The 227,693-nt window shown below is 40.0% G+C and overlaps 11 protein-coding genes, 1 long non-coding RNA gene and 1 other non-coding gene across 24 annotated transcripts; 8 read left to right on the forward strand and 5 right to left on the reverse strand.

Annotated features, from left to right (window-relative positions):
- Positions 1-3,646: 3,646 nt before the first annotated feature.
- On the forward strand, positions 3,647-37,413 carry acsl3a (acyl-CoA synthetase long chain family member 3a). Of its 4 annotated transcripts, XM_044355057.1 has the most exons (16): positions 3,647-3,820; positions 5,816-5,927; positions 9,437-10,027; positions 13,447-13,624; positions 18,517-18,626; positions 19,068-19,206; positions 22,600-22,750; positions 24,934-25,057; positions 25,798-25,869; positions 30,570-30,709; positions 30,870-31,042; positions 32,980-33,054; positions 33,567-33,758; positions 34,194-34,308; positions 35,452-35,609; positions 35,706-37,413. In XM_044355057.1, exons 3-16 carry the CDS (start codon positions 9,653-9,655, stop codon positions 35,861-35,863), a joined length of 2,160 nt encoding a protein of 719 aa, XP_044210992.1. In that variant the 5' UTR covers positions 3,647-3,820; positions 5,816-5,927; positions 9,437-9,652; the 3' UTR covers positions 35,864-37,413. The 4 variants fall into 4 exon arrangements, with proteins under 4 accessions (XP_044210992.1, XP_044210991.1, XP_044210995.1 ...); XM_044355056.1 differs by lacking the exon at positions 5,816-5,927; XM_044355059.1 differs by lacking the exons at positions 3,647-3,820; positions 5,816-5,927; positions 9,437-10,027 and adding an exon at positions 11,941-12,108.
- A 1,322-nt stretch (positions 37,414-38,735) lies between these two features.
- kcne4 (potassium voltage-gated channel, Isk-related family, member 4) lies at positions 38,736-41,925 on the forward strand. The gene is made up of 2 exons (XM_044354166.1): positions 38,736-38,832; positions 39,545-41,925. Exon 2 carries the CDS (start codon positions 39,584-39,586, stop codon positions 40,130-40,132), a length of 549 nt encoding a protein of 182 aa, XP_044210101.1. The 5' UTR covers positions 38,736-38,832; positions 39,545-39,583; the 3' UTR covers positions 40,133-41,925.
- A 30,111-nt stretch (positions 41,926-72,036) lies between these two features.
- Positions 72,037-76,555, forward strand: scg2a (secretogranin II a). 2 transcript variants are annotated; one of them, XM_044355144.1, is made up of 2 exons: positions 72,037-72,132; positions 74,250-76,555. In XM_044355144.1, the coding sequence occupies exon 2, from the start codon at positions 74,258-74,260 to the stop codon at positions 76,220-76,222; it is 1,965 nt and encodes a 654-aa protein (XP_044211079.1). In that variant the 5' UTR covers positions 72,037-72,132; positions 74,250-74,257; the 3' UTR covers positions 76,223-76,555. The 2 variants fall into 2 exon arrangements, with proteins under 2 accessions (XP_044211079.1, XP_044211080.1); XM_044355145.1 differs by lacking the exon at positions 72,037-72,132 and adding an exon at positions 72,854-73,049.
- ap1s3a (adaptor related protein complex 1 subunit sigma 3a) lies at positions 76,264-80,892 on the reverse strand. 2 transcript variants are annotated; one of them, XM_044355147.1, is made up of 6 exons: positions 80,737-80,892; positions 80,079-80,176; positions 79,544-79,722; positions 78,831-78,939; positions 77,196-77,333; positions 76,668-77,095 (listed from the first exon to the last, which is right to left on the reverse strand). In XM_044355147.1, the coding sequence occupies exons 2-6, from the start codon at positions 80,127-80,129 to the stop codon at positions 77,060-77,062; spliced, it is 513 nt and encodes a 170-aa protein (XP_044211082.1). In that variant the 5' UTR covers positions 80,130-80,176; positions 80,737-80,892; the 3' UTR covers positions 76,668-77,059. The 2 variants fall into 2 exon arrangements, with proteins under 2 accessions (XP_044211083.1, XP_044211082.1); XM_044355148.1 differs by lacking the exon at positions 80,079-80,176 and having other exon boundaries at positions 76,264-77,095; positions 80,737-80,889.
- A 142-nt stretch (positions 80,893-81,034) lies between these two features.
- dhrs12la (dehydrogenase/reductase 12-like a) lies at positions 81,035-90,475 on the forward strand. The gene is made up of 11 exons (XM_044355146.1): positions 81,035-81,155; positions 81,658-81,792; positions 84,002-84,135; positions 85,496-85,578; positions 85,682-85,777; positions 86,038-86,119; positions 86,222-86,283; positions 86,759-86,863; positions 87,756-87,846; positions 88,010-88,147; positions 89,510-90,475. The coding sequence occupies exons 2-11, from the start codon at positions 81,737-81,739 to the stop codon at positions 89,623-89,625; spliced, it is 963 nt and encodes a 320-aa protein (XP_044211081.1). The 5' UTR covers positions 81,035-81,155; positions 81,658-81,736; the 3' UTR covers positions 89,626-90,475.
- Positions 90,476-90,574: 99 nt separating this feature from the next.
- Positions 90,575-112,173, reverse strand: wdfy1 (WD repeat and FYVE domain containing 1). The gene is made up of 12 exons (XM_044354196.1): positions 111,929-112,173; positions 110,116-110,183; positions 109,872-109,945; positions 109,627-109,681; positions 102,492-102,642; positions 102,275-102,387; positions 97,986-98,112; positions 96,810-96,915; positions 96,212-96,313; positions 95,967-96,097; positions 95,721-95,829; positions 90,575-94,151 (listed from the first exon to the last, which is right to left on the reverse strand). Exons 1-12 carry the CDS (start codon positions 112,063-112,065, stop codon positions 94,092-94,094), a joined length of 1,233 nt encoding a protein of 410 aa, XP_044210131.1. The 5' UTR covers positions 112,066-112,173; the 3' UTR covers positions 90,575-94,091.
- A 7,069-nt stretch (positions 112,174-119,242) lies between these two features.
- On the reverse strand, positions 119,243-129,146 carry serpine2 (serpin peptidase inhibitor, clade E (nexin, plasminogen activator inhibitor type 1), member 2). Its single transcript, XM_044355009.1, has 9 exons — positions 128,929-129,146; positions 127,237-127,516; positions 126,827-127,054; positions 126,329-126,526; positions 123,571-123,769; positions 123,377-123,474; positions 121,639-121,725; positions 121,458-121,541; positions 119,243-119,832 (listed from the first exon to the last, which is right to left on the reverse strand). Exons 2-9 carry the CDS (start codon positions 127,496-127,498, stop codon positions 119,795-119,797), a joined length of 1,194 nt encoding a protein of 397 aa, XP_044210944.1. The 5' UTR covers positions 127,499-127,516; positions 128,929-129,146; the 3' UTR covers positions 119,243-119,794.
- Positions 129,147-131,501: 2,355 nt separating this feature from the next.
- On the reverse strand, positions 131,502-148,583 carry prss16 (serine protease 16). The gene is made up of 9 exons (XM_044353668.1): positions 148,326-148,583; positions 147,937-148,118; positions 146,114-146,346; positions 144,838-144,973; positions 140,269-140,383; positions 134,245-134,446; positions 133,052-133,142; positions 132,703-132,905; positions 131,502-131,824 (listed from the first exon to the last, which is right to left on the reverse strand). The coding sequence occupies exons 1-9, from the start codon at positions 148,533-148,535 to the stop codon at positions 131,715-131,717; spliced, it is 1,482 nt and encodes a 493-aa protein (XP_044209603.1). The 5' UTR covers positions 148,536-148,583; the 3' UTR covers positions 131,502-131,714.
- Positions 148,584-149,035: 452 nt separating this feature from the next.
- On the forward strand, positions 149,036-159,357 carry psmd2 (proteasome 26S subunit ubiquitin receptor, non-ATPase 2). The gene is made up of 21 exons (XM_044353667.1): positions 149,036-149,239; positions 150,491-150,547; positions 150,659-150,823; positions 151,441-151,562; positions 152,139-152,363; positions 152,507-152,665; positions 152,936-153,080; positions 153,948-154,008; positions 154,172-154,318; positions 154,409-154,515; positions 154,831-154,958; positions 155,177-155,264; positions 155,353-155,515; positions 155,654-155,755; positions 155,906-156,054; positions 156,193-156,276; positions 156,737-156,905; positions 157,788-157,882; positions 157,990-158,116; positions 158,263-158,381; positions 158,607-159,357. Exons 1-21 carry the CDS (start codon positions 149,117-149,119, stop codon positions 158,787-158,789), a joined length of 2,718 nt encoding a protein of 905 aa, XP_044209602.1. The 5' UTR covers positions 149,036-149,116; the 3' UTR covers positions 158,790-159,357.
- Positions 159,358-160,988: 1,631 nt separating this feature from the next.
- Positions 160,989-202,009, forward strand: LOC122983374 (eukaryotic translation initiation factor 4 gamma 1-like). Of its 7 annotated transcripts, XM_044353082.1 has the most exons (34): positions 160,989-161,036; positions 167,004-167,056; positions 167,351-167,472; positions 167,948-168,034; positions 169,050-169,082; positions 170,060-170,080; positions 170,695-170,889; positions 171,912-172,014; positions 180,647-180,786; positions 185,449-185,541; positions 186,134-186,224; positions 187,441-188,442; positions 188,630-188,718; positions 188,928-189,120; positions 189,498-189,578; positions 190,212-190,345; positions 190,634-190,759; positions 190,879-191,286; positions 192,306-192,452; positions 192,674-192,910; positions 193,037-193,141; positions 194,601-194,894; positions 195,174-195,285; positions 195,387-195,492; positions 195,681-195,919; positions 196,060-196,187; positions 196,561-196,733; positions 197,191-197,316; positions 197,428-197,509; positions 197,813-197,911; positions 198,125-198,259; positions 198,753-198,834; positions 199,062-199,202; positions 199,506-202,009. In XM_044353082.1, exons 3-34 carry the CDS (start codon positions 167,398-167,400, stop codon positions 199,685-199,687), a joined length of 5,259 nt encoding a protein of 1,752 aa, XP_044209017.1. In that variant the 5' UTR covers positions 160,989-161,036; positions 167,004-167,056; positions 167,351-167,397; the 3' UTR covers positions 199,688-202,009. The 7 variants fall into 7 exon arrangements, with proteins under 7 accessions (XP_044209017.1, XP_044209019.1, XP_044209018.1 ...); XM_044353084.1 differs by lacking the exon at positions 189,498-189,578 and having other exon boundaries at positions 160,990-161,036; XM_044353083.1 differs by lacking the exons at positions 169,050-169,082; positions 170,060-170,080 and having other exon boundaries at positions 160,990-161,036.
- LOC122983377 lies at positions 177,350-179,581 on the reverse strand. Its single transcript, XR_006403663.1, has 3 exons — positions 179,498-179,581; positions 179,434-179,436; positions 177,350-177,366 (listed from the first exon to the last, which is right to left on the reverse strand). It is a non-coding gene; the product is annotated as an uncharacterized LOC122983377 (long non-coding RNA).
- Positions 192,156-192,230, forward strand: LOC122984785. Its single transcript, XR_006403998.1, has one exon. It is a non-coding gene; the product is annotated as a small nucleolar RNA SNORD66 (small nucleolar RNA).
- Positions 202,010-211,267: 9,258 nt separating the features above from the next.
- alp3 (alkaline phosphatase 3) lies at positions 211,268-227,464 on the forward strand. The gene is made up of 11 exons (XM_044353090.1): positions 211,268-211,424; positions 213,723-213,839; positions 214,164-214,279; positions 215,384-215,558; positions 217,825-217,997; positions 218,104-218,244; positions 219,482-219,551; positions 221,212-221,346; positions 222,863-223,054; positions 225,425-225,541; positions 226,489-227,464. Exons 1-11 carry the CDS (start codon positions 211,349-211,351, stop codon positions 226,803-226,805), a joined length of 1,629 nt encoding a protein of 542 aa, XP_044209025.1. The 5' UTR covers positions 211,268-211,348; the 3' UTR covers positions 226,806-227,464.
- The last annotated feature ends 229 nt before the right edge of the window (positions 227,465-227,693 follow it).

The raw sequence follows: 227,693 nt of genomic DNA on the forward strand, positions 1-227,693 counted from the left end.
AATATACTGTAATAATTAATTTAGCATTTTAATGTGACATTATTTATAATATAACTAATTATCATCTTTAAAAACAATCAATTACAAATTGCTTTCCAGTGATGTGACACATTTAGAAAATGAATATACGCAACCATTGTATTCATTGTATGTTTAACATCAACCCTTATCTAACTAGCCATGCTGCCCTACAGCTCCAAATGATAACAAAAAGGACAACTGCAGTGCATGGAAAAAGCTTATGAGCCTGTTCTCAAGGACATTATACTTACAAATGAAGAATATTATGTACCTTGATATCATTCAAATTAAATGTACGCCACAACCTTAATCAAAACAACTTTTCCAAACTTCAATCACAAAACCATACTGCTTTCATGTTACACATGTCGGTTTGTTATTTTTCATGATGTTACCTGTTAAATACAACATCCTATTGTACAGCTCATACAAACTGTTGGGACACTCTACACTCACAGTCATGATTGTGTACTGTGAGGATAAAAGCATTGACCAGGGGCACCCTGCATTTCAAAAGGAAATATCTCCTTTTTTAAAAAAAAAAAACCCTAAAATTTCATTTTCCTCTTTGAAAAATAAACAGCACTCTCATCAGAGTCATCAGGCATTGTTTGTGAGCCTGAGGAGAACAATCTCAGTACAGTGTTTCTGGTGAAGGCCAGATTGGAGTTTATCAAATGTATTGCTATTATCTAGCACATCTAAAGGTTGCCTAGAGACCACATTTCATGAGACAGAGTTGGAGATGGATGTAGAGTTGTGTGAAAGTAAAGGATCAGAAGCTGAATATGTTTGAAATAATGATGCAGACAGTATCAAAGGACTTATTCACAATGACAAACCTTTCTGAGCAGCACCAAAGGTCTCTTTGTGTTGTACAGTATAGATGACATCTGCATCTATAGAATTGCTAAAAGAACAGTGTTACATTTAACATTTGTATTGTATAATAAATACTTTCAGTCATACTCATAGTCAAATGGGAGTAAATAAAGTCATTCTGCAGAACTGCTGAAGAGAACAGATGGTGTTCAGATTATACAATTGATACAAATGTGCTTGAGTCGTCTGACTGGGTGCTTAGTGGTTAAAACTGATGATAGATACATTCCAGTCATGACATGATGGATTAACCATATTCTCCCATTAGTAATCAGACAAAGGAGAGGTGGGAATGAAGGATTACAGTATTATTATGACCAGCACAAGAAAGAGGAGACAGTGGGCAGCGAGCCTCATTTCACCGTTTCATTTTTCCAGTAACAAGTCTGTCATTGAATCTGCCATCTGCTTGTCTTTCTGTAATATATCACACCGCCACTGCATGACACTGCAAGACTGAGTCATCACACTGCCAGTGGCACACACACACACACACACACACACACACACACACACACATACACACACACACACACACAAGATATTGCAGAAATTTTCAACCAGATAAATTGTATATCAGAATCAGAATCAGAATCTGGTTAGCTGCTGCAACTGCCAAGAACAATAGCAGACTACAGTTAATCATCCGCCGTGCCGAAAAGGTCATCGGCTGCAATCGGCCATCCCTCCAGGACCTGCACGCCTCCAGGACCCTGAGGCCAGAAGGAAAGATCATGACCGACCCCTCCCACCCAGACACAAAGTTTTTGAAACACACCCTTCCAGCAAAAGGCTGAGGTCAGTCAAGACCAAAACCTCAATACCTCACGCCACCAAAACAGTTTCCTCCCATCTGCAGCTGCCTCATCAACATGTTTTTATGTTTTTTATTGTAAATTATTTTTCTTTTTTATATTATTTATTATTATTTTGTGTATATTTTTGACTGTTATGCCTCACAACACCACCAAGAAAAATTCCTTGTATGTGAAAAACTTATTTGGCAATAAACCTGATTCTCAGAAACTCTTCTGATTCAGATTCCAATCAACAATTTAGATGAACAGAACTGCATCATTACTTGACTGCAAACATGGCCAGAAGATTTGATTACAGTGGCCAAAAACGGCTGCAACTAACAATTATTTTAATTTTCCATTCATCTGTTGATTATTTTTCTAGATTAATTGATTAGCCGTTTGGTCTATAAAATGGTGAAAAATGCTGATCCTTGTTTCCCAAAGCCAAAGATGATGTCCTCAAATGTTGTTTTGTCTTGATCAACAGTCCATAACCTGACGATATTCAGTTTACTATCATAGATGACTAAAGAAATCAGAAAATATTCACATTTAAGAAGCTGGAACAAGAGAATTTTTGTATTTTTTTGATTTTCGATTAATCAACTAATCGTTGCAGCTCTAATGTGAGTGTTTAAGACAGACTTGAGAAAATGTCAACACATCAACACCTTCAAGATCCCACCAGACATGCTGGACATATAAAAATCATCTGCTTGGAATAATAAATCATGTCTGAGTTTTTCCACGACAAATGTTCAATTTCAGACAGAAGCTATATAAATATGCTAATTTTTCTCATTTCAAAAGCTTAACTGCTGCAAGATGTCTCCTACTTGACTGAAGTCGATTCTCAGTGTGTGTGTGTGTGTGTGTGTGTGTGTGTGTGTACTGGAAGCTTCAAGTTTCCACATTTCACTTGTGTGAGTTGCATACTTGGCTTCAAACTAGTTGTGATGTCACAAACTGTGCTCATACACACACCCCTTTACCTCATATTTCATGTGAGCACAGAGAAACTTCAGCAGATGGATGTGAAAACAGCCTTCTAGTGTCAAACTGCACATGTATCTTTCTGCACAGTGAAGCTCAAACATCCAACTAACAGAACAAGAAAAACACATTTCTGAATGGAGGGTTTCCACTTAAAACACCGTCTTGATTAAATTGATACACATGGTGCAGTGTGAGATTTGGGCATGAGATTGTGTATTGCTGTATTTCCCAACTTTTTTGGCCTCTCAGCCATTAACATAAAGCAAAGGCCACCTGGGAACCCTTGTCACATGTTGCATTGTGAGAAAATAGTAAAAAAAAAAAAAATCAATTAAAGTTCCCCACAGTCCAAAGTTACATCTTCACACAGATATTCAGTTTATCGTGTTACACAAAGAAAAGCAATAAACCAGCTGATTTTTTTTTTTAACATTTTTGCTTAAGAAAATAATAAAACAATTCTTCAATTATCAAAATAGTTACTGATTAACCTTCTGTCAATCTACTAATCAATTAATCAAATAACCTTGCAGCTCTAGAAAGAGGACTTATTTTGTTTTATTTGAATAACTTTTAGAAGCTTGAGGAGGTAAAATACAGAAATCCACACGAAATAAAGCAAAAATTAGAAGAAAGCTTGACAAAAAAAATCACAATTTTGTATGTTATATATATATATATATTTTTTTTTTATCCTATCCTGTCCTATCATCTCCTCATCACCTCTTCGATGAATCCAGCGACACCTTGTGAGGGTCCCGACCCCAGGTTGAGGACACTGGTGTATGGTATGGTATGGGAGCGCCGTGCGCGTGGGCTCTAGCTCTATGTGACCGTCAGTAACCCATACAGTCACGGCCCGGCCCCCAGCACGCGCCACCTCCACGAGTCCAATCATAACGCTGGAATAACGCTGGGATCGTCACCCCCTCCCCCCGCCCCCCCACTCTCCCAACACACAACACGACGCGCGTGACACTTCCGGGCTCATATTGTAAAGCACAATATGAAGAGATAGATGAGTTCACCTGCAGAGCTTGAACGCTGCGAGGCTGGAAGTCGGCTCTGTCTGTCTGTAACCTGAAAAACTGACGGCCGGGCGGAGGCGGACACATTCACAGGTACGTCTCATCGATGTTTAGCTGCAGTTTCGTGTTGCGCGTTTATACCCAGATGTGCGGGATGCTGCAGCTGCGTCAAGCTTTCCGAAACAGACACGAACCAATCTGGAAGTTTATTCGTTTAAAAAAATAAAACAGGAGTCTCGTTTCTGACTCACATTGTTTCGCTGGTTTCATGTTCTCGCGAATGTTGCTTGCTACGGTTCTACCTTGCTAGTTATCAATAAGCCATATTAGAAAGAATAGCTTATCAAAATGCGGTGGGTGGGCTAATTCACAACTTCTCACCTTACCTGAGAGCTGAGGCTATGAATGTGAATGTGTGCAGCTATGTTACAACATAGTTGCAATGACAATTATGTGTTGTTACAGTCGATATATATTACTTTCTGCGTCTTAAACGGTGTTTTACATGAATTTAAATACAACACATTTCGAGGTGTTTTATTTTGAAGTTGGAAACCGGAAGTTACTTAGAGGTAGGCCTAATGGTATAATTGACACCGGTAAGTCTGTTTGGATGTTGCAGCTTGACCATCTGTGGCTCACTGCTGAGAGCACTGTACTCATGATGATATCTAGACTCTACAATATGATACTTGTGTCTTTTGTGCTCAGTGAGACACTTTGATAAGGAATTATTATTAACTATTGTGGTTTTTCATGCAGAACATGTGAGCATTCTCACTAGCAGTAATATGCGCAGAAAAGTGAATATTTATAGATGGAGTGAACTATTATAAACACCAGCACATATTTTTAGATTCCTTGTAAGACACATTTTATGAAATGCAAACAAGTAGGACACATTTTATAACATCCTGTGTTTTAAACAAAACCCAGTACTGAAAGTCTTTGACTCTTTAACTTTTACAACCTCAAGCTGCTTTCTACTTTTAGTATCTGTTTGCGCAGCTGAAGTGAGCTGGCCTGTGGCAATGGTTATCAAATCATGCAGGTCCATTAGAGTGCTCCTGTACCTACAGACAGAGATGCTATTGTCTTGCAGGGATGGTCCGATGTGATTTGAAAAAACACAAACACACACACTCCTCCTCCTCCATGGAAACAAATTTTCTTAGAAGTGCAAGTGAGGAAGACACTAGACTTATTATTATGGTGTTATAAAACATAATTTAACTAAATATGATCTTGAACTCAGGAGTCTGTTGATTGAAAGTTAATGTTTTCTCCTTTTTAATTCTATGCATATACTTTATATTTTATCAGATACCATTGATTTGTTTGTCTGCTGTATAAATAACCACACTCCAAATTCAGGAGAATTAAGAGAGCTTACAGCAGAGAAAGGAATAGGTTGGTGACTGGCATGTTCGCCAGCAGTTTGTGTCACCGTGTGCACACAGAAGCAGAGAAAAGCTGCAGTCTGATCCACATAATCCAACCAATTGTGTTTTGTGCTTACACTCTCTCAGCGAAATCACACGTAAAACTCCTTACTTCTTTTGCAAGCTTTTGATTATGTCATTATTTTCAAATGGGCAAATGCATTTAATGTGTGCATATTTGCCCTGCACCCACACACACACACACAGTCTGACCCTTGGGACCTTGTCGTGTGCTGTTGCGTCGTTTCGCCACAATGGCCACGTTGAAGTTTCTGCAAGACTTCAGCCTGCCTGCTTAGCTGAGTGGGTGAAGGCACGATGACGTCGGCACACAAAAGACCCCATTCACACAATCTCTTGAGGAAGCAATGATTCGCTCACACACACACACACACACACACACACACACACACACAGACACACACATGCCTGCTCACCCCACCACTACGTAGACCATGTCACAATATTGCTCAATTAATCCAGTAAGTGGAGGCTGCCTGCAAAGCGCCTGCTTGTTGTATAAAGCTGCCCATTGAGCAACTACATATTGCGACTAACCATTTCTCGCTTTTAAAGGTAGGAGATTATAGTTAAGCTTTATTGTGTGTTGCTGTGTTGGAAATTAGGTTCTTGATCTTTTCCATAGACAAAGAGGAGTTGGACTTGTAAATCAGGTCGTGTATGGATTTTTCAGAAAGCCCCAGACCCAGCCTGTTTGTCTGAAACCACCAGGGGGCTGGACTTGTTTCTTTTGGCTGGTAAGTTGCTAAGCAGGTCTGGAGGTAATGCATGGAAGAAATTACAGGTGATACTGTGTGATTGATGCTCTACTCGCACAGATGCATGTTAAAAGTGACCCAGTGTCTGCAAAATGCCTTTTATGTTAATGTCAGTCAAAAATGTTCTCCTCTCTGATCAGTGACTGCTTCACCTTATCTCTCTGCTCTTTTGTAATCGTACTAGTCGTACCTGGCACTGGCACTACACAGTAGCACTCCCTGATGAATGTTGTGTCAAATAATCAGGAGTAGTGCTGAAATGATTAGACGATTATTCAACAGAGAATTAACCAACAGCAGTTTTGATAATCGATTATTTAAGACATTCATTAAGCAAAAAAGCCATTTAATGGTTCCAGCATCTAAAACATGGAGATTGTTTGCTTTTCTCAGTTTTAGATCATTGTAAACTGATTTTCTTTGGGTTTTGGGCCTCTTTGTACTCTGGCAAATTGTGATCAGCATGACTCACTATTTAAACGATGACTCAAAAAGCATCTCTCATCAAAAAGCAACTGAGAGATGTAGTTATGGACCACACCCATTCTATTTACTGGATGTAGTTACCGGACACAGTATCCTTTTTCTTCCAAGTCAAGATCTTGTAACTTAACAGTTTGGTTAGAACAGCAGACAATAGCACCAAAATGAATAAATCATCAGTGACCTCTGAAGGGGAATTAGGATATAGTGGTGGCAAATAGATTTTTAGCTCACTGCAGTTTTATGAGACAAAAATAAAACGCTTTAGTAGCTCACATAAGAAAATTCATAGTTGAGAAACCCCGTCATTGAGCTGTTCATCAAGAAAAAGATTTTTCACATTATTACCTATACTGGAAATTGAAAAGTTGAGTGCATTTAAAGCTTGTCTTATGACCTAAAACTGCTGTCCAAATGTCAGTGGAACAAGTTGAAGTCTGCCAGCATCCTGCTCTGTTTATTCTTTTCCTCCAGTCTGATAGTTTGTTTATGCCAGATGACCACTGCACTCCACTGTGGCCTTCATGCCGTCGACCTTGACTTCCCGCATAAAAATATGTATTGCAAGAGAATGTCAAAAAAGCAAACTAAGAGTGGAGAATAGCAGCCTTGGGGTAAAACATCCATTTTGGTAAGCTGTAGCATCCTGTTATGAAGCAAGGCGTCCTGGCCTGGCTGGGTAACAGGACACCAGCAGAACAACAGCGCTGTAGAGAAAGGAGCCCATGTCCCACAGGAACAGATGGTAGTCTGGGAGAACACTGTTGGTAGAATCTTTGATTTATTTATGAGTCTCTAAAGGACATTTGAGGGATGAGTGTATTCAGGAGGGAAGTGGGTACTCTGTGTGTGTGTGTGTGTGTGTGTGTGTGTCAGTGGTCAGTTTTTGGAGGAATAGGGTGAAGGGTGTGGTGCTTCAGCGGAGCAAGATGAGCCTCTCCCTCATATGAATAATGAATTGCTGCTGCTAAAATAGACTGTTGGGAGACTTTAGACAATGTATGTGTGTATACTTACACCATTTTGACAGGGGACTCTTTTTTTTTTTTTTTTGCTGCATGATAACAAAAACAGTTGATGAGGGACTGAACAGAAACGTCAATATACATCAGGTTCTTTCTCACACCGGTGGCCTCAAATGGCTGTGTATGGACTTTATAACCCAAAAATCATGTTGTGATGTGATATCATTGCTGAGTCCGGCCATTTTTCAGTTGTGCTTAGTAAACATCACCAGCAGTCAAATAATATTTGAAATAATGATATTTGTAATGATCTATAGTAATAATGTTAGAAATAAAGCTGACAATTTTGTGTCATAGAGGTAACGGGACAGTCTTGAAGGGCTGTAAATCAAACAAATTTATTTGAATTAAAGATATTGTGCACCACTTACTGATCCAAATTTACTCCTATCACAACTTTTAATAAATACATTGTGTGAAATCTATATAGAGCAGCAACTAATGATTAATTTCATTATCAATTAATCTGCTGATAGTTTTTTTCAATTAATCGACTAATTGTTTGGACTATGAAACACCTGGAAACAGTGACCAATGGCCGTCACAATTTCCTAAAGTCCAAGTGGATGTCTTCACATTTCCTGGTTGTTATCACAAGTCCATACTGTAGTAATTAGGGAAAACAAATCAGAAGTGAGCTACCAAGAGAAATGTGCACTAATGTGTAAGAAAAAAAATGTTTACTACCATTTGTCATTAGTGAACTAATAGGGACAATTTATATATCACACCAGCGCTACTGATGAAAACTATCACATACCAAAAACTGGCATTAAATTCACATCAGATTCATTTTCTTGTTCACTCATTCTTTGATCAGACAGTTTCTGAAATCAAATTTTTGCCTATCGAAATGCATGTTTATACTTCTACGTGTACATTAAGGTTTTAAACAAAAAAAGCACTGTTTTGGTATCTGACCAGAACTATTAAACGTTGTTGCTGAATTCATCTTGAATACTAAGAATAGAGTTGGCATACATTTGTTAGAATATAGAGAGCTAGTGATGACAGGAAGCATGTCAGGTGTGGTGATGAGATAACCTAAACACTGATCTCTGTTCAGAACTCTGGACAGCTCCCAAACTCTGCCAGCACCCACAGTACATACAGTATGTTACAGTCTCCACCACCACCCTAGAAGATCTGAAGGAGTTTCCATGCGTCCAAAGACATTGTTAGAATCAAAACTGGCAGGCAAGGGAGAAGAATTTGAAAAATGCACACATCGAGTACACACACCTTTCTCCCAGAGGAAATGTGCGATAGACAGAGTAAAACTCCATTACACTCTCTAAATCTTACGTCACAGAGTGTAATGGGCACAGCGTGGCAAGTGGATCTGCTACTTGGCAGTACACACACTGGAGCTACTACTTATCTGCTCCTCTCTCAGCTATCTCCTTCTGTCTAGTGGCTTGTACCTTGTCACACACACTCACTTACGCTCAGTCAGAAACCTCTTACACACCGTGTCACACTTAGTTTCGCTCACGTCTGTGAGAGACGATCTTTTTCCATTTCATTTTTTTCACTTTCTCTTCTACTTTCCTCACTTTCCAAATCTTTTTTGTTTGTTCCTCCTTCTCTTTCCTTCTTTTGCTCTCTTTCTTTTTTTTTTCCTTCTGTGACACTAACAGTGGGTGACACTGACAGTCGGTTGTGCTGTGTTCTTTGTGGGGTGCACTGGATACAGAAGTTGCAGGGAGGCAAAGGAACATATAAAAACACAGAGCTGGTGTGTTTGTCACACCATGGTTTGCCAAAAACAAAATTTCTCCTCTGCTTTTTCCTGAATACTTGGAAAAAATGTGACCCATTGTTTTGTTTCAGTTTTTGAGTGTGTTGAGGTTCTTGTGCTCTAAGGCTACAGAAGCTCAGGATTGTTATAGTTATGAGCATGATCTCATTTTGAAGCTATTTTAACAATATAAAGGATTAATGTCAGTTCTTTCTTTTCATTTTCTTTTCATTTTTCAGGCCTAGTGTGGACCTGAGGCCATTTTATTCCCAGGGAGTACAAGCAAAAACAAGTGTGGAATCAAGACCTTTAAGAAAGACAGAAGGAAGAAGGAGTGGGGGACTGAAGAAAAGAGGGACCGACTGCAACTGCAGGAGCAGAAACTTTTTCTCACAACTCGTCTTCCTCCACACTCTCTCCTCACCACTCCTCAGCTACTTTACAGCTTCACCAACATGAAGCTGAAGGAGGACCTGAACCCCATGCTGCTGCTCCTCTTCCACCTCATGGTGTGGATATACACCTTCATCACCTTCCTGCCATCCTACATCCTCTGTTGGGTTTCCCGACCTGACGGGGTCTTCTACGGCTCTGAGGAGGAGCGCGCCAAGAGAGAGAAGGCCCGCTCGGTGCTGGGACGTCCCGAGGGACCCTACAGAGCTGTGAGCGCCACCAAAAGACTGGTGACATCGCTGCACCCGGGAGTGGACACCCTGGATAAGATGTTTGAGTACGCAGCCATGAGGTTCCCACATAGAGACTGTCTTGGCACGAGGGAGGTGATCAGCGAGGAGGATGAGCGACAGAGTAACGGGAAGGTGTTCAAGAAGGTAAAGAGTGATGCAGAAAGTGTTATTGTCAAAGTAGCAGAATACAGCAAGTGAAGAAATCACATAACAGTTAATGTAGAACAAATAAAGAGCATTGACACAACATAAGAGGTACTTTAAAAATGCAAAGTCTGTAATCTTTTAATAGTAGCAAGCAGAGTGCACAAAATAACAGCAGTGATGCTTTGACACAAGACTAGGGCTGTCACGAATACCTTTTTTTGGGCCTCGACGCTTTGGCAGCAAATATTGGAATTTATTTTAAGCTTTGCTACGATGAGGGTGGGGCGGGGGCAGGAATGAAATTAAATAAAGTACAGCCTTAGACTTAGACACTACTACATATCTTCATCATTGAGTCAAGTGTTTTTTGTGACATTCATTTTCAGTCGATGCACCTACAATAACTGATGACAATTAACTGTTAGCCATGGTTGATATTGTAACATCAGGTAAAACAGCAGGTAACTAAACACAGTTAGTAAGTTGTGCTAACATTAACCATAGCTTAACCACAAAAAAAATTGAATGCATGGTGTTATGTGTACAACCAAGAAACTACTTATGTTTTTCAGGTGATTTGACAAACTCGTTGTAGAGTTGTGATGTGCCAGTTTCTTTTGGCATATCTGGCACTTAGCTTTTTGGGTAATTCCAGATGCTTGACAACTTTTTGGACATCTTGCCAAAACTGTAGTCACATGTCCTATGATGTTGCATTGGGCAAGCAAGGTTTCATGGGTAGACGAGATGAGAGGAGGACGTAAAAATGAAAAAAAAAAAGCATTTGGGTCATCCCTACACAAGTCATTAATTAAATTTCTGTCCAATATAAAGACATACAAAAAATAACATAACATGGTCAGTATAGAAGTATAAATGAATTAATTGCCTTATTTGTATAAGCAGTTGTTCAGGCATGTTGAGAAATTGGAGATGAGATTGTATGACTGATCATACAGTATGAGGGGACGACGTTTACAGTGGTATAAATAGGAAGCAGGATGGGCATGGACAAGAAAAAAAAAAGGAAACACAGTTTAGTTTGGATGGATTATTTCTCCACATGGGGCCCTAGAGTGCATCCAAGAAATTCCCCAGTAAAGTAAGGAATAATGTAATTTCATCATTTTTTCATTCAATAGTAATTGTACTAATTACAATGTACAGAAGAAGAATGATTATTCTAATTAAAGGGGTTTAATTCTCACTAATACTATCTCCCATATACAGTGCATACAGTATAGATATTACTAAGTTACCACCAATAAAAATCCTTCAGTATGGCTCCATAGGACAAAACTTGGGGGAGTTGTTGGGGCCTTAAAAGATTAAGTTGGCAATATTCTATACATTTTTTTTATTGTCAGCAATCTCTCAATAATTTCTCACATCCCTAATCTGTCTGTGACACTCAGCTTCAAGCTCATTCTTTCCTAAGGAATACAAAAATCTTTAAAAACAAGTCACAAATATATACTTTAATTTTTTTTTAAAGGCTAAATAATTTACTAAAACAGCTGGGCAATGTAGTTTTTAGCAAAGGTTACTCAAACTGGACTAAAAAAGTGCATTTTTGGGGACTATTTTCAACTGCAGATTTGCTCTGCTAATGAGCATTTACAGCAGCAGGATGGTATATGTGGGATAAAATATGCTGAAGAGCTCATGTTCATGGTAACGAAGGAACATGTCACCCAGAGCAGGTGTGGCTCACTGATGTGTTTTTTAATTGTTTTGGACAATGATGGAGCTCTGTAGCACAGAGATATATTGGGCTTTAGCTACACATACTTGTTTGTTGGATCAGTTCATTTTTAGTTTTTTGGTCTTTTATGGGATTTGTTGATCATAAGAAACAAAGAATATTACCAGATTTATCCTTTATTTTGTGTCTGCAGGGTACAAGGTGAGATGAATGGAAAAGCGTCAGAATAAGAGATTGCATATCCAGGGTCGGACAGTGATGTCAATGAATTTAAAGAAGTTTCACAAAGAATAGAAAAAGCAGAAGGAGTAGAAGGAATAGAGTGTGGAGGAGTGAAGGAGAAAAGGTGTCAATGACTGACAGCTTTGGAAAGGTAATAAGGACTACAGAGAGTGTGAGGTGTAGAGAAGTAGAAGCTGCTACAACTGACAACTGATTTTGAATGTTTTTTCTGCATTTGTCACGTTGTGCTGGGAATGAAAATAGGATTGTTTTAATTGGTCAGCATTCCTCATTATAACTAGGGAGCAAAACCAGCTGTAAGCTAACTCTTCTTAGAATTATAATATGTCACCTTTCAAATGTTCTTCTGTGATGTTTTTTTCAACCAGCTGTCTAGACAAACCACTTGTAATATATTCAAAGTTACCATCATTGTTACCTCCTTTGGCAGACAGGTTGTTAGTCTTCTAGACACCCTAAATCCCTTTGACCTTACAAATGTCGAGAGGGTACAGAGAAGAGAGAGAAGTAGGAATATGGAATGAAAAGAGGACGCAGGATGGAGACAGCAGTCAGGAGTGGGTGTATGGAAAAGGAATAAAAATGCAGCTGAGAGAAGATGACAGTTTCAAGGCAGTTTTGTGCTCACATATAAGCCATTAGCATTTTGTTTTGGATGTGCTTTTGATAGAAAATATGCTGATTTATACAAACACCTGCATTCACAGATTCTCTCAAAAAAAACCCCAAAAAAACCATACCACATAATTTGCCCAAGCAGAACACTGTGAGGCAATATTATGTGTATGTTTGAGGTATGCATGGCGCCTGCACAGTCAGGAATGAGCCAACTTTGATGTGCAGTTACATTACCACACTAATCCCAAAAGCCTGATCCTTCTAATCCATTTAAACCCCACTGTTGAAACACGTATTACTGCAAGAGAACGTGTCTTAGCTGTTTAGCTCTTAGCCATTGTTTCCAACCAGTGGAAAGCAGTATTGTACAGTCATCATTACTTTGCGTCTTTATATGTGCACTACCACTTATTAACCATTAGAAGCCACTATAACCTCACAAATGCATGTACAGGAAGCTACTATGAGTGTGTGTATCTGTGTGTGTCATCAGTGGATGAGTGTTGCAGAGTATATCCAGAAGCCCATGTTTATCTTCTCATGCTGGCGATGAACATGAAATACTGCAGCATGAGAATGACAGCAGATGAGGAAGTAGTTGTGTTTGGCAATAGTGACCTATTGCTCCCTTCCCTGTGACATTTTAATTTAAAACAGGCCAAACATATGCCTGTGGGATGTAACTAGCAGTGCTGTGCTCCTGTGGTAAAAATGTTCCCTCCTACACAGAATAAACTAAGTTATCCTCAACTGTCCTTTGTGCTGTTAGGGTCATGCTGATAGATAATACAATACTTCTTTTATCTTTAATATACTTCTCTCTCACACCTTCCTCTTCCTCCCACTGCAGGTGGTTCTTGGTGAGTACCTCTGGCTCTCTTATGAGGAGACCCTCTCTGCAGCGTCCCAGCTGGGCAGTGGTCTGGCATCACTGGGGCAGCGACCAAAAAACAACATCGCCATCTTCTGTGAGACACGAGCTGAGTGGATCATAGCCGCCCAGGCCTGCTTCATGTACAACTTCCCATGTAAGTTGTCTGTAAATATTTCAACAGAAGGATAGAGATAGATAAAATAATGTCAACACTTAGTGAGAAGGACCTAAGGTGTGAAGTAATTTAATTTCTATTACAAGCTTAAGTTTTTCGCCAAGGGATGGCAGTTGGTCGGTCGTCAGATGGTCTGCCACTTTGGTCCAGGCTGAACTATCTCAACAACTATTCGATGGCTTGTCGTGAAATTCTGAACTTTACAATGTACTTTCAATTTAGATTGTCCTCTACTCCAACTTTTAAGGAGACACTGTGTTCTCATCAGTTGGGATGTTCCCACTGAGCATCTTCCAAAAGTGTCTGAATTAGACTGATATATAGCCATTTCTGTTTGCGTGTGTGCGCACATGTTAGTGGTTTCAGTGTACAACTTGTAACACGAAGAGCCCAGCTGAGAAGGTCAATTTGTCCCTTCTGTTTCGCTGTTACATAAGTGTCCCATTTCTTCTTGTTCACTCTGTCTCCTCTCCATCCGTTTCAAATTCTTGTGATGGAAACTACTCACAATACTCACAACAGTACATTTTTATTTTAGACATGTACACTGTCATGTACTCAAACATTAGTTATATTCTTACCAAAAAGGGCCCTTTCAGCTTGTATCACAGTAGCCATAATTTTTCTGATGAAAAAAATGATCAGAATTGTAAGGTGCTGTACTTGTCAGACCAAAAAATAGTTTGCTTCCTTAGTTGAATAAGTTTAAATGACTTATTTATCAATAGCATAAGGCTGCTTTAGCTGGTTACAGTGTTACAGAGAACATTATAAGTATTGTGGTCATTAGTTTATATGCCACCTCTATCAGAGGTAATATATGTTTGTATTAAATCATTTGTCAACAATAAAAAACCACAGAGAAGGTTTAAAATTCTCACATTGGTTGCACGTTCGACTTATAGAGAGCAGTACAGCAGCAGCTTTCTGCCTTGAAGGATTACACACTGATTTACTCTTTAATATGTTATGTACCAAAGATTACTTTCTCTATTATGAGCATTCACCGCAGCACTTTAGGTTCATTAAATCTTTTTGATTGTCCTTAAAGAACCCTTCATTCTCTCCGTGTACTTTAGTTTGTGCTCCATTAAACTGTCATGCTTTGAAAATACGCTGCAAGTAGAAGGCAATAAAGCATCTTTATAAAGCATCTTTCTCTCTTCCAAACACAAACAGTAGGACAGTGGAAAGCCTGGGGGCCATGGATAACACATAATGCGGGGGGTAGCGAGGAGTTAAAGAGGACGGAGGAAGAGACAGAGGAGAGGAAAGAGAGAGAGAGAGAAGTGAGGGGTGATGGCGTCAGTGGAGGGGTGAGAGAGTCTACGTGAGCATCTGATGTTGACAGAAGCATCAAGGAGTCAGCCAAAGGCCCCCAGTGAACTCAAACACTTTGTGTGTGTGTGTGTGTGTGTGTGTGTGTACATTGTATATTCACTGTATATTGGCTCTTTGTCAAAAGGCAAATGTGCTCATCATTTCTCTGCACTTGTCATAATACAGTATATGAATCAAATAGACGGGATACAACGAGCAGCAGTTACACTGCATTCATTCTCAAAATATTGCTGTTGACATATGGAAACCTCATAACTCCAGTTTTGGCTGCTTTTTATGCTTTAATGTCAGGTGAAGGGTTTTAAAGCACTCTGTGTTGTTGAGGAAACGTGACTCTTGGGGCCCTTTCGAGACGTCATTTGTTAGGAATGCTATCTGAAAAAGTGAAATTTTAGAAATGTGAATTTGTGTACATATCACTTGCTACTGGAGCGAGGATGTTTGCTATGTTCTCTGTATTAAAAATGAGTTGTAGAGAGTACAGCGGGTTCGTGCGTGTCACTCTGGGGCCTAATCCCGTGTTTAGATCTCACGGCTGGAGGTGTCATGGCCCTCATCCACACACATAGTGGCAGAGCAGGAAGTATTGGACCTCCATGACGCAAGAATGTGATGTCACTAAGCCCTGTCCCATAAACCCCCATGTCTGTGTCAGTGTAGGGATGCATGGTTATTCTGTGTTAGCCTACCTCTCCCCCCTCACTCCCTCTCTACTGTTATTCTCACCTTTCACTCCTTCTCTTCCCCTCTCATCCCTTTTCTCTTCCTCTGTCCGTATTTTCTGCAACTGGGGAATTGGGGTGTTGACCTGAAAGCTGTTTGCTACTGTTGCTCTGATCTCTTCACAACCACAATGTACGCACACACACACACATATGCACACTCAGTACAGATAAGCTGTACATGCAGTACCGTAAATGTAGGGCAGATTTCAAATGAATCTTTCTATGCACGTACACTACATGGCCAAAAGTATATGGACACCAGAGAATTACACCCATATTTTGTATTCCTAAATTATACTGCTGAGATTTTGGAACCTGGCTGCAAGGAGTTGCTCTTAATAGTTCACAAAGTAGTGAGGGGCTCTGCACAGGCCTGTCAAGTTCTTCCACACCAAGAAAATCACTGTCATTGTCATGGCCTGATCTTTCAAATGTCTTTTTGTTCTTTTAACCTATATAAAAACGGCCATTTTAAACTGCACCACCTTAAAAGGGCTCCGCTCATTGACTCACATGTTAAACAGTCCAAATAATAAGACTGAGACTGCGATTCTGTTGCCTTGACTTGGCAGATTTTTCTCACTTTTAACAAACAAAACAAAAAACATTTCTAGTCTAACGTGACATCCACATGTTAGCCGAAGAAGACTCAGACTCACTCCCTCCTTCTGTCACAGCTCATCATCATCACCCGATTAACCACGAGAAAACCAGAAATAACTGCTCAGAATATTAAGCTGACATCAATTCCTAAGTCAAAAGAAAAAAATTACAGCATCTCATAAATCAAAAAATTGGGAATATATAATTTGCAACCAACACAAAAAATAGCTCTAACAGTCATATTGAGATGGGAAAGGGTCTTCCCCAAACTGTTTCCACAAATATGGAGGCACACTATTGTCTAAAATATATCTGTATGCTGCAGCACTAAAGTTCCCCTATATTTGGAGTAGGTGATCTAGACCAAACCATGACCCATTACTAAAACTACACAGAAAAGTATGTGGCGACCCCAGTCCACCTACTTTTGACCAGTATTGTGAAGATCTTCACAACACAGTTTGGCATAATTTGTAATTATTTTATTCTGAAAATGATGTAATTAAACTCATCAAACTGTATCGTATTCATCACATCAGATGGGGAAGACATTGATTTTAATAAAAGGATTCAAACATTAACCCTTAATAGCTCTAACTACTGACTCTCCCATGTGGACGCATGTATGCAAGCACACATACCAGCACTCCGTCAGACACATGCACTTAGTCGTAACACACACACCCCCTCACATACCAATACTGTTTATATTCCCAAAAGAGTGATTATAATGCAGTGAGAGCTTGTGTCCCATTGGCTAGGAGGCTCTGCTGAGGCCTCTGGAGGTGCCTGATGATGTCACCAGAATGGGAGGAGCCAACGCACAACCGCTGAGTTGTGTAGACAGAGTGCACGTACATTGTCCATCTTCACACGTGTTTCATTGTCTAGATGATGACTCTACACACACACACACACACACACACACACACACACACACACACACACACACACACACACACACACCACCACCACCACAAAGTACACCCTCAAAACATATCATAAATACAGTCCACACACAAACAGTTACTGCAATAAAAAAACTGAGCATTTAAAAAATAAATATTTTAAGTCAGGTTATTTCCCATTTATTACGTACATACATGTGTACAGATGTTTCTTTTTTTTATCTATTTATTCTCAGCCAAACAATTTACTGACTGCGTCATCAAGCATTTCAGTCAAGGGCCTAAATTACACTAGAAAAAACTTTCTTTATACTGGAATCGCCACTTGTACTATAATGACTATATTACTGGAAGGGCTCTCTTCCACTCTCTTTGAACTTTGCCGAGAAATCTGGCTGATATTCTGGAGAATGGCTATATTCCAGGAAGTATAACTAAACTAACCAGTAACCAGTGTTTTTCCATGAAAACCTACGTACTGTATTCTTGCAGAAGGGTCAGTGTCATTTAGTCAGTATTTTACCTGGTTCCACTGATTTACAGTATAACTCTTTTTGACATGGTGATTGCTGCCTAGAAAATGTACAGCGATATGAAAAAACAGCAATATCACAGTAGCCTAATTTGGTAAAAGCTTCTTTGAATTTTGACAATGCTTCTGCTACAAGATCCTTCATAAACAAGTCTGAACTCACCAAGGGAAAGTAGCCTTTTAAACTGATAATCTCAATATTTATATTATATATTTATAAAGCTGATATCAATAGAAATATAATTAGAAATGGATTAAATGCAGCATGGTTTCCTGTGAATCCCTTGTGTCTGAAGGCAATTTGAATCCAGCATGGGAATGGTGGAGTCTGTCATTAACACTGAAAAATACTGTATAAAGAGATAATTACTGAATGCCGACCTTAAATAGTATAAAAGACGGGGGTTTGATTTCATGAAAATCTTAAGGATTATACCTTTAAATCAATATGATTTTAACATCCATCACCAAAGGGACCAAAGCTCTGTATCACTAAGTGAAATCAACTTGGCAGTTCTTTCTCGGGGTTACCTTAAAGATATGTGCCTCTTGTTACGTTGCAGTCACCAGGGCCTGTTACATTATGTTTAGAAATGTTTTACTGTGCTACAGGACTGTCGTGTAAATACAGTGAAGAAATAAGGCCAGTACAGTTATAGAAATTAGCAAAAAAATTGTCCAGTTAATCAGTTTTGCTTATTTTAGAATATTTTGGATTCATTTTTGATAATAATGGGGTTTTTTTATGTGTGTGTGTTTCAGTGGTCACCCTCTACTCCACACTGGGGGGTCCAGCCATTGCTCACGGGCTGAATGAGGCTCAGGTTACCCACATCTTCACCAGCAGAGAGCTCCTGGAGACCAGACTCAAGGTTAGAAAACATTCACTCTCTCCCACGCACATGCACACACACTGGAAATTGGATGATTGATAAATGTCTCCATATATTTCAATCATCACAGGGAATCTAAAGGCATTAGAGAGAAGTGGTATGTGACCATAGAGACTTAAAAATAAGAAGTGCACATGCTGGATGTTAAGGCCCAAAAAATAATCCCTAAAGACAAATGACGTTCTTGCGTTTCATTTCCCCTTTTTATCAAGGTGGCATAAACACAGCTCCTCTGCTAAATCTCACACATCATCCTCTTAATCCTCTCTTATCCCAAATATTAGAGGATGATGTGCATGGGATTTGTAGTTAGTTGTCAAAGAAGAAACCTGGTTTCCATCATGTGCTGATGTATACACTTCATGTGTATGCTTGTAATAATTGTGCACACTCTTTTGTACTTTTGTATGTGCGTGTCAGCCTATCCTCATTGAAGTTCCGAGGCTGCAGCATATCATAGTCGTGGACAGCACACCAACGTCGTGGCCCGGCTACCCGCGTGGCATCAGCGTCCACAACATGGCTGCTGTTCAGAAGCTGGGAGCCAGGCCGGAGAATGGTATGCCTTTGTGTATGTTTGTGTCCATTTGGTAAAAAGAAAAAAAAAATTTTAGTATTTTATTTGCTCACTTTAGTTTGTACAGTTCCTTATTATTAGTATGTATATGTATGTATATACTGTATATATGTGTGTGTGTGTGTGTGTGTGTGTGTGTGTGTGTGTGTGTGTGTGTGTGTGTGTGTGTACACAAATAAAATTGCAGTGACAAACAAAGGTAAGACCAAGGCACTTTACTCAAAATGAAGAAATGTATGCACTCTTGCATTTCAGATAATCAAATACTCCCCTCAAAAAGTTGCAGGTTTTATATTTCATGGTGAAAATAGGGCAACAACATGACGCAAAAGCAAGTTGTTGGCCATATTTTAACAAAACACTTCTTAAACCCATTTTTTTTGCTCAAATATGGATAACGGAGAACAATTTTGGTCAGTTTCTCTTCAAAGGAATTCATGGTGTTGTTTGTACAAAAGAAAAAGTGATGACAGTAGTTGTGTGAAGAATGAAAGAAGAGAGCTTTAGAGAGAATATGCGTATATCTCACCTCCACACACCTGGCCAATCACTGCATCGAGTAAGTTGGTGTGAATGTCAGATTGTTTTGGAAACTTACAAAAATTATGGGACACCCCCAGTTCTCCATCTCCATCTCATTAATACTGTACTGGAAACTCCACTATGGAGTACTTTAGCAAATCAAGTTGAATGAAGAATTACCATAAGGCAGATGAAGATTGATCTTAAAACTGATATAGCCCCACTCTAAATAGTAGGGTTTTTCCTTGCAGTAGGGTGTGGGGGAGGATTGGTATAAGTCCCATTAGGTCATGTGAATGAGGAAGTGCTCACATCTGTGTCAGATTAAGGTCGATATGATGCTTATTCAGTTAGTAGATTGGATGGATAAGGAAAGATCCTTTTTGCTTTTTTTGTGGCCTCTTGAACTGACTGACCTAAAACAAGAGAAGCTGGTACCATCCTGTGCAGATAAAGAGGGAAGGAAGTAAGTTCAGAAAGGGAGGATGGAACACAAGGATATAGGGGAGGGTCATGTTTACACACAGTTCTGTTAACTTCACATGACATCAACTCTCAGAGCACACACTCCTACATGTATGCGTCGTATCTGAGTAAGAGGAAGACGAGAGGCCTTCCCCTTGTTTCTGTAATCTACTTTACTCTCCTTTCTGCTCCTTCATGGCTCCCTCCATCCTCTGTTTGGTTTTCAGGGCCTGCTGTGCTCAGACCTCTTAATTCTGTTTGTGTTCCACATGATGCTGAACTGAGAGGAAAAACAAAACCAGACTCATTTTCCACATGAAGAGTGCAGATAGCCTAGCAAACCACCAACTGGTTTTGTTTCTTGTTGAAAGACAGTAGGAGTCCCAGAGAGGGATCAGAAGGCAGGAGTCTCATCACTCTGCGCCCTGTCGTCTATACATGTCAATGTCTTTTCAACTATCTTCTAGTTATGTATCCATTAATTTCAAAAAACATGCACCACATCCTTGCTTAGTCTTGATTGACCCTCGTCTACTGGCAGACAATGATGCAAACAGTCCACCCACTGCACAACACGATGCAACAACAGAAAAAGGAATCATGGGAGTTGTAGGTTAGGTCATCCCAAGGTGTCAGTATGCTTCAACCACAGTGCTTGTAGCATGGTATCTGAAATGCCCTCCTCCCGCACCTTCCGTCATCAGAATTGCAGGGGTAGCGTCTGACAACTTTTGTAACTTTCATCAGACTAGCACATCTACTTCACACACCAATCGGCCAGCTGTGCAGATGTCAGAAAGTAATCTTCTCTCTCAAACTCTTTTTTTCATTCTTTACACAACTATTTCCATCAACTTTTCTTGTGTACAAACCAGGGCAACACCATGAATGCCTTTGCAGAAAGACTGTCTGAAGTGTACGCCGCCATACCCATTTGAATGATTATTCCATCTAACCGCTGTTTATGACAGCAGGCTTGTTAGCCTTCAACTGGCCTTTCAGAACACAGATGAACACTTTTTCAGACTGGCACACATCATATGAACTAGTACATTTCAAGCATACCCTGGCCTTGAAATCTGTGTGCCTCCAAGGACAACACGGAATGAGTATATTATCCAACTGCTGCTGCATATTTATTATATTTGAGCTGGTAAACATTATTTTATTGATATGAAAAACTGATAACAAGCCATGGGTCACATTGCAAATGCAAATAATTCTAAGCTTTTAAACCTGCATGGCTTACCAATTATAAGGATTAATTGCTTGCTGCCAATTGAGTTAAAAGAATAGGTTCAGATTTTTGCAGGGCTACTTTATACAATGTTAACATGCCAATAGGTGAATTTATAGTTATGGGTTGCTGTAATCATTACACTTCTTTGTACTGACTTTGTGAAGCGTTCCCTCCTAGCTTGACCACAGTAGAAGAGATAGTGGGCACAATTCATAGTCATTATTCTGTGTAAAAATGCTTTCTAATGTTCACCTGAAGCTAATATAAGGCTTCAACTGTCTGAGTTAATCAAATTAAGTGGGTATTTTGCAAGTAACAGTCTTCTTTAGTTCAAAATCCCAACTTTGTGTTTCTCACTGAGCCATGGCAGAGGTTTGTTTGCCAGGACAAACATCAGCAGTAAACCTACAAGTGAATACCAGAGTAAAAATACACACTACTCAGCTAACTCAGACCACTGAAGCCCTCTGATAGTTTTGGCTCAACTAAAGAATGCATTTTTTTGCAGAGGATGAGGACTGTGGATGTTTAACCCATAACTTATACAATGTAGTTGCTATAGGAAGGGATTGCTTCTCAGCCAGTATGGTGAAAAGAATAGTTGAAAGAGCAAAGACAAGGAAAAAAGAGCAAAGAAACAAGTTCAAGGGAGCAAGAGGAAGACAAGCGAAAGAGGAGAGATGAGTAGATGAGGGGAAATGATGTTTTTGGCTAGCGCATTCAGACATAAACTTTCTATTGTGCCAAGAGGGCCCTGATTGTTTTTAATATGACAGCTGACAATTTTCCATCCCTGTGTTTAAACTTTTTCACAGTCTCCATTGAGTTACAGACTCTGTTAAATATTTGTTTGGCCTTTGACATCCAAGGCATCTTCTTTTGTCTCTCTTTATCCTGTGCACATGCATCACATACACCAATAATTATTAGTTTGACAGAAGCAATTACTCAATTACTTTTATTCAATGAATGTGTCTGTGTTTAACATGGATGCATTTTTGTGCATGGCTATTAAAATTTAGCCTGTGTGTGTCATGTGTGTGGTCACTTTATGTATAAAGACGATAAACACAAATCACAGCACCATGTTGTTACAATAATGTGGTTCTGTAGTAGTCATCATGTGTGTGTTTCTGTTCATAATACAGCAGCACGTGAGCGTAAGCAGCCACTGCCTTCAGACATTGCAGTCATCATGTACACCAGCGGATCAACAGGTGTCCCAAAAGGCGTCATGATCTCCCATAGCAACATTATTGCTGGCATCACTGGAATGGCCGAGCGGATACCCAACCTGTGGTAGGCACCACACAAATACATGCAGCACATTTCCATCAATGTCTGGTCAGATTTGTAATTTAGTTTAATTATACTTTGATTGGATAGTTCCTGATTTAAATCATAATTTTGTAAATTTTAGATTGTATGTTTTTAGGCAATGTTTCCGTATGGCTGATTGTCTTATTCAACAATTAACGTTTGAGTAGTCAGAACTTTTGTATTGGTAAATAGAAAACAATGTTTTTCAGAACATTTTATATTCCTCAAGGCAAGGCATCAAAAAAAGTATTATTTTCATATCAGTACCAAAACAGATAAGGTATTGGCACTGGTTCAAACATCTTTAAAGGAATAGATTGAGTTTTTGGGAAACAGTAAGCAAGAAAATTGATGCCACTCTCATGTCTGTAAGTATCAAGGTTCAAGGTTCATTTTAATTGTCATTATATAATGTAGGATTCCACAATGAATTTCAGTTGTAGCCCCATCCACGCTACTCATAGGCAGTGTATTTACAAATATTAAAATATTTTAAATTAGAGTAAAATAATCAATTTGGAAGCAACAGCCAGCAGCCAGTTAGCTTAGCTTAGCATAAAGACTGGAAACCTGTCCAAAGATAACAAAAGCTGCCTACCCCCCTCTAAAGCTCACTAAGCGCTAAAGTTGTGGGGCAGCTGTAGCTCAGGAAGCAGAGCAGGTCGTCCACTAACCAGAAGGTTGGCAAGATACTGAACTCCAAATTGCTCCCAATGGTTGCACCAGTGCCTTGTGTGGAAGCTTGCTGCCATTGGTGCGTGAATGAGCAGCAGAAAAACATTGCAAAGTGCTTTGGATAAAAGTAATATATAAATGCAGCCATTTTTTTTTACCACTTAGAGTTCCTTGAGTCTTTCTTTCACTGAGGTTGCCAGGCAACCAATGGAGAAAAGTCACTGCCTCCGGCCAAGAAATAGTCCAGTACATAAACCCCTGCACAATCACAACTTGTCATTTCTATACTTCTGTGTTTGTACGGATTAAACAAATGAGATATAATGTGTTAGTTAGTTACCTGCGTAGGCAGATTTTGTTACCTCTGGACAAAGCAAGGCTAGCTGTTTGACCCCATTTCCAGTCTTTTGCTAAGCTAAGCTAACGCCAGAGTGGTATCTCTCCTCATCTAAGTTCCGGGAAGAAAGCTAATAAGTGTGTTTTCCAAGATTTTAAACTATTCCTTTACCAATTCAAGCTATTTGATTGGTGGAACTCTTTGTGGGAAATGTGCTGCCTGTTTCCATGTTTCTCAGTTCAGGGCAAGAAAGTCGTATTTTTGTACTTTTTACATTACTAGTGTTGTGAACCGAATTATACATAATTTTCTTTTCATTTCTATTACTATTACTGTTTGCCCACAGTGAGCAGGGTGCTGCATGTGCCTAAATATATTTATGCATGAGAAAGTCTCCATAGTGTTTCTGATATCAGCACACTGAGGACATTAACTTCTTCTTATCAGCTGTTTCCAACTCTCCTCTTCGACTAATCTCTGCTGTCAGGGGCTATATGCTGTAGGCTGTAAGGTTGTCTGATAACACTGTGTTTAAGGACAAATGCCAAAAGATCTATTGGGCTAACTTCCTGGTCGGGGCCTCAGTGTCAACTGAGCACGTGCAGAGGTATGAGTCAGCCAGCTAGTACCATCATAGAACAGAAGTGTTTACATTAAAATAAAAATCAACCCCCTCTCTCTAGGGAATGAGAGGGGGATGAGAGGAAATGCAGGAGGGAGGGAGCGGCGGATGGAGGGAAAAAACAGGGAGGATGGGAGTCAGGGTGAGAAGGATGGAGGTTAGAGGTTTGATACGGCTGTTGGCTTTCCTTTGTGTAAACCTCCTCCCTACTGTATGTGCCCAGAATTTCATTAAAATGTGATTTCCCACAATTTGGATGATCCAGAGGTGTTTGTATTCAGATAAATATGTAGCCAGTAAATCATATTTAAGTCAGTTGCATACATTGCACGTGATTCAACAATCATAAACATTCATTACCATCACATGACTCATGATCCTTGTGATCATGATAGTTTGTACTAAAACTAATTATTCAGTAGATCAATTCATTACTCTAGCCTGAAGAAATTAATCAGACCTGATGCTTGACTGAGTAGGCACTGATGACTTTGAGAGCAATATATAAGAGTGTCTTTGTATTTACAGTGAGGAGGACACCTACATTGGCTACCTGCCTCTGGCCCATGTACTGGAGCTGAGCGCAGAGCTTGTATGTGTTTCTCATGGCTGCAGAATCGGATATTCTTCACCTCAGACTCTCGCTGACCAGGTACAGTAAGACTCGAACAGGAGTCTTTATGTATTTCATCATAAACTTAATCTACCGTATGCAATCAATTTTTTGCCAGATGAGCTCTTTTCACAAATTACATTGCCCTTGACATACAGTATGTTTATATTGTATAGTTAAGGCTGGTTATCGAACCTCAATACTTTAAGTAGCAACCACAATGTGTCCATAGATCTGATTATGGAAAACTGTGAAATATCGAAAGCTGCAACAAATCATAACTTTGCATCAAACCATAACTTGTAGGCTTTTATACTATTTTTAGGTAAACTTCTTGTGGCTGTTGGTTTTAAAATTTTGGCTCACTTAAATAATTAAAACAAAACAAAAGAATATCAATGCCCAGTCCTGTATGTTTAGCTCAAAGGGAATGTGAATGTCAGCATCAGGGGTTTGATTCCAACTGAAGTCACTCGTTATAAAAATGTGTGCATTGCTGACATTTAGTATGCACTGGCCATCACAGGTTTTTTGCATTCTATTTGCAGGTACAAATAATCTTAGCCTTATTTGCTAAATATCAGACTGAACAGCAGTAAATGTATCATTGTATCTGTAAAATTAAATTAATGCATTTCTTTGTTTACACATAATGCAACGATGAACAAAAAATCAGTCGGAAATAATATTTTTAATCTACTGTAAATGCAAATTAGATGCTGGAAACCTGAAGTGTCTAATAATTATTGTGATGTTGCCTCTTTTTTCCCCATCCATAGTCAACCAAGATCAAGAAAGGAAGCAAAGGAGACACCAGCCTCCTGCAGCCCACTCTGATGGCAGCTGTGCCAGTATGACAGTACACTCAGCACAACACTATACTGCATTATACTGTATATAATGTTTGTGAAGCCTGAAAATGTCTCTTACTGAGTCACCTTTCCTTAAATCTATGTTTCAAGAAATGCTCTTGGCTTGACTTTGGGCTTATCCGGCAGTATATCAGATTTAAATCTGTCTTTGTTCGTTCTCCAGCTGTGGAGGAGCGTTGACAGAGTCCAGCAGGCAGACTGTGACGTAAATACTCTCTGCCTAGCATCACTGGATGCTGCTGCTCTGTCACTTAAGAATTAAAAACTGGAAGGTTAGACACCCAGGGGCTAAAAAGGTATATTATAAGGTTGGCAAGTTCTGCTCATCTTTGAAGTGATTAATCCAGTTCAGCACCAATGACGCCAGGATGGGCTTTACTCAAATCCTACTGGCTGTATTTATTTTATCTCTGGCAACATTCCAACAATTGAGCAAAAGCGGGTGTTCCACCCTTAATAAATGCCTTTATTTGTTTTACAAGGAGTTTCCAGTTTAGGGAAAAAAGTAGGACACACAGTGTGAACTGATAAGTAGAAGTTTGCAATCGGGGTGTAACCAATAATGTGCTCTGATACAGTGTTCACACAGACATCAGTGTGGTTGATAGATTATTGCACTCAAATATTCAAGGATTAAAGGTGCTATAGTTAATATATTTATGTAAACAATTGATCAAATGACAATGTTTATGGGAAAAGGGTCGCTCATAGTGACAAATCTGCAGAAAATTATCACCCCACTCTGATGCTCTATGGAGTGTTTCAGCATCGTTCAGCTCATTGCTGCCCCTAAATGACCAAAAAACCTGTCAGTGCGGGTTAAATGTGTAAGTTCTACTGTAGCTACTCAGCTAGCACTAGTTATCTAGCTAGCTACAATTATTCAAATATTTCCTACACTTACTATCACAGCAGTTACCATACATCATACTTTTGCAATGGTCATCTTTTTAACCGTTGTAGAGTGGATCAATTACTGGTCAATTACTGATGACAACATTTGAGAAGTGGCCCACTTTTTGTGTTTGTAATTTCCAGTGACTTGTCGATTAAACTTTTTGAGTGAAGAATTATTACTTTCCTCCAGTGGCAGAGTCAGGCTATCAGAGGGGCAGGGGCAAAAAACATAAAGAGCTCTTGATACATTCAATAGGCCCCATCAGCAGAGAGCAACAATGCATTTTAGACCATCCCCAATTAAGATGAACATTTCATTACAGTTTCATGACAGGATACATTTTTTAAATCTTTTTAACATGCCTAGGCAAAGGTTTAAGTTCTACTGAGCATCCCTCTAATTGCTAATGGCTAATGCAAACGTACCTTTATCTCTCTCATCTCCTCCCTTGCTGCATTTTGCAGATCCCATTGTATTGTCTTCAATTCTCTGTCTCTTCTTGGCATTCTGTAGGATAACTAATTGCTAATCCCCCTCTCTACAAGTTCAAGTTAATCCAAGTTTAAGGGCTGTAAATGCATTTTGAATGAATAATACTCTAATGATTTCCTTAAAGATTTTACAACACCACAAAATTGATTTCCAGTTTGTACCAAATATTTAGTTTAGAGATGGCTACGTACATAACTAGCTAGCTAGCTACTATCCATCTAGCATATTGTTTAGCATGTTATACAGCTTTGGACAGGCCTAAACATAAAGCCAACTTGAAAATACAGTCTACTTGCATTAGTAATGCATCCTTACCCTTATTTAATCCATACACTTGTTTTAATTGCAAAAAACTTTGCTATGTCACCTACCTCACAAATTGTCATGGGATCAAGGATCAAGGTTACAGCTTAGACTGCTCTGACCCAAACAATCTAAACAGGGTTTGACTGCGTAAACTACTGAGTAGTGCTGTTGGGGTTTTTTTGTTTTTAATTTTTTTGCTCACTAGAAGGGCACCCATACAGAACCTCCAACTTACCCCATAGGGACACTGCATTACATCCTCTTCATTTAAGGGGCACATCATATTTTCTCACTTCCAGGGGAACAATCACATTTTATCATACTGTGGGGGCACCCTAGAGGGCACTTTCGTTGTATTTTTTTTAACCTCAGGGGGACCAGGGCACCCCCAAGTCTGCCAGTGCTTTCCTCCATGCATTATCTTGTTTACCAATATTTTCAAGCTGCATTAACTCAAAGTCAGGGCTCATAAATTGTGAAATCCTGACTCAGCTTTGATGACGCTGCTCCTACCTTTGATTCAAAGTGGAGCTATCTTTATTAAAATATGTTTTTGTTTTCTGTTTTGTTTTTTTCCATCACATGAGTGGCTTTCATTACCACCCATCCATTAATGCTAAGGCTACCTTTTTTAAAAACTAAAAGTAATGGAAACAAAACCTTTCGTCCAATGAAAGCATGTACTTATGGTGTATGACTACTGTCCAAACCCATGAAAATTTCAAAACCCCAAAGATGTGTAATGTGATGTCTTTAATTAATTATACATAGATATGAAACTTTAAGCACTGACATGGAGAAATTTGACATTGACAAATTGTAATTCAACAAATTACAATTCCATTGCTGTACACCAACTAGTTTGAGACAATACGCCCCTCTCGCTGTATTTTCTCTCTCTCTCACCATGAGCACAGCCCCATTACACCCCCACCCCCATCTCCCAGTGGTCGTAGCGTAAAGGGCAGAGGGCCCCAGTGTCTGGAACCATTCACAGCTGTAAACGGAACGTGAGAAAGCCCCATGTGGTTATCCCCACGAAACACACTGATGCACACACACATACACACACATACAAATTGTTTGCTGTGATATGACAACAGGCTGCTGCATGAATCCTGTATCGACTTCCTCTCTCACTGCCTTAGCTTCACGCACACAAACACACAGCGAACACACCCACAGGGACCAGCTGGTTTTTATTGTTTTTTGTTTGTGCCCTTTCCCCCATTTCACTGTGAGTCCAGCTTTTGAAGACAATCTAATGAATTGGATGATGAAGTGTTCTTGGTCAATGGGTTTCCCCAACCACTGCTGTCCCCTTGACTGGGTTATAATCAGGGTATAAAATAACATCAATTAATTTAATTGACATTCCTCTTCCCAGTCCCATTCTGTTCCTATCACCAGTTGTATCCAGTTTATCATCTGAGCTAAATAGTCAAATTCATTGCATTAATACATGTAAGGTGAAAAGTTCCCTCATAGTGCTGAAATCACATAGAATTGTCAGCCAACTCTGCAGCTTTCTAATCATTTTGTATTTCAGGTATGATTGAGCCACAGTCATCAACCTGCAGTGTGCAATTTCAAACAGAAAAGCTCAAATAAACCAATTATTCTATGCCCAGCAGTGACTACAACCACAGAGTGGCTGATGAAAATTTCCAAGCATCTAGCTACAAAAGAGATATATTTTTTCTTGGAATTTGATAGAAACTAAAACAGATCTAAAAGAAAAGTGAATACTAGCTCAGATGAATGCAAATGTTGTTTTGTGTCTGCTTGTTGTTAAAGCAGGCAATAGTTTGCTAACATTTTAGCCATAAGCTAGGGATATGTGGTAGTTGTGTGTCTTTCAGCTTTTTTCTGCCCCCTAGTGGCCAAAAGTTGATGATTGCCGCTTTAAGTTTTTCTGCATTACTAAATGCAATTTCATCTCTTTCCCATTTTGCTAAATTTTGCATTTTCTTCTAGAATTTTACAATTGTAAAACAAATTTTTACATTCACAAATCATATCCACCTTAACCTTAACCTTTCAGAGTAAAGATTTCAGATCAATTATCTGAAGTTTCATGCACAGACTTCACTCACTGTAACAGGTGGAAGAATTTAACTGCAGTCCTCATTTAACCCAGCCAGAGATCCATCCTTGTGGATTGCTTTGGATTTCCCCTGGTTTTGTAGGTCATTTGTTGTGTTGTCCATTGGGCAGTATTTGCTGTTATGCAACCAAACTGTACAAAGACACACATGTTCCATGTTGTTCTAATTTGTTCCTCTGGACTAGAGAAAGTTGTTTGGTTATTTACATGTTTTTACAACCTCTGGGCCACTTAAACATAAACACAAAATAATAGGCATATATGGTGTTTAAAACAACTTTATTTGTGCATTGAGATGGGGTCATATTAAATAGCTCCAGAGCCGAGGCCTAATTTCAGGTTCCTGTCATTTCCCTCTCAAATTTTACTATCCCCATTAAACAAAACTATGCTAACGACAAAGAAGCCCTAAATATCAAATATATTATATTGGTTCTGACCTTATCAAGTATGTGTGCTTACTTCAGATCACTCTGGCTGTGGTGGAGGTCTCTAGTGTATCTTTGCTTTAGAGTCCATAACAGACTCTCCACTTGAGGGTGTCACAGCTTTGGCTGAGTGCCATATTAGAAGCTGTTATGGCAAAGCAGCTGTGCTGTACTTCTTATTGCTCCAACATATATCTTTTCACTGGGTGGATAAGTACAAAAACATGATAAATGTTGGTCAGTAAGTCATCTTATCTTCCCATACTGTCTGGCTGTCTCTTTCTCTGTATTTCCATTTTATCTTATCTACAACATTTTGCTTCCTCTGCATCAGTCTTATTGTCTCTACTGTTTTGACTGCTTTCTGTCATTAATTTTTTATGTGTCAGTCTATATATCTCATCACATATCTTCTATCTCACCTCTGTCCCTGTCCCCCTTCCCGCAGGAGATCATGGATCGTATCTATAAGAACGTAATGACAAAGGTCGAGGAGATGAACTGTGTCCAACGAACACTCTTCATTCTGGCATACAACTACAAACTGGATCAGCTCGCCAAAGGTTATAGCACACCTCTATGTGACAAGTATGTACATGAGTTACTCCAGTGTCATTTTCATGAGAGATTATAATATATGAATTATTCATTTTAGAAGTTCTTCAACCAGTAGAGCTTGTAATTCTAAAATGTTTGTAAATGCTCATTGTCCACTCCCCTGATAATCTACCTCAAATTATCCATTTAGGTTGGTCTTCAGGAAAATTCGCTCTCTCCTCGGTGGTCAGACACGGGTCTTGTTATCAGGTGGAGCACCGCTCTCTGCTGCCACGCAACGCTTCATGAACGTGTGTTTCTGCTGCCCAGTGGGTCAGGGATACGGCCTGACGGAGACTTGCGGCGCTGGAACCATTAGCGAGCGTAAGCAACAGTGAGAGTCATACATTAGCATACAATTAACATACAAAAAGGATATTTAGAAATATACAATAAATCACAAATAGAGAAAAGGTGAAAAAATAGACCACATGGGCACATTGACATCAGACTGTATCATGCATTTCACTCACACATAACTGTAATCCAACTACTGTCAGTTACATACTCTTGATTTCTTTTCAAATTACAACTTTAAACTGCTCTTATTTATGTCACTACAGTTCTATGAAACCTGGATGACTGCTAGAAATGGTATGAAATTTCCACCATTTTGGCATATTTCCACCATATCTGGTGGTCATAAAGACAGAACTCTCCAAACCACTGAGAGTGGATTTCTGTTTTCATATGTCTCAATAGCAAGTGAATGTGATGTTGCGTTGTAGCTCACTGGACTACAAGGCAATACCACTTAACAGATGTTTTTTAGATGACAGAATTACTTGACTTTCTCTGGAAAAAAGACAAAAAATTATAGTTGCAAATAACATTAGAAACTTGGACCAGAAGTGTAAATTGAAAAATCAAGATATCTGAGTCAGCTCAACTTGATATCAGTACAAAACATCATGGAAACCAAATAGTCTTGATGTCCAATGTTCATGTCATCTTTTTGCTGGATAAAATCAAAGGGTTAGACTTTTTAGCCATGCTAGAGGTGTGGCTCTAGGGATGGCAATGTCGGCCGGGCCACAGCTTTGGCCCAGACTAAAATATCTAAGCAACCGCTGAATGGACTATCATGAAATTTTGATACAAAGTATAGTACAGCCTGACCTGTACTTTATGTTTGGTGCTAATTAGGAAATATCACTATGCTAACATGCTAAACTAAGATGACCATGATTAACATTATATACCTGCTAAACATCAGCATGTCAGCATTGTCATTGTGAGCATGTTAGCATGCCGAACTCCAGACCTGCTAGCATGACTGTAGACTCTTATTTAATGTCTTGTTTTTCTGCAGCTCTATGTGACAAGACAGCCATTATGAGGAAAAATCTCTTGTTTTTGCTTGTTGGTTTGTTTTGAATTATTCAGCCTCAGTCATTTAATCAAAATTAAATTAGTAGCTGGTTTCATCTATTGAGCCATTTTTTGGAGACGTAGCACATTATTAAAAAACTGTGGGAAGTTCAGAGAAAAAGATGGAGTTTCCACAACCTGCAGGCTGAGATAAAAGCAGTGGGAGGACATGAGGGAACGAGTATTTTACAGCAGGGATGGGAAAATGGATGAGAGGAGAATGATTAGTAGATATATTGTGAGTGGGTTGTAGTAAACAGAGAAGGGAGTAGGTTTTTGTTTTGAAAAGAAAGATATAGTGTGGAAAAATCAACAGGAGCCACAAGCCCTGGCACAGTAAGGACCCCAGTTAGCTGCAAGGCATTGGCCTGTTATTCAACTCTTAAACAAGGGGATGTGAACATTTATGCACGTTTTTTTTAAACCAAATAAATACAAATGAATGTCTCCCCCCAAAAAACTGCAGACACTCACAGACACAATTTCTGGTAAGAAGGGAAATCTTTTTTTTTTTTAAATTTCTACATAATGTGCGTAAAAGAATACCACTCATATCTGCGGTGGTGCGGTGGTACTGTGGTATTGGTTGTCCCAATAATCGGTTTTGAACTTTGCAGCTTATCTTTTGGCTTTCATTGCCAACACATTTGTTAGAAAATGGAAATGTTCCCAGCCTTTCCCAAGCAGACTAAACCAACAGAGTGGCTCGCTGTCCATCACTCTGCACTGCGGTCATCCAAGCCAGGAAAACACTGGTTTGTGGACATTCCTTTGGGATGGGGTTTCCATGGCGAGGGAGCAAGTGGGGTCGTGTTGCTATGGTAATAAATTTCATGCCTTGATGCTAGTGTGCTTTCTGATCGTGTATGTGTGTGTGTTGTCTGTTCCAGTGTGGGATTACAGCACTGGGAGAGTGGGAGGGCCGCTGGTTTGCTGTGAGATCAAGCTCAAAGACTGGGTGGAGGGTGAGTGAGACTGGGAGAGGAGCCATACACACATAGACTGCATGATAAAATGATACACAGAGTCACGTGGACATACATCAGTTCTTGTTGCTCTTCTTTCTTTCTTACATCTCATGCACAGAGCACACACACACATAAACACTTTTTTGAGTTTACCAGTCCATCCGCCAATATTTTCAACATTTTCCAGGCTAGTGAGAATGTCGTCATTAAAGGAGTGATATCTGTAGCCGGTCCGTAACCTTTTAAGGAAAGCAAACCACTTTTCTCTCCATTCCTGTACTCCATCTTTTTACGTAAGGGACCATGATTCATTTTCATTACACTCTGTTAAATCTTGATACTTATCAAGTTGAGTTTATTGCTTGCTTGGCTTCCAGAGCAGAAATAGAATTTAAAGTAAACATGCTGTCAAGTTTTTATCGCCGCAAAATGATGTGGAAGGAGAAGGAAAGGTTTTTTTATTGCAGTTTTTTACTTGCAATGGACTGATGTTAAAACTCTGCTTTCAGGTGGTTATCGTAGCACAGACAAGCCGCATCCTCGAGGAGAGATTCTGATTGGTGGACCCAACGTAACCATGGGATACTACAAGAACGAGGCTAAAAACCAAGAAGATTTCTTTGTCGATGAGAACGGCCAGCGATGGTTCTGTACAGGGGACATCGGGGAGTTTCACGAGGACGGGTGCCTCAAGATAATTGGTGAGGAGACGTGGATGGAGGGATGAAGGAGAAGTGGGTGAGACGCAGATTTCCACTTTGGGTAATCTATCCTGGTTTGGATACTACTGCATCAAAAGCTCAAATATCAACATTTTGCCCCACATTCTTGGATTTCTCCCAGACAACCCACAGTCCCTCTGCTCCACTACCATCCATCAGTCTGGCAGGAGCCTTTTAACAAATCAGATTTTACTTCACTTCCCAGAATTACTACAATGTCTTGTTTACTTTAGTCAGCCAGAACAACCCAACTTTTGCCTTTTTGTGTACACTGGTCAGATATACACAGTTCAGTCTTTCCCCCAGCATCCTCCCTTCTTTTGAAGATATACTGTACACACACTATCTACACTTATAGAAGTGCACATGGACACCCACATGTTGTTACAACAGCTGTCTCCCCTGTGGTTCCAGATCGTAAGAAAGACTTGGTGAAGCTCCAGGCAGGAGAGTACGTCTCCCTGGGAAAGGTGGAGGCCATGCTGAAGAATTGCCCGCTGGTCGACAACATTTGTGCCTATGCCAGCAGGTCTGTTTCAGTGCATTAAGTGCAAACACTATATATGATTACATTGTATATATTACATTTGTGTCATATAATACAGCTGGAATTATCTGTCTTACATTTGTATTGGTGTTGCTAACACTTGTTTTCAGTTTAGATGGGTGTAAAAAGGTAGAAAATCCCCAAAATATTGTTTTCTTCCTCTGCTACTTAATAAATGTTAAAGCTCTAATCAATATTTATCATATTAACAATAAACCAAATTAATACATATAATCTGAAAGGATTTATCATCCAACTCTGCAGCTCTGCAAAGCTTTTTATCCTTTCACGCTTTTGCCTCCATAATCTGCACTTGTCACGTGATGGTTTTATTTATTTTATCAACTGTGAACATAAAGACCCTGACATGTTTTCTCAGGAGCTGGTGGAGACCAAACCAGAGCTAAAAGGAAAGTAAATATTGGACTTACATTCAGCAGATCATCAGAAACGCATCTCCAAATGAATGCTAACATTGTTCCGTGTCTGCTGGATGTGTAAATAGGCTACTGTTTGCTAATGTTCACTATATCAACTTTATAAGGTGATAATACAATGTCAGTCAACTTGTGTAATTCCTCTGCCCCCTAGTGGCTTTAACAATCAATTAATGCAACTTTATCTTATCAACTTCTAATTTAATATTGAACAGTTGCTTTATAAATCCAAATTGTGTCACACTTTGACAAACCTTGACAATACCTTTAATGCTTTTGCTGGCAGCACAAGAAAGAACTTTTTGAGAGATAATAGCTTAAATGTGCATACATGACATCATGACTAATTTTGAAAGTTGTGGAATGAATTTCTTACACCTCTGACCTTTGTGACACAGAATCTGAACATCTCGCTGCAGCCTGAAATGTGTATTCATATTCAATGTGATATTGGAGGTTGCAATCTTTCCATGCTCCATTCAGTTCCAGTATTGTTTCAGTGTCCTTATAAGGGAAATTGTGTCAGATGGTGAAGAACTGATAAATGGTTGCTTAAATTTACTGCATGTTTGTGCTCGATTACCTTATTTGGCCCAACATTCCGCCTGCTAGAATGAACACACACAAGACTACACTGTCTTTGTCTTTCCCTTTGACACCCCTCTCGTCATCTCCTGTCACTCTGCAGTGATGAGACATACGTGATTGGCTTTGTGGTGCCCAATCAGAAGCATTTCATGGCCCTGGCTAACCAGTATGGTATCCAAGGCTCATGGGAGGAGCTGTGCAACAGCAAGGCCATGGAGGAGCTGGTCCTCAAGGTCATCACTGAGGCTGCTCTAGGAGGTAGGAAGAGCTCCAGACATGGGGAGGGTTCAGGTTTTACACTGTTGGAACTTTTTAGGGTTGACATAAACGTTCATGTTTCATCTTCTGTTGCAGCCCAGCTAGAGCGCTTTGAGATCCCTCGCAAGATCCGTCTGAGTCCAGACCCATGGACTCCTGAGACAGGATTAGTGACTGACGCATTCAAGCTCAAACGCAAAGAGCTGAAAACACATTACCAGAACGACATAGAGAGAATGTACGGTGGGAAATAATGACAAAGACCAGCACAGCATTGTTCATTGTCAAAGCACAGACCAGACCAACACTTGACTCTGAAACACTCCCAATACTCTCTCACTCCTCCCCCCTTTCTTCTGCCCCATCAACAGAAAAGCTGGGTTGCAATTTCTCCCTTTACTGTGCACATATTAAACAATTCCACCATGGAAACGGCTTTTACTTGAATTTGTAACCATAAACAGACATAAAAAGTGCTTAAATGGAGAAATATTAAGGAGAACAAGAAGATCCCTTTTTATTGCTGCCTTTTCCCTTTTTTTCGTCTAGGTGTGTGACCTCTTTGTGGAGATCTTTATTGTTCCAGATGTGAGTTATGAAACAGATCGTGTTTTAGCTGATGTCTGTTGAACTCTTGTCTGAGTGCCACAGCAGAAGCTCAGGTCAGCTAGACAGGGTTGTTGCCTTGTTGCTTTGTGCTCATCCACAAAACTCCAGATTGATTATGTACATCCCTAAATCTCTTCTTAAGTTGTCTTTCCTGCAGGTCAGGAGATGGTTTAGCTTTTTCCTCACATGTTTTGAGTTCTGTGAATGGTTTATTTTATTTCCCACCCGCGGTCAGACTCTGACTCCCAGGCTCGTGGGACGTCTCTCACACCAGCACATCTTGATTCCAAAAAGCACAAAGTCATTTGAGGGCAAATGCAAGCAGGTTGGTAAGACTGCTGAGGTCATATCTGGTCTAACAATTTTTATCTTTTCATTGTCAACAGTGAGACTGTTGCTCCTTTTTTTTTCAGGAAAATGCACCTAACAGACTTATTTAAAAGATAAAAAACAAAGATGCATTGTTGTTTAGTTTATTCAATTTTCATACAGTGATAGAATATACTCTTCTATGTGCTGTACAGACCACAGTGTGCACAAAAATGCACATTTACTTGCTTGTATTACAGATGAAATTACTGTGTCGTCATTGTCATATTTGATAAATCATAGTGCAATATGAAAATGTATCATTGCTGTCCGAATAAGGCAGTCGATTACAGATAGGATTCAAATAAAGCTTTTTCAATGTGCGTGGGTGCACTGGTTGAAGAATTGGCAGACTTTTGCACATGCGACTTCTGTGTGTGTGTATGGTTAAAATTCATTTTGCAGGACTGTCATCACCAGTTTAATGCTTTGTTACATATTTTTTGTCATCTGTATGAGTATGACTGAGTGTGTGACTCATCATGTCCATACACAGCACAAACATGGTCCCAGCATCCCTCATAATGTGACACTTGTTGCCTTTTCTTGTGATTCTGTGTCACGCCTTTCTAATTCCTGGCTGATTTGATCTTGACTTGTACATACATGTATGTGGAGCTGTGATCAGTTCATGAAGCAAATGTAAATCCTTTATTTTAATGATATTTAATTATATCTATTATCATAGACCAGTTTTGGAGCTCAACTATCTCTCTAAATGGAGACCCTGCCTTGTAACATAAGTACATCCAACTATTTATTTGTAATTTGCTTTTGGAAAATACTCGAATGAAGTAAATAAAGATTGTGTTTGGTCTAAGTATTTTATTGGAAAAACATATTTGTTATTTCTGCCGCACTCACCTCTAATCAATTTGTTATTAATAATTGTTTTGTAGTCAGGATATCAGTGCCTCATCGGGTGTGAAACTGACGTGACCAAAAGACAGAAAGATGATGATGTTTATTTATGTCTGAACTTCCCAGCTGAAGCAGAGGAAATGAGTGAAATCATCCCTCACTGATTCAATAATAATCATGACTTACTGCAATTTAATCCAATTCAATCGTCAATGCTCACCATTTATTACAGATTTGAGGTGTGAATTCCCAGTGCTGACCGACTGTTACTCAGCTGGTGAAAAGGGAGGAGTTCAGTCAGACTATCATCTTATTAAATCAGGCGTTTGCAGATCACATTTTTAAAAGAAAAACAGCCACCCTATTAGAGTGACAAAAATTGTGTGAGAAGTTAAATCAAATGCTAATGTAAATGTAAATTAAAGAGCATGCATGTGAATCAGATACTTATTTAAGCTAATGAGCTTTTGGCTCTGTTTGAGCTTTTACATCTAAATTAGCTTTGTTTTCTGTAATCCCAGGGAAAAAGGCATCCATCACAAAGTTAGTGTTCCATGTATGACGCAGCTGGAGGATTTTATCTCTTTTTGGATGTTTCTAAACCCCCTAGATTTAATACAGAATTTTGCTGGAGTGTTTTTTTTTAAAAAAAAAAATCCCCTCAGACTAAACAAAATGAGCACAATATCTGCCAGAAGGATGCATTTTCCTTCATGGAATCATTGTGTATGTGCACCCATCTCTCTGTGCATCATTTGTATACTGATTGCATATAATCATACAATAGTGGCATTGATCAATTTACTGAAATGAATAATTAGATTTTGTTTGTTTGGTGTGTTCTGCATGGAGGGCTGAAAAAAACTGATATTCTGGAAAAGTTCAAATGACAACTTGTAATCTGGATCTTGCAGGCTAACCGGATACTAGATTGTGGTTTGTCTTATCTCAGTCTCACGCAAAAATATGACAACATTAGCTGGTGGAAATTTACTGCCGGGGTTTTTCTAAAACCACTTTTTAAACAGTTGTAGTTTCTTCTCAAATGTGTTTTTCCATCACATCCCCTCAGGATTTCTCTCTGTTCAACATGACACAAAAAAACAATTTTTTAGAAGTTTAGTGAATCTAATATACTCATGCGAATTTTAGGACTTTGTAATAATCCCCAAGAGCTATGATAAATGTTAAAAGATGCTCAGAGTTTCTTTGCCTTCAGGGCTTGCTTAGACAGAGGACTCATCTTACAATCAGGCTCCATCACGTGACTCATGACATTCCTGAGTCTCTATATAAATATCTTCAGCCATTTAGAAGTTCTGCCAAACTCCAGAAGAGCCGCAAGAAGATACAAGCTTCACAAGAGACTTAGCTCTTCAGTTTGGTGAGTTGATAATTCCTGACATAGTTATTATTGTTTATAGATTGCTGTTTTATATTCACTAAATCACTTTATGCAGATATTAAGTAACTTTTTATAAACTACTGGAAAGTGTTTTAACACAAAAAGTACAAAGATGCCCTTAAATATACACATGGAACTGAAAGATGATATAACTATAAAGAAAAGTCAAGAATGTATTTTTATAAATGTCAGAGAATGAGAGGCTGTTAAATCAAGTATCCTGATGGAAATTTATATATAATATACTGGTAATAAATGCTAAACTGTGTGCACATTTGCAAAACCTTCTAGCAAAGTGAAGCACTGAGGAATACTTTGTCAGTGGGATGAGGTCGCCTTGATGCCACCAAACCACAAATTAAAGGAACAGTGGTCTAGATGTAACTTTTTTTATTCGTTTATTTGTTTATTGCTTTCCATTGCAGGTTTCACGTTTTGCCCTCCTTAATTGACGCTCTTGATGACATTTCATCATCAGTTACGCATGAAGAGCCTGCAAACAATTTTTGTCTGTTGTGACATGGTTGTAAATGAACAATGACTCTATATACATTTTTCAATTTTAGTAATCTGTAAAAACTTGTATAGCAATACTCCACTAACTAGTAATTTGAACCTTGTGCGTACATTGCGCGCAAAGCGTGAGAACCGTGAAACATATTTATGTTTATACTTCTTTATCTTTTTTCAGTGCATCATCTAGGTCATCTACGTAGGCTGCTCTGAAGAAATGGAGCGCCTGGAAAACTCCACAGAACCCTCCAAACGCCTCTTCCTGCACACACAGAGCGCCGCTGGCTCCCAGGCGGACAAGAGCGACGGGAACGCATACCTGTACATATTAATAGTCATGTCTTTCTACGGGGTCTTCCTCTGTGGTATAATGCTGGGCTACTTCCGCTCCAAGAGGAGGGAAAAGAGGAGGATCAACATTTTCACGCGCCTGGTGCACGAGGAGGAGCAGCGAGAGTGGGGCGCGCTTCCCAAGAAGCACAGCCTCACCTTTCCCGCCACTGCGTCGGGACTATGCTCGGTGCAGGTGTCCCTGCCTTTCTGCGGTAACCAAGACAACCACTTTGGACATCTCCACTACGAGGGTGCGCTGCACTCACCGCTGGCGTGCGCGCTGTGCACGGAGCAAAGCAGCATCAGCTCCCTGTGCTCCTCCGCGGACACGCGCACCGCCATTGAGGAGGAGGAGTCGGACAGCGGCACTGCGGAGGGACCGGAGGAGAACCTGAAGGGAGGGTCCGAGAACAGCGGAGATGATTCAGGCTGAACTCCACCCAGAAAAACTGTGTGACAAAGCGTTCAAAAGAGGAGGAACGTCACTTGGAGAAAAGACCAGCAGGTTCTCAGGCGTCTTCACGTCACAGAGGCCCAAACATCAGCAATGGCTCATCATATGTTTGCCATAAAAACTCCCCCAAACTACATATCCAACACACTTTATCCATAAAAGGGTCAAGCATTTAATTCATACTGAAAAGATATCATGTGATGGAGACTCTGATGGAGACCTTCAGGTCAAAAAGAGCTGCTTAGAAGAAATTTTTTGCCACAAATCATTTTTGTTTCAAACACTTTTGTGTGATCACTGCTCCATATTTTTATAAAAATGAAAACAAATTCAACTCAAGTGCCAAACTTTTCCCTGTAGCTGCTGATATGGATGCCTTATGGAAAAATATTGAATAATGTAGACTGAAGATCATAGTGAGCGTGAGACACATGAATACAGTGTTTGTTTTTTAAATGCATTCAGCATTTGGGATAACTCATCAGTAGTCAATCTTATATTAAAATGACACTGAGCTACACTCAATAGAAATAAAACAGACTTTTTGCTATGTTGTACTAGATTATTATATTCACTGGAGCCCCCTCCACACGCCACACTGAGAACCTCCGTCTGGTTTGGGCTGATGACTCACCCTGCAGGGGACTGAGTAGAAGCTTTTTGGACTGAACTTGACTTTTCTCTTGCCTCTCGGTCTGGAGAATTGAAATGCACCTGGAACCCACTTGAAAGATGTTAGGCTCGTTTGTCTGCAACTCAAATGTCTTTGTTGTAGCTTCATGATCGACACACTGTCCACACATAGTCGATGATGGTTTACTTGATGAAAGCGATGCACTGTACATATTGTTTGTATTTGTCACTCTGTAAGGCTTAATTTAAGATGGAATCTTTGTAGTGACTCAGAATAAAAACAAATAAATGCTCAGAGTTGATGCAAGCTTTACTCTCTCCCTTCTTTGTTGTAATATGACATTTCACCAGCGGAGGGCAGTCTTGTAGTTGTTACAGAGTGGTTGGTGAGGAAATGAGTGACTCTATTATTATCATGTTATTTTTAGATAGCCTACAGTAGATCATTAGAATAATGCAGAATAGGACAGATAATAACTGAATCAGTAGCACCAATGCACCGTAACTTTTTTTTTTTTTTTTTTAGCTCATATCATCAGTTAAATCTGCCTCTAACTCTATTTGTCACACAGTGACACAGCAGACTATGACTCAAATATCCCAGTTATCTTCCAACATTTAAAACTGACAACATTTCAACTTTTGGTGGCAAATTAAGAAGCCTGAAACAGAAAACAGTTTATTTTTTCATTTGCTGGTAATTTTCCATTGGTGTGGGAGGATCCTGAACTCCATTTAAAGACCAATCAGACTAGATAATCACATGTTAAATGACATAGAAGGTCACCGGGGCTTTTCTTTCCTCTGTCCATGAACAGCTTCCTTATGATAAAAACAGGGAGCAAAACAAGGAGGCAGCTACAGGTTTTCTATTCCTCTACGGCAAACGCTCTTTTGTGTTTTCTCTGTGCTGCGTCACTCAACCCTGACTCACACACACACACACACACACACACAGGCTATCAGCATCCCTGCGGGCTCTCAGTCCCATAACTCACAGCAATGACAGCTCGCCACACCAGCATAAACAAGAATAATGTCCAGAGGGAGTACACACAGATTTTATGACGTACATGTATTGACAGTGTAATAGCCCTGATAGGCCTGAAGGCATCTGTAAATAAATCTTTGTGAATTAATGGGCTCTGATCATCATTAGGCACAACAGCTGCCAGAAAAACAGCCAGATTGTTAAAAAATATTTGTTTATGGGTTATCCTTGCATGACTCTGCTCAGCTAGAGTATGCTTTCTATCAGGCACACTCTAAATTTCACATTTTGAAGATAAGCTTTAGAGGAGTTTTATCCCTGGATTTTAGACATTTAGCTCCTATCAAGAGAAGCTTCTTACTCTTTGAAACATATTCCCCCTCCGCTTTGAAGTTTTCAGGTTCTATTGTCTTATAACATTGAATCAAAGAAGTGTCTTATGTGTCTTCTCTGACTCTGAGCAACAGAAAACACCCTTTTATTTCAAAGTGAAAACAAATATCTAAAAAGTGATCTGAATTCATTACGAATATAAACCTTCCTCCAGCTTCAGACTTCAGAGTCTCCCACATGCTTTCTGCCAAACTATAGTTAAGATGTAACGTGATGTTTTCTTTAGTTTTTTTGCTTCTTTTTCTCTGCGACTCTCCAATAAAATTGCAACTAGTGAAGCAAATGCCCAACTGTTGTTGTCTCTCCAATCTGAGCCTCTGAAGCTTGTAATTCATTTCCTTGCTCCCTCCCTCAGTTTTTGAGGGCGGTCCACTCTAGGCAGATTTACAGCAGTACCATTCTCTTATAATATAATAATGAATGATTTAACTGGACTCTAATGGATAGTTCAGTGACTTGGAAATGTTCTTCCATCATCTCCTGACTTTGTGCTTCTCAATAACCTTTTGGATTGTTCTTTTGTCTTAATTGTTGAGGTTTTGCCACATTAATGACTCACCACAAAACCTGGACCTTCCAGATACAGGTGTATTTATACCACAATCAACTGAAACACCTGGACTACACACAGGTGATCTCCATTTAACTAATCATCTGACGTCTAAAAGTAACTACCTGCACCAGTGATGATTTCAGTGTTATATTAAATGGGGTAATACTTATGCAAACAAGTCTTTCTTATATTTGTAATTAATTTAGATCAATATATAAAGATCTTTTTTTCTGTTAATCGGTGTCAAAAACGCCAAAAGAAGGCAACAGAAGGATCTCTCTATCTCTCTGTCTCAGTCTTCCTATCTTCCTGACAGCTTGACACAGATACAGCCTTGTTGAAGCATTCGAAATCTTATTTCATACACAACACAAACACCACTGAATAAATCATGTACAGCAAACACACACAGCCACACTGACTGAACCATTCATTTATTATCAACAAGGAAGTTGAGGGTGATGCACTGCTGCATCTGTAGCAACGAGCAGGAAAAATATGTGCAAGCTGCCAAGTCCTCTCTGATGGTACAACAACAGCTGCGAGTGTGAGTGTGTGTGTGTGTGTGAGCAAGAGAGGGAGAGAGAGAATTAGAGTGAGACAGAAAGCAAGGGAGTTTTTCTCACAAAAAAGAGCGAGTAAGAGTAAGCAGGGTGAGAATAAAAAGCAGATGTGATGCATGGAGCGCCTCCTGCACCGTGAAGCAGGATGTTTGTCATTAGTGTCCCCCTGTGGGAGTCGATGGTGGGGCCTGTGTCCTGCCTCAGGCCAGCCTCACACATACACACCATTAATGAGTCTGGAAATGAGTCACTTTGAAACCCAACCATCCCTCTCCCTGTTTCCATTCTTACCCCTCCCTCTTCCTGTCCTCTCTTCTATCTCCTCATTTAACTTCTTTTCATTAAGTTGAGATTTCACCAGAAAAAAAGGGGTTTTGTAATGTGAGTATATATAATTGATCTATATACACTGCACGGGTTGTCAGATGGACTATTTTTTATGGACTATAATGTGAGTATATATAATTATATAATGTGAGTATAATAATGTGAGTGTGAGTATATATAATTGATCTATATACATTGCACTGGTTGTCAGATGGACTATTTTTTCAGATCAGAATCCATAACAGTACCATTAGTATTAATATTGGTAAAATTTGCACATTGCCATTGATAACCTTTGAGGAGCCTCTTGAATGCTTGTAATGTTTTATGATTTGGCATGAAAATTGATCAGATTTAAATTTAAGGCTGCACTAGTCAGTTTTCTACATGAAAAACCAGTCAAATGACTATGTGTAATGTGAAAGTGGTCAAACATGGTGACAAACCCACAGAGAATTATCTCCTGACACTGCAACCCCAGCCAGCTCTCTGAAACTTTATATCTTGTTTTGGTGTTATGGCCTGCAAATTTAGTGTTATATACTCTGTCAGTGTTCTCCTCAACCTTGTTTCCAACAGCAGAATGAAGCTGTTTTGAGCAAAAGGCTCTGATAAGCTGTGCGCTACCCACCCAGCACCAAACAACAGACAGAAAAAGTTAGGAACTAGCTAGTGACAGTAGTGAAACTAGTGGGATAAAGACATAATTATATGTGGGACTAAAAGAGGGGAAAATGTAAGAATTACATTCATGAGGACACAAGAAAACACAACTCCAAATAAATGTTGCTCCATGTCTTACACATTAGCAACATCAACTTCACAAAACCATAATACTGTATGTGACACGTGTGATTTCTTTTAGCTTCCCGCAGAGTAGCCTACTGCCCCCAAGTGGACAAAAAAGAAATAATGCAGCTTTAAAGCTGTACTAATGAATGTTGGAAGGTCTGCCTCTTTGTGACAAACCCACAGAGAATTATCACCTGACTCTACAGTTCTAGTCAGCTAATTGCAGACAAACAAAGTTAACAACTAGTAAGTGAAGGAGGTGGAGCGTCTAGTAGCTTAAGAGTCACAAATTTTACTCAGGAGTTGGTGGAGACCAAAACAGAGTGACTGTTGGACATATATCTGCCAGGTGGCCAGGAACATGACTTTAAATGAATGCTAATATCTACTGTTGTATATCTACTGAATTTGTAAGTAAGCACCAGTCTGCTAACATGTTAACCATATCAACTTTTTAAGGCCATGTACGCATTCAGCTTGTTGTGGATTTCCATCCCTAAGTGGCCAGAAATGTATCAATCATCTCCTGAAATGTTAAGCTTAAATGTTGAGCACAGTTCTTAAAATGTAAATATATGTGCACGATTAAATGGAAGGAATTTTTTTTTTCCAAACATTAATGTACAAAAAGTATATTCATTGCATGCAGTTGTCCCCTAATCCTTTCATGTACAGTAATTCACATCCATTTGTTTCAAACTTATTTCATGATGAATCATTTGAATTTGCAGCTTCTTGTTATTTGTCTCAATATCAGGGAGAAAATAAAGCATCACCTCATGAGCAGTCAATAGTTCTCCACCGGTTTATCCACAGTGAAGCAGTTTGAATCACTTCACCTGATAAAAGCCTCTCAGGTCTCATCTGATTTTCTGCTGATATGCAAGCCTGCCTCAGCTGTGATAAATTACAAGACCTTTTCTGGGTCATGGACACTGAGCCGATTGTAATATGGAATCAAAGCAATTACAGTGATGGAGCAGGTTTGCGTCACTCAGGCTCTCACAGTTATTATTAGGGAACAATGTGAAGATCTGTGCAAGAAGTAACTTCACTTTGTTAACTACAGTGAGCCTGCCTGACAAAGAGCCAGACGCACTCAAGATTACTGACAGTTTAACAGTGGATTCATTGTGTTTGAATAAAACTAAATGAAGGATATTATGCCTTAAATCCAGTTTAAACTGTCTCAAATAATGATAATTTTTGTGGTGTTCTGTTTTTGGTTATTTAATTTATAGCTGCTTTCTTTTCCATGTTTAAAGATAGTCTTTTGTTTTTGACTCACCCTTTCTCAGCTGATTGGGATGGCGAGCGTTGAAAACATTCCTCGTCTGAGCTCCATCAGTCTGCTGCTGTCGGACATTTCAGTGAGTCACCCTAATCCTATTCACTGTAAATACTGTAGCTGTAGCGTATGCCGCCTCTTTGCAAAGTAATAACATGACCTTTGGAAGCAGAAGTACCGCAGAGTACGAGGTTCTGCTGATGAGCTTATTATAAGAATCACAACTTTCTCTGGAGTTCTCATATCAGCTCTGACCTTCTGATCCTTATCTCAGAGCCCATAAGTGGCTATTCGTAGAAAGCTTTGTTTGTTTAACGTGCCACGCTCATCAACATATAATAATAACTTTCTCACACAATTGCCAGAATCACTGTCTGTTGTGACACTTAACCTTGACTGAATTAATGAGATTTTGGATCTAAGTGTGTGCTGACCTCCTCCTCTTTGAATAAACTGTCGTTCTTTAAGTCCCTGTCAACGAAGCCTAAGGAAAGAGCAAATACGTTTAGATGTTTGCTTGTCCGCAAACAAAATGTGTTTCTTTTAGACTGTGGATAGCCTTGTTTTCCTGTACACAAACAGCAGTCAACAGTCAACCTTTTACCTAATGAGTGTTACCATGGAAACGTAAGCCAAAGGCTAATTTGCATCTGTGTTGCTGGTCCGCAGGGATCACTGTTACAAGTCGAGAAAGAGGAGCGCTTCCAAAGTACTGAAGTCTTGGAAAAGACAATGAATCACCTCGATAATGTAAATGAATCAACGAAGAGACATACTGATCCTTTCATTCTTATGTTAGTGCTGGTTTAAACTGGAGGAGTTACAATGGGAAATCAGTCTAAAGATGAATTTATCTGTTGGCTTTGAGTTCTGGTTTATACTTGTCTTTTTATTAAAATAATAAATATCATGCAGTCAGTGATATACATAAGCTATCTGATGAGATATATAAAATCTAGTGCTTTTTTTCCTTTTCACAAGTTGAATACATATCTCTCCTCACGTTTCAACTAAAGCCAAAATTACCTGAAAGATATCTCTGGCTGCATATAGTGTAAGAAGACCTTTATCCAAACTGATTCTTGAAGCTGCTCTAATCAATATTTTTATGTTAACAATGGACCAAATGACTATGTGTAATGTGAAAGTGTAGTGGCAAACCCACAGAGAATTATCATTCGACTGCAGTTCTCCATAGAGCTATGGAGTGTGTTACGGTCTTTCAGCTCTCATCAGCATTGTTTCCAGCAGCAGCAGGCAGCTGTTTTCAGCAAAACAAATCTACTAGCTGTTGAACATAATGGAGCATTTAACAGCTAAAAAGCCAGATGTTTCTTTCAGGAGCCGGTGAAGAGTAAAAACGAGTGGCCAAAACATGACTCAGAACGAATGCTAATGTCAATCTGTGTCTCCTGAACAATCAACAACTGTGTGCTAACATGTTTACTATATGAAATGAAGGTTTTGGCGTAAATTCAAGCTTGAGGACAACTGTCAGCCTATTTTGTCATCACAGTCAGGCTCCACCTCCTATTTTCCGATGATTTTTACTGGGTTCTGTGCACAGGGTCCTTCCTATCATCCGATAATAATCTTAGCTGAAGAATATTTAACCCACCTCACCTGTTTTTTCTCTGTCTGCTGTCATTGTCTATGCTGCTTTGTCCCTCCACCACCAGTGTCAAGGCCCCATCCACTGCTCCCAAGGGGAACCTCTGATTGGCTGATATTTATAGTGATCTATCCTATACATTTATCTAATCGTCGGGGTCAATGCCAAAGACTATCAGATAAAGCTTCTGCATTTATGTTCATGCATTTATGTGTCTCAACTTGTTTTGCTGTCACCAATTGACCAGAAAATCAATTAGCTAATGCCAGTTTATGCAAAAGTATTTACAGTATGCCAGCCTAATGTTGCCTTAGACAGATCTCTGATCTGGGGATTAATTAATGGCTACATATATTGTTAGAATTGTTAATTGAAAAAGACATATCACAATTATTATATCAAAATTAAGGTGTTGGTTAAACTGTTGGTATATTGGAGTATTCTCCATTCAACCTCTGCCTTTTGTCATTTGTAATTGTTCCGAAACAACACATTCCTCTCAAAAGTACAAGAAAGATGTGATTTCTTCCTTTGAAATATCATGTCACCCACTGCATGAGCTGTCCCATTTATAAAAGAAAAGTCTGACTAATGTGAAATGTTGGGGGTGTAAGGACATGGTCAAACGTGTGACATCAAGCCAGACGTCTTACCCGGCTCTGAGAATACTTGGTCACGGCTCTGTTAGCGGCGTGTGTGAAGCTTCATTAAGTCAGTGGGAGGTGTTGCTCCTTCCTGCCAGTATTGCCTGGATCGCTACTAATGAGCACAGTCATAGTTCACTGTCAAGGTGAAGAATAGCAAAATCTCCCATTATTTCTCCCGGAGACTCACTGGACCAAAGCCGGCCCATGTAGCTGCACGCTACAGTCCTTCTCTTTGATGGCAAACAAAGCGAGTAGAAGACATGCATATCTACAAGCTGTTTAAACACACCTGTCTAATGAATGGCAAATTGAGCCACACTGGTTAATTATGCACTCAAAGAGCTGTCCCCTATAGGCTTGTTACCGTGACAACCCGTACGCTGATGCAAGAGTCTCCATCATTATCAACATGAAAGCTCACTTTGTTACTGTCACTAATAAACACAACTGCTTTAAGTAAGAAAAAACAGTCCTTCTTCTAGTCTGAACTCTGTGTGACTGAACTGAGGTTAGATACAATGACTGTTGTGGTGTGATGTGGTGTATGAGTTTATGGTGCATGCTTGTACAAAGTGTGCTGATAGGTGATACATGCAGGAAATGTTTCAGCTGTGGAGCCTCTGATACCTCTGTAGTAGCCCCATCAATCAGTTCTCTATTACACCTCTGTATTTATGTCTGGAATACAAGGAAGCTAATTGTGTATTAACTGTCACATAATAAAAGTAATTATAAACTAAAACTTCTTTCTGCATGTGTTGGAAATGTGATAAAGCTCATTAATGGGGCAACATCCTGAACGATGCTCATAATAACACCAAATTATTTTATCAGAGAGTGATTAGTATTTAATTAGCTGAAAATATGTTACACCACTGCCAACCAATTTAGTGAGACGATTTGATTACATTTTGAGGAGTTATTACATTATCCGGTGGTTATTGCATCTTGGGTTTTCATGAGGAACTTTCTGAGCGGTTGAATTGAAGGTGTTCTGTTAAATGTACAGTAGGAACAGATAAGTAGCATTCTGCACAAAAATGTGTCAAAAGTGAAATTTTGGATTTAAGTGAAAGATAAAAGAATCAATCGTTTACTTTTACTCTTAAGAAAATTGGAAAAAAATATTTTTTATGTTTGGGAAGAGCATTGGTAATCATCAATTTTGTTATATCTGAAGCAATATGTATAATTCAGAATTATATATTTATATGTTACAAATTGCAGCTGCCTTCTTTCTCTCCAAACATCTCTCCAAACAGGATGTTTTTTTGCATTCATAAACTGATATTAATAACAATCTCTTCCCTTGCATTGATCTACCTCCTGTTCCAGCAGCAGACTTTCCTCCCTGCTCCCATTGGATTGAATTTTTGTTCACACTCTATTATAATTACATCCCTATGGTTGGAGACTACTTATTGTTAATGTGTTAATTGCCACTGCAGACATTAAAGAATCTAGTATTGCTCTTCCATAAAGTTGGAGGATTTACAATAGACAAATTACAAGCTCCATAAACAATGTGTAACAGCCAATTCAATGGGTAGAGGACAAATTTCAATATTCAGTTGGATGCTGGACCAAATACCAAAGTTTGAATGCTGGAAGAGGATGGATGATTAATGAGACCAACTCAGTAGGTTTAGTTTGATGACATATATTGAAATTATTGCAAGTGCAGTACAACCTGTCACCTCATACCTGGTTACTACACACTTACACCGATAGTAAAAGAACCAAACAAGGTTACAACAAAAGACAATGGGCTCAAAATACTGAAAGCAAGAAACAAAATACAACCCTGGGGGATTTAACTCATGGTGTTCACCCCCCACCATTAAGGGCTTGTGTCTGTATAGCATTTTTTCTGAGTGCCAGCGTCATTTTTAACTGTTCTCAATGAGGAGAGAGTGTATGCTGCAGCATGCAGCCACCTAGAGAAAAAGTGCTGCACCCAACATCTTTTTTCAGAGCGCCCTGACTTTTTGCGCGGCCATAACAAAGACAGAAAAGCCTATTTGTTGGAGCAGATCACCCTACGTGTTGTAAACTTGTTGTCAGCTGTGCAGTCAACCCTCTGTTAACACAACGTTAGCATTAAGTTAGCTACCTAGCTAATGTCAATCTGCTTCCTTTTACATATTGTCACTGATTATAGGTGAACGTTGCCTATCAAAATGGAAATACTCAACGGGCCAATGACTGGCCAATCAGCTTGACTTGCACAAACTTTTATTAGCCCTTGGCCGTTGGGCCATAGGTTATGTTGACCCCACTGAATCAGCAAAGTTCACCGTCCATCCAAAGAAGTTCAAATTCTCTTGACATCAGTCATCATCACAGTGGATCCTGGTACGGTGGGACGGTAAACCTAGGTTTGCAAAACTATTGTGAGCCGCCTCAAAATATTCTTGTGTCATTGTTTTATGGTGGGACAACACTGTGGTTAAGGTCTGGTTAGGTTTAGGCACAAAAACAACTTGGTTAGGTTTAGGGAAAGATCATAGTATGGTTAAAATGATCATTTGAAACATAGTGTGGAATAAGTTACCCCTTCCTTACAAATCAAAGAGTTTCACAAATCTAGGATTACCCTCTAGACATGACCGCCACAGTGACTCGCCATCTTTGGACTGATCGTTGTTAAATCATACATCAAAAACCTGACATGTACAACACAGTCAGACTGACATTCAAAAATATACATCCAACTTCATTATCTTGATCTTCTTGATGCATCACACTAATAGCTCACAGAGCACACAAGGGCTCACTCTCCTTTCCATTCACGGCTTTCAGACACTTAAGAATAGACAGCTTTCTTCTCTACAGCGTTCTGAATAAATAGACATCCTCAGTAGCTCTCTATGCTAACAGGCTCACAAATGGATCTTACATTTTTGTCATGAACTCTGGTGCAGATATTCATAATCACTAGATGATGTTTACCAGTGACTTTGATCCCCTGACTGTTTACAACCTTTACATTTGTGGTTTCATCAACTATTTGTGTTAAGTGCTAATCAGCAAATGTTAGCATGCTGACATGCTAAACTAAGACGGTGAACATGGTAAACATTTGCTTACATGTTATATCAGTATGTTAGCCATGTCAATGTGAGCATGTTAGCGTACTGATATCAGCATTTAACCAAAGAAATGCTCTTATGGTTACTCGTAGACTAAGCTGTAGTGATTCACTTGACAAATTTCTCTTATTCTTCACTTTTAGTGAAAAACTTTTTTCTCCTAAGTTGGCTCTTCAGAGCATATTTGCTAAGAACTATTCCAAATATGCACTCAAGTTTTTACATTGACAGTTAGGCACACACTATGTGTTCGGAAAAATAAGGAAGCATGACACTCCTGAGCAATTCAAATTGATGTTAGAGAAAATGTTTTTTGCTCTAATATACAATATTTCATCACTCAACTGATATGAGTGTGAACCAGTGGGTTGAACCCAGTCTAACTGTTAATCAACAGTTCTCATTAACACCAAGATTGTGTAACATTATCATCTGCCTAATTACCACCAGGCAGGTAGCAGCCCTCAACAGTGTGCTACTGATGTTGTAACTGCCTGTTTGGGGACTAACTGCATAACAACAGTGTGTACAGTGGCTGAGTGGAGGCAGACTGTTTATGTGCCTGAATGGGTCTATAGAGCAGTTATTTATACTAATGACCGAGGGCTGTGCATAGGTGTATGTGTGGAGGGCGAGGTGACAGAACAAAGAAGAAAAAGATGGAGAGAGTCAGGCTGAGAGGGTGAAGGAAGAAGTAAAGACTGTAACCTAAAGACATGGAACATTAAAAAGAAAGAGTACAAACCAGCCCCTTCATTGAACTGCTGCCACACGTACACACAGAGAGATTAATTCAGCTGAACTGTGTAAATCGAACCAGAAATTCATCGATCTGCATCTCCCCTCTGAAGAAGACAACAAAGGAGCTGAGGTGTTTGCATACCAACTCCCAATTATGCATTAATGTTTTCTTCCTCTTTTTCTACCTGCCTATTGTCAGTTTTGCAGAGGTGTTTTTACCCTGACATGAGAAGAATTCTGGAGAACAACACTTATTTAGATTTTTTGTAAGATTGTTAACATTAAAGTTGCACTTCAACTTTATTTTTACTTTATTTTCTTTGATCAATATTTGTTATATTTACAGTGCATCAAATGGACTTGTGTAATATGAAAGGCGTCACTTATACTAATGAATCCACAGTTCCTATTTAGCCCTATGGAGCTTTTTTTTTTCCTATTTTAGGTCAAGTTTACTATAGCAACTTAATAAAGTGATAATATATCAGTGTTGTGTTCACCTTCTTCCACTGCCCCCAAATGACCAAAGAAAAATCAATTAATACAGCTTTAAAGATACCCAATATTAGCTAAAAACAAGGGTCCTTACTGTATATCACCCAAGCATTTGGCAAAAAGCACTCTAGAGGTCAATATCATGTTCAGTATCAGCCCAAACAAGCAAGGAAGCACATTTGAATAATATTATATTACAGCACAGTATATTATATCAACATGTATTAAAATATTAATTATTAATCATTAAACATAATGTATTAAATGTCTGAGTGTTAGTATTGGTGGTCAAAAATCCTTCCCAGTTGAACCCTACTTTACATGCAGCCATTTGTGTAGGCTGCTACCTCAGGGCCTCGTCAGTCTCAATATCTCAATATAGGTTTCAAGCAGATTCCCCAAATGGCTGCCTTCATCTGTCTGAACAGAAAATTGATCAGCAACCAGCGCTGTTATTCTCTGTGTCTCTGCGCTTTGGAAGTAAACACAAAATGAGATGAGTGACAACTTTCAGTATGAGAAGAGAGTGGAGGACAGAGAAATTGGAGAAGGAGAAACTGAATCCTTATTATATTGTTGCAGATAACACTAACATGTTTTTTTAGATTAAACTTTTTGTTTACGGCATTAGTTTGGTCAGAGAGTGTCTCTATTAATGTCTCTATGTTGCAGGACACAGACAGATACAGGAATGAATGAAAGTAGGCCTAGTGAATTATGACTCATCCACTCAGGGTATTTATAGATAAGGGGACAAAACGCAGTACTGATCACAAGGTAGTGACGTCATTGCAAAATGGTAACTGTGCTCATTCAAACATCAATATCCCTGCAGACTGGAGCTTAATTAAACTAAAGAGGAAGAGCAACAAGTCCTCTGCGCTAAACAACAAAACAAGTCGTTGTTCAACCATTACAAATATGATTCATATGAGTATTTTCTGAGGTGTAGCTACTTGTTTAGGGCTAAATATTGTGGTCATGGTTTAAATAAAGAAATGTTGGCTGGTTGTAGAAGACGATATTTGGTCTCCAGTGTCAATGTTGGATGCTTTGCATGCTTAAATATTTACTGCAACTTCCTGCAGCACTCATCACACATTTGTCTGCATACTTTTTGTGTACCAGGAAGATTAAAATGTATACCTGCTAAGAACAGATCAAGGCGGAATCATCCCTGGCCAACACTGGACAATAGCATCTCACGGATGCATTAATTTCTGTGGATGTGCACAATCAATGCTTCAAAACTCTTGAACTGCATGTCAGAGGTCATCGTCTAAGGAAGCAAAGGTGATGATGTCATCCACACAAGTGGGATCTCAGCTGTGCCATAAAATCTTGTCCAGGAGCATTCTTGATGGAATCCAGTTCTAGCATGGAGGGCAGTGGTTGTTAGTTGTTGTCAGCATGAATTCACAGCAGTTGCAGTGGATACCATTGGGGACCCAGCAGCATAATCCACTTCTCTGCTTGCCATAGATGCAAGCATTCACATTCTCTCCAAAATAAGACAGAATAAACTGCTTCCAGTTCAGCTCAAAGGCACAGCCCTCTTCAGTTTATGAGCAGATTGCACACATTAGATTAAATGTCTTTTCTATGGACATTTTGAATCTGTTTTCACTGTGAAACTGGGTCACATTTGGGATCCAATTCACCTGCCATGACTCCAAGCTGGTCTGGGAAATATCCAGGGTAAATGGACATTGCTCCTGGAAAGAAATGTTCCTGTTGAGTTCTTCAAATGTCATTTTCTATGCTGAATATGTATGAAATTCCTTTCATCCGTTGTGTTGGGGTGGTGTCCGAAGTCTCAGAAGTGGCACTATCAGCAAGGCTAGGTACCACCGGGAGTAAGTGAGGATATATCATTTGTTATGTGTGAACTGATCCTTTAAAGCCACCTTTGAAGTCCTCTATGGGTGAGTGTTTGAATCTCAAAAGATGGATTGCAGCATATAACCATGAAAATCCCATCCCACAATACGTGTTGACCGTGGTAACCTGATCATTTCCAGTATTGGAGAACCAATCTAATCCACCTCTTCTCTCTCCCTGAGGAGTTCACTGACTGCAGTAACCTCTGCCAACATGGATTGGGTCTGACCCCCCAGCTTCCAGCTCTTCCAGCTGCATCCCCTGAACACTTAAAGAGTAGACTATCTCAAAGTTCTCATTATACCTTGCAACAGTGTCCCCATCTGAAATCACCATTAATGAGAACAGGCAATGTCCTCCCTTCACTTCTTCAGTCACAGAAAAGTTTCAGAGTTTTACACTCACAAACAAAGCCAAAGTTTTTAGAGTGTGAAATAATTTGTTCCCACCTCACACACACACAGTCAATGAGAGTTGATCTCTACATCAATAGCGGCCTTTTATGAAACGTCTTTTATCGCAACTGCCCTTGACATTTCTCTGTTTGATCTTCACTGCACAGCAGAAGTTCTCTTCTCCACCTGTGCCTCTTTCACAGTTTTATCACTTTCTATCCTCAGTGACATTCACAGAAAAATGTTTTTTTTTTTATATAAAGCCAAGTGACAAGGCTAGCTTTACAATAACTGTTACATAACTGCAGTGCTTCAAGTGAAGTGTCAACATAATACAATACTGTAGAAGCAATATAGCAGCCCTGCGGCGTTTTCTGTTGTCTGTAAGGCACTACATTTGACACATATCTTACAAGTCACAAGGGATCCATGAACACAGAATAACTGTGATATCCTGGAAACAGTTTTACAAGTAAGTAAAACACTTAATATTGTAATGTTTTTCACACCTGTCCTTTGTGTGGCAAGAGCTAAATGATTGCCAGTTTGTTATACCTTAACCTTATAGTGTCATTCGACCCTGTGTATGTGATATTCAGTATCAATTTCATATGAACAATGGGTCAAATGACTATGTGTAGTCAAGGAATCACTGATAGGGATAAGCCCACAGAGAATTATCCTCAGACTCTGCTTTTCCCTCTTTGCTCTGTGGAGCATTTTAGCATCTTCCAGCTCCTTGTTTTGGTTTTATGGCCCTCAACTTTACTGTTTTGGTTCAGGTTCTCAGCACTGTCATCTCTGTGATTTCCAGCAGAGACAGACAATGGGGAAAGTTCTAAAAATGTATTGTACAGTATCTGTCCAGCGCCAAAGAGCAGACAGACAATTTTACAACTAGCTAGTTGTTGATAAAATTGTTGGTAAAAAAAAAAAAAAAATTGTCGTATGAAAACCAGTTATATTCATGCTTTTCCACAAATTGACTGACTTAAGCCTTGAAGTTATGTTATTTTCATTTTTATGTTATCTGTGTGAGTTTCTAGACAACAGCTTCTTAAGCAAAAATTGTAAAGCAGTCATACTTGTCCATTGATGATGGCCTCAGCAAAACATCTGTGTGTGTTACTGTTCTGCATTACACAAGAATGAAGATATAGTAAATGTGAATTTAAAAAGACTTGCAGATGATAAGTTTACCTTTAGTTGGACAAAGCAGTAATAATATCTGACAGATGGGTTTAAACCAATTGTATAGGGAAAATGAAGCAGAAAAACTGTTAATTAATCAAAAAACATTTTTGATCATATTCAAAATTGTTTCGCATTATGTAATGCATTATTTTGTAATAGATGTTGATTGTACCTTAGACTGCTAGAACATCAAAGTAATATTTTATGTAAAATCACGATTGACTGATATTTTATGTTGTGCTGAAATAAACACATTTGTTTGTTTTCCCCAACAAAACACATTTTAACACACTTTTAGGAGTGTGAAGACATCTAGTCCTTGACATGTGTGTGTGTGTGTGTGTGTGTGCGTGTCTCGTGCCTCCCATGAGTCTCACAGCCAATCCAGTGATATTACATGGTAGTTGCTCCTCAGGAGGGCATCCATCCAGAAAGGCACCATCTTTGGTCTCCATGGATACCAGCTATGCACCTGAGCAAAGTGGAATTTATTGTTAGAGGACTGCGAAAGAGAGCCTGGAGATGATACATGAGATCAGCAGGTGTGTGTGTGTGTGTGTTTCTGTCACATGAAGCTGGCAGCTTTATCACTAACTTTATCAGGACTGTGTAACAGTAAAACAGAACACTATATGTTCAAAGGAACATGCCCCTATAGAACATGCGGGCACACACACACACACACACATACTTCCCTTGTACTTTCCCCCTCCCAGTATCCCTCTGTCTCTCCAGTGACTCGATATAATTGCAGCCATTTTTCTCTCTCAGTAATCGAACTCTTTGCGTGGACATCAACATGACATGACACGAAAAATACAGGGTCTCAGTTCTCATTCTCTGGTGCCAAGGGAGCTAATTGAATTCACAATGAACCTCTGTCAACATACCTCAGATAATCCAGTTGTTTTGACACTTTCCACAATGAAATCCTTACACCAAAAATGAGTGTGTGTGTGTGTGTGTGTGTGTGAGTTCTGGCAGTATTGCTGTTCAGGGAAAAGGAGACATAAAATGAAAAGATGATGCAGCTAATGAAGAGATATAAACTGAGTATTTCAACTGTTCTGGCCCGGCAGCCATCTGATGTGTGACATGGGAGAGGAAACTGATCTGTGTTCACTCTGACAGCCAAGAAAGAACTAATTTGTTGGTCTGCCAGCGGTGGTTTGTTAGCTAAATGATTTCCCAACTGGTCCAGACATCCTGAGGAGAGAGATTAGAGAAACAAAAAGGGAACAGACAGTTCAGGAATCAGCATGCTGGTTTAGTAGGTGTCTATTTTAAATCAAAGTAGGTGTTTTTTTATTTTAAATTATTACTTTATCAGATTAATTTCATTGATCTGCTTTTATCAATCTCCTGTACTGAAAAACACTTTTAAGTGGTTAAATCCTTGCAGCTTTCTCAGATTAGCAGCCGGACTCAGCTGTGAAAGATGAGTGTGTGCTGTATGTGTGTGTGTTAGTGTGTGTGAGCCCTGTCTGCTCTGTCAAGGTGCAAACACACCCAGCTAGCTGACAAGGCGTTCAACCAGTCGTGACATAGGTCAGATTCAGAGATCAGACATCCTGTGTGACTCTCCCTGAGCTCTCTTGAACTCTTACACACTGAATTTGTTTAATCACTTTAGCAGAGTAGCTTTATGGATGGATAAGTTGATAGGCCCCTCCACTACTATTTCATGTTCCCTTAAGGATAAAGCATAACAACAACTGCGTATAACAGCATTGAAACAGATAACAAGAAACTGACCCCAAAAAACATGTCGTCTGAGAAATGGAGAGACACAGTTCAACAAATATATCAGATGGAATACATAATGCATAAAATCAGGGGGAACTTGAAACTATTGGAAAAAGATGGTCCAAGTGGTCAAGTTACTATAATATGGTGAATGAATAATGAATTGAAACATTTTAGAGCTGTCAGTCACCTAGGGGAGCACTACATGTACCTTACTTTGAGTAAGGACTTTTGTTTTTCTCCTTCCTCTTTTAAGGAAGAAGGTGGGAATTTTCGAGATTTAGGGAATACTGCAGGCAGATTTTCAAATATAAAATAGGATTAAGGATGATTTCCATAAATTCAGAATAACTATAACATTGTATAATTTAAATCTGTACTGTAAATATTGTCTTTATCTATTTATTTATTATCTTAATTTATTGTATAATTTATTGTATGATGTATCACTGGGTGACACACCTACACACAGGCTATATAACATGGGTAAGATGTATGAAATTCATTCATACTGTTGCACTTGATTGTACAAAAGTGCTACAAATTGTTTCAAGTTATGTAAAGAATGAAAAAATAGCTTGAGAGAGAAATTCAAACCCTACTATCTTCTAATCTCCACACACTAGTCACCACATGAAGTAGCTGTGAATATCAGATTGTCAGTTTTGGAAAATTACAGAAATTATTGGATGCAGCCACTCCAATTCTGACATCGATTTCAGACATTGTTTGACCATCTGACAAGCACTTTTATTGGTGCATAACTCTCCTCTTAGTCTCTTTAGTTCTACTTAAGACAACAAAATGTGTCTTGTGAATATTGGGAACACTGAGTCCGCCATTGCTTGAAGGAAACCTAGTCTCTTCTAGGTATCACTGAGTGTAGCACACACAGCATCAGAGCCAATGACCTATTTTGATCTTTGCTCCTGTCTTAACCTTTGCTATTACCAAGTCAGGGTCTTGTAAATTACAGTGTGCTAGCAGTAATTTAGTGTAATCGGGGCGCTCAGTAATAGTAGAGACTGTTTCATAAGCAGAAGCTCTCCTCTAAGCCGCATGTCCTGTTGAAATATCCCCGAGCATTACAGTGAAGCCTGCTCACTCTCTCTGTGTAAATTGCTTGCAGTAAGTGTGAATGAAGGGGACGCAGACAGATTCACACTGAAAGTACACGTGTTGTAAAAAGTAAATGTTCCATCAAAGCGAAATATCATTTTGATGTGTTTTTATGATCTGTGTTGCAGAATCGCAGTCAGTGAATGATTCACGGACTGCAGGCGGACAGACCTGCATGCTTTCTGCTCTCCCTTAGAAACAAATTAACACAGGGGCACAACTTGCAAATACAGCGATGTGATTTGTACATGCATACACATAAAAACACACACATACACTTTCTCATTCACTTACACAAATCTGACCTATGAGTCATTCTGGCTGTACTTCCAGGCACCCCCCTCTCTCTCTCTCTTTCTCTCTCTCTCTCCCTCCCTCCCTCTCTCTCTAACCCACTGGATGTCACAGATGGATGTAGCAGACAGCCGCAGTCTTAATGCTGCTTCCTGTCTCTCTCTGGGCACTTAGCAACCGCTAGGCTCAGGCCGAGTTTAACTGGCAATTAAAGGAGCGATCCGTCATCACTCCCCATTGCTGGAGAAAGGATGCAGGACTGGATAAACCAAAACAAAAGCTTTGAAAAATCACCCACAAATACTGATTGCTGGCAGTTTTCAGTCAATCAATCACACCTCCAGCCAGACAGGAAGGACTAATGTGTGAAATTAGCTGTGAGAGTGTTTAGTTGGAATTAAATCCAGTAGACATTTTGTTCAAAATGACTCATGGCTTTATGGGAATTTGAAACTGGTCAATCTGTTTCCTGAATTGATCATCTGTGGTCAGGATATTGCTGACTGCGAGTTAAAAAGAAAAGGGCACTTCTATGCATGCCTGTGGGCAAATCACTTACCAATGTATCAGCATGGTGTGAGTTCTGGTGGTCCCTTTACAAGTCAGTGTAATTTTTAAAATGCCTTTATTAATGCCAAAGAATATTTAGATGGTAGTTTTTGTATTTTTTTAGAGAGTTGGTTCCTTCCAGAAGGGACATGTGGTTACTGGTCCAACAATACATAGCATGAATGTTTTAATAGCCATATTTGGATGTCCTCAACTTGTACCTACTGCTGCTCTCTTTAAAGTAAAATACATGTGTATCAAAACGTGCAAAAGCTGATGAGAACCAGCCTAAGTCCTTTAAATCGACTGAGTCACTGCATCTAAATGAGCCTGAACATGTTAAGTCGATGCAGCTTTTATTCCCATATGACAACAGAGTACCACATTTCAGATGCTGAGTTCTAAACAGGAAGTGTCATAGCTGTGAACATAATATGATGTGGCAGATTGTTGGTCCTGGCCAAGTCCAGAGGGAGGACTATATCACTGGCGAACTTCAGGATGTGTCTGTGAGGATGGAAGCTACATTCAGAGAAATCTAGCAAGCATTTATACTTTTTCTGCCATTATTGTTTTTGACATGTTTGCCTTTACTTGATAGTTAATGGTAGAGACAGCAAGGGAACCTTTAGAGAGAGAAAGAAGGGATGACATGCAACAAAGGTCCCCAGCTAGAAACAAGCAGGGGGAGTTGTGATTACATGGTATGCATCTTCATCACTAGGCTACAAGGACACTCTGTAAACATTTAGTTTGAAAAAAAGTTATGACCGCTCAGAAAAAATGGAAATTGGAACAACTCTAATTGCATGACAACTGAGCAACTACATGTGCTGAGGAAGATCATGCAATATGATCAAAAGCCCTGGAGCAGCTACTGAATCAACCATGTGATGAGACTGTTCTGCCAACCACTGTTTCCAAGGTCAAGGGAGTATATCCTGGACAGGTGACCAGTCTCTCACAGGGATAGTACCATACCGTACAGCTGTTTTATGAACCCAAAATATACACGTTTTTTCTTGGTTGAGGGAGAGAGGTAATAGTAGAGAGGTGACAGGAAATGAGAGTAGAGAGAGATGGGTATGACTTGCAACAAAGGTCACTGGCTGGAGTTGAACTGGACACCTCAAAACATTTTTTAAAACTGTCCTGCAATATTATGGAGTAAAACATTCATCAACAGCTTTCTGGGGATCCGCAGGTGTGAAAGCTTACAGTGCTGCCAGAAGCTCAAGATCACAGACTGTATTGTGTTAAGGTTAAGGTTACTTTATTGTCTCCCAAAGGAGAAAAATGTCTTGGATCAAGGGAACTGTTGCATCAAACCAGACATTACATATTCATAGAACCTGCAGTTATCTTAGACCTTCCTTCTCTGTCTGTCCTCCAGGAGTTGCCCATTAATAAGTTTAACCGACAGAGGGATGAAGGAATGTTTATAACAGTTGTGCTTACACAAAGAGACCCTGTACCTCCTTCCAGAGTTCATTAGCACATACTCAAGAGTTCAACACATGGGAAAGGTCAGAAAAAATCCTGTTGGCCTGCCGAATAGTGGACTGCTCAAAAATATCTCTGGGAGTGAGTGGTGTGGGCGTTCCTATAGCTCTTCCCTGCCATTTTAACCAGACTAAATATTTGAGCTTTAAACTTGATTGTTAGGTTTCCAAACCTGCAGGTAATACCATTAACGTAAGATGGACTCTATAGTAGCTCTATAAAAAATTAACATAATATTCCTGCATACACCAAAAACTCTGCATCTCCGAAGGAAATGACGGCGCTGATGGTTTCTTGCAGAGACACTTGTCACATGTGTCTGCCAGTTAAGCTCACTATCGATGTGGACGCCTAAACATTTGCAAGAAGTGACCTGTCTAATATCATGGTCATGTATGGCAACAGAGCTCTGCTCTCCATTGATCTGAGAGCTAACATAATTTCTTCAGTTTTACATACATCAATGTGCAAGTGATGCTCATCACACCAGTCCATGAATCTGTCCACTCAAGCTTTATCACTGGCAATGTTGGAGTTATTTGTGAATAAACTGAGGATAACTGTGTCATCTGAGAATTTCACAACAAATTGATTGATTAGGTTGGGAGCTGACACAATAATTTGTGTACAGAGCAAACAAGAAGGGTGAATTAATGCATCCTTTGAATTTATTTCTATAATTTCAGTACTTTTGGCAGTAGCTAGAAATGTAACTAATTACTTTTTCAAATTAAATAATGAAATTACAATTGCTGAAATTTAAATGGGTGCATTACTTGTTACTTTTGCCTTACATGAAAATAGTGGACAACTGCAGAGGATAGTAGACAAAGACAAAGCCTATTCCCCAGATTTTCTGGTTTATGATCTGATGTCACTCAACCTTATGGTGGCGCAAGTGAATCAATCAGTTAGCCTTAGACTAACTTAGCCCACACAATGGCTGTCAAATAGAGACATTTGTGAGAACTTTATCCTCATCAAAGAATAGTAATTCTAATCCTCTGAAGCACCTGGTTAAACAACACGCTTCTACAAAGCTAATCGCAAAAGACCTCAGTGGTAGCTCTGCTGACCAAGGAGCCACTCCATCCAAACAGCCAAGGCTTGACTTTAAACCCAAGAATTTATCTGCACAGTCTGTAAGCCAGGCAGAATTAAACAGACTGATTGCAGTCCAGTCCCATCCCTTTGTTAGTGTGTATAGTTTTAAGAACCTTGGTAACAGTACATGGATCTATTAACATTCTTTCATCACAAACATTACAAGTTACTTTATCTAAAACCTCACAGCATTCCTTAAAAGTATCAGTTTCAAATTGAATATAAAAATTATTAAGTTCATTTGCCCTTGCAGTTTCATTGTAGGCAAACAAGGACATCCTTTTGGAATCCATACTGGTCATTTCACAAACTGAGTCCAACAGTTTCTTTGTGTCAGGTTTAAATAAGTCTTGTTCTACCCGAAACTCTCTGAGAACTCTGACTGAGGAAGCTTTGTTGATTCTGTTGCTGCTGCAGGATATTGCACAGCTATTTGTTGACCACCTTATTTACCTGTGGGGTGTTGAAGACTGAGGAGACGCTGGGGAAAAACACCAGCAGAGGTGAAAATGTTGACAAAAGATATTTGGGTCTTTTAGGTGCCAAAACACACCTGCCAGCCTGAGGGGCAAACAGCAATAGCTGTGCTTACGAAAGGTGACATTTTCACCTTCATGAGGTTAGTACTGTTGTTGTAAGGTCGCCGACTGCTGCTTTATTTTTTTTGACTGAAATGAGGATAATTAGAGTCCAGTGTTGGCAGGAAAACAGCGCTGGGTTGTTCACCCCAGAGTTTCAATCTACATCCTCACAATCAAAATCAGATTAATTAATAGAGTGCAATTGACCATTCACTAAACCCCACAACAATTATCCAATCATAGCTAAGCAACTGTATCTGGGCATAGAAGGCCTGTCAAGCTTTGGATTTCTCCACAATAAATACCACTTAGAGTATGGTACTGTAGATGCCTTAATTTACTTACCAGAAGTTTATTTGTTGTCAACGGTAAGGTTTCAAAAATAAATGTTGAAAACCAACAGTGGACAGGCCTGTTGGGCCTACCTTATCTGAAAATGAGATATCCAAAAATGAGTTAACCAAATCCAACCCTGGGGGCACAGACCTCTGTGGGTCTGACATCAAAACTAGAATGTCATCAGCAAAAATGTACATTTTGTTTTCCCAACCACCCAGTGTTATACCCCCAACAGATTCATTTAGAGAGTGGAGAGAGAGGGAGAGCAGATCATCCTGCTTTGTCCCCCGTCCTGCAGGGAAAGCAGATCACTAGTTGTTACCATAGATTTAGGCTGATTGTATATAGGCTTTAAATGATCCAAATTCTTTTAGAGTGAAAATGAGATAACTCCAGCTAACACGATCAAACGCTTTTTCCGCATCTAGAGACAAAACAGCTATTGGGGTGTCAAGGTCCTTAGTCTTCCAGATTAAATGCAAAAGGCGTCTGAGGCTGTCAGAGGAAGTCCTGCCCTTCACAAACCCCACCTGGTCTGGATGTATAATAGTTGTTATTACATTATTTACTCTCATTGCGAAAAGCTTTGTAAACAGTTTTCCATCATAGCACAGAAGGCTAATGAGTTGGTAACCTTCACATTCTCGGCCCCTCTTGTTCTCCTCTGAAAATTTAGGGAGATTTAGATGTTCAAAAAAGTCTCTTGCTTTGATTATGTCCATCTGACATCATCTATAAAGTCCCTCATAAAACTCTCTGAACAAGATGTTAATTTCTTTATGATTGGTGACCAGATTCCCATTTTTGTCTCTGATCCCCCCAATTTGATGGGCAGCTTCTCTGGCTTTAAATTGGTTGGCTTGCAGTTTACTAGCTTTGTCATTATTTGTCGTTATTTTGCTTTTTTTTTTTTTTTTGTGAAAATAGTATTAGTTCATATTTAGCCTTAACTAGACTGGCTAGGCATGAATCGTTAGGATTTTTCCAATATTCCTTTTCCAGCCTTTTAAGTTACAGATTTTTAATTGGTCCTGTTTTTTATTATTGCTTTTTATAGTATCAAGACTCCCCATATGTAAGCTTTAAAAGCATCCCATACATTAACCTGTTCAGCATTTTCTGTGCCTTCTGGTATTCCTTTAATATGAATGTTGCTTCTTCTACGGTAGATTTCCTGGTACTCAAGACAAGCCTTGAGCTGTGCAATCTTGCTATCCACAATCTGCAATAGGTTCACCAGGCAAATGTTTTTGTCTTCCAACTGTGAGATTCTGCCCTCGGTATGATGAATATTATTTAACAAATACAATTGAAGAATCTCTGCCTCTTCAGCAAGCAACTGCTCCTCGCCACATCATCCCCGGAGGTCTACATTGCACTTTTTGACCTTCAGATTCCAGAACATTCCCTTTTTATTCCATTTCATGAATTTCCTCGGATCTGGTGTCTGGTGTTTGGATCTGTGTCTTGGTTCTGGTTATTGATTGTCCTCCTGATCCCAGAGCTCCCACTGCACAGATCTCTTGAATCATTTATTATCAACCATTTCCTTTGTCAGGTCAGAATACAGAGAATCAAGTCCTCCACCAGGCCTCCACCTCCTATTGTGTTGTTTACACTGAAGATTTCTTTTTGTCAGTCTACAAAATGATTACATTTAAATAAATACATAGATACAAAATTTTGTGCAGTGTATATGAATATTTTTCTTATATTTTATATCGACTGATGTGTTACTTTTGCCTTTAGCTGCTCATCGAAGCACCAACCAGTGAATTCAGCTTAGATGAGGGTGCTTAAGTGATACACTGTCTAATCTATGTCATTTTAGCAAAGAACTGCAAACTCTGAAGAGAGCCAGCTTGTAGTGAGGGAAATTCTAGTTTGATGTACTGATTCAACAAATGAAGGCAAGAGCAATGTGCAACAATCTCCTTTTATTTGATAAGATACTCATGGAGTTAACAACAGAATTCAGCTAAATCTTAACTGGGATTAAAATCGTGATTGTCAATGGTCAGCTGGTACTATTGTTCCCTGGTATATTGATTATCATGATGACTTTTTAGATTCCTTTGTTTCTTTGGTTGGCTTACAGTTTTTGTCAGAATCAACAGCAAATGTAGGAGTTCCTGGCCCAGTATGAAGGCAACTTTGTTTGTGATGAGAGCAGGTATGGGGTTGGTTATGAATATTATGGGCCTCAATCAAAGAAATACTTGTCTTAATGTTTATCAGGAAATGGTTACCACTTTCACCATCTGTGCATGCTATCATTTGCTAATAAGCACTAAACAAACAGTAGTCTACCTGCTGATGGCGCAAGAGGACAAGCCAGGGGATGCTACAATTCATCCTTTTGGGAACATCAGTGACTGTACCAAATATTAGATCCTTATAACAGCTGTGCATTTCCCTCAGAACCAAAAAATGTTTATCTGCTGGTGGAACTAGATGAAAAGTAAATGGATCATCAAAGCTATTTGGATACATACTTTGGGAACCATGAATGTCTGTTGATATATTTCAGTCTGGACCAAAGTGGATGACTGACTAATAGACTGACAGATCAGCCAATCAATATCCTTAGAGCCTCACTGCTAGTGTGGCTAAAAATCCCTTTGATGAAATAGGAAATAGACATGATACAAGTGAAAATGTATTTCTCATAAATCCTCTTGCAAGCATATGGGAGGTGCCTGTCCTCAGATAGCACCTTGGATTATAGTGCAAAAATAACTGCAACATCAAATTCTGTGCATGCTGTGTGTGTCCACAAACACAGCATCTGTTCTGTCAGGATATCATCCATTTATGTCACAGTTTCACAGATGGTTTTCCAGTGGCATTACATTGTGGGTTCCCCTGGTATCCATGTGGTATCCATGTGACTCCAGGCCTGGAGCCTAGGATAAGTTCCCTGTATGTAGACTGTGAAGCCAGGGAGCTCAAACTGGGGCTTCGGCTTTATCCCTGCAGATACACAACACAGTCAAGTATCAAATCTTCTGTGGTAACAAAGGCTCAACCTCTCCTCTCCATCTCCACGTTCTCTGCTCTATAAATGTAAAATAGTATTGGAGTATGATTTATTTCAGAAACCTTGTTTAGCCCCATGCTTCTTTACAAGTGTCCCCACTGTTTGCTGATGTGTCGCAGCAGAAAAAAAGGCTGTTTCTCAGAAAAGCCGGTGGGGTAGCAGAGGAGGGAGGGGTAGGTTTATTTTTGTCTTTCACAAGGAGGTAAACAACAAATATTCCCCTATGTGCCAACAACACAACATCTGCTCTGTGACTTTAAGATGGTGGAATGAAGCAGAGGCCTGATTCAAAGACAGCAACATCAAAGCTCAGGACCATGAAAAGGCATCGAGATGCTTCTTAAGCAACCAAGTGTGGATGTTTTTATATCCTTCAAATAAAAGTCAGTGAACCTAACAGTGTAACTTGGCAGCAATACTATGAAAAAAGATCCTAATACTTTAAGATGCAGAAGTCTTAAAACCCAGGAAAGAAAGAGAATGTGCCCCCTTCTTTATAATCCCTTCAGACAACTTCTATTTTTCTTAATCTTCTCTCTCTTTCTGGGTCTCATCAGCTGCCTTAGGCAAGAAAATATGAGGGAACAGAGAGATATGGAATACATCGGAGAAGAGAGATCATGCACTATTGTACCGTTAGTGTGGTAAAGCCATGTTGCTGTATGCTGCATTGTCACAACACTGATAAAGAGTGGCCAAGAATAGACATAAGTGAGTAGGTGGTGAACAAAAGAGAACATAATTTTATGGAAAGCATGAGACATTTTGTTCTACAAAGGTTTGAAGAAGTTAACTTCAGAAACAAACTCACCTGTGGTTATGATCAACAATAACACTGATCCAATGAGATATGGAGCCTCAGTGTGTTCAATATTAAATCAGTAAAGTAATTATGAAATAATCACATGAATAAATTGGCTAAAATGTGTAAATTAACTGATAATTTGCGAGAAAAAAAAATTGACTCATTATTATGTGATGTTATTTCATCGTTCTTAATTTCAGAATATAAAAGTTTAATTTGAATTTATTTTAAGTCTGTTTTTACTTTATAATGACACATTTTTATTTCATGTCACTTTTTATTTCATAATGTCACTTCTCATAACAGTTGTCACATGTCAGCTCCCCCTCCCTTCAGCCAATCACATGCCCCAGCCTCCTCTCTTAACAACCGCTACCCAATTTAGCCAGTTAGCTACTGTTAGCTAGAGCACAAACAATGTCAAAGTTTTCAGAATTAACCAAGTACAGATGCTGCTTTAAATAAACATAATACTGTCTCAATAACTATCTTCTCCTTTAATTTATCAGGCTAACCAGCTAACTGGCTAGGCTGGGTTGTGAGCTCAGCCTCAAAGTGGAGAGCCAGACAACTATTTTATCATCTATCACAACAATCACAAGGTACACAGTTGCAAAGAAAGCTGCCAGGAATGTGTGTTTGCATGTATGTGATTGGCCAATGCTGCACCTTGCCTGATGACATCACATTGTGTTGCAGCAAAAGTTGAGCCAGGTTCAACTTTTTTTCTTTGCACAAGCCCTCTGAAAGACATACAGCTCTGTGAAGAGCAAGATGACAGATTTTCTCTGGGGTCGCTTTACCCAACCTAACACTGGCACTTTGTTACTTTGATGCTGAATAAAAATCCAACCTCGCAACCCAGTCTAGATAGTCAGACAGATATGTGGCATGTGCAGCCTAGGTAAACTAAATAAAAGCAGAGGTTAGTTACTGTGTCTGTACGATCTAGCTGGTTGATTCAGAATGAGTAGCTCCCCACAGTTGATGGGTTAACAGAAGAGGAAAGCAGAAAAACATATTTATGCTACACAAAGTTATGCTTATCCTGGCGACTTCCCTCTAATCCCTCTAATTTTTTGCAAATTACTGAATAATTTTACTTCTCTATGTCTACTTAAAGCGGAAAAAAACAGTTGAACTGGTCACAAGTGGTTGAGACATGAAATCAGGGGTCAAAATAAACATTGTTTTGTTTTAAGGAGTTACAACCCAAAAAGGTTAGGGAACCACTGCTCTAGTTAGCAAGGAGCTAACTGAAGTTGGAGGCATGTGATTGGATGAGAGGTGTCATTACAGTGACAACTGTAATGAAAGGTGACACCATAAAATAAAAGGTGACATTATGAAATCAAATGTGGTATGACATAAAAGTGTCACTGAAAAATGTCTACAATTCAATAACAATAACAATTACGAAATAATGTTTCATAATAAGTGAGTATTAAATGATTATCAAATGAGCTTTAATGATTTCTTAAACTTTTTCAAATATATGGTTCATTTATGTATTTTACACAACTTATTCATGTGACTATTTATATTATAATGTATTATTTATTTAAAATTGAATACTTTGGGGTTCCATAATCAAGCTTGTTAAAACATTTGGTGATTAATAATTGATCAATGTTGGAGCTTTAAACAGTGTTATTTATCTGTGTAATGACACAGATCTGACTTTCACCTCTAAAATCTGTTTTAACTCCCTCCTGCATCCTTTGCTTCCTGTTTTATTTTTCCATATGTGCTAACAGGTCCTGTGAATTTCATTTTCATAAACAGAGTAGTGTGATTGTATCTGATGTATTCTCCTCATAAAAGCATCAGTAAACCCAGTGACTCATGCTCCTGTGGATACACAAATCATTTTTACCTGCAGAGGGCCTCTTCTTTTCATTAGCAAAACAAACACATCATGAAAATGGATTTGAGTACAGTTACATAAATGGTGTTTTTGGATGAAGCACTTCAAAATTTGCACTCCAGGGTCTTTTAATGGTTGTTTCACAAAAGCAATATTTTCAAAATGTCAGGCTCTTTGTGTTCTCTTTAGTCTTGTTCTCTCTTTCAGTAGCACATATTGAGTGTCCTTGTAGTCATGTGTGAACCTCCCAGACAGATGTGAGGCCTGGAAGCATGCAGTTTTCTGAACTGAATGGCTTTATTGTTATCATCATTTCAGGTAAAAGTGACAAATATGGTGGGGAACATTTTGTATATCTGCCCTTTTAGGCTATGAATGACTCAGAGGGTCGATCTGTTTCCACATCTCACATTTCACAAAAGAGCAAAAATTGATGCATCACACCTATTCCCAGACACACACACACATACACACACACTCACACACACATACACACACACACACACACACACACATAATCGACCAGAGAAAAGAGGTTGACGTCAAACGCTGTAGACCCATTCACAACCTCTCCCTCGCTCTCTCTCTCTACATTGTGCCTGCCAAGCTTCTGACAACCTGAGTTAAGGAGCAGAATTATTGGCTGTCAGGCCTGGCGGTAATGAATGGGCAGCAGGCGGTCAGTCACCAGGGGACAAACACACAGAGAGCAAAGGTAAAGAGAGGAGAGGGATGATGCTCTCGACAAGGAGAGGTGAGTGTTTATGTGTAAAAGGTACTCATAGTTACACATTTTCATGTGCTTTGATGGGCCTGAAACCACACTTATTTTTAGAGATGTATTCATTTAAAATTATATATTTAGTGTCTTTAAAATCCCTCATTTGTCAAACTCCAGGCCCCCAGTTTATAATGTAAGTTGTTTGTCAAACATCTGAAGTCTCAATCCTAACACCAGATAACCCTGATGATGTCATCAGGGTTATTTCTCAGATGTGAGAAAGCTCCCTCTAGAGCCACAGAAGACATGACACATGCTGAGTAATTCTCTCCATGACATGTAAACTGACCTTTATTTGTAAAATTGGTGAAATGCCCTTTTTAATGGTATAAGAAAACTATGGTGATTAATTATAATCTGGAGACACATCATTAAATGTAAAAGAAAGAGGATAAATTGTAAAGTTTTTTTTATTTAGCATTAGCTTTTTCTGTTCCCAGTGAGGGATAAACCAGTATCAGCATTGTCTGAAAAGACTGGGACCCAAACAAAGTCACACCATCCGTTCCCTGTACTGTATAATGAGCTGGAACCTGAGGTGACAATAAATGTACCACTTACTGGGCTGGATAAAAGTTTCAGAGCTGTCATCTTGTGTGACCCCAAACAGTCACACTACACTGCTGTATGAATACATTTTGGACAGTAAAATTATAATTACCTTAAAGAAATTTCTCATTTGACCTGAGAAGAGCCATATGTGTGTTTTTTTAGTGGACATGCAGTGGAAATGGGGGTGGAACTGAGCTGCAATTGGTTTCTGTTTACCAGTAATCCTGCCACAGACACAACCACAAGCAATTAGCCAGACAGCTCAGACTTTATCAGAACAAAACTGGCACTAAATGTGTGTGTGTGTGTGTGTGTGTGTGTGTGTGTGTGTGTGTGTGTGTGTGTGTGTGTGTGCGTGTGTGTGTTAGTCATGAGGGAGAGTGTAATTAGGCTGAGGGAGACATGAGATTAAAATCAGCTCTTTTGTCCTGGTTTCTTTTGGTCTCCTGGTCCTGAAACTTCTAGTATGACCACATTAGAGAGGTAGACTTTAAGTGAAGGTTACTCTCACTGCAAAATGAACAAAAAATGCTATGTAACTTGAAATGAATCCATAGAACTGTGAATGTGACATGACTGAACCCTTCAAGTTTGAAAGGATCCTCTTGTATATGATTCATCAGTGTCTTTTTTTCCTCCACATTCCCAACTCAAGGGTCCTTTAAAGCACTTGAAAAAATGATTATTTTGGCTTGTAGTATGAAAGAATATTTTCTAGCATCAAAGAGAATATTTCATGAAAGACAAATATGGTTCTAAATGTTGCAAACAGGAAATATGGACAGCAATTTTGCTAAACTCTGTTTGTTTATTGAGATTCAAATGAGTGTGAGTCATTGTGGGTAGCAACACAAACCTAAATATGTGAAAAAACCCTGCTTTTTCTGTATACAGAGGACTATTTTTGTACTGCAACTGTGACAAAGCTGAAAACAAAGTAAGCTTCGCTGAATATGAGACAAGCAGGTCAGTGGAGGATAGCCTGAGCTCACACCAAACAGAGCAGCAAGGGGGATTTATGAATGAAACTGCAAGCAACACAAACACAAACACAAACACACACACACACACTCACTCACACACAAACACACACTGATCCATACTAGACAAGATTTGACAGGCAGCCAGAAATAGAGACCACAGTGCGTGCTGGCTTACAACTAAAGGGCTCTCTCTCTCCATTTTTCTTTCTTTCTTTCTCTCTCTCTCTCTCTCTCTCTCTCTCTCCCTCTTTCTCTTTTACACACACACACACACACACACACTCATATGCACACACTCCTCTGCAGTCCCTCTGTCACCCCGCCCGTCTCAGGCTTTGGCGGAGTCCGTATGTGAGTCATCGGTGGATTTTAACTGTCTCTGTCCCTCAGTGCTGCAGCAGAGACACAACAGCTGTCAATGACAACAGCCATTCAACAATTACTAGTAACGGTTTAAATAGCCAATTAGATAAAGTCAGTATTAAGAAAAGTAAATTAATCATAATAAAATCATTTTTAAGCCATTATTAACAATTTGACACAATTTACTTGACAAATTAGTGCAGAAACAGACCTCCAAACGGTGAGAAAATGAGTTTCAGCTCAGCAGTATGATGTGATGACTTGTAATCTTTATTAACCTATTAAAACGCCTACAACGTGTGTTAATATGAACACGTTCAATCAGCTGAGACAGGAGAGCCGTATCAGCCCCTCAGTAAGTTAGTGGTCCTAAATATAGACCCATTATGGATGTATTCATTTCACCATAAACTGCGACAAAAGCCGTTATGCAGCCATTGAGCTGTACTGGGTCAAAACTACTTTCAGTCCATGTTCAAAGAGAGAAGCAGTTTTGTTTGGCTGACTCAAATTAACTGAGTGTGTGTGTGTGTGTGTGTGTGTGTGTGTGTGTGTGTGTGTGTGTGTGTGTGTGTGTGTGTGTGTGTGTGCGCGCGCGCGCGCGCCTGTGTTGCGTATCTCCCAGCTCTCTGACGCACAAGTCAGGTGGTCCCTCTAATAGCATGAGGAGCTGTCCGCGGTGCTGAAATCAGACTCACACTGCGAGACAGAGATGCTCAGTTCACTCACGACCCTCGACAGAAACTAATAACAAAGGTAAGACTTCGTTGTTGTTAATAGCATGACCCACATTACACTAAAACTTACTCTAAATATGTTTCCTATCACCCGTCATAACATTAGACGATTTTTTTCTTACTTGAGCCAGCTTCAGCTGCAGGAGCTGTTTACCAACCTGATGCACCGCCACAGATGTTGAGGCGAAGATGTTGCGTTGTGTTGCCCGCAGTCTTTGTTCTCATTTCGCCTCAGATTATTCAGAATTGCTTGCGCTCTGTTACTCGTATCAAATGCTACTTTTCTTTTCCTCACAAGTAAATATATACTGTAAATGACAAAGCGACGTTTAGCCGTTTAAATTCTGGTTGGAAAAATGAGGGAAAAAGTAAACAAGGGGAAATGACAGCAAATAATTGCTTATGCGTCGTCGCTTATGGTCTGTCATGCCCTTTTCTTTTTTGGCTCCTTTGGGAAAAAGTTCCTATCTCAACAAATATTAACTTGTTAACCTTTATTATTTAAAGCATTTGCATCCAAAATAAAAATTTTAATGCATTTCGCATGCTTGTTTTATATTGGCTAAGCCCATATAGGCAGAATTTATCCCACTGACAATGTGTTTCAACGCAACAGTGTTTAACTGGAGTTAAAGCTTGAAAACAGTCATAATTGGACTTTAAAGGTTTTCTGCGGTTAAAGGAGAGGTTCCATGGGAACATCAGCCTTACCGGGTTACCTTGACAACGAGGCAGTGACTCACGGAGAGCAGCAATTTGACGACTAATGAGATTTGCACGGGAACTGAATGCCGCTGCTATTACTGCTGCTGGCAAACAGGCGGCAGAATTCCAGTATGATCCTCAAATACCAGCAACAGGCAAGAAAATGGAGGAGAGATACAAACACCCTGCGTGATATTTTACGGTGATAACTGAGCTGCGTTACACTTAAAGGTCCTATTATTATTATTATTGTTGTTGTTATTGTTATTATTATTATTATTGTTATTACTACTGCTACTACTACTACTAAATCGACAAGTAGCCTACTACAAATTAAACGACCTATATGGTCGTTTATACCTGCACTCCAGAATGACCCACTGGAGCGTAATATACTGCTTTCCAAAACTGTTAGAAATCACTGTTAAAAAATAACGATGTTTTAAGATGTGACAAAACTGTGATTAATGTCTGGTTAGGTTTAGGCACAACTTGGTTAGGGTTAGGGAAAGATACTGGTTTGCATTAAAATGTTCACTTGAAAAATTGTTACTACTTCCTTAAAGTTAGGCAACCTCCGTCGTTATGGCAACAGTTAATACCAGTTACATTTTTTTTTTTAAATGTCCCGAAGTGAACAGAGTCTCCTGCAGCTTAGTCCACTTTTTGCCATCTAACTAAACTATCTAGCCGTTCACCCAACCCACCTCCTCCTAATGAGGAAGTCACCTTTATTGAATATTGGAACTGTAACTTCTCCGGGACATAATTCCTACGGCCGCTAGATGGCGTCTGATACTCAAACGTAACTATAGATAGTCTTTGGCAACCGAGTTTTTCTTGGGAGGACAGGCTCATTTATTTATTTATTTATTTATTTTGCTGCTGCAGACTTTCATCTTTTTGATGCAAACATAACTGTTAGTGCTACATAAAACTTGACTAAAGAATAATGAAAAAAATCTCATCAAATGCAAACAATAGCATTACAAAAATGTAAAAGGAATAATTATAGTAAAAAGTAAGTAGTATAATAAAGTAAAATAAAGTCCAAATGAATACATTTTAACCAAAGGCTTTATTTAATGTGAGTCATGTTGCTCTCTCATTGTTTCCCGTCATCTCTCTATCAACTGTCAATACAGGCATAAAATGGCCACTTAAAAAACATATACTATAAGAATAAATTGAGGTGTTTGACCTAATTTATACCAGTGCAAAAGTCATGGATCAAGACTTTATATATTTCCAAGCACTGCCTCCAAATCAATACAGATGTGTTCATGGTCTGTGGTGTTATCATCAGACAATTAAAGTGATGATAAGAGCAAAAGACATTTAAGAAATGCCAGAGCGGTAACCGTTGCGAACCTGTTAGCTTAATGTGTAAAGGTCAGTCCTGACATGTGCCTCTTTGTCTTCCCTCTCCAGGCGTCACCATGCCGTCACTCCCCAATACCTCTACAACAGGCAAACCTTACCTTGTCTGTTTTGCCAGCCTCCTTCTAATCCTCCTCTTTCTCAGCTCCTCCGGCGTTCACGGGGCTTCTCTCAGAGACCACAGACTGCGAGGAAGTGAATCAGACCCCCAGAGAGGAAATGTCCACCAGGCTCCCAATGCTGACATGCTCAAAGCCTTAGAGTACATCGAGAACCTCCGTCAGAGAACTGGCACAAACTCCCAGCAGCATTCCCCTCTCACTGCAGGGCACGATGCCAGCCACATGGATGACGCTGAGAAGCTTCGTGCCATGCTGAGACTGGCTTCTAACCCTACGCAAAGCAAAAATGAGGATGAGGAAGAGGAGGAGGAGGAGGAGGAAGGAAGGGAGGATAAGAGTGAAGAGCTGCTCCAGGCTGTGCTCAGCACCCTCCAACAGACAGAAAAGGCCTCCAAGCAAGCTTTGCTTCGTCCCTCCTCCCTGGGCGGAGGCGAAGGAGCAGTCATGAAGGACAGCATGTACCCCAGGGTGCAGCAGAAGCAACATGGCATCATGCCTCACAAGAAGCTACCATTAATGTTTGAGGATGAGGAAGAGGGTGAAGGAGATGAGGATGAGGATGAGGATGAGGATGAGGAGGGGCCAGATCTGGAGCACGAGAGCCCCTTCAAGCGCACCAATGAGAACGTGGAGGAGAAGTACACGCCTCAGAACCTGGCCACGCTGCAGTCTGTATTTGATGAACTGGACAAGCTAACTAATGTGAAGTCCGTGCACAAACGGCAAGATGAAGAGGATGCCATGGAAGAGGAGGAGGAGGAAGACGGTGATGATATGTTTAACGTGAGGAATGTGGCGTACGATGATGTGGATGGGGATCTCGCAGACTGGGGTCCACTACAAGAACAGGAGGAAGACGAGGAGGAGGAGAGGGACAACAAACACGAGTTTGATCGAGGCCTTGATTATGTCGACGATGAGGACGAAGAAACTGATGACGACGGCGAAGAGGAAGATGATGAAAGCTATCCAGTCAAGAGGTCAAAGGATCCAGATGATGTGACCAACCTGGTGGACTATTACCTTCTGAAAGTGCTGGAGAAAACAGAAGAGGAAGAGCAGAAACGAGCAATAGAGGAAGAGGAGAAACAGAGGGCTGAGAGGAGAGTGGCTCAAATGCAGTACAGAGATAACATAGACCCACAAGCCATCTACCAGCTCATTCAAATCTCCCAGAAATACCAGATTCCACCTGAAGACCTGATGGACATGCTCAAGTCTGGAGAAACAACGAATCAAGACACGTCACGAAAGAGCAACGAATTAGCAAGAGCACAAAACAAGCTCTCTCAGATATCCTCAAAGAAGACACACAAGAGTACTGAAGCTAAATTCTACAACAGACGCCTTCCTGATAGACAAAAGACCCCGGAAGACCTGCGGACAGAGGAAATCCTCAACATCCTGGGGTTAGGGGGCACAGAGAACAAAGATCAAGCTCCTGTCAGGAAGCAGAAGCAGTACAAAAGCTCACTGTCACGACTTCACAGTCTGCCTGCGGGGCTTTTGGGGGAATCCGCTCCCACGCAACGGCGCCTTCCCAGCAAATTAAAGGACGACTATGATGACACCGTGGACGAGGATGAACTGGCAGCGTATCTAGCAGCTCAGATGCTGGCACAGTATCCCAACCCGGCATACAGGAACAACAAAGCGAGCCAAAAGAGAGATGAAGTGGGACACAGCATGACAGGGTCTTTTGAGCAGGCAATACAGAATTATTTTGATCAAATGGACTCAGATAAAAGCATGGATGAAAAGAGACAGTCTGAGCACGATGAAAAGGGCGGTAATACACAAATGCAAGGCTTTGATAATGAGGCAGTGATGAAATTGCTGAGCTATCTGAACCCAGAAACTGAAGAAAGTGATACCGATGCCAAAACTGCCCCAGGAATATAAATAAGGCTGTAGATACATATACATATATATATTGTTTCGGTGGAGGGAGAGGGTCAAAATAAAGTATTTTGAAAGATAAAACATGCAGTCAGCTGTAGTTATTGTGTAGGTTTACAAATGTTCTTATTTATTAGCAGAAATGTGAGTGTTCAGACATTCATTTGAGTTTCAACAACACTTACAACCAGTACATGTGACTCACCAGCCTTACATTTCAACGCACACAACCAAATCAGTGTTGGATCCCTTAGATTTGTGTTTTTTGGTAATTATTTCTTAAATGTGGTCATATGTGACATACTTGAGGTTAATAAAGCATTGACTTTATTTTTCCTTACTGTGTAGTGTTTCTTCAATTATTCAGCATCATACAAAGCATTGGTTTAAATGTAAATGACAGATTACATTACAAAAACATTCAAATATATTTTTAAAAGGACATTTGGATATATTGACAGATGAGACAATGCTGTCACACAGAGAATATGTTTTCAGTCATATTTCCTGTCATAAAACCCTGAGATTAATAAATATAAGGCTTAAAAGGCACTTATAAATGCAAATGTAATTGATATTATCCTGAAAACCTTTCAACAAAAATAATATTGACTTTAATCATTACTTTGAGATATATTTTAAGTATCAGATTTTCAGAGATAAACATTCTTGTTTTAGCTGCATTACATTAAATGGTTTTAAATGAGAGTGGTAGACATTTAGAAGAACGTAATTCTTGCAACTTAAGTGAAAACATGAAAAATTAGGCTGAATTATTTGTTAGTCGCTTAGTCAACATACTACGCAATGATAAACCTTTCATCCTTGTCTTCTCTCGACTCAGTAGGCAGGTTTACTCATGTATTCCTCCATTGTCTGTGATAAGAGATGAGATATGCAAACACATATCACACAAGTCATTTTTTCAATGAAACCTACAGTACGTTCACTGAGGGTCTGTGAAAGAATACTGCACCTCTTGGAGTGTGTCAGCCTCCTCTATGGATACACCCACATCTACTTTGGAAGTTTCTAGGACTTCTCCTCCCATCAGGAATTCATCCAGGATGAAGTAGGCCTTCTCAAAGTTGAAAATGATGTCCAACTCACACACCTGACAGAGGAGGGAAAAATATACAGTCCACTAGATTTGAGATTGAGTTTTAAGATCAGGTCTTAATTAAATATTAGAAAGACTAAAAAAAATGGCAAGCTGTCTGTATAATACATGTCTTGACCTATCTCATTTTCATTCATTCTCTCCCCTTTCTATCTGCTCTTTTCCTCTTGCTCTCCTCATTTTCATTGTTTGAGTTTTTGTAAATAAGAAGGCGTGGCTCTCCTCCTGTGGATAAAAACAAGCAGGGTCAATCTCAAAGTCGTTTTGGAGCAAGGGCACCTTGTGGACACCAGGGGGAGTCTGACTGGTAACAAGCACTGTAAAATATCCATGTGCAGATTCAGGAGGGAAGGAGAGGGCATTTTACTAAACTCCTGCATAATGTAAAGCAGGAGTCACTGTATTTCAGTGTTTGACCTGTATAATTATAAGCATTGATCAAACTGATGTGGAGGCTTTTTAAGAAACATGTCTGTTCTCCTGCACGGAGCCCTGACCTCAACCCCATCCAACATCTTTGGGATGATCTGGAATGCTGACTGCGAGCCAGACCTCATCACCCAACATTAGTGCCCGACCTCACTAATGCTCTTGTGACTGAATGAGAACAAATTTCTGCAGCCAGCAGAGCAAATCATTGTGTTATACACCACAAGACAAGTGATCACTGAGTCAGAGGTGACGTAAAGTTGGCTTCTTTCAAAATAACCCAACACCTTTAAAACATGAAGGAAATTTCGGCTTAATTAATACAGTGCACCCATGTGCAACATGTACTTAGAGCTGCTTTGTGGTGTTGTGTTCCAGGGGCACCTCTTTTTTTCTATCTCCTCTTTTCTTTAGCAGTTTTTATTTTCACTTCTATTTTTAGTTTGTAATTTCATAATATCTGTTCTTTGAAGTGACTACACATTAATTTCAATGGGCCTGGACTTACGATCTCCTGATGACTGAGCACTATATTGTCTGATAGACAATATCAAATCTTTGCTTTATCTTAGTCATTATGTGAATAGCCATAGCAGTAGAATTTAAAAAATATAAATATTTTGGATAAAATTACCCTCTGTAAAATACACACTATAAGTTTTAGACAATGTAAAAATATTCTTGGGAAATAAACAGTTTGAGAGCAGACGTTTAAACCCCTACACAGACTGTCCACCCACACAGTTGTTTTCATTCTGCCTGATTAGACCTTTTCTCAGGACTGTGTGCAGACTGAACTTCATTGACTTCTACCTCACTCTCCTGTGAGTTTTGTTGCAGCTGTTGAGGAAGGATAAATTAGACTTTGTACATGGAGTTTGGTGATTTCATGTAATCCAGATTACAGCAATGCGTACTGATGCCTAATGTCAGCCTGAGCAGATGTCTAATTAGCCAGAGTGATTGAAACCTCCTGTATGTCTGTGTGGGCCCAACTAACAAAACAGATTGTTAATGACCAAACAGAATCTGCTTGAGCAAAAACATTTCAGCTCTACTTACATTACCAAAGTATTTATCCAGCAACTCCACATATCTGTGGAGCACTTCAAGGCTCAGCAGCTCATTATCCTGGTCGTCCAGACCAGTACAGAAATACAGACTGGCATACCTGCATTTGAAGAGGAAAATGGTCAAATGTCACAGCAATGATTGACACAATGTTGTCAAGAATCTGAAGAAACATGCAAAGCAAATAAAAAAAAAAAAAAACATTGTAAGTGTCATAAAAGTACAATGTACTGCACTTTTTTTTATTTTACTTGGTTATTATACTAGATTATTACATTGTTAAGTGTTCCTGTTATTTTTCCACTTCCATTAACTCCATATTTATCACAAGGTTGTTACTATGAGACAATGAGATGAAAGGTCATGAGAGGATAAGTGCTGTGTTGCACCATCACTAACATGGTTCGGCCAGTAATCTCAATCATGCTCTGTGTGTTTAAGTAGACCTTTACTCTGAGTGGTCTTGTTAACCCATTGTTGGGAAAAGGCGTGTTTGCATTGTGTGTATTTTGAAGCGGTAGTCAAGAGAACACAACCATTAAGCATTGGCAGAGTTAAGGATGGTTTCTCTTTACTGCTCAACACCCATGTGGTACCAAGTCTGTACCTGCCAGGCACATACTGCTGATGACGAAACATGAAAAAACAAACCTAACTGGTAATGATAACAGAAATGAGAGAGCAGCTGTGTCTCTTGCAGCCACCTTTTGTAAACAATCTTGAGGTCCCTCCATTGGAGGAAGTTGCAGGAACGTGGTGGACGGGCCAACACCATCATCGTCATGTCCCGGATCACCTTCTTCTTCTCCCGGTCCGTTAACGGTGTGAACCATTTCTGCAGTCGCAGCTTCCCCTGCCGACTGAACAGCAACAGGAAGCGCATCTGAAATTAGGAAAATGAGTCATATGCAAAGTGGTGCCTAAAACTGACATGACATAAATTAAATTTTTGTCTGAACTGAGCAATATCAAGGCTGACTGCACAAAAGGGTTGAAAAATAATCAAACATTGTTTTGTGAGAGAAGCAACATCCTGTGTTATACAAGTTAATTAAGCATTCATTCAGACACATGCGTGTCCGAACAACATAATACTATCTCCTGCAACAGTCAGTTAGAGCTGCAGCTAAAATGAAGCCACCCAAAAGTGGTGACGGTGTTTGCACCAAACAGCAATTAGATTTCCCAACTAGAAATGTGAACGAAGATCATCGGGGAAACACCTCACCTTGCACTCACCTTTGAATGCAATAAAACAGTAAATACAATGCTTGCGTTGCACAAGGGCATGAGAACTCTTTGCCCCGAGGTGCAGTTGCAAGCAGCAGTGCATCTGCCTGCAACAAAACCATGACATGTGGACTAAAGAAGGCCAGGAGTGTAATTATAACACAACTGTCTGCTGGACGAAGATGAAAAAATTATTTGGGCTTAAATTCTTTATTTTAATGCTATGCTATTTATTTTTATGCTATGGGATGGTTGTCTGTGAATCTGAGTGATCACATTTAATGTATTGTTAAAATAAATCATGCATCACCAGGATCACGGATTTCCATTCATTTGCCTGTCACATACAACATTGTTGTTACCCTGCATCCTTTCCAAGCCCTCTGGTTGTTTCTGCAGTAATGTCAACGCTTTAAAGGAGTTTTTAGGAATGTCTACTCTGTCTGCCACTCCACTATCAATTACATGACCTTTGAACAAGGAAGTCCCTCTAATAAATTGAATTGCAACTAGAAAAAAGGAAAATAATCACCCCTCTACCGGCTGAGTTTTCACTTTAAAAAAGTTATTTGGACATACTACAGAATGAATGAATTACTGATAGGTTTACAGTGCAGGATTACCTACAGGTACATATCCGACTATAAAAGCGAGCTCGAATACTCACCATTTTGTCACAGCTGTCCGAGAGAAATCAGTCAAATTCAAATCCTCCAGCCTTATAATAAAGCCTACCCCTGAATCCTAGTCCTCCTATCCTACTGAATCTCATGCGTTTTCACCATGGTTTTAAGATGCGGCGACATTACTGATCTTCCCAGAAATCAGTGCGCTCACACCTTCTCCAGTCACAGCCGCGCCCTGCTGCGCTCCAGTGGCTGATTGGCTGCGAGGAGCCAAAGCGCAAAGCTGCACAACAAACAGGTAGGTTAGATCCTCTTTATATACAGTCCATGACTAGACCAGTGCAGCTGTTGGATGTGTGGTAACTCACAGTACAGGCTGCAGTTATATTCATCCTTAGTTATTACAGTGGTGGAAGAACATTTACTAAAGTACTGCACTTCAGTAACCTGCAAATTTGAGGTACTTGTACTTAAGTACTTTTTACTTCTACGCTATATTTTAACGTTTTAAATACTAATTAACGTTACTTTAACGCTACAAATGAAGGTTTTAGACAGTGTGGCTCCGTGCAAGTTAACAAATATGCCATGTAGGCACAAGACCCCACGTTAAATGTCGTTCTATAGGTTTTAAACAAACCAGATATACTGTTTCAATTATGTTGGCGGGTTTTAAAGGTTCCTGTAGTCAGATTTTATTAGCTTGACTACACAGCCACAACCATGCACGTAAATGTGTCAGGAAAATGATGAATGGAGTAATGTCATGTAGAAAATGTAACTAACAGTCTAATAAACTCCTGTGTACATTACAGGAGGAATAATGTGCTCTCATAACGCAGGCTGTAGATCACTGTAAATTCAGCTTTAAGAGCTGTCGCATCATAAACTGAATATTACATTTGAGGTTGAATATGCATCCTTCCTGCCTGCCGCTGGGTGGTCCTCTGATGTTAATTCAGTGGGGCCACACGTGGTTTGGATCCAGAGTAAAAGCGGAGGAGAGAGCTCAGCGCAGCGAGAGGCTTCCAGAGCAGCACCATGTCTCTGTACCGCAACTCCGCCTGGTTCCTGAAGGGAGTGACTGAGTTCACCAGGTAAGATGACTTTATACTGTATCTCTGCCCTCTATGCTGCTGAGACTTCACTTCAGTGTTGTAGGAGCTGCAGTGAGTGTGTGTGGCTGATGTGTCCTGTGCATCACTCCCAGTGTAGTGAGAAGGAACAAGCTGACCCTCAGTAACACTTTATAATGCAGCATAATCTCATCATTTATAGACAAACAAGAAACTCTAGATGAGAGAAAATGTAAAGATTCAATTTGCTAATAAAAAATGTCATTTTCTGTTATGATTATAATGTGCTTCTTTCTGATTCTAATGGATCTAAACATCAAAGTGCACTTCAGTTAATGTGTTACCATATGTAACTTTTACAGGCATCCTTCTAAAAGCTTGTGTGACATTTTTACTGCATGTTTAAACTGAGTTAGAGACTCAGATGTCCATTTGAAGTTGAAATAATAGAAATAGTTTACTGCTAGTGAAATTAATTATTTGATTTTTTTTTTTAATTATCTAGGTGGATGTTTTTGCCGCAATATACATTGAGTTTCTGTTCATTTGTCTGTTCAAAAATGTATATATCATGATGGTTGTCTACATAAATAGATCCTAAGAGATGGGTTTGAGCCACTCCATTTCCCAATCAGCCTAGATAATGTAAAATAGAATAGAAAAGAATAGAATAGAATAAAATAGAGTAGAGTAAGGCTGCAACTAACAATTATTTTCATGATCAATTCATCGGTCGATTATTTTCACAATTAATCAATTACTTGTTTGATCTTAAAAATATCAGAAAATGGTGAAAAATGTTGACCAATGTCTCCCAAAGCCTAAGATACAAACTAAAATGTGTTGTTTTGTCCCCAACCCAAAGATATTCACTTTACTATCATAAAGGACTAAAGAAACCAGAAAATATTCACATTGAAGAAGCTGGAACCAGATAATGGCTTTTAAAAAATGACTCCAAATGATTAATCAGTTATCAAAATAGTCTGCAATTAATTTTCTTATGATCGACTAATCATTGCAGCTCTAGAATAGAAAGGGGAAACCCACTTAGACTGCTTTCATGTCTCTTATTTAAGACTTTTGTCAAAATTTTAGGTTGATGTTAGTAGTCCTGATGAAAGTTAACACCCTAATAAGTAACAACAAACTGGGTTAGAGGAAATGTTATATGAGGACTTGATCTTTATAAGGGATGAAATGTATGTATAATGGGTCTGATTTTTATTTGTGCTGCTGCACCCTGCTGATCGCTGACTACAGATTTTACCATGTGAGTCCCACTACATCACTAAACAGAAAGGAAAGAAAGGTTTAGAGCCTTCGAATATCACTGATTTATGAATCAAACACAGTTTCTAGTGACTCAGCAGGAGTCATGTAAGGTTATAAGTCATTTGTCCAACCAACAGAGCTCTAAATGTCCTGATCTGATCTGATCTGTTGCAGCTCTGAAGCGCCTTTCCTCATCAGTATAAAGCAAGCCAAGTTATCTGAAGAGGTGCTTTTGTGATTGTTTCCCTTCTCCCCTTTGTTCTGTGTTATCTTTTCTCTTAGAGAGCTGCCTGGCAACCCGCTCTGACCCTTCACTAATAGCTCTCTGCATGACACCATCGAACAGAGCGGGCATTTAGCCTCACTACTACCCCCGTCCCTGTATCCCTTCATCTCCCCCCTTCAGCCGCCCGCAACAATGGCATCCAGGACAAAGGGTGGAATTGAGGTCCTTGGTGCCACACACACTCACATACACACATACAGCGATCCTGTTGTCACCATCGGTAGTCTCAGATGCCCCCTCCTCACCCCCCAAGTCTTCTCATCAGAGATGATGCCAGGCACGCTCCTCCTTTCATTGTATCTGTACAGTAATGCTGTGAAGAGACGTACTGTACAGTAAGCAGGCTGACCTCAAACACGGACCCTCTCTTACCCTACACACACACACACACACACACACAAACACACACACACACACACACACACACGCACACACACACTTTCTCTCTCAGGACCGGATGTGTGCAGCTGAGTTTTATTACAGCATTGTAAGTGCCAACTTGATTTTATTTCATTGCTGTCCTTCTGCAGTGAACCTTCTGACCCCTTTAAAGTCTCATCCCAGCATCCACTGGACTGAGCCCTGAGGCTGAGATTCAGACACAGTACAGATGTGCAGATAAACAGGCTGCTGATACAGAAATAATTCATAAATGTTTATGCTCTGCAGGAATGCCTTCCTGTCAGCCTCCAAGCGATTTGTGGAGAAGGACCTGGAGGTGTCCATGGCGGGACGCTCCTTCATGATAACAGGAGCCAACAGTGGCATTGGGAAAGCCACCGCCATGGCCATCGCTAAGAGAGGTACCAACCCTACTGCCCTCTTTGTCAGCAAATCAGCTCATACCTGAACAAGCAAATTAGACATCCACACTGAAACTGTACTGTGGAAGTTTCTAGTGTTATTACTAGGAGTTACAGCTGTAACTATGAGTTTCTATGAGTCACAGAAATGCTTCTTTTGTGAATTATATTTACACAATAACTTAGGTTACAAACAATAATATAGATACAGTATATATTAGAAAAAAGGGAAATAAAGAAAAAATATATATATACATATGTGCACATACTGTATAAACATACATATGCAGAGACCCCTACACTGTATTTTATGTACATACATAGATACATATTTAAAGCTGTTAAAGATAAAAAAGAAAAAAATTGAATAAAATTTTAAAAAATAAAAAAGGGAACAGGTGGTGTGGTGTAAAAAGTTAGTAATCTATGCACTACACTTCCAATTCCATGCAAGCCACAGTTATGTAGGGAAAGTCAATGAATCAAGGATACACATATATACATGTACACATATATTTACAAACACACCAAGACTTACTTGGTGTCTATATTTTCTCGCATACATACAGAACATGTTATCTCACATACACATACTGTATTATATATCAAGTAATATGAGTAGTATGAGAATAGTTATGCTTGTTTGCATGTAAGCCCATACATCTAACTACCAAACACTGATGGAATTATAATTGTACATATTGCACATACAATAGGAAGAAAATGTTAATAATTTTGTAACATCTAACACTTTCCCAATATGTATCATACAAATGTCCAATTCTGCAAATCTTTGAATGGGTCAGGTAACATTAGCCTTTAATAATACAATACTTAGGATAATCAAACACCATGTAGTGATGATAAATCTCTCATTAAGTACACAGATAAGGTGCATCCAGGTCAAAATCCTCACATATTTCTTTTATTTATCAGATTTATTATCAGATATTTGCAAGAAGGCAAATCAATTTTAGAAGATGGTGCCTGCACACTGAGTTGATGTTACTAAACAAAACTCAACCTTAAAACATTGCAGCTGTGCTTCATAACTATTTTGGAAGTTTTTAATCTATTCACAAAGGACAGAAGGATTTTGATGAATGGTGTGAAAGGTTAATGCAAAGTGAAAAACATGTGCTGTGTGCTGTATATATTGTATCTTCATAAACTGGTTGAAAACAAGCAGGAACAAAACAAGCATTTGGTAAATATAGTAAATAATATAACAGCCATCATATGAAGTTGGGCTCATCACAGGAAGGTGAAGATAAACCCTGTTGTCTTTTCCTCTTGAAAACGCATCCAGATACAAATTACCTGCTGGTAAATAATGATGCTTATTCGATCTTTGTCACAGGTGGAGCGATCCACATGGTGTGCAGAAACAAGGACAAGGCTGAGGAGGCTAGGGCTGATATCGTCAAGGAGACAGGGAATAAAGTAGAGTGTGATTCACTTCTAAACAGATATTTTGAAAAACAAGGGGACAGACTCTGTCACTCCAGATGTGATATTATTCATTAAATGGCTCGTGTCTTTGCAGGAGGTGTACGTCCACATCCTGGACCTGTCTGAGACCAAGAAGGTCTGGGAGTTTGCAGAAGCCTTCAAGAGGAAGTACAAGGCTCTCAATGTACTGGTGAGTGATATGAGTAACCTGTTTTTATATTGGAAAATATATGGCAATGTGTTATCAGGTTATTATCTCCATCTTTCTGTCATTCATTCGCTCAGTGTTGCTTTTATTGCTTTTTGCTGGCGCTCACTTCAGTTTTCTCATATATTTTAATGTTTTGGTTCAAGAAAAGAAAAGAGATACATCATAATGTCACATCTGTCAGGTCTCTGTTTTCTTTTGACTGCAGTGAATGATCGTCTAATATGTTGTAATCTGTGCAGATCAATAACGCAGGCTCTATCATGAGTCAGAGGGATGTGAATGCCGAGGGGCTTGAGAAGAGCTTCGCCACAAATGTCCTGGGTGAGTCACAGGTCAGGGGTGAGGTTTGAAGAAAGCGATGGGAGGAAAAAAACAAGGGTAGTTGAGAAAAGTGTTTTTTTTCCATCCTTGTCTGTCCTCTAGGGGTTTACATTCTCACAAAGAGTCTCATCCCTTTACTGGAGAAGAGTGCAGATCCCAGAGTGGTGAGTCTGACAGACACAAGTCAGAATCTCCTCCTTCAGTTAAAAAATGTAATAAAATGCTCAAAGAGGCTTTTCTCAGCATGATCCATCATTTTAATGTACATTTAATGGGTGTGGGCCACTGGGTTGTGGCTATGTAATGGTTAATTGCTGGTATGGGGAATTTTTGCGAGACAAATGCAAAATACCAGATCACATGTTAAAAGGTAGTATATATTAGGAAAATCATCAAAAATAAAAGTACTCATTATGCAAACAACAACAGCGTTATCTTATATTATAATATTGGATTATAATTATTAGTGCGAAACATGTAAGCAGCATTTTAATGGCTGAGGTGGATCAAATTTTAAACATTACAATACACTACAACACTGTATACAATTGATATGAAATTGGATCTTATATTGTGCCCTCTAAAACCCGAGCTCCCTCCCCCACCTCCTCACTCCTGTTTCCATTCCTCCGTGTTCAGATCACAGTGTCATCAGGGGGGATGTTGGTGCAGAAGCTCAGGACAGGAAACCTGCAGTCTGAGAGGGGCCGTTATGACGGCACCATGGTCTACGCCCAGCACAAGGTAAGAACTCAGCTTGTTCTGTGATGTTTTAATGCACTGATAAGCGACTACTTATCAGTGCGTTAAAACATCACAAAGGTCGTAACTGACAGACTGTGGGACATTGCCGACCTTCAGAGTTTGTCAGGAAACAGCCAAAACTGGCTTATTTCCATGCAAATTGTATAAAAGAAAGAAAAGAACTACAATGGTGTGATTAATCTTTTGGAAAATGTATGTCATAGTGACAGATATTTGTAAAGCACCTTTCAACAAGGCAATTCAAAGTGCTTAACATAAGACATAAAAAGGTATTAAGACAAGATATTAAAGCAGTAGAATGATAAAAAGTATATTTCCTAATTTTTGAGCTAATATGGGCCTTTTATTGATCATTAGGATATTTATGGAATAGTATATATGATGCTGTATTTTTGATTGTATATTAATTGAATAATTGTTCAGTACTACACTGAACCTGAGCTTAACTGAGCCTGAATTGTGTCTGATGCAATTAATTGATCCAGTTCAATATAAATCTGCATGAAAATGTTTTATTAAGTTTTGGTTTTAAGAGTATGTTTTATCCTTTAAATTAGGTTAGGTTAAATTCCTAACCTAGAATTTCTAGTGTTAGAATGGCTAATGTTAAGATATTTAATCGCATGTTTTTAATGTATTTCATTTTATAGTATGTAGAACAAAATTTGGGATGTCAAAAAATATGAGTATCAGCCTTGGTATGATGCAGTGATCATTTCAATGGGAAGCATCAAGATGTTTGGTTTGACTGACCGTGCCAAAGACAACGTGTGAATCACCTGCTTATTGCCACACAGCATGTACCTCATCTCTTTAAAACATGTTCATACATGCTTGTGTGTGTGTGTGTGTGTGTGTGTGTGTGTTCCAGAGGCAGCAGGTAGTGATGACAGAGCAGCTGGCTAAGACTCACACTAACATCCACTTCTCCGTCATGCATCCTGGCTGGGTGGACACTCCAGGTATCGTCCACACATGTCACATCCACTAGGAATTCATAGCTGCCACTTTTGGGACACATTTTTACATAAATTCAAAATTTGAAACACTATCAATTTACTCTGTATTATAAACACTGGGCGCTTATCTTTTGTTTCCTTCTCTCTCTGCGTCTATTTGTGCCAGCGGTGGCTAATGCCATGCCAGACTTCCACAGCTCTATGAAGGAAAGCCTGCGGACCCCAGAGCAGGGGGCTGACACCGTGGTGTGGCTGGCTATCTCTGAGGCTGCGATCACAAACCCCAGCGGACGCTTCTATCAGGGTAAAACTAAAGAAGCACCTTTTTATCTTTTAGGGATTTGTGTGTTGAAAAAAACGCGGAAGAGAAAAGAAGAGAAGTCCGCTGACTGAATTATGTGTTTGTCAGTTGTGGGTGGGATGGGGGGCATGGGGTGTGTGTGTAAGTTTGGCCTGTGTCCATTGCAGCTGGAGTGGGCTGCCTTTGGTGCCAGATACTGCCAGAGAGTACAGTGCCCCTCTGAACACACACACACACACACACACACACACACACACACAAACGACTGCACGCTGGTGTACACACACATACACACAATGACGTCTGTGGCCTTGAAGAGGGAGGCTGTAGCCTAATAGAAAAAGCACGTTTCATTACATCTTATATAATATGAGGCACTATTGTTGGGTTTTCTTTATGTTTAGATATGAGCACTACATATTTCTGATCTTTAATAATAATTGAGATATCACTGCGATGTGATGAAATAATGATATAGGCGCAATAAATTGCCACAGCTGTAATGGTGATGCATAACAACAGCTCTGGCTGTTGGAGAACTTCGCCGATGCCACACAGTCAGTGAAACTGCTCTATTTCTGTCCTGTTTGTTTCACTGACAGGTCTAAAGACTGCTGGAGCAGCATGTTGATATGATAACAGCTGATTAAGGGCGTCTTCATCCATTTATGGTTAATTGTGGGACTGGAGATAAGGCTTGTGCACATGCGCCCAGTTCCACAGTGATTAAAATTTATAAAACAGAACCATGCATATGGATGGCTTGCTTTGTGTGTACACACAGTTTAATCATGAATTTACACAGAGTTTTCTGATTGGGCATCACATCTATCACACAAGTGAGGGAAAATCTTATTTCAGATACTTCCAGCTGCAGTGTTTTTTTTCTATGTCTAACTAACTGTGTAGCTACAAACAAGCAATTTTGAATTAATACATTATATAATAATAAAATACTACAATTTAGAGGTGATTTAATGTTTTGCTTATTTTAGAACTAAATTGAATACCTGCAACTACTGACACCTTTGAGGCTATTTCAGTGCCGTTCCTTGTGGAATCAAACAGTCATGAACAGTGAAAAGTAAAAATATCCCACTAAAATATGTTCAGGCTGTTTGAATCTGTTGCCATTGGCTGAAAATGAATCCTGTTTTTTCTGCAACCAATCACCTTCAAAACTAGGAGGCAGATATTTATACATGTGTTTGGTCCTTTTGGCTTTCTATCCCTGAACTCTGATACTGTATTTCCCCTGACACCTTGTGGAAAACAATATTTTTTAAACATCAGAACCAGACGAGGGAACACATGTAAAGCAATGAATAGCTCTTACAAGTATGTTGTGTGTGTGTTCATGTGCAGACCGAAGGATGGTGTCCACCCACCTGCCGCTGGCCTGGACCCACAGCTCCTCCCTGGAGGAGCAGAAGTTAATGTCTCTGCTGGAGGACTTCGCCAAGACGTTCCAGCCACACTGAGACAGCAGGAGCTGGGTACCAGTACACCCCCACCACTAACACCACCAGCTCATACTGACTGAGGCTGGGCTCAGTATTTCATCCCCCTGTTGAACATACACTTCAGGAGAGGGGGAAGGAATAAATCTGGGTCTGTTTGGAGAGTTAACACTGGCTTCAAACACATATGAAGCTATTCTTTGAGTTTTAAGATGTGTTTGGGAAACGAGCCTCACAATGCCAGATAAACTCACCTGTAAGTGAGGGATTAGCTAGATTTGTAATGCTTTATAACTACTTTTATAACTATTTTTCTTATTTATAAGCTCAAATTTATAAGAACTAAAACTTTTATTGTATAAAAATGTTTGATGTTTAATGAGTTTTCAAAGGATGTTTTCTTGCTGATAGAGAGAGCAGCTTCATGAGCCACACACACACATACACACACACACAGCAACATCCCAGTCTTTTACTGTGACTTTATAAGAGGTGTCAATCAGATGGGAATCTGATGTGACCGAAGTCACGCACACGACGCCCAGTCTGCATTCACACAGCACCAGTTATGTGTTCAGTCTCATTGTTGTGTCTAGATAACATAAACGTGCCAAACTGCTGATGTGTATTTAACAGCTCTGTTAAGTGTATTTGTTATATTGTAGTGCAGTCGCTGTAATGAACAGGTTGAACTCAGGCTGGAGGTGAAGTGTTCTCTCTATGAGCCGCGTGCCTTAAATGCACCGCAGCAGCAGCATCACTTTACGTGCAATAAAATCCATGTTTTTATGACTTGGTAATATCTGCCCTGCACCTTTAAAAAGGCTTTTTACTGACTGTGGCTTTGGCTGGAGTCTATCTTGTAAATGCATGCTAGAATAAAAAAAAAAAAAAAGACTGTTTGTGTCTCATTGTGCCTCCGAATTACTTTTTATTCTTGAACCTCTCCAGAAGAAACAGAACAGTCAAATAAACATATCAGAATATCTTTATTAAGCATTGATTCTTTTCTCTCTGTGACCTGGTTTGAGGTCACAGGGAGACCAAAGTCAGTACTGTATTGTCAACAAAAGTATTTAAAAATACAATTATTTTGAGATATACATTAACAACATCATTTTGGGACAGCAAGTGTCTTTTACAAGCAGTTAGAAGAGAAAAAGTCAAACAGAAATCAATTTACAGAGTTTGAGATATGGGCCCTGGTGTTGTGGAAAATGAGTCATCAAGTGTTAATGTGGCCTGTCATAAACATGAAGGCTGACCATTCTAGTGTTAGATGAACTAAAGATGACAAAAACTGAACAAAATGACTCCTATAAATAAACCATGACATTTATGACTTGACAAAATCTATTCCTTCCTTCCTGTGACAGTCTGGTGATCTGAAGATCTATTTCATTAGCTTTTTCAGCAAACAACCAATCCAGCCATTCATCAAACCTTTAACATCTTGTCCATCTGCTATGCAGTTAAGACCCCGGAGTCAGTGTTTGAGCAGACAGCCTTTTTATCACCAAACACAATCTGTTACCAGGACATGATTAGAAGTAATGACTGGAAGAAGCTTCAATGTTGAGTTAAGTGAAATAGGAAAGGAGAGCTTTGACTCCTGATTGTACGGTAGCATTGTCAATAACCCTGTAGATCCCTGATGACGCTCTGTGACATGAGTTTTTATAATACTTGAGGTTAGACTATCTGATCAGTTTCCCAAAATTGGGAGCTGACTAAAAAGTCAACAGCGCTGAAACATGCAAAGACTTTTTAAAGCTGCACCTATTTTTAAATTACCAATAGATCAAATGATTATATGTCATGTGAAAAGGGTATGTTTTCCTGTCCCCTGGTGGAACATTAAGCAGCTAAAAGACAAATATTTTCCTTAGGAGTTGGTGGAGACCAAAACAGAGCTAAAAGTGAACAGCTAAGAGTGAATATTGGACTTATATTCCTCAAATGGACAGAGTAAGGAACCCCAAATGAATCCTAATGTTGCTCCATATGTCAACTTTTTGATTACATGTTCAACATATTTATAGTATTTTAAATGTTTTCAGCCAAAAAAAAATTAATGCAGCTTTAATGACACATTTTGCCAATTCTTGTGATAATTATGTATAACAATTTAAGGCATGTTTTATCCCAGAGCATCCACTGATGTCAACATGATAACATTAGTTTATAATATTGGCTACTGACATATTCAATCTGTTTCAGCGTTCAGTGTAACCCCAAGTATTATATTGTGTGACATCTAAATATCTATTGATCTGTCTATCTATTGATGTGGACATTGATGATGGGAAACAATAGCAGTCAACCACTGCTGTGACTTGATTAACCAACCAGTCTCTGTCCTTGTTAGGATGTAAAATTCTGCTTAATCTGACATTTCATTTCATCTCGTCATTAGAGTTTGAATGGGCTTCATTTGCTTAACATGTTTTAGTTTTCACGAGGAAATAAAGACTACTAGATGGGCACAAAGAAAAGTAAACAACCATTTACAGTGATAATAGATAAATACTTTACTACAAATATAAATATACACTACATAATCAAAAAACTGGAATGTAACTACATTTGAAATCAGGAACTCCAACAGTATAATGCTCATTTTTCCACTTACAATAAGGCAAGCGTTAGTCTAACATTAGAAGATATTAGCCACTATTTACAAGGACGCTACATCTAATCCAGCTATTATCTCTCCCAAATCAGAACTTGCAAAAATGTTTTAAGTCAACGACAAAGACCACGAGTTGTGCAATTCAGTGCAGTGGTGAGAGCGCTATGAGACATCCTTTATAACACAGATGTGTATGTGTGTATGTGTGTGGGGGGGTGGGGGTGGAGTGGGGGGGGTGGGGGAGCTGTAAGAGAGTTCAGAACAGAACATGAGGGGAAAAAAAAAGAACAGGATGAAAGGAACGCAAATGAGACATCCAGAGCTTTATAACAAGGTGAGTGCGTGAGAGTGAATGGGTGAACAGTCGTAAGCACCGACAAACTACTAAAAAGGCTTTGTGAGTGTGTCCTTCTCTCTTTAAGGCTTTTGAAGGAACACAGGCAGCCCTGATTCAGCTGGCAATGACTTCAACATACCAGCATTTGCTACATTAAGTTTAGAGTACCTGTCCAGTACCTAAGTGCCTTTCTGGTAAAAGTTAATCCAATTTTGCACCACAGTATAATTTGTAACTCTGTTGTTTTTCTTTTTTAATTACAGATGACAAGTAATTCTCACAAGGCATTAGAGTCTTGGGTTTACACCATCAGTGCCATGTGTCGCATCTACCTAAACACAGATTTCTAAAGAGAGTGATAAATGCTAATGATGTGCTATTTTTTTTAAGACTTGTTTATCAAAATTAAGTTGGTTGAGACCACGAGATTAAATCTTGAACTGATCAAGATAGAACGGTTCATCTCAGGATGGCTGCAACAATATGTTTGATGATGCTGCGGTCAGTGCATGACACTCAAACATGACTTGTTACTACGGCGACGTATTCCAATTTTCCCTGCCTCACTTGGGTTCATAAGGTGAGAGGATGTGTCAGCGTTGTCAAGCAAACGTCTGACAACTGCATCAAATTTCTCCGGCAGCATCTTCAAATGTACCGAGAGATTTCATTCATCTATCAACAAGTGGTTGCTCTATTGATTTTCTTACAATGCTCGAATGAATACACGTTAGGGATGGTTTACGACTGACATCAAGAGCCCCGCCCAGCGACAACCTACTGATGTAAAACCTCCTGAGAGTGATTTAAGGCCAACTAGTGAAAGAGAAAACAAGAAATCAATAAGAGAGAGGAAAAAAAAGAGTCATTTCAAGCAAGTATCTCTACTATAAACATGATGCAGGGGTATATACAGATGCTTTTTAGGTTTTTATACATGTTACAGTGACAGTGAGTAATATGCAGTTAGTGGGCCACAATAATAAGCAGGAGAAGCTAGTGTATGTTTTTTTTTTTTTATAGGACTGGCAGGTCAGCGATTTTGTGAAACCTAATGTTACAGTGCAAAGGTAATAAAAAAAATGACCTTTGTCAAAAGAAGCATCAGAAATATTAAATGTAAACACTAATATCAATACCATTCCTCCCATAGGAGGAATAATTACGATACATGCACACATGTACACACACTTACACGCCATCGTTGTGCTTAGGGTTCTGTTTCGGATTCAGAGCAAAAAGTCAAAAATCAGTCGCACACACTTTCATGTAGGACTGAGGAGTAGTGAAATTAAAGGATAGTTTGTTATGAGAAGCAAAAGGAATGTGGAGACCTGCACCATCAGCACTCACACACTTACACACACACACATTCACCAAGAGCAGGCCTGGTTGTAGCTGAAGAGCCCAGGCGTGTTGGGGAGATATATTGTACAGAGGGGTTTCCATGACATTGGAAGAGTGGGCGGAGCTTGGAGAGAGGGGGGGTGGAGGGGGGCACGTAGTCGGCTGGACCAATCAGCGCGGAGAGAAGCCTGTTGCTAAGCTACAGCCAACCACCTGCGTCATATCCCAGATCTGTGGAGACAAACAGCCAATGACGATGACAGGAGAGGTGGTGCAAAGCTGAGAACACTCATGAACAGGATGTAAACGATAAAGCAGATCATCTGCAGCTGCAGCTTTGTGACAGTTTTTCTGTCAACAAGCTAGATTTAAGACTTTCATTTTTCTTGATAGCTTACACCAGTTTTGCAGTTGAAATAAATATAAACATGAAACAGTGCAAGAATTCATGACTAATGTGAGCTTTTACTGGGAAAAAAACACCCTCTTTTTTCAATAATCACCCCCTCAAGGCTTGAAAGGGTGAAGGAACATCTAAACAAACTTCTCCCTAGTATGTAATCCACCTCTATGCTGTCTATTCATATGCATCAAAATATAGCTAAAGACACTGCTTCTGTTACTCACCTGCCTGCTTACAAACCTAGCAACATGGTCACAAACATAATGAGCACATGGATGGACAGACAGAGAAGTGGTAACACTTACTTTTATGTCCTCCTCCTTTATCATTTATAAGCAGTATATAAATAGTTAATACATGGTTTGACACATTATATAGTCATAAGCAGTAATATGTACATTATAATGTGTTTATTAATGTACAGTATTTGTCAGCTATTATAAATTCTCCTGTGAAGACTTGTTTTGTTTTTTTTACTATATTGTCATTCATTATCATTATATACCAGTGTCTACTTATGGCTGCCCACAGGAGTTATACACTAATAAACACTCATATCTGCTATACTGTAGTGTTAAACAATTTATGAACTGATTATATGCTGCTTATTAATGCTAAACAGGGTGACTTAAAATAGAGTGTGACTGGAGAGATATACTATGCTGCACCAGCATCATGGTGGTGGTTTAAGAAGTTACGGTGACAGTTTTGATGCTTTGTTTCCACAGTGAAAACTAAGTAAATTGTAACAGACATGAATTCAAGTTAACTAGAGTGACTGTTTTAAGAGTGTAGTTGTTTTATAACAATGCAAGCATTGGCCTCTGGCTTTGTCTGTACCTGGAGGATTAAAATATACATCCACAAGGGGGCAGATCAGAGCCAAATCACTTCTGGCCAACACTGGAATATTATCTTCCTTTAAAACGTGTTCTTGGACAATATAAAATTATATTATGGCGTAAAAAGTGGCAGCAGCAAGAGACGTCATATAAATGTGGGGAATTCTGGACAAGCTCTACTGGTTTCCTTCAAAACTGTCTTCCACTGTTGTTGTCTGTTGTCATCTTAATATACAGCACCCCACCACTCAGGTGCTTCATTGCCTTTTACAGGCATACAGTTATATGTGTAAGTGCCTCAACAACCTTTCAAGCCGTACAGGGATCAAGTGTTTGATACTTGAGTTTAGATTACAGATAATTTGCTTTACTTAATAACCAACTTCAGACAGTCTTATTTCATACCAGGAATCTGAATCTAAGATAACAGCTTTGAAAAATAATACTAATTTGAATATTTGATTTGTTTCTGTTCCAATTCAAAGGACCTGTGTTTGACACAGACCGATCACATGCAAGAATTACTGTATCTGCTATCAAAGAACTGTTGTTGACCTTAACAATGCGGTCGCTTCCACATGTGACCATCAGGCCTCTAGATGGGTCCATGTCCATGTGGGCGATGTTGTGTTTCCCCTCGTGGAATGTGGCCAACGGTGTTCGACTGCAAAACACACACACACACACACACAATGACAGCATTTCATCAGGGTTTGCTTCTGAAAACAGGGATATAATGAAAAGAAAAAGAGATAGAAGTGACCAATCAGTTACAATTATTTACACAACCCCTTTACTCACTCTTCTTCTTTGATGGTGTCAAAGCAGGCATCACACACCCGCACCGGGAACTCGAAGCCCATAATTGGGAACGTGGAGCGTTTAGAACTACATTTCCCACACACAGCTTTGCCGCACTTCCTGCAGTGGTGCTGCACACAGGAAATACACCCATAAACTTCTGACAACTGAATGGTGCGCAGGACTAACAACGGTACAGAAAAAACTGATACAGGTGCACTTTAGTAAGGACACCACTCTCCTACCTGTCGGAGCCCCAGGGTCTTAGTGTCCCACATCTGCTTGATGTTCCAGAAAAAAGGCTGCTCACACTTCTGACACGAGTCGCTGTCTAACCACTGGGGCGCCTGCAGAAACAGGTACAGGTGAAGACCGCCATTAAACATTCAGCAACATCACAATGCAAAGTAAGTGCTACTAAAATAATTTCTAGTACTTCTATGATCATTATTTTAAATCATCCAAACCAGAACTGAGACCAAAACGCCCCTCTAAAATACCATAAGTTCCATGGCAGCTACTGTATACTGCTTGTATTATAGTGAGTGAGTACTATTTTCCTTCTAGAACATAGTAGGATCATGACTTTGTTACTTCTTTATATGTATATAAGCATCTGATTGTAAAACATATTGATTTATATTTTCATGTAAGAGATTCTATTACTTTACAGTTTACAATAGCATCAATGAGAAAAACTATTTATGGCAAAACCTGAAAATAATGGTATAAAAAGGATATGAAGCTATCAACCGTGTATCTTGTGTAGTACAACACTGTGAGTAGACTATTTAGTTACACCCTATTTTTTTTTTTTACAGCAGCTGTAACAGTGATGCAAACCTCTTCTCTGGGTGTGTCCATGTTCCACACTGCGATGCCTCCGTCAGCTGAGCACGAAACCAACTGCCTGGTCAACTGGAGGTAACGCAGGGCCTGAACACGCTCGCTGAGGGAGTCGCAGAATAGAGGGAAAATGAATGAATAATCCTGAATTAAGCAATATTTAAAAAAATCACAGAGAATCAACACCAAACCCTGCTAATCTGCTGATGTTTAGTCTCTTTTAGCTCATTGTTTTAGTAATTTGGCATCACATTTACTGCAGAGCCACTGATAAAACCACTGCCCAGCTGCAGACAGCGGACAGACAAAGTTGGTGACTAGCAGTGAACACAGTAGAAACTTCAGCAGCTTCAAAGATAGATATTTTTTCTTGCTCATAGTCAACCCTGTGCTAACATATAGGCATAACATAACAGTATGATAAACTCAGTCAGCTTATTTTGATGTTTTTCTGTCCCCTACTGGCCAAAAATGAATGACTGCAGCTTTTATTATGACACGTATAAGGATTAGAGTAAAAGGTTAAACAACACAATAACACAAATACACAGACTGAATTTTAAAACTAAAACTTTCATTAATTCTCTCTTCTCATATCTTGTCAACTGCCATACCACCAATGTCATATAAATGTTAAATCCCATAAAAGGAAGTCTATTAAATACATTAGTAAAACGGAGGAGAGGAGGAAAAAAGGACACAAAGAGGGTTGAAAAGAAACGAGGACCAGGTCAAACAGGATTTAGGACCCTTCCGAACCACAAGAGCATTACAATTCTCATTTTTATGGGTGTCTGAGAAATAAACCTCTGTAAATCCTGCTGTTATCGGCCTAGTCTGCCACACAGTACACGGGCTTTGCGATGACTCCTGTTAACGGGGGAGAGGGGAGGGGATAAAGGGTGGTGAAATATGTATGAAGACTGAGAAGTGGAGATAAAAACAGAGTCAGCGCCTGGGGACAGCTGTTACTGACACCACTGAGACCTGCCAGTGACAAGAGAGTGTGGGGATGACTGTGACAGACAGATAGACGCTATTGTGAGAAGAAAAAGGTGTTTTTTTTTGTCCTCTGAGAAATATGCGACACATCTACATGTCGTTTCATCAGAGCCCGTTTTCCCTGGTTCACGTTTTAAGCCACATGTTCACATTCAAAGCTGCAGGACTTACTGGTGTCCCTGCAACAGTAGCGTTCGTCCTTTGCGGCCTCCGATGTCCCACATGATGACGCTGTGGTCGGAAGCCCCTGAGAACAGCAGCCTCTGGACGGGGTCCCACCACAGGACTCCTATACTACCTGGAAGCAATTCACAGAGAGGAAGGCGAACACACTTGTTACATGTATAGTGCAAGAGCCTGTGGAGGGACAGTGTTAAGGTCTGACTTGTTGGCTCCACCCAGTGCCATGCGGGAGAACTACAGCCAACTCCGACCAAACACATTCAGTCTGGAACTGGAGGGCCTTCTCATTTTAAAAAGGCATAAATCTGGCCATTTTTGGATGAGCCCTGTTTTTCTATTAATGCACACCACACTGAGTTGATCTTACCAAGATCTCATTAATTGTTTCGTTATACGGCTACTTATTGTAATGTCTTGCTTACCAGTGGCACTCCTCTAGGCTACAACGCTATAAACTTGAAGCCCCTGATAACTTACTGCCAAAAAGTCCGCCTCCACTCAAAAATGTGTTTCGTTTCTTGTCCCTTCAGCTGGATGTTTGAGCTCCACAGTGCAGAATGATGTACGTGCAGAGTTTGACACTAGAAGGCTGTTTTCACATTCATTTGCTGAAGAGGGAAAGTTTCAGTTCGCCTTAAATCTGAATTTAAGATGAGGATGTGCGAGCATGATTTGTGATATAAATAGTGTGATGTGGAAACTTGAAGCCTCCAGTGCACATATGCTGAAAATGAACTTTAATATTCAGAGATTCTGGATTTTCCAAAGAGGGAGAGAGTGTAGATGTAATTCTAAGAATTTCTTACTAGGTATTTGAACTTCTTTGTGGAAAAATCACATCAGACACAACTTATTGTTCAAAGCAGAGTATTTTCTGCTCATGTAAGACTACATCTGTTATAGTAAGCAGCTGATTAAGAAAACATAACTAACATCTAACAAGAGCTGTGGAAAATTGCTGGAAGAGCAAGAAAAGCTCAGCACTGTCCAATCATAGTTATGTTGCCAACATAACTATAACTAATTCTCATTTATTTAACCCCACAATAAAAATCCATTTCTAAAATCTGTCTATTGGTATTAGTTGCCAGGGATTAGCCTGTGTAGCTAGCAAGAGGGTAACTAACTAAGGAGAAAATACAGCTACTTGCCAAATTATTTTCCTTGAGACTGCTAAGGAAAAAAAAGACAGCAGACTAACAGCTGTTGCCAATGATCTGACAACGGATGGGCACAGATTTCATTGTAAATAGTTTGTGGAATTACAGTATTAGCATTTTTTATGGCTTTGTTCTGGCTCAGCCTTTTTGTCATGCCCTTGGCTCTAATTAAGCAGAGAACAGTTGCATTCAGCTGATCAGCTACACAACACAGACCATCTGCCTGTTCTTCTGAGAGGATAAAGCACATCACACATGCTTTCACTTTCCTTCTGTCTGAGTATGAAACAGAATGTTGTTAAAGTATGTACAATCTGTTTAAATCTGAGTTATGGTGACTTAAAATGCTTAAACTGCATTTCTGATTTTGTTGTATCACTGATTTTCCACACAAGCCAACTTGCAAAGACATAATTCTTTTCATGTTTTCCACTGGAACTCTTTTGAGCTTTCAACAGGAACTGAACTGTGGGACACACAATAAAGCTCTTGAAGTCAGACCCACTCCAGTCATATGATGAATAATTTATGGTCTGTGGCAGGTGGTGGAGGACTGATTATGCCGGCAGAAACTGTAGCTACATGACCCACACAGCATTTTACAACCATAGAATCCTGTCATCTAATCGCTTATCAAAGCTTTCTTAGGTACTTCAGCTTTTACACAGTATTCTCATTAAGCCACATGCAGCACGCAGTAGGGAGCCAAGCCATTTATAGCTCCTTATTGATAATGTTTAGTGGAAAAAACAGTAGCTGTAACTTCATGCTCCTCTACTGCAACTATAAGTCTATCAGTCACACAAACTCTAAGCAAACTTATATGCAATATAGTTACAATATGCGACTCAGTTTGGCAAAAAGTAAATGTGAAAGCCCTGATGTGAGCAAGGCAAAGTCTGACCTTTTCATTCTGTTTTCCAAATTTGATTAATCATAATTTCCATTAAATATTTGGATGGAACTCCAGCTTGTACACAGCTTGAGCCAAAGCCACACCCTTTAATATGTATTACCATCAGTCCAATTAAAATGTATTATATGAACACTGCAGTCAATTTGCAGATAAAAGAGAGGCAGGGAATATATTTCCATTTTGTGACTCTTATAAAATGTATACTAACATATGTCAATACTTGATAAAGAGGATGTTTTGTAGATGAGTTTTGTAAGCAATATGGTTGTGGTAAAAACAGAGGCATTTTAGAGAGATGAGATAGGCATTTAGATGAGTCATCGTTAGTTCTTTTCTCAACAAGCTCATGAGTTCACGTGTGATAAATCCCCAAAGAAGAGCATAAGGAATGGTTTGTTTCACTCAGTGAAGTGTCCTGGCAGTTTGTTTTTGTTGTGTGGTCCATTTCCTTGGCACAGCTACAAGAACATTGAATGACTTCAAAAGGTAAAGTAAACACTAGAGAATATAAACCATCATCTAAGTAATGTTCATCCACTGATGAAGCGTTTGTGTTTAGATGGGAGATTTCCAGAAGGACAGTACTCACATCTAAAGAGATCAAGTGGTCATTGAATGGCTGGAAGAACAGCAGAGTTACCAAATCTTAGCCTAAACAAGCAGTTATGGGAATTTCTCCAGCACTATGAGACAGCATTTCCCAATCACCATCATCCAAAGCCAAAAGATTGGATTTCTTTTCAATGGTGTCACATCCTGCCTGGAGACAATACTCGGAAAATAATGTTCAAGTGTGTAAAGCTGTTGCTGGGGCTCAAAACTCTATTCTGGTTTTCTGCAGGATAGATATAGACTTGAATAGAATAGTTGTTTCACAATCATACCGGCTTGTATGAAGTATGAAAATATCACAGAAAACCAGTAGGGATAATATGGCCTAGAATTATGTTCTATTATATTATATGGTTTCAATATTTCCCAGCAGTGTGTAACAAAATTCCTGATGACATATTTAATTAAATAAATGCAAGCTGGACCCAGATGAGCAGCATATAATGAACAGATGGATTTGTGACTGAAGACTTTTCAATACCTTCTAGCATCCATCTACTGATGGAAATTTCTCAAATTTCTTACACATGTTTCTTTAGCATTTTAGTTGATGGGAAGTTACATTATAACAAAACATACTCATTTTATTTGTACCAAAACTGTGAAATCACTGGGGATCTTCATCAAAACTGAGATCTCCATGAGCTTCATGTGCTGCAAAAACAGATCTGTAAGTTTGGCAACTTTCTCAAACTCTAATGAGACTTCTGTCCCCTTGTTCAGAAAACTTAACATTCTTTCAGTATATGACTTAAATATTCATCAGCTATGTGTGTGTTTATATATAAATATATGTTTTTCTCCAATTATCTTTTAGAAACTTTTTAAAAATTTGATTCTTAAACTCATTCTTATAAACACCAGACAGATCCATCAGCTCATCTTCATCTTCCTTTTTACAAAATGAAACATGGCCAGTGTTCGCTAAGATATCGTGGTGTACAGATATGGAATGCTAAAATACACATTAACAAGAAGAACTCGCTATCTTTTGAAAATTAAAGAAACAAATTGTCATCACATTTAATTCATGTCTAATTCTTGATGTCTTAATTTTTATTTCATTTTCTTTCATACGTGTATTTCTTTGTTTTTAAAGTACTGTTGTCTCCTGATTGATGGACTCTTCTGTTCATTTTGTGTGTTTCTTATTGTCATTTATTTTCTTTGTATTTTGATGAATCCTGCTGTATTTATTAGTTTGTATTTCTTTCCTTTGGGTTAAGGGAAGCTCCATTGTATAAGCTTGTGGCTTCTTGACCTTATTTCTATCATCTGGTTTTTATGCTGTTAAAAAATATTTTTTTAAAAAGTCTAAAAACCTTTAAGGCCTTTTTTTCAGGAAATAGATTTCGATGCTTTTTCAGACTTGTCAAATCCTTTAGATGGCCACATAGTCACATAGATAAATCTATAACTAAAATCATGCAAAATTTATTTTTGAACATTGAAAACAGTTTCATTTTCTTGCATAATGAATCATGTGGAAGAATCTGGGTCATCTCTCATTTCAAAAACAGAAGTTTTGTCAATGATAAACATGATTCTTCAGTTCTGGGCAGGTGTGTATGCAGCATGTGTGTCTTTACCTTCATGTCCTTTCAGTGTGGTGATGGTGGAGTACGTCTGCTTCTCCAGTTTCAGCAGCGTGATCTGTCCTGAGTAATCGCCGACGAAGGCATGCTGTGTCTCGTGATCGTATCTGAGCAGGGGGTCAGGGTTTAAACAGGCGCGACATGTTAACAACTCAACTGAGAAATACTCCTACAGTAAGTGCTGCACACATAGTGAGTGAATGAAGGATACTGTAGGCAGGAGGCCCAGGCAGTGAAGTAGTGTCTCCCCAGCATGCTGCCACTCTGAGTGCACATCCAGCTCACACTCTTGTCATGGCCAGTACTCACTACCCACTCACTCTCCAGGGAAAACACCATATCTGACACACGGTTCTGGTGGGCTGCAAAACACACACATACACGACATTTTAAAAAGGCACAAGACATGTTGGATAAACATCAGACAAGATCACATCTATTCCATTTCTCCAAACTGTCATGGATGAGCACCATATAAGACTAATTTGCCTTTTCCAAGTGCTGATCCCATCAGAGGCTCTGCTTACTGCCGCAGTAATCCAGACTAAGTCAGACAAATCCCTTCAGCCGACTGTACTCCTATCAGAGTTAATAGTCCATCTGGGAATCACCTCTAAGGTGCACACTTTTGTTGTCAAATTTCTGTATTCAACATCTATGGTTTTACATTCAGCAGGTTTTCAAGCCTTTTTGAAACACTGCATTGTTCAAAACTATGGCTAATATAAAAGAAAGGGTAAATACAGACACCATGCTGATACGCAACATACAGTATTTGCTGATGTAAAGTATCTGATCTCGATACGGGATCACAATAAAAGTTATAATGATAACGATGATAAACTTCAGGCATTTTTTACTCAATATGGATAGATCTAACAAACTATCAGACAGCAGAAATAAACGAAAGTGGATGTCCTCTGGAAAAGAGGGAAATAAAATGAGTGGAACCGAGGGGCACGAAATTGATGTGATGATACTGCAGCACCCTCAGATTAGTCTCTATGTTGGAGTCTGTCCCCAGGTAAACAGTGAACCCAGGCTGGCAAAGAGGGACAAACTCAGCCGCATCCGCTGACGAGGCTATGCTAATGCTAACATTAGCAGGGCTATAGCTGGAGTGCTCGTCATGTCTAAAGTAACATTTTTTATTTTTTGCCATGTCACCCAGCATTAATTTCACCAGTACAATCAAACAATTTTACATCCCAAAATATATCCTCAAATGGACCTCCAGTTGGCTCATCATCACAAATGTTTAGAGTTACTTTTATTTTTTTATAAGATCCCAAGTTTCCAAAGATACAAAATCTTATATCATGTTGAACTATTAAGAGTTAATAAGAGCCCTTATTTATTTCTATTTCACGCAACACTGCAGCTATAAAATGATGGCATGTATTGTTGCAATACTGCATGTAGATTCAGAGAGAGGACATGAAACTATCAAATCATGTGGAAAATATTTTTCCTCTATAATTTTTCCAGCTGTAAAGATATATAAGGGAGAATTTAAAGGAAAAGTCAGGGTTCAATAGGCTACAATCTACTGATGCAGGGTGTAACAAACCACATTACTGTGCATGAAATATGGACAGGCCTTCTATTACACTTAAATGAGAAATGCTATACTGGGTAAATCGGGTTTGTATGGCCGCGCATCTCTCACATGACAAGCTAAAACAAATAATTTCTCTCTTCTTTTAGTGCACAAGAAAGTAAGATTAACTATTAGAATTGAGGCAACGATAAACCTGAAATCATGTCCAATTTAAGCTAAATAAACCCATTTTATTGGTTCTAGAAGGCGTAGACCAATTCAGTCACCTCTAGCTCTGCTAATAATATTCAACAAAGATAACATATGACTACAAGTCACTCATCAGTATAGGGAAATGGTCAACTCACCACTTTGTTAACTCTCCTCCTGCCAACTCTGCTACCTGGCTGGTCGAGGTTTTCAAATGTAAATCAGAGTAAACATTGAGGGAAAGGTGGAGGGGAAAAACACCAGCTATGATCCTGACCACATAGACAAGCAAGACCATCTCTCCATGCATCTCTGCATCCATCTCAACATTGGAGGAAACACTGAGGTAAACGTGGAGGGATTAAACACCGGCTGTGATCCTGGCCGCATGGATCTTCTCTGCCAAGTATCCTGTTTAGCCAAGGTGTTGGTTAATAAACTGGACGACCTCCGTGCCCACATCAGTTTCCAACGGGATATCAGGAACTGTAATGTCCTTTCATTGCCCTGAAACTTGGCTAAATACTGGACGGTGGCATTCAACCACGTGACTCTTTTCTGTATACCAATCTGACAGAGTGGAGGACTCTGGCAAGACAAAAGGAGGAGGTGTGTGCTTTATGGTGAATAAGGATTGGTGTGACAGTGTGAATATTAAAATGCTATCCCATTCTGCTCACCTGATCTGGAATGATTGTCAATCAAATGCAAAAGGCACTTTCTACCGAGGGAATTAACATCAGTCATTATCACGGCAGTCTACATCCTACCACAGGCAAGCACAGAGGCTGCCCTGTCGGATCTTTGCAAAGACTTGAACTGCTCGCAGACCAGTAATCCTGATTGTTGCTGGGAACTTCAATTAGGCTAATCTTAAGGTTATGCCTGACTTCCATCAACTTATTGACTACGCCACAAGAGGAATAAACACTCTGGATCACTGCTACATGTCATTCAAAAACAGCTACAGAGCAGAATTGCTCACCACATTCGGGAAGAGCAATCATGCAGCCTTCTTGTTGAGTATGTCCAAGTATGTAAACAAACTACAACGCACGCCCCAGTGACGCAAGAGGTCAGGAAATGGTCAGGCCAATCAGAGGTTGCTCTACAGTCTACACTACATGAAGCAGTCTGGAGTACAATCCAGGACACCACCGTCGACGTCACCGATGACATCAATGAATTCACTGAGTCCGTGGTGGATTTAATTTGTGAAACAACAGAAGCAACTGTACCCAAAACTGCAGTTAAATCATTTCACAACCAGAAACCATGGATTACCAGAGACATCCGGGATGCCATAAACACACGCACTACAGCCTACAACTTAGGGCTGCAGTCTGAAAACATGGACAATTATAAAGCAGCAGTCTACAATGTAAGAAGCAATAAAGGAGGCAAAAAGGGACAACAAGAACAAAGTGGAACTACAGTACTATGAGGGCATCCCAGAAACATGTGTCAAGCCCTCCCCCTCCTCCTTGTCAAGTGCTGGTGCGTCTCTAGCAAGTGAGCTAAACAACTTTTATGCTCGCTTTGAGGCCAGCAGCAGCTGGCAGGCAAAAACAGCTGAAGCAGAGGTTGATGGATGGGTGGGTGCACCTTTCACACCTATCACCCTTTCTGAGCATGACATAAGGAGAGTTTTCAAGCATGTGAATGGCAAGAAAGCACCAGGACCAGACAGTATCAGTGGGCAGGTCGATCAATGTCAGGACAACAACCTACTCCTGAATGTCAGCAAGACTAGGAAGCTGATAGTGGACTTTGGGAAGAAGCAGGTAAGGAACTATGCCCCCCTTATTATCAACAGGTCTTGTTGGAGAGGGTGGACAGTTTCAAGTACCTTGGTGTCCACATCAGCGAGGGCCTGACCTGGCCACTGCATCCTGACTCAGTTATGAGAAAGGCAAAGCAGAGACTGTTTCACCTCAGACACTTAAGGAAATTCTGGGTATCTCTTAAAATACTGAGGAATTTCTACTCCTGCACCATCAAGAGCATCATGATGGGGAACATCACTGCCTGGTACAGAAACAGCACCGAATAGGACCACAAGGCCCTGAAAAGAGTGGTATGTTCAGCTGAACATACAATAAGCAGTGCTCTACCCTGCCTAAAGGGTATTTACATCAGGTGCTGCAAGAATAGGGCTAGGAGAATCATTAAGGATCCCAACCACCCAGATAATGGCCTTTTCTCCCTGCTGCAGTCGGAAAGAAGGTACCAGATAAACCAGGCCAGCACTGAGAGGCTCAGGAAGAGCTTCTTCCCTCAGGCCACCAGGATCCTAAATGGAGGTCACTGCCTAAGACTACCACCCCTCCATGCAACTGGGTCATAGGGAAGGTTGTTCAGACAGTCCAAGACAAGAACAGACTTGAATAAGGCAGTGGTAATGACTGTCCTCCTCCGGGGACCATGTGCTAGTAACCTCTGGCCCCTGAGGAAAATGGTACATCAAGTAAGAAATGAGAAGATGGCTTGAAGAAGAAGAGTCTTGTCTTCACTGTTTTCCCTCCAATCATAAACATATATTTATTACTATTTCTATTCTATTTAAACTCTTTTTAATGCACAAATTGAAGGAACTGATGGGACTACATTTCACTGTGATTATACTTTTTATGATTACATGTGACAAATAAACTTGATTGATTGATAGATATACTTGTACTTTTAATCAATGAAAACATTTTTTTGTATATTTGTCCTCTTGCATTTTACTGCCTCATGACCAAACTGTGGTCAAGTCTCTGAGGCTGAAACTTTGATCTTCCTTCTCCCCTTTTTCCTCTGCTACTCTACTTTTCTAAAAATACTTCTTTCTTTCTGGCATCTGTTGAAGTAACAGTCACTTCAGAAACATTTTTTATCACGTAAATCTATTTAACATACTATTGTGTTTTCTGTAGACTGTTGCTGTCTCTTGTCTGATGGAGCAACAATGTTTGTTCCTTGTGCAGTGTGTTCACAAGATTGTCTGCATGAAGCCACCATGACCATGATTACAGAATAACGCAAGTAATTAATATGAACTACACAGAGAAAAGCATTTTCCAAAATCCCTTGGAAAAAAAAAAGAAAGAAAAGAAATCAAGACTCCTTTGTCTGCAGCTCTGAGGAAAGTAACACTGACTGCCAAAAGCCAAATGGTGATTTTGATCCCTGCATATCTTTGAAGTGCACAGACAAATCCTAATGCCCATTTGATCTGGCCGTGAGTCATATTTTTGCTGTTCAGACTCTGCTGCTTGATTTTGCTACAAGTGGTAGAAACCAGATGGAGCATTCCAGTGGTGACATGTGGTGTTTCCTCTCTAAAGCAACAGGCTGGCTGTTTTCCCTTGTTTTCCACTGAGGAGGCTAAATCGCTGCTGATACAGTCATTGGAACAGTGTTCTGTTCATAACCAACAAATTAGACCACTATGAGATGGGGTCAAGATGTAAAGGCTGTAAATGACTGCTTGCTACATGAGGGCTGTGACTTCTTCATTGTCAATCAATAAGCAAAAACTAGATAATAATAACAATAATAATAATAATAATAATAATAATAATAATAATAATAATAATAATAATAATATAATACAGGACTACAACATTTCTTAAATGTCTTATACTTGAATCTATTGGTACAGTTTAAAGGTACCCTGTAGAGTTTTTGGCCACTAGTAGCACTATAGAGCGATGTTTTCATGAGTCCTTGTTTTGTTGGTGTCATGCACACTAGGGTTGGACCAATGTAAACATTTTCAAACAAGTATGATATTAAGCCAAATACTGGACCAGACTGTAATACCGAATTTTACCACTAGGTGGTCGGCCACTCCAGAGTGGAACATAATGAGAGCCCATCAATGTGAATATAACGGCACCACAGCATGCACCACAGTCAGAACAACTGAGTGACACATCGTATTTTTATTTCTCACAACCATTCAACTTAACTTTTCTTCTTGTGCCAGGGTGCTGTGTGTAGCTGCAGTGTTTCCAGTTTAACAGCTGGAAACACCACAGCGACACAAAGCACTACTATGCTATGCTAATGATGCTAGCTATGCTAACTAGCTGCTAGCCGCCATGTAGGCTGATACACAGTCCTTCCACCAGTTTAACACCATACTTCTGATCAGCCATTGGCAGCAGTAATGCAAAGAAACAAAGTAAAGCACCAACAAAGGCAAGGAAGAAGAAAATGACTGTAAGCTAGCGAACATGGATGTAAACAATGCATGATTTAAATATTCAAAACATTTGCTTTTCAAAAGTTTTATGAGGAAGAAATGCATTCCACATGTTTGTCAGGCCTCAAGGATGCACACAAGGAGTTTGGTGGGAAACAATGCATGCAAACATAATGTTTTTTTGTTTAGCAAGAAAACTCCACAGATCACTTTTAAGGGAGACTCTACCTGAGCATATATGATGTGATAGTCTATTGACAAAACACAACGCACCTCCAGTTAATTTCTAGTTTATTTATGTATATGTGTTAACTTGAACTTAAATTTAATGATCACTTGAGAAGTGGCAAAACATCAGCTATCTACTTTAACTAATAATTCTGATCAATTATATTCACACAGTATATATCATAGGGTTATCCACTTTGATGGAAAAGGAAACTTTTATTAGACATTTATGTTGTCTAATTGTCCACTCCTTCTGCTTGGTCTAACAGTACAAAACAATGCAAGTACTGAGAAGTAGTTTACTGATGCTTTCAGCTATGTCACTCATGCTCAACGTAGCTCTCCCTTGACAGTCTCCTGATGTCTCTTGGGGCAAGGAGGGGCAGCTGACAGTACACACACCACCACTGAAACACTTACTCACATGCACAGATCAAAGTCACTCTAGAGATCTACATACTGTATCAAGAACTACAGTATAAAGCCATATAATTCAAGTACAAATACCCATAGTGGACATGTCACCAGTGAAAACAGGCCTGCAGATTGAATCTCTGATGGCTTAGTAATGTCCTTTCACTCATTTACTCAGCTTCATACACCTCAGAATATGTTTCCAACTGTAAGTGACAGCAAAAGGACTGAGCAGCACACAATCAACACATTTTCAGTATTTTCATTGCACACTCACTGGATATAACACCTGTCTTTAATACACTATGGTAGAGAAAAAGACTGAAGAATGCAGTTTCATGGTATACCTATTCTCGCCAGAAAGTGTTTTCTATGATATTTTAATTCATAAACCAACTTACAGTCCATAACATTTGCAGCGGCAGAGTTTTGTTTCTGGGATTTGCTCAGAATAATCCATAAGAAAGGGTTCATGCAGATGTTTTTTGTTTTTTTTTTTTGTTTTTTTTTTTTAATCTATGGATGGACTGTGGATACTGTATACTGTCATTCTGTTAATCTTTGCAACCACTTGGCTACTTGTCAATGAAGGGAGGCTGTGATGTTGTAGCCTGCAATCATACTGCAATCATACGTCATACTGCGATCAAAAGGAGTTTGAGGCTGTCAGTCAAAGATCAACAACACATTACAGAATGACAGTGGGACTGTCACACTGGACCTGACGGCTGTGTGTAATGTGTTCTCATCTTAAGATCTCACCTGGATATGTTTTGACATGGTTCATCTTGTTGAAATCTTCAGAGATGAGAAACTCCTAGAAGGCAGGCAAAAAAAAAAAAAAAAACAAGTTTCAAATCAAATAACCATCCTGCCCCCACAGGCATTTAGAAGAGGCCTGTTTGAACCAGATATGCAGGTTTTTAATAACTAGATTGTTTGACCATTCAAAAGAGTAAGCCTGGAGCGAGAATATAAGTCCATTTGTTTGACTTAGTCTTACTTACCACAACAGCCCCATTGTCCTGGCCTATGAAGATGCGTCTGCTGTCATGGTGGTACGACATGCAAGAGCATGGAGCTATAGGAGAGACAGAGGGTGATAGTCAACATAAGCAGCAAAATAAAGTATGCCACGTTGCAGACTGTGTGTATTGAGTGGCTGTAGTGGTCTAAAATGATTCTTTTTTTTTTTCTCCAAATTTTCTCCACACATTTATTATTCCACTGAGATAATGCAGTCTTACTTACAGGAGACTGTGTGGTAGATGCTTGGCCAGTACTGACCGCTGTCTCTCTTCAGCCAAACCCGGATGGTTCTGAGGATAAATGGTAGAATGTATAATCAAGCATAATCAGAGCACTCTCCTGTTTCTTATGTTACTGGTGCAAGGCCACTTGTAGGACATTCTGTCTACTTTCTTTTATGAAGGTCAATTTTGGACAATGGGGATTTCAACTTTAAATGCATTTCTAATGCGCATGCACCTATCCTGCAGTAAAAAAAAATACAAAAGTGATGTGAGAATGAGGCATGTTTCAGTGAGAAATACTCCATGGATATCTCCACTGAAGACTGCTCACATCTACTGTACAGCTGGGCTTAATCCTCCTCTGGGAAAGCGGCCCTAATTCTCTCTGCAATGCTTGACTCTGTACACAAAAGAGCACTGAAACGGGCAGAGTAACATATGTACGAAAAATGTGTTTTACTAATTTCAGTTGGTGAAGTCACATTTTGGTGGACACCTAAGCCTGCACATAAATTTTGTAAACAATACTGTCGAGACCGAATTACAAAAGAGATGAGTCAATGCTGAACCACTTTTGAAACTGTCCTTGCGTTGGCATTTACCAGCTCCTCAGAGTTTGTTGTATATACACCGTAAATTAGGCATTTAGGCTAATGCTTATTTGAAACGTGTTCTTTCAGTAAGTATTATGCTTTACAGCATTTTAACACTTTAGCTCTAGTCTGTTTATATAGTTCATATTTTAAAGGCCCCTTTATAACAGCACACAAAACTGGACAACTTTGCACAGTACATATTGTATGTTCTGTCATGTTCTGTCATGTTCTGTTTAGCAGAATCATATGACATGTGCTGTCTAAGTGCATTTAAAACAAGCTTCTTTAAACCTTTTTAAAGGAAATGAGATGTAAGAGGGCCACACCAACGTCCCACAACTTCCCCACTGAATTATCAAATGGTTTATCTGTCTAATGGAAACTGCATCACATTTCTTCACAGCAACTAAGTTCCCTTCTCTTTAAATGAGGATGTTGCTTCTTCACACTTGAAACCGAGCATGACAGCCCTGATAACACTTACAGCTCATCACCCTCGCCCGGTGAATGTGATGTACAAGTAGGACTATGTTTACCACCTTCACAGCTGTGATTATCTGGCAACCGTTAAAGAGAGAGCCAGTGAGGAAGTTCATTCAGTTACAGCCGCACTGCCTTCACAATTCCTTGAAAATATGCTGTTGATTTGATGGTTTAATTACACATAAACGTCACAGCGATAATATTTTTAACAGCAAGTAAATTAATACGTTTATTAGGCTACATGTAATTTCCCTTGTGATAAAGATGACTAAGAGCACTTGAAGGCAGCATGTCAGTTATTTGGAGAAACTAATGAGTTGTCGCAAGGTAGCTTAACTAATAATCTAACACAACTGTTACGCACATCAAAGCAGAGTCGTAAAACCAGCTTTACGGGATAAAATACAAATGTTATCTCCCTGTTTACTGCCATGATAAGCTAGGGTGCGGATATTTTATGGAAACGACTCATTCTTGGTAAATGAATGTGTCAAATGCCAAACCCCACACTCGCCTGGGCTAACCTTAGCTCCTTAGCTCCATATGGGATATCCCAACCAAAAAATTATGTCTATAGCTAAATATAGATAACTTGGGGAATTAATAAATGTTTGTTGTGTCCTTTTTGAAACAGTGTACCAAGAAATACTGATATAACGACCAGCAAATAGCCCGAGCCCGCTAGCTGCTGCTGCTGGGCTTTCGACCGCTTAGCCTGCTTGGCGAGCTCACCTGTCCTCGCTGACCGTGATCACTCCATCTTCTTTTGGTATTAAAACAGCTGCATTGATGGCGTCTGAGTGTCCCTCGATCTTGTTCAGAAGTACCGGTCGGGCGGTCTGGGGCCTCGAGTGTATCTCCGCAGCCATGGTTTGAACTCTCCAGCAGTGTTTTCCTGCAGCTGATTTTCCTACTGAGGATCAGCTGACACCCAGAGCTGCTGTCAGCGTTACCGTAATGACGGCAACAATGCGCCTAACCAATTCAGACTGTATAGTGGGGCATGAGCGTCGAGTGAGACCTTCATCTTCTTCGTTTAGTTTTATTAGCGGTTGGCAAACAGGTTTTGAACGCAATACCGCCACCTACTGACCTGGAGTGTGGACTAAAGAGATACCCTCTCTCTCTCTAATATTTCTACCAAACAACGAATTACAATCAAAACAATAAACAAAATAGTCATAATTAAATAAATAAAATGGAACCAAATGAAAATATAAATAAATAAATAAATAATGCTAATATTTCTCAGATTCTGTTCATTAATTTTGTTGATCTTAAAATACTCTAGTAGGAGTTTCCAACACTTGTCATCTGAAGATTTTTTTTTTAGAATATTACTGATATTATGCTCTCCAATCTTTCTTAGTGCATCCTTTAAAACTTCTCTTTCTGAAACATACTTGGCAATATACAGTATGGCAATACAATAAAACATGGTCCACTGTTTCTTCCTCTCCACAGTATTCGCACTTTCCATTATTATGCCTTCCAATCACATAGAGAGGACTGTTTAGACTAGTATAACCATTCCTTCATCTTCAACTCTCTCCTCTTTCCTATTTCATCCTCCAGACCCAGCACTCCCAACTAATGGCATCTTTTTAAAGATATCTTCCTTTATTTTCTTTGTTCCATTCATTCTGACACTTCTTTTTGATTAGTCCCTTAATCACTACTTTAGCTTCTAACTGACATTAATTATTTACATTAATGTGACAACTCCCACTCTTCAAAGCCCTTTTTGCTGCTTTATCCACCTTCTCATTCCCATCAATTCCAATATGAGCAGGGACCCACACAAAACTAACAGACAATCGCATTTGGTAAATTCTGAATTATGAATGTAGTATTTCAAACAATAAATCCTCTCTACACCTGGAGTATCAGTGAGACTTCTGTTACATCAGATACTATATTAACCACATTACAAGAGAGTTGGATGTCTAAACCATTAAGGGCCCAAAGGGCACAGTGTTTGCACACCACCACAGCCTGGTATCAGCACAGAGACTAATGAATTAGATTCGACCAGAGTGGTGCCCAATGTGCATCATTTCATGAGCAATCGCACTCCTGGGCTTCATCCAACAACAGCGGGCAGCTACAACATCAGTCTGTCTTTTGGACTATCTGGCTGTTTGTGCACCCTTTTTAATCCAGACTTATGACATTAAGACATTTTGCACAGACATTCCCTGTTCCCAGAGGATGAATCCCTTTGACATTGGTGAGTAAAGCTCAATTCTGCTGACTTCTCCTCTTATGCCACCAGGTTGACCAGGTGACAGTGTAAGCAGCTGTTGAGAGTTAATGGGCAGTTACAAGGATATTTTACTGCTTTCTACCAACCAACAGCGTCATTTATATTCACTGAAGCACTCTGCAAATCTGGGAGGCAAAATAACACTGTAGCATCAGGGTCAAGACAAACACCACTGCACAAGCCCTGAAGCAGGGAGTTAAAAAGACATCCTGTCTAGCCTTCAGTATCTAGCCCCATCCAGCCAATTGGTAGCATCATCTACAGACCCTGAGAGAATGCTGATTAAACTTGGCTGCACTGATCCACCATCACATTTTGTCCATTGAAAAGAAATAGACCCTTGAGTGATCATTCAAAGCTTTGCAGTAAAGCTCAATACTGCTGACTCAATTAGTATTTATGCCCCTAAAACAGCTTATCAGCAGACATCAAACAGGCAACCTCAGTAGTATCCTTTAAAAACCAGCTAAAACTTATCTTTTCAAGTTAGCTTTTTATCAACACATCAGTTGTTTTTAATGTAATCAAGTTTTTAGCATTTTATTATTATTCATGAATTTCTGTGTGAGGCCCAGCAGCCACAGGCATAGGAGGAGACCAACCAATGATGCTGCCTCTTGACACACTTTCACCAGAGGGGAAACTCTTCTTTTCTGAATCTCCCTGTAGTCAGCCAGTCCTGACAACAAGCAGCAAAGATCACACGCTGCTGGTCATAAGAGAGACCTGTTTGTTGTTGTGGACCCACTTAGCACTCAGCAAGGCTGTTCACACCTTCCATCCCAGTCTTATTATGTTCATCCACAGACTAAAACAATAAAAAAGTACAAAGTGCTTTAGTGATACTTGAGGGCCAAGCAGTTTGTATTATTTTCCATACTACTGTGTACTGTTTTATCTAATTAATAATCTACTTACCAGCTGCTCCTCAGGCCCCTCGGGTGTTGCACCTGACATGGAAGCAGGAGGGATATGGACAGCAGAGGGCTGAATGGATGTGGTCAGAGGAGTGTGTGTGGAGGAGAGCTGGGCTGTTGGCAACCGCAACAGATTGCTTCCAGAGAGAGCTGGAGCAGTGGCTGAATGAGGAGGAAGAGCCACAGCAGGCTAGTGTCACACACAAAAATAGACAAATAGAAAAAGACCCCTGATAAAAACTGAGTGTATTTATATCCATTAGTTTCCTCTTTGAAAAATGAATTCAACACTTGCTCAGCTTGCAGTTGCAGAGGTTGGTTTTGTTCTCACAGAGGCTGTAGAAGAAGGGACAAAGAGAGCAAGGAGATATTCTGAATAAAAGTTTCTGGCAAGCCAGGCATGGTCAGGGGTACCAGAGATTGAGATAAACAGCTCCTAGTATGTAGCTCCTAGGCATGTAGATCAATATTCACCATTCCTAACTTCAGAGCTGGCTGTTTTGATTTTGTCCCTGATCTGTATAAGGGCCTCTCAGATATCTGGGCTTTGGTATCTCACAGGCTCCACACTGTTTATCCGACTCTCCCATCTGGTCTCACTCTATGACTTCAGGGTTATATTTACTCGCTGCTTCAGAACTTCCCATGTCTGTGGTGCTGCTGAGAAAAGACTGTACAGCTTCTGCACATAGTCAAAGTTGCTGATTGCATCTGTGGATGATTTTGCAGCATCAGCCACCACAAGATATATATGAGCCCCACAGGAGACAGGAGACAGTAGGAGAACACCTTTATTTTTCCCTTCATGTTTGCGCCATTGCTGTAAGACTGTCCCCTGCAGTCTTCAAATGAAATGTTCAATTCCTCCAACTTCATCAGTATCAAGGTAGACAAACCATGATTTGTTGTTTCAGAGACAGCAAGAAACCCCAAGAAGTACTCTTGAACCTCCAGTGATGGTCCCATTTTCACAGATCGAATGATGACTGACATCTGTTCTTGGTCGCTAATATCTATAGTGCAGTTCAAGATGAGCAAGAACTACTTTGATCTTTTTGTTTCTGCCACTACTCTGTCCTGTATTTTCAAACTGATTGAGCCAATGAGTTCATTTTGAATTATGTTGCCTGGGTAGCTGCTTTGGCTGAACTGCCCACTTTGAACACGATGAATGTGCTCTTTCATGACTGGATCAAATCTTGCAAGGACCTCCACCTCCTTCATAAAATTTCCATTGTGTTCTTCATTAAAGGTGGAAGCTAAGTTTGTCTCAGCTAGCGATTGTATGACAGCAATCGGTCTTGTAATTATATCTCGCCAACGTTGTCTTTCAGCCTCCAGCAGAGATCTTTCCTTAGTGTCAATGGTACTGCCAGTTCTATGCTGAAGCTCCAATTCTTTCTACTTTGCCATATTTGTGGTGTGTTCTTGGCTGTTCTCATGTCTTTTCTGTAAATTGCCAATGTTTGTCTAATCACAGAGTCCTTCTTTTGTTAATTTTATGTCTTTTGAGAACAATAATTTGCAACAAAAGTAGGTGACTGTGTTATTCTTTCTGGAGCAAATAAGCCAGCTTCATTTGATCTTCTCTCCATTTACTAGCTTCCTGTACATGAAATGGGTATGGAAGCTCCTGCTATCTTTTCATTTTGGGAATGTAAAATATGGGTTGATTCGAAATGGTCCTCTGGATATCATTTCCATCCTGTCAACATCTGTGAGGACAGGCGGCCAGTCTCCTGGATCTACTGGTGGTGCACTGGATGGAGGATGAGTGGGTTGTGGCTGAGTGGGATGAGTGGTTTGAGCAGGAATACCTGAGCTGGGTTGTGGCTGTTGAGTTGATGGACCTGGAATTTCTTCATCTTCTGTTAGGTCAACTGGTGCTGCACTGGATGGATAATGAGTATGTTGTGGTTCCGAAGTAACTGAGATGGTTTCGGGCTGTTGATGTGATGTACTTGGGGAATCTGAATCTGGATCAGTTGATATAAAAGAAATAAAAGAACAAGACTACTGTAGGTCAAAACCTAGTGTATAGCTGGACCGTGTATGGTCAGTGTGTGAAATTGTGGCCAGTTTGTTACAGGGATAGTCAGTGGTAGTGCCTATAATGTGAATTCCTGGATATTAAATGTTCGTCTGCAATTTTCTGTAGTGGTCTCAGTAATATTTTTTGTTAAAGTGTACTGAAGTAGCATATCACATGACATGGTTAAGCTACGTTTGAGTCAAAAAAGAATTATGAAAGCAGTTGCAACAAAAGTACTTTCCACTCATATCTTGGGATGTTTGATTTGAAAGAGAACTTATTTTAATTCTAATTATAACTATTCTAAATACTCTTTCCTGGTCGATGATCATGGAGGCTGAAGTGGAAATTGTAAACAAAATTTTGGATTTTTGGATGCATTTTGGATGCAAATTCAGGAGGCTTATCAGGAAACACCGTCGCTCTGCGTCATGCTGCTGTCCTCCTCAGGTTTCCATCATTTTGCACCATTTCATTTTGAAAGAGCAATGGCCAATGGAGAAACTCCAACACTTGGCTGGCCAACCAATGATGTAACTTAATCACTCACTCATTCATTCACGGACAACCATGGTTATAGGGCTGGTCCGTGGCGATCCAGCCAAAAAGATGTATCATTAAATTACTGGGTAACATCAATTACTGTATAATACTAATATGACATATATTGTAAGAGCCATTTTACCTGTTTTGATTAATTTGTTATTTTTCTGTATATAATCTGGCATCTTTGTGGAAGTGATAAACGGTGTCACTACAATATTATTGTTAATATTAGCAGCAATAACAAGATAACACAATAATAACAACACTAATCATCATCCTCAAACTGTGTGTGTTTTGAATGTGCTCTGGGTTACAAATTATTTGTGATAACTGCATTTGCCATTTGTGTTTCTTTGTGTAGTGATTGAGCTTTGTATTGTTTTTCCTTTGAGTTCAGGGCTCTTGTTTTCTTTAGTTTTATCTCTGCCTTGCTTTGGTTTTATTCTTGACAGTTTGTAACCTTGTTTCTCTATCGTATCGAGACTATCTCTCCACTCTGTTACATATTCCACATGCAACGGAGTGAAGAAATAGTCTCTTCACTCAGAGAACCAAGATTACAACATAACCAAACAGTTTCTCATGTCTCCTAGTCCTGCTCAGGCTGTTTCCCTCTGTTCTGTGATTCATTCCTTGTGTATTTAAACCTGTCTGTTCTTTGTCAGTTTGTGGTCAATGTATCCTGGTGTTTACAGCTGTTATTGTTTTTCTCTCATGTTTCGAGTCAGCCAGTTCTGTTTTTGTGTTCGTCTGCCAGTAACCAGAGTCCGGTAAATAATTATTTTCTTCGATTCCTGTTGCTTGCTTGTTGTTCCTGCATTTGGGTCCACTTGCCTGCATAACTTTGACAGCAACAGTGCTCACTCAATTCAAACATGACTTGAAAGAACCTATCCCATTGTAGTGAGCAAGCAAACTATGCATGCTGCTTAAACAGCAGCAGCAAGGTGGTTGTAACCTACCTGATGGTTGACTTTGTCCAGTTGTCTCCTCTGGTACTGCAGCTGCACTAAAATATGTCTGAATAGCACACACACACACATACACACACACACACACACACACACACACACACACACAGCAAGATTTAACAAAACAAAAGCCATGTCAGGGCCAGGGGTAGTTCTACCTTATGTGACTTTATTGTGCAATAGGCTAACACTGAACTTCTTTATCCAATAGCCAATAATGTGCTTTTATCTATTAATTCAATCCACACAGATTGATATATAAGTTATTATTTGAGATCGTATCATCCATTTTTAGATTTCGGGAGACAATTAGCTAGCATTAAACAAGGTAGACTAAGAAAAGTGAGCGTCAAAGGCTCCACATGAATTACAGTTAAGTGCTCCTACATATGAGCCCAAATTTAGCTAATGCTGTTATCTAAATCGCAAACTTATTTGTATTTGAATAAAAGTGGAAATAGGCGTAACAATTCTGTTTTTGTTTTTTGTTACACTTCTAATTTTAGGATATTAAAGTGTTAAAACAGTGTTCTTCAAAAATCTACTTTGCAAAGGAGTGTTCCCACATCGGGTCTCAAACCCCAGTCTCCCAAACTACAGTCAACGGCTCTGACCCCTCACATTATTTATAGAGTGAGACAGAGACAGCATGGAACCTCACGCATGACTCATGTTTTCATCATATCACGACTGTTTTAATCAAGCTTTAATCAAATCACTTGATAATTTATGGTGTGTGCATGACTGGGTGAATGAGCAGCAAACCCTTGTAAAGTGCTTTGGATAGAAGTGCTGTATAAAATTTTGCCATTTAAGAGGACCCCCTGTTTGTGAAATAAAAAACAAAACAAAAAACACCCCACAGGGGCCCCCTAGTGGTTAGGGGGCCCATTGCAGTCGCTTATGCAAATGCAATTCTGCCCGTCTAACAAATCAATTATAAATTAATAATAATGAATAATAATGAATCAGAGAGATGATATTATGTTTAGATGTTGGAAATTAAATCTTCAACTCATTCATTTGTGTTCATTCATTATGTTCTCTGTACAAAATAAAGACTGTATACAAAAGAAAGGGCTTCAAGAGGGCGATGTTCCATTCATATCTTTATGATTAGTAAAGTCTCAGCAGTGGCTTGTGTTCACTGCTGATTAGCAATGTCAACATGCTAAAACATTAAGGTGTTTTAGCATATAGTCTCAAAGCACTGCTGTTACATTATAATGCAAAAATATAAACAAACTACAGAATGTCACAAAGCGAAAAACATAGTCAGAAATAACATTACCAAAAATAATCAGGGCAAAATCATTGATGTTATAAATATGTGTATTTATTTTATCAAACATGCAGCAAATATGACAACAGAAGACCTCCTCAGTGAGGGAAACAATCATCTTAAAACAGCTGAATGCAAGGCATTCAAGATGGGATGTACATTGTCATAATTTGAAGAAACTGAAGAAAGACTGGAGTGGCACGACTCGAGATGGAGAACGTTTAAACTGAAAAAGTGACATGATAAATAAACTGATTATCCCACTCCAGAGTTCAGAAAATACACAATCGACATTCAAAGTCTTTTAAAAACATAATAAATTCAAAAAAGTACAAAAAATTAAAACAGCTGGAAAATTTAGTCTGCAAAACATTTTATAAAGCATGTTATGCATTACAGGAAATGGGTAACATAAAAAGCAATACTTAAAACAAATAATATCATATGTCCACATTGTACATAAGTCTACAGCAAAGTGTGTGTGTTGGTGTGGATGTGTGTTCATGTGTTCATGCATGGCAGTGTATAAGCATTTCCTGTGCTGGCCTACGACACTACCAGGGACTGGCCAGTGATGGCTGGACTCAAGGCTGGTTGATCTGGCCCATAAAGAGAACAGTACCTGGGGACAGAGACAGAGAGCACTCATCATCGTCAAGCACAGCCCCAAGGTAGAGTGTAGGCTACAGTTCACCAAGAATATTAGCAAAAAATCAAGATTAAAGGCCAGTTAAATTATTTGCATTTTGGTATCTCTGGGTTAACCTGGCTTCACCAAGTCTAATACTGGCAATCCTGGAGAACTATTATCACAAAGCTGGTTATCAACTGGCTAAGTTAACTCTGGGTTTTCCTATCCAGCTGTGAGCGTGCATGTGCATGTGAAAGAGGCAAGTTCTTAATTATAAGCAATATCACCAGAACCATTAATATTCAATAGATGATATAAAACCATGATTTTGATGAAATTCGATTGTTGTGGTATTTGTTTTCTAATAAAAGACAACAGCAGGTATACTTTTTTATTTTCAATTATCACAAAGTTGCCTCAAGTTACTCAAGAACCGCAGTGATGAAATAAGAGCATGAAAGCGTCTATACTGTCAGGAATCTTGTTGAAAATGAAAGACATTTAGCATAATTAAAATGCAACTATAATCACCATTCATTAGGTATTTAATAAGTAAACTAATCTGTTTGTTAGAAGCTTTGTTTCAAATCCAGAGTGGACATAGAAAGGCTGGGGCAGTAAGATGATTTTACTGATCTACAAAAATATCTTTATGAATTGTGACTTTATTATAAACTCTGTAGTTGTGTCCATGTCTGGATCCTATAGGAAATTGGAAAAAAGGGAATCATTGTTCCTGAGATCTGTCTGAACAGCAGTCAGGTTGCAGACCAGTGTTGATGTGATCTTCTGAAAATAACCTGCTCTGGTGCAGCACAGGTTACCACCATGGTGATGTAACCCACTTACAGCTTCTTGATATCAGAAAAAAACTGAGCCAAGCCCAAAGATAACTGGATAACCTACAAATCTCAATTTGTAACTGTGTGAGCAGTATCCCAAAGATGGTTATGAACTGGCTCGTAACACTGCGTTTACTGAACCAGCTTTAAGCATGCTTACATGGAAGGAGTGCAATCACATGCAACATCAACGGAGGAGATAAAAGTTTCGTTAACCCTGGGAAAATATGGTTTTTAGATTTAATGGAATGTTTTGCCCTGTTACTCCTGATCCATCCTTGTCTCAAGACAAATCAATTGCACACTGGAAAGGAACATTCATTATTGAACCTCAAGTGTGACTGACAATATTTCATCACATTCACTTGCATCACCAACCTTTTACATCAAATATTCTTTTGAAATTTCTACTATAAGTGGAATTTTACACAAAGCATATTTCTTATTTCTGCTTGGGTCACTGTATTACACATATTTGTTATGCCAAATACAATTGTTTGGCTATAAGGCACAATTGAGGTTCATTTGTTTACTTGATTATCGCTAGACCATCCAACCTTTCTACAAGTACCATCTGCTTTTGAAGGGAACCAGACAGTGTTTATACTGAATAGCACCATTATCTGGTTAAATTGGCATATTTCATATGGCAATATTTGCACATTTCACGTGCAGATGCAGCAGGAGTTCAATTATAAATAAATAAATAATTCCATTACCATATATGCCTTTAAAAGGTGAGTAAAGCCAGATGGAAATAGAAGGCATGTTTACCTGTTGGGTTATGTCGGACGAGGAAGAGGAAAGGTCTGTCCACTGAAACCCAAGGTGGAGAGGACCGAGCCAGCAAAATGGCAGCTAAATACAAAAAGCAAACACATCAGAAAATTCTAACAGTGTGGGTTATATTAAGTACATTATTAACTGTGACTTTTTCACTGAACAAAACACTCACTAGTGGCAGCTGCTGCTTTTGTTCCATCTTCATTCACCACTATTTTGGCTTTCTGGAGTGCTTTGGATACATAGAGTGGCTGGCCACCTGTGAAAACGGTAACTGTTAATTCTAGCAAATATAGACAAATACAGTTTACAGATTATTATTACCAATTTGATATTGCTCAACCAATGTTGGCCTTGTAGTGCAATAATACACAACAGTATTACTGAACCAAACTACATTATCTATTTATGAGAAATCCTTAAGGGCTCTACATGCCCAAGGTTCAACCATACACTTATGTAGCCTAATTAGACCTCTTCCCATGACTATGTGGACATGTACAGGATGCTTTCCATTCAGCTACGTATGCTTCCTCCTGCCCTCGCTTCTCCATCCTCCAGCCCATTAACCCTGAAATCAATCAAGGCCAGTCATCATCATTCAATCCCTGAAATGTGTCTTGGAGGAGATGAGGAGAGATGAACCACCAGGTGTAGCCTATGTAAAATGTTTTCAGCCAGACAGCAGCGCCAGAATCTGTTTTGGTCTGCTGATCTGATGGGAAAGTAAAAAGACGGCTCCTGTGGAAACAGCCTTACTGTAATATTAATCATATTGCATGATTGCATAACTGTCAGTTAGGCAAACTAACTGAGGAGACAGCAATAACAGCATCAATGGCAGCTCTGACATTATTCATGTTTAGTCCAAAATAAAATTAGATGTGTGTTAATCACTAAATCACAAATGTATCAAAAAAGCACTCCTCAAAAAGGATTTTCTTCTTTTTTATATTCTCAGTTCAGAGTGCTGCTCATCAGGAACATCAAGGTACTCTGTCCAAAAATAAACTGCTCGGGTTTTCATGGTTATTATTAGTCCTGTAACATCAGCCTGAGCCTGGAAAGGGCAGATTTACTGTATCTGCTGCCTCACACAAACAAATTACACAAATTTTACTTATAACATTTATAGCAGTTTTTCCATTGCGTCCTCCTGTTTGAAAATCATTTTAATCAGTCAGTTGGTGTTATGTTTATGTATGTCATATTCTGTGACACCCATCAGCAGCTACCATCCCCTAAAAAGACACACTGGAGTGAGTAAGAATGCCCTTTTTGGTAAATACAGCTCCTTCATCCTCACATCTCTTGTATCCCCACAGGGAGAAGCTAAGATGTGAGGAAGAGATGTGAATGAGGGAAGCGAGGAGGCACATCAGCCAAATGGAAAGCACCAAGAAAATGTGCATGATTGGAATCTCCCTTAATCTGCTGGTACATTGAATAATGGAAATAAATTAGTGTTTTAACTGGATTGCACACAGTTATGACATAGGTAAATGACATAGTATGCTGGATTTCAATAGGGAAATGGACAGAATGAATCTTGTGATTTGCTTTTTCAGAGATCAACATTAACATTTTGTGGGAATTTTCTCAGATGAAAAATGATTAAGAGCCTCTGATGCTCAATACAAAAATACAACGTCAGCCTGGTTTACACCACATGGTGGCACTGGAACACCTCATTCAAAAGTGCTCTTGGGACTCAGGGAGAAGCCAACGGAAAGAAAGAGAACAAGAGTGATTCAGTTTGTCACACTGGACAGCCAGACACATTTCATACGTCTTACTGGCTCTCACAGTAAACAGCCAACAATTCAAACCTCAGTCGTATCCAAATAAACGTGTTCTAAATACTCAGAGGCATTGCGTCACTTTCGGGTTTCAACTGTGCTTTCACTCACACAGGTGTCTGAAGTCAGCTTTCCCCTTATTGAACATGTCCGTTATTCCCAGTGCTTCAAAGGAAGTTTTCAAATCTATCTCTGCATCGGCGGTAAACCTACAGACAACACACACATGTAAACAATGTTAATGTTTTCCAGCCAAATAAGTTTGAAGAACAGCTGTTGCGTGGGTGTATCTTTGTGCATCTTACTTGGGGATGAGCAGGCGGATTTTCCTCATGTGCATCAGTTTGGTCCAACTCTGCACCGTGGCTGTGCTGATGTGTGGGATCACACTGGACAGAGGTGTGTCCTCATCAGTGGGCAGGACAATCATCATGCTGATGGTGTTGCCGTGATAGGGCAACTCGATGACCTTATATTTCAGTCCCTGAGGCGTGGTGGCCATGCCTGGCAGAAGAGGAGAGGTTATGGGTCAATAGTTTCAAAGGTCAAGGTGACAGTAAGGATGAAGCTTGATTCATGCTTATACTCACTGATATATTTGTTTCTTAGTATACCCTTCTTGTATCTATTTAACATTTTGGGAAGACATGCAGGACTGCAAGACATTGGATATCATTCCCTCAGTAGATATGACATTAACTTTGCTAAATCTGACTAAGGAATACAATTCTTTACAAAGCTCTTGCTTACTTGAAAAACGCGTCCATAAGTGTAAAAACTGTAAAAGATACACTGTTTTTCTAAGTTTTTGAGTCTGTTGCACCCATTTGTTATGCTTGTTTGGGCTGCAACAAGAATAAACGAGGAGGACTTTTTTTTTTTTTTTCCTTTTTTGGTTGCTCTCCAACAATCCATTTTGCCAGGATTTTATGTTGAAGAAGTTTCTGTGGGTGACAATATTTTCTTTGACCGTGATGGTTATCGCAGCAGAGTAATTTTATTTAGTCTAAACAAACTGGAAACGGAAAAAGCCTCATTTCCTGAGAGCAAGCAGACTCTTCCACAAAAAAGACCCACCAGAGCAGCAGATGTTAAGGATAGCAAATGCAAAAGACTCACTAGAACAATATTTAAATATTAATCTACAAGGGGGAATAGCAAAACTAATATCATAAGGATGATTACTTTTCATTTACATTAGGCTACTATGTATTTGGACCTGTATTGTCCCATAAGCCCACTGACTTTTTAAGCAATAATACTTTCGTTCTAGTACAGCATGTAGCTGCAAAATAAGAATGACAAATGTACTGTACACCTCAGATATGAAAGTGACAGATGGCTAAAAAAAAGCAGATGAAGTCAAAGCAGTCCCAGCCTTATACCACAGTCTGACATGCTTTATACGGCCATTAAACTAAATCACAGCACATTATGTTATTAAGTTATAAAACCAAGTATGTGTAAACTGAATTACATTCATAAAACATGACCGTATAAAGCCACAGTCAAGTGATTTAGTGCTGTTACAAACTTGCCATATTTTTTGTGCAGTTTTTTTCCTTTATGATTGAAGTGTGGTAAGACTAAAATCATCACACAGTAGGATACTGAAGAAACAAACAAACATCTGTCCCACGCAGCTTAACACCATCTTACTTTAATTGTGGCACCGTATGAGAATCCATTCACAGCACCCACTGTGCTAACACAACTCTGATAGCCTCAACTCATCTAAATATAGACCACTGACTGGTATATCATGTCATTTCACACCAGCCTAAATATTATCCAGCAGAGGTGGTATGACTAAGCCAACATTTCTTTACAACAAAACACAATCTGACCTATGAATCATCAAATCATAATCAAACATTTTTGATGACATCTAGCTCTAGAAGTTTGAATGCACTTATTGTAAGTTGTTTTGGACAAAAGCATCTGCCAAATGAAGGTAATGGAATGTAAACTGGCACTGAATGAGACTACACCATGAAAACAAACTATTTAATAATAAAATCTGTATTTATATTGCAATATTTTTTTTGGCTGAAGTATAATAGCTGCCTGTTTGCCATTTATCTGAGCCTCCATTGATGAAGTATTAACCCTACCATGACAGTTAAAATACTATCCAGTAATTACTCGAAGAAATGCATATCAACTTGACTGAGTTCATTTTGAGTTACTAGGCTCTTTTATAGGCTCTTTTATACAGAAATCCTGCATTATACCTGTAAAGAAGATCCGTCATCAAGCTGTCTTTGCTTTTTTTACACTGAACCAAACAAAGCCGGCATAATGCTGCCCTTGTGTGTGCTTTTACATAGCATGCCGGCGCTCTGGTTTCAGAGGTGTGATGTGTAACACAACAGTGTCAGCTCCCTGTCCCGCCGTGTCAGCTGTCCCTTTTACACAGACATTGATCCGGTTCTGTGACCACTTCTGTAGCCGGCTTTTTGGCGGAGCGATTCTGCCCCTCAACTCCGTGTCCGTACCTTTTATACAGAACACTGAGGTGGAATAAAGGCACAGCATTCCCACCTTGAACAGGCTGTGTAAAAGGGCTTCTGTCTGGCACTACTTATATACTATATTACTTACTACTATATATGGAAAACCCCACTCAGCTTTTACCTAACCATGTATGCATTACGACTAAACACACCCCAACAACCTCTACCAACTAAACCAGCATGTCTAAAAATAAATTTGTATGTAAATTCCTCTGGATTTACATTTACAGATTATCTAAGATCTTAAAGCACACGCATTGTTTAAATGTTATTTTGTGCAACATGTCTTGACTGGCTACCCTCACTGACAAACAACCTTCCCAGCAGGCTCATTTCTAAATGTTTACCTCATTTCACCCAGTCAGAATCCAATATTACAACTATCCACCGCAGAGCCTTCTACCTATCACAAATAACATCCTCAAATGTCATTTGGGGGTAAAATGTAATGAAGAAAATGTCCCTTATTCACTGTCATGATGCATCTAAAATACAAAAATATATACAAGTAAGTCAATGAATTTAAAGCAAAATCATGACCACTCACCGATGTTGAAGACAGATAGCTGGGACATCGTTGGGACCTTATAAACATTCCCATTGCCACCGTTGAAGGGCCTCATCTTGGTGTTCTCGGGCTGGAAGCGGGACTTCCATAAGCCTTTGAAGTAGATTGAGTTGACAGTGACCAGAAGGGTTGGACCCGAGTCCAGCATGTTTGCTTTGATCAGGCTGGGGATGTGACCTGGACAAATATGCAACACGGGATGATTATTCAGTCAGCAAGGTTTGATAAAAACCACTGTATGCAGTTCAACAGAGGACATGAGGAAGTAATAATGCAACGTCATATCATGCCAACGGCCACAACTGAAAATTAACTACATTACGAAAGAAGAAGAAAAAAAAAAAAAGGCTTCCTACTGGGGGATAGTGAAAAAGTTCGATGGTATATAACAAAATATACAAGTATTTGAAAAGCCTTTTTGTCACAAATTTTATAACTGTTTCAAATATAGCTTTGATGTACATTCACATGTCCTACCTTTGGTCTTATTGTTGACCCATGCATTGATTTCATCTGCTGCCCCTTGGGGGTTGTTGAAGTCCAGGCTCCTGCTCTCACATTGGAAGTTGGCTTTGTTGGTGGTTACAAAGGCTTCCTCCATGGGGAAACCCTTCTGGCTGAACATGGCATTGGCAATTAAAACAAGATCCTGGTTGGACTTTGCTGTCAAGGTCTTGTGCAGCTTCCTCAGCATCTTGTAAGGGCCTGTGCAGACAAAGTAATGTTTGAATTATGACTCAACAGATGCTCAGGGTTTAAATATTCAACACATACTTAAATCAGTTCATGCGGAGAGAATTTACCAAATTCCCATGCTTGCATCTTTGAAGATGTTTATCAGAGGAACTCAGAAAAGTTTCTACACTAAAGCCAGAAATGGTTCTTACCGTTTTTCTTGTAACGGAGTGCATTGAGGACCTGTTTCCGGGTTTCCCCGTGTGCTCCTGGTAGCAGCATGCCAAGGATGGAAGCCACTCCATGGGGTGAAAAGACCACATTTTCCAGGGGCTTGGAGCGGACTACTTGCTGAAACACCTGTATGCCAAAATCTGAGCCCCGCTCACCGTAGGAGGGAGTCTGGGACAACACACCCTTATGGCTATACAAGGTCACCAGCGCACACAGGCACAATAATGACAGGTGCTTCATTTTTGATTTCTACAGCACCTGGTGAGAAAGAACAAAAGAAAGAGTATCAGAGGTATGTTACCAGCCATCTGAGCAGCTGTAGATTTATAGATTTATGAAAACATAACTGGCAGTCAATGCAATATTATAAACAATTCCAAGAAAGTGAGATATCCTTTTCATATGACGCATCAAGGTTAAGTACAATTACCACATGCACTTTTGCTTCCTTAGGCAACAAAACCTTTTATCCGGTGCTGCAGGGTCTGACTGAATCTTGCTCACTCTGTCTGAATATTGCAGTTTCACCAGCCTCCTCAAACTGATCCCTTCTTTCATTTTAGACTAAATTAAATCTTTCAGACCATTTTAGGAAAATAAATCAGCCTGCGCCCCACTCACTGAGGCAGAATGAATGTAGCCACAAGAGCCAGCCAGAATGCCTGCAGGCTTGCTTGCTTGCTTGGAGGGACACATAACATCTTTGTGAAATGAGGTGATTAACTGTAGATGGGCTTAATCATGATATATTTTTCTATGGATGAGTTTTAGGGGTAAGCAGTTTGGTCTATACACTTGGTCAGATTTGCAGTGAAAGTTGTGACAAACTGGAAAAGGCATTGAAAAGCCAGTTTATTCAATGGTGAACCATACATCATCTGCAAAAATCTGGCAATTTGATGTTTTCTCAACAGAATGACCTGAAATATCTGATGGTGTCCTTGTGAATTTTGCATGAAATGACTGACCAATCAGCATTCATTTCAATAAAACGGCAACTTCTACATTTGAACCCCAATGTTAGGTTATAAATACTATAATTAATGTTGAAAAATATAGGAATAATACTCGACCACATTATAAAAACGAGTATGCCGTTAAAATATATGACAGAACTTGTGTATATAATGGCCTAATGCCAAATGAGGGATTCTTGATAAGAATTGTCTTCCTGTTTTGCACATTCTGTTTGCAAAAAACAAAACTACAATTCTTTTTTCATAGATTGTCGTTTGTGCTTCTCTCAAATGTCCAGAAATGGAGCGCTTAAACGACCAAAATGGCAAAAAAATACATCCTTTACCATCATGCTTCTTCCCTTGAATTAAAAGAACACTCAGTCAAAACTGTGGGGACATGAAGAAGAAAGCACGGCTGCAAGTGAAACACACTATTTTAAGTTGGTATGACCTGCGCATTCAGAAACAATTTAAGCCATTTTATTTGAGCTAATTTATGGTGTCAAAAGAAAACCACCTGACGGGAAAGCTACATAAATTAATGTTATATAGAAGTTCCTACAAAGGAGCTTCTTGCGCCAGATTTCAGGCTCACAGGTGGTGATAAACGACGTTAAACTGCTTCAATTGTGTCGTTTGGTCCTGTCCTGAATATATTTTGTTAATTGTGCTGCAGAAGAAACATCAGAAACACGGCGGTCCTTAACTTACCTATCACGTCAAGACGTTAGTTCGTCTTTTAGCGCAGGTGAAAAACAGTCCGCTTTCCACTGAAGTCCAAACGAAAAACTCTGGCTTGTACTCTGAAGAAAGTGTAAAAAATACCCTCTTTATTCCAGTGAAAGCGAGAGCTACTACTGACTCAAGTGAGGTTTCAATGAGGACTTTAATGGACTGAACTCCGCCTTCTAACCAAACGGCAACATGAAGTGTGTATCCGTTAGTCAAGGTCAATATTACAGCGCACCAACATCCGGTACAACCTCAAACTAAAACCACATAAATTACCGTACATTATGACTACCCATTACTGAATCACAGTTTCGCCCCTTATAATATAACTCTCCCTATAATATTTTGATATATTTATGTTGCCAAGTGGTCGCTCATATTCTGAGGCACAAAAGTTAAGTTTCAGGTTTATATTTATTTTTTTTACTTCCGGTAATATCTTGGCTAATTCTGGCTAACTTGATGCACCTACAAACTTCAGTTGTTTACAACAGGAAGTGACAGTTACGGGGAATGTTTTGAAACAACTTGTAAGCGCAATCACCTTGCTCATGTTTTTGTCATATGAAATGGAAAATTACTGAACGGCTCAAAATCACCTTAATGCATTCACGTGCCTACACAAGAAAAAATACAGACACCAAGCCAAAGTCTCTCATTATAAAGTAAAATTGTCTTGTTTCCCTTCGATATAACAGTCTAACATACAGCATTTTCTAAACAGAGCGAAGATGAGAAGATAAAAGATTAACTGGTCAGTTTGTTACATTCACAGGTATCACCATATGCTATCTTATAGAGTAGTTTGGTCTTATCCAATTCTGATGTGATATTCATAACCTCCAAGTGATGAAAAGGTGCACAGGAAAATTTTGGCTTAACTTGCCCACAACTGACGCCAATTCAACAGGGACCAACTCATTCTTTCTATCCAGTGAGTTGATACAGTTGGGTGGTGACACACACACACACACACACACACACACACACACACACACCTGAAAGGAGGCTGAGGCTCAATTACATCCCTCTGGCTGCCAAAGAGAGGATTATGAGTAGGTGCATTGGGGTTTGAATTACAGGGGATTAAATGAGTGTATAGGCAATTATGACTAAATCCATCATAAATGTTTATCTGAACAAAGACTGGATTGTGGCCTGTCATAATAACATACATTTCACATGTATATTTTGTGGGCTGAACATTGGCTTTCATAGATTCAGTTCACACAGCCTCTGATTGAAGATGGAGGCTTTAAGAATTCAGTGCCACAGCATGGGATACGCATAGTGAGGCTGGATTCAGCGCAGGATTTTGGTCTACAGTCTTTGTGGGTGTGTGGTTGTGGAAGGAGTGGGGGGGTCTTGCATGTCCAGCTGGGATACAGAGATGTGACTGTTGTGAAAATAAACACTCTAAGGGGAAGTGGGGCAGGTCATTGTGTGTGTGTGTTTTGAGAATTTTGAGGAGGTACTGAATGAACACACAGCTGTGTACTATAATCATGCCATGCAAGGGCACTTTTCTATCGGACAAAACCTGAGAACAGCATGTATCCAAATGACATCACTTCCAAAAGCTTGTTGGTATGACTGATACACCAATCTCAGGGTCCCACTGGAGATATCATCATGCCCCTGTTGAGCAGCCAAGACAAAATTTTAGTTACATCACCAAACAAGACAAAACTTGTACTGAACAAGACCAGATGCGTGCATGTTTGTGCAACACATATCCCATGCAAACGCATGCAAGTGAAGCCGTCGCTTTATGGGCAAATTCTTTGCTGAAAAGTTTCTGTTATGTTTTATTGCTGCCTGTGTAAACATGATTTTTTTTTAGTGTTTTGCAACCATCAAATGCTATAGTTAAGGTGTAATGTTCTTTTATAAACTGTGCATTCATAATATTGATGGACTTACTGATAACGTTGGTTTTAAAATTTCTAAAGGCTGCTGTGGAAGATAGACTTTCTCAATATGAAATGCATTTGTCAAGACTTGGCTGCACAAAGTCTCCTATGCAGACAGACTTTGTCAATACCGTGCAACAAAAGGCAGCGACATTGTGTATTGTACTGAAAAGCAAATGTTCTGCTCTGTTTCACATACTTGCACAAGCTTTTTTGGGGGTAAGAAACTGTTCTAGAAAAATGATGTCATCAAAATTATTGAGTGAGTTTCTCTCATCAGTAGGTATAAGTGGATGGTGTTGCTTTTTGTTTTTCACTGAAATAGTTACAATAATCAATGTAACTCCTCTAAAAAAACAGCATTAATCTGTAGTTAAACCTGCCTCCATAAAAGTTTAATTTAACCAGGTTAATCCGGTTTAGAGGGCAACATTAGTCTTGAATTCAGCTTAATCCCTGCCTGGGAAACTGTCTCAATACATCCTTCAGAAAGCCAAGGTTTTTTAGACTAGGACCTACTCCTTATGTAATTTATACCCTGTCCAGAAAACAAGTCCATAGAACAGTCCTGATTACATATAATGTTCTTGAAATGTAAACTCAGAATGAAACTGAAAAATGCAGAGAGAAAACAGTATCTACAGTCATAAAAAACATCTTTATTCAGCAGTTTAAAATTGCCTCACTCATTCAAAATACCTGAACTTTGGAACTCTGTTTGCGTAAAGTGCCTTTTCAAACAGTCATAAATGTGACAGTAAAATAGGAAATCTCGTACCAACTTAAATGACCTGGACAAAAGAGTAATAAATTGGCTTTGCAAAGCCACTGATTGGCCTGTTCAGCCGTCGGTTATTGCTTCAACCACTGCTGGAGGAGTAAGAAGATGTGGTCGCGGGCTAGAGCCAGTTGGAGGAGATCTTGGGACCTGGCAGGGTACATGTTGGCACAGTGGGCTGTTCCTACACCAGAGAAAAAAAGAGCAAAATTGTAAAACTGAGATTTTCTGAATTACAAGAACAATTATCCACCTTAATAAAATTGGAGTGGAACAAGTACGTCATTGTTCTACTCTAAAACAGTTGTTTGGTAATGTAAAGAAAACACAAATGAAATTCTTGCATGAAAACTTGTGAGACTCAACAAATTTTAGACCTGGAAATACATAATAATATGATATAATTGAAAAAGTTAATGATTAACTCCGGTCAAAGGAGAGGTCTACCTAAAAGGTATAACTCTCTATACATAAACAAGAACAGACCAAACTGGACTGGACTTACCGTACTTATGATTTTGGCTTGAGTTTTGCACTCCATGTTGTTTCTTATGTTTTCAATCATGCTTTACAGAGACTAATTTTGTCAAATTGAAAATTGGCCAATTGAGAGTAACATCTTTACCAAAATATTAAATAAATAAAGTAAATAAAGTAAAACTTGACTCTATTTCAATACATAGCTACAAATTTTGCTTTTGAAAAAAAAGGTTCAACTTATTCTTATCAAAATTCAGTCCTGTTTTAAATCTGGATTTTGATCAGAAAATCACCAAATACTATTGGGAATAAATTGACAAATGTATTTTTAAGTTAGTATTGTAACCAGCTGAAAAGCCATATCTACCAAGCTAGTCTGCTATCTAAGATAGCAAGTTGAATGGCAAAGGTACGGTACGGTAGCATTACTCAAGCATTTTTAAGTCACAGACTGAATCATAATATTAATTTTTAGAATCTTATTTCTAGACAGTATAACATCACATTTCTTTTGAGCTGTTAGCACAAAGTCAGAGCTTTTCTACCTTAGTAGGATTTCCCATTACATATATTCTTTCTCACCTTTGATGAAAACAGCAGGGAGGTTGGCCGTGATGTCCTGGGTGATCCCCAGTGCATGCCAGGGGTCAATGGACCCATTGGGGAACACTATTCTGGTGGAGCGGATATCATAGCCACCATAATACTCATTGGTCTGGACTACGGCCTCCGCCAGCTGCTCAGCACTTACATTATAGTAGTCTGCACACTGTTTCACATGATACCTGGATGAGAGAATAAAATTAGAATAAGGCTAGGAGAAATAAAATGGCCAAGGCATGATGTGGAGGTGATGATGTACTAGAGGGGGCCAGTGCAGGAATAGATAATTATGAGTTTATTCAAGAGACATAATGTTCAGTGTACTCACGGAAGAGGGAAGCCAGCGAATGGCTGGTTGGGCGAATCGGTGCTCTGGTAAAATCCAAATTCAGTGCAGGTCTGGTAGACCCACTGTCTCCCTGACAACACACACACACACAATTTACCCATGGCCAACATATTCATTAGGTTCGTAGAAATCAAGACACTGACAACACAGGGCAGGTCAAGCTAAATACAGCCAGTTTAAAATGGCCTTTTCCACAAAAAATAATTCACTTTCAGTTATTCAGTCCTTATTAAGAGGGGTAAATAGTGCAACTGAAACCCACAAGACAAGGGGGGTGTTTGAGGAATTTTATGCAGATGCACCAGTGGCTTAAGAGACCACTTCCTGTTCCAGTGATCCCCCTCCAGTCCTCCCACTCATGAAATTGAGGCTGAGAGCTAGATCCATGTCTAGGATAAGGCTACAATGTGGAATATAGAGAATCAGTTTTTAGTTAAACAGCCAAGTTTTACTCAACACTGAGTGCTTCAATGTGCTTAACAAATAGATTACCTCCAGTCTCAGAATAACCCACTATCCTTTGTAAAACTGTATTATTTTAGAGTAAGATGAAAACTTTGCAAGGTTCTTTAAGTAATATTACCCCAAGATTATGACCACATACAGTATTTAGGTGACTTAAAATCCACCTCTCAATCCTATAGACATTACTTTGGGTAGTTTACGTCATTTTAGGAGCTATTCAGTATTTAAATATATTTTAGTGCACCCACTTTACCAGTCCCTGCCTCTTTTATTTCCTATATAGTGAGTAATAACCCACTTTTCCCAAAAAAGCCTTTCAACAACACCCAAAAATGGGTTTGCTGGGTCATGATTGTAACCACATCCCATACTCAACACACGACTGTTCTTGTGGCTGTGTTATATTCTGGTTTCCTGAGACCACTGATGGTGGAGAAATTGGTGTTACAGTTGATTGCTCCAGTATTATTTTTGGGTGACAGTGGAAAAATTCAATGTGACATCACACTGTCTATGCCTGTTATCCTCTGTCACAAGGACAAAAACATGCCACCTGACAACCCAACAATAAAATGGACCCAGAAATACAAGCTATATAAAAATAGTTCTTAAAAGTTATTGAGGTTAAATTTTTAACCAACAGACCAAAATAACCGTATTTACACACACAAATATACCATTTCCCAGTACGACATGTTCATACCCACCTCCCCCTGCAGCCGGCCCATCCCAGGATGTATTAGTCATGACTTTGAGGTTGCTACTGAAGCTGGCATCCAGGCATGTTAATGAGAAGGTTTCCAACATGAGACGGGCCACAGCAGCATATCGGGCATAAGGCTCTCCCAGTGAGATGTCACTCATCACACCACACAGGACCTGGATGGTGATGTTGGTGCCTATCGCGCCCTATATTGACACAACACCGCCATGCCAAAAAAAAGAGGAAAAAATCGAATTAGTTAAGGTGACTTGCCTTTTCTTATCACCTCTTAAATATATCAGGTTAACTCAATTTTATCCAAATTCTGATTTGCTCCAAATTGGATGATATATGGTTATTTATGAATGCTTCCTATGGCTGAGCATATTCCCTCAAGTGTGACTGAAAGGACGACCAGAACAAGATACATGAACTTAGGTTTCCCAGATAATTCAGACAAGCGTACACATTACCAAATTAACTTAATTTTATAGCTAAGAGAGGATGACTTTGAACAAAAACAATATAGGATAACAAAGAAATAAAAGAGGCGTAAACATGGAGTTCCTCCGGGGAGATGATTCACAAGTAATGAGATAAAACTAATATGAGTTTATTACTAGACCGATCACTTCAAAAGTGTCTTTGAGCTACAAACTCTCTGCTGCTCAGATAATAGTGTAGAATATGCCCGCTGAGTGCTCTGAATAAAATTTTAGAAAAACAACTATTGTCCCCAATGTACTTTACATTAGAGTCACACAATAACATGACAACATTCCTCCACAAATTTTGTGAAAATATGACTGGCAGTGCAGCAATTTTCCCTTTGAAATGTTTCAAGGGGAAAAAATATTAAGAAAAAGAGAAAACCTGAATACACTGTGATGTGATACTGCAAAACAAGAAAACATGAAAGACTCCAAGGGATAAGTGTTTTTTTGTATGACGCTGTATCATATTTACATAGTGCTTTTATCCAAAGCGCTTTATATTGTTTCTGCTGCTTATTCACCCATTCAAACACACACTCACACACCAACGGGAGCAATTTAGGGTTCAGTATCTTGCCCAACAACACTTTGACATGCGGACAGGAGGAGTTGGGCATCGAACCCCCGACACTTTGCTTAGCGGACCGCTCTACCTGCTAATCCACAGCCGCTCCCACAGCTTGAGGGGCAGGTGTGTTTGTTTACCTGGCTATCTCACACTGGAAATCATTGGGTGTTTTTCCACATGCAGGCCTCCAATCAGATATTTTCTCGTTTTTGTTCGCTGCCACCAAACACATTGTTGCCTGCAACAGCTTAAAGGATCAGTTTGCTCAAATTTAGAGGGACCAATATGCTGAAACATGGGCACGTAAAGCTATCAACAATGGCAATACTGCAAGAGATGAGAGAGCAATTATGTGTATAATCAGCTAGCTGGATGTACCATGATGAGCTCAAGTTTCATCATGCAGTATTATGCCTGTGGTCATTTCAGTTTTCTCTACATGCTAAACTTAACTGCAAGTAATTTTCTTCCTAATCACATGTACTTAAACACATTTCATGTAAATAATGAAGAGCGATTATAATAGTATTGGGTTGATGTATCATGGCTAGATGTATACATGCCAGCCCCAGGTGTTTTCTCTTACTGTTAATTAAACAACAATAAATGTCCATGAGATTAACTCTTAAATCTCAGTAAGTAAATACTTGAACGTTATGGCTGCAGTGAGAGATTTCATTGATTTATTTTCTTAGTTTAACCTTTATTCAATTAAGAAAACCTCACAGATTTTTTCCCTTCAAGTGGCCAAGATGCTATATAAGCAACAGAGAAACAAAAAACAAACAAATGGTAACAAACTGCCAATTGAAACATATAAACATTAGTCAAAATCATAGAAAAAGTTCTTTGTGAAGACATGAATAATGCCACATAATGTTCATAGTGCCATAGGCTTTCCCACCATAATCAATAGACATGTGAATATGCAGTGCTCAGGCTCTATGTAGATCAAAACTATCTCTGCATGAATAAAAAGGTTAGCCCAGCGATCAAAGAAGACAGTTCATGGGAACTGTTGGATATCTGTAGTGATCCAATCTCTGTATCTACCCACAATGCCCCTCAAAAAGTACCATGGCTACTCAGTGTCATCAGTCTAACATTATTCCAGGTATAAACTTGCCCCGAAACAAAATATGTTGTTGGAATGAGGGTTGCAGGAGTAAACAGTTGGCAGTGACTGCAGAAAGCGTTGTTGCCTATAAATGAGCCTGTACTACTATCCCATCATGCATCTCTCTGCATCTTCTATTCGGAGTAAAAAGAGGAACTGTTAGTACTTGTTCTGCAAGCTGTAGTGTTACATAATATCCTTCCGAATTTTATGAAGCACCCCATTGATAACCCCTCGACTGTGGGTTACACTGCTCTGACTCCTCTGATTGAGTTACACCTCACTTCTGGTTCGTACACAAATTCCTCGGCGGTACCTAAAACCTGGTAGTTTGCTCTGTACCTAGCCCTTTGTGTCAGAGAGGCAGCTGTTGGCTGTGTTTGTCTGCAAGCGCTGTGGACTCTGTGGCCCACCGCTCCTCTCAGTTCTTTTATAAGCGTCTCTTTAGCTCGGGGCGACAGGAAACCAGAGAGACCAAAGAGTCTTTTGTTACTTTTTCACATCAGCTTATTGGTAACCGGACTCACGTCTCCTCAAGGCACCAGGGGGGACAGAGAGGGGATGGGATGAAGAAAGAGGAGGGGAAAAGAGGGGTAATTTGTAAAAATGGGCACCGAGAGGGAAAAAGAAAGGTGACAGATGTTACAGATAATCAGAAAAAGGAGAGAATAATTGCACTACATTTGGGAAGTATACGGTATATGAGTCAATGGGGAGTTTGTGAAACAGCTTTAAGATTTCCCACATGTTTGAGACTAGGGCTGGGCAATATATCAATATCTACCATTTATTGTCTATCAATATAATTGTTTTACAGGATTGTTTTAATATTATGGATTGTGACACTCAGTTTTGTCGTCCAAATTAACAATACAAACAAAATAAATCAGAGAAAGAGTCATACTTCTCCCAGTATGTTTGTCAAAACATTTAAAGAAATAGTTCATTTCGGAAAATATGTTTATTTGCTTTCTTACCAAGAGTTAAATGAAGAAGACCACTCCCATGTCTGTACACTAAATATAAAGCTACAGTCAGAAGCTGGTTAGCTTAGCTTAGCTTAGCTTAGCTTAAAGACTGGAGACAGAGGAAAACTGTTAGCCTGTGTCTGTCCGAAGGTAACAAAATCTGCCTAGAGCTCACTAATTAATACATTATATCTCGTTTGTTTAATCCATATAAAAATCGAAGTGTAAAGAGGGCAAGTTGTGGTTTTATGGGAAGTTATGTGCCAGACTATTTCGAAGCAGTGATTTCCTGGACCTTCCACTGTTTGCCTGGAAACCTCATGGTGACAATAAGACTACAGGTGCTAGTCGGGGGATGCTGTTACCTTTGGATAGAGACAGGCTAGCTGTTCCCCCCTGTTTCTCGTCTTCATGCTAAGTTAAGCTAACCCTTGGTTAGCTGTAGCTTCATATACCATACAGACATGAGAGTGGTATCAAGCTTCTCATTTTGCTCTCAGCAAAAAAGAAATAGCCATATTTCCCAAAATGTCAAACTATTCCTTTAACCACGACAGCTGAAGTTTCATTTTTCCATTACTATACAGTCAGTGTGATGGATATCACCTGAACACCTTGCCATATGCATTTCCATACGATGATATATAACAAAAAAATTCTCAAAAATGTCTTCTGGTAATGCATCTCATTCAAGACTCCTTTGCTCACTAGGTTTTGATATACTGTCTGCATAAGGCCAGTATTGTTAAAAATCTGATATCAGCAGTCAGTGTCCACACTCAATATACCATTAAATAACATAATGCCGGTTGATTTACTGCAGAAATAATCAATACTACACCGGCTGTTCATGTTGAAACCACTATCCTAAATTGATTATCATGGACCATTTTCAAATTTCATTCTCACTGATTATTCTCACCAATATTATTGTCATTACATCATTGGAGGATGTCACTATTGTTTATTGTGTTTCATAAGTTTTTCTACTCTAAGAATATCAATCAAACAAGTTTTCTGACTGTCTTCATAAACATATAAGTCTAACCAGACTTCCTACTGTCCAATGTTATCTTACTCATTTTACCCTCCTGAGTCACAAGCCACCTAAATATAGTTTGAAAAAAGGGGCATCACTTTTCCTATAGAGATAGAGACATAAGCAAGCAACGAGCCCCAGAACAACCCTGGAGACCCTCTTGCATGACAGTATCTCTGGGCCTCTCGTCGTTAAACAATGGAGGGTTTATTATGTTTCAGTATACTGCTTGGGCTGTCTGCAACCCTCCTTCACCTAATAGCTGCCTTCCACTCAACCAAGACTGGACAAAGGTTCACCACAAATTCTCCTTTAATGTCCCCTTTTTCTGAATCAGGTCAACTTCGAATAAATCATGTCACATCTGATGCATTGTTTTTATATCAAGTACCCAACTTTGCTATGGGTCCACCTCTGACAGAATATATTTTTTTCTGATCAATGCCTTGATCAGTCTGATCAAAGGCAAGCCGCCTAAAAGGTCTTCTATTTTTTTATTTTAACCTGGAATTTTTCCCATGGTACTGTTTATATCATCAATATATCAAATATGTCAAATTGTAAATGCTTGAGGGATTTTAGTGATTGATTTTTGAGTGAAATTTTATTTTAGTTGTCTTTGACATATTAGTACAGTACTAGTGAGTCATGCATCAAGCTGAAAATATACCTATAATGGTGCAACTGATGAAAATGTGGTAAATGTGGTTAGAATCAGTCAGCAAGATTGGGGTCTAGATTGAAAATGGCTGGATTATCTTTTAAACAGATAAAAATCTCTTGAGCCTTAACCTCTAACCTCTGGCAGCAATGCGTATTAGGTGCATTACCGCCACCTTCTGCTCCAGAGTGTGTACCAGAGATTGAATCCTACTCATTAATCCTGTCTGTCTAATGAACTCAATGAAAACTCTACTGCTCCACCCACTTGGTAGGTTCATTAAAGTTTTAAGGCTTCCTAAATTCTTCCTTCATATATTGTCTTTCTTGATCATATGCAGTACAATCTATGCTTGCATGCATAATAGTCTCCTCAGCCATCTGGAAAAAAATATGTGCATATATCGGTATCGGCATTGGCAATCGGCCACAGTGAGTTGGAAATATCGGCATATCGTATATCGGCAAAAAATCCAATATTGTACATCCCTATTGTGTGTTTAGTCTTTCACCCCCTTGGGCTGCAAAGAATACATAAAAATTATTGGAATAGTTCAACATTTTGGAAAATAAACCGATTCGCTTAGCTCTCAAACCATTTTGTTGTTGTGTGCAGTGACTCTCTATCACTATGCTGGTTACCTTCTAGAACTGTCATTTTACGCTTTGGTTTTGTTTTCCCCTGTTTCTGGTCTTTATGCTAAGCTAAACTAAGCAGCTGCTAGTTGTAGCTTCATGATAGGCAAACATGAGACTGGTATCAATCTTTTCACATAACTCTCTGCAAAAAGGCAAATATATGTATTTCCCCAAATGTCAAACTATTCCCTTAAAAGGGGCACTCCACCAAATTTACGTATCACAATATTCAGTTGCATATTAAGGATCCAGTGTTTTTGGAACTTGACCCATCCTAGGGGAGGAAAGTCAGGAAAACTCAGCCTCTTCTGAATCAATTTTGAACTTTTTTTTTTTTTTTTTAAATCTATCCCTTGGACATCCTCCAAGTTTATGGGAGCGCAATACTAAGTTAGTGGAGTGCCCCTTTAAAGACATCAACTGTTGGCACATAATATAAGTTTTTGGTTGCTTCACCCCAAAACCCAGCTGTGTCTGCCTCCAAAATCAATGTTTTACTGATGTTTTACTGGAGTTATTTGGCCTGTGTCTCTTCTCTCTCACCTCAAACCCCCTGTTGTCTTCATTGTACTGGACCACATCCATAAAGTTGCCAGCCAGCGTTTCCAGGAAGTAGGCAGAGTCCATCTCTGTCTGGATCTGCAGTTTGGAACACAAACTGGAAAGGGAGAGGAGGAGGAGAGAGGAAAGAGAGGAAAAAAGAAAGAGGAGGTTATGTAGAGTAGAGGACAGAACAGGAGGGCAGAAGGCAGAGGAAAGGAAGCAAGGGAGCGGGGAGGAAGAGAAAGGAGAAGAAGAGAATGGAGGGGGGAAAATGGGGGACGATAAAGGTGGAGGAAGACAGAGATGAAAATGGGAGGAATGTTATCATCCAGAACCTGTTAACATTTGCTCTTTTCCTGTGTCCTCAGGAAAAAAACTTACTAGAAGTACACAACTAGCCATCAACAAGTGTTTAGAGAGTTACTACCCATCATAACCTCCAAAATATTACACTTCTTTAGAGCAGCGACCACCATAGATAATTGGTAAAGCAATCTGCAATCTAGAACAAATCAGACTGTGTTGAGTGGAAAAACCCTTTTCCACAAGAAGTGAGAGTCTGAACAGTTAATTTTACTTCTGAGTGGGACAGTGATTCATTAAAAGTGAATACACAGATACTGATTAGGGTCATCTGTCAAGATGGCAGTAATGAGGTGCAGTGTCAAATTGGAAATGATAGTGTTTGTTATAATTTAACCGAGAGTCTGTGTGTATAGATGAAGACGTGCATGAGTCACTGCCTATAAAAAAGATTGAGGTGGTGAAATGATGGCTTCCTCAACAGATTTATCTCTCATACCCTCACTCTGGCAAATTATAGTAACATGCCGATTTTAGAAACAACTCATCTGTGTGTCTGCGTGGTGAAAGATACTTCCTTTATGATGAAATCATGACGCAAGTACTGTATTCTCTGAGGGACTGTGGTTTGGAAGCTGGACAAGCCTCAAAACCACCTTTTGTGACCTTTGTGTGTTTGTGCCTGCATGAGAACATGTCTGCATCTACGTTATGCATGATCTGCGAGAAAATAAAAAATGTCCAATGTGGTCAGGACAGTGCAGACACAAAGACAAGTGTTCTCCATGACAGCATTACTTCTTTCAGACAAGCCATGCCATTATAAAAGCCATTTAAGCCTTATAATTCATCATGCTGACCGACCATACAGTCACTATAACAACCTAAAATACGCAAATATAAAATAACATCAGAGACAGCCCATAATGACTGCAGACATAGCACCAGCATGCTAAGAATAACTTCATGCTTACAGTGTCAAAACAAAACAATGAAAGACACTGAAAAAGAAATAACGTAATGAGAGAATGAGAAATGTCAAAGATAAATGCTGGTGTACATTACATTTGGTTAAACAGGAGCCAGAGGCCTTTTTAAAGGGTCGGTTCACCCAAATAAGTAACAAAAACATATTTTCTCACTTTCCATGCAGCCATGCAGATAGTTTTGTTTTTGTGCCCGGGTTTTGAGACATCCATCTCTGAGATTTCTGACATTACCTCAGCACAATGGCAACGAATATAAATTTTGGTTGTGGTGTTTATTTGATTTTTAGAATTTAAAGGTGCATTCACATATTCTTTGGGCCTTTGGGAGAACAGAAGAAGCTGAAAACACAACACTGACATATTAAAACCTTAACCGTAAATGCACGTTACACCAGGGGGAAAAAAACTCCATAAAAAAGGTGAAACATGCCCTGACAAATTATTGCTGACAAAATTGTTATAAAGCAAACAGTTGCCTATTCACACCTCGAGGAGACATGAGGCAATATTAGCATTCATTTGCAGGTGTGTTTCTGGCAAACTGACAAATGTAAATCCAAAATTCACTGGCCTTATGGGCCCACCAGTTCCTGAAGGAAGTTGCTTTGGTGCAAATTGGTGCAGCTAAACGCACCAATGTGTTCACCAGCTAGTCACTAACTTTGTCGGACTGAGGTTTGGTGATGGGCAGGTAGCTTACAGAGCTAGTATCAGAGGTATTTTGTTTTTGTTTCGTTTGCTTTTCAACCAAAAAAGCTACCTGCTGAATCTGGAACTGAGGTTGGTGAGAATTAAGCTCACAGATGGCCTCTAATGAGCTAAATTAGCTAAAAGATAGAAAAAAGCTCTGTACAGCTGATGGATAACGCCACTACAAGGACCCTATTTCACAGTACACGTAGTCATTTAATACATTGTTTCTATAAAAACTGTTAAGCGCATCTTTAAAATTTTCAATATCAGTATCCATTCCATGCACCTCCATTGTATCAGGTTGGAGGCAGAAATCTCAGGTGCGATTATCTCAAAATGTTGGCAGTTAATATCAAAACTATCTGCATGGCAGGATGCCAATAGAGACAAATGATAGAAGTATAGAAGTATGTGTTTTTGTAACACCCTTTAAGCAGTAGCCACTGAAAACTTGAACAAATTAATAATCATCATTATGAATGAATGCTCTGCTGTGTGTGGAATATGATTAAAATGTTCAGTTTAGTTTGATAGCTTTCCATAGACAATCAATGTAGTGTTGATCAATCCTACAATAAACACAAGTTATCAAATCTGTATCATATCCATCCTATCGTGGGTGGATGACACTGGCTGACTGGCTATACTCTTAATTCGGATATCTGCCCGTTGTATTACAAACAGATGAGTCTAAGACTAAATTAGACCCTCTCTGGAGCTGGTCCGACATTCCAGAGTCCCAGGCTCAGTCCAAAAGGCCTCGAGGACGCTCATCACGCTGTAACAGGACCTGACTCAAACCAGGACCCAATACAACCCCCGCTGCTCTTTGAACTACATAGCTCCAGCTGTCACTACAGTCCACCTGATCTCAGACTAACCCTATACCTGCTCTCATATGACTGTGTTGTTTCACACGCACTGATAACTGTCTGAAAATGAGCAATGGTATATTTTAATATTTTGGGAAATATGCTTATTTGCTTTCTATACCAAGAGTTATATGAGAAAATTGATATCACTCTCATATCTGTTAAACATGACACAACAGCCAGAAGCCAGTTAGCTTAGCTTAGCATAAAGACTGGAAACAAAGGGAAAAAGCTAGCCTGGTTCCACCAACTTGTGGTTTTACAGGTAGTTATGTGTGCAACTACTTCTTGGCCAATGCAGTGATTTCCTGGAGTCTTGTAACTGAGTTTTCCAGGCAACTAGTGACTCCAGGAATTCACTGCACCCCGCCAAGATATAGTCCAGCCTTTATACAGATACAAATTGCTCTGTTTTGTACAGATTAAACAAAGCAGAAAAAAAGTGTTAATTAGTGAGCTTTAGAGGTCTTGGTAGGTGGATTTTATTACATCTGTATAGAGCCTGGCTTGCTGTTTCTCCCTGTTTCCAGGCTGTATGCTAAGTTAAGCTAAATGTCGCCTAGCTGTAGCTTCATATTTAATAGACAGACACGAGAATGGTATCAATTTTTTCCTCTAATTCTGGGAAAGAAAGCATATAACCAGATTTTCCAAAATGTCAAACAATTCATTTAAACCTGCAGTGCGGAACTTTTACATATAAATGCGGAACTTTTACATATAAATGAACGTCATTTACATTAAAGCCCCCAAAAAAGTTCACACAATGCTATAGCTTTCATCACAAACTCCATGGTCTTTTCTGTGATTTGACAGCAAAGACACTCTACAGACCTTTATCACAGCAGTTTAAAAGTTTGAGGAAAAGGTCCACAGGTGTTGTCACTATTCTGTCTGATCAGATGTCTGTTCAGGTTGACGGTTGGTCGAACAATGCTGGGAGTTTACCGAGGTCATCAAATTTCCTTTACTAATGACAATAGTAGTGGTCTAATTTGTCCTGCCCTAAAATTTGCTAAAAAGCTAACAGGAGAGTAAGTGAGATGTCCGCACAATCCTGACAAGAGCTCTAATCAAGCAAAGTAAAATCACTGTACTATGTTCAGGTGTACTGAACTGTGTAGTTTAAGAACCAGTTATCCCAGGCAGTACTGAATCCAGTACTGCCTGGGATAATTGGTTATTTTATGTAACAATTTATGGAATTGAAATCCTATCAAATAAAAACAAAAAATTTCCAACAAATGTAATCAAATACTGAATAAATACAACACTGGGGCTAGAAACTGTGATAGAAAATTAAATGTATAAAAATACTAATAGTAATATAAATGTATTATGCAATGAGAGTTCTTCCTTGTGGAGTAAATATATAGTATAATTAATATCTGTATCTATGTTTACATGAAGATATCATAATGTATTACAGATGATTACCTTATTATCTTATGATTGAACTGGCAACATATCATAATTTACATCCCCATCTCATACCAGCTTACTCAAGAGAGAGATTATGTTTGGTTGGTTATCTAGTTGAGATTACATTTATGAACTTAAATACAGTCTGATATTTGAAAGAAGTCTTGTAATGCTATTTCTACTTCCACATCTTTTAGGATGACGTACATCATCCCAAGCCTTGTCAGCTCACATTCTACTGTACGTTACATGATAGAGAAAGCAGGTGACAAAGAGTATAGGTACTATACTTGAAATCTTTGGTGATGTTGCTGTAGGTCTTGGGGTCTTTGAGGAGCTCCACTAGGGTATCTGAAGCCTTTTTCACCAGTAGGGGGCACTCTGCATTTTCTGAGGCCAGCGAACGCCACACAACCTCCAAGTATTCTGGTAAAATACGCAGACAGAGGGAGAGGTGGATACTTAAACCTGGGCTGCTATAAAAAGACCACAATAATACACAAAAACGCAGTTAAACATACAGGACTATTTTGAGTAACTGCAAAAGCACTAATTCGTCTTCAAAGAACGCGTGAATCAACGTCTATTCAAGTGCTTGAGAATTATTTATTTAAAAAGGTTTTGGGTAAGGCTGAAAATGAAATGATGAGTCTTCACGGTTTACAACACACTAATAACAGCGAGGAGAAACTTTGCATTACAAAATCTTGGAATATTTCCACTTGGAGTGAATGCCAACCTCTTACTGGTAATAATGCTGACTAACTGCTGTTGTTTTGGGAAATAATAACCATGTGGTGCGATGAGCCAGGGGATAAAAGATAGCTGACGTCAGTGCACCATGTAGACTCTTCTCTGTGTGTTTTGTATCTGATATTTTCTTACAGTCAAAGGGAATGTGGCTCAACTGTGTGCGATAGTGTCTTCAAGATAGCATGAGCGTGTGGGTGGAACAGCACAGGTCCATGTTCAAAGCCACTTTGACCTTGATTCCAGCCTGCCGTCTTCCGGAGGAAAACAATGAGCTCAGCCAAACACAACACAGACACAGATAGAGAATGAACCATTCCCCATCTTTGATCTGTCTGGGACTCTTACTTCCAAAACAGTGAGCAAAACTGGAAAAATGCTGTGAATTTCATATTAACTCTTGATGTGTTCTACAGAGTTGCTGATACTGTAGCACACTGTAGGAATTACAGGCAAAATCAATTCAGAAGAAGAGCTGTTACATTATGTAGAGCTGAATTTAATAGTGAAACATACAATTCAATAATCTCAAGTCATCTTTCATGTGGTATTTAGTTTGTTTCCTGGTGGCAAATCTATCTTAAATTCCTTGATTTTTTTGATAGAGTTTGGCATAAACCTCCAAAAGGGATGCATGTTTCAGGGCTATACTTTATAAGGTGAAAATGAAGACTGATATTCAAATCAATTCAATTCAATTTTATTTATATAGCGGCAATTGATAACAAAAGTTATCTCAGGGCACTTATAAGTGTGTGTGTGTGTGTGTGTGTGTGTGTGTGTGTGTGTCATATATGATGCAATGTCTCTTTGTACCTGGGAAGTTGACAGTAGCATGAACAGGTGCGCTGGTGGCCACAGAGGCATGGACCAGGTGAGGGTACTTCAGCCTGAACCAAGCAGCAAGGGAGCCCGGGTACGACCCACCGAACGCCACCCACTTCCTGTTGGTCAGCCCTTTGCTCTCACCCATCACAGTGCGGAAGTGAGCCAGGTCAGCCAATGCCTGACGACTACTGAGGAAACGCAGGCTGTCTGTGCTCAGGTCACTAAATGGAGAGAAGAGGGAATGCATCATTTAGTCTATACAATATACCATCTGAGCCATGAGAAGGACCGTCCTTATCTGAATGCAGAGCTGCCATCTAGTGGTACAACAGCTGAAACATCAGCTACTCGACACACCAGGAACATGAAGCTGGTGATGTGAATGTCCTTTTGTTGATCCCATATTATTGTGCAACCAGAAAACTGAAAGCTCTTTATCTGCTGTGAACACATAAGGGTGATCTACACAGCTGCTATTTAGCACAGGTCATACTGTAAAGTGGTATTTCCACTGGGAAACTACTGGATTGATTTCATTTATCTTCATTCTATAGCAGGTGTCAACATTACAGTGTAAGAAGCTGAATAGCCGGGGTGAATGAGCAGAAACCAAATCTTCTGTCTTTGAAGCAACCTCTCTGAAAGTAATGGATAAGCAGAATTCATAACCAAGAGTAATTGACATGGACTTTGACTGTACAGCCCTTCAGTGTAACAGATGTAATTAATTTGCATTTTGCAAGGACTCAAAAAAGAAAGACGGCACCTTTGCAATAAGTTACGTGTGTTGCATGAACATTTCATCATAATTCACACTGGTGGTCTGACGGCTGATTGAAAGACCACATCTCAGAAGTTTGCTAACGACTCCTCTCACCCCAGTTACAGACTGTTTACACTGCTGAAGTCTGGCAGATGCTTCAGTAGCCTTTAAGCTTGCACAGAGAGGCTGAGAAGACGTTTTTATCCTCAGGCTGTTAATAAACTATTCATAAGGTAATGTAGCAAATATGGTGTGTAGTTTTAATCCTGTGTATATAAATATACTGTTGTCTCTGCTGTTGCACATTCTGCTGTTTTTTGCACATTCACCTGCTCACCTGTTGTTAACTATACTATACATGAAGTGTACACGTGTTATTTATCTGTCTATTTATCTATATTTTAAGGCTTATTTATATATTTGTATACATTTAATGTGTCTTTAAATCTTTCCTTTTTATATTTCTTTACAATCCCCCAAGTCCATTCTTCTTTCCTCTTCTTATATGATCTAATATTGCAGTCTATGGAGCCAGAATGTCATTTCACTGGGCACCGTACATCACTGTACGATCCTGTATGTTAAATAAAACCTTTGAATGAAACCTCTGAACCTTAAGATATGACACCACCACACAGTTTTCACACCTACAGGTTGTTTTCTTTGTACAAAACAAAGTGGCAAAGTGTGTTTGCATTTAGCTTATTTTCCCTCACAGTGACGCTACATGAACCAAAAATAGTGAAAGTGAAACTGACAATATGAAATTATTTTGACACTGAGAGGAGTCAAACCAAACCTAATACCAGTCATTAAACTATTAAATAATTATGCTTTTTCTGTACTTTGCTGCCATAATTGACTTTTTTAATATCCATATTCGTAAAGAATACGTGAAGAAAACAGGATTTTTAGTTACTAACACCTGTACTGCCAAAACGAACTTCCTCTGGTGTTCACACTGTTCAGACTTTTATTAAACCGCTCTAAACAAGCTTGGAGTGAACACACCCTCAAACAAGAATTGAACCAATAAGGTCAAACATACTCTGTTGGGTGACTCTTCCCATAGAAGCGATGTTCCAACATCAAGCAAAGAGCTCCCAGTTTCTCAGCATAGGTCAGCCAGGTGCCGTACTGCATCCATGCTGGATTGGCTGGGCCCTCTCCACCTATCATCAGAAACACCGGGCCACCTGGCTTGTAGAAGGCTTCATTCACAAAGTACCTCTGAGAAAGGAAAACGGGAGGGAGGGTTACAAAGACAGGGAAACATCATGGGCCAGTTTTGCATCAGTGTATGTAGTCTTTACAATGAGCCCAAAAAGGTACATTTCTTAACACATGGCAAGGTACAGGATTGGCATGATCTGATCATATTTTTAAAATATATATTCAAGCCTTGAGAGGACACACATAACACATGAACAGACTTACTTGCTTCCACACTCTGCTGTCTGCACCATTGAAGTGATCCAGTTTCTGAGTAAACCAGAGTTCCTCAAACACATCTCTCTTTCTGGTATCCTGCACTCCACTAAACTTCCTGAAACCCTTATACTGTCCCTCTCCCAATACAAAGAGAGTAAATAGAAAACATATTGTCGCTTTACACACACGTAGCCCACACGTCTGCTTGAAAGCCATGTTGATATAAACAGGGGGGAAACAGTTAGGGGCATGTGATTGGATGTGGTCATATGACTTCTTCTTTTTCTGCTACTTTAAATCACCTGCAAAAAAATGGGAGATATGGGTTTCCTGCGTATTTCCGAATTACGCTGTAATACTTGCAGGTAATTATTGCCATGTATAATTTTTAGTGAACTTGGTTGATAATTTTGAGTATAAGTTTGTAGATTATAGTATTAGTTTGTCTGTAATAAAAAAAATATTTAAAATATATGGACAGACATTTTCTTAACTGTTTGAACTTGACTCTCTTTCTCAGTTGTAAAATATAGTCGCAAATGTATCACTCCTGTGATGCGTGAAAATACTGCAAAAAAGCAACTTAATACTGCAGTTTTAACTAGTTCTGAGCGGACAGTTTCCTATCGTTTAACCGTGATGTTATTCCTGTGTTTTGCAGGACTTGAAGTATCCACAAAAAACCGTAATAACTCACCACCAGCAGGGGCGGTAAAGAAAAAGCGCAGCAGCTTTTCCACGGTGAAGAAGACGTGCTCTGCTTCGTTTGCTAACCGACAGTTCATAGAGCCGCAACCATGGAGGAGGCAAAAAACAAAGAGAATAAGCAGTCCGAAAAGACTGATGAGAAGGAAAAAGACAAGGAAAAGGGCCAGCAGCCCTCGGGGAAAGACAAGGACAAGAAAGAGGAGCAAGAATTGGTAAATTTGCGTGTTTTATATGTGCTAGGTTCAGTAACGTTGTTATTTCACCTGAGTCACTGCCGCTGAGCAGGCCGAAGAACCTGCCATTCAAGATAAGACGACCAATCAACTTTCATTTACACTGTGGTTATTTCTCATATGAAATATACCCAGTCTGTCTTATTAATGTTTTGTGGTCGTTTTAAAGCTCCGCGTATACACTCATTCAATTAGCTAGCTTTAGCCTAGCCTAACTCAACCGGTAAGCTACCGTTAGCTTTGCTGCCAAACTGCTAGCATTCAGCTAGCCAAGGGTAAGTTAGCTATTGTGTGACACAGCAGCTAACTTAAAGTTAGTTAAACAAATGCTACACAACAGAAGTGACTCTACATGAGCTTAATTTACAGCAGGCTGCTTAGCTTGTAACGCTAGTCGGCCTTATGAATAGATTGAACTAACTGTCACTTTTGAGACTTGGATAATCAGTGAATATCCATGTAAACCTCAGTTCAACCATGAATATTTGTTGCCTTGTTCATACGCGATGTCATATTTCAACATTTAGATCTGATTAACATGTCATTGATACAATGTTGTTGCACTCAAATACATTCAGTGTGTTTATGGAGTGTATTAAACTGATACCAAACGCTGACATTAATAAAAATGAAATGCTTTGAGGAGAGATATTCACATTTCTGAGTCATAGATTAGTGTGGCTCTAAATGTCCCAGACAGTCACTGTTATTTTGGACAGTTTCATGAAAGATATAATAGGATTTTACATGGTTACCCTCCAAGTTAGCTGGTTGATAAGAAAACACATCACAGTTAAAATTTAGTAGCACGTCAGTGGTGGCTGGTGTTAATTTTCTATTCTAATTGTGTAGACAAGATAACACATGATACAAACAGTGCTGATGATGTATAACTACAGAGTGGCCAGTGGCTGCTAATATCATGTTTCATCATTTGTTCATGTGCGTTATTGGGGTTATAACACATATTCATAACAACAGCACAGTGTATTACACTGGTGAGCAGCACCAGCAGTATTCTGGTAGTTCTCTGTGTAAGGTGGTGGGTACATAGTTCAAGAAGGCTGGTTTAGAAAATATCATCATCATCACCACATTATCATATAAACAACTATTGTCATCCCACTTACTTACTATGGCGGTAGTGACGAATGAATCCTTATTTATTTTAAGTGTTATGATTTTTGTAAAGAACAGATAATTAAATTTGTTTCTCTCACTTATTTTCAGTCAGAGGAAGACAAGCAGTTACAAGAGGATTTGGAGATGATGGTGGAAAGACTGAGTGTGAGTATTCAAAGAACATTTTGACATGTTACTACAAGTGCATGTTTTCAGGTGTATAAGCCAACACAAGATAAACAACTCTCAATTCCACGTTTTCCTTCACATTGGCAGGAGAAGAACACAGAGCTGTATCGTGCTGCATTGGAAGAGCTGCGCAGACTAATCCGCTCCTCAACCACCTCCATGACCTCAGTACCCAAGCCCCTCAAATTCCTGCGCCCACATTACGGCAAGCTCAAAGAGATCTATGATGGCATGGCCCCCGGAGAGAACAAAGTAAGCCTTTACTGTCCTGTGAGAAAATTGTGAAATTCATGTACGTGCATGTTTTTCAGACTTCAGTAGAATCACAATGTGAAAAAATGGTGCAGGTGTGACATGACGACAGAAATTTCATGTTTTATAACATATTTCATATTTCACAAGGGAATGCACAGCAATATTTATGATGTATGGCAGTTCTGTCTCCACAGTAGTATCTAAAGAATATAGATCTTAAACGTCAATGCAGATATATGGAAATGAAGCAACAGATAGTTGGTATTTTTTTCCAGTATTACATATCTTTGCAGTTTCCTTAGACAAGAAATTACATGTTTTCTTCTCAGAATAAAAATGAGGTATATGGTATTTGTGTATGCTCACATAGTGTTTAATGAAACTCTAGTATTAGAATAAGATGAAAACAGTGGTTCAGTTGTAAATATGTAATTGTGGATATTGCATCATAATGTCATAAGTACTTGGTTATTTGCCTAATGCGTCACTATAAATGTTAAACCTGATGTACTTTTCAATCACTGACATTAACATAAACACAGGAAATGACTCGACTATCAGAATCAAGTTCAAACTGCAGACGGTGTTTGTATTTACGGTGTTTGTATTTGCAGCGTTTCTGTGCTGATGTGGTGTCAGTGCTGGCCATGACCATGAGCGGTGAGAGGGAGTGTCTCAAGTACCGTCTGCTGGGCTCCCAGGAAGAGCTGGCCTCCTGGGGACATGAATATGTCAGGTAAGACATGTCGACACGACTTGGCCTTAGCAACCAATACATGTAAAGCTCTTGTGGTTATTAGAGAAGCTTCAACATAAAAGGAGGAAATGCAGAAATTCTTTTGGTTTTTATTTTATATCTGATTTGGTTCAGTGTCAGAAATAAATGGTGTTCCAATTCTTCCAGCCATAATAATAAAAATAATAAGAACAGTTACAATGAGCAATGAAAACTGACAGGACAGAAGCTGAGGTGGTACTTGGGCTATTAATAGAGCCGCTGATCAAATATGTCACAGCAAATTTATTGTATTGACTGATACAATTTTCTCCAGTGACCATCAGAATGCAATGAAGCTGTAAGACATATTGTGTTCAGAGTATGGTATAAAGGTCAGACTCAGAAAAATGAAATTATTGAAGAACATGACTGATATTAAGGAAACGCATTTATACGAAAACTGGGCAGATGAGGATGATAATTTTTTTCTTTGATTGAAAATAGGAAACTTTAATGTCATTTGATACTTGCTGGTTTAACTGCTGTTTGCTGCATTTCTTAGTGATAAATACCTTTCTGTCCACCATCTTTCAGGCACCTGGCAGGTGAGGTGGCGAAGGAGTGGCAGGAGGTGGAGGAGAATGACAAGACACAGCAGGAGACTCTGCTGAAACTGGTGAAGGAGATCGTGCCCTACAACATGGCGCACAATGCCGAGCACGAGGCATGCGACCTGCTGATGGAGATTGAGAGGCTGGACATGCTGGAGGACTACATTGATGAAAACGCCTACGGCAAGGTCTGCCTCTACCTCACCAGGTATGTTCAGGTTTTACACTCTCTTTTTTTTTTTTTTTCTTTTTTTTTTGCATGTTTTATACAGTCCAAATAGGACTTGTTGACTTACTTGTCACTGAAATGTGCACATTTCATCTCTTTAATTTTCTGCATCACTCCTCCAGCTGTGTGAGTTATGTTCCTGAGCCAGAAAACTCGGCGCTGCTGCGATGTGCCTTGAACATCTTCAGGAAGTTCAACCGTTACCCAGAGGCACTCAGACTGGCCCTGATGCTCAACGATGTAGAGCTCGTAGAAAACATCTTCACATCCTGCAAAGACATGTAAGGACTATAAAAATACTCTTCATGGAAGATATAAGATGATTGTGATCATAATAAATGATGTATAACTTTTTTAAAAAGCCAGAAGAAATAATTAAAACTGAAATTAGACATGTCTTCCCTCCACTGTACTTTTTTTAATTGACCCTGTGCTCTGATATATTTTGGTCTATCATTTTTGTAATCACACGTTCTGAAACACAAATCCCACTGTGTCATAGTTGATGGTGAACATTAAATGCAAACTCCCTGCATCTTTGTGCCTTGCAGAGTTATCCAGAAGCAGATGGCCTTCATGCTGGGCCGCCATGGCATGTTCTTGGAGCTTAATGAGGACGTAGAGGACTACGAGGACCTGACAGAGATCATGTCCAACGTACAGCTCAACAGCAACTTCTTGGCCCTGGCCAGAGAGGTAGGAGAGAGGGCATCCCAGAATGAACTTGTAGTCGCAAAGCAAGTTAGAATTTCCACAGCCGTTGTAAGGCAAATGTAAATTTGCTGGATTTGAAAGTTGCAGCATATACACACACTGAAGATGTATATTTATAGCTGGTATATCACCATCACTATATTGACAAATTAACCACATCCCATCTTTTCCTCCATACTGTGCAGTGCTGCATTGAGCCCATAAAAACCTATTATTGGCAATTACAAATCTGAGGTAATTGCAACTGGCTGTAAATAGACAAATGGGCAAATCAAACTAAGTTTTACATAGAAACAGTCATGGATGTTATAAAAATGGAACTATATATGATGAAATGGCCGAGGAAATCTGCCAGAACCCTGAACCTTCAGACTCCTAAAAAGGAAAAAGAAAAGTAGCCAGAACATAAGAGGTGTTGGATGTGTGTAGAAAGCTTTCAGCCAATTGTTAGAGTAAATGGAAAACAGCATCGTGTTTTGATATGATTTATCATTGTCAAAACAGAAAATGGGTTTTGGGCGGATTTTAAGGGAAGGTGCTGAATGGTGTGCAGAGGATAAGAGGTAGAATAATGTACGGCTGTGGGGAAAAAAAAGTACCAATAGAGGAGACAGAAAGTGCATGACGGCTAGTGATGAATGAAAGTCCGATTTCATCACTGGAAACTGTGGGAAGGAAAAGATTTTATTTATTTTTTTAACAATGCGGAGGAGTGACACAGAAAGAATAATGTTGTTTGATGGAAGATTATAACGTCAGTTGAATACCAATATCAAATGGCTTCTTGTTTCTCACAGTGACTCAACACATTACCTTTTATTCATAACACACTCATCCTGTCCTCCCCAGCTGGACATCATGGAACCCAAAGTCCCAGATGACATCTACAAAACACATCTGGAAAACAACAGTGAGTCCATATTTGGAGGATGTGTGTGTGCAGCTGGGTCGGTTGTTAGTCTGGTGATGGATATATTTCAATCGGTCTAGATAAGGTCATCACCTATTGTAACATAAAGATTACCGCTGCTGTGGCAAGTGAATTTAAAAATGTTTTTTTTTTTGTGTGACAGGGTTCGGAGGTAGCGGCTCCCAGGTGGACTCTGCTCGTATGAACTTGGCCTCTTCTTTCGTGAACGGCTTTGTCAACGCAGCCTTCGGACAGGACAAGCTGCTCACAGACGACGGCAACAAATGGTTGTACAAGAACAAGGACCACGGTGAAGATTTCTTTCAGTTTGTGCTTTTTTTATTTCAATGTGTTTTTAATTCTATTGTTCAGTGACTAAAGATGACATAAATCTCCTCAGGCATGTTGAGCGCTGCAGCCTCTCTGGGTATGATCCTGCTGTGGGACGTGGATGGCGGCCTGACACAGATTGACAAATATCTTTATTCTTCTGAGGACTACATCAAGGTAAACGTTCCGCTTGAACGTATCAGAAGCTTTTCCATAGTTCCTTTCAGATTGTTGCCAATATAACGGTCTTTGTTGACAGGCGAGCTATGAAAAGCGTATCCTGCGATTAACTACCTAAATTTTACCTAAAGATGCATTAACTCCAGCTACAGAATTCATCGCATTGACTGGATTACAACTCTGTTAGGATTATTTCCTCAATGAACTGTGAATTTGACTGTCTGTACATGCATAAGCGTATTACTTAGGAGGAAAAGCTATGAAAAATGAAGCACTTCTTTTCTCACACCTGTGTCCTCCGTCTGCGTGCAGTCTGGTGCTCTCCTGGCCTGTGGCATCGTAAACTCAGGTGTGAGGAATGAATGTGACCCTGCCCTTGCCCTGCTCTCCGACTACGTCCTCCACAACAGCAATGTCATGAGGATAGGAGCCATCTTCGGGTGAGCAGAATGTTCATGTGTAGAAAGCTAAATCAAATAAATTGTTGTGTATATTTTGTTAAGTATTATAGCACTGTATCTTTAATATTTTTTATGTCCACTTGAGTCTGTGTCTTGTGCTTCTGTAACACTTGAATCTCTCCTCCTAAGATCAGTAAAGTGTTATTTTTACAATACATTATTGCTGTGTGTCTTGATGGTCATCATCTGGTTTTCAGATTGGGTCTGGCCTATGCTGGCTCCAACAGAGAAGATGTGCTTTCTCTGCTTCTCCCCGTCATGGGAGACTCCAAATCCAGCATGGAGGTATGTATGTGTGTTTTGTTTCTAAGTGCCTTTCTTAACTTTACAAATGTTAAGTTCAGCAACATTAGAGTGTGTGTTTAATCTCCAGGTGGTTGGAGTGACAGCTCTGGCATGCGGTATGATCGCCGTGGGGTCTTGTAACGGCGACGTGACGTCCACCATCGTACAGACCATCATGGAGAAGAACGAACAGGAGCTGAAGGACACATACGCCCGCTGGCTGCCTCTAGGCTTGGGACTCAACCACCTGGGTAAGTGTGGGCGGCTACAGGTGACAAAATTATAATGATGACTTTTATTCCATTTCTGCCAAAACATTACTTTTGCATTTTTTCTCTCTTCCCTTCGTGATAAAGCTGCTCTAACTTTGTGTTTTTCTCTGTCCTCAGGTAAAGGAGAGGCAATTGAGACAACCCTGGCAGCTCTACAGGTTGTACCCGAACCCTTCCGCAGCTTTGCCAACACACTAGTGGATATCTGTGCATATGCAGGTCAGCATCACAATACTGTCTTTCAGCCATTCCAGTGATTTTGTTGTTTGTACGTGTGCAGCTATCTGTCAGTCAATCTGCTGATTTAATCTTTCATTTTCCAGCACTGTTGTAACTCATTGTCATGATTTGCCTCACCCACCATCCCAGGTTCTGGCAATGTGCTGAAGGTGCAGCAGCTTCTCCATATCTGCAGTGAGCACTACGAGGCCAAGGAGAAGGAAAAAGAGGAGGACAAAGACAAGAAGGATAAGAAGGACAAAGACAAGAAGGAGACCGCAGATATGGGCTCACACCAGGTATGGGCAGAGTTTGTACCATGATTCTTCATGATTTTCTCTCTGTTTAGTTGTTCTGTTATCAGCTTTATTCTAGATGTTTGTTATCTTTTTATGTGGGGGGGAAAAAAACAATTTATTTTCATGTTTTCCTCTCAGGGTGTGGCTGTTCTTGGCATTGCCCTCATTGCCATGGGGGAGGAGATTGGTTCTGAAATGGCACTGCGAACATTCGGACATCTGGTCAGTAGCGCTATATGTCGTCAGATTTCTGTTCTTTTTTTTTTAATCTCTTATCTCATTTCCTTTACTGAATACTTTCTTGTTATCTCAACTCATATTTTTTTTTAAATTTTGATCTACATCACGCTCTTCCTTCCTCTGATATTGCTCAACGAGACCGTTTTGTCTGATTGTCTGTACTAAAAGGTTGCTCTCATATTTTCACATCTACCATTTTCACATTCTTTTGATCCACATCACATTATCAGTCCTTTTCATCCTGCTCTTCATCTGTATATACTCTGTTGTGATCTGTTATTTATGACTCTGTGCAACCCCTCTCTTCATTCTGAATGTCTTAATGAATCAGAACATGCTAGCATAAATAATTCCTTTCTGTCATGTGTTGATTAAGTATACTTCTAATCTTTTCATTTTTAGCGATCCGTCTTTTATATTTTCTCCATGTTCATTTCATCAGCTGCGTTATGGTGAGCCCACCCTGAGGCGAGCGGTGCCCCTAGCTCTGGCTCTCATTTCAGTGTCCAACCCTCGTCTGAACATCTTGGACACCCTCAGCAAGTTTTCCCATGACGCTGACCCCGAGGTCTCCCACAACTCCATCTTTGCCATGGGCATGGTGGGCAGTGGTAAGTCAGGCTCTGGGCATTATGTATATGGAATAATGATAACTATGTGGTAATTGTTGCCAGGCTACCCAACCTCTGTGTAAGTGTCTCAAAATGTTTCACTTCTATGATGCGCAGTAGCCTATTTTTAAATAGACTACATAAATAGTTAATTTGTAATGTAATCTTTGCTCATGGTTCCAGTAGTAGTATAATGACTTGCATATATTGGCTTAAAACATTTTTTGCTGTTAAATTGACAAAACTAAGTGATAGGTTTCGAAAAGGGGAAATATAAAATAAAGCATAATGAATAAATGAATATTTTGACATTTGGCCAGTAGTGGCAGTTTTTTTTTTTTTCATGTTTAATTTCTGTGTTTTACTTTCTTCATCACCTTTTATTTCTTCTTTGGATCTGCTCAAGGAGAGATTCCTATCTTGATTAAATACTACATACTGTCAAACTTGGAAAAAGGGAAATATGATATAAAGCATTATAAACAAAGCTTACACTATTCAATAATAAATTAACACCCATTCAAAAACCCTCAAAAACAAAGGGGATATAAAGATGAGGAAGAGTTGGACTATAGAGAAGATTCTGTCAGAGAGCTATGTTCAGATCATGAACATGCACTGATATTGTTTATTAACTGCTTCACATTTTGTAATGTCACAACTGTTGTGTGTTTCCATTTCCTTCTGATTATTTATTTGACATAAAAGCTGAGTCCGCTGAAGGTTTGAAACTCAACAAATTTGAAAGCTTTTGTGTGTCAAACCTAAAAATGTTACAATAATAAAAGGTGACCTCACTGATATTTTTCAATTATGCACAATGCTGCCTCCTATGTAAGTACGACAGATTTAACAGGCTCTCCTTTCTTTTCATTTCCTTAGGCACAAATAACGCCCGCCTGGCCGCCATGCTGCGGCAGCTGGCACAGTATCACGCCAAAGACCCTAACAACCTCTTCATGGTCCGACTGGCTCAGGTAGGTGGCAACACAAAAAAACCACTCTGCACCAGACACAGATGAACTAATGGGGAAAGTGTGTGTATGAGGTGACTATTGACTCTCTGCTGTTTGTGCCTCCACAGGGTCTGACTCACCTGGGCAAAGGCACACTGACACTCTGTCCCTACCATAGCGACAGGCAGCTGATGAGTCAGGTCGCCGTGGCTGGACTGCTCACAGTGCTCGTTTCCTTCCTCGATGTCAAGAACAGTGAGTTTATTCTCCTCCCGTTGCCCCCGCCTTTGCCATTTGTTTCCAACACACTTACCGTTATTGTCCATTTCTCTCTTTGTAATCATTCATCAGTGATTTCCTTGTGTTAATCTTCCCCCTGGTGTTCACTGTGTGCATTACAGTAATCCTGGGGAAATCTCACTACATTCTTTACGGCCTGGTAGCAGCCATGCAGCCACGCATGCTGGTCACCTTCGATGAGGAGCTACGACCACTACCCGTATCTGTCAGAGTTGGACAGGTAAAGTACAATGAAAAGACTGACATGTTTTTGGAAAGTCTGCAGTTCTTCAATGATTGTGTAGTACAATTATGTATTACAAAAATACTTTTGGCCTTAAAGAAAATGTGAAAGATCATGAAAATAAGCAGTTTTCCCAGACTTATAATAAAGAAAATTATGAAAGAATGGCTGAAAGAAAAAATGTCTCTATCTCACGAGTTTGTTTATATGATCTGTCTACAGGCAGTGGATGTCGTGGGCCAGGCAGGCAAGCCCAAGGCCATCACAGGTTTCCAGACCCACACCACGCCGGTGTTGCTGGCTCATGGAGAGAGGGCTGAGCTGGCCACAGAGGAGTACCTCCCCGTCACTCCCATCCTGGAGGGATTTGTTATCCTCCGCAAGAACCCCAACTATGAAACCTAGACTTCCCCCAAAACCCTCCATTCTCACCGGCCTCTCCCTGTGTTTGTAAGGGTAGCCCTCCATGGCTCATTGCAGTCGTTATATTTAGTTGTTTATTGCATGACTGGAAAGAGCAATGCAGGCTTATCCTTCTTCCTCACTGTTGTCTGTGGCCCAGCTCCAGCAGTCATTAAAAATGGATGGTTGGGGTCTGGTTAATTGGACTGCTATGACACAGGGAGGGTAAACTGGGACCTCATCTACTCTACATAGATGGTTTCCTCATTTCTCTAATTTTGATCCACACACGTACTGAACCAGCTGTTTGACTGAGCAGTTCAAAAGCGGGAACTGTTCACCCTCCTCTGTATGTTTCAGTCATCAGTTGATGAATAACTGCTCAGTTCACATCAGTGCTTCATGTTTTTTCTCCCCCTTACATCCTCAGTCATTTTTTGTAATTACAGCTTTTAAGAGTATGTGTTCTTCATCACGTTTTTCTTCTATTTTCTTTTTTGGTTTTTGTTACAGTACTGTAAAAGGTTGAATCAAAATAAAAAAAACTGAGATCCACATGGTGGAAATGTGATGGCTCTGTGTTGTTGTGTTGATCATGTGCAAAGCATGTCATGGAACTGGTTTATAATTTACTGAAACTCACAAGCACAGTCATTCAAATTAAGCAGGCTGCAGGTTCCCCACACAGTGGTATCAGTTGTACAGGTGCCTACCAGCCCCACCTTAGGGAAAAGAAAGTCATGAATATTTACACACGTGTTTGTACATACATATGTTACACACAAATATATACTTGTATATTTGTGAAGGAAATTAATAGCAACTTTGGGGGGTGGGGGTGTTTCTGGATTTTATGTGTGATAAACCTGTCATCTGAAATATTTTAATGACTTGTAAGGTGTCACACTAACATCCAGTGGATTATTAATACTACCATTCTGCTATAAAAGGTGTAGAAATGTATCATCTGTTCTCTGAACATCTATTAACTTGGTATAACACTGGTCAGGCACTTGACCATCACACAAGTGCGCCTGTTCATTTTCTGAAGTCTCCTGTCCAGAACTTAGAAATCTACCAATTAACATATAAAATGTATAGTTCAAATATTCAGTTTCAAAGACTTAGTGAACCTACATTGCTGAGTTCCTAATACTTATTTGTGTTCCTATTTGGGCCTCTGCCTTTGTTGTTATTGACAGAATAGTTTTGTGGCCATGCACTGCACCAGCTGTGCTGACCATCGTGTAAACCTTTTATAGATAGTGGCTAATTTAAACTTAAGTGAAATTAAACAAGTTTAAATTAATATTTAAACGTCTCCAATTGTTGTTAATGTGCAGACACAATAAAGATAGCCCTGGTTGACAATAAATACAGTACTTACAGCCTACAACATTTCTTTTTTCCCCCATCTCTTACAGCATGAGACATTAACACAATAACAGAAAACACTTTGGCATCAGAATGAAATAAAGATAACACAACAGGCATGACTTCACTTTCAATTGGTTGATACATTCAACATGGTGACAAGACATATGGCAAAAGTAATAATAATAAAAATAATATAAAATAATAACAGAAAAGGTTGGCAATAAAATTAGAATATTGTGGCATATTAACCGTATGTGCACATTTCTTATAGTTTAAAAGTTGGATCTCAAGAGTTGTCTCAAAATAGTTTCTTAATTCAATCATGAAAAGTTCAAACAATGGGCGAGACCTAGAGAACTTGGATTTATGGATGTGAAATTTTCCCATTAAAATTAATAAATTGACAGTCGTTGAACTTTCTGGTTTTTGTTTTCATGGTAAAGTATTACATCATTGGCTTCCAGCTTAAAATCCTCCACTCAAAAATGTGTTTTTCACCTTGTTCCTACAGTTCGATGAGTGAGCTTCAATGTGCAGAATGATGTATGTGTGTCTGACGGTAGAAGGCTGTGATGTTGGAAACAAGTTGTGTCGAGCAGTTAGACTCTCGAATTTTTAATGGGGGAGAATGAGTAGATGTAATTTCAAGGATTTTAAAAAGATAATTTAACTTTTTTGTGGAAAAGCCACAAGTTATTATTCAAACTAGAGTATTTTATATACATCTTAAAACATGTCTGGAGGGGATCTTTAATTGAATGACTGGTTACTGGGAAAAGTTTCACGTGATTGGGATTTTGCCGGAATTACCTCGCTACCGGCTTCCGGGAAGATTTTCCGTCCGTCCGGCTCTGCGGACTCAAGGAGAGAAAGGTAACGCTGCGGTCCCGAGGAAAATGCTTTATGAAAATGCTCAATTTTTCAGACAAGTGTCAAGTCACAGTTACATAGACACTTGGGAAGGACATTCAAAAGCGCGTTTCACCTTTTTGTCTCCACATATACGTTGCTGTGGTGACTTTCTTCAGTGGCTCCTGCTGTGTTTTCAGGGATTAGCTCGCTAGCTTTCCATGCTAACACGACGTGGGTGTTCTTTCTTCACTTTAGCTAGTCCAGCTAGCCAGCTAACACTGCGATAGACAGACAAGATTAGCTCTTACTCAGGTGACGGTTACAAACATATTATAATATGTGTGTAGTGTGTCATATAAGGCAAGCGATAAAGGAACTGTCGCATCTCAATGTTGTTGTTGTGGTCGGTTAACGTAATTTATGCTGTTAACTGCTAGTTAGCTACACATTAGGCTAGGCAGGTAGCAGTAGGTTAAATCTCTGGTTATGTCGAAGCCGTGATTTGCTCTGTAAGGTTATCTGCCTCCCAGCATAATGTTGTGGAGTTTGTGTGCTCTTATTTGCCAGCCTAGCTTCATATAAAGAGATTGCTGTTGACAGTTGTCATTGTAAATTGACTGATAACCTGATACCTGAAACCATGTGATGGAGATGTCACGTCTCTGAAACCATTTGCTTTAGGCGCTAAAAGTGTGTAAAAGGTGGCTGAAAGATCTGGTTGTGTACAGTCCGTCTACTCATGCAGCAGTGTGGGTCTCTATGTTCCTGATACAGTGCTGGTTGTAACAAACACAACAGTAGTATGAGACGCAGGAGGAGCAGGGGTGTTGGAGACTGAGCTGACAGAGCAGCTGTTTTGAACCTTTCAGCACTGACACCTTTATGAGTGAGCTGACAGGTCGCCTTCAAGATGTCAGCCGCTACAACCGAAGATGTGCTTCATAAAAATGTTGGTGAACATGGGATTTTTCGCGGCAACATCTCCCTACAGAAACCGCATCATCTTGAAATGAATCACTGTGATGTTGCTGAGCGAGCTGTTAATGTTTGGCTACGAAATGAAACGGAGGTGTCTGACTCATTGTGACTAGTTACAGTACTCATTATTGTCACGACATAAATGACAGCGCCACCAGCTAAAGCTGTCAAGCATATTGAGTCATTGAATATATGATTATGCGAGCTAGCTAAGCAGTAATTGTTTAGGCAGTGTTCCCATTCATTCCTCTCTGACGCCTCCGTTTGTTTGGTATGGTTCATGTTTTTACGTAGAGAAGATATGTTGTCATCATATAGCCAGCATGAGGTGTGGCTGGCACGAAGCCGGCAGCTGGGATGTGCATCGCGCCAATAGCAGGGGAAACCACGTGGTAAATCCAGGTTGGGCCTAGGAAAGCTAGCAGCATGGCTAACAGCATAACATACAGCAGCACGTCTTCGCACTCATATTTTTGAGGTCTTTTGGCAAGGCCAAGCGTTTGAAGGATGTGTGTTTTAATATAATCCTATGCAATATCTATCTTTGTCGTGTGTGTGTATATATGTTTGTGTGATGTGGGGTGTGTGTATGTGTATAGACAAGCAGACACGCCCCTGTCTCATTGCAAAAGTGTCCCGCAGTTTAAGCGGACGAGACACCGGTGTTTGACCACAGCTTGGTATGAGCGTGGCAGCTGTTTCTTGACACTGACATTGTGTCAGATTGTTTGTTTAGACGGCAGCATGGCTGGTATGTTCCAGCATAAGCCAGTTTGTTGATCACTTCACCCTACTTGCTGCTGCAGACATGAGGCTGATGTTGAGGACAGCAGGCATGTGACCTCAGCTTAGAATATGGGTTCAAAATGGATGCTGTTTCCTCTACATTTCACATAGGAAACCCTATAGCTAGTGAAGGCAGACCTGTCTCCCACGTCGTCGTCTTTCCAACCTTGTTTATAATTCATGCAGTACAGGAGAATATCATGCAGTGATCGGTGACATGCTCTAGCCAGAGAGAGCGAATGAAACCAAAAGCAGAAGTTCAGTTGCAGGACAAATGCATGATGTGTCAAAGCCAGGCTATCACAGTTTCCCTGACATAAGGACACTACTGAGCTTCCTGTTGTGAAACTTGAAAGCTCAGAGTCTGGGCATGTGTGGGTTTTAACCAGAGAGACATGGGGGGGGGGGGGGGGGGGGGGGGGGGGAGCAGGGGGGTTGGGTAGAACAGGCTGTGCTGGTGTGATGCTGTGTCATTGGAGCTTAACTTTCACTGTCTGTACATCCTTCCCAGCTTGAAATGTCTGACTGAAGCCACAGTTATTGTGAAGTGCTTATCACTGACATGTTATGGTTGGAAATATGATGATTCAAAACCAACTCTGTTTCAAATATTGACCAATGTCAATGTGGGTTTTATTATGGTTTGTACTGTTTTGTCTTTGTTGTTTAATTCTGTTATGTTTGTTTGATCTGTTCTTACTTTCTGTTGAGAAACAACATGGTCTTGCAGAAACCTGACATCAGCAAGCATAGATAACTTTTGACTTCTTTCTGGTTAGGTTAGCGAACCCTAATTTGTTAGAAATTTGTTGGTTCTGTCTATAAATGTTGGACCAAAAATACTGCTCTTTTATACAAAACTGCTATGATGCTCCCATTTTTGTGGCCTGTGGTCTAAATGTAAGCTATAGTTTTCCACAGTAAAAGTGATCTAGCTGAGCTGAAGCCTTCCACCACTGGAGCTGTTCGTGTCACTATGTTACTACCACCAAATACACAGGGACTCTGTGGCAGGTATGTACTGCCATTAGAGCCTGCAGGCCAGCGAACTGTATATACAGAGGAGTTACTCAGTTACACCTCAGTTTTTAGCACAGGCAGCACTGGTAAAAGCCCATTTCCAGTAAGCAGTAATTTAACAACAAAGCTGCACAGTGTACAGTGAATGTAGATCATTTGTGCACAGACAGTGGAAAACACACAGGGGCTACACCCTCCAGAGGTGACATGATAGCCAACTTCTTAAGCAAACTTGAGCAAATGTTCTCCCCCTCTCCTCCTTAGTGGGTCATGGGAGTGCATGCAGAGGCTTATGCAACAGTTGAAGGAGCATGTTTCACCAGCAGTGGTGCCGGTGGCTGGATCTCCACGGTGCTGCATGTCAGACCAGCTCGGATGACTGGACTGTGTGTGATTAGGGGATTGGGTGGGGCCTCTCGGGTACCCCTCGTCGCTAGTTTTGCAGCGCTGCACACCATTTGCAGCATTCATGTTCATTACTCATTTTCATAGATTCTGCAGACTGACCTGTGTGGTACAGAAGATGTGTGTGACTGGCAGTGTAGTTATGTAAGAAGCAGGCCATGTTTCACTACTTCTAGGTGAAGCATTCCCTCAAACACCTAAAAGGTTTTTATTAGTGTGTCCCCAACTGAGTGGAGTAGAGCCTTTGAGGCAGTGTGGGTTAGTCTGAGGCCGTCTTTTAGCCCTGAGGTTGTTTACTCAGCATTTCATCTCCCAGGCTGCCCCGCTCAGTGGGACAATCTTTCTGTCTGTGGATGAGCCTTTTCAACTGCTGCCTGTCACCCCTCTACAGTCTTTAGTTACGCTAACTTTTACTGCCGACGTTCTCTAAACTGTGAGGATCCAGTTTGGATGAGCCCACCATCGCTGGCAGTCAATGTTTTTCTGAGCCGGGGATTTAATATGCCTGTATGGGAACCTTGGCTCGGTTAAAATCCATTGTCTTTTTGTCTTTTTTTTTATATTTGTATGTTGACATAGTCATGGTAACAGTGGTGATTAGAACCATTTCTGCAGCGTGATTTCCTCTTCTTTGAAAAAAGGAAAAAACATCCTGATTCATCATGACTCAGGCTTTTTACGCTGCTCTGTGTGTGTGTGAGTGTGTGTGTGTGTGTGTGTGTGTCAGAGAAAGGGGCGTATGTGTGTGTCACTGGCAGAGATAATGTAGGCTTCAGCTATAAATACCAAATGTGTCACTATTGTGAGGGCTGTATAACCTGAGGAGCATGATTACACAGGAATCAGTAACTCTTGACTCAGTGGGGGGGGGGCAGTTTTTTTTTTCAGTTATTCTGACTAAAGCTGCATTATCAAAGGTGGGTTTCTTATGTCAAGGTGTGTTCATGCTGAATACAAAGCAAATTAAGTGGCCAAATTGCATGAATTGTTAATTGAAATACATCAGTGGACACAAATAAACAAAAGAGTTGCTTCAGAAAGTGTGAACTGAGGAAAAGACACCGAAGTTGAAAACAATTGAATTCCGGCTACACGCACTGATCTAAACCATCGAAACAATATCTTTTCCAGTACTGACCTAATTACATGGATCAAGTATCAGCCAGATAAAACAGATGCAGAGTCACTGTCATTATGATGTTGTAACAGTGCAAGTTTATAAATCTTCTAGAACATTCAAAGCCTAAGAAGAGTTTTAGTGTGTGAAGGTCTCCATTTGTTGTTAATTAAGATGTAGTTCATGTTACCCTACACATAGATGAATACATAGATCAATGATTCCAAGTTCTACAAAGGAGGATTTACAGTTTTTTTAATGAAAAATTAAAAAACAGCACCGGTATCAGATATTTACTTATACAATTTCAATTCCCCAAATTAAAGTGTTGGTTCTGGTATCACAGATTTGGTGTGTTTGCACTTGTTGGGAGGCACATTTCTTGAGTTAAATGGAAAAAAGATTCCTTTGTTTCAGTATGAAGTGAGTCAGTTATTTGTACTTCAGCAGCAAATGAATGACAGTTTTGCAGACACATTTTAGCATTGAATATGACGCCGCACATGTCATGATGTTAGGTCGCAGACACTGTGATGCTGTTGGTATTAGACATAGATTGTTTCGTAGATGTGATTGGATTGATTAAGAAAACCTCAATGGCTAGTCTCTCTCAATTATCCACTGGATTGGTGATGGACACATATTAGATCTATATCATGGTTTGGAGACATACTGAGATCAATGCATTTCTTTGTCAATTTCCCCTCATCTGCCTCACAAGCACTGCATTCCCCGTCCCTCCCCAGATATTAACTGCAGCCTCAAAATGTTAGGTCGGTCTACCAATAATTAGGATCCATTCCGAGAAGACACCTTGTGTTTTAAGTTGTATCTCTGGGATGTGTAAGAGCGAACTGAGAAGTATCTTGGCTAGACTGATGGATAGGAACTTATTTTTGATTGGACCCTATACCGTACGTACTAGCAAAAAGTCGTTAAGATAGGGCTGCTGTAAAGTAAGCTACCACTATCATTCTCATCCAGGCTAGTTTCAACTGGCTCATAAGCTGCGAATGTGGCTTTTATGTTTCACTTGATAAACTACTATCCAGTAGGATGAGCGTAGTTAACGAGGCACATCGCTTTGGTGGTGCTCGGTAATAACACTGACTTGAATAGATCTTTTTCAGAGCAGATATTGACTTGTCATAGAAAAAGCACAGGTGTATTATAATATACACCATTATGATAAAATTAACAATAACTTCCAGCCAGTGAGCTAACATGCACGATTCGAGGGCCCTTAAACCTGCACACATGAATGTAATGCAGCCATGATTTATGTTATTAATTAAACTCGAGCTTGTCCTAGTATGACATGTTAAAGTTTCTACTGTGAAAAATGCTAAACGCTAATTAACTAAACGCTGTTAGTTAATTAATCCCATACAAATTGACCTACCAAAACTTATTGTTGGTAATATTCTTGTATATATTCTCTGTATATTTCAGTTATTTCAAACTGTAATTCACCAGAAATGTATGGTGTGAAAATTTTGTTGCCTTTTAAGATGATCATTATTATAACATATAGGACCAGGAAATTGTAGACTCCTATCATCAGAAACCATCTGTTATATATTTTACTCAATCTTACATGAGCCGTTACACTAAGTTTCTGTTTTTTATTAGCCAATCAATGCTCTTTGTTAACAAGGTTTTTCTCTCTGTCTGTCTTTTAGGACAAACTGTTCCTCAGTGTAATCACACTTAGGACCTAAAAGGATTCATAAATGTGAGTATACAGAGCATTATCAACAGGAAATATTCATTTTGTGTTTAACCCTTGATCTACATCTGACTGATCTAACTTAAACTCTACACAGACATGGCGGAGGTGTTTGGCTAAAACACTTATTCATATCAACCGTAAACTATCCTTTAAAACCAAAAGACAAAGATCCTGCATTCCACTCTGTGTTTTCTCCTACTAAAGTAGAAGTGAATGTGATAATAACTTCTGTAATGGCTGCCAATTTTCTAAGCAAAAGACCCATTTAACCCCCCCACCCATTTTCTTTTTCTACAGATTTGTACACAGGTCCAGATCCGCCTCCCCATGCAGAACTCCATGAAATGAATAAAGCACCACAGCCTATAACAGGACCCCCCTCCACCCCCCACCCTGCCCCCTCCCCTGGCCTTTCACAGGTAAGGAACCCCCACTACTTCTCTCTCTTTATCGGCTTTTTTAGGGTGCGTTTGCACTATTGTGCTTAGTTTCTCACCAGAAAAAGGGCTGCGCCAACAGGAGGGTTTTTTTTGCAGATAATGAAAAGCAGATCAATACATTTTCTCTGGAGGAGACTTGCTGCAGCTGTTCTTTGGTACAACTCCCAACCTGACACACAATTGTTGTACTGGTGATAATTAGAAATAACTTCATCCATGTTTACTACTGCCAATGTGTCCATTTCCTGCCCTATTCTCACATTGTCAGCTCAACTCAGCCTGCTTCATCTTTTGTAATTATCCAGGCCACAAAAAAGCGTGGTTGATACCTCGTGGTCCTCGTTAAAATAAGATGCTGTTGACCACTTGTCTACTGTACGTTCTCGCTTTTTCACTCCCTCTTCCTCCTGCATCCCACTCTTCTCCCGTTGATATCACTTCCTGTCTCTTGCAGCCCTCATTCCCCCCTGGGCAGCCCCCTTCTGTTGTGTTTGCCACCCCACCGCCTCCACAAATGAACCCAACACCACAGCCCCGACAGGTAGGCCCGCCCACTGCTCACCCACCCCACAGCACAACTACACCCATACATAGGTGGACTCTGCTGTATTCCAGAAGAAGTCTCATGTTATTAAAAACAAATTGAGCTAAACTACATCTTTCAGGTCTTTCCTTCCCACTGCAAATGTCACTGTGTCTGCATGTTTGGCATAATTACCGCTACCTGTCGCTATCTGAGATCTTCCCAAAGGAAAGCATCGCGTGCAGCCTCCCGACTGCATCTGTGAATTTCTTAAAATGCCTGCATGTGTGTTTGCCTACTTCTCACCAGTTCTGCACCAATTTTTTTTTAAAAGTCAGTGTTATCTTGTCCTTCATACTCGACCCTGACAGAGTCTCACAGCCTAGCGTGCAATATGCTCACACATTGGCCTTAACTCCACTTTGTTTTGTAGGCTACGTGTTAATATGTACATTATTTAACCGTTATGCAGAGCTTAAAGTTCTCGGGCACCGTGCCTGATTTCAGGCATAGGGCAGTTTTATATTCATCTAATACTTAATTCAATACATTGTACATATTTCCTCTGGGATGACTTTTCAGGCTTACAAATCTTTTGTTGCTTTAATCTCTGGTTATGTTTCTGTATTCAAGTTTTAAATATCATCATTATGCAGTCTTATCCATATTTATTATTTATCATTTCCAGTGAAGTCTACTGAATTGAGCAGGTTTATCATGTATTTTTTATCTGTTAAAATAACAAGATTCCTGTTACATTGTTAATAAATCGGTAGGCACATACAAATTGGGTAAAACAAATGGGGGGGAAGTAACAGAAAGTGAGCATGACTGATGCTGTCAGTGGGCTAAAAATGTGAATGATTGTCAGAAAAGCGGCTTTCCACCGTTTTCAGACTTTCTGAACGATTTTATATTGGCCTTTTAATTGTGCTTTTTATGGTGCAGAAGTGGAAGGAGGCTGTCTGAGAGTGAAGCATGGATCTCGTGCTTTTGTCTTTAACCTCTGTCCTGTCTGCCTCTCCTCCTCTAGTTTGCCCCAGGGCCCCGGCCTATACATCAACAGGTACTAACAACACAACTGACTCACCTGACTGGGGGTGGGCGGGTTTTCTATGGTGCCACACTGCAATACAAGGAGCAGTAGATGAAATGTAGATGTTCCAATGGGTGTATTGATTTATGAACTAAAAACATGACTGTGGACATCGATCCCCCCTACTGAATCAAAGAGCTACACTAACTTTACACGATGTTGACCAGAATCGATAATGCTTTAGGGGTGATCTTTGCTTTTATGAAAACATTTATAAATGAATATTTAGGATACTTACATTGATTGATCTTCCACTGAGCTATTGTGAGGAAATTAAAAAGTATTTCTTTAATCAAATTCTAAACCAGAAACTGTGATTATCCCCCGGATTATAAAAAAATATCTAGACGGCAGAGAATATTAATTACAAGTGATGTTGTGGTATCAGGGCTGATCTGGGCATATTTTAACAGATCCATATCAGCTAAAACAAACCAGATCAAATACTTAAGTTACTCTCCTGTATTTTGTTCACTTCAGCTTGCTGTGTTGAAAAGCTGACAGTCAACACTAGTGTGGAAATTACGCTGCCTGTGCGAGTGAAAAATTAGACCTGTGAATGTGAAAACAGGTGTCTCACCAGCCTTCATTAAAATGTTATGAGAAAGTGATAGGTTTGATTGAAAAAATAAACACACCAACACCAGTCTCAGTCTTTGTTTCAACTAGTAAACACTGAGGTGATTAAAGCTTCATCTTCTGGTGATAGTTTCTGAGTTTTAGTCTGCATCTTATTATAAACTAGTCCTAGTTTATTGGGATTCACTGTTCTGCCTATTCTCTGCATGCTGCTTGTTAATTCAGTGCTTGGCTCAGAACGGATGGTTTCTGGGCGCTTTGCTCTAACTGATTGTGGTGCTCTCTTTCTCCCAACCCTTCCTCTCCCACCCTCTTCTTGCTTCCATTTGATGTGTCTCTGTGTGTGATCTGTGTTTGCGCTGCTGAAGGGAAGCTTCAGATCGCTACAGGTAACTCAATTTCCTCTTTCTTCAATTTTTTCCGTCCTTTTTTTTTCACATCCTCTTGAGGAGTGCATATGTGTGTGTCTAATATTTGGCAGTGTTGTACTTTGTTGGCTTGATGTCATTTTGCTGGCTACGGTGGTTAGCTCCCAGGCCAGCAGCAGAATGTCAATGAGGAGGCTCTGAATGAACCAGCATTAGCTGCTTTATCTCTTCTGGCAGGCAGGGCCAATATGTTTCCAGTTGGAGTCTAGCCACAGATTCATGGACAAACTATGAGCCTAGCCATTAGGCTGGACAAGCTAGCTCCACTTGGTCCAAGAGATAAAATCATACGAGGGCATGGGAGATGGTTTTTATGTCAGAGGTTTCAGAAAGGTAACTAATTCCCTAATTTCTCTCTCTGTCTTTCTCCTTCCCCTGTTTCCATCCTGTTCTTCTGTCAACATGTTCCTGTGGCTTCTCTTTTTGTCTTGCTCCTCTACATCTGTTCTCTGTCCTTTCAATGCCTGTTCCTCCTCACCTTGCTTTGCTATGTCACCACCTTTTTACCCCTCTTTTCTCATCCTATACACTCCCTCCACACTCCACCTTGGCTTCCTTCCCTGCCTCTTCTCTAGCCCTACTACACCAACAGGGCCAGCCTGCCTCCCAGCAGTGGGCCCCGGGGTGTCCCACCCAGCAGCGCCCCTCGGCCTGTGACGCCAACCCATGTCTACCAGCCGGGCCCTGGATCCCAAATGATGATGATCCCTGGCCAACAGTTGCCCTTCCCCAGCTCACCGCAGGGACCTACCTACTTCATACCGGGACAGGTAGGAGGCAAAAACCAGCATGTGTTGAAGTCATGGTAGCCAGATGGTAGAGAGCTGAAACAGCACACCACTGATGCACAAAATAGATGTTTAGTTTTCCATGCTCTGTATTTACGTTTGGATCGAAAAAACATTTCTGAATTAATTGGAGTGGAACAGAATTGGAACCAAATACATATACAGCCCTGTCGAATGGAGGGTTTTAGTGCGGACCCACTCTGTGAATTTTTTAATAGTCCATGAGCAATTTCTTTCTGTCTTGGGAGCCTCTGTGTCTGTCGATGGTGAGCAATAGTCAGAGATTCCGAGTGCATAACATTGGGCATGTGGGACTTTAATGATCTACATCTAGATTAGCATAGATGCTAGCGTGTATGACATGTTACGGTGTATCAGTCAGTGTAGTGACATCTTATGACAATAGAGAAATGTAGACTTGAAAAGAAAAAAAAATTCAATGAATTCAGTTTTTAGGCAGGTGATATTCCATATTTTTATTATTTAAACAAACCTTGTGAAAAGACTAAAACTAACAATGTGTTTGTCTTTCTGACTTCCTCAGCCTATCTGTAGCTCTGAACCACAAATCCTTTTTTTCTTACTGAAGATGTAAATCTGTAAAAATGATTCACTAATATATATACTTTCATTTTCTAAAAAGATTAAATAAAAATAAATCCTCAGTGAGTATTGATGGTAGCAGGACAGTGTATGTGCCCATGTTTATGATAATGAGAGAACATGTCAAAGATTTTCACTAGACTTATACTTGAACATCTTATCCATAAAATATAATTTAGTTCAAACTGCACCTAAGCTGTGTATGGTGAAAATAAGTGTCATCTGGTGCAGGCCTGTGTGTGTTCATAGTGTACAGATTGGCGCTCCTGAAGCAGTTAAGGAACATCATTCTTTATATTGCTATTATGACTATATCTAATGATTTTTCTTTCCTCTTCTTCCTACTCTTACTCCTCTCTTCCTGTCTTATCTTTCATGCTCCCACTTGTTTGTTTCCTTAGTACCGCTCAACAACCTATGTGGCCACACCCCAGCAATACCCCGTACCAGCGGGCACCCCAGGCTTCTACCCAGGCACCAGCCCGGCTGAATATGGTACTTATGGTAAGAGGCTCTACCTGGGGCCTCACCTGACACTCACACACAGAGACACATGGCAGAATCAATAGCAAGCACTAGTCCAAGGACCTCATCAGTCAGAGAGCTATTTATGAAACTAAAAAGTAGAGGAACAACAAACACATAGCATAACATTCTTAAAGGTGAAGTCAGTGACTCTGCTCCAATAGACTTTTTTTGTCAAAGTCAGTGAATATCTCCTCACGGTCAACGTATTATCCGTTCTGTGCGTGCGCTGACAAAAAACTGGTGTCCATACACAGCACTGGCTCTGTAAATGGGCATGTAAACACAGTGGCTCGGAGCGAGCCACACAACACTAGTCCAGCCAATCAGCAGCAGGGGGCGTTCATGCTCATGCTCAGACAGAGGCAAGTCATCAGAGCAGCTGTCTGTGTGAGGACGTGACAGTCTCCCATCTCCAGCACCCGTTGGGGGAGTGCTGGCGAACTGGAGAGAGAGAGGCTGTGGCCACTTCAGATAGAGCGTGTTCTCTCACAGAACAGATACGCTTCCATTTTATTAAATCTATCAATCTACACTGAATCCGAGACCCCTGCAGTTTTTTGTACTCTGAGTCTGTTTCTGTCGCATTCAGTGAGGTGTAATCTGAGCAGGCAGCTGTTTAAATCACACAAATATCCTGCTGTATATGTATGTGTTTTCAACATATTAACCATATCAATTAATCAATAAATACAAACACTGTTGATTTCTTCCTATGGAGCCAACGTGTAAACTATTTTGGTTCAGTAAATTTCTGCTGTCAGTCAGCCTGGTGAAGGCAGTTTGTCCGGCCGCTGTCCTATCAGCTCCCCAGGAGTTGCAGCTGACGGCTGCATCTGTGGACAGAGACGCTGAACGCAGGTTGAGTGAGAGGTGAGGAGGCTGCATAGAGGCAGAGAGTATGGATGAACTGTTGTGCTCACATGGGACGAAATATTTTTCCCGCTCGTGATAATGTGTGAGAGGAAGAGAAGTGAATCAACAGCTAATAAATCGCTCTGAATTCCGCCATATTTCTCTTTTGGTCGTTGCCTTGGCGATGTGTGTCCATGAATTTGGGGGGTGGAGCTTCTGAAGAAGCATGAAGGGATGGGTGTATTTGACTTGAGTGCAGGTATGGAGTATGGCACACTAACAAACGGAGGCATGTGTAAAAACCTACCAAGATGATCAGTAATGGTTACTGATGATTTGGACATTACCCCAATCAAGGCAGTTGTTGAGTTCATCTAAATTTGAATCATAATTTTACCCCTCAACTTCACCTTTCCTTTAGTTTGCATAGTCTTCATGTTTTTCAGGTCATTCGTGGGCTTTGTTCATCTGCTGACCTACTTTGGCCCACACCTAAGCTTTTGTTTGAGAGCCTTCCAGTTTGTTTTGTATTCTTTTCATATCAATATTAACAGAAAAGCACTGATCTCCCTTTAATAAACCACATACTTCTGTTGCTATTAGTTGTGGTTACCTTTATCTGAACCCAAAAGTCTTGTCAGTGCTTACAACACTTCTTTTCGCTGAAGGCATTTCTGTTTAGTAAGAAATGAGAAGTAACAGACCAGCTGGTTTAGAGCACAGAACAAAACTGATGGCACCTGCTAAGAATCTTTTATTGTAGCAGTGGAGATCCTTGGGGCAACTCAAGACATTCACATACATTAAACATACATTAAATCATGTTGTAGCATGTAGCAAAGCAATGTGCTTTTTTTTTTTTTTTTTTTTTTTTTAAAGCAAAAGGTTTTGTTGTAAGTTCCTCAGAACCAAAGAGCAGCAACATATCTCTAGACTTGGATTTGTGCAGTGACATTCAGCAATTACACAGGGAGAAATCAGCTAAGGTTGCTTTTTTTTTTTTCCTCTACCAACATAAACCATATGAGCATAATGAAATGCAGCTAGTAGACAAGCTGTTGTCAGCGAAGGGTGTGGCTGCATTCTGGAAAATGTCAGAAGTCGCTGACTGTCATAATCAAAGCAGGTTGAGTGAAATGGATACACTAGAAAAGTAAAGTATGTCAGCATAATAACATCTGCATTGGAACATTACAAATGTTCTATATGTAACAGTGCGGGAGTTCACAGAATAGAACTATCACAGAGTAGCTCATACACGTGGACATTTCTGGGTTTTAACCTCTGTGGTAATTCATTCCAGTCATCCTCTTTTATCTTAAATTTACATAACTTCTCATCTACTGAACAAAGTAGCACTGCAGACATTTTTTGCAGTTGATCCCAAGTGTGCTTACACCCTCTAGAGGCGGCCGAGTGTCAGTGCACCACAAGAACTGATGATGCCCTGAAAACAAACTTGCTGACCCCCCACTGGCAGGCATCTGAACTATGTGTTGTCTTTGTTTAAACTGTAGCTCATCAGCAATAGGATGCTCAGGCTTGAATACAGGCCTGTTAAAAACACAATTCTTCCCATTAGGTTTTCCATGTCATGCTCTTTGCACTTCAGTGCTGTATGATGTACATAAACAATGCCTCTGCACATTCTGCACCTACAACCAGCAATAAAAGATAAGGTCTGTTTTTTTGTTTTCGGTAGATGCAGTGTAAATCATCCTTTTATTAGAATATAAAGTAATTCTGTAATTTATTGGTTGCAGATTCAGTTGGTTGACATTGTCCTCAGGCAATTAGGGTTTAGTAAAGGAAGCAGGAATTTAATTGGCTTATATCCAGTTTACTCTTTAAGTAAAAGGTAATGTAGGGAATATATAAAAATGCTATTGCTAAAATGCTAGAAAAGACTATTTCTTGGCTGGGATCAATGACTTCCTGCAGTCTTGTCAAGTAAGGTTGCCAGACAACCAGTGGATACAAAATTGCCAAGAAATAGTCCTATGTTTAGAGGATACAGTGTTTTTTTTTCTAAATTTCAGATTGCATACAAGAGAAATCATTCCAATATAATGTACAGGATTCAGGATTTTCCCGATCTGCTTAGGCCCTCTACACTGTATATATTGTTGGTCTTCTTACTAATCCTGCACCTCAGACTCCCATGTTCTCAGGTGGTCTCTGCTTAACGCACACTTGAGTTTGAAGAGCATCATTCTCATTTTTCCAAGTGATGTGAAATAAAGAGGTAATGACTCTGACTTTGAAAGAAATAGAACTAAGCAGTTAGTTGCAATTATATCCTCAATGCCAATTTATGATCTGAATGTTTTTATTCTAGTGAAACCCTGATTCTTACACACATTTTTGTATTATTTAAAAATGAAAATGGTAAAAAGGTATTCCTGAAAACCCATCACAGGTCAACTTCACCATGCTTATTCCAAGAAAAAGAGATGGTTTCCCTCTTTTTCCTCTGATAGCAACACACCAGAAAAACACAGTATATTTCACACTGTGTATCTATTATGTTTATTGGTGTGACTCTGCCGGGCTTGGTGCTAATTCAACAGTAGCAGGTTACTGGTTGTATGAGAGCTACATGGCTATTTATGCTAGATATTTATTTCACCATCTGAGACATAATGTCCCACCTGTTTGCTTGAAGTTGTTTGTCACATTGGTCATTCTGCGAGTCACATGTCATGACATCAGGGTGCCACATGATCCTAAATAACGGGTCATGTGACAGTGAGTTATGGCTCTCAAACTCTGGTGTCTGATTGACTGGCTTGACCATTATATGTGCTCTGAGAGTGCAGTGCTGCAGAGACATTCAGGGCTGTTGTAGGTATCCACAATGTCACAGAGGCAATAATGAGCCTTTGCCTTCAGGATCTGCATAAAATTCCAAATAGAAAAATGACCCCAGAATATCATCCCTCCCCCCCCAGTCCTCTAAGTGGTACAGTCTCTCTGAGATGTTTTCTAGCAGTCAGGTAAACATACACATACATTGTGGTGTTTTGACAGAGCATGGTGACAGGATATTTTTAAGACTCCCACCCCCCCCAAGTTGTATGATTTGCTTAACTCATTTTATAGGAACAGCCTCCACTCGCTTTGTAGTAGGCTGTGATGTCTTTGCCAGCACAGATCAGATCACTTACCTAGGGCCTGCATGCCAACGCAGAGGGTTCAGTAAAAAAAAAAAACACTGGGTTGTAGAAAAAGTTGAACCTGGCTCAACTTTTACCAAACTACAACACAATGTCCTCCAGCATGCCACTGTGTTGGCCAGTTAAATACATGCACGATTACTTTGTAATGTGAAAACTGTACTGTTAATCTCTCAATCTTCACTGCGAAAGATGAAATATTTGCCATTCTGACTTTCCAAAAGTACTAGGATGATTTCAGCACATAGACTTACAATGGGAATAAAATGGTTTTAGCCTTGAGATGCTTCTGGAAAACAGGGCCCAGTGTTGAAAAATCTTACATCAGATGATTATAAACTGCTGTACCGTGTTTTGGTGTCTTATAGCCTTCATAAATCTATTACTCAAACTGGACTTTCTGGATCCTATTTCATGTCTCACTGGTACCTGGAAAAAAGAACACACCCCCACTCACACAGACTCTTGCGTTGTTTTAACGCAGGGCTGCTTTTGGTCTGAACATCCACTAACAGTTTAGTTTGCCTGCCAGCACAAAGGGAGGGGGAAAGGGAGGGAGGTGAAAAAAAAGTGAAAGGCAGGGAGGAATCAGGAAGGTCAGAGGGAGGAGCAAAACGAAGACACGCTGGAAGAAGGAGGGCTTAGCATTAAAAGGAGTCATTCTGAGAGGGCACCTGTAGAGAGGACAGGAAGAAGTAAGAGAGGGGGTTTGAAGAGAAGCCCCCTCTCCATTTTACTGTCCAGACGCAATTTTGCATTCAGCAGGCATTCAGCATGGGGAATCGTGGGTCTCAAGAACAGGAGGACTCTCAGGGTAGGTGTTGTCTAGACTGTGTGTCTTTTTGCAGCCCCCTCCCCTCCTCTTACCATTGCTCTCTCATTCTCCTGTACTTTGTGAGTCATATCTCAAGCCTCTTATTTACAGTATTGGGACGTTGTCCAATAAAAGTCTCATTCTGGCTTTCTGGTTTCGAACATGCTCCCCTTCTCCCTCTCTCTGTCCTTCTCTCTTTCTGTCTTCCCTCCCTCTCCCTCTTGCGTGCACTCTTCCCCCAGCCGGTGTGGGTTTTTGACTATATTTAGGCTGTGCTGCTCCTGGTCAACAATGCAGACTCAGTAATGTGAGTTAGACTGAAATGCATGCAGAGGGGGAGAGAGGCAGAGTGAGAGCTAGCCACCGCCAGGCTGAAAGAGAGGCCTCTTCAATCTGAGGATTTTTTTTTTTTTTTTTTTTTTTTTTTTTTTTTACCTCAGTCTTTGCATCTGAGTGTGACAGAGAGAGGGTGTTTTTGTTTCTGAGCTGTAACTGAGGCCAGTTAGAAGACCAGGTAATATCACTGAAGAGCTACAGTTCCAGTCAAAAGTTTGGACACACTTTCCCATTCCCTTGTATGAGAAAGTGTGTCCAAACTTTTGACTGGTACTGTACATGTCTTGTTGACATTATTGACCGGGTAAGCTAATAGAGATTGTTTGAACGTTTTTTTCCTTGGTCACGTTGGCGGGAGTTATCTTGATAAATTTGTGAACATGATCAATATCCATGGCCTTAAGAAATAAGGGACCCCAATGCAGTGCAGGACAGAGGGAGAGACTGCTGTGTCATGGTCTGAAGGCCTACCTGCATAGGGCTTTCAAGGCGCTATGTCTCCTTTTGGTAACTGATGCATTCAGAGTCAGACACAACAAGAAGTGAGATGTTGAGATAGCACAAAAGCATTCAAAGTCAGTAGAAAGACATACAGATTTGAGGCAATGATGTGGATTTCCACTAGTTGCTGTAATTAACTGTGATTGAGAACAAGGTGTTGGTTGCAGGTTGTATTACTCCACTGCAGTAATGTTCAGAGGGAGGAGCAATAAGAAAAGGAAGTGGTAGAAAATACATGTGCAATTTGTGTTTTTGGTAATTTTTCAAGAAGTTTAATTATAGTCACCTGATGTATGATTACATTACCTAGAGGGCTGCAACAACACACAAGTACTCAACTTTGCTCCAGTGAAGCGAAACAAAAAATCATCTTGTATCTGACTGAAAGCTGCAAGTACCAGCAGGAAAACAGCTGCACAGTTGTAGATGCTTAATGCAAGGCTTTATTTGACTGGAAATGTCATAACAGGCTGGCCAATTACAGCAACAACATCATGTTTCACATTGTTAAGAATACCAGTAAATAATACTCTTAGCATGGGATAAGAATATGATTACAAAACCTTTGTGGAAATTTGCTTATTTGCTTTTTGTTAAGAGGTACATGAGAAGATTGATACCACTGTCATTGTCTGCATGGTAAATATGAAGCTGCTGCCAACAAAATCCACTATCCAGAACCTCTCAAGCTCACTAATTTACTTGTTATAGTTTGTTTATTTAATCTGTATCAAAACCGAAGTGTAATAACAGCAAGTTGTGATTTTTAATGGGGGTTATGTTTTGCACTATTTCTTGGCTAAGCACAGCGACTTTCTAGAGTCGCTAGTTGCCTGGCAACCTCACGATGTCAACAGGACTCCAGGAAGTCACTGCACCTGGCCAAGAAATAGTTGAAAAAAGTTGCAAAACCACTGAAAACTAATTCAGTCAATTTTCCAACCAATATTGGATTTCAACATACTGTATGGTTTTATACAGATTAAAGAAACAAGACATATTACATATTAATTAGTGAGCTTTAGAGGTGCTGGTAAGTGGATTTTTTTAACCTCTGGAATGGCTAGCTGTTTCCCCTTCTAGTCCATGTGCTAAGCTAACCTGATTGCTGAGGTTGCCAGGCAACTTGCGGAGACTCTATTAAGTGTCTGTGCTTGGCCAAGAAATAGTGCAGCACATAACCTTTGCTGTTTATTCACTTAAGTTTTAGCACTCATACACAAAAGTGTATTTCCTCAAACTAATGTGATTAATTGGTCTGAATATCTGTATCCGTATCTGTATATGTATATCCGTTTCAATTATTCTTAATTACTAGTATAGTGCCTGTTCAAAATGTATCTGTTGGGAGCAGTTGCTTGGCCTCTGGCTGCCACTTAAAGACATAGAAAAATTAATACAGTTGATTTGAGGAGTGAATGAGTACACATGCCAACAACGTGAAAGAAACATTCTTTTATACACAGATATAAATAATAGGTAGGCTACTCTAATAGTAAATAAATGTTCTTTTCTCATTTCAAGTAAATAAGGGCTGCATTTAAAAATAAAATAATGTGCATCCTAAAATAAAGTGGATTAATCATATTGGGCTCTTAGATCATTCCTATTTTCTGTGCCTTCGGTTTGAGTGGCTATGTTTGCTCCAAAGATTTGTGCTTTGTCTTTTGTGATGCTTCACGATCTCAGAACATATCAGACAAACTGGTTTTGAACTGCCTGTGTATTTCCTTCGTTTTACACGCATAACTACAGTAATTATGTATTGGGCTCTCAGCACTTCCAAAATGCGGGTGACCTATGCTCAACAATGTACCTGAACGCCTCCTGTGTAGTCACTCACTGCTGCTGATGATCAGCTAAACATGCTGCTAATGATAGCTTTCCGTCTAGACACGGGTTAAGAGTGTCAATTCTTGATTTTCGCTGTCTACTTTTCTCTCTTTAGAGTACTTTTCTCTGACTCGTGTCACACCTCGTCTCTGGTTTCTCCCTGACATGCTGGAGTCAGTCAGCAGAGCCCTGAAGCTCCATCCTGCCCCTGCACAGAGCAGAGCGGCTTGCTGATCGCTGGTTTATTCAGAGTTTATTAATATTTAACATATCACGTGTCCAAATTGCTCTAAATTCGACACTGCACTCCGTGGGGTCCCCAGCCATACATCCACCAAGTGTGGAGTCAGTCAGATGAACGATTTAAGAGATACACGAAGGACATACATACAGACAGACATACAGAGATTTCTTCCTTTAGTAGGTAGATTATTCTTATAAGTTTTTTACCTTGTATTAATTAATTTATTTGCTAATTCATTTACTCATTCATCATAAGCTTCATTCTTTGAGAGTAGCCTGTCCATATTTAGCAAAGAGCTAAGCTCTCAAAAGCTCTCATTCAAACATTTCCATCTCTCTCTGAAAGATGCTACACTGGTCATAGGAATATTATCAGGACACTAAAGCCTAAACTTGCCACTGATTACTTTTGTAAGCTAGGAATTGAAGTTTAATTTAGGTGTGTGTACTCTGCTTGTACATTGTTCTTTACTAGAGCATTAAATAGATTCCTAAAATGTAAATTTAAGTCTAACACATCCTCAGTTGGCAGTGAGAGGACTTAAGTACTTAAAAAAGTGCAATTACCTCACTGTTGTGACATTATAACTTTACCATGAACATAAAACTGCAGCTGTTGCACTGCAAATCCACAAGAAATAAAACCTTCACAACTTTGTGATGCAGCTTTGCTAACTGCCTCAACTTAGCCTCACAGGAGGGGGTGATGTTGGCCCTCATTGTGTAAACACAGGCTATATGCTGTTTAGCTAATGTGTGTGTCTGTGTGCATCAGACTGTTTGTGTCAAGTTATGGATATAGGATTAAGCCAGTGTGTGTTGGTTTACATTCTTCTCTCTGTCTGATCCACAGCAGGGGCCTACTATCCTGCCCAGCCTCAGTTCACTCCCTCGGTGCAGGCAGCACCCGTCATTATGAATCCTGCCCCTCAACAGCAGCAACCGCCACCTCAGCCTCCCCAACACATCCCCACCAAACGGGAACGTAAACAGGTACTATTCACTATTCTACCTAATTGAACACAGGACAGTGTGGCTTTGAGAATTCATATCTGCTTCAGAGTTTCCATATTACCTGCTGATGAGAATCAACCACTAGTGGTGTTAAACAAATGTTCCCCTAAAATGGAAATTTTCTTATCAACCCTATTTGAACAAGATCTGTTTATCAGGGCAGGTCAGGTATTTAAACTTGTACTATTATTTTATGTTAATTCCATCTGAATACATCACATCTGTGTCTGTACTCATAAGAACATTTCAGCCTCAAACAGCTACAGTGAGATAAAGTCAAGGTTCCTATGATAATGTTAGACCTATCTGCACATACATCTCAGTCATATTGCAGACTAAGAGCAACATTTTTGGCTCTTGAATGATGGAAAAAAGTTTGGTAACTGCTGTGTACTGTATTTTGTGATAATGCTCACCCTTATCTGTTTGCTACAACTTGCACAATCACCTGAACAGTGAGGAGTATAGAAGATAAATTTAGGATGTGTGTTATAAAGTATTCTTTCTGAATACAGCTATTGACAACTCGCCCTCAAGCCAGTCTTAACACAGTTGAAGTTTGTCTACATTTTGTCGTTCTCTACGTCGCACAGCTATAGCTGCATGTCAGCCTTCCTCTAAAATATGAAGAGAGGCCACTAGCTAAGGCACTTAACTGAAATATCAATTACAAAATTGATGCAAATATTCCCATCATTCTGTTATGGAACCCAATACCATGCTCACCAGCTACTTTTGTTATATCCAAGTAAAAAATGCTTGAAGCTGACACATACCATACTTATGAATTCCACCTGGGAAGTGGGAACTCAAAGGAGCACATGAAGGCAACATGTCTTTTATTCAAGATCAACATACAGTTTTGTGTATGGGGGCAATTTAACTGAGATTAAAAAAAACTGGACTTCTAGATGCACAATTGTTTGACTTCAGAACCTGTATGTACTATACTGTACAATCTGCTTTCACTAAATGAATTAATGAGAGCTCCAAACAGAACAGATGTCAACTTCTGTTGTTTTAGAGAAGGCTGGCACAGTGCTGCACGAGTTAACTGACCATATGGTATTCAAACAAACTTCACCATTATTTCCTCTCACAGGAGGGTTTATAGTTATTTATAAAGTTGTGTATTTTGAACAATATTCCTTAAACATTTTTAGGGACAGAGAAATTAATACTAAGTCTTTACATAAACTGGCCAAAATGTATGATGGGATTCATTCAAGAAGCAGAAGTAAGTAAAAATTATTTATGTAGCACCTTTCTAGATTCACAATAAAGATTCAAAACTAACAATTCAAAACTAATGATAGCCAACATGTATCCATGTTACCAAATAGGACACATGTATGATTTTCTGAGTGCTGCGACTTGAGAGAGAAAGAAGTTGATTGGAGTCAGTGTAGGTAAAATGTGAAAAATGAATGTTTTGTTGTTACATTACAGTCATCTGATATTAGATTAATACCGTTTTCCATAGCAATCAAACAACCCAATGGTTTTCAGATAATATAGCTTAGCTAAAAGGTGTGTTGCAATCTCTCTAAAGATGATTCTAGACTCATTCTTGAGTCTGGACATGGAGTTCAGTTTACTGAGTGAAATAGATAGTTGTCATCTTGACCTTAACTTGGTGTGCTGTAAGACTAAGCTGCTGTAAGACATATTCTCCAGTTCTACAGTATGTCTAGTGTTTCCTCTCCTCTCTAAGATGGCCCTCGCCTGGTATGTGGTAGCTCGCTGTGAACTGTAGCCCCAGTTTGTGCCTCTCAGTAATCCTCGTTTTTACATTTGAGACTTCTGCAGTCTTGGTTACATTCCAGTCCAAAGACTGCAGGAGAAAGTGACACACTGAATCTCCTTGATCATCATGTATAATGCATCACCAGAACTAAAACTGGGACTGTTTTATTATCAGCGTCATTTATCTATTTTTTCTAGTATTTTATTATATTGACATATGTAGAAGAGTGTATGTTAGAGTAACAGTGTTTTCTTTCAGGAAAACATTGGCATATGTGCTGAGTCATCAGGTACTAAAGCTTCATGTAAAACTGATGATTACATGAGAGGCACAAAGCAGAGATACTGCATGTGAATAGGATTACAGTATTTGGGGACTGTATTTGCATGGTTTTTCCTCTTGCTACGTTCATCAGCTGTCAGTGTCTTGAAACTAGATGTCTGGTTTGAATTTTTCATCAGGTTGTGTTGGTTTGTGGTTAATTTTTTGCCTGACTGACCAAAGTTTGTTTCACTTAAACATTTCTCTCTGTTTGTCTTCCTTTGTTTAAACTTAAATATATGTTGTGTTGAAAAAATGACGGCATCATTTTTACTTTGTATTCCTATATAAAACCGTTTATACGTTAAAGCTTAGTGTTGTATGAATCCATTCATGTATCACTAGTCTTGATTTGACTAAGATTGCTGTTAGCATGAAGCTCGGGTCTTTTGCCATGAGACTTGCGTGATGTCTGGGTTCCTCTCACTGGGGAACTTGGCTGCTTATCAGTGACTGTGGTCGCTTGGGATGGACTTTGGCCCTTTCTCATGTGGGTCATCGGAGAAATTACAGCACAAATCTGATTGAGTGAGTGATGTTAGTGCTTCAGACATGAGACAGTTGCGTGTGCATAAGCTCACCACAAGCTTTGCATTCTTGGTTTTTGAGAGTGATGCATTTAAAGAGAGCAGGTAGAGATTTAGTGTCCTCTAAATGACACCTCAGCAGAAGCAAACCTTCCATTTACAGAAATGTGTGTGTTGAACTGAAATTTTTTTTTCCAAGTACATAAAGGTGCACAACTTTTGTGTGTGTCTGAACTTTCTTCATTTTAAAATGAGTATTTTCTGTCTTGTAACAGTCATGTTTTGGAGATGGGTGTTTCACAACTGCCACCATCTACCTGGTGACATGCAATTTTCCTTTTTTTCCCTACTTTCATAGTCCCTTGCTCTCCCTCTCGCTGTGTGTCAAAGAGAAAAGCCAGAGGGGAGGGGGGTGAAGGACATGTCAGCACATAGCTCAGCTCCACGTGGCCACTGGTCTCCTCCCCCTTCTGAGCCGGAAGGGCTAACCAGGCAGCCTTCCTCTGCTGCTGTGCCCCCCCCCCCCCACCTCCCCTCCTCCTGTGCTGGTTTCCTTTTGCTCTCAGAAGGGGTGAGCTTGAAAAAAAAAAAAAAATCTGAAGAGCGACTTGAGTGTGCAGGATGACAGAGCAGAGAGAGAGAATGAGGACGAGGGGGAGTTACTTCTGCTAGCTGAAGCTCATTTGATAACGATAACTTTTTTTTCTCCCCTGGAAACCCTCCCATTCCCCCCCTACCCTGCCCCTCCTTCCCTCTCCGGCCCCTTTAACTGTCTGTTAGTTTCTGTGGGCGGGGGTGGGGGGGGCGCATTCCAATACCATAGCTTTACAAGGCCAGTCACTTTATCCTTTTTTTCCCTCCTCCCTGTTCTGTTCAGCGTATGAGAGAGGGAGAGAGTGAGTCAAGTTGCTAGCTAGCTTACTGACAGTCAGGCCCAGCCCTGCTCTGTCCTGTTCCGCCGGCGTGTAGCTCTCTACCTCAGCCTGGATGTGTGTCAGTTAAACTGAGGTAAAAATACGCTGGCTACGTCCACCTACCGTTCTGCTTTGTGGGGTTTAAAGTCCAGCCCCGAGCCCGCTGGGACGACTACTCCAGCCCCAGGATGAGAGAGGCCCACTAGGGTTTGTATAATGCTCCAGGAGAGTAGCTGCCAACGGACTGAACCAGGTAAAGTTCAGTAGCTGCAAGCAAATATTGTTCTTAAAGTCAAAAGTAGACAGAGAAGCAACAGCGTTGTATGAGCTCTGTGTGAACTTTTACAGTTTAATCCAAGTCCAGTGACTGTGTGCGTCACTTTATTTAGCAGCATTCTGGTTTGTACCAGTTTCATGACAGCTCTAGCTTCCTACTGTAAGTATATAAGAGTATGAGTGAGAGAAAAAAAAAAAGAGTGCTGAATAGAAAACACGTGTTTGCAATGTATGGGGCACTCCTTGTGAATGAGTGATCAGATTTTCACTCTTGTTTTCTCCCTTCTTTACAGCAGCAGAGCAGTGTTATGTGTGTACACAGGAAAGTTATCTGTTGTCAAGTCTGATTGTGCTTTGCCTGCATGAGTGTCAGGCATTTTCACAACAACCTAAGCCAGCCGTGGAATTCGGTTGACAATTTGGTTTAAAGCTGGTTAACTTGATTCACAGTCAGTCAGACGGATTTACTGGTGACTGAGAGGCTGAAACACGTTCAGTTGTGCGGCGTAGGAATTTGCATGGCAGTTAGTGTTTGGATTTGGTGTGCCTCCGTGTTCAGAATGTGAGAAATGTAGCTTTCATTGAATGAGAGGCAGCTAGCGAGTCGTAGCGAGAGGGGAGGATGCAGAAAGGGCTGACGACTGTAGGTGTTGCATCATGGGAAGGCAACTTTTCTCTTCAATACAGCTGTCCTCACCCTGGAACATTAACCTTTCTCCTTCCTCTTCTTCAACCTGTTTTATTTTATCCTACAAGTTTTTCTATCACACAAAGATTATTTTCTCTGTCCTTTCTGTCCTCACTTGCTCCACGTACTTCTTTACATGACAGCTGATCTCCTCCTTTTCCTCCACAGATCAGAATAAGAGACCCAAACCAAGGAGGTCGAGACATTACAGAGGAGATTATGTCAGGGGGCCGTAGTGGCTCTACCCCAACCCCACCACAGGTGAGCTATCATGATACGATCCCATGCCAACACTGCTAAGACAGCAGCCATGCTAACACACTTTACTGTCACACTCACAGTTTAGACAGCCATTTCAAAGTCTAGTTACATTGCTTGCAAAAAATATAGAACTTGCAGAACTGTGATTAGGTAAATGCAACTGGAGTGAACATCTGTGATTTACCAACACTCATAAAATTCAGTTTAGACACCCAAAAATGCAGTTAATTAGGTTTAGTGGTTCACCAAGATGTGTTCAATGCTTGTTTGCATCAAGTCTTTCTTTCTTGTAGTTTCTAAAGTCTAGATGTCTGCTTACTTCATTACAACACTTACATATATGTTTAAAAGAATTTATACGCCTGTGCTGTCCATATTAATAATTCATGGGGAATCCTATAGGCTGCTGGATCTCATGTGTCGCACTACAACCTGTCAAAATCAAACTGATATATGATTCGCTCTTGGAGTTCTGACAGGTGGCTGAGTTTATCGACTAGACGCTAACGTGGAAAACCTCATGGCTGAAAAGAGTGTTGTCCTCACTATTAAGGTCATACCTCATTTTTTGTGTGTGTATGTCTTCCAACAGACAGCCATATCTGGATCAGAAAGTACAGCAGTGGCTCAGGCCAACGGTGAGAGTGTCACAGCTGCAGCCACACCAGCACTGGTTAGACCAGGTGAGCGCCACATCACACAAAGATATAAGCGCAGTCTCAGCCAGGGCACCTCCTCTGGCTGCACTGACTAAGCCACTATGCTGATAAGCATGAAATGTACTGAATACAAAAGTCAAGGCAATTGGGAGAAGAAATTACTCACTTGCAAGTAAAGTTTTTCTTTTTTATTGGTGTACAGATACCCGTACAGAGACAAATAATGCAGTTTTCATATTAAAGGTATTGAAAGGTTCTTTTGTGCTGCATATCTGGGTTGATATAGAATAAATATGTTAGCTCATTTACATATTAATACTAATTTTGGCTTTTCATAAGTCTTAAATCCAACTACATGAGCAGTATTCTCAAAGCTTCTTATTTTGATGTTAAAATATTCCCAGCTGATGGATTCCTCTCTTAATTCACTGCTAAGAGGATGGGTGGGGATGATCCTGTTGCTATGTGTGATGTTTCATGAATTTACAGCTTACTTGCTGCGGTAATTGGTCAACAAGGGAACAAATCTAATTAATAAAACAAGCCCATGTTTCATGAGTTTATATGCTGTAATAATTAGATAATGTGATTATAAAGGTATTATGAATTACAGCCTGCAGGTACAGATACTCTGACCAAGTGATATCACACAGCAGCCTCTGGACAATAGGGGAGTCATGAGTTAAACCTGGACAATATCAAGTATATTGTAGCTTCCATCAACCACATGTGCTGATGAAAGGTAATACAGCAGCAACAAAACCAAGTTGTTTGGTGTAGCTTGTGGTTATATCCACAGGTAATATCACTGCATAAGAAGTTCTACTCAAAATACTCTCACATTTAATGCTGTTTACTGTGGTTTAAAGCTCAGTGTCACAAAACTTATCGCCCCCAGTAACCACTTTAACTGTTCATGGTTTATCCGATACAATGTGATCAAAGCTGATTCAGTTCCAGCTTTTTTTTTTCAGGAAGTGGATGTCTTGAATTAGGTATGTGGCAAGGGAATGTAGAAGAGGGCTGGGACGCACATCAGAAAACTGATAATCGGTTAATATTTAACTCCTATTAGGGGGTTTAAAAGTTTGGTCTGACACAGAAATAATATTTTATTTCTCCTAAATCAGCCTTTTTGAAGCTACAGCTCTCTTAGATGTATTGTGAATGTGATTCCAGGTCTATAAGTGAATTGTCAGCAATCTTAATAAAATTTCTTTTCTAACTTTTGACCCTTTAGATGACAGAGGGAAACCTTCGCCTCCTCCTCTGTCAAAGACCCCTGAACTCACTAAGGGTGACCCCATCCCCACAGAGGCTTCCTCCTCTGACACGAACACTAAGCCCCCTGCACCCCCTCTACTATCACAAGCAGAATCAGAGGACACCCCTCCCAACACTATTTCCACCCTTGCACCCAGCGCTGCTGTTGCAGACGTGATGGATTCTCCCTCACCTCCCAGGGAATCCACTCCACCTCCCCAATCAGCGCCTGAGGTGCCTGCCTACCCTGCACCCCTCCCTGACCCTGTCCCCACCTCTGCTGCACAGGACAAAACAGACAAGAAAGCCACAGAGGCAAAGGAGGAGGAGGTAAAAGAGGAGGAGAGTAAAGCAGAGGAGGCAGCTGCCTCTTTGGACACACCCCTCGCTCCTTCCTCCACCTCTAACGGTGTGGCGGAGGGGGAGCCAGAAAGGTTGTCGGTCATGTTGCCACCCGGCCACCTGGAGGCCCCTCTGGAGTCTCCCATTGCACAGCCCGAGGAGCTCCGCCTCCCCAACGGTCTGCCGCTGCCAGCCCCGCAAGACCCAGAGGCCCCCGCTGTCAGCACGACAGAACGTGATGATAGCCCCATAGCTGAGCCTGATGTTACACAGACCTCCACAGCCATCACTCAGGCAGCGCCTACACCGGACATCCAAGCCACACCTGCACCTGTTGACCAGTCTGCATCCGCACCTGTTGTCCAAGAGGTTCCCGCAGAACCAGTCGCCCAGGCAGCACCTCCCCAGCCCGAGGTCCAAGAGACAGTTCCTCCAGTCGACCTGGACGTCAAGGAAGATACCCCAGTGCCCCAATCCGACGCCAAGGAAGAGACGCCATCTCCAGCAGAGGCGGTTTCCATAGCTGAGAGCGCCCCAGAAACAGTTCCCACTCCTCCTGCTCCTGTAGCAGAGGAGAGGGAGGACACCCCTCCTCCCCAGACGGTCGCCCCTGCCCTTGTAGAAACTACTATGCAAGGTCAGTCACTTACCACTCATATACGTATTTGATTTGTTTCCTCCCGAATTCCTGCAAGTTGTGATAAACCTTGCATCATGTCTTATGGTTTAGAATTAAAGTCTCCATCGTCGACTTTGTCAAGACTCTTTTGTCAGATATTTTTGGATTTATCTGTGGCTGACTGTGTTTGTCTTCTTCTCTGTAGCTGCTGTGTCAGTGCCAAAGAAAAAGAGGAAGATGAAGGAACTGAACAAAAAGGAGGCAGTGGGAGACCTTCTGGATGCCTTTAAAGAGGTGTGTGTGTGTGTGCATTAATGTATGTATTCATTCATTTCCATGCCATCCTACCTGTTTTAATGAGTCTGCGGTTGCTACATGCTGTGACACTGGCAAGGACAGAAACTCCTTAACTCAGTGTGATATGAACCAACCATTCATCATCACAGTCCAGTGAGATAAGAGACATCAGTGTTACTGATATTTTTACCCATATTTTCCTCCAGGAGCAGGTAGTGGCTCCACCAGAACCTGAACCGGCCCCAGCACCAGAGACCCAGCCCCCTGCTGCTTCCCCTCCTGCCCCAGAGGAGGCAGACCTGACCTGGGAGGACAAGGAAGACAAGCTGGATGCCGAGAACATCCAGCCAGATCCTCACTCGCCGACAGCCACCGACAAGAAGTACCAATACAAAGAGGGTGGGTCTCTGAACCTTGATACCTTTCAGTGCCTTACACTGGCAATTCAGTTTGAACAATGACCTTATCTCTCTCACATTCATGAGCTGGCGGTATGTCAAGGTGACGAGGTTGGTTTGCGTGACTGAAAATCAGGGAGAGGCATTTTGCATGATTGTGGGTCTGTTCAGTGGAAAAGGAGAGTAATGTAATTGCAAGACGTAATATTTGAACAGTATGCCACAGGATGATGTGACAGGTGACACTTTGAAAAAATCAAACAGCAGAAACAGAACTGAACGGTACATCCTGCCTTCAAAATGAAAGCAAAGAGTTAATAATTTCAGCAGCTCTTTCTGAATTTATTCATCTGTCCATTTTTTTCATTCATTTTTCAGCCTGGTATCTGCCACCTGGTGGACATTTTGATTTATCTACAGACATACTGACCCAGGATCATAAGGCTGCAATCAGACCAAATACTGTACTACAGCGCTGGGGTCTGCGGTGGTGGGGGTGTGTTGTTTTAGGTACCAGTGAGACAATGAAATACAATCCAGGAAGTCGAGTTTGAGTTACAGATTAATGCATTTAAGGACTCATCAGAAGCCAAAACACTGCACAGCAGTTTATAAAACTAACAGACAAGATTTTATAACTTTGGTCTCAGTGATCTTGAGGTACACAGTTGCACACAGCAATGAAAAAGTAATCCACCAGGAATGTGCGCTTGGATGTATGTGACTGGCCAACGTAGCATGACGTCGAGTTGTGCTCCGGCAAAAGTTGAGTCATGTTCAACTTTTTTTGCCGGATGGCCGCTGCAGTTTTTTGCTGAGCCCTATGCGGTTCCCACTCCCGCAGTATAAACACACTGCCCCCATTCAAATGAATGGGATGGCTGCTACATTGCCGGATTTGGTCTGAGGCCTTACTCTCCTCCAGTCTGCAGTACTCCTCAGCCATGTAGGGAAGGAGCAGTGCTTTCTTTGACACGTGTTCTTGCTTGATTCTAACTGAGTTGACACTGAGGGGAAAGTGTTGTGAGATGTATTCAATAACAGAACATTCTCGTCATTTTCTGATAATTTTTATTTTTATCCCTGTTTCAGAACAATGGAAGCCAATCAACATGGAGGAGAAGAAGAAATATGACAGGGAGTTCCTTCTGGGTTTCCAGTTCAGCTCAGCCAGCATGAACAAGCCCGAGGGTCTACCAGCCATCAGTGATGTTGTCCTGGACAAGGTGCAGCCACTCACCCTTAAGACACGACCATATATTTGGTCGTGAATCTATTCTATTGCGCACATCTTTTTTTTTTTTTTTTCTCTGTTAATATTTTCTTCTTGTTTGCCATTCTGTGAGTCAGTAACTTATTTCTGCTAGGTTTTTCATTACCATAGGAACAGTGATGGGATGTAATTGAAGAGCTTGTCACTAGAAACATGGATAGACATGATGGCAGCATCACATCTTTAAGAGTCTGAGATCTTGTTTCACTTACTTTTCGTGATCATCCGTCTCTCCATTCAGGCTAATAAGACCCCTCTGCGCCAACTTGACCCAAGTCGTCTACCAGGGATGAACTGTGGCCCTGATTTCACACCCTCCTTCGCCAACCTTGGCAGGTCTGGCATGGGAGGAGGAGGCAGAGGACCAGTAAGTTAACATTTTGTTAATGTGATCCAGCGCTCCACACTTCCTCGTAGCCCTGGAATTAAACAATGTTGGCTGAAATCGTTCTGTCCTCTAATTGTCCCTCGTCTCTATCTCCCCAGCCTCCAGGTATGGGCATGGGTGTCGGCGGTCCGCGTCGCTCTCAGCAGATGCAGAGGAAAGAGCCTAGGAAAATCATCACCAGCATGTCACTCAGTGATGACGTGCAGCTGAACAAGGCGGAGAAAGCATGGAAGCCTTCAGCGAAGAAAGCCGTTCGCAACCGCGCAGGAGAGGAGTCAGGGGAGGATTCAGAGCAAATTAAGACCCAGGAGCTGTTTAAACGGGTTCGCAGCATCCTCAACAAACTGACCCCCCAAAAGTTTCAACAGCTAATGAAACAGGTTACGGAACTGACTATTGACACTGAGGAGAGGTTGAAAGGAGTCATAGACCTCACCTTTGAAAAGGCCATCTCCGAGCCAGACTTTTCGGTGGCCTATGCCAACATGTGCCGCTGCCTTATGGGGGTAAGTGATGCCACACACAATCTAGGAATATGTGTAGAATACAGTAAACCTGAATGTTTACTTTGGGCTGTTGGGATTTAGATTTTCTTTGATATAGTGTGTTAAATGTCAAACTAAGTAAGTAAATTGTATTTCTCACTACATAATCATGTTTCAAACTACAAATAATTTTAAGGTTTATGGAGACTAAATGCACTCGAGCCAAAGTTTACATTTGACATAGTTTGTGTTTCAAAAAATAATGTGAATTATGATCTCCGGGCAATAAGTGTTTTTTGGGTCGGTTATCATCTGTGTTTGTCTGTTTTAACATCTTGAGTTCTGCATCATGAATAATAGCCACATTAGGTCACAAGAAATGCCCACTAATTGAATCAGCTATATCTCTTGTATGGCTGATTGATTATCAGAACTAGCCTGTTCAATCTTATCACTGCTGGGGTCCTTCACCACGAGGTAATAAAAGCTGGGTATTTGATAAAGTTGATTGATTACAGTACTACATCTAGACCAATCACAGATATGTTGCCAGCATCATGGACTGAAGGAAATGACAGCTTTAGGCTGCTGAAAGAACATAAGTGTCATGTTCTGAAATGTTCTAAATTAAGCCTGTATTTTGTTTTTGATGGAGATATTCAGACTTAGGTATTGAGCAGAAAACTGTATGAATGAGGGAAAATGGTTCAATGAAGAAACCATGTTTCTATGGTTCATTTATAATTCAGATTAGGTCTTCACCTCACAAATCTTTTTGAATAGATAACCTGGGGGCAATAAGGTGACAGGTGATAAAAGAAGGAATAAAATGGTTGGTGTTGGTTTTTCTGTCTTGTCACTGTGGGTAGCAAACAGACACCACTGACAGGCTCCAGTGATAACCTTAATTTAGTGCCACGTGTCTGGGCCACTGATCTAAGTGACGGGATTGAGGAACTGAGGAGCCACTTACACTATATAACCCTGCACCCTGATTTTTCCAACTCTTTGCTTATACACATTTTCTCTGTTCTTTTCAGCTTAAAGTCCAAACCACAGATAAGCCGGGAGTCACTGTGAATTTCCGCAAGCTGCTACTAAACCGATGCCAGAAGGAGTTTGAGAAGGACAAGGACGATGACGAGATCTTCGAGAAGAAGCAGAAAGAGATGGAGGCTGCTGCAGGGGTATAGTACTGCCTCATAAGATAGTACTTTTTTGAATAAAAACATTCATGTTGAAGGTTTGGTCTGTGGTTAGAAGTTTGAGGGTATATTTTGGGAGGAAGGCACAATGTTAGAATTTCCTAATCATATATTCACATTACAATTTGTGGTAAGCCAACCTGCCTTCCTCTTAAATTTTCTCCTCTTCATCCACTTCACATGTGATGTCATTTCCCTGACAGGAGGAGGAGAAGCAGCGGCTCCATGAGGAGCTAGAAGAGTGCAAAGACAAGGCGAGGAGGCGCTCACTGGGTAATATCAAGTTCATCGGTGAACTGTTCAAGCTCAAGATGCTCACAGAGGTCATCATGCATGACTGCATTGTAAAGCTGCTTAAAAACCATGACGAAGAGTCCCTGGAGTGCCTGTGTAGACTGTTGTCCACCATTGGCAAGGACCTAGACTTTGAGAAGGCCAAGGTACAAAAGCTTTGTGACAGATGCACACATAAATCTAATAAATTAGTAGTTTCAATGCATCAGCTTGCAAATGTAGTGACTTGGATTCATAGAGACATACTCTCACTAAACTGTTTTTGTCTTTAGCCTCGTATGGACCAGTACTTCAATCAGATGGAGAAAATAATAAAGGAGAGGAAGACCACCTCCAGGATCCGCTTCATGTTGCAGGATGTGCTGGACCTCCGACGGGTAAATCAAATACGCAAACATGCAGTTTGCTACTTTACATGGCTTGGAGAATTTTAGCGTTCTCTGACAACTCAAGGAAAGCAGTTGCAATAGAGTTACAGCAGAGCCAACCAGACCACATGAAATAGTTGACAGCGGTCCAAAGCTGGTTGACGGGAGCAACCGGACAGCCGTCACTGCCAAGCCTTGTTGTCAAAATGTCTGGATAAAAATGATCAAAACCATATCAGTGCTCCAGGGTTTTAATAATTTCATTCCTTTTGCATGGGCATGTTTAGCTCGTTATTTAATACCCCTTGTGGTGCTCATTTGTGCTTTTTGTCTTTTAGCACTTAGAGGAAATGTCCATGTTAGTTTCTGTTTATGCGTGACTGTGTTTCAGACTACGTCTACAATAAGTCGCCTAAATCGAGCACACATCGTTGGCCTTCTGTGCTCACTAGCTGACATTTTGCTCTTGTTTTGGTCCCCCCCTCTGTGCGCAGAGAACTTCTCTAAACCGACCTTAAAACATGAGTATAGAGGCAAGTTGTTCTCACATGCCACATGCCTTATTGTCGGACGTAGTCTGAGACGGTTTGTGGTGCCACTTGCAGCCCCAGAGACGCCCACACTGGTCCTTTAGCCCTGGCCTGTGCGAGTCTTAAAGGGGCTAAGAAAAAAATGTCTTCCTCAGCTCTTTAATGCAGGGCAGCTCCTAAACACAGAGCTGCTCTGTGCCATAAGCTGAGACAACGACTCCATCTCTCTCAGTAGCATGTTAATTCAGCCTGCTTTTGGCTGTCTTTCAATAGTTCATTGAAGAGTATCTAGTGTAAGCATTTGTCTGTCTTGTGGTGATTATCCTTTTTTTTTTTTTTTTTTTTTTGGTTCCACCATCTTATTTCAGAGCTAAAGCCAGTTCTTTCTAGTGGTGCTGAGGCTTATTTCTCTGAAGGAATGCTGCAGTCCTGTAGTTAGGCTCCCAGTCCCGCCCACACAGTGTTAAAAAACCTGCTGTCTTCAGTGTTTTTACAAGCCAAAATCAGCTGCTCCAAGTCAGCAAATTGGCCCAATTTAACAGCTAAACACATATCCCTTGCTATTTCCTTTCTAGGCAAACATGAGCAGAGTTAAAGAGTCACTACAAAGTTGATCTCTCAATCACTTTGGATTCTAGTCTCTCTTATGCAAGCTTTGTTTCGTTAGGCAAAACAAGAAATACCTGAGAACACTTCACTTGGTGTAATTTGTCTCCAGAACCTGCTTGTTAGGTTTTAAAAGTTAACGCCTTTTTTCTTAGGCAGAGAAGTTATTTACTCCTAATACTATGCTCTACTTGAAAGAAAATATGTGTTTCAAAATCATAAACTCCCTGTGAAGACAAAATATGCCAAAAGTGGAACCGTCAGCAAATTATTTTGTCATACTGTGCACCTATTGCCCTGTACTCACCATTTCTCCCCCCACCCCATCCCAGAATAACTGGGTGCCCAGGCGAGGCGACCAGGGCCCCAAGACTATTGACCAGATCCACAAAGAGGCTGAGCTGGAGGAGCACAGGGAGCACATGAAGGTGCAGCAAGCCCTCATCTCCAAGAAGGAGTCAGGTGGCGGTCCAGGAGGCAGGATGGGTGGTGGAGGAGGTCCTGGGGGTCGTGGGGGGCCTCACACCCCAGGCCGTGGTGCTCCTCCCCAAGATGAGGGCTGGAATACAGTGCCCATCTCCAAGAACCGACCTATTGACACATCACGCCTTAGCAAAATCACAAAGGTAGGAGAGAGAGGCTCCTTTTTATCTGGTGCTGGTACACATCATAGTTCATCATTACACACATTATATCTGCTAACGCCAACTTTCATGTTTTGCCAGGATTTAGCTGTATGTTACTAATAATTGTATTCTCACACTTTTACCAACTACTCTCACATCACAACATGTAAACATTTTCATCACTTAAGCTGTAATAGAACACGAGACACTTCCATTTAGGTTTCCTGTTTGTAATTTTACCCGGTTGTTTAGTTTTAACCAACAGTCTCTTCTTTTCAGACCCCTGTTCTCGACTTCAACAATCAGTTGCTCGCTCCAGGAGGTAAAGGCACATGGGGGAGCTGGGGAAAGGGTAGCAGTGGCGGTACCAGCACCAAACCTGCAGATTCTGGTAGGTTTCACAGACAATTTGGGCATACGTTTGATATATATCTAGTTTAGCACCTCAGAGCTGAAACTCAGCATGTGCAACGTGTGTATTTTCCTTCCCAGGTTCAGAGTCAGGCGGCCGTCCAGCCACCAGCACTTTGAACAGGTTCTCAGCCTTGCAGCAGCCTTCGAGCTCTTCACTGGACTCAGATAGAAGAGTTCCTCAGAGGTGATTAGCAGATATAACTTCTAATACTGCATTTCTTTTGCTGTACATCTTAACATGCAATGCATTCTTAGATAAAAACATTTTCTACTGATCATTTTTGTTGTGTACTGAGCGGTGTCCACCCAAAAAAATAGCTTGAAGCTCACCGTGGCTTCCCCTGGCTCTGCTCTCCCTCTGTCCCTCTACAGAAACAGCTCGAGTCGAGAACGCAGCGACCGCTTCGACCGCTCCGATCGTGGCTTCGACCGACGGGACGACCGTGATCGAAACCGGCTGCAGGTCACCAAGCGCAGCTTCAGCCGGGAGAAGGAGGAGAGGAGTCGGGAGAGAGAGCAACGCGGGTCAGCAGATCCAGTCCGCAGAGTTGCAAGCATGACGGACGACAGAGACAGAGGCAGCAGAGAGCGAGCCAGGAGCAAAGAGAATGGTAGGTGACTTATATTCACACACAACAAACTGTGGAGATGATATTTGTACTTGCTTGTTTGAAATGTAGCTAATACAAATTCATTTTTCTAGCATTGGTATTTTATTTAGCTCTTGTGTTGTGTGTGTGTGTGTGAACAGTGAAGCGGGAGACCGTTGCCACCCCTCCACCTCCGCAGACACCCACCAAGCCTGCCTTGACCGAGGAAGAGCTGGACAAGAAGTCCACAGCCATCATTGAGGAGTACCTCCATATCAACGACATGAAGGTTTGCACTGACACTCCTTCCCAAACAGTTATCAATTAAATCCTAATCAAACACTAACAGGAATTACTTCAGCGTGCACATGTTACAAAATCAATCTTGTCATCAACAATGTCAATATTAACACATCTTTAAGAAATATTTCCAGGTTTAAACTAACAACGTACAAACACAAACTCCCCTTTCTCTGTAGTGTTTTTCTCTTTTGCTGCAACAGTTTTGAAGGAAAAGGAATTGTGTAGGACACAACACTGAATTTTAAAGCTCATAGAGAGCTGATTCAAATAGTATGAGACATCTGTCAGCACACACTGACAGCCATTAGAGTCACGCAACGCTAACACTCACTACTGTCTGGGTGTCTCTCTGCCAACAGGAGGCTCTGCAGTGTGTGCAGGAGGTGAACAGCACTCAGCTGCTGTTTGTGTTTGTACGAAACGGGCTTGAGTCGACGCTGGAGCGCAGCACCATCGCCAGAGAGCACATGGGCCTGCTGCTGCACCAGCTCATTAAGACCGGCATCCTCCCAACACAGCAGTACTATAAAGGGTCAGTATGGAGCCCCAGTGGTCATTTAGTTCATGGTAATAAAGCAATATGTTATGTGTAAAATGTTTTTGAATTTAAGAGTAGACCTAGTAAGTAAATATATGTAGGCAAGAGCAAATGTAGTTGGACCAGACTCTACAGAGCATTAAGTGTTGATTAATTTTAAGTTTATAACAGCATGATTTAATCCCACAGGAGAGATGCTGGCAGATTTCAGTATTAACTTGTTAATGATTCTGCTCAAGTGATTTTTAAGCAGTTGCTGTAATAGAGAAATGTATAAATAACTGTGGTCAACCAAAAAAGTCAGTTTCCATATGCTGGTGTCCGTATGGTGCCATGTTTCCTAGTTTTCACATCTACTGAGTAATTTTCTTTATTCTTTAATTCTTGAATAAACTTTAAAGTTGGAGCTCTGTGTGTGTGTGTGTGTGTGTGTGTGTGTGTGTGTCTTCAGGCTTCAGGAAATCCTGGAGGTGGCTGAAGACATGGCAATAGACATCCCCCACATCTGGCTGTACCTGGCAGAACTGATCACTCCCATGCTCCATGAGGGAGGCATTCCCATGGGAGACCTGTTCAGGTTAGTCTCAGGCCTCAGCATTTTAGATATCTGCAAGTGAAGTTAACTCTGTGATTGTTTTTTAATGTGTTCATTTGATGTGTAACCCATGTTGACCTGTTTGCTCTACAGGGAGATTTCAAAGCCTTTGCTCCCTCTGGGCAAAGCCGGAGTCCTGCTAGTCCACATCCTCACTTTACTCTGCAAAGGAATGGTGAGTGAACTGTCTGATATCATGAGTAATGCCATTGATCTGCAACCTATTACATTTTAGGGTGCATTACAGGTTCTTTAAAATTGCTAACTGATATATTTTTGTTCCAGTAGCTAATGTTTTATGCCAATCAGTAGCTTTGAATTCAACCATTTTCATACAGAAACCAGTAGTGTTCTTGGCATGACCAAAAAACCTCTTTGGACATTATTTTACACGAGACACTAAATAAATAAGTAAATGTGAATCAGTGCATGTTACAGTGATGAATGTGATTTGTCAACGTGTTTCTATCCCCTCTAGAGCCATAAAAAGGCGGGCACAATGTGGAGGGAGGCGGGGCTCCGGTGGAAGGACTTCCTGCTTGAGGATGAAGATGTCAACAAGTTTGTGACAGAAAAGGTGTGAGGAGACTCACCAATTCATTTACTGCAATATTCCCAATATATTGAACAACTGTTAATCATCTATTATACTGGCTACTGTATAGTTTTGACTAAAAAAAGTTAGACTTAACACAGACGAAGTAAGTTTGTTGAGTGGTTAGAGATAAAATGAGGATGTGTTGAAAAAGATGAGCAGGAAGTCTGTTTCTGTCTTCATGGTGTTGAGCAGAATGTGGAGTTCACACTGGGCGATGAGTCTGAGAAGAGCAAAAAGAAGGAGCTGAGCTCTGCAGAGCTGACCAAACAGCTGGACAAACTGATCCAGGACAAGGCCGACAACCAGAGGATCTTTGACTGGATTGAGGTTTGAATTGTATTATTTTACTGCCATGATTGTTTACGATTTGGTCCAATTCACATTCTTTACCGGTTAAAGTGAGGCTATGGTCCTGCCTATGTCACGAGAACCAAATGACCTCATTTTAAGTTTTATATTAATTGCTTTGTCTGTAAAAGTAAAAGGTATTTTGTAATAAGTAAATGTAAGACCTAAGTATGCCAGCAAAACAATGCAGGAGAACAACTTTTTTTTTTTTTATCAAAGTCCACATCTGTGTGATGTAATTTGAGTTTTAAGATATCCAGAACAGGCTGTGAAATTCAAGCCAGTACATTTATTTGTCACCTGGGTCAAAAGAGTTTACAACTGCTGCTGGTTTTAATAAAACATGTAATGAGGTTGACTCACAGTAAACATTTTTTACAGGTTCCAGGTTCCCACTTTTTGTTGTTATTTAGCTTTTCTTCTAGCTTTTCTTCTTCTAGCCTCCAGTTTTCTTAAATTTGTCTCTGTGCAGGCCAACCTGGATGAGCAGCAGACCTCCTCCAACATGTTTGTCAGAGCACTGATGACCTGCATCTGTCAGTCAGCAATCATCTGTAAGTCACACCCTGCACATTCCTCATTAAAGACTGTTAATAGTGGACTCAGATGAAGATGTGACAGATTGTTTCTGATCTCTTTCTGTTTGCTGAAATGTATGAATGTGGAAGATATGAAAATAAGTCAGATAATGCCCAGTATAACTGTTAGCCTATCAGGTCTGTCACTGGCTATGCCTTTAGAGTCTTGTTGGATGAAGTTTTCCTGAAATCCCTCCCTGCAGGTGAGAACCCCTACAAGGTGGACGGTGAGCAGATCAAACAGAGGGCTAAGCTGCTGCAGAAATACCTGAAGGATGAGCAGAAGGAGCTGCAGGCTCTCTATGCCCTGCAGGCCCTGATGGTGCAGATGGAGCAACCAGCCAGTGAGTGGCCAAAACAAACCTACTGTTATCCTTTCATTACCATTGATATTTGATGTTAGTCACAACTCTCAGATGTCCTACATTTCAGTTTTCTTCTATGCATTATTTTTACAGAAAAATAATGCATAGAAGAAAATGATCTGATTAATTGTTCTTGGTAAGCTTTTTTGTTTGAAGCTGGTTTTAAGTTTGTTTAAATCATCATAAAATATCTTAGAGACCTCTGGTCATCCTTATTGTGTCAGTCTAAAGTGACTTCACACTACAGATGTGAATATTTTCTGTCTTTCTTCCATCCATCAGATCTGCTGCGGATGTTCTTTGACACGCTTTACGATGAGGACGTGATCAAAGAGGAGGCCTTCTACAAGTGGGAGTCTAGCAAAGACCCCGCCGAGCAGCAGGGCAAGGGCGTGGCCCTCAAGTCCGTCACTGCCTTCTTCACTTGGCTCCGCGAGGCTGAGGACGAGTCCGACAACAGCTAGGGCCTCCGGGGACCGCCGTGGGAACTGGTGGCATTTCAGAAAGGATTCTTGGGGAGAGCGAATGTTCTGTGGATGATTCAGACGAGTCTGAATCAGCAAAATCCTTCTGCATAAACAGAAAAAAAAAGCAAGAAAAAAATTCTTCAACTGGGAGAGATTGTATTATGGATCGAGCGTTCGATCATGTTATTTTTTTGTTTTCTTTTTCGTTTTGGATTTCTCGTTTTTCCTTGCGCAACCGAATGTCTTTTTTGAAGTAAATGAGAATACAGGATTAAATAGAAAGAATAGATATGAGAGAGTATACTGAGAAGCGTTACAAGCCGTGGGAGATAATGCTGTTTCCTTCAGTATTTTTTTGAGGTTTATCTCCTGTTTTCAAATGGCTTTCCCTTGCCACGGCAACACTATCCAAGACACTTTGCTTAATGACAGATTTAAAAAAAAAAACTTTAAGAGGCTGTTCACATCTATATTTTTGATGACTTCATCCTTCATCATGTTGACACGACAAGGCAACATTGTCATGTCACATGTACGGTGTTTGATCTACATGACACGCTTATGTAGACGGCTAGCTTTTTTTCCTCTTCTTTCCGGTGTTGGATGATTGGAGTGTGTGTTTTATAATAAAATAGAAAACTACAAAGAAAAGTGGCGAGAGTTATCTAACGGACATTTCAGACATGAGTTTAAGTAACGGTTGTGGACTCCCAAGGACTTCAAGCAGACTTTATGAGGACGGTGTCACTGAGGAGAGGGGCAATGAACATTGACCATTTTTGCTGCTGGGGGGGTGACAATGCTTCCCTGACGCCCCTCGCCCCACCCCAACACCCCCCTACCTACCCTACAATGTGTCTGTTTAACTTGTTTCCTGCGCTTCAAAAAAGAAACTGGACTGAGAAAGGGAGAACATGAGTGAGGGCACATGGCTGAACCTCCTACAAAACCTGTTGTTGGATTTTTAAAAAGATACATTATCATTATTGAAACTTGAAAAAAAGGTATACAAACAAAAATCCACTTTAATGAAAAAGGACTTTTAAAAAAGTAAAGTTAAAAAAAGTAAAGTTTAACAGTACGAATCCTAAAGTGTTTTCTGCTTCCATGAGTGGAAATGCATTTCAGGAGAGTTCTGTGCATATATGATGAATTGTTTTTTTTTGTTTTGTTTTTTCAAAAAAAAATGCTAATGTAATGCCATGTAATTTTCCCCACTTCTGAAGCAAAGTGGCAGTTTTCCCCTGTATTTATATTTTTCTCTCCTCAGCTGGCAGAAGGTGCTTGCAATTATCCAACCCAAGTCATTGATTACAATTTAATTGAAAATTTGTAAATACTTTTTTGCTTTACTTTATTAAAAAGATATTTAATTAAAGAAATTAATGCCTCTTTTCACGTCCAAAACTGGAAGAGATAATAAAGATTGTTGCAAATAAAACTCCCATACTTGTGCTTTTGTGACGGCAGTTTAGAGGGCAGTTATCCCGTTCAATGTGAAACTCACCTCTATGATCTCGAAAGCCACTTGCACCCAGCAACACCTCTACTGTACATGAACTGTCAGCACAGGATGTAGATCCTGCTCTTCGTGTTCCTCAAACATTCAGAGAATGTACTGTTGAAGTTTTCATTGTGTTTTGTACATGCTACTGTTTTTCCAAAGGCATGGTAGCTTCCGTCGACACATGAAGCCTTGGTGTAGAACCTATAGTTCTATTCCTAGTGTGTGTGTTTGTATTTGGGATGCCTCTGACCTCTTTCTACACAGTCCTATTCCAAGGATGGTCAGATTTTGCAAAAGCTTCCCCTTGCTGCCATCTTGGGCCACCATACTTGTAATGTCACCAAATGTTTACTCGCATTGCATCAATGGCTCTTTGATTTGATGGGAAGAAACACCAAAAATAGAACTTTTAGTCCTCTTACTAGCTTTTTATTGGGCTCTAAGCAGCAGCAGCAGATTGAGTTTACTCAGTTGTCAGACCTCAGCTCTCAGTTGTTTTTTTGTTTTGTTTTTTTTTAATAAAAAATTTGATTTGTCCAATACTTTGGTTTTTGACAAAATGCCTGCAAAACGTAAAGGACCACTGTTTAGGATTTAGTGGCATCTAGTATTGAGGTTGCAGATTGCAACCAACCAAATACACCTCCCCTCCCCTTCCAAGCGTGAACCACAAAAACACAAGAGGCCCTTCTTGATCCAGTGTTTGCTTTGTCCATTTTGGGGTACTGTAGAAACATGCCGCTGCAACATGGCGGCCTCCATGGAATAGGGACCCACTCTCTATGTAGACATAAAGGGCTCATTTTAAGGTAGCGAAAACACAATGATCCTTATTTTCAGGTGATTATACACTAATTAATACGTACATATGAATATTATATTCCATGACTGCCAATTAAATCCCCCTAAATCTTAGACACTGGTTCTTTAATGACATTCCCATAAGCCTCAGCTGTACTGTGTTTAGCGCCAATTAGCAAATGTTAGCATGCTAACATGCTAAACTAAAATGGTGAACATGTTAAACATTATGCCTGCTAAACATCTGTATGTTAGTTAGCTTTGACACTGTTAAGTCTGACAGGGTGAGCACATTAGCATGCTGATGTTAGCATTTAGCTCAAAGCTTAAGTACAGCCTCACAGAGCTGCTAGCATGGCTCTTAATAGTTTGTCTACTCAGAAAAATGCACTTTTCTATGTAGACAAGTTTCTCTGAAAATGAACTATCTTTTATGATCATTGACTGTTGAGCAGACAAGGCCTGTGCTGGTCTGCGGTTGAAGCTATAACTAGCCAATGTACCTCTTTCGAAGCTAGCCTCCAATCCACATATTCTCATAGTGGGTTTCTTTTATTAGCCTCTTAGGAGCTGAAACATTATATTTGGGTTTTCTGTCCATAAACTAGACTGCACAGATATTAGAATATACCGGCTAGTGAGGTAGCCAGCAACTAGAGTCTGAAACTCATGGGAGCTGTAGTTGCTAATATGTATCACTTGGTGCTCAAAGTTCCTGAAGCACAGGACAAACAGCCCATTAAAGTTGTTCAGTCGGGCATGAAGAAGAGGGGTGTGGTCATTGGGAGAAATTATGTAACTGGGCGCACAGCAGACAGTAGAAAAAAGATGTAGAGTCTGTGATGTCATCCTCATGTTTCTATGGTTGTCCACAGACTGGGCTGCACACTGAACACAGTGCTGGACTTCTCGGGGAACTCCAGAAAGTAAGACTTGGCCATCCTTGAACCTTCAACATTTGGTTACATGACTAGTTGGCTATGTTTAAGACAGACAAACAGCCAAGAAACACAACAATTTTCATTTTTCATCCTCCATTAAAGTTTTCTCAGGGATTTGACCTTGACTGGCATTGGGTTCTATCACTGGGTATTCTCCAAGTAAAGGAATGTTTTTATATAGCCACAAGGTGCAATTAAATACCTTTTATTAGGAACTGCTTTGATTTTAACGTTGTATTTCCATCCTAAGGTTTTGAGCTCTGCAGCATTTTTTAATCCATCATAATTTGATCCACTGCTACAAAACCAAAAAGTGTCCATATCTGATTTGTAATGCTGCATTTTCCACAGGTTTTACTCTCACATAGGGGGCTCTGATCTCCCCAAAAATGGATGCACTTGGACACATACAGTATAACAGACCTGTGCACAGACAGACTTGGACACACCAAGGTGAGGTGCAGGAGCACGTTGTAACTGAGATTACTGGAACTGGTGTTAGTGTGGCTCCGCAGCTGCGTGTCCTGAACACATCGGCACAGTTTTCCATTGATCTATCAAGCATAATAGCATAATGGCAGTTAAAGATCAAACGAACATGTAACCTATTACTGGCAGGGAAAGTTGGTTGTTGTACTAACAGGTTAAGGCTCCACAAAATAGAGTGCAAATCAAAATATAGCAAAGTAGATGTTCAGTGATGTGATGAGAGAATTTCAAACAAGTGTGTTTCATTGAAATGAAAAGGGAGAAAAACAGGGGTCAGCTTGAGTGTGTATTGCGTAAAAACATACAGAGATTGATATTTTCAGAGTAGTTTGCAGGTACTTAACGGTTAATTTTGAGGACATTTTACAGAAGGGTTGGTGCAATTAGGTACAAATTATAAAATGGGAAAAAGGTTACTTGGTCGAGATATAGTTTCAACATTTTTTCAACAGTTTCCTAAAAGTAGTTGCTGTGTAGGTGTTCGTTCAGGAATTTATTATAAAATTAAAGGACCTGTTAAATAAATGTTACCAATGATGATACATAACAGTGACAAAAACATGTAGCAGGTAGTGCAAAATGTGCATCATATTCCTTCTACAAGTTGTCTAGACAATAGGTTAGGTATGTACAGAAAGTGTTGAGGTGTGCAAACATTAAAATTAATCCACCTCATCATATATGCCATTTATCAAATATATACTATTTTTATACAGTCTATGGATATATATCTGATTAATAAAGAAGTAGAGGAAGTGTTACAAGTAAAACTCCTGCATTCAAAATTGTACTCAAGTGAAAGTACAAATGTATTACCATCAAAATATAATTAAGGTACCAAAAGTATAGTCTAAGTGCTCATTATGCAGAATGGCCCATTTCTGGATAATATATATTCTATTATTGGATTATAATTATTGATGCATCAGTGTGTAAGCATAACTTAACCCAGGTGCAGGCTGTGCAAAGAAGCTTCTGAGACAGTTCAGCACATAATAGCAGGGTGTAAGATGCAAGCAGGAACAGCGTACATGGAACGCCATAACCAAGTGGCTGGCATAGTGTACAGCAACATCTGCAGTATGGGCTGGAAGTCCCAAGGTCAGAATGGAAGACACCTCCTAAGGTGGTTGAGAATGACCAAGCTAAGATCCTGTGGGACTTCCAGGTCCAAACTGACAAACTGGTGATGGCTAACCAACCGGACATCTTGTTGACTGACAAACAACAGAAGACAGTGGTGATAGACATAGCAATCCCAAGCGACAGCAATATCAGGAAGAAGGAACATAAGAAGCTCGAAAAATACCAAGGGCTGAAAGAGGAGCTAGAAAAGATGCGGGGAGTAAAGGCAACGGTGGTGCCAGTGGTAATCGGAGCACTGGGGGCTCTGACCCACAAACTGGGAGAGTGGCTCCAGCAGATTCCAGGTACAACATCTGAGGTTGCTGTCCAGAAGAGCGCAGTCCTAGGAACAGCAAAGATACTGCACAGAACCCTCAAACTCCCAGGCCTCTGGTAGAGGACCTGAGCTTGAGGAAGACACACCACCACCACCACCCCCCATGGGAGGAGGGTGAGAGGAGGAATTTTATTATTTTATACATACACATATACATACAATATAATACTGCTGGATAGTTAAATCTATAATAATGCATCATAATGTATATGTTGATTATACTTTGTATTGATAACCCAAATCTACAAAGTAGCTAAAACTGTGAAATAAGAAATGTAGTGGACAAGAAAATACAATATTTTATCTGAAATGTAGTGGCATAGAAGTATAAAATAGAATAAAATGGAACTATTCAAGTACAGTACAAGCACCTCAAAACTGTACTTAAGTAGGCTACAACACTTGAGTAAATGTACTTTGTTACACCTTTGTCCACCACTGATAAATAACACTTTCTTTCTTACAAGAAGGAAGAAAGGAAAGGAGTTGAACCAGAAGAAAACCTGGAAATATACAATTTAAACTTTTTAAAAACCCTTCTCTCCAGAGAAGGAAGTAGTGCTGACATGCAGCAGCAGCCAGTCTAAACAGGGTCCAGTCCAACACCACAGCCAAGAGCATCAGTTTCTCCACTGACGGTGTAGAGACCAGAGGTTCACTGGTTTTAGGTTGGAATACATTTAGATTTTAACCTTCATTTATGGACATGACGTAGTAAAGATTCACATAACTGCAGTAATGTAGTGGCACATTTAAAAAAAAAAAAAAAAACAAAGATTCTGAGACATGACCAGTCTCAATCAGTGTTGCTCCAAACACACTGACATGCACTCACATTGCATGTGTCTGAATTAAAACAGGAAAGAGAAAGAATATCCAGTGTTCAGTCTTGCATCCATGTGTGTTCAGGATGCTCCGGTTTCCTCTCTCAGTCCAAAGACATGCGGGTCAGGTTAGCTGGAGACTCTCACCACTGAGTTTGGGACTGTTGCCAAACAGAGGTTTTCAAAAAGCTGCTCTGTGTATCACTGCCTTGTTTTGTCAGAAGAACAGCGTCTGTGAGTAAGCCCGTGCTGTACACTTTACTTGTGGTAGCGAGGCAAACATACTGGGAGAAGGTCGCCAGTTCAAGTCTCCAGACTGTGCAGAAATACCAGTGCTGATGAGGGGGAGTGGGCACAGAGCTTTGGCTCTCAGCCTGAACACAAGACAGAAATAGAAACTGTGGTTGCGCTGGAAAGCTCCTAAATGCATCTTGATCCAGAGGAGTATGTATGCTCAGCAAACTTTGCTTAGGCAAACAATAAATGCACCTCAGCGTTCCCATATTTTTACTTTCAACATTTTTTTGCTTGACTCTGGAGTCACATCTTCCTCTCAGCAGTTTCCCTTTTGACCAAAGCTTTCTCTTCAGCAGCACTTTGCACAATAGCTACATCAGAAACCTTTGTAGGCTGTAAATTCAACCTCCATGTAACCTTACCCAGAGTCAGACCGTCATTTTAAACTGCCCTTATCAGCTTATCTCACTTGTTACGAGACCTGCTCTCTCCCTGCTGACATGCTCAGCCTTGGGGGAATCACCTTATCTTTAACCTGCTTTCACTTGGCTGAAGTATCACAGTCAGCTGGACCCGGTTTTCAGATGACATTTTCACACTGTTGCGTCAGGGCTGGCCCGTAAGGCCACGAACCTATCATTCCCTTTCCATGTAATCCTTCCAGTATTACAGTAAGTATATTTGCACAGGGTATTGTGACTAGGTAAGCGGCCAGGCGGGCGCTGTACACCTCAGGTTCTTATAGTTGAGACTCAACATAGGGAAAATCCTGAAAGAGCTTACTGATATTGTATTGTATACTAGCAGATATTCTTCTTTTTTCCATTTGGATCAATATGTGTCAAGAAAGTGTTAATCTGATGAACAATGCACAGGTTTAAATCATTTCTAAGCTACATTTCTTAAAGAAATAGTCCCCTGTGCAGTGGTGACAGATAAACACAGATCAGACTGGCTGAGCAGGAGCTTTGTGTGGAGAGGAGATTCTAGTTTGGCATTTACTTACATCTGCTTGATGGTTTTGCAGATTTTGCAGGAACAGTGTTTACACCCATAAGGTTTTTAAATACATTTCTTCACAGCTGGTTATCTGCATCTGCTGCCTGCTAATGGATTTTTAATGGTTTATAGAACACGACTCTGTGCACATCTGTTGTGTGTTTGTTGAGTGTTTTCAGGAGTTTTTATCTGTTTGAGGCAGGTAAATCCAAAAAAACCCCACACTCCTAGGTGTGTTCTTTACCCATGTCCCAATTCCACAACTCTAACAGGGCTTGCATATGTGTGCTCCCCCTGGAAAATAGACTACATTAAAAACATTCAGACAAAAACCCTTCATTTTCGAGTGTGTTGTTAGTAAGTAAATGTAAGTGGACAAATTATGAATGCTGGTTGAAGAGCTCTGGGAACATATTAAAAAAGGTATTAAATCTTTGAAAGACATTTAGGTTTCTTTTTGTAAAGTTTAATTGACAGTGACATTCCAGCTTGACTGACAATTCAGGTCAGGATTTTTAAAATACTCAAAGTCCAATTCCCCTAAAGTACCCCATCCAGGGACAAAAAGAAAGCCTCCGCCCCCCAAAAAAGAACAGAGGACATGAGCTCAGCATCTATAATGGTAACTACATGTTTGATATGTATGTATGACATTGGGAAGCAACATCTGTCTCTCTCTGCCTCACATTTCTTCACTTTTGAGTTGAGCTTCAGTGTTTGCCATCGTGCAGTCACTAGAGGGAGCTGGTGCACTGTATATACTACTCACATTCAGTATACTGTTGTAATAGATTTTTATGACAGCCTGCACACTGAAATACACTCCCCCCCTCCCCCACCTCCCCAACAAGACAGGAAATACTGTCACGTGTTTCTGTTGCACCAGACAGGTATAATTTAATTGTTAGAACAGCCGCCTCAGAGCCTTTTGAGCTTTTGAGTGAGCAAACAACACTCCAGTTCACTCCTGTCAGTCCCTCAGAAAAATATGATATTAGTATGTTCTTTGTGTGCCTGCGTATTGTTTCTGTCTCCCATGTCTCTGACTCTGTGTGTTTTGTTACCTGCCATTCCTCACCTGTCCCCCAGGCGCCCTCAGCATGCCCTCCTGCTCTGCACACCTGTTGCTGATTCCCTCATCAGCCCTCCTGCTGCCTCCCCAGCTGCACCTCATTACACTAATTAATCTTTGCCTGTAAAGATGATCAGTTGCGGGATCATGAGACACTGAAAGCAGGGAAGTGAGACAGCACCAGGGTCATCCAGGTCATGGTATATCTCTAAGAAGTGCTCAACTAAAAGCAACTTGACTTACTTTAGACGAAGAGAAACATCAGTGTCTTAATGCACCTCCTAACCCTAACCAGAGGGAACTTTGTGGCTGATCTGCTGCTCTTTCTTCATAGAAATTGGAAGTTAATTTCTTTGCTTAACAGCCATATTTCATCCAGCCAAACTATGGATGTTTTATGGCACAAAACAAGTAGAGAGTGCTAGTCCTCCAGCACAAAGGAGGCCAAGACTGCCAGAATTATTGTTGTTGCAGAACAGAGGGAAAACGTGAGAGTGTACAGAGCCTGGCAGCTGAGAGGCGGACCAATCAGTCAGCTATGGAGGGTTTAAATGACAATGTGATTGCCATGACCTCTCCATACCATACATCCTTCACATCACTAAAAGCTATTTTCAGGCATACAAGGGGGATTAGGCTTTAGCACACAGGCTCAAAGACATGCACAGAATGATCATTTATCAGATTTAAATATAAAAAATGCACCACATCAGAACTTAAAATCTTGTATCAATAAATTCACCTTCTTCAAATTCCAACGTCTTGTGTGTCCATATGACATAAGTGTTGACATTTACATCTTAATTCAAACATATGTATATGGGAGATTTTCTATTTTCTTATTAAATCGTCTCACCTAACTCTTGGCAATAAAGAATTTCCCAAAATGTTGAACTATCCTGTTCATTTAATATTTTTCATACTTATTTTTTCACATTACAGCCATGCTTTTCTGCTCACATGTTCTTGTAACATTTAATTGGCCATTTTCTTATGTTTGTTATGTTTTTCTTTGCTCTATTCGACTAATTGCTGCCACAACCAGTTTTTCCCTCAGGTATCATCATAGTTCCACACCAACACACATCGCCATGTTTACAACAGTATGTCAGCCCATGCAGCTCACCACGCAGTGTACCACAGCAACCCATTCAGCTGTCAGCTTCCCCTTCACAGAGCAGCAAGATTTCTCCTACTTCACTGTAAAATCCATTCTCAGTGTTTGTGCACTGGAGGCTTCAAGTTTTCACATCACACTTGTGTAAATTTCCTACTGGACCAGGATTAGCTTCCAATCTAGTTGTGATGTCACAAATCCTACTAGAAGGTACGCCCCTCAAACTCAGGGTTTTTGATTAGCGCAGAGAAACTTTACTCCCTCAGCAGATGAATGTGAAAACAGCTTTTAAGTATCAAACTCTTCACATACATTATTTGTATCATTCTGCACAGTGAAGCTCAAACATACAGCTGTGGGAACAAGAAGAAAAACACATTTTTGAATGGAGGGAAGCTTTAAGAAACTTTTCAGAGCACATATTAATACAATAATAAACCAAAAAACACACATTTTTGCAATCTATTTACTTTTTCACTCACTTACAGATGCTACAAATGTTAGTAAGGTTGCAAAATAGCCTATAAAATGTGATCTTTACATACATATTATACTGTGTTACAAATAGGCTACTGTAGCTGTGTGGTACTTATCAAACACAAACTAGTCAGCACAGTAATCACAAATCACAGTCACTGTCTTGTGCTTGTTGCAACATTTTTGTGTTTACTGGGAACAGTGTTTTTTTTCAGACAGAGCTCGTGTCCTCATGCTTATATTCTGCTTCTGAATGATCTGATTCATCACTTGGTGCAAATATACAATCCTCATCATCAATTGCTTTAGGCATGTCTTTATTTTCAGAGTTCCTTTCATCCAAACTGTGTCAGGTACACTGCAGAGCTAATGCTGCGCCATCATGTTATTCTGACAGTGAGCTAACAGACAGATTTCTTCCTCCTTTTGTCTTTGTTTGTTCTTCACTGACATAACTGTGCCACCATGAAGCCAAACAGGAAATCACAACATTACCCGCTATGACGTGAAACACATACACCCGAGATACACATCTCAGGTATCTACTGAAAACTTTTTAGAGAAAAACTTAAGAAAAAACAATATTTATTGCAACAACTTTGACTCCAGTTGAGGGTTAAATTGAATTGAATTGAACACTTGTCTTTTTATGTCTTCAACATTCTTTCCCTTCCTTTTTTATTATGAATGAGGGTTTCACCTAACTGATGCCCACATACATTATATAAAACCCCTGTCCATATGTCGCTCTACCCACATGCATTTACAGTGGTAAGAAAAAAAAAGCATAATTTCCAACTACTTCATGGTGTGTAATCTATTTTTTCATATCAACAAATTACCACAGTCATCATCAATGGTCTGTCCACATTTGCAAGGCTAATCAGTGAACTCATTGGGAACATTAGGTGATCAAATTAGCACTGATAAATGTTCCATTATTGCTGTGACGCATGGTACCTGTTGAATAAGACGTAAAAAACACTTTTCCATCAGTTGCTATGCTACCTCCTCAATCATTGTCAGTGACAGGGAAATTTTGGACAAGCAATCAAACAGAACACGATGGGCAATACAAATATTCTTCTTTTGCTAATGTATTCATTGGAAAATAGATGGCTCAGTGTTTGTACCATTCAGCTCGGTCCCAGTGGACTCTGTTTCTCTCCCTTACATAACTGTATCCCCTGCTGCATTATCTGTCAGATACCGTCCACTGATAATTAGATATCACACACACACACACACACACACACACACTCAGTCCTTCCATAGCTGTTTGGTACATTCACTGCTGTTCCCTTGATCTTTAGCACAGCATCATAAATAAATAAATAAATAAATAAATGCTATCATTAAATGACGCCATTAAAGCTTTAACTGCTGTCAATAATTAATTCCGTAGATATTTTTAAACTGTTTATCAAAAACACTTTTATTTGAAATGGAGAACTGAAACAGAAACTTTACATTTCAATACAGAGAACTGACATATATAGCTATGTGTGCATTTCTTAATCTTTTTTTTAATTTTTTTTTTTTTTTTTTTACCTATTTTTGGCTCCAACCCAATCACAGCAGAATCATTGGTCAGAGATTATAAATTTGCCAAAGGCCTAAGGGTCATTATACATTTATGACATGCTGTTAAAGATGATTGGCAGTTGGTGTGGTTGGAGACAAGCATTATTTTAGACAAGGAAGTTTAGAGGAGCAGGTCTCCAGCCTGAACATGGCCATGGAGTTGACAAGAGTGTCTATCTTGGTGCTCTTTCTGCTGGTGGCGTGTGGATCATCTAATGCCAAAGGTAAGAGAAGACCAGTTCTTCCACTTCTTCCTCTGGATACTTTTTTTTTGGGAGGTTCCAACTTTCTTATACTTTCTTTATTCAAACTTCAAAATGGTCAACTCATTTAGGATCTGTGTTTCTATTTAAATTTGGGATATCTTTCAAACTTTTTATAATGCTTTTGATACTACACTTCCATTTGAACCTTTTCATCTCACCTTCAACCCCTCCTCTTCATCCCTTTTTCTTACAAATTTCAAGTGCTTTCATCACTTACACTTAAACTGACACTTCAACTGCTTTCACTCGTCACTTATTAACTGACACTGATTATTCTCAACAGACAGTTCAGCTACTTTCAGATCTTACTCTCTTTAATTGACAGTTCCACACCTTTCATAGCTTAAGATGGATATACTGTACTTCCGTGTTAAAGGGTTATGTTGTACCTACGGTGGCTTTGTAGAAATAGAACTGTGATTGGCTTCTTGTGTTTTTACTACAGGTTTCAGATGGTGTTGAAAATTGTTGACAGTGAAGACAACATTAAGGAAGTTTAAAAAAGACTAGTCTTATTGCCAGTCATACACATCTAGCTAAGCTGTTACACTGCAGACCTTATGTTCATCGCAATCGCACGGTGACGGTCTCTTTTTCAGTAATGAGACAAAACTAAATATTATTAGTTACCTGGATATAACTCCAGTTCTATAAGTGTGTCTGGAGCTCTCCGTCACTCTGATACACTAAGTAAATGAAAGAATGTAAACACAGTAACTGTGGGGATTATAAAGTACGATATGGCCTTATCAGGGGCAGTACATGCATCTTGCATTGAGGTGATATTAACGGGTGAAATCCAACTTCCAACCATAAACTATAAACCTACGCTGTAGGCATCTACAGTTGGATTACTGTTGACCCCTTATTTTACGCCTTGACTCACACTTCAAACCCTCTAAGATCTTGGATTTTCACTTTTGAACAACCCTTCTGTCCAATAACTTCCACTGTTCATACACAATATAGTCCAACTGTTTTCAGTACTTGCACTTCAGCTGACACCTCAACTTTCTGCACTTCTATGTGAACTGCTATTACAACTTCTTTCAGTATTTGTATTTCACTACAATACCAACTCTGTCAGTATTGGATGGCTGTGGCTCAAGAGGTGGAGCGGGTCATTGATCACAGAGTTGGAGGTTCAGTCATGTCGAAGTGTTGTCTAGCAAGACACTGAACCCTAGGTTGCTTCCAATGGACAGACCAGTGCCTTGCATGGTGTGTGAGTGTGAACAGGTGATTGAGAGGCTCATTGTCAAGTGCTTTGTCTGTTAAGGTAGAAATATATAAGGTGCTCTATAAGTGCAGTCCATCTACCATTTCAAAGATTTCAACTGCAAAAATTCAGCAGTGAGCACACGTAGATTTCCTTTAAAATTAAGCCTTTTCTTGATCCCTTCCCTCTCTTGCTTTCACACAAACCTTGGTGTTTTTCATTCACGACAAATGTTGTTCAAAATGTTGAACTTGATCCTTACCTTTTTACCTCGGAGTCAGACTTCTTTCAGTTTTCTGCGTGTTCTTGTGAAACTTAATCATCTGCCATTTGAGACTTGCTTTCTCCTCTCGCTTTGTGCTCTGTTTCTGCCCTCATTTCAGTCTCCCCTTTTCTCTTTAATGATTCCTCAGCTTCCACCTTTCCTTTCATTCTTCACAATCATTTACTTTCTCTGCGCACTTTCTTACCCATTGGTTTTGTAAGGGGCTTCCAAACTTGTCAAATCAGCACACTCAGCACTCGTGGTGTTGTACAACTGGCTGCTATCAATATTTACTGTGTATTGGTGGATTACTTTATCTATTGTGCCTGTTAACAGTGCAGAAAGATGTACTGTAGTAGATAAGAGAGCATGGGAGTGAGGTGTGACAGCTGTTGCTACAAACAAACATACTACCACACACATTCAAGTCCCTAAGGCCTCAACAAAGAGCAATCTACCCGGTTTTTAATTCTGCTGTCATTGATCTCTGCAGGATGCACAGAACAGCTCTTTATCTGTCAGTATTCAGTAGAAGTTTGTTCAAAGTGCAAAGTTACACCTGTAGTGTGAGCTGTGATTCCCAAAAATCACATGTTGTGCTTTAATCTGTAGCTTTTGTACTGCAGTTCCTTTTTTTGTTGCCTATTATGTTGTAAAACCCACAGTGCAGATACACTTTTCCCCAAAGTAGGTTTCGACTGATCTGACATTTCATAACCAATACTTTAATTTATATCAAATATTTCTGTCTGATCTGTGTGTTTACCTACAGTTGAGGAGGAGAACCCGGAGTTCTGGAGGTCACAGGCTCGGAAGACTTTACAAACAGCATTGGACAGGAAGCTGAACACCAATGTGGCCAAGAACATCCTGTTTTTCCTTGGAGATGGTAGGTTACACATGGTCATTTCCTCACAGTAATAACACTGTACAGTCTTGCCTCGCTGAGTTGGTAAGATGAGCAGAATCAGGAATTACTGTCTGACCCACTTTTTAGAATAATTTTGGCACTTGTCTCCTCCGTTTCCTGTCTCAGTTTCACCAAAACAAACAGACAGAGAAAACAAGATGTGGCTGTGTACAGCGAATGAACAAGAAATAAAGACTTTGATCTTTACAGCAGAAAAATAATACAGAGAGACATTTCAATTATAACAGAGTAGGTTATGACTGTACCAAGGATGAATAGAAAATGTATGTGTGTGTGCATTAGGTATGGGAATCACAACCTACACAGCAGCTCGTATCCTCAAGGGACAGCTGCAGAACAAGACAGGAGAGGAGACAGTGATGACCATGGACACCTTCCCCAATGTGGGCTTGGCTAAGGTACACACACACACACAATCAAACAAACACACACAAACAAACACACATACAGACTCAAATGGACAGATGTACACATGCTTGCCCAAGTGTACAAACACAAATATGTAAATGCCTGGCTGTTTCCTGCATTCATCCGTTACAATAATCCAAGAAAAGAACCTACTGCATATTTGCTGTTCCAGCTACTATTATTACTATTCATACAGTTGAGGCAATTTTATTTACATAGCCAGAAATTACACTTTTGTCTCAGAGGGGTTTGCAATCTGTACAACATATCTTTAGAGTGCCAGGTGGCAAATGAATGCACAAATGGTGCATTCATTTATTATTTGCTGTAATTGTAAGTAAATAAATAAAGTTTTTTAAAGGCAGAGTGCAGCATCTATGTTTTAGGTATGGTGTTGTTTCTAGGGCAATTATTTATGGGGATAAATAATAAACAAAAGCATAAAAAGAAGGCATTTGAACCTCTCTATCATGCAGTCTGTTGGCCAGCCTGAAAACCTTTGCAGGGCATAATGCAGAAATGATGGATATTTGAAAATATTAATCAAATTTCACTCTTCTGTTACATTATACATGTGTCTTGATGTTTTTATTCCCCTTCTGGATATTTTCATAATTCCTTTTACATTTTTATGTTATACACTATATATACGTAAAGTGAATTACATACTTTAAATGCATTTAAGTTTTTATTGCAGCTTTTCAGTAAGAAATTGTCAAATGTTTTACAAAGACAAAACACTCAATGAAAACCTTATGGTGAAATAAATGATCATTTAAGGAGAAGAAATTAAGTCATAGAGAAGAAGTGCTACAGACAGAAAGAAAAAAATAAGTCGATATTTAAAAGATTAATTTACTGTTCATTGTTATGGTTCCATTTACTTGATAGATTGCAGTGCTGTAATTGTTGCTTATGTTACGCTTAATGCCTCATTTGCTGTTTTCTTATTATATCCTATTTTTCATGTCTGGTATCATTTATTTTCCTCTGCAAGAAGACCATTTTTGGTCATTAAAGTTTATTTTGTCTAACAGTATATTTTATTAAAGGTTCTTTCTGTGTGTGTGTGTGTGTGTGTGTGTATTGTGCAGACCTACAGTGTGGACTTCCAGATTCCAGACAGTGCAGCCACAGCTACTGCGTATCTGTGTGGAGTGAAAACCAATCTGAACACCGTTGGAGTCAGTGCAGCTGCTCGCAACGGTGCCTGCAAGACTCAGAAGGGCAATGAGGTCACATCCATCCTGAAGTGGGCCAAAGATGCTGGTAAGACCAGCACAGGACAGTGTAATAGAGTAGAGTAAATACATGCATTATAAATGTTATTCATTTCTTCATGAAAGCTTAAAGAAACAAAAAAAAAAAACATAATTTCAGTTTATGTTTTATGTTCTTTTGTCTTTTCAGACCTTTTTCACATTTTCAGGACATACTGTATTGTTTGGAATCTTTAAAAACTGTGTGTGTGACATCATACATCACTGTAGGCTTCAGCACTTCAACAAAGCAACAGGAGATTTACTTACACTTTCTCTGACACTTCAACTGCTTTCACTCATTACATAATAACTAACTTGAACAGATTTTCATTACTCCACAGGCAGTTTGGATGTTACACTACTATTTCTACTGCTCGGAGTGCACACACTTGAACTGTCTTCAGTTCTTCCACTTCAACTACTACTACTTTTACCACTTACACATTAACTGACATGTCAGCTGCTTTGAAGTTACAGATGCTTCACAGGAGGCTTTATAGATGTTAACAAATACATTGATGAGCACAAATAAATGCCCTCACATCTTCTTACAACTACATTATAGAGTGTGAATTGTTTATATACTGCTTGTGAAAGCCTAACAGGGGAGGTTGAAATAAAAGGTTGCTTTCAGTTTAAATGAATGATTTAAAGGTGAGTCTGGGCTGCTGAAGCACAGTCACTGTGATCAATATTTTACTCAGACTCCAGGGAGAAAACTAATCCATTAATTCATTGTTTGACCAGTGGGTCCATTATGCTAAATGCCAAACTTATAAAATCCAGTGAAAAGGATGAACTAATACAACATCTGTTACACTAACAAAAGTGGAGATTTTCTGCAAATGTAAACAAACTCATGAAAAAATATAGTTTATACTGGCATGACTGGCAATGCTGAAGGAAATATAATGCAGGGTGTCTTTAGACGGTGCTGTGTTTGAAACAACAAATTGGATTTTGTGTCTCTTTGTTGAGGAGGAGGCAGATACCTGACACAGCCCTGCTGTGTCACACTTTAGTTCTGGCTTCTGACAAAAGAAAATCCCTCAGGTCTTATACAGCCCCAGCAAAACCCGATTTTACAGCTGAGCGCTCTGCTGTGAGCCGCAGTGCCCTGTCAGAGTGGTATTACTGGGCCACCGGGGAGCCCAGAGAAACAGCAGCCTGCGGCCACAGGTTACACTGCAGAATAATGTGCTGCACAGGGAAGCACCTTGACTTTTATCATGTTCCCGTGTTATCAACAGCCATAAATATCTCATAATACACAGAGTGTCATGGCCCTGACCCCAGTACAGCACTGGAGGCTGGCACTCACAATTAGGTTTTTTCATCTTTAACCAGAGGAGAACCTTATTTGTTTCCTTGAAACCTCATTTTAGAAGAAGTTTTGAAAAGAGTTTACATACACCTTTTATTTTGCTATAAAGGAACATTTTATACACAATTTGTTCCTAACCTGTGGACCCCCTGAGAGATCGCAGGATAAGAGGTTTTGTAAAATTAATAATTAGATTTGAAAGAAGAAGAAAAACATTTCTGCTTCACAAAAATATGTTTATTTGTTCTGACCTGACTTTTCTTAAAAAATTTTTTTATTATTATGAATAAATTAAGAGTTTACTTCTTTGGAAACTAAAAACTATTAAAATGAAATTTCACTCCTTTGTTGAACTGCTCACAGCTCAGTGCAACCCGTGAAGGTTGCCAGTAAGCATTGCTATAAAGGACCACAAGTCAAAAAGGTTGCAAACCAGTGATTTAAGCTCTTCACCTGCACTGATGACACACCAGTGAGTCCTTTATTCATTGTCAGGCATTGTTCAAACTCACATGTCTTTATCATTGATTCTCGGTTACCAGATATGTATTATTTGAAATAGAATTTTTAATGTGATGCAATGTTGCAGCCACCAAAATATGACATACATAATACATGCTGTATGTTTGCAGGAAAATGAGACAATCATAGGGAAATTTTCGCTGGTCTTAAAAAGGAATTTTAGGGCATCAAGGTGATTAAAAGGACAATAAGTATATTTACTACCTCAAAGCACAACATAATCATCATTTACAGTGTCTACAGGGGGTTGAGAAAGTTGTTGATTAATAGCTTAATCATCTCCTGGCCAGCTGCTCAGACTTTTAGCTTTAAAAACATACATTTCAGAGCAAAACTTACTCAAACACAGAGCAGAGCTGATATTCTGTACATGTAAGCTTACATTACATCTTCTGTGCATTAAGCGTGGAAACTGTATATCTTTCAGGCAAGTCTGTAGGCATTGTGACAACCACACGGGTGCAACATGCCACCCCAGCAACCACCTATGCCCACAGTGCCAGCAGGAAGTGGTACAGTGACGCTGACATGCCCGCTGCCGCCAAGAAGGACGGCTGCACCGACATCTCCTCTCAGCTCCTCAATAACACAGACATAGATGTAAGGTTCTCCATCGCTCATATTGTTCTAATGTTTAATGCTTTTTGAATGATATTCTATTTAATTGCATGTAAATGTGTGTTTGTGTCTATGTGTGTGTTTCCAGGTGATCATTGGTGGTGGTAGAAAGTACATGACCCCTAAGGGCACCAAGGACCCAGAATACCCCAAGGACTTTGCCTCCAGGGGCAAAAGACAAGACGGACGCAACCTCATCAAAGAATGGCAGAGCATGAAAGTGGGAAAGGTAACACTTCTGTTTAACTAGACACAGTGAGCAAGACAGCTGTCTTATTCATAGCAATAGCTTCATGAAGGAGTCTCAGGTGAAAAGAAGCCTGCAAATAACGGAAGGCAGCCAAGTGTGAAATCAGAATTCAACCAAGAGCAGGTGCTTTTTAATGTAATGGTGACTAATATAACGGAAAACAAACAACGATCATATGAGAAACAGAGGACTTTATCGAGCCTCTCCCTTATCATCAGTGATGAAACCTGGGGTCATTGGGTGTTTCTGGTCTTTCAACAATCATATAACCTCGCTCAGGCAACCCAGTCGGGGTTGATCAGGCCCTAGCTTGTGTCCAAGTGGCCATGGATCCCTCTTGATTCATGGCCATCTTCATGCCCTCTCTGCAGCCTTGGTAGTGTTTTTGATGGCTTTTTTACTGTGTAGCCCTGTGATGCCAAGGAGCTTGAGGGCCTTGTAAAAAGACTGGTCAGCAAAGCGTCTGCAGTCGACCTCAATAGGGACGCACTGCACCCACCATCCTTGCCTCAGCACCTGCAAACCAGGTCCTCATACTTGGCCCTCTTCCCCTCATAGGCCTCTTCCTTCAGGTCTTCCCGATACTTTCAATATATGAAAGTAGAGGAGTTGGAATTCTGCTGTGGTTTTTCTGTTAAAGGCAGCCTGACCTTAGAAAGTTCTTTATTCTTTAACGATTACAGATGGTAAAATTATATACGATGATCTCACGCTGGGTTAAACTGCTCAGTAAAACTGCACATTTCAGCTGCTGACAGTTGGGCACCTCTTTTTAAATGTCAGGATCTTTACTCCTTCAAAGAGTAACTACACACAGTGTAAGAGCTCTACTTCTGCTGCCATCTAGTGTTTGAACTTTTCACCTTTCTGCTCACTTTGGTCCCACCCAGATAGCGATGTGACAGACATTAGACATTTTAGGCACAGATAAAATTTACCATAACCTTAAAACAGTGGCAATTGCTCATATAGTGTAAACTTATCTATGTAATTTTGTCTCTAATTTTGATATCAGTGCATAATTTGACAATAACACAATATGGGTTTTTAAAAATGCTGCACTTCAATTCCCAGCTTGTAAACATACGGACTATACGACAGAAAGTGACTCATGCAGCAAAGAAAAACTCTTTCAGTGACTCACAACAAGCACAAAGACTTTTACTATCTTCCTCCCACTCCGTGTGTGAATGTTGATGTCCTGTGTGTCACACAGGTAGCCCACTACGTGTGGAATAAAACTGATTTCGACGCTGTTGACCCTGAAAACACAGACTACCTCATGGGTGAGTTTTTTTATACTTCCATTTTCCCTCTCATGCTATTCAGCAGAGCAGTACGTGAAGGCAAAGCGTTCCCATCAGGAACACAACATCAATAGGCCTGTAGTGTCCTTGGTTCACTGATCAGCTTACTCATTTCATCTTGTATGACTGATGTGAGTCCTGAATACACGACTCATCTTTACTTGAAACTACTGTATCTGACCTACATTATGTTTTCAAGGTGCAAAAACATGTGATGCTTTTATCTAATCTTTGGTCAGCTTTGTTTACTATAACCAGAAATGGTGATATCAATGTTCAGCTGTGATTTTCATATTATTATGATTATTATATTTATAGTATATTATAGTGAGTTGTGTAGGCTGTAACCCTTAACATATGAAGTCTCTAAATTCACTTTTGAGCAGTATCCATTTCTAATTTTAAATAATGTGTTCATTGTATCATTAATACAATGCAATGATAATTGCCTATATCAAACATACATCAAATGGACAAACCAACTTCCCATCTAACTTTGGGCATAAATTGAATAAGTGTATTAACCAAAATGTCAAGCTATTTCTTTTACTTTTCTTTGTGAAACAACTCTCAACCAGATAAACTGACCACAAAAATAGTGCTATAAGTATGACAATACTTTCCAAAGTGTCCTGCTATTCAAGGCATTTCCTCTGCCACTCTTTGCCTCCACCGTGTTCACTATAGACTGTTTTTCAGGACATTTTGACCTTTTCATAGCAGAAAAAGCACAGGTGTAACTAATAACATTAATATGGCTCTATTCTATTCAAGTGCCCCGGTGAGCCACATCAGTGAGCTAGCATGACAGCAGAACCCTGGAGCTGGTATATAATTATCTTAATAACACCTGTGTTTTTCTTGTTTTTACAAACTATGACCTCACCCGGGGTCCACTCCAGATATTGTCTGATATATGTAACAAATAAATTTCTAAACTCAGCTGAAATGATGGTAGTAGAAGCTCATATGCTGCCCAGAGAGTCATTTTAGTTTCCTCCATCTCCATCACATTTGATTACGTGTCATAGGTCAATCCTTAATTCCAAAAGTTAAGGCTGCAATAGGAAACTTTGGAGTTCAGCAGCTAAAAGTGGCAGTAGGGGATAACAGACAGGTGATAAATGAAAGGAAAAACCTAAATAAATGAGATATGAGATATATAACGAAGATACTCTATCAAAACACCAAATGAGGGAATATCTTTTGGAAAAGCATTGAAGCTGTTCTGGATTGTGGAACAACAATTTTAGACTTGTTGTTGATTTTTCCACTAATTTGTCACCATCTGTAACTATTGAATTCAATGATGTTTGAAGCACTTCAGTACCCTGGAAGCATGATGTCAGTGATCACAGTGTCTTCTTTGTGCTGTGTGCTGGTGTGGAGGAGATATAGAGATATTGATATATGAGGATATTGAGCCATTATGCTTTTTCTAGGCTTTGTGCTCACTTTGCTGCTAAGGAGATTTTGGGTTCTGCCCGTACATTGTGATTATTCACTTCCTGTGAGCTGAAAATAGAGGGAGGAGGAGGATAGGATTCCTCTGCTGTGGCCCCGCTGTAGGCTGAACATACTGTATTTTTACACAAAACTGTTGCATGGTTTAATTTGGTTTTCTTCTCTTTTCCCTCAGCTCTGTTTGAACCTGGTGATCTGCGCTTCGAAACAGAGAGGGACCCAAGCATGGACCCATCCATCGTCGAGACCACAGAAAAGGCCATCCGCATCCTCCAGAAAAACCCTAAAGGCTTCTTCCTGCTAGTGGAGGGTGAGGACAAGAGCTTCATCCCCCTTCCACACACTCCCCATCACTTAATCTGTCAATCAAAGGTTGGATAGTGAAATCCCTGGAGAGGTGAAGGCTAAAAATAGGAAAATGCATGTTTGGTCCAGGTGGATCAATTGAATCATTGATCCTGTAATAGTCAAAAAGGCAGTCCTGGCGGCAATTGAACAATGACATTACGATATTTGATGTTGTTTGCTAAAGTACCGATATGTATTTGCATTTATATGACAGCAACTTCAGCACTGATATTATAGTTAGTTTGAGGCGATCCTCATGGTATCCGCTGTAGCGACAACCTCGAGAATACATCGTGTTAGAGAACAGTGTGTACCTGCAGTGGATCCAGTGACTTGACATTGATTCTGCATACAGCTCAATGAGTTTGCCGCAGTGTGTGCTAGCGGAGTGTGGCTGGCTGACGTGTTTCTGTTCCACACGGCTGCCTCAACGGCCTCCTCATCCATCTCTCCTTTAATCTGAGGCACCCTGCCTCCGCCTGGGAACTCCATGGTGCTACTGAGTGTCTTCACAATGACTTTAAAATAACAGGCAAATATATTAATAGAAGTAGGCATATGGTGTACCCAATCACTGACAGCTCACCGAGACCTCAACTTATTAAACCGGAGTCTACTTCGCTTTCCAATATGGCTAGTGGAGGGGACGGGAGCAGTAGAAATGGGCTTAAGTTAAAAAAAAAAGAAGAGTTTGATCTCCCTGCAAGAAGGGTGCTCTAAAAGTCAACTTTGATTCACTGCTGGAGAAAGTGTGTTATGTTTTATTCCACTTATTTTATTTCAGACTTGCTTCTATATGAAATACGTTGTGTGCTCACCTCTAACAATGTAAATGCATATCACATTTACTGTGTATATACATATATATACTGGATAGCTCATTAAAATTTCAATTCATTATCCCCTGCAATGATTTAATGCACTTTCTGGGCTGTTTTCTGAATGCTCTGTAAAGTAGATATTACCTCTAAAAGTTGTTTTTAAGTATTTTGAGCAAGTCTGAAGTCATCGTAGAGGCAAGTATCAAGTCATTCAAGTCAAATCATCTGAGATAGATAAGTCTAAGTTAAGTGTCAAATCATTTGAGAAAAGTCAGAGTCAAGTCCAAAATCATCCCAGACAAATACCAAATACAAATACCAAAAATCAAGTCTCAAGTCATTTAAGACAAGTTTGAGCCATTTCATTGTTGTGACTTATGTCTGAATGAAGTCCACATCTCACAGCTCTGCTCCTTTTACTGTGCATCACATACATGAACCACACATGAATCACAAGGATGATGTGTTCTGTCATCTTTATGAACGTTTTAACTCCTTGAAAAAGAGTCTGCATTATCAAATAAAGAGAGCGAGAAAATTGGACGGCAGTTTAAACAAACTTATGAGGAAAAGAATCAGCACTTTAACTATCAAAAAGTACCTGGAGTCATTACCTCATCATCTTTCCTCTTTAACCCTCACTCCTTCTGCGGTCAGGTGGCCGTATTGACCAAGCTCACCACAATGGCCGGGCGTACATGGCGCTTCATGAGGCTGTAGCTTTCGACTATGCCATTGCCAAGGGCCTTGAACTCACCAAAGAGGAGGAAACTCTCACTGTAGTGATGGCTGACCACTCCCACCCTTTTACCTTCAATGGATACCCATTTCGAGGGCAGAGCATTCTGGGTAATTATAAACTGACTTTCTGTATTCAACTCTTCCATTAAAATTCTGTTAAACTGTAAATGCAGGGACTTTGCCTTATCATTTTTTTTAATGTATTGACTTGATTTGGTACTGTACAAAGCTTATGGTTAGGGTTAATTTGCTCAGTCACTTTTTCCATATGACAAGAGAGTTTCTCTTTTGGCAGAGGAGAAATCTTCCACCTTTCTTAACTCCAGCTTTTGTGCCACTCCCTCCACCCCCCCACAAGTGTGTTTATACCCAATGACATAGACACCTAAGGTGGCATTTTGTATTTGCTGTGAGTGTGTCTTTGTGTGTGTGTGTGTGTGTGTGTGATGCCTCTCTGAGCACTGCCTGCTTCCTCTCAGCTTCAGTGCACCTCTGCCACCAGCAGCTTGACATTTCCTCTGCTTTCTCTCCCCTGCAATTACAGACCAGGTAAACACATATAGCTGGCAGCCTTTCTCTCCTTTGCCTTTCTACTTCAGTCCCTCACTCTCTCCTTGTCTCTCTTCCTTCTACTTGTCTCTGACCATCAACACCAATGCCTTTCTCTCTTACATTATTCTCTCTAAGTTTTCCTCCATCTATCAGTCTTTCAGTCTTTCATTAATCTCCCTTTGGAGTGTGTCTCTATCAACCTCACTTACTCTATCCCTCTATTCCTTCAACTCTCTGTCTCCTCTCCATCACTGCTCTCTATCCTTTAAACCTGTGATGAATTGACCACATACAAATAGACAGAAGATATTATCATGGGTTCAACCCTATCTTACAGGAAAATTTAGAGAGGTGGATGTTAATGGAATGCTCTAACTTGTGGGGTCCCTCAGGGGAAAGTCTCAGGGCCATTATTCTTTTTATTATATGTTTCTGATTTAAAATCTGCCTGCACATGTTTTTTATGTAGATGATGCTGTTTTGTTAACATAAAGATAAAATTTCACTGAGAAATATGCTGAGTACTGAGGTGGAGAGTATTGCTGTTTGGATCTCTCATAATAAGCTTTCCCTTCATTTAGAGAAAACTAAGGCCATTGCTTTTGGATTTACTGGTTTGCCTGTGTTGCTTGAACTACTATCAAATATCAGCTTGTTGTGTTCATGGTTTATAATTTAGGCCAGAGCATATGCTTTAATTATGTAATTGCTAAATAATGTTTTGGTAAATTCATTTCTCCATCTTAGCATCCATTTAATTCATCACTTTCCCACAATGAGTAACTTCACTCAGATGGTATGTATGTAGATGTTTTATTTGCCCAGGTTTTGAGATACCTGTCTGAAAACTACTCACAGTGAGGTTTTCCAGAGTAATGGGGAAACTGTTTCTGGTGTTATTTCAGGTGTTGAAATAAGTAACATTGTTGTCAAGTTAAGCTAACTAGCTTCCACTCTAGTTAGCCAGTTAGTGGAAGCTAACGATAACTAGCTTCGAATTTCCAAGCGGAATACAAACTTTACACCACAATAAGTCCTCTCAAATGTTGAATGTTAAGGTACAGATGTCTTAGAATGTTAATGGCACTTAACTATGTGGGCTTGTTGAAAAAAAGCAGGGAAAATGACTTGTATCAATCAATCAATATTAATGTTTGAAGGCTTCACAGGGGTAAGTTTTTCATTAGCGCACTATAGTAGTGGACAGCATGTCTCCTTGCAATGCTGACTGTCACATGTCAGTCAGCTGCTGCCATGGGAAATGCCCACCCAGAGTCCTGAGGCTTCAACAATGATTGCTCAAACACTGGGGGTCCAAAAACAGTTTTATCCTGCTTTGGAAAATGGAAAATGTGCGCAATAGCTGCAGTATCATTATAGTTCATATTTCCAAGCACAAAAAGTATATGCCTCTATTGTATTGAGGTGTATTGAGGCAGAGGGAAAAAAATCATAAACCAAAACTAAAATGAAAAGGGAAAAAAAAGCATCATCCTCCTTCAGAAGCCTTTATTGATTGAGCACTTGTGTTATGTCATGCTCTTCCCACCCCATCTACTCTCTCCTTCCTGTCCTATCCTTATTTTACCCTCCTCCTCCTCTTCCTCTTCCTCCTCCTCCTCCTCCTCCTCCCAGCGCTGCAGCAGTGATTAATGTGCTTGTGAAACTCTGAGCTCTTCATCAACGGAGAGACTCGCCAGGCTAATGGCTCATCTGGAGAGAAACAGTGAGATACACAACAAGCTCTAGACCTCCTGCAGCACTCTGGGGATGCAGACCCCTTCTGTGTGTGTGTGTGTGTGTGTGTATGTGTATGTGTGTGTATTCATGTGTGCAAGTGTTTAGCACTTTGAGGCAGAGAGGAGAAAAAGAAAAACGAGGAAGATAAATCAAAGATAATGTAGATGGTTTTTCTGTATTTTCCAGGTAAATCTCCACTGTGGGCTACAGACATGCTGCCTTACACCACGCTCATGTACGGAAATGGACCTGGACACAAAATCATCAATGGCAAACGTCCTGACATCCGCAATGTCAACACCAGTAAGACACGCTGAGTGCTTGGTTTTCTTAGTTTTATCAGCAAACTCCCTGACCAGTTACAACAGTCCTTAAACAGTCATGCTTCAGCCTCTTTCTTTACTTTATTTTGAATGTGTTTAAGGACAGAAAAGCTGAAAACATGCATTGAGAATGACCTTTACATTTTACCCTTCTGTGTTTAATACAGTATAACCTTTCCTTATAATACAATCACATGTGCTCTCTCTTTCTCTGACATTTTTTTAATTTGATTTGCATCTCTGTCTATATAAACCAGGAAAGAAAATGACAATTCAGTTAAAATAATATGACTGAAATCCATAGATAATAAGTAAATAAACAAAGATCAATAGATGGGAGGGCTGCTGTTCAAGTAATAAATATAAACTGTAAGCAGTATGTGTTAAAACTGCTCCTCTTCATCCTCAACCCCACATGGATAATTAAAATTTCAGCTCATTAGCATTAGCAATAAATATGTTAGTCACGCTCCATTTAAAGCTGTAGTAATTGATTTTTTTGGACACTTGGGGGCAGCAACAATGACATATCACCTTTTAAGCTGATAACTTGTTAGCAAACAGTGGCTTATTTACACATCCAGCAGACACGGTGCAACAAAAGCATTACTTTAGAGTTGTGTTTCTGGCCACCTGACAAATTTAAGTCCAATGTTGAACAATGAGAGCGAACCAAAACAGTAAAGTTGCAGCTCGAAAAAACAAAACAATGAGCTGAAAGAGACTAAAACACTCCTTAGAGCTAAGGAGAACTCTGGAGTCAACTGATAATTCTCTATTGGTTCATCACTATGAGCAACTGCTTTCACATACATTAATTTGATCCATTGTTAATATAAAAATAGGGATTATAGAAGTCAAAGTGTTGCATGCAATTGTAATGTACTGTGAATGTACAAAATGTATGTATGTCTACCTCTTTTCCAGAAACTAAAGACTACGTCCAGCTTTCTGCGGTGCCCACAGAGTCGGCCACCCACAGTGGAGAGGATGTGGCGGTGCTCGCCCGCGGACCCATGGCCCACCTCTTCCAGGGCGTTAATGAGCAGAGCTATGTCGCCCATGCCATGGGTTATGCTGCATGCGTGGGTGCAGACCTGAGGCACTGCCAGGGGCAAACTACGCCAGATTTGGGTCACACCACCGTGACCAGCGATAGGAATGGGGCTGGGGGAGTCCATGGCTCAGCAGTGTTGCTCAGTAGCCTCCTCAGTGCTCTGCTGGCACATATAGTTCTGATGTAAGAGCCCTGTTGATCTCACTCCACTTGCGACATCAGGGAGGTCAGAGGTCAGGGTCATAGGAGGAGGATTGGGCAGAGATTCCAGTGACTCAAGGACACTTCAGCTGGGTGGATGTGTGCGACTGTGCTTCTTGAACTTTGGTTACCTTGTCACTAGCAGAACATCTGGTTAAGACAGAGAAGGAGGTTGTTAGTAGTTTATTGGTCTCATTACAGCAGAAACAAGTCTGAAAATGGAAGTCTTACAACATGATGAAGGAAAATGGGCTCCAAATGAAGGAATTAACCTAAATGAATGTAAATTCATCTTGTTTTTACTTCGACAGTTTATTGAATCCCTGTGTCATACCAATAAAGTAGTCCTTAGATTGAGTTGGTTTATTTCATGGAATTCTCATCCCAGGACGTTTGAAGTAATAGTTTAGCATTTTGGGAAATATGCTAATTATTATTACAAGGGGTTTCCATGGGTTGCCTGGCTACCTCACAGTTATGGAGGGTGCCAAACAAGAAGTAACTCCCTGTGATTTTTTTTTTTAAACTTTTGAGAGAGCCAGACTAGCCTGTTCTCCTTGCTTCAAGTCTTAATGTTAAGCTAAGCTAATCACCTGTTGGCTCTAGCTTTGGCTCATTAGAGTGGTATCAGTCTCAAAGTGACCTTTAAGCCATGTTTATATTTATGATTTGAAATATGAACCTATTTAAAGATTCATCTCTGTTGTCACTAATATTGTAAAATAAATATGTTCATTCTAGAGTGCCTACATATGAGTTTCCTTTCGCTCTACTTTAAAATATACTCATATATGTATATTTTCAAATACAGCATATGTCAGACCATATCTGTGTGATTAAATACCTTTTTATATTTGATAAAACAACTCATGAT

Source organism: Thunnus albacares, chromosome 6, assembly GCF_914725855.1.
Source record: "Thunnus albacares chromosome 6, fThuAlb1.1, whole genome shotgun sequence".
Lineage (NCBI taxonomy): Eukaryota > Metazoa > Chordata > Actinopteri > Scombriformes > Scombridae > Thunnus > Thunnus albacares.

Excerpts from the sequence above, each read along its gene's own strand:
- psmd2 (XM_044353667.1), top strand. The coding sequence starts at position 149,117 with ATGGAGGAGGCAAAAAACAAAGAGAATAAGCAGTCCGAAAAGACTGAT. Across the intron at positions 150,548-150,658 it reads TGATGGTGGAAAGACTGAGT|GAGAAGAACACAGAGCTGTA; the intron begins GTGAGTATTCAA and ends TCACATTGGCAG. Across the intron at positions 158,382-158,606 it reads TATCTGTCAGAGTTGGACAG|GCAGTGGATGTCGTGGGCCA; the intron begins GTAAAGTACAAT and ends ATCTGTCTACAG.
- alp3 (XM_044353090.1), top strand. The coding sequence starts at position 211,349 with ATGGCCATGGAGTTGACAAGAGTGTCTATCTTGGTGCTCTTTCTGCTG. Across the intron at positions 214,280-215,383 it reads CCAATGTGGGCTTGGCTAAG|ACCTACAGTGTGGACTTCCA; the intron begins GTACACACACAC and ends TGTATTGTGCAG. Across the intron at positions 223,055-225,424 it reads TCGAGGGCAGAGCATTCTGG|GTAAATCTCCACTGTGGGCT; the intron begins GTAATTATAAAC and ends TGTATTTTCCAG.
- scg2a (XM_044355144.1), top strand. The coding sequence starts at position 74,258 with ATGCCGTCACTCCCCAATACCTCTACAACAGGCAAACCTTACCTTGTC.
- kcne4 (XM_044354166.1), top strand. The coding sequence starts at position 39,584 with ATGGAGCGCCTGGAAAACTCCACAGAACCCTCCAAACGCCTCTTCCTG.
- LOC122983374 (XM_044353082.1), top strand. The coding sequence starts at position 167,398 with ATGAATAAAGCACCACAGCCTATAACAGGACCCCCCTCCACCCCCCAC. Across the intron at positions 185,542-186,133 it reads CTACCCCAACCCCACCACAG|ACAGCCATATCTGGATCAGA; the intron begins GTGAGCTATCAT and ends GTCTTCCAACAG. Across the intron at positions 193,142-194,600 it reads ATGTGCTGGACCTCCGACGG|AATAACTGGGTGCCCAGGCG; the intron begins GTAAATCAAATA and ends ACCCCATCCCAG.
- ap1s3a (XM_044355147.1), bottom strand. The coding sequence starts at position 80,129 with ATGCCCTTGTGCAACGCAAGCATTGTATTTACTGTTTTATTGCATTCA. Across the intron at positions 79,723-80,078 it reads CTGTTTTATTGCATTCAAAG|ATGCGCTTCCTGTTGCTGTT; the intron begins GTGAGTGCAAGG and ends TCCTAATTTCAG. Across the intron at positions 77,096-77,195 it reads AGGCTGACACACTCCAAGAG|ACAATGGAGGAATACATGAG; the intron begins GTGCAGTATTCT and ends CTCTTATCACAG.
- acsl3a (XM_044355057.1), top strand. The coding sequence starts at position 9,653 with ATGAAGCTGAAGGAGGACCTGAACCCCATGCTGCTGCTCCTCTTCCAC. Across the intron at positions 18,627-19,067 it reads TCCTGGAGACCAGACTCAAG|CCTATCCTCATTGAAGTTCC; the intron begins GTTAGAAAACAT and ends TGTGCGTGTCAG. Across the intron at positions 31,043-32,979 it reads CGCTGGAACCATTAGCGAGC|TGTGGGATTACAGCACTGGG; the intron begins GTAAGCAACAGT and ends TGTCTGTTCCAG.
- dhrs12la (XM_044355146.1), top strand. The coding sequence starts at position 81,737 with ATGTCTCTGTACCGCAACTCCGCCTGGTTCCTGAAGGGAGTGACTGAG. Across the intron at positions 81,793-84,001 it reads GGAGTGACTGAGTTCACCAG|GAATGCCTTCCTGTCAGCCT; the intron begins GTAAGATGACTT and ends TATGCTCTGCAG. Across the intron at positions 87,847-88,009 it reads TGGCTGGGTGGACACTCCAG|CGGTGGCTAATGCCATGCCA; the intron begins GTATCGTCCACA and ends TATTTGTGCCAG.
- prss16 (XM_044353668.1), bottom strand. The coding sequence starts at position 148,535 with ATGGCTTTCAAGCAGACGTGTGGGCTACGTGTGTGTAAAGCGACAATA. Across the intron at positions 146,347-147,936 it reads GGGAAGAGTCACCCAACAGA|TGACCTGAGCACAGACAGCC; the intron begins GTATGTTTGACC and ends CTCTCCATTTAG. Across the intron at positions 132,906-133,051 it reads TTCGCTGGCTTCCCTCTTCC|GTATCATGTGAAACAGTGTG; the intron begins GTGAGTACACTG and ends TCTCTCATCCAG.
- serpine2 (XM_044355009.1), bottom strand. The coding sequence starts at position 127,498 with ATGAAGCACCTGTCATTATTGTGCCTGTGTGCGCTGGTGACCTTGTAT. Across the intron at positions 123,475-123,570 it reads ATCCGCCTGCTCATCCCCAA|GTTTACCGCCGATGCAGAGA; the intron begins GTAAGATGCACA and ends TGTTGTCTGTAG. Across the intron at positions 121,542-121,638 it reads AAAAGCAGCAGCTGCCACTA|CTGCCATTTTGCTGGCTCGG; the intron begins GTGAGTGTTTTG and ends TTTTGTATTTAG.
- wdfy1 (XM_044354196.1), bottom strand. The coding sequence starts at position 112,065 with ATGGCTGCGGAGATACACTCGAGGCCCCAGACCGCCCGACCGGTACTT. Across the intron at positions 96,916-97,985 it reads CTACTGTTGCAGGGACACCA|CGAGCGTGTTCAGGCCCTGC; the intron begins GTAAGTCCTGCA and ends CGACTCCCTCAG. Across the intron at positions 96,314-96,809 it reads TGGACACACCCAGAGAAGAG|GCGCCCCAGTGGTTAGACAG; the intron begins GTTTGCATCACT and ends CTGTTTCTGCAG.